The 230,520-nt window shown below is 44.2% G+C and overlaps 30 protein-coding genes, 2 long non-coding RNA genes and 2 pseudogenes across 43 annotated transcripts; 16 read left to right on the top strand and 18 right to left on the bottom strand.

Annotated features, from left to right (window-relative positions):
• Nucleotides 4,536–12,529, top strand: LOC8056111 (sister chromatid cohesion 1 protein 4). 2 transcript variants are annotated; one of them, XM_002458876.2, is made up of 15 exons: nucleotides 4,536–4,745; nucleotides 4,922–5,065; nucleotides 6,714–6,972; nucleotides 7,062–7,156; nucleotides 7,239–7,288; nucleotides 7,569–7,618; nucleotides 8,033–8,844; nucleotides 8,938–9,300; nucleotides 9,376–9,520; nucleotides 10,027–10,163; nucleotides 10,278–11,137; nucleotides 11,313–11,346; nucleotides 11,595–11,703; nucleotides 11,791–11,920; nucleotides 12,004–12,529. In XM_002458876.2, exons 2-15 carry the CDS (start codon nucleotides 4,942–4,944, stop codon nucleotides 12,100–12,102), a joined length of 3,267 nt encoding a protein of 1,088 aa, XP_002458921.1. In that variant the 5' UTR covers nucleotides 4,536–4,745; nucleotides 4,922–4,941; the 3' UTR covers nucleotides 12,103–12,529. The 2 variants fall into 2 exon arrangements, with proteins under 2 accessions (XP_002458921.1, XP_021312230.1); XM_021456555.1 differs by lacking the exon at nucleotides 4,536–4,745 and adding an exon at nucleotides 6,366–6,458 and having other exon boundaries at nucleotides 4,937–5,065.
• Nucleotides 23,000–24,704, bottom strand: LOC110434185. The gene is made up of 3 exons (XR_002451663.1): nucleotides 24,350–24,704; nucleotides 23,492–23,629; nucleotides 23,000–23,398 (listed from the first exon to the last, which is right to left on the bottom strand). It is a non-coding gene; the product is annotated as an uncharacterized LOC110434185 (long non-coding RNA).
• On the bottom strand, nucleotides 31,531–33,767 carry LOC110433774. Its single transcript, XM_021456344.1, has 6 exons — nucleotides 33,702–33,767; nucleotides 33,141–33,341; nucleotides 32,777–33,052; nucleotides 32,480–32,686; nucleotides 32,097–32,400; nucleotides 31,531–32,024 (listed from the first exon to the last, which is right to left on the bottom strand). The coding sequence occupies exons 2-6, from the start codon at nucleotides 33,339–33,341 to the stop codon at nucleotides 31,531–31,533; spliced, it is 1,482 nt and encodes a 493-aa protein (XP_021312019.1). The 5' UTR covers nucleotides 33,702–33,767.
• LOC8078678 (formin-like protein 1) lies at nucleotides 42,030–46,234 on the top strand. The gene is made up of 4 exons (XM_002458874.2): nucleotides 42,030–43,871; nucleotides 43,959–44,158; nucleotides 44,717–44,964; nucleotides 45,113–46,234. The coding sequence occupies exons 1-4, from the start codon at nucleotides 42,325–42,327 to the stop codon at nucleotides 45,938–45,940; spliced, it is 2,823 nt and encodes a 940-aa protein (XP_002458919.1). The 5' UTR covers nucleotides 42,030–42,324; the 3' UTR covers nucleotides 45,941–46,234.
• On the bottom strand, nucleotides 50,036–56,911 carry LOC8078677 (beta-glucosidase 4). The gene is made up of 13 exons (XM_002456740.2): nucleotides 56,292–56,911; nucleotides 55,095–55,161; nucleotides 54,934–54,992; nucleotides 54,645–54,720; nucleotides 54,468–54,542; nucleotides 54,304–54,391; nucleotides 53,908–54,133; nucleotides 53,107–53,222; nucleotides 52,686–52,897; nucleotides 52,065–52,099; nucleotides 51,881–51,983; nucleotides 50,701–50,809; nucleotides 50,036–50,585 (listed from the first exon to the last, which is right to left on the bottom strand). Exons 1-13 carry the CDS (start codon nucleotides 56,751–56,753, stop codon nucleotides 50,387–50,389), a joined length of 1,827 nt encoding a protein of 608 aa, XP_002456785.1. The 5' UTR covers nucleotides 56,754–56,911; the 3' UTR covers nucleotides 50,036–50,386.
• Nucleotides 59,368–61,510, bottom strand: LOC8078676 (pentatricopeptide repeat-containing protein At3g02650, mitochondrial). The gene has a single exon (XM_002456739.2). The coding sequence runs from the start codon at nucleotides 61,412–61,414 to the stop codon at nucleotides 59,606–59,608; it is 1,809 nt and encodes a 602-aa protein (XP_002456784.1). The 5' UTR covers nucleotides 61,415–61,510; the 3' UTR covers nucleotides 59,368–59,605.
• Nucleotides 61,822–66,058, bottom strand: LOC8078675 (50S ribosomal protein L13). The gene is made up of 5 exons (XM_002456738.2): nucleotides 65,758–66,058; nucleotides 64,803–64,874; nucleotides 64,550–64,716; nucleotides 64,349–64,460; nucleotides 61,822–62,267 (listed from the first exon to the last, which is right to left on the bottom strand). Exons 1-5 carry the CDS (start codon nucleotides 65,794–65,796, stop codon nucleotides 62,058–62,060), a joined length of 600 nt encoding a protein of 199 aa, XP_002456783.1. The 5' UTR covers nucleotides 65,797–66,058; the 3' UTR covers nucleotides 61,822–62,057.
• LOC110433486 lies at nucleotides 77,277–80,930 on the bottom strand. Its single transcript, XM_021455711.1, has 4 exons — nucleotides 80,772–80,930; nucleotides 79,885–80,175; nucleotides 79,743–79,808; nucleotides 77,277–78,411 (listed from the first exon to the last, which is right to left on the bottom strand). Exon 4 carries the CDS (start codon nucleotides 78,405–78,407, stop codon nucleotides 77,601–77,603), a length of 807 nt encoding a protein of 268 aa, XP_021311386.1. The 5' UTR covers nucleotides 78,408–78,411; nucleotides 79,743–79,808; nucleotides 79,885–80,175; nucleotides 80,772–80,930; the 3' UTR covers nucleotides 77,277–77,600.
• LOC8056109 (cytochrome P450 704C1) lies at nucleotides 82,824–85,122 on the bottom strand. Its single transcript, XM_021457381.1, has 4 exons — nucleotides 84,477–85,122; nucleotides 83,680–84,387; nucleotides 83,371–83,574; nucleotides 82,824–83,270 (listed from the first exon to the last, which is right to left on the bottom strand). The coding sequence occupies exons 1-4, from the start codon at nucleotides 84,984–84,986 to the stop codon at nucleotides 83,091–83,093; spliced, it is 1,602 nt and encodes a 533-aa protein (XP_021313056.1). The 5' UTR covers nucleotides 84,987–85,122; the 3' UTR covers nucleotides 82,824–83,090.
• On the top strand, nucleotides 86,295–89,214 carry LOC8056108 (ribonuclease 2). Of its 2 annotated transcripts, XM_021455942.1 has the most exons (9): nucleotides 86,462–86,907; nucleotides 86,996–87,024; nucleotides 87,575–87,648; nucleotides 87,738–87,839; nucleotides 87,955–87,958; nucleotides 88,105–88,196; nucleotides 88,290–88,451; nucleotides 88,725–88,815; nucleotides 88,950–89,214. In XM_021455942.1, exons 1-9 carry the CDS (start codon nucleotides 86,654–86,656, stop codon nucleotides 89,057–89,059), a joined length of 918 nt encoding a protein of 305 aa, XP_021311617.1. In that variant the 5' UTR covers nucleotides 86,462–86,653; the 3' UTR covers nucleotides 89,060–89,214. The 2 variants fall into 2 exon arrangements, with proteins under 2 accessions (XP_021311618.1, XP_021311617.1); XM_021455943.1 differs by lacking the exons at nucleotides 88,725–88,815; nucleotides 88,950–89,214 and adding an exon at nucleotides 88,574–88,716 and having other exon boundaries at nucleotides 86,295–86,907.
• Nucleotides 89,725–92,552, top strand: LOC8056107 (ribonuclease 2). Its single transcript, XM_021455780.1, has 9 exons — nucleotides 89,725–90,110; nucleotides 90,311–90,339; nucleotides 90,458–90,531; nucleotides 90,662–90,763; nucleotides 90,925–90,928; nucleotides 91,065–91,156; nucleotides 91,325–91,486; nucleotides 91,942–92,038; nucleotides 92,137–92,552. Exons 1-9 carry the CDS (start codon nucleotides 89,911–89,913, stop codon nucleotides 92,211–92,213), a joined length of 837 nt encoding a protein of 278 aa, XP_021311455.1. The 5' UTR covers nucleotides 89,725–89,910; the 3' UTR covers nucleotides 92,214–92,552.
• On the top strand, nucleotides 92,684–96,601 carry LOC110433504 (pentatricopeptide repeat-containing protein At1g62350). The gene is made up of 2 exons (XM_021455781.1): nucleotides 92,684–93,577; nucleotides 95,867–96,601. The coding sequence occupies exons 1-2, from the start codon at nucleotides 93,239–93,241 to the stop codon at nucleotides 96,269–96,271; spliced, it is 744 nt and encodes a 247-aa protein (XP_021311456.1). The 5' UTR covers nucleotides 92,684–93,238; the 3' UTR covers nucleotides 96,272–96,601.
• Nucleotides 97,152–100,881, bottom strand: LOC110433503. Its single transcript, XM_021455779.1, has 5 exons — nucleotides 100,705–100,881; nucleotides 100,076–100,445; nucleotides 98,078–99,204; nucleotides 97,800–97,985; nucleotides 97,152–97,591 (listed from the first exon to the last, which is right to left on the bottom strand). The coding sequence occupies exons 2-4, from the start codon at nucleotides 100,416–100,418 to the stop codon at nucleotides 97,917–97,919; spliced, it is 1,539 nt and encodes a 512-aa protein (XP_021311454.1). The 5' UTR covers nucleotides 100,419–100,445; nucleotides 100,705–100,881; the 3' UTR covers nucleotides 97,152–97,591; nucleotides 97,800–97,916.
• Nucleotides 101,154–111,045, top strand: LOC8078673 (cell division cycle protein 27 homolog B). Of its 6 annotated transcripts, none has more exons than XM_021457524.1 (16): nucleotides 101,154–101,493; nucleotides 102,433–102,505; nucleotides 102,595–102,704; nucleotides 103,564–103,610; nucleotides 103,700–103,797; nucleotides 104,303–104,601; nucleotides 105,370–105,516; nucleotides 106,878–107,109; nucleotides 107,761–107,975; nucleotides 108,057–108,122; nucleotides 108,621–108,740; nucleotides 108,819–108,895; nucleotides 109,248–109,367; nucleotides 109,517–109,736; nucleotides 109,915–110,196; nucleotides 110,673–111,045. In XM_021457524.1, exons 1-16 carry the CDS (start codon nucleotides 101,389–101,391, stop codon nucleotides 110,724–110,726), a joined length of 2,265 nt encoding a protein of 754 aa, XP_021313199.1. In that variant the 5' UTR covers nucleotides 101,154–101,388; the 3' UTR covers nucleotides 110,727–111,045. The 6 variants fall into 6 exon arrangements, with proteins under 6 accessions (XP_021313199.1, XP_021313204.1, XP_021313203.1 ...); XM_021457529.1 differs by having other exon boundaries at nucleotides 101,389–101,493; nucleotides 106,878–107,001; nucleotides 107,809–107,975; XM_021457528.1 differs by having other exon boundaries at nucleotides 101,389–101,493; nucleotides 106,878–107,001; nucleotides 107,797–107,975.
• Nucleotides 113,316–116,314, bottom strand: LOC8056106 (60S ribosomal protein L5-1). The gene is made up of 9 exons (XM_002456735.2): nucleotides 116,162–116,314; nucleotides 115,114–115,186; nucleotides 114,930–115,021; nucleotides 114,683–114,809; nucleotides 114,505–114,584; nucleotides 114,295–114,411; nucleotides 114,023–114,157; nucleotides 113,726–113,895; nucleotides 113,316–113,630 (listed from the first exon to the last, which is right to left on the bottom strand). The coding sequence occupies exons 1-9, from the start codon at nucleotides 116,162–116,164 to the stop codon at nucleotides 113,519–113,521; spliced, it is 909 nt and encodes a 302-aa protein (XP_002456780.2). The 5' UTR covers nucleotides 116,165–116,314; the 3' UTR covers nucleotides 113,316–113,518.
• Nucleotides 119,720–124,728, top strand: LOC8056105. The gene is made up of 13 exons (XM_002458870.2): nucleotides 119,720–119,993; nucleotides 120,090–120,899; nucleotides 121,079–121,179; nucleotides 121,266–121,380; nucleotides 121,786–121,863; nucleotides 122,128–122,220; nucleotides 122,312–122,395; nucleotides 122,480–122,575; nucleotides 122,821–122,883; nucleotides 123,143–123,173; nucleotides 123,499–123,545; nucleotides 124,005–124,063; nucleotides 124,203–124,728. Exons 1-13 carry the CDS (start codon nucleotides 119,928–119,930, stop codon nucleotides 124,396–124,398), a joined length of 1,839 nt encoding a protein of 612 aa, XP_002458915.1. The 5' UTR covers nucleotides 119,720–119,927; the 3' UTR covers nucleotides 124,399–124,728.
• Nucleotides 125,168–125,983, top strand: LOC8078672. Its single transcript, XM_002458869.2, has one exon. The coding sequence runs from the start codon at nucleotides 125,306–125,308 to the stop codon at nucleotides 125,789–125,791; it is 486 nt and encodes a 161-aa protein (XP_002458914.1). The 5' UTR covers nucleotides 125,168–125,305; the 3' UTR covers nucleotides 125,792–125,983.
• On the bottom strand, nucleotides 126,159–132,370 carry LOC8078671 (chromatin assembly factor 1 subunit FSM). The gene is made up of 13 exons (XM_002456734.2): nucleotides 132,122–132,370; nucleotides 131,219–131,947; nucleotides 131,011–131,110; nucleotides 130,553–130,694; nucleotides 130,318–130,444; nucleotides 129,369–129,877; nucleotides 128,934–129,284; nucleotides 128,764–128,845; nucleotides 128,555–128,686; nucleotides 127,445–127,849; nucleotides 127,219–127,356; nucleotides 126,769–126,814; nucleotides 126,159–126,672 (listed from the first exon to the last, which is right to left on the bottom strand). Exons 2-13 carry the CDS (start codon nucleotides 131,849–131,851, stop codon nucleotides 126,506–126,508), a joined length of 2,832 nt encoding a protein of 943 aa, XP_002456779.2. The 5' UTR covers nucleotides 131,852–131,947; nucleotides 132,122–132,370; the 3' UTR covers nucleotides 126,159–126,505.
• LOC8078670 (protein IQ-DOMAIN 14) lies at nucleotides 133,711–137,531 on the bottom strand. 2 transcript variants are annotated; one of them, XM_002456733.2, is made up of 6 exons: nucleotides 137,162–137,531; nucleotides 136,390–136,522; nucleotides 135,574–136,182; nucleotides 135,231–135,455; nucleotides 135,014–135,133; nucleotides 133,711–134,702 (listed from the first exon to the last, which is right to left on the bottom strand). In XM_002456733.2, the coding sequence occupies exons 2-6, from the start codon at nucleotides 136,462–136,464 to the stop codon at nucleotides 134,040–134,042; spliced, it is 1,692 nt and encodes a 563-aa protein (XP_002456778.1). In that variant the 5' UTR covers nucleotides 136,465–136,522; nucleotides 137,162–137,531; the 3' UTR covers nucleotides 133,711–134,039. The 2 variants fall into 2 exon arrangements, with proteins under 2 accessions (XP_002456778.1, XP_021312966.1); XM_021457291.1 differs by having other exon boundaries at nucleotides 136,390–136,530; nucleotides 137,162–137,522.
• LOC8078669 (ABC transporter G family member 5) lies at nucleotides 145,569–148,936 on the bottom strand. The gene has a single exon (XM_002456732.2). The coding sequence runs from the start codon at nucleotides 147,810–147,812 to the stop codon at nucleotides 145,791–145,793; it is 2,022 nt and encodes a 673-aa protein (XP_002456777.1). The 5' UTR covers nucleotides 147,813–148,936; the 3' UTR covers nucleotides 145,569–145,790.
• On the bottom strand, nucleotides 155,207–161,266 carry LOC8056104 (probable membrane-associated 30 kDa protein, chloroplastic). The gene is made up of 11 exons (XM_002456731.2): nucleotides 161,030–161,266; nucleotides 160,063–160,163; nucleotides 159,862–159,972; nucleotides 159,534–159,598; nucleotides 159,364–159,445; nucleotides 159,138–159,212; nucleotides 158,912–158,982; nucleotides 158,719–158,801; nucleotides 156,412–156,476; nucleotides 156,251–156,325; nucleotides 155,207–155,598 (listed from the first exon to the last, which is right to left on the bottom strand). The coding sequence occupies exons 1-11, from the start codon at nucleotides 161,130–161,132 to the stop codon at nucleotides 155,479–155,481; spliced, it is 951 nt and encodes a 316-aa protein (XP_002456776.1). The 5' UTR covers nucleotides 161,133–161,266; the 3' UTR covers nucleotides 155,207–155,478.
• On the top strand, nucleotides 163,300–165,299 carry LOC8078668 (cytochrome b561 and DOMON domain-containing protein At3g07570). The gene is made up of 3 exons (XM_002458868.2): nucleotides 163,300–163,713; nucleotides 163,797–164,232; nucleotides 164,336–165,299. The coding sequence occupies exons 1-3, from the start codon at nucleotides 163,483–163,485 to the stop codon at nucleotides 164,980–164,982; spliced, it is 1,314 nt and encodes a 437-aa protein (XP_002458913.1). The 5' UTR covers nucleotides 163,300–163,482; the 3' UTR covers nucleotides 164,983–165,299.
• Nucleotides 166,746–167,796, bottom strand: LOC8056103 (annotated as a pseudogene).
• LOC8056102 (cytochrome b561 and DOMON domain-containing protein At3g07570) lies at nucleotides 171,084–172,777 on the top strand. Its single transcript, XM_002458867.2, has 2 exons — nucleotides 171,084–171,426; nucleotides 171,526–172,777. The coding sequence occupies exons 1-2, from the start codon at nucleotides 171,202–171,204 to the stop codon at nucleotides 172,465–172,467; spliced, it is 1,167 nt and encodes a 388-aa protein (XP_002458912.1). The 5' UTR covers nucleotides 171,084–171,201; the 3' UTR covers nucleotides 172,468–172,777.
• Nucleotides 173,355–174,791, top strand: LOC8078667 (RHOMBOID-like protein 13). The gene is made up of 2 exons (XM_021456933.1): nucleotides 173,355–173,553; nucleotides 173,664–174,791. The coding sequence occupies exon 2, from the start codon at nucleotides 173,720–173,722 to the stop codon at nucleotides 174,539–174,541; it is 822 nt and encodes a 273-aa protein (XP_021312608.1). The 5' UTR covers nucleotides 173,355–173,553; nucleotides 173,664–173,719; the 3' UTR covers nucleotides 174,542–174,791.
• LOC8056101 (calreticulin-3) lies at nucleotides 175,171–179,435 on the bottom strand. Of its 2 annotated transcripts, XM_002456729.2 has the most exons (14): nucleotides 179,249–179,435; nucleotides 178,540–178,647; nucleotides 178,245–178,437; nucleotides 177,563–177,821; nucleotides 177,416–177,472; nucleotides 177,285–177,332; nucleotides 177,061–177,147; nucleotides 176,921–176,978; nucleotides 176,688–176,755; nucleotides 176,472–176,567; nucleotides 176,336–176,392; nucleotides 176,164–176,214; nucleotides 175,770–175,799; nucleotides 175,171–175,644 (listed from the first exon to the last, which is right to left on the bottom strand). In XM_002456729.2, exons 1-14 carry the CDS (start codon nucleotides 179,349–179,351, stop codon nucleotides 175,633–175,635), a joined length of 1,227 nt encoding a protein of 408 aa, XP_002456774.1. In that variant the 5' UTR covers nucleotides 179,352–179,435; the 3' UTR covers nucleotides 175,171–175,632. The 2 variants fall into 2 exon arrangements, with proteins under 2 accessions (XP_002456774.1, XP_021312607.1); XM_021456932.1 differs by lacking the exon at nucleotides 177,285–177,332.
• On the bottom strand, nucleotides 182,004–186,121 carry LOC110433363. Of its 3 annotated transcripts, none has more exons than XM_021455296.1 (3): nucleotides 185,524–186,121; nucleotides 185,087–185,174; nucleotides 182,004–182,487 (listed from the first exon to the last, which is right to left on the bottom strand). In XM_021455296.1, the coding sequence occupies exons 1-3, from the start codon at nucleotides 185,560–185,562 to the stop codon at nucleotides 182,270–182,272; spliced, it is 345 nt and encodes a 114-aa protein (XP_021310971.1). In that variant the 5' UTR covers nucleotides 185,563–186,121; the 3' UTR covers nucleotides 182,004–182,269. The 3 variants fall into 3 exon arrangements, 1 of the variants encoding a protein (XP_021310971.1); XR_002450764.1 differs by lacking the exon at nucleotides 182,004–182,487 and adding an exon at nucleotides 182,998–184,916 and having other exon boundaries at nucleotides 185,659–186,121; XR_002450763.1 differs by lacking the exon at nucleotides 182,004–182,487 and having other exon boundaries at nucleotides 182,998–185,174; nucleotides 185,659–186,121.
• Nucleotides 187,394–189,590, top strand: LOC110433773. The gene is made up of 3 exons (XM_021456343.1): nucleotides 187,394–188,212; nucleotides 188,845–189,196; nucleotides 189,314–189,590. Exons 1-3 carry the CDS (start codon nucleotides 187,394–187,396, stop codon nucleotides 189,334–189,336), a joined length of 1,194 nt encoding a protein of 397 aa, XP_021312018.1. The 3' UTR covers nucleotides 189,337–189,590.
• LOC8078666 lies at nucleotides 194,127–196,206 on the top strand (annotated as a pseudogene).
• Nucleotides 197,727–201,669, top strand: LOC110433485. The gene is made up of 8 exons (XM_021455710.1): nucleotides 197,727–198,465; nucleotides 198,576–198,783; nucleotides 199,488–199,559; nucleotides 199,848–199,915; nucleotides 200,160–200,307; nucleotides 200,389–200,472; nucleotides 200,906–200,992; nucleotides 201,359–201,669. The coding sequence occupies exons 2-8, from the start codon at nucleotides 198,610–198,612 to the stop codon at nucleotides 201,362–201,364; spliced, it is 639 nt and encodes a 212-aa protein (XP_021311385.1). The 5' UTR covers nucleotides 197,727–198,465; nucleotides 198,576–198,609; the 3' UTR covers nucleotides 201,365–201,669.
• Nucleotides 203,133–206,776, bottom strand: LOC8056100 (selenoprotein F). The gene is made up of 4 exons (XM_002456728.2): nucleotides 206,455–206,776; nucleotides 205,589–205,647; nucleotides 204,037–204,218; nucleotides 203,133–203,489 (listed from the first exon to the last, which is right to left on the bottom strand). Exons 1-4 carry the CDS (start codon nucleotides 206,624–206,626, stop codon nucleotides 203,414–203,416), a joined length of 489 nt encoding a protein of 162 aa, XP_002456773.1. The 5' UTR covers nucleotides 206,627–206,776; the 3' UTR covers nucleotides 203,133–203,413.
• LOC8056099 (fructokinase-1) lies at nucleotides 214,895–217,630 on the top strand. The gene is made up of 4 exons (XM_002458864.2): nucleotides 214,895–215,435; nucleotides 216,435–216,767; nucleotides 216,965–217,081; nucleotides 217,200–217,630. The coding sequence occupies exons 1-4, from the start codon at nucleotides 215,043–215,045 to the stop codon at nucleotides 217,326–217,328; spliced, it is 972 nt and encodes a 323-aa protein (XP_002458909.1). The 5' UTR covers nucleotides 214,895–215,042; the 3' UTR covers nucleotides 217,329–217,630.
• On the top strand, nucleotides 222,923–226,493 carry LOC8056098 (linoleate 9S-lipoxygenase 2). The gene is made up of 6 exons (XM_002458863.2): nucleotides 222,923–223,202; nucleotides 223,530–223,822; nucleotides 223,918–224,488; nucleotides 224,583–224,668; nucleotides 224,795–225,483; nucleotides 225,566–226,493. The coding sequence occupies exons 1-6, from the start codon at nucleotides 222,992–222,994 to the stop codon at nucleotides 226,335–226,337; spliced, it is 2,622 nt and encodes an 873-aa protein (XP_002458908.1). The 5' UTR covers nucleotides 222,923–222,991; the 3' UTR covers nucleotides 226,338–226,493.
• On the bottom strand, nucleotides 229,231–230,317 carry LOC110433559. Its single transcript, XR_002451040.1, has 2 exons — nucleotides 229,847–230,317; nucleotides 229,231–229,714 (listed from the first exon to the last, which is right to left on the bottom strand). It is a non-coding gene; the product is annotated as an uncharacterized LOC110433559 (long non-coding RNA).

Genomic DNA, 230,520 nt, shown 5'->3' with positions numbered 1-230,520 from the left:
ACTCTCCTACCCCTGTACCAAGCTATCACCACGGTGGAGATCGGAGATGGCAGCACTTGTTCCCTTTGGAATGATGTCTGGGCGGGTGATGAATGCCTCGCAGACAAGTTCCCGGCTCTCTTCTCGCATTGCAACATCAAAACTCAAACAGTGCAAGATGCCAAGACCTCAGGGATACGATCTACACTCGTACCTCGTCTGTCTACGATGGCAGATCAGGAACTGCAACTTGCACAACGGCTGATTGATCAAACCTCACTCTCTTCAGCGCCAGATAAGAGGACCTCGGACTTCCTAAAACCAGACAACAACATTGACACCGGAGCCATATATAAAATGCTCAAGGCTAGGGGCTAAACCTCAGACCCCCAAGGCAGTCTTCATCTGGAAAATTTGGGCATCGAGTTCAACTATTCATGTGGCTGCTGCTACAAGGAAGAATCCAATGTAGAGCGGTGTTGCTAACGAAGCACATTGTGGACTCAGCAACCTGTGAAATCTGCAATGCCGCGGACGAAACACCGGAGCACATCATCCACGGCTGTTCGCTTGGAAGGGAAGTCTGGAGGAGACTCAACCTACAGTCCATGATCTCAATGGACATGGGTCAACTGCACACAGTCGCAAGCTCCACATCCACATCCGACGTAATCCCCGAACTCCCCTCTTTCATTGCGTTGTTCTGCTGGCAGGTTTGGAAGGCCCGAAACGCGAAGGTCTTCAGGAACGAAGACCACTCTGCTGATCGTGTCCTAATGGAGTGCAAAGCGGCCGCTGAACTATGGCAGTACCGGGTCCCAAGAGCGAAGAGACAAACAGCAACACAATGGTGCACCATCCTACAGATGGCTAGGCAGGGCCAAGGCTAGGCTCATTTTTCCGCCTTTTTCTTTTTTCCTTGTTCTTTGTAGCCGTTTCTCAGCATAAGTATGCTGCCTTGTAAGCTACAACCGACGAGCCGTTTTGGGCTACAATAAAAGTTTTTTCAGGTGGGGAACGCCTTCCCCCCATCGACCGTCAAAAAAAAAACAAGTGTGAACGGCACAGTGCAGAGTTCGATTAAGACCTTGTTTAGTTGACGATGTGAAAAAAATTTAGATATCGTAGTGCCTTTATTTTTATTTGATAGTTATTATTTAATCATGGATTAAATTTAATGTTTCATGTATGTATCTTAAGATTTGATATGACGAAAACCTTACAGGTGAACCGTAACATTGGTAAGGAAGAAGGTTGGAAGAAGATCCTTTGCAGGTGAACCGTAACATTGCTAGCTTTCTCGTACCCGGAGGGCGATTGTCCCGAAATCCGAGGGAGGGGGCCTGTTACTGTTAGGCTTTAGGGGGTGTTCTTGTCCGGTTCGGCGTCCGCGAGGAGCACGCAGCCTCCGTGTGGTGGTACGCGACGTCTTGACGGGCGCCTACACTGACGCCGCCCAGGCCCAGAAGGAAGCAATGTCAGGGAGTGTTGGCGTCGGCGAGGGGCACGCGGCCTCCATCTGCTGGTACGCGCGCGAGGTCTTCGTCCGACGCGTCGGCTCGACTGTCATCTACTGACGCCCAGATGGAAGGAACGGAAGCAAGGCCTGACATGAAGATCGAGGCATCGAGCACGTGCGGATCCTTCCTAGCTCCTCGAGAGCCGGTGAACAGATCGACGGATCGCCGCGTAATAGATCGGCGAGGATACAGAGACTGAACAAACGATCGAGCAGGTTGGGTATATAATATATATACATATACACACGCGAGTCTTGAGTCCCGGCCATGACCGGCCGTGCAGTATACGACTCTGACTCCCCATTCCAGTTTTGTTCGTTCGCTACTCAGGGCCTTGTTTAGTTGGCAAAAATTTTGGATTTTGGGTACTGTAACACTTTCGTTTGTTTGTGGCAAATATTGTCCAATCACAGACTAATTAAGATCAAAAGATTCATCTCGCGGTTTACAAACAAACTGTCTAATTAGTTTTTGTTTTCGTCTAAATTTAATACTCTATGCATGTGCCGCAAGATTCGATGTGACGGAGAATTTTAAAATTTTCTGAGAACTAAACAAGGCCTTAGTTCACGCATAAATCCAAAGCAAACTTTTTAAGATTTCTCGCCACATCAAATTTTGTAGCATATGCATAAAGTATTAAATATAAATTAAAAATAACTAATCATATAGTTTGTTTGTAATTAGCGAGACGAATATTTTGAGCCTAGTTAATCTATGGTTGAACAATAATTATCAAATAAAAACCAAAGTGTTAAATTGTTAAAGTTCAAAACCTTTTTGATCTAAACCAGGCCTCAGAAAAAGATTCGGCTGTCTGACACATGCTGGGTCCACTGCCCCACACGGCCACGTGTGAAACAAGTTGCAGCAGTGTAGATCAGTTCGCTTCACGGACACGGATGGGACTATGGGAGGGGTGTGGCTCCTGGAGTCAAAGGTGCGGTTTGGACCTGGAGGAAGGATACAAGAACAGAGAATATGGTTGTTCGGTTGGCCTGTAGAGGCCTGTTGGGCTAGCCCGGGGGTGTGGGTTGTTGGATTAGAACTTACTCCTTAAAAATCATCCTATAACTCGGGCTACAACGCTGGCCCCCTTAGATCCGTAGTGGTGGGGCGCCTACTAGCTGCGCCTGATGTGCTTACAGCGAAGACAATGGCATGCTCAAACTCTTCTCTCAACAACTGACTATAGCATCTTGAGGATCTAACCGAAGTTGACTCAACTGTTTTGAAGCAGGCCCTCTCATCTCCATTGATGGACCTTGCAATGTGTGGTATGGCGTTACGGGATGTGCGTGATTTCCTACGGGAGTATTTATATATGTGAGGAAATTCTTTTGCTGCACAAAATTATAAGGCGGGCCATATTGAGGTTGTTCAGAAGCCAATTTGTCAGCGAATGCATCAACACAATCGATTGTCTTATCCTCAAGTGTAACAAAGTGTGGCATGATCATATTAACAACAATCATAATACTATTATCAGTAATCGTTCTATGATCTTGCAACATCTTAGCATAATCAACATGAGTATAGTAAAGATCATCTACTTCTTCATTAACTTTTACCTCCGATGTAGTAGATGTAGAAGCCTCTAGGTCAACGAAGATGGGATCACGGTATCGTAACCTTGTCTCGTCCATCCTTGATGCAACTTGCAAGGAACACTTGTAGATCGACAGAGAACTTAGCCTCAATCTTATGATGAACATCCTCAGGGAACTCTTTGATTGACACTTGATTCTTGATGTACCCTTGGTCGAAGGTATTAGTGATCACCCTTATCCTTGGGCTTATCATAGCTTAACATGTTGCTCGTAGATTTTTCTTCCCCAATGAAGTCGCAAAAAATTGCATTGACATAGATTTGGGTTATACACCAGTAAGAGCTAGCACGCTCGAGGTCGCACATGACCTTGATCACATCAAGGATATATTAAATCACTAAAATCGACCAACAAGCCGTTTGGATTCGACACTATTTCTTCGCCCAGGTGACTCTAAAAAAACACCTAGGGTAGAGGCACAGTGAGGTTGTCCTAAGGTCAGCAAGGCCATCTAAAACACCACTAAATCTTATCGAGGATGTGACAAATATCAAAATAGAGAGAAGGTTAGAGCAAAATAATAGAGCGCAATCTTCAGGTTTCTCACATCAAAAATAGATCTAAAGCTGATTTAGAACAAATCAGTCTCAAAATAATCAAATAGACCGCCTAGGCTAGTTTTCTCGCGGCTAGACACTTTGGCCACTAGACAACACATGGGGTAGTGAAGAGCCTAAACTTGCTGTTTCTTCGTTTGCGCCTTGATTCTTATCATGTGATCATGCCAAAAATTTTCTTAGACCTCCTTGATGCCATGAATTTATTAGTGAAGCCCAATCCCTCTATTGATATATTTTTAGTCATCAACATCATCATATAATATAATTTATTGTAAACTTATTTAGAGATATAAATATTGATACTAACTTTTAAAATACAGTTGAAGTTAATATCGATTGACAAGTCCGTAAAATATGAGATAATGATTTAGAGGGAGTAGTCGTTTTTTTTGAAAAAAACTATAATTAATCTTAGAGTCTAGGCTTTACAGATGACGTAAGTATGTACTTTCTCCGTCTCTAAATAGCCGCCATTTTTTATTCTTGTACCATAAGTTAACTAGATTTGTAGATTTATAGAAAAATATGGAACATTTATATCTCTAAATAAATTTATTATAAAAATAGATTCAAAGTAGGCCCCACGTACTCACAGCCACGTGACGTTTCCTCGCATGGTCACTTCATCACTGTCACACACAGACTCACAGCTTGTCAGTTTGAGGAGGTATTTGCTAATTTTACATCTCATCCCCAATAACTGTCGTATAGAGTATACTCCTATCGTTAATTAATTCCTTACGCACATATATCCTCAGGAGTGCTGCGCCAGGACTGGAAACGGATTCCGTACAACCATAGGGGTGAGAGCGCGAAATGTGTGCCACTTTTGCCTTCGGTTTGCCGCAGCTCCTCACAGCCAAAGCAGAGGCAGCAAGCAGGCGTCCAAGCAAGGCCCGCTCCAGTCACAGGCAAATTTCTACGGGAGTGTCTTCCCCCCTCTGTTTTTTCTTCTCCCTTTCACCCCCGCGTGCGCGCTCACTCCCCCTCGTTCGTGGCGACGCTTGAGCGACCACCGCAGCCCGCTCGACGCCAGGTCTTCGCCGTGCCGTTCGCCGGCGACGAGCACCCTCCAGGTATGCCCGTGCCTTCTCTTCCCTTCATGTCGCGAGAAACCGAGCGCGCAAACCCTAGCTTACGCTATTTGGCATTTCCACTCGGATCTGATCTAATTACAAGTGTACACATGTCTTATGCCAGCTAGTTTCGATTATTTTTGCAAAAAATGACCTTTTTCTGGCTTTGCCCCCAGCGTAAGGAGGGGAGCCGGAGATGTTCTACTCGCAGTTCATATTGGCCAAGAAGGGCCCCCTCGGGACCATATGGATTGCCGCGCACTTGGAGCGGAAGCTGCGCAAGAACCAGGTTGCGGACACGGACATCGGCGTCTCAGTAGGTGTGTGGCCTTGCTTACGCTTCCAACAGTTTGATTTTTAATCTAGGGTTTGCAAGTCTACTGTTAGGTCCGTGCATGTTGTGACCTGACTCGTAGGATGGTATAGTGTTGTTCTGCTAATGCTCGTCACTGTTGTAGCTGCACTGAACCAAAAAAATGCTAAATTTAGCTCATTTATGGTTTCTCTGTAACTGTCCCTGCGGCTATAGTGGCCGTACTACTACCTCCAGCCAAGAAAACTTTGATGTTCAGACAAGAAGAAAGGAATATGTGCAGCCTGTCTGAAATGAAATGTTTACCTAACTATAATAGAAGAATTTTAGCCCTTCTAGTTATGTCCAGGGTTAAGTAGCTTCTACCTGCTGCTACCAGAGGCGTAAAAGATAACCTTTTTGAGCTGTGAATGAGCTGTCCATCCTTTTTTGTTTAATTTGTGGTGCATCATGGCATGGCTATAAAAAATAATTACCCATTTACTTGGTAGATTTGGCATGATATTTTGCCTGCTAGGGTTAAAAAGCAGTGATGGTTTTTTTGCTCAGTTGCATTGGTTGTTGCTGAGCCGAAGGGGTGTCTGCTTTGGGAATACTAAAGATTTTTTTGCATTAATTCGCCCTATTGGGAGTAATTCTTAGGTATAGCTTATTACAACAATATAATACTAGCACCCTGTCGTGTCTGTGACGTGGAAAGAACTCATCTCCTGGCTTGATTACTGTGTGACTGTTCTTTTAACCTTTGGATATTATAATTCGTCATTCTAGTTGGACTAGTGTGTGATCGTCTGTTTGTCACTTCCATACCAGGACTGGGAGTGCTTTTAGTTCTTGATGCTATTATCCATCAAGTGGCTTGACTCTTGGTTGAGTTGAATAATTCAATCACTCTACTCTGGATTTGGAGAAACACAGTTCGGTAGACTGGTGTAGCATCTGATTTAATGCTATCCTGATGCTTTTTTGTTGTCTTTCTTACATTTTATGCATTTCCCTTGCACATAATGTGTTTATCAGAAGCACCGCCTGATGCATGTGATACATGAAGGTGCTATGATGTAATTTTGTAATTCCTCTTTCGCACAAATGCTGAGCTCTATCTGTTGAGCTGCGATATGATGTTGAAAAAAATAGTTCTTTTTAGTGACTGATGAAATATATCTTCTTTTCTTATTGCTTGCATGAATTTCTGGAAGCCTGTGTATGTCTTGTTATTTGTTATAGTGAGACAGCTGTCATAGGCATAGAGGTGTTTGTTTGGTTTATCATATTTACTCCGTTATTGATTCACACTGCTAATATAGATGACACTACTTCGCGTTTGGTTGGGCCAACAATATAACCGATAGCAGCAGGATCAAATACAGGCTATACAAGGTTGATCATCTATCTAGAAGGTCATATACAAGGAAATATTTCTTTACAGCATGCTTAAAGCTTAGAACACTTGATACTGCACACTTTCTTCAAGGAGCCAATGGAGCATAATTACATTACAAGCTGCCAGTCTGGATGGGGCAAATCTGCCATCCAGTACAGTTGATATGACATTGTGTACAATTTAATGATAATATTCGTGTTTGGCCTAACAATTCTGCATTGTACATTTTCTATAATTCTGAGCTGAAAATCTGTGGTCGCTATTCCTGCAGATTCCATCATATTCCCTGACGTTCCAATCGCACTTCGGTTATCAAGTCATCTTATGTTAGGCGTGGTCAGAATCTATTCTCGGAAGGTCAACTACCTATTCCATGACTGCAGCGAAGCTTTGCTGAAGATAAAACAAGCTTTCAGGTCCACTGCTGTTGATCTACCTCCTGAGGAGTCAACTGCTCCGTATCACTCTATAACTCTGCCTGAGACATTCGATCTTGATGATTTTGAACTGCCAGAAGCTGCGTTTCAAGGGTAAAGCCGCCTCTGTTTAATGACTTCACTATTTAAGAATAAGAATGCTTTATTCAGTTTTTTTCTGAACACTTTCCGCTATGATCCAGCGACACTGATCATCATGTGAGCACAAAAGAACAGATCACTTTGCAAGACAACCCAGAAAAAACAGGGTATTCAACATCCCAGTTTGGCCTAGATGGTTGGTCCTGTCCCTGTCCACATCTTGTCTGACTTCATTTCTTTAATAACATTTTAACCATGGTAAAGTATTAAATGTGCAGAAAGATTTGGTGATGGCAGTTCATCACATATTGGCTTGGACTTGGAGGAGGTATTTACATTACTTTTCTCCATTTTTTGCTCTTGGAATAGTTTTTTTCTCTATGTTATGCTCTGATTGCATGATGGTACTGTGGTCCATCTAATAGTGGACTTAATGATTTATTGAAGTTGAGGTAATTTCTGGTTTTTGTTTGTTGTAAATTAGAATAAACGAAAAAGTCCCATCTGTCTTGATAGTTTATCTTATTTAGATAGAAGAGCGGCCTGACTTTATGATACCAGCATTATAACTTTCTGACTAAGAGCTGATTAGATTTATCTGTTGTCAGGAATTAATTCTGAACAAGGACAACTCAATTCATCTTGAGTCTGATGATGGGTAAAGTTGCCTCCTTTTTCTTTTGAATATTGTCTTCTTCTTCTTATTATTATTATTATTATTATTATTATTATTATTATTATTATTATTATTATTATTATTATTATTATTATTATTATCTCTTGGGCATTTGATTTAACTTGTTTTTGTCTGGTTGTAACAATCTGTTCTTACATCCAAAGTTTTGACTTCCTGGTTCTCCAGGAATGATTATAAGTTTATTTATGCTGCAAAACTAGAATTGGGAAGTTCAATGATATTGTCAGAAGACCAGTTATCTGTGTGTAGTAACTTGTATTTTGAAATCCTTTTTTTGTCATACCATTTCAAATTAGGTGATGTTGCATTGTTGCCCTTTTAATCATGTTTCGCTGAACTTACACTGGTTCTATCTTTCTTTGTTTGTGCCTTCAGAATTATTATTCAAGCTCGGCCATCAGTCCCTTCTACTGATATGGACATTGATGATAACAAAAGTATAGACATAACAGCTGAAGGATACAGCAACATGGACGGTGGGCCTTCTAGTCATGGAAAGCTAGGTCCATTGAATGCAGATGACCTAGGACGAAACAGTATCCCTAACTGGACTGGTTACAATGTACAGACTCCTTACAATGTACAGACTCCTGATTTGAATGATATATTATTGCATAATGATGGTATTGCAGGGCCATCAGCTTCGTACTATCAACCTAGCCCATTTACTTGTGATGAACCTGCATCACCAGAGTTCATTAGCGCTCAGGCCCCAGCTACACCTGGTTTAATGGAAGAGACAGTTCCTTCCAGAGTCCATGAAAGTCCTGTTTTGAGCCCACAGAGAAAAGCATCACCATCTACCAATGATGAAACTGCAAAGGCTGACACTCCTGCTCCAGCCTCAGATTTTCTCCATTCAGCTACAGGAAATGCCAGTGATATTGTGGGTGCTGAGATGACAGAACTTGAATCGGCGAAGCCTGTGCAAGTTGAGTCTTCTGTTGTACATGCATTGGTGCAACAGCACACAGGTGAGGGTTTACCAACCCAGGGTCAAGCATCACACTTGGAAGCCACTGCTGATATGTTGGTTGGTTCTGATGGTATAGCTGCATCTGTTGAAACGGTAACTGTCAATGCAACCATTGAAGATGTACCTTTGGCTGTAAATGATTCAGAGCAATGTGTCGATGGTTCTACTGAACCATCTGCGGTGGAGAACCCCCCATTAATTGATGCACAAGGTAACCAGTTGATATCCTTTGTTTTTATTTTGCCCATGCCATGGTCACTGAAAGGGTTAGAGATCATGTAACTTTTCTACTATTTTTATTTAGGTACAATTGCACCAACTGCAGATTTTCAACATGAAGCCCAAGCAATGCAACAAGTAGTGGCATGTAATGATAGACTGAATGAACTATCAACTTCAGAATTTGCTGAGCCTGAGAAAATGCTGTCAGCTCCGGATGCTGAATTCAATCATGCAATTGACTTGGGGCAGACAACTGCGGAAAAAGGAACAGCTGAATCTGATGGAAGTAACATAATAGGCAGCCTTACGAGCAGAAAAAGACACCTGGAAGATAGCTTACCAGCTTTAGAGAGTGAGACCACTGAAAGGTTGTCTAGCCGACCACATGGTAAAAGAACCAATGATTTTGTTCCTCATGATGATGATATACTGGCATCTATTTTAGGTATGTATGACTTATACACTGCATTTCTGTCACCTGGATTTAGTGTGTTTACCTAATTACTTGACCTTGCATTAGTTGGTAGAAGGACCCCTGGGTTCACACTTGATTCAACACCACTGCCACCGAGGGAATCAACTCTGAAACGCCCAAGGTTGGGGTCGAAGATGGGTACACTCAAGAGAAAAGTGCAAATAGATGATGCCATGGTCCTGCATGCTGAGTATGTATTTGCTTTATAACTTTCAAATGTTTTTTTTTTTAAAAATTATGAACAAGCAACTGCCTGTTTTTCTAAACTTATTCTTTGCTGAATTCTTACTGCCTCTTTTTTATCCTGACCGGATATGGAATCCCTATCTCCATAGTCCCTTCACTTAGTTCTTGTCATGCGGTTGTAATGCCAACCTGAACCATGTTCTTATGCAGAGATGTTGTGATGTCTCTAGTGCTTGTTAAGGTTTTGACATTATTCCATGTTTATTCTATATGTTTTCTTGTGCCATCACAACAATCTTGTTTGTAGAAGCTGTCTTACTCATGCTAGGGAGAGTATGATGCAGTTTTGCTTGAAATTTTGATTGGGATATTTCCTGTTCTGACATTCTACTGTTTGGTTTCATTTTCTATATGTGCCTGCTGAATGCGTCTCTGCACACAATTAATGAATGCTTTCCGAAATAACTTCTTGCATGACTGTACTTGCTGACCATCTCTTTCCTTCTACAGTACTATACGGCAACAGTTGATCAATACCGAGGATATACGGCGCATTCGTAAAAAGGCTCCATGCACTCGTTCGGAAATATGGATGATTGAGAAAGGTTCACTGGAAGATGATATATTCCACGAGCCCATCTTTTCCTGTAAGTTTCTTGTGATGTCTTTGTTTTTCTGTACACCGTGACATATATAAGTTAGAAAAAAATGGAAGTTGGAAGCATCTTGAGCGATGAGGCTGATTTTTGTATCTCTACTAGGCCTATCTGAGGAGCTAAACGAATTACACAATCGGACATATGAGGCTATTGTACGCCCTGCTGTTCAGAGCATGGAACTACAAGGTCAATTCGACATGCCTGAAACCATTCCGGAAAGCAATATTGCTGGGTTTGGTGCTGCTACCATTAATGACCCACTTCACATACCAGATGGGATTCAATCAGATGCCTTGCTGTCAGGTGCAAATGATGCATGTGGCGCTACACCTACTTTTGGTTTGCAAATTCCTCCTGACAACCAGGTTAACGGTGCATCTAATGATTTTGTTATCGGCACTCTGTTTCAAGGGGTGACTGAACCTTTTATCGATAATGAGAAAGAAGTGGCACCTGCTGACAGAGAGCATGCTCAAGTAGATACACTGTATAGTGACCGTCTTCAAGATGTTCCATCTGATTTGCAGAGGAGTACTGATGCAAACGTTTCTAGTCAAGATGTGGCTCTGGATAACTCTGGTCAAGCTTGTGCTCACGCAGGGGATGACATGACAGGGGAGTTCAATCATTTTGTTCATAGCAATGCTAATATTTTTGAGAGTAATGAGGTCCCTGCTTCTGAGATTACTGGGGTGGAATATAATCAAGATGTCTCTGGTTTTCCTCGACCAACAGAGGATGAAAATGCGGTGGGGTATAATCAAGATGCCTCTGGTTATCCTCGACCAACAGAGAATGAAAATGCGGTGGAATTTAATCAAGATTCCTCTGGTTTTCCTCGACCAACGGAGGATGAAAATGCTGTGTCTGCTATGGGAGATAATTCTGGCTTCCAAGAAAACAACATGGGTTCTCTTATGGATCTGGATATGGTGAATGACTATGAACTTAAGGAATGCAATGTGAGTCCATTTACGCATATTCAAAATTTGCAAATGCTATAAGAATCTTTTAATTGCTTACTACAGCATGCTTTTTCTGGCCTTTCATTCCAATATCTTGCTGTAGAATTTGTTGCACTGTTTTGTTCAGTTACATCAAGGCCATTTAATAATTGGTGCCCTGTTTGGTTTACAGGATTTTGGGAGTGCAATTCATGGTGTTGATACAGGTAGTTTATCCATTCTTATGTGCTCTAATGTATGTGTATGCATTACATGTAAGGAGAGTAGGAGATTCCAAGTGGCACCTTAGGACCTTTCTTTCCACTTATACACAATCAATCCTGCACACAGTAATTACATCCTGTGTTTATTACATCAAATATTTCCCAACCATCGTGTACTAGTCTTTGTTGGTCCTGTGTTGTGACAGACTTAGTACAAGCCTTTGTCACTGTCTGACCTTGTGTTGTTCCAGATTTTCTGAACTATGATGATGATGGGGACTTCGACGACGCCAATGATGATGAGCCAAACCCTAGTGAATTTCAGTCTCTTGACAACAGTGGTTGGTCTTCTCGCACCAGGTACAGTGCTAGGCAATATTTCATTTGGAGTTCAGAATGTTCAGGGCCTTGCTCAACATTTTATGGTCTCTACACATGGCTGTTCAGGGGTGTTGCAAGATATCTCAAGACTTTATTCGATGAAGACTCGGGTCTGGGGAGGAAGAGTGTCGCCATTGACCATCTGGTGCGTGGGAAGACCCGGAAGGAAGCATCGAGAATGTTCTTTGAGACCTTGGTATGCCAATTCCTCCGTCAGTTTTGCTGTTCAGTGCCGAGCCTCCCTCATGACCACTAATTTGTACTCTGTTTCATCCACAGGTGCTGACAACAAAGGACTACATCAGCGTGGATCAACCGAACCCCTACGACTTTGTGAGCATAAAGCCAGGTCCAAAGCTGCTGATGTCAGAATTCTAGTCATCAAAGTCAGCTTAGCCTAGCGCGATACGTACCATGCGTCATACCATTGTATCCATCACACCGATCAACGACACTGCAGATTCCCCCACCGTGCCCTCTTACCCCATCCAACAAATCCATTTTTGTTGTTGTTAAGTTATCCTCCCCTCTGTAGCATCTCCCGCGCTGATCCGTTGTTGCTAGGGTTTAAGTAGGATGGTTGTTATGTTGTGCCGTCGGCTATTCACTGTATATATGATTTAGTGACACTTGTAAAGCCTGCCATGTAATCTGATAGCTTCGGCTGCCCTAAGTTATTGTCTTTGCTTCGCTAAGCAAGCCCTTAGGAATTGTATACGTTAACAACCTGAGATGATGTACCTGTTGATTATGTCAGGATTGACAGTTTTAACTCAGTTATTCAAGTGACCTTTCTTGTGAACCATTTCTTCAGGCTGGATCTGGGGTAAGATTAAATGGGCCAGGATTCTAGCGATGTCTGATTGGGAAAACAGGTTGCGATGCTCGTCTGATGAGGGCTCTGATTGGTACAGCTTATCTAGGAAGTATTGGGTACAGCTTCTGTTTTTTTTTTAATACAAATGTGAGGTGGGAATAACCGTTGTAAAAAAAAGGAGCATATTGTTTGGCTGTTGTTTCAGTTTATTTTGGCCATATAAGCGGGTACCAAACAGCCCTGAGTAAGGGCATTGTAAAGCGACTTTGGATCCGTATCTGTCGCAATGAAAGTGGCAGGTGGCAGTCTAATTTATTTTCATTGCAGCCAGATGTCCCAAAAAAGAAACGAGCATAAAGGGACCAAGGAAAAATAAAAGCTCAAAAAAATCGTGGAGGATGACGAGTAGCAAGATCATGTCACCTTGGACGGCGATGGTTCGATCGATAAAAGGAGCGCAGGAAAGCCACCACCACGACGGTGCGCAGAGGAAGTCGGTGCCGGAACTATTCGGCGACCACAGTGCCGTTTTCGGATCATCTTACCACGGATGGCCGTCGTCGACAGCATTTCCGTGGGCGCACGGTCGTATGTCACCCCAAAAAACAGCTCGCGTCTTATCGATCGGACGGTGCGGTGCACTGTGGTTGCTCGTGCAGCTGTTTTCTGCCAGTCCAGGATCTGACGGCTGCCCTCGTGTGTACGTGTAAAATGCTACTGGTGACTTTGCCGTGCTGGTCGATGCAGTGACAAGCCTGCACCTGTGCACCACGACCAGAGATTGGCAAATCTGGCTCTGATGAAGCCTGATCGTGACGCGGCCTCCGCACAATCCAGTGTCGGTGGCGTTGGTTTTCACTGTAGTGGTAACGCTTGGTAGATTCTTTTGTTCGGCAGCTACATGCAGTAATATGGTGTATCTGGAGAGTTGTTTGGCTCTGGAACGAACGCCTGATCTCTGAACGTTCATAAGCAAGCAACCGATTGCGTTTTGCAGTGAAGATTGGAGGGGAAAAGGTGTCAGTCGTGACTTTGTAATCGCAGCGAACGAATCTCGATGCCCCCACCTGATTTATTTTAATCTTGTTATTCGCAAGAATGTACGTACGTGCTACTGTACTTGAAGGACGTAGTATATGATTCGATTCGATGCAGAAAAAAGCGGAATTCGTGAGGCTGGCACGTGTACCCTGCTCCCTGCTATTCTATTTCGGCGCATAATGCTCACATGCCATGTGCTGCCTGTACTGCCTTGTTGCTGCTGCTACTCGTCTACTACCACAGTACTGTAGCACTCACCTCATCAATTCCCAAATCATGCGTGCGTGGTCATGGATTCTAAGGATCATGATTAGAAAGAAGCCCTAGCTGGATCTGAAGCAGGAGATGATGACACTAAGGGTGGGTGAGAGTGAGGGAGTGAATCAAGTTGAGCCCCCCCGCTCTGAAGCAGCCAAGGCTGTCTTCTGACGGTCGCCTTCCAATATCATATCCAAGGATCAACAGCTGCACTATTATATTGGTCTGAGATCGATTAGCAGCTTAAGCTTTTTTTCCCCCATTTAGGCGGCGAAACTAGCTTGTTTGGTGGCAGAGACCAGTCAGAAACCATGCATAGCCAAAAGTGCCTGCCGCTTTGCTAATGGGCAAATCGCTATGCAGCTGGTGCCGTCAAAAGCGAGCTGATCTATGGTCGATTTTCCCCCAACATTCCCAGTCCCCCCCACCCCAGCGCCGTTCAAGCTGACATGCCATTTGCCTTTCTGTCATGCTCGTGGCTCGATCGTGCTGAGCTGAGCTGAGCTGAGCAGCCAGGCAGGCAGTGCAAAGTGATGGGCGATGGGGTATCGTATCTGCGCGCACGGCGTTTTCGTGAGTCGCTGCCCTGAAAACGACTCAGAAACAAACAGCTAGCAGGGGGCAGCGTGGATGCATGGACACTAGCATAATAAACCTATTTATAATCCGCAGCGGTTAACTGACCCGGGGCACCCAATGAAACAAACGGATCTTGACGGGAACGCTTTGCATTGCATTACGACGTTGCTAACTTTTGTGTTCCTGCAACTACTGGTACTTCTTTTTTTCTTTTGCTTACGAAGCAAGGGGGAGTGGAGGTGGAGTTGCAGGCTGGAGGAGACGAGACCGGAGGTGCTGGGTTTCGGTTCGGCAGTCGACGTCACGGCCATGGCCATCCATCCACTACGGCGAAAAGCAGAGTCCTTTGTGGAGGTGGAAGGGGGGCCACCAGAAGACAGCAGAGCCAAAGGCTGAGGTGGTCTGCAATGGAGAAGCTGGCACGGAAAGATTCCGAAACAGATTCTGCTGTCAGCGTGCGCAGCGGCATGTCCTACCGTACCATCGGTATTTGCACCCTCATTGATTACGGTGCTGAATACAGTAATGAATGGGGCCATTGGTGGGGGTGGCTGCTCCTACTCCTACGTGACAGTTCCGTCGCTGCTGCTACTGTACTACTACCGCATTGGCCATTGGAGCCTGCTCATCGACATCGGCTTTCTTCTCGCTGATTGGAGCTTCCTCAGTGACCGAGACGTACGTACAATAGTTGACGACGATGCACGCAACAAGAGGTACGGTAGAGTCAAATACCCGGTCCTCTCCTCCCTCGCTTTGTTCTACAGTAGGGCCTAAGACATGATCGCTAATTACTTACATGTGTCTCACCGCCATGTATGCTTCCGTGACCAAGTAGTAGATGTTGGTGTAGCTAGCGTGGATATCATGCGTTCATGCTTTCGATCGAGATCCTCCGATGTCCAATAGATCGATTCTTGGTTTCATGTGTGTACTTTGTTTGAGGCGAGTTCCCTCTTATTTATAGCACCGTGTGGTTCAGGACAAATTCCAAAAAAGAATTTGAGAATTGTCGCTGATCACGGCAAAAAAAAAATACCTAATATATTAGGCACTATTTTTGGTAATTTCTTTTGCTATTGACCGCTGCGACAGGACGAGAAGTCGGAAGCAGCTTCTGGGGCTACCAAATGCAGCGGGAGCGCCACGCACCGACACACCGCGCGTGGCGTGGGCATGGATGGGAACCGGGGCCGGGGGCCGGGGGCCGGGCAGTGGGCACCGGCGCCGTGGCGAGTGCGACGGGTCGGAGCACTTCGATTGGGTTGGAGGCTTTGATCTTTTCAACGTGACACATACATATGCTTTGCCAGTACGGTGGTCACGACGACGACTCGATTAGATTCATCAACCTGCTACAGCACTGATACCTACTAGTACTAAACTGTGTGTATGGATATGTGCTGATGAAATCAAACTAATTAGTACGGGTGTGCAACGGAGTCTCGTCGAGACCTCGAGGGCGATGGGACGCACACGCATCAGACGTCAAACGCGTCTCCTTGGGAAATTGAATTCAAGATATACTGTACGTACTGTACTGCCATATGAAGGACACTGATTTGCATAGCATATACGCGAGCACTCCATGGCACGTACAAAGCCACGGAGTCATGTATATGGAACTGTGCCGCCCTTGAGTTGAGACTTCATCCGGCACAGAGTCGTCCACACGTACGCATCCGTGTCCACGCTCCATATCGTTTACCTGCAGCCCTAGTTTAGTTTTACTGTCTGACACAGCACAGTCACACGTAGACTAGTTACTGTACTACAGATGTAGTGCAGAGGATTAATTTGTTCTCGGTTAATACTACCAATGGTCCGGAAAAAAAAAAGAAGGAGCGGTTAGTTAATCGTCCCCACCACACCCACTGATGAGTGATGAATCCACCTAGATGACGTCAAGTGAACCAGACAAAAACGAAGCTCACATCCACCACCGGCTTTAGGCATTGTTTAGTTCGTAAAAATTTTCAAGATTTTTCGTCACATCGAATCTTTGGTCGCATACATGGAGCATTAAATATAGACAAAAATAAAAACTAACTACACAGTTTATCTGTAATTTGTGAGATGAATCTTTTGAATCTAGTTACTCCGTGATTGGACAATGTTTGTCAAATAAAAACGAAATGCTGCAATACCCAAAAACAAAAAATTTTGCGAACTAAACAAGGCCCCCATGCACGCAGACGCAGCGGAGGCGGGCGTACGTCATCAGCAAAGGATATCCCGGCCTCTCATACGGGAAACGAGCTGACGAGGCGACAAATGGAGTTTCCCGTCGTCTCCCCTTTCACCACCCCTAGCTGTGACTGAGAGCACACAGCACAGCAACTGACGTGGCAGCAACAGGAGCACCTAGCATGAACCATGAAGATGAAGGTTTCCATTGTGTGGGTGCCCCTGGAAAATGCATACGCGCGCCGGTTGAGTACTACTACTGCCTGATCGATGATCCATCATATGACAGTGATCTGACGGCGTCAAAAAAAAAAAAAAACGCGGGCAGTACGTTTTCTACGTCTACACTAATAAAGTGCATGGGATATATACATGCATTTGTATGTTTCATCATGTGCTTAGTACGCGAGTAAGTGCGGCGTACGGTTGATCGATGAGCGAGATGTGCCAACCAAACACCACCCGATAAAAAGTCGTCAGGTCACTGCTGGAGTGAGTACAGGTTCTCAGTACGCGAAAAGGATCACGCGATTTCCTTTCCGTCCCTCCTTCATGACGTATATGAACACAGTAGATAGCTCCATCGTCGCCCATCGCTCTCCAGTTAGATAGATAGCAGCGATTAATTAATGATTTTTCGTCTGCTAGCTATAGGTTGATGCCTGTTTTGTGGGATATGCAGCTAGCTAGCATACATGATACATCGATCGATGCTTTATTGATGTTCCCTCAAATCTAATATATAAGTTGTTTTGATTTTTTCTGGTACATAAAATAGTTTTTTTTTATATATCTAGACTTATAATACGTATATATCTCGTTACATAACAAAATGAGTGTATGCTGTACAGTACCACGAGAGGATGCTGCCATACACATGTGTAGTTTATTGATTGAGATGAGAGAGACACCGTACCGTTTCTGCCGTGTAGCACCAATGCAAAGAGGACCACGTACAGTATACTGTACAGATGAGACACATGCAGGGGATCCAGTGAACGATCGATCGCTGTGGTAGCACAACCTCGCTGCACTGCGCGCAGAGAGGGAAAGATGAAACTGCGGCTCCACCGACATACGAACAAAGCGCTTCCCACGTGTTAATTAGGCTGGCCGGCCGGGCGGCGCGCCGCTGTTAGAAGGGACCGTGGACCTCCGCCTCCGTTCCGCTCGACTTCGACATGCACGCAGGCCGATCAAACAGTCCCCCAGCTCGCCGCCCGTGCCTCGGCGGCCGGCGCCAACTAACGCGCGCACCGGGACGCCGATGATATATAATACTCTTGTTGATGACGCCCAGTACTGTTGCTCGCGACAACGTACTTCCTCTTGTTTTTATAAAGAATATTGTTTTAGACAGTAAAACGGTTTTCAAAAAATAACTTTAACCATTCCTTGTAGCTATAAATATTTATAAAATATAGTTAATATATATTTTTATGAAACTATATTTTAAGACGAAATTTTTTTGTACTATTTTTTTATTTTCAAACTCAATAAAAAAGGTTTTATAGTTAAAGTTTAACATATTTGACTTAAAGCAATCTTAAAACGATACTTTTTTAGAGAGTAGTGATTTTCTATATATTGCGGAAAAGTTAAGTACACTGACGCAGCCGCAATAACCGGCACTCCACTTCACTAGGGGGTTGTTTAGTTGATTGATTTTTTCTGGTTTTAGCTATTCTAGCAATTTCGTTGGTATATCATAATTATTATTCAATTATAGATTAACTAGATTTACAAGATTCGTCTTGCAAATTGTAAGTAAATTATACAGTTAATTAAATTTTATCTGTATTTAATGATATATATATATATTTATTTATTTTGAATGTTACAGAAAATTTTAAAAACTTTGTAAAGATTTTAGGAAACTAAACAGCCCAAAGCTCCGTCGATGCGTCGGTCACACGTGCTCCGATGACTCTAGGCATGCATCCACCAGACCACCGCTATGGAAAGGATCCGAATCGGAATATACATATATTTTTTTCACTAACGGATCGGAATATTTTGTGGTCAGCATAGAGGGGCCAGAACAAAAGCCTGGGTCTGCAAAAGTTGGCTCAGAAAGTGCTGCGATATAAGAGCATCCCAACTATTTTGCATATGGGCTTTGTATTTTTGTTCTTACAAAAAAAGTCTAAAAAACATCTAATGGTTTGGTATATAGGCTTTGAACATCTCCAAAGGTTTTGCATAATTGAGTTGACATTTGTTATTATTTGCAAACTCCTAAAACAAAATACAAAGTCTAACAATCCCTCGTGGAATTCAAGAATAATGCTAAGTGATGAATCCATATTAATTTTATTAGAGTTGTTATATTTCAGGTGCTTCAGTTTTTTAGGCAATAATCTCAAACAATAAACTAATACACTTACAATGACAACTCAGAAGACAACTATAATTGTTTTCTATAATCAAACAATGACACAATTGTGCCCAAATAACATAAAAAATCAAGTATATGATATATATAGGAGAAGTTTACAATACTAAATAAGTATCATAATTCGCCATTCGTCATAAATCCGCCTATTTTGAGTCATATACTCCCTCGTTCATTATGGGTTTCATGATGGTCAAACTTTTTAAAGTTTGAATAAGTTTGTGGGAAAAAATATTAGCAATATTTATATCCACTACAAGAAGTGTGTGGCTTTTTGACATTCTATTATGTCATAATATATTCAATTTATGTCACAAATTGAGTTTTATGACATCAAGGTGACATAAACTGTAATGTCAAAAAGCCACTGTCACAAAATGATTTTATGACATCTGTTTTGCTAAATGTCATAAGTTTATGACGTGTGATTTCAGTGTCATATAATCTTATGACACTAGTTTACTGTCATAAATCTTAGCCTTGCCATGTAGGCAATGCCACGTAGGATGAATTGCTGACATGGCAGGATGGAGAAAAACGTCACAAATTAAATTTGGCTTGCTAGAGCCCGCAATTGTTTTTAAGCCCACTCACTCAACAATTACACAATCTTGACAAAATTTCAGGTTGCAAAAAATTATATTGTCAAACTCATACATCCAGGTAGCAATATACATCACGCTACATCTAAGTCACATGTCCAAAATGACAAAGAACATAACCATTTCAACATCTTAAATATTCATCAAGCTAACAAAAAGAGCTGTAGCTACCCCTAAACATTACTGAGGCTTTTCACTTTATTGAGACATCCTCCATACCACACTATTAACCAATCTGAAAGAAGCAAATGGTAGGCAAATTAGTCAAAGATATAAAGATTAGAGTTAGCTCTAGGTTCATGCATATCTATTGGCAGAACCAAGCTCTCTGGTCAACATATAACAGTTAATGAAACAAATCTATCCACAAAAATAATACTACTACTAGGATGCACCCTGAAACAAGCTCTCTGGTTATAATTTTAAAATATTGTCCATTTATCTGACATTGAGACTGTACAACATTATAGAACCATAGTATCCTAACTATATAGAAAAGCCAATAAATAATAGAAATAGTTGGTCAATGAAGGGTTACTTGAGGCTTGCAGATGGAGTGAGTAAAAAACGTGCTCTTAACATAAACCTGCAACCATGGCACCAGGATAGCTGATCAAAACAATGAAAACTTGTACTGTAACACCCTAAAAATTGTTTCTTTGAAAATAGAGCTAAAATAATTTATTTTGTATTTTTGTGCTCATGAAAACATAGGAAAAATATTTATTTTATCAAATTAAAATTTATCATAGGGTATAGCAACATTGTTGTGCAAACATGCTGGTACATATGTTTTAGGTTATGTTTGTTTGTTGCTTCTTTGTATGTGGAGAGTGAGCAAAGTCTTTAAAATGCGTTTAGTAGGTCGATCTTCCTTATCCGACATGTCTTTCATATTCTTCTGTAATCAAATTTCTTGTTTCTCAGCTTAGGCTTTCATTTGGAGCTTCTTAGAAATCTTTCTTTGTCACCCAAATCACTCGTTTTAGTTCGTCAACCATCAAGCAATCTCTATAAACCTCTCACGAATTTTTCTAGCTTTTTCTATAACTTGTTCCCTATTTTTGGTGAGCATAATCTAATTTTGTTAGATGCTCCAAATTATCTTCTCATGAGATTCAAATACTTTATTTGAGTTCCTCATATTCTATAATGTCTTCGAGAGTTTTCCCGAATTTTCGGAGCTTTCGGAGTATTTTTCGTGGCTTAAATAATAATTCTGGACTTTTCGAGAATTATTTTATCCATAAAATTAATTAATTTCGAAAATAATAAATCTCTGATTTTCCACAAACTATCAAAGGCCTTTGTCTTTATTTACTAATGGGCTTTAATTTTATTTAGACCTATTAGTAAAGGTGGAAGATGTATCATCAATTAGTACCATATTGCTAGTTGATTTAGATGTGAAGAGTTTTCCTCCCTATATATACGTACCGACCTCTTAGGCAAAGCATATCAAAACTACTCTAAGAGAATCTCTAGTTTGAGAAATCTCATGTGTAGTAAATTGGATTGTTCTCCTCCTTTTTATTCTCTTGTCGCCACCAGCCAGTCCCTACCATCGTTTGTTGATTTCCGGACATCTTGCGATTCTTGTCTTCAGCACTGGTCAAATTAGCCGCACATCGGTCTCTGGTCTACTTCTTTCATCCTGCCGCTAAGCTCTATGGCCAACTTTGGCGACCCTGCTTGTCGAGAAATCAGCTCCTACCCTGCATTTCACCATGCTTGTTGTTCTGTGCGCCGGCCATCCACTCTAGAGACCTGAGACGTCCTTGCTAGCCGCTGCCGCTGTGGCTATTGTTTGAAGCCTTCTCGTTCATCCGTGCAAGTCGCGAGGCATCTACTGGTGTCGGAAAGCAGTTTTTGGTGATCAAGGTCAGAGCCCTGGACAAGTAAGACCACTAAAATCAAAAGGATAAGCAAGAGCAATTGGATTAAGGCAAGTATAGCATTTGGATTTTATTTCTATGACCATGATCCTGTGACTAGATTAATGTTAAGTAATAAATGATAAAAATGACTTTTTAGCAACTTGATGATTTATCTGTACGTGATCACCCGGGACAACAGTGCAACCATGAGGGCTATAATGGCTCTGGCTTTAGCTCAATATGAAGACCTTTTCTAGCTTGTTAGAGGTTACCCGAAAGGGCGGAGGGGCTGAACCGTTTTGGGTATAGTGTGGCCTCTGTCTGTATGTGTATAGGCTGCGAGTCATTGTGCCATCGGAAGGGGGGCTCTATATCTGCGCGCAAAGGAAACCTTGCGGCCCTAACATGTTAGACGAACTTTTGAAAGGCTTCATAGTGATCCCTGCCGACCTTCCTTGGAAGTGGGTTAAGAGGCTGATCACCTCGGGCGAAAGGGTAAATCATGACTCATGGGTAAAGATGTGCAACCTCTGCAGAGGGTTAAAAACTAGTATACTAGCCGAGCTCACGGTCAGGAGCGGCCTTGGGGACATCTACATTAAGGGTGATGATTCTTGTGTGTTAAATATACTCATTGTTTATTATTTAATGCTCTACATTATTTATGTCACATTGATCATGAGATTGTGGGAGCTATACAATCTAGTTGCTATACTTGTGGAGTTCGACATGGACTCACTCTTGCTATTTCCCCCACCCTTCAGGAGAAGTTTAGGCTTGTGATCAACCAGTCAGTTGGATCCTGTTGAGTGAAGTTAATACCCGAAGTTTGGAGTTATCTGTCCGCTGTTTGTTATCAAAGGTTATATCTTTTATACTAAGTACGTTATATATTTATGCATTGTCTTTTGATATTACCCCTTATTTGTAGCTATATGTGAGATTTGACTTCTAAGACTCACATATGGTGCATATCTGGTTTTGTCCTTAAAATCGGGTATTACATGTACCCTCATCAGGTGCCTTATTCAATTCAAAAATTGTAACTAAATTGTAACTACGTTGATCTAACTTCATTCTTCTACAGTTGGCTGTCTAGCTGAACAATATGTCAGGCAACACATTAATAATTTCTCCCTACTGTTCCAGAAGCAAGCAAAAAGCCAGCAGCAAGGAATATTCAGCTATAGCTTAAGAAAAGGTCTTAATTCTTTACTAAGAAAAATTCTCTAAACAGGATCAAAGAAATGCAGAGTCAGGTAACACACTTGCTCACTTAATGTGCAAAGTATTTGAATATCACAATACACAAAGGCTGTTGTAAGGGTATGTACAACCCATAGACAGCTGCTGCCTATATATTCTTGGAATTTACAATAGAGACAGTTAAATAGACAACTCATACAACCCATAGACAGAGGCAATCTATTTGGTTGTCTATAAATTATTTAATGCTCATATATAATCTATGATCAGCTATGAATACCATTTCTGTATATACCATTGTGTTGCTAGTGCAGAAACATAAATGATGAGACATATATGCACACTAGGAACAGATTCACACTACTGAATAACAATCAACATATTCACAAACTAGTTGAATGCCCGTGCGTTGCTACGGGAAAAAATATTTAGAAACAAAATCATGCCCATGCCCACTCATCTTAGTTTCAGCTTGGACATATGCACTTCCCTATTGTCAAATAGCTTGGAAAGTAAACTTTTGCTTACATTCAACTGCCCTGAATTAATTTGCTTAGGAAATCCGAAGTTTAGGTGCCACTATTGCCTTTTCCAATGTTTGTTTACCCAACAACATTTGCACGTAAGCAAAATATAGAAATATAAGTGTTTTGTGGCTTCACACCGGCGGAAATAAACTTCACGGGTGCAGGGGGCTTCAAAAAAATGTTATCTGAACACACATTGAAATTATAGAAATGTATTGCACATATGACACAGATATTGCGAATGGCAAAGGCAAATGCTTCCATATGCTTGTACTCACCATATGCTTGTACCATGGTCTCCCGGTGAGTCCTCGGTTGGTGAATGTTAGTTCGGCTATCATCAACCTGTTGTTGATCTCCCTTCCTTTCACTGTGTACTACCTTGTCTTTAGGCTCCAGTTTTTTGCTTGCAGCAACTACATACGAGAAATGAGGTGTTGAAGTTTTCATTTCAAAGTTACACATCTGCACATTGCACTTATGCAGAACAGCAAGCACTGAGTAACAATAATAAATTAAGACTAAAATCAGAAAGAAAAATGAAGCTTTAATATACATGATTTTGTATCCAATATAATTAGATTTCTATACCAGTAGTAGGGAGAAGAGAGATTCTTCACATGTAAGGATTCATCCTCTACTCTGACACTTCACATTTATCATGGTCATGTATGCTTGACAGCCACAAATACATATAGGATAATACTATGATAGTACTATTCTTCAGCAGATGTTGAGATAAAATCACAAAGAGCATCTAAACAGGCCTTGAAATGTTTTCCTCAGTTGGACAGCACTCTAGTTGCCTTGACATAGTATTGAGTCATCTACTCTTTGTGCTCTACCTGTTTATTATCTTGAATTAATCTTAAAACTATTGCCTCAGGAATCATTTAAAAAACAAAAAAGGGAACTTATCTTCGATGAGAAAATTTCAGCACATTGTCTGAACATTTTGCATCAATGCAGGCCATCACTATTACCAGATTCTATTAAAAAATCAATAATCTATTTAGTCATTGCGGATGAAATTTTTGTAGCATTTTTCAGTGCTATATTAGGGAAAGCTTAACACGGTAAGAACAGCGCCAAGCAAGAAGGGATGGGGCCGGCGCACGGCACCACAAGCAACTTACTTGGACGCGGCGGAGGCCGTGTCCTCCTCGAGCCACAGCCGGAGCTGGCGCGCGTTGCGGCGGAAGAGGGCGCCAGACCTGCGGATGTCGGTGGTGAAGAGGAGCACCCCCGCGCTGCTGCCGGAGGAACCCTAGGACCCACACCGCTGCCGGAGGAACCCTATGCAAGCGCGCCGCCGTTGGAGGGGCCGAACATCGCTGCGCTGCTGCCGGAGAGATCCGGCTCGAAGCGCGGCCGCCTAAGGTGCCGCGCCCCACGTCCATCCGGGTTCTAGGCCCTGCTTCGCCGTTGGATCCGCCGCACCGTCACAGGCGCCATGCCCCTGCGCTCGATTTGCACATGCGAGAGAGAGAGAGAGAGGGAGAGAGAGAGAGAGAGAGAGAGAGAGTTGTGCGGCTGAGGGAGGGTCACGGAGAGGGAAGATAGGGAGAGAGAGGAATGGGTTATATAGTCTAGGGTTTTTAGATGGGCCGATTTGGGCCATGGTCTGCATAGTAATATTGGTCATTTCTCCATCCAATTTTATTTGAACAATTGATAATTATAGAATTTTTTTGACAAAACTTAGAATTATGACAATTTATTTGTGGTAATTTGGAAACAAAAGATGAACTATTCAAAAAAATTCCCACCAACTCTAGGATATGGATAGAGTGACATGTATGAGGATAAATATAATTCGAATATAAGTTTTGATGGTTTTATTCCTGTGCGCTAATAGAAAGTTTCTTGTATACCGGTGGAAAGGAAAGTTTCCTGTGCGCTAGTAGAAAGTTTTATGTAGACCGGTGGAAAACCTCTTGTGCGCTAATAGAAAGTTTCTTGTATACCGGTGGAAAGTAATAAGTGGAAAGTTTCCTGTGCGCCAGTGGAAAGTTTCTTGTATACCTTGGTGTGGCAGTTTTGACATCCCAGGTTCAAAACTCTTTTGTAGTCACATAATTCGCATTACTTACGTGGCAATGTTCTTTGCAAATTATCTAAAAATAATTCAATAAATATTTTGTGACATATAAATATACCTTATAACATATCAAATATCGTCACTAGATGTTGTGAGATATAAATAGACCTTATGACATATCAAATATCGTCACTAGATGAAATTGGATTAGTTATATGACATTTGTTGTGACGCACAATTTTTTTTTATCATTAAGTCAAGGTGTCTAAAATATAATGTCATAAAACAGATAATATAATGACATTATGGACTTTGTCATGCTAAATACGTCAAAAAGCCACCCACCTCTTGTAGTGATCTTTAAGTATAAAATGTTCAAAGATCTATCTGTCGATACAAATTGTATTTCGTAAATATTAATATTTTTCTTATATATACTTGCAAAGTTAAAAATAATTAACTTTTTACAAAGTGAGAATAATATTTTATGGGACTAAGTGATTGTATTAATAATATTTTATGCTGTTGTCGGCACAGGCGCACAGCAGATCAGGTGCAGGGAGTATTTTACGAGTATACTCCGTATTACTTTGCGCCAAGTCGGTGCAACGTATTATACTATGCTCGCTGGTACTGTTGTGCATTGGCCATTGGGATGCTTTGTCTGTCTGTTTTCCAAATCACGACGAGACAAAGCTCAACAAGCACGCAACGCAACGGGGGGTAGTCAGAAGTCAGGAATGAGAGTGCACTTCCGTTGTGAACCCGTCAGAATCAGCCTTGCTAAGAGTATTTTTCTCAAATAACAAATATACATCAGCCGCATAAACGATTAACGGTCCAACACTTGCTGGGTCCCGCGCGCCCATACCCTAGCCTAAAGTCAGGAATGTGCCTGCAATGCACTTCCGTTGTGAACCCGCCGAGGCCCGCGCGCCCGTACCCAAGAGGCTACTGCAGCAGCAGATCAACGCATGCAGCTGACTATACAAGACCTGTTTAGCTTGCATCCTCCAAAGTTTTTAAGATACCAAAGCACATGTATAACTATAGTAATTAGTATCTAATTATGTGAACAAATTAGATTTAAAAAATTTATCTCATAAAGTACATAAAAACTGTATGATTATTTTTTTACCTATATTTAATGTTGTATGGACATGTCTAAACATCATATCAATGCCACAATAGTAGTGGGAGGAGTCCGAGATGGATTAGCACAGAAATCCATGGGATGCCTCGGTCTTGAGGTGAGGCAAAGAGTTCCCCGAAACCCACCCGCGGCCACCGACGCGTGTCCCGCCCGCCCCTGTTTCTCGCACCCGGCGGGTCGGGGGGTCACTGCCTCTTGGATTCACCGCGCGTTGTGCGTTCGTGCGATGCCTGCGGAGGTGAAAGCGAGCGGACGGAGGGAAATTACGCGGAGACGCATGCGTGCAGATTGGTGAAATTTTTGCATTTTGGCCCTTTTTCGAAACATTTTTTACAAAAAGACTCTTGGCGAAACAATTTTTGAAAATAGACCGTTTTTCGGCGTCATGTAACAGCGCGCCCAGAGTCCGCATGTCGGCGTTTCATACTTTCACGCCTAGATAGTGACACGTCATCGACGACCATGGTCGTCGGATACAGGTGATTAGGACCTCGGCGTCAAATGAGGTGACGCCAAGCCGCTAAGCTCGGCGTTCTATTGTGCCACGCCGAGGTCCTGGGGAGCGGGGCTGGACGGCCCATTTTGGCCTGGCGGCCCAAAGCTCGACGCGCTGCCCTTTAACGCCGAGCCCCAGACCTCGGCGTTGAGTCGTGTGACGCCGAGGTCTGGACTATACAGACCGCGCGCGGCCTTCTTCCTCCTCACTCTTTCCCTCTTCCAGCGCCTCTCTCTCTCCTTACCCCGCCGCCCCTTCAAACCCTAGCCACTAGGGAGTGGCTAGGGGCCCAAATCAGCCCCTCCAACTTGCTCACGAGGTAATACTCCTTCCCCTCTTCCATTTTATCCGTTTAGATTTTGCTGCATTGCTTGTTTTCGTTGGAAACCCTAGGATGAAGGTGGTTTTTGTTCATTTGGTCATTCCTCCTTCTTGTATGAGTTTGATTGAAATGTACATGTTTTGGTGTTGTGGAGAACATTAATTAGTATATTGTTATGTTGAAATCTTAATTGGTATGGCTTATAGCGTAGTGTTAGGGTTTCTTACTTTTTGATAATTGTTTTTAATGTATACATTTATGTGGTGATATATATATATATATATATATATATATATATATATATATATATATATATATATATATATATATATATATATATATATATATATATATATATATGACAATATTTCGATGTGTGATGGTTGTAGATGGATAAATTAGTGAGGTTGCATCATGGAGGCCGTGTTGTTAGGACAAGAGATGATAGTGTCAAATTTGAGAAAATGAGTGAGCAATTGTTGATTTTTGGTGAATCGCCCACATTGACCCTATTGTTAGAGGAAGTGAAAATAAAGTTAGGTTGGAATGATGTGGATTTTGTTCAGATTCAAGGCTTGATAGATGTTGGGTCGGCAAATGGTCCACGTATCAAGCGTTTGTTGCCAATATCAAGTGACTTAGAATGGAGTCATTACAAGGCGGTTGTTTTGGCCTCTGAAGTCCGTTCTTTGGATTTAGTTGTTAGCAAGGAGTCATCTGTAAGAGTAGAATGCCGAACGTCCCCCGCTCGCGTAGATGTCGGTCCTTGTTTGGAAGAAGAAATAATTGTCACACAACCATGGTATGGTGATAGCCAAGTGGTAGTATCACAGGAGCATGATGAATATGGTGGTGCTGAAGGGCTAGGTTTTGCCGAGCATGGTGTTGGATGGGCTGACGACGATAGATATGCTGAAGACAATACAATGGAGCATAGAGATGTCCAGGGCAACACTGACAATGAGGACAATGATGACTCGTATGTAATAGGTGACTCAGAAAAGGTTTTAGATGACGCTAGTGGTGATGATTCCATTGATGATGACCTTAGTGATGAGGATGATCTTAGTGGTGAAGAAGAATTTGGCGATGCTCGGGCCACCAATCGATTAGATATCGAAGTAGATGGAGATGATGAGATATTTGAGGATGTGGCGGATGTTGACTCCGATGACCATCGCCCCGTTCGTCGTCTCACTGTAAGGGAAATAGAGATTTTGAGGAGGGTGTTGCCTGATAGAGAGCCTTCAATTGGTGATTTCGAGGACCTTAGCCATGGTCATAGGGCTTTTGCTGATGGTGGGCTAAATGAGAGCAGCATCCCTGATGTTAGTGTTTGTCCCATCATACGCAAGGGTTTATTGTTTGCCACAATGGATGAGTTGAAATCATGGTTGCAAGAGTACTCAATTTTCCACCACCGTCCATTTCGGGTGATCAATTCATATAAGGAGAAGAGGTACACCGTGGCTTGTGAGGAACAATTGTGTCAATGGAGAGTATGTGCTAGGAAAACAAGGGCAGGCAAATGGAAGATTACCTCAGTTAATCAACCACATACTTGTGCTAGTGCTGATGCAGAAGACACTCATTTGCAGCTCAACTCTAGGTTCATTGCAAGGCAATTGTGCCCTATTGTGAAGCATATGCCAACCATAACGGTGTCCGCGTTGGTTGAGACAATCTTCCAACTATACAACTACTACGTGAAGTATGGAAAAGCATGGAGAGCAAAGCAGCGTGCATTGGAAATAATATTTGGTAATTGGGAAGAAGCGTATGAGCGCCTACCGGTAATGTTGAACGCAATGAAAGCGGCAAATCCCGGGACGCACTTTGAGTACGTGCCTAAGGAAGGTGAATCAAGGAACGGCCGGGAGGTGTTTGGTAGGGCTTTCTGGGTTTTCGGTCAGAGCATTGAAGCATTCAAGCATTGTAGGCCCGTTGTATCAATTGATGGCACATTTCTTACAGGGAAGTTCGAGGGCACAATGCTTATATGTATTGGGACAGATGCCGAAGACCAGCTTGTGCCGTTAGCCTTTGCCATTGTTCGGAAGGAGGACACCGATAGTTGGTGCTGGTTCCTTAGACTCGTTAGACAAGTTGTAATCGGCCCTGGACGTGATGTTTGTGTGATATCCGACAGACATGTTGGGATTCTGAATGCTGTAGAGGAGGTGATCCCTGGTTATGGGCAAATACATCATCGTTGGTGCACAAGACACCTTGCTCAGAATCTTATACGACGTGACCACACAAAAGACAACTTCAAGTTATTCGAGGAGGTTTGTAGGCAGCAAGAGGTTAAGCTATTCAATGAGAAGCTAGAAGCTCTTAAGTTAGCTACAAATGATGATGGTAGACAGTTTTTGAGTGACTTGATGCCTTCAAAGGAGAAATGGACCTTAGTATACGACACATGTGGTTGGGGGTTTCATGACAAGTAACATGGCAGAGATGTTTAATAGTCTTCTTAGAGGTTGTCGTGGGCTGCCTGTTACCGCAATTGCCTCATTCACTTTCTACAAGCTAACCTCTTGGTTCGTTGCGCGGAAGAAACATGCTAGATCCCTATGGTTGCAAGGGAAAACTTGGCCACTTCTAGCCACCGAGCAACTAGCTTTCTCTAAGAGAAAATCAAAGCGACAGAAGGGTTCATGTTTTGATCCAATAAGACATGGCTATGAGATTCTTGAGGGAGGAGGAACCAACATTGGTGGAGAGGATCGAGGCGCTCGAAAACATAAGGTCATAATCAATGAAAATAGATGCACCTATGGGAAACCAAGAATATACCACAGGCCTTGCTCTCATATGATCACAGCTTGTCGTCTTAGGCGTGTCGACGCTGAGATTCCTCCCCGTATGGCCGTGGAGTTCTCATTGACAAATCTAAGAAGTACATGGCACCCTCAATTTGAGCCATTTCTTGACGAGAGATTGGCATGTCACAGCTGGGTGATGCTCCACAAGGTACGCAGGGTGCCTCTACCTCTGGACGTCCACAAAGGGCGACCCGACCTGTCGAGAGGTACACTCCCGGTTCCCATGCGCTGCCAAGGGAAAGGCGTGGTGGTCGGCGTCCACGTTAGGGTAAAAACTTAAACCTTTCATCCTACATATTCCTTCGTTGTCCCATATATGTGTGTTCCTAAGGTGCCCACTACATCTTGTTCACAGGTCACAATATGGATGAGCGGCTTCTTTTGTCTTCAACGACTTTGTGGATGGCTCGACAATGTCAAATGAACTATGTGCAAACTCTATGTGTGAACGCCAATTAACAATGTGTAATGAACTAGTGTATGGACTATGTGTGAACTTGTCCGCTCATGTATGGACTATGTGTTATGTATGACCTACTCTAATATCCAATCAAGTATGGACTATGATTGAACTTGTGCGCTCATGTATGGACTATGTGTGGATTATTTATTTACGTATGTGCGTATATAATTTGTATTACTATATGACTATGGATTTGTATTACTTTGTGACTATGGATTTGTATTACTTTGTGAATTGCTAAAATCTTTGGTGTAAATAAAAAAATGCTAAGGGCCAATCTGGAACCTCTCTGAGTTGGCTGTGGTCACCGAGGTAGCCAACCTCGGCGTGCAGCCACATAACGCCGAGCTTGAGACCTCGGCGTTTTTTCAATTGACGCCGAGGTAGGGGCCAATCTGGAACCTCTCTGAGTTGGCTGTGGTCGACACGCCGAGGTAGCCAACCTCGGCGTGCAGCCTCATAACGCCGAGATTGAGACCTCGGCGTTTTTGCATTTGACGCCGAGGTAGGGGCCAAACCTGGACTTCTCTGGGTGCTTGATGCTCGGGACGCCGAGGTAGCCAACCTCGGCGCGCTGTGACTTAACGCCGACCGTGCAGATTTTTTTTAACTTCGCTTTCCTTTCATTTTTTACTTACCTTTTCGAACATATGGAAATCATCACTACTGTTTAATAAATTTTAATTATACTTAAGTATTTACAAGTTACAATATATACAGATAATTACGTTTCATTTTTTTAATTTGTTTGGAGACCAAACTATTAAATTTTTCTTTATAAATTAACTTATTTAATAACTTCAAATTGGACTCGTTTCCCCTCAACAAATAAAGGCTTCGGCTTTAAAAATCCTACCTAATGGGGAAGGAGTTGGCGAAGTCACAAGGACATGTACCACTAATGGGAGAAGCAATCCATGGCGTCGCACAGAAGTCCTCAACATACATAGACATGTACCACTAGTTCGGACTAGCACATAAAGAATCCATTACAACCTGAAATATTATGGACCTCTAACCAGAAACGTAGCCAGGTAGCAAATCGTCGTCGTCGGACTCACAAGCCTCCACCACCACTCCTTTTGCCTTTTCCGCCTTTTGCCTGTAGTAAGCAGCCTCAATTTCATCCACGGCTTGTGTTAACCATTCATCGTCCTCCTCCTGCTCTACCATCAAATTCTTTTGGCTATAGTAAGCAGCCTCCGCCTCATCCACGGCTTGTGTATACCATTCCTCCTCCTTATCCTCCTCCACCTGCAACAAAATGTCCGTAGCGCGGCTGGTTTCGCCTGCATTGTGCACATGTACATTATGCTCTTGTTGAGCCATCTTACAAGCATCATGCTCAAGCACAAGTTCGGCGAGAGCGTCCAATCTTGAGTTGTCCTCCTCATCCATGTTGTCGTCCGCCTCTTTGACTTCATCCTCCTTCATCTTGTCCATAGCTATCTTCTCCAAATAACTTGAACGAGCCACATCAGCGGCCCAATCTCCGGTGCATCCAATCTCTTTAACAATGAAGTAGCAATTGTTAGAAAGACAAAAGACATGAAACATACATTAAAATTATTATTACTTACTAGCACACAATCTTTTCTCTAAACCCTTCATTTCGTCATACTCTTGAAGTACAGCTCTCCAAGAGTTCTCCTCTTCTTTTTGCTTGATACCTTCTAGCCTCCATTTCTCCCACATTACTTTTGCAGGGCTATTGTGACGGCCCTCTCTTGCTTCACGACGTGCGTCTTCTTTGTAGTACTTCACATAGTTGTCCAACAGTTGGTTCCCGCATCGAAGCTTAATGCCTAGTGCTTTCTTTTGCTCGCAGGTTTGGTAGAAGTCTCTTTTCCCATGCCAATACTCCCAGTCACATTTCCTAGTGCTCTATTGTTGAATAAGAGATGATAATTAGTATCAGCTCATATTGTTGTTCTAGCACTATCGAAAAAAAACAGGAGCTCACCACATCGTAGTCTACCATATGACCACAAAAATATCCGACTCCTAGTTCGGAAGGAACTAAGCCGTAGCTAGCCTCAACACCACACTTGCATTTAACCGGAGGCACTGCGGTAATAATCCTGTCATTCTTTTTCTTCTTTTCCTCCGGCCAATGAGACTTCGGACCATATAGCCACTCTCTAAAACGACACTTTTCCATAGAATAATCCTACCACAATTGAAAATCAATGGACTTCGAGCAAACTATATAAATTACTTGTAAGAAACCAAAAGTGGTATACTAGGAAAAGTGACTTACTGGATGCTTGTTGGGACACACAAACTCAAGACCTCGCGTCTGCTCTACCATAGCTTTGTCACCACAAAAGCACTTAGGAGGGTCATCAAGGCGTCTTGCCGTAGCTACTTCCTTCTCCTCAGAAGTCATTGGTGGGGGGTTTGGTGGTGGCGGCACCCAACGTTTGAAGCGATCACGTGGAAACTTCCCGTGGCAAATACCCGCAAAAAGCAAGAACCGTGGGTCAAACTTGTCGGGGCCGTCGATCCACTGGAAGAAGAAGCACTTCTCATGGTCCTAGAAAAACAAACAAATAAATCATGCAAAGCGTTGGTGCAACCAGAACCTACATTTTGAAAATTCAAACACAAATTCATAAACTTACATTGAATTGGCCACATGTGTAGAAACACCGTGCAGCGGTGTCAGGATGCCTAGATTGCATCACTTCTGCCGGCTTTTGACAATCACAATTTGGAACCGGGAGGTCCGGAGGTACCGGGGCATCCACACAAGAGGCGTCCGCATATAGCTCCCTCGGTCGACCGCGTTTTTTCCAATACTCTACTCGATACAGGTTCATCATCTACATAAACAAGTGTTACTATAACTAATGCCACATCTAATAGCACCAAGACATACAACACTAAGAGAGGACATGAACCGTACTTACTAAAAAGTTAACAAAGTGGCCCAATGCACTAAAGAGTAGCAATACCCTAAAGAGTAGCAAACCCTAAACCATAATCCCCAACATACAACACTAAATGAGGACATGAATCGTACATACTATACCATAGTAAACACGCATTTGAGTCAAATACTCATTGGATAAAAGACATTTCACAAATGACATGAACCAAAGCATTAATGACATATTCCATAAAAAACCACCACTAAAAACAAGATCCCAATGGATAAAATGGAAGAGGGGAAGGAGTAGTACCTTAGGAAACCGTTATAAGCCTCGATCCGACACCTCTATGCTTGGTTTTATGATTTAGGGTTCGTGGAAAGAGAGAGGAAGAGAAACATGGGGATGGGCACAAAGGCAGAATGAAGAGAGGAAGAAGAAGGGGCCTTGGCTCGGGCTGGTCAGCCAGAGCTCGGCGTCGAGTCGTGTGACGCCGAGCTATGAGGCTAGGCGATAAAGGGCAAAACGCCGAGGTATGTGGGCCGCCGTGCGAATTGGGCCTTGCTGTGTCCAACCGCTGACCTCGGCGCCAGGTAATTTAACGCCGAGGTATGTGGCTCGGCGCTACGTCATTTCACGCCGTGCGCCGGCCACGTGTTTTCGACGACCATAGTCGTCGATGACGTGGCACCACCTCGGCGTTGCGTCATACGACGCCGAGCCACATACCACGGCGTACTGTATGAGAACGCCGAAAAACGGTCTATTTTTAGAAATTGTTTCACGAGAGGTCTAATTGTAAAAATTGTTTTGAAAAGGGCCAATTTGCAAAAAAAAACGACTGCAGATTGCGGGGTCCTCCTCACCTTGGCAAGCGCCACTCTGCCGGCCCCGGGGAGCACGCTGTCCGCGGAGTAGGGGACGGAGGGAAATTACGCGGAGTAGTACGTTGTCACGTAGGGGGCGTGCAGTGCTCTTGTTCCTCTGCTCTCGATCGGTCTCTCCCCTCCTGCCCCGGGGAGCACGCTGTCCGCGTGCCAACAACCGAGTGACCGACCGGCGAGTACCAGTACGTAGGGTGCTTTTGACCTGGCCCATGGCCGCCTGTCCAGAGAGGAGTGAAGCTTCAACAGGAGATAGAGCATTTACAAGCGATGCCAGTTCCAGGAAGTCCAAAGAGTTGGAGAAGCCGGCACCCGATGAATAAACAAAACAACAAAGCTGGGTACCCACATTGGCACCCTTTGGACCACGGCCGGGCAAATTTGTGTAGTTTTCTAGCTATTCGTCATGGGGACAATTGATATGCAGTTCCAAGCTTCACTCACGCGGTGGACGGTCATGGAACACGGTATCAGAAACACCACGTGGAGCGTGCCTGCTGCTGCCGAGCTGGGGACGGCAACCGTCCACGTTTACCCCGATGCGGTTTACGAGTCCTCGTCGTCTGACACAGCCAGCCCCCACAGATCGAACTTTTACGCTAGTTTACCAATCTCAAGGTGGTGGGCGCGATTAGTTAATCGGCCGACCCACTGATCTGATGGATCTGCTGCTAATGACGTCAAGGCCAAAGCCCGGACAAAAGCAAAAGATACGTACTCGTACTATCCCCGTCAGTGATGATCGCTTGCTTGTGCTTTTGCTGCACTACAGTACTCCGGCCTGGATTAACGCGTTAAATTAGTACTGTGACTGTGATCCGACACGGGCAGGCAGACAGGGGAGATGGAACGTTCGTTGAACGTCCTGGGCCGGCTCTGCGCCTCTGCTCCAGTGTCCAGATACGCATGATCGCCGATCCGATCGTTTATTGCACTGCGCAACGGGCAAATCAAACGGGTGGAATCGTCGCTCGTTCAGAAAGCAGCAGGCTACTAGTTTTACCACACCGCTTTACTTGTGGCCCCACATGTCACCGAGAAAGACGGCTAACGGCAAAGCTCCAACGGTCGTTACAGTCCTCCTCAAAGTGTTTTTTTTTAAAGACAAAAAATTAACAAAGCAGCAGCAACCAAAAATAAAATAACATTGGGAAGCCAACGTCCAACGATAACGAGTAGCAGTGGTCTGTCTACTTACTCTAGGAGACTAGCACGACAGGTACATCATCGTCATCGCTCTCAAATCTCCAATTCCCGTTTCCGTGTTAGTCCTAACCTAATCTGCCTCGTCTGGACAGCTTTAATTAAGGACACGGCACGCCACCAGTGTTCCAGTGCTCCGGTACTGCGGGCTGCGACTGCGTAAATGCATGTCGCTATGCTTACACTGCCCCTTAATTACCCCCCCCTCCGGTAGGTCAGGTGTCGAGACGAATCGCACGCAGAGCTCAGATACGGGGGTCATTTTTCTCTAGAGAAAAAAGTCTACATAACCTCCAAACTATTTAGGGTAGACTACTTAAACCTCCAAACTATTAAACCGGATATTCTACCTCCTGAACTTTCAAAACCGGTCAAAAAACCCTCTCGAGTGGTTTGGAGGATGGTTTTGTCTTTTTCTTTTTTTATTTATTTTTACTAAATCTTTGAAAAATCATCATAAATCATAAAAAAATCATAAAACGAAAATTTTAATTTCGTTGGACTCTTGATGAGTTGATCTACACAATTGAATATATAATATGGTATACTTTATTACAAAGTTTTTGCTGTACCTTTAAATCTATGTTTTTCTGTAATTAATTTGAATAATTCATATATGCAGTTCCTGTGGTCCAATTGTGGTAAAATTTTTATGGTGGGCTCATCATTATATGCTTGAACTATGGTAAAAATTTCATACTCATTGGATCAAGTATAACTTAGTTATAGATAAAGCATAGATTTAACAAGAATAAAGCTAAATAAATTGATAACTAAGTTATACTTGATCCACTAGGTACGAAATTTTTACCATAGCTCAAGCATACAATAATGAGCTCACCATAAAAATTTCACTATAATTGGATCATAGAAACTACATATATCAATTATTCGATTTAATTACATAAAAACATAGATTTAAAGCTACAACAAAAACTTTATACTAAAGTATATCATATTATATATTCACTGTGTAGATCTACTCATCAGAAGTCCAATAAAATTGAAATTTTCATTTTATAATTTTTCTATAATTTATTATGATTTTTCAAAGATTTAGCGGAAATAAATAAAAAAGAAAAAGACAAAACCACCATCCAAAACCACTCTAGGGGGTTATTTGACCGGTTTTAAAAGTTCAAGATGTAGAATATCTGGTTTTATAGTTCGGAGGGTGAAGTTGTCCACCCTTATTAGTTTGGGAGGTTATGTAGATTTTTTGCTTTTCTCAAGGAAATTGAGCTGTAACGCGACTTATGCGCAGCGGATGGATATCGAATGGCATAAACGGAGAGACGTGCGTGTCCTGGCTGGTGGCGCTGCTGCATCGATCCCCTCTCGTCTTTTGGTCACCTGATGGCTCGTTCCCTCGACCGGACGGTAAAGCCACGGACGACGGCGCGTCCCAAATCACGTACTCCTCCTACTACTATTACTACTATAATAATGCACGATTTGCTAGAGCGTGACATGGGCACGACGTGACGGAGTAATACTACTGCAGTCTGCTAGTGTACTTGTACACAGCACTTAGGCCTTGTTTAGTTTCGAAAACTGAAAAGTTTTCGGAACTATAGCACTTTCGTTTGTTTGTGGTAAATATTGTCTAATCATAGACTAACTAGAGTCAAAAGATTCGTCTCGTGATTTACAGTCAAACTGTGTAATTAGTTTTTGTTTTCGTCTATATTTAATGCTTCATGCATGTGTCGTAAGATTCGATGTGATAGAGAATCTTAAAAACTTTTTGGATTTCGGGGTGAACTAAACAAGGCCTTAGTTGTAATCAGGGGTAGTGGTTGAGCTACTTAGGCCTTGTTTAATTCACCCAAAAATCAAAAACATTTTAAAATTTTCCGTCATATCGAATCTTGCAACACATTTATAAAGCATTAAATATAGATGAAACAAAATCTAATTGCGCAGGTTGCTTATAAATCGCGAGATAAATCTTTTAAACCCAGTTACTCCATGATTGTACAATATTTGTCAAATAAAAACAAAAATAATATAATATCAGAATCTAAAAACTTTTTAGATCTAAACAAGGACCTTACTCGCTCGTCTCGCCAAATGAGCGAGCTCATGCAGCATACGTATGTACCCTGCCTGCTACATACTAAATAATTGGAGATTTCATCTTGTTTGATCGAGTTTATCAGTTGAATCTGTTAGCTATTTAATAGTATTTTTCTCTCACAATAAATCAATCAACAATACTTTCTACTCTAACTTGTTAGCTTGACCATTGTCTGTTTACGACAGTGCATTACCAACCGCGCAATTATTAACACGACGCGCTTACTACATGAGTAGTACTAAGCTGATGCAGTTGTGAGAGCTAGCTAACTACTACTAGAAATTCGTTAATTTGTCTTATAAATCGTATTTTTTATTAATTAGTAGTGTTTTTTTTTTCAAAATAAATTAGCTACCGAAAAGTGCTTTCAACTATATATCTTTTTCGAGAAGAACAGACAGTTCTCTCGTCTCCATGATCGGAACTACGGTACAGCGCTGGAGATCCTTGATTCCGGCCGGGCTACACCTACACGTCACGCACGGTGGTAGTCGAACTGCAGGTAAGGGTAGGGGCACGGATACAGACATACGTACATGATATGCACAGATACGGGTACGGTTACAGCGTCCACCACAGACGATCGAGAGGACCACGTAGACGAGATGCGAGGAATTCACACGTCATCACTTTCATCAGTAGTCCGGCCACTGTACCGTATCCATGAGTCGACGGAGGGCTGCTAAGGCCGGTCTCAATGCATGTTTTATGAGAGTGTCATGCACATTAAATAGGGTGCCACATAAGTAAAATTGCTGACTTGGCAGGTTCATTAAATGAAGGAGTTTTATCAGATGAGAGAGGAGTTTCATCCCCATGAAACTCATATGGCACGGTTACCTACTTTATAGTCTTTGTAACAGTGTCATGAAACTATGCATTGAGACTGGCCTAACTGAGGGGGCTGATTATTTTTTATTACCTATCACATCGAATATCTAAACACATATATAAAATACTAAATATAGATTATTTAAAAAACTAAAAATATAGATAAAGAATAATTACAGAGATTAATTTTTTGAGCATAATAAATTTATTATTGAACACTAATTATCAAATAAAATAAAAATACTATAATGTCTGTTAAATTTTATCATCTCTAACCAAACAACCCTTTTAACCTAGTTCCTGTAGCAGGCTAGTTACATACATACACAGCGCGACGCAAGCGCGTACTGTATGTATGTGCAATATATATATATTAAAGTGCGGACGTGCGTGCGTGCCAACGAGGCTAGGCTAGCTGAAAGTAAGGCGGCGACGATCGCCTGGAGCAAGCAAACTGTGCCTGTGCTAGCTACGATCGCTGGGGTTGCACAGTGGTAGTAATTATAGTCCAATAATTCGTCACGAGGGGAATGCAGGGCCTGGCCGGCCCATATAGCACCAGGTAGTCGATCACCATGTGTAACAGTAACTGCGAGTCTTCTGCGTCGGACTCCGACCGGCGTGCAGCAAGTCCCATCCCGCTGTAGAAAGAGTAGAAACACACCTTGCCCTCGTGCAGCTTTGGCCTTGTCTATTTTCAAAAAATTTTACAAAATAGGAATATTAGTACTTTTATTTGTTTTGAAAAATATTGTTCAATTATAGATTAACTAGGCTCAAAAGATTTGTCTCGTCAATTTGGACCAAACTGTACAATTAGTTTTAATTTTTATCTATATTTAATACTCCATACATACGTCTAAAGATTCAATATAACGGAGAATCTAAAAAAACTTTTAGGGAAAAAGGCCGGGACGGCAGCATGCACGAGGACTCGCGACTCGCGAGGCAGGTGGAATTGGTGAGCTCCATTCCATCGCGCGCTTCGCGGGCGCAGGCAGGCCACCCGCCCTCCCTGCTCCCCACCACACGCGGACACGCCACACAGCAGCCGCGCGTCGGCCGTGGCAAAAAAAGCGCCAGCGGCGGCTCCTGCCGAGCGCGGGCCGGGGCGCCCACCGGACGCCCACGCGCCCCGGCCGGCCTTTCCAGCTTTCCCCTCTCGCGTCGCGCCCCACGTTGGCTTGGGCGCTCTGGACGACGCCGTCGGAAACTCGTAACCGTAGTGCCTGGCGCCGCACCCGCACCCGCACCGCATCCTAGAAACCGTGCGCGCGTGCCGCCGACGCCCACGCCTCGCCAGCCAGCAGCCGTTCGCCGAGATAGCAGCAGTGGCGCCCGCGCGCGCGTGCCTACTCACGTGTAGGCTGCTGTAGCCGCCACGGACGCGATGGCACTCGCGCGTAGTACGCGTTGGTCGGTGGCGCACGTACGTGCTCTCGCGCGCTCCCTCCCGCAACGCGTGCGTACCGAGTGAAACTGTAAAACAAACAGATACGAGCCCCAGAATGGGTGCATGCAGACGCAGAGAGACGTGGTACCGACCGAAGCAGCGGGCTTGTTTGCTTGCATGCGTATGGACTCACGGGCTCAAGGCAGTCAAACTCGTCGGCTTCGTCGTGCATGATGATCGAGCCGCGGAAGGCATATATATATGCTGCTGATTTGGTTCATTAACCATGGTCCATGGCTCTCGCTACTGCTTCGGTTTCAGTATCGAAGGTTTGGGGGCAATGACGACAACTAACATGGCCAAAACGCGTCAGAGTTCTGAAAAGGTAACACGAATGTTTGGAGGGAATGTCATCGACGCTCGTCTCGCTCTCCGACACTGTTGGTGTTGTTGCTTCTTCATCTTTTCCAGAAGAACAACTCATGTAATATAATAACACTAATAATAAATCGTTAACTCAAGAACTAAGCAAGATTGTGCTAACAAACTCAGGAAAAACAACACTTGTGATCTTCCATTCTAAACAAGTTATCACCATATCCATTCATTTATTTATTATTCACGTGTTTTAGATTAAAAAAAATACTCCTTCGCTGGGACGCTGGATCTTTGCCACTTTGAAAGAAGCATATCCAACAATCCACCTTGAAAAACCATTTTAGCCTACCTTTGGCTTTTCCTAGCCTTGTCCCATAAATGCATCAATAAGATATGGAAAAAAAGTTATACTTCATGAAACTACGTTTCAAGATAGATTTACTCGCATCACTTCCAAACATCCAAACTTAATACATATGAAAAATATTTTGTTTCAAGATAAATTGACTCGTGTCACTTCCAAACATGTGAAAAATATTTTGTTTCCAAAGTTTCAAGCTATTGACTTAGGCCAATCTCATAATGTCACTTATTTGTGATAGGAGAGAATCTATTACTACTCCCCCGTTCTAAATTATAAGTTATTCTAATTTTTCCTGGAGAACCAAAGCATCTTAATTTTGACAAAAGATATACAAAAAATTACATATATTTATGACATCAAATAAATATACTATAAAAATATAATTAATGAAGAATGTAATAATACTTAGTTGGTATCATGATTACTATTATTTTATTATATAATTTGGTAAAACTTAAGTCATTTTGCTTCTCTAATAAAGTTGGAATGACTTATAATTAATTTGTAATGCAGGGAGTACATATTAAGGCGTCCGCCATTGCTCTATGTCATTTAGGGGATGTTTGGTTGCTAGCCATAGTTTACCACAACTAACTTTAGGCAAGTGTGGCAAGCCACAAAAAGTGTGGCTAGCAAATTGGTTGCCACACTTTGCCATGCCTAAAGGAATCTTGCCACACTTTTTAACTCTATGACATGTGGAGCCCAAAAGAATCATGCCTAAACTTAGTTATCAACCAAACACTTGCCAACTTGGTCAAATATGCCTAAGGTAAAGTGTGGCAAACTGTGGCTAGCAACCAAACAGCCCCTCATTTGACCCTTACTTCTAACCGAGAAAGTGAGATTATAGCTCCTTCATATGCATACAATGAACCAGTGGCGGAGCCATCGTCCGGCCACCCCGGGTAGCCGGCCGGGCTTGTCAGCGACTCCTAAAAAAAATTTTCTTTTATATCAAAGAAGAGTACTGTAATTTACTAGCTAAATACGTTTTACATAATAAGATTGCCCAGGCTCTTGAAAGCTTCTGGCTCCGCCACTGCAATGAACCGAAAGAAGGCTTTTACATGATTTTGAGCATATACTTCGAGTTTACAGAAACAAAAAAAAAAATTCACGTGGGACTTATTTTGTAGCTTGACGTATAATGACTCCATAAAAGACGAGCAAGATCTATATGGTGCGCCCACTTTCGCATAAAGCTCGAATAGCAAATACATAAAACCTAGTGCCCCAATATTTTACTCGTGCTTGTTCTTGCACACCTCCTCTTTGCTCTCTTGCACTCTTCTTCAACAACCTTCCATTAGTTTATTTGAGCAGCCGAGAAAATGGCCAAGGAATGAGAACAAACCAGGCAAGCTTCAACCACCACCGTTCTTACAATACAGTTCACAAAAACTAAACCAGCACAGCACTAGTGGCCACCCCACATGCCTTTTGCACTAAACGCACAAAATTAATCTACTAATAATCAAAAGCGAAATAAAATAAAAGGCGCACACCAAGAAGGGTAGAAGACGAGGAGAGGAGAGGAGAGGAGAGGAGAGGCAGAGCGCAGAGAAGAGCGAGCGAGAGAGAAAAGAGGTCGTGGACGAATCCAAAATACTCCACCTCCATGTAAGCTGTATCCACACTACAACACCTCACCTCCCTTTCCTCGCTCCTCTCTCTCTCTCTCTCCTCAGTCTCCCTCTCTCTCCTCCAAGATCTGTCGATCACACACCCCACACCATACACACGCAGCAGCTGCTGCTTGCTCTTCTACTTGCTTCTTCTTCTTCTTCTTCCATCTCGCAATGCCATCTCCCAGGCAATTCTTGCAGCTGCTGTTACCCATCTTGCTCGCCACTTGCTGCGTCGATGGAGGCAACGGCCCCGACGACGCTCTCGCCACCGCGAGGAGGCAGCTTCACCAGCCCTTCTTCGTCCCGGATCAGCCCGGGCAGCCGTCGGCGCCGCCGCCGTTCTTTCCAGCGATGCCGGTGACGCCGCCGCCTCCGATGCCGACGGGGCAGAACCAGCCGACGTACCCTGCTCTGGTGCTCCCCAACACCGGCTCCAGCGGCGCCACGCCTCCGGCCGGAAGCTCGCACGGCTCCAAGAAGGCATCCAAGCTCGTCCCGGCCATACTGCTGCCGCTGCTCACGGTGGCCGTGCTCGGGCTGTCCGTCGCCTTCTTCTTCTCGCACCGCCGGAGCAATGCGGCGCGTGGCGGAGGAGGCGGGTGTGTCGGTGGCGGGGACGCCAAGTTCTTGCACCCGGAAAGGACGAGCCTCTTCGCCCGCGACGAGTTCGGTGGCAGCGGCGGCGGTGGCGGCGGCGGGGCCGCGCCGGCGCCGGCTACCTCTGCCGAGTTCCTCTACGTGGGGACACTGGCGAGCAGAGCGGACGAGAGGAGCAGCGACACGACGTCGTCCGGCGACGAGGAGTCCCGGAGCTCGGGCGGATCGCCCGAGCTCCGCCCGCTTCCGCCGCTAGCGCGGCAGTGCGCGCCAGCGCCGTCGAGGAGCCCCGGTGGGGGCTCCCCGTCGTCCGGAGAAGAAGAATTCTACTCGCCGCGGGGCTCATCAACGAAGACCACCTCCAGCTCGCGCAGGACTCTGGCGACGGCAGTACAGGCGGCCCTCGAAGCGCGGGACCGCTCCAGGACTCCGTCCCCTGGGTCGGTCCTGAGCACGCCGTCGTACCCATCTTCGCCGGGGGCGACGCTGTCCCCCGCGCCCGCCTCGCCGCCTGCCTTCTCCAGCCCAGGCGAGTCCGGACGCCGCTCCGTCAAGTCAAGATCGGAAAGCGCGCGTGTCGTCGTCCTCCCGCCGGTTCCTCCGACCCCGCCCCCGCCTCCTCCCTTCGCACCGACACTGCCACCACCGCCACCTCCTCGCCGGAAACCACCGTCCCCATCACCACCGTGCTCTCCATTAAACGACAAATCAGCTCTCAGATCCAGCACCGACACCATCGAAATAAACCCATTCGTCCAACCACCATCCCTACCGACGAGCACACACCCGCCACGGCCACCTCCGGCTGCAGGGCCGCCGCCACCTCCTCCTCCGCCACCGCCGCCGCCGGTGGGCTACTGGGAGAGCCGTGTCCGGAAGCCTGACACGTCCAAAGAAACACGTTCGCCGGCACTGTCGCCGCCACCCCAAGCTGCAAACTTCAGGAGCGTCCCTGCACCCACCGACGCGTTCCCAAGCCGGCTGCCCGAGAGCTCCGACCAAGGCGACAAGTCCGAGGACACGACACCACGGCCGAAGCTGAAGCCGCTGCACTGGGACAAGGTCCGGGCCAGCTCCGACCGCGTCATGGTGTGGGATCAGCTCAAGTCCAGTTCATTCCAGTGAGAAATCTGCGCAAATTTCCATCTTTTGAGGAGTTTCAGTTGTTCGTGGTCGGTGTTTTGAGGAGTTTCACTGAATTCTTGCAGGGTGAACGAGGAGATGATCGAGACGCTGTTCATCTGCAATCCAGCCAATGCGCCGGCCAAGGAGGCGACGAGAAGGCCGGTGCTGCCGACGCCCAAGGCCGAGAACAAGGTCCTAGATCCGAAGAAGGCGCAGAACATTGCCATCTTGCTGCGCGCGCTGAATGTGACCAAAGAAGAGGTCTGCGACGCTCTCTGCGAAGGTGAACAAGATCCTCGCTGACACGACTTCCTAGAATTCAGCCATTTTGATTCTCTGCATACATGCTACATTGGTGTTCACTGATGTTTCGATCGCATAGGATTAATTTTGCTCGTGAGTTGTGTGAGTCGTGTTTGACCATATTTAGCTTGTGACTGGACTGCAGCCATGCTTGGCCGTATAGTATGGTTGGGCTTTTAATAAGTTCGTGTGAATGAAGTGAATGCCAGCATAGGGCTGTTGAGAGTCGTTGCTGGAATAGCTGGTCCATTATGATGAAAATCACTGGTAGCTTCAGGCCTGTTGAATAGGTACAGCGAGTTATATCTGCAGGGAGCCTGTGAAGAATGTTGGAGAAATTGCTCTCACAATAGGAACTTCCATTTTTCAGTCGTTTATCGTGTTTTTTTTTATGGAAATCACTGCAAGCCTGTCGTATTATTGCAGAACTTGGAGTTTTTGGGCCAACATTCTTTTACTTATATTGCTGAAGATATACTAATTTCCCATTGTAATGGGCTTCACTAGTGTTAACCAATTTACCATGCCTGTACTTCAGGTAACACGGAGAACTTTGGAGCAGAATTACTGGAGACCTTGCTGAAGATGGCTCCTACCAAGGAAGAGGAGATTAAACTGAGAGAATTCAAAGAGGAGACTTCTCCAATTAAGCTAAATCCAGCTGAGAAGTTCCTCAAGGCAGTGCTTGATGTGCCTTTTGCCTTCAAGAGAGTAGATGCAATGCTTTACATAGCGAACTTTGAATCAGAGGTCAATTACCTAAAGAAGTCGTTTGAGACCCTTGAGGTGAGCATCATATCTTTGCCATGGCTGTTTCATTAACACCATTCCATCTCCTCCATATGCTATTGTGCATATGTAATAGACATATTATATAAATTTAGCCTTTTCAGTATGTTTCCTCAACCCAATTCCTTTTCTTTCTTACTCGCAGTCTGCTTGTGATGAGCTTAGAAGCAGCAGACTATTTCTTAAGCTACTTGAAGCAGTTCTGAAGACTGGCAACAGGATGAATGTTGGCACAAACCGTGGGGATGCACACGCGTTCAAGCTTGACACTCTACTCAAATTGGTTGATGTCAAAGGCACCGATGGACACACAACCCTTCTACACTTCGTCGTACAGGAGATCATCCGAACAGAGGGCTCCCGTCTATCTGCCAGCACCCAAACAACTCCAAGAACCCAAGCAAATCCTCTACGAGAAGAGCTTGAGTGCAAGAAGCTAGGCCTCCAGGTAGTGGCTGGCCTTGCCAACGAGCTCAGCAATGTCAAGAAGGCAGCTGCCATGGATTCCGACGTGCTTAGCAGCTACGTTACCAAACTTGCTGGAGGAATAGACAAGATCACTGAGGTACTGCGATTGAACGAAGAGTTGAAGTCAAGGGATGATGCGTGGCAGTTCCACGACAGAATGCAAAAGTTCTTGAAGAAGGCAGACGACGAGATCATCAGGGTTCAGTGTCAGGAGAGCGTGGCACTGTCGCTCGTTAAGGAAATCACCGAGTACTTCCATGGTGATTCCGCGAAGGAGGAGGCTCACCCTTTCAGGATCTTCATGGTCGTAAGGGATTTCCTAACGGTTCTTGATCAGGTCTGCAAGGAAGTGGGCAGGATCAACGACCGAACCATCGCCAGCTCAGTGCGCCATTTCCCGGTGCCCGTGAACCCAATGATGCCGCAATTGTTCCCACGGCTTCATGCTTTGAGAGCTGGATTCTCCGACGATGAGAGTTCAGCTGCTTCAGTGTCATCGCCATGATCACTGGTAGTCTGCCAATATAATTTTTCGCGGACCGTCAGTAGAACAGCACCAGGAGGCAGAGGGATTCAAATGGTAGCGGGCTGTCCTAATTTTTTTCACCTTTTGTACCTGTAGATTATAGAATGTACAATATTTTTGCAAATATTTATTTCTATATATAAGAAGGGATAAAGTCTAGATCAGAAGAGGAAATAAGCAGTTCATATATGTATGCAGCTTAATTTCAGTCTTCAGTTCAGTCTGTACATGACATTATGACATGAAGCAGTTAACGAGATGTAGATTTATCCAGCTCACAGAATGACAGAAGAGTGAAGTTTAACAGTTCCAAAAAAAATCTGCAGAACTGGAAGATCGAAGGTAGCTGGACTCTCTCTGCTGTACTTGAAAAGAGAACAAAACCCATTGAACTCTGGTAGTACCAAGGAAGAAAACATCAACCTGTGTCATCCATCAACTGTGTTTTTGTCATCATATTCTTTTTGAAATTATTTTTGTCAACATCTTTCCATTTGCACAAATGGTCCATACACACCATATGTACTCCATGCACATAGTACATCTCAAAGCAGGCTCGCCTGACAATTACCCTTTACCTGCAGTAGAAGAATCTTCCAAATTACAGGAGCATCCTGTAAAGTTCAGACACTGTAAAGAAGTGCAGTGCCCCAGGAGGCAGGAGCCAAGAGGTGAAACCTCATACCATGGATGAATGTGGTAAAGCTGCAGCAGGCTTCCAGTTGGGACATCAGAAGAACCACCAAATGCCTGGTCAAAACCAGAGGTTTCAATGGCCTGGCCCTAGAGGCATGGGAGGAAGAAACCAAAGCGGGCGGTGGTTCGGGTGGGTGCCATCGTTGGGTCCCCTCCCCATCTCCATGTGAGGGTGACAACCAAGCGGTGGTTCGGGTCTTGGATGCACGCCCACAAAACGTTGCGGCATGGCTTGGCCTGGTCGCCCTTTCCTACCAAACTCTTCTCCTCTTTCCTTTGCTCCCATCTTGCTAAAGATCCGCAGCCCCACATGGGGTCTCTTGTCTCCGTCCTCTCCTTGCTCTGCACCGTATGATATATGGAATGGTATGGATGGATGCTTGGGTAACTCTACTAATGGCCTCAATCATTGGCCTCCAAGGCCAATCAAAGTTGTTCTTTTTTTGGGGGGCTCCCTTGGCCTGTGGCCTCCAAAACACATGGATCGTTTTGGCTGCTAATGCAGGTGGGTGGATCGAAAATACTATGATTAGGAACTGTGATAATAATTATTTTAGTTTTGATGAGAAGAAGGAAGGAATTCCAATGATAATACTAGGTTTGTGGTGGTGGTTGGAGATGTGGAAGGTAGACAGAAAGATGGGGGGATTCCTCAAAAACAGAAAGATGGGGGTAGCAAGATTCTAATTCTACATCTAGGATGAGAGCACAAGTGAAAGAAAGATGAGCATGAATGAATGAATACGTGCATGATAGGTACTCCTAAACACTAGCAGTAGCGTGATGATTACTGAATGACCACCACGGCAGAATGTAGGGGAGGAGCCAGCTACATTGGCACCTGAACCACTCACTACCCAATCTTGCAATTGCAATCACCCACGCCCAGCCTTTGGCTCCCGGCAGCATCCCTTTCCATCATAGTCTCGTGAGTTGCACATGCAAGCTCCTCCTCCCCTCCTCAATGATCTCTCTCCCCCCATACCCATCATCTTCAAGTTTCAAGTCACCCACCATACAGCACGCCCATCGGAGAAACTGAATAACAGGGAGTAAAATCCACTGCCGGTCCTTGAACTTGGCCGGTGGTGTTATCTAGGTCCCTAAACTTCTAAAGTAATATTTGTGAGTCTGTAAACATGACAGACTGTGTCATATAAATCCCTTAACTTTTAAGGTAATCATCATAGGTCCCTAAACTTGGCCGGTGATGTTATTCTCGTCCCTGAACTTTCAAAATAATCACCACAGGTCTCTAGATTTAGCAAGCCGTATCATCCCTATCTAAACATAGTCTAACCTACTCTATAAGCTAACTTGAATCCAACATGTGTCAATTAATCAATCATTATTTATCTCATATTTATCATGAAAATATAAATTATATAAAATAATTTACATCAACAAAAAATAAATTAAAGTACTAAAATAATTTACAATAACAAATATATTAGGTTTAAACTAAAGTATGAAAATAGTAAAATTAGTTAAATATTTATGTATCATTGATAGTATTACAAAATAATATTAAAATTTCTATAGTATTAAAATTTTTCTCTATTAAAAGTTAATTCTAATTTTAGTATTATTTTAAACCTTTTAATAATGTTATTATAGAAGTAACCATCAATAGTAGTATTATAGTATTAAGACTTTAACAGTAGTATTATGGTATTAAAATATTTAGTAGTAATGTGATAGTATTAATAACATAGAAAAGTTACTTCAATAATAATATTATTAAAATTTTAAAAATAATACTAAAATTAGAAGTAACTTTTAATAGAGAAAACTTTTAATACTATATATATAGGAATTTCAATATTATTTTATAATACTATCAATGATACATAAATATTTAATTAATTTTACTATTTTATACTTTAGTTTAAACCTAATATATTTGTTGGTGTAAATTATTTTAACACACCATCTGCTAAGTTTACAGACTCACAAATATCACTTTAGAAGTTTAGAAACCTAGATGACACCGCGGGCCAACTTGAGGGACCGGCGGTGGATTTTGCTTCTAGCACCAAAGACCAAACCTTGCCATTCCAGGTCTAGCACAGGCGAGGCGAAGGCGAAAGAGGCAGGCGCCCATTCACCCCTGCAAGCGGAATCCAATGCTTGATCTGGCCGCTTTGCCTTTGACAGGCATGGAAAGCAAGGCAGATTCGCTCCGGCTTTGGGGAAACAGAAACACCCCGCACCTGGCGTCTTCTGATCATGGCTACTACTACTAGTAGGAGCCGCTCCGTTCTCCATCAGCAGTCTAGCAGTCTAGGGGCTCTAGGGCAGTAGCCACAGCACGCACGCTGTCACGTGAGGGCGAGATGCCCCAGAATCAGCCGGCTTTACGCGCCGTGCCTTTGCTTTCTTTTCGCAAAGATCCCCATGGCTTTTGCCAACGTTCCATCCCAGCAGTGATAAAGTTGCAGAGTAGCCCTTGTTTATTTACGTTATCATTATCATTAAAGGGTCTGGACAGCTTGATACTAATGCTGCTCCAGATCGGTACATGTAACATGTACATATTCGTTCATCCATACAGTCATACAGAGGATAAATTCTGCGTGCATGTCCGGAAACAACCCATGCAATTCAGAAGCAGATCTAAAGCCTGCGTGCTCAGAGAGCCCGACAAGGGTCCACGAGTCAGAACCCGGGTGAGCAGGTTAAACCTCCTCGTCACCAATGCCATGGTCAATGAACTTGCACGTTTTCCTTCCTGATGCCTGTCAACACATTTCATGCAAACACACAATTGCCAGCACGAAACAAGTAGGCGAAAACCGCGAAAGGGATCCAAACCTGGCCGTAGGGATTGCTTGCAGCTGCTGGCACGGGGCGCCCAAGGAAGAATGCCAAAAGCAAAGGGCCAAGGGTGGAGCACAGTACCAAATCAGTAGGCCTAAGGACAGTAGGACGTCTCACTTCTCCGAAAGCCTGACGAAGAACCGGCTCCCAACGGCCTGATTCCTGTTCTGGCGCTGCATCACATCCACAGCACGGGATGCAACGGCACCCAAAGCGTGTAACCCAGCCAACCACCTGAAAGCGAGAACACCATTTGCCCGGCATCAAGGAATAAAGAGCGGGGCATCACGCATTCACGTACGCGAACCCTACAGCGGCGAGATTAATTAGGCCCCTGGCCCTGAGAAGAAAGGGAAGTGGGCAGTAGCTTCCATGCTTTCACAACCCCTTGTTTCAAGGGGGGGGGCAATGGTCACATGCCACTTTGTCCTGCAACACTGACAAGACACGGAACATCTCCGCCCTACCACCACCACCAAAAAGATAAAGGGACCTGAACCCTAAAACTGTTAAAAAGTGCCCTAACCCTAATGAAAACTCCAGTGCAACACAAACGAATATCTGAATCGGTAATGCCAATACAGCCTTACTTACAGGTGAATAGTACAACAGTGACAGTACAGTGTAATAATGCCGAATGCATGGGTGTTCAGAAGACAAGTGTGAGCTATCTGTAACCAGACTGCTGCCTGGCATGAATTCAAAGCTTATTGGTGCTGAGGCTCTGATTCTCGGAGAATACATTTCAGCTAGTGTTGGATCAATGACAGACTAGGTATAGGCAGGAAGCACATCTGAGACTATTACGTACATACATACATACACCGGTGCTCACTGTAAGATACAACAACAGAAGAGACGTGTAGTGTGTGTATATGTAATGTTCTGTACTTGCTGCGGGCTGTTCGCTCAGTTTGTATCAGGTTTGTTTTCGGCAGCCTCGCCCTTCAGGAAGCGCGAGAACCACAGGGCCGATGCTTTAGGATGCCTGGACAGCCCATTCTTGTAATCGACGTAAACTATACCAAACCTCTTGGTGTAGCCCATAGCCCACTCAAAGTTGTCCAGGAATGACCACGCAAAGTACCCACGGATATCAGCTCCGTCCCTGCACCAAATAATCAGTAGTTGTGTCAGTCACATTGCATCTCACGTTCTAAAAGAAGGGACATATTTTGGATCAACGCTCTTAGCTATGGGATGGGCAGCAAAATAAAGCTTACTTGATGGCTTGTGCAACTGAATTGAGGTATCCTTTGAAGTAACCGACTCTTGTCGTGTCATTTAGGACCTGGTCAAGTGTTGCGGATTGATCATCTTCATCATCCATGCCTGCAGGAAAGAAACTAGGTAAGGACATCATGATCCACGCACTCTGTGTATTTTATTCAGAGGGTCAAAAATATCACATGCCAATAGCAATAAACACTATTACTTGCGCAAGCAAAACTACCATCACTTGTACTGCAATAACAAACAGTGTGTTGCAACGGTACATTTCACTTGTTTGATTTCCGAAATTTTGAATTCATGCCCTAGTTTATTCCTAATATTTCTGTCCATTTAATATACTTTGAACAGGTAGCTGTCAAAACCAGACATTTGGCACCGTCCAAATTTTGCAGGATAACATGAAAGTATTAAAATGTGCAGATATCTGTAAATTCGTATTAAGCAGTTCAGTTAGAATACAAAATAGGACAGAGTTGAAACTCTATTTCCAAATATAACAAATAAGACAGTACAAACAACCTACAACCATGCATCTCGGGCTTGCATATTCAATAATATATTAAGCGGTGCAGCAGTTGTTCACAGTTTAAGCTCTTGTTCTTTTAGTACTTCAGTCTCCACTAAAATACTAAACAAGTCAATTCATATGCTATATTTGTAAGTACTCCCTCCATCCCAAATTGTAAGTCATTCCAAGAATCTTGGAGAGTCAAACTTTTCTAAGTTTGACCAAATTTATATTATAAAATAATAATTATTATGGTACTAACTAAGTATCATTAGATTCTTTCTTAATTGTATTTTTATAGTATACTCACTTTACGTTACAAATCTTAGTATTTTTCTCTATAATTTTGGTCAAACGTGAAAATACTTTGACTCTCCAAGATTGTTGGAATGACTTACAATTTGGGATGGAGGGAGTATATCTTATCTACAGGAAATTGAAATGGGAAAGAATAAATTATAGGGCACAAAATATTTCTATCTTCAACCTTGATTCATGCAAAGGAATGGCACAAACTGTAATGGCATTGACTTCAGCAATTCAAGATTTGAGTCACTACATATTTGTACAATTTCCTGTCATAATTTATTTTGTATCATGACACCAGTACTTAGATATCCCATGTTGTTTCACTTTGATTTTGGGAACTATGGAAGCCTCACCATTCTCAGTAATATAAATTACTGGATTATTGTATTTCTTCACTATATAATTAAGTACTTTACGAAGGCCCCAAGGAACTATGAAAAGCCATTCAGATGCAGCCTGCACAAATTTGAGATAGTATGTTAAGAAAGAACCAGGTAATTTACACATGGAGAAAGAAGTTTAGTGCTGAGTTCTGACCCTTTCACCAATTTTTTCACCACTATTCCATTTTTCTGCCAAAAGAATAAATGTCAGAATAATGATAATAAAAATTTGCAGGCATGATCTCGAATAAATAAAGTTGATCAAAGGACTAAGGAAGACTGCAAACAGAGTAAACTTTCCAGTGTTCCTAGAACATTTGACCCAATTAGCAACAACACTCTTTATCTTTGTACACAGATAGCTAGATTTGATTAGATGTTGTTGCTGAAATCACCTAACTTCCAGAATTGTAATTTCCAACAGGGTCTCTCTCCCCATCCTACTGAAATGCCCAATTTTCAACCCATGTTTCTGGAGTTGGGATGAAGTTCTTCTAGAATATTTTTTTAAAAGTTTAGATCCTTCAAATTTGTGATATTTTGCAAATACTTCCAATACAACTCTACACATATAACTTACACGTTTTCAAACTAAATAATTTAGAAGTTACTGAACTTTGTAAATTTTAAGGTTTGACCAAATGGCCGTCCTCTTCTCTGCCCATCCCCCCCCCCCCCCCCCCCCCCCCTCCTTGTGAAAGGAAACACTCTTGAACACCTCTGGTGTCTAAATAATCCATTTTTTTAATCTATCCTTCATGATGAAGTACCATACCTATTCTCTCCATTTGTTGCACTTGGTAGAAATAAACATCATCTGGATTTTGGTGATGAGCAATGAGTCTCGAAGTATAATGATTCAGTCCAATAAAATCAATTTTGTTCCTGATGAATTCTTTATCTTTCTCTGAGAAGGTTGGAAGATCACTGCCCAGTCGTTGACGCATGCTTTCTGGGTAATCACCAAAATATATCGGATCTAGGTACCTTTAAGTAAAGGAAAATTAGTCAGCAGATATCAGACATCATCCTAGGAACGCAAAGCCAAATAAATGTGGGTACATTATATATTACATAAATTTGTATGATCTGGGACAAACTTATGCCTTTTTCAGGGGGGAAAAAAATTAGTGTGTACACTAAACAATGTTGGAAGATATGCCCATATGACATTAGTAATATGATGAGAAACATACCATCCAAGTTGAAAGTCAATCCTCCGTTGTGCAGCAATTTGGTCTTCCGCTTTTTCAGAAAAAGGCTCTGCCCATTCACAGTCCACAACGAAGCCTACTTCACCACCTTGTGCAGCCTAAATTTGTAACATGTAAAACCATCAGACGGACAAAACATACTGCTAGAAAACTGATGGGAAGATGATGAGGGTAGAAAATACAATACTGGTAGGAAACAAAATAAATTATACTATGTTTCAGAACTTCCAATTCTCATTATATACAAGGAAATTAGTGTGTAAGCATAATACAGGAGATACAGAAATTTGGGAGAGTGCAAAGAAAGAGAGAGCAAAAAAGAACCCATACTAACAAAGAACTAATGGAACCAACCAGCTGCTTTCAGGAGTATTGCCAGAAATCTGTTAACAATTCCTTGGAGATGATGTAAGGGTCTTAGTTTTCTTTTCTGCTCTGGAATGAGCTGAGTTTTGGTGGTGTCCGTATCAGGTTGCAGATACTCTTGTGGCAGGTTAGGTTCAGTAGTTTCCTTTGTCTGTTTGATGGTAGCTTAGCTTACCATGAGTACCTCATGGTGTTTCCTTTCTCTGTTGAGGGGAGAGGTGGTCTTTTTGTGGTTTCTTCTGGTTCTGATGGAGTTTTTCTTATTGTGCTGTAGTGAACTCTTGGTCTTGACTTTAGTTAAAAGGCTGGGGCATGAGCCCTAAAACTCTAAAAAAAGTATTGCCTGAATGGCGGGGCCAGGATTTACACTCCCCAAACAAGAACCTCAAGACAATTCATATAAGAACTAAAACGGACCTTGAATTTTCTTCTATAAACATCAACAGCAGCAGCATGAGCCAAGATTTGGTGATGGGCAGCCAAGTAACATCTTGCAGTTTCACCTTGGCATCCACCAGGTGCAAATATTCCAATACCATAACCATTGATTGCAGTTTGGAGAGGCTCATTGATTGTTATCCAACGCTTTACTCTGTCTCCAAAATTTGCAAAGCAAGCTTCTGCATACAATGCAAAGTACTCCCTGGGATATTTTTTATGGTGAGAAACTCATAAAAAACAGCAAATCAAGCTGCAACCACTTTTGAAACAAAAAGGTTGACTCGAAAAGAATCTCATACGTATCCATTCATTCATGTGTTAAGAAAACTTTGTTGATCATACTACACACTTAAGATGCCTGCAGTGGCTTACACAATCTTGTCAGAAATCCAGCCCCCCAGAGTTTTTTGAAGATTGTTTGGAAGATCCCAATGATACAGAGTTGCGTAAGGCTCAATACCTGTTGTCAGACAGATGAATGGTTAACAACTATAAGCACTGTAACCTTTAAAGATATTCAGTAAAACATCTGGCACCTTTCGAAATCATAAAGTTGATGAGGTCATTGTAGAAGGCGACTCCTTGCTCATTGACCTTTTCCCCCAAGCCATCTGCATTAGTATTGACAAACAATAGAAAATACAGAGATTTATATCGTGGTCCATGTCATGTGCAGTTATAAATGAATCTCCTATATGTTAAGTTTAGCATACCAGGAAATATACGTGCCCAAGATATAGAAAATCTGTACGCGCTAAAACCTAGACTTGCCATGAGCTCAATGTCTTCCTGAAAAGTTTATAGCCAAATTCCAAACAAGAAATTACTTTTTTTCTGGGGAACAGTGAAATGTACAACTAAATTAACATTGTAGGAACTGAGGGAAAAGGCAGTTTTTCACATTCGTTGATAATTACCATACTAACAAGAAGATGGAGCCCCCCCTCCCCCTCTTTTTTTTTTTGATGATTCTTTTTCTTTTACAGGAATGGTAGACAATACCTTGTATCGATGGTAGTGGTCAACTGCAATTTCTGCATTGCTTTTGTCTAAGACACGTTCTGAAAAGCAAGCATTTGAGCACAATAGTTAAATATAAGTATTTCATGATCCTAAACGGGTCTCCTAAAAAGAGGTATCATAAAGTAACCAGATAAGCAAACCTTTGTCATCTGTAAATACATCCCATATGCTGTCTCCTTTGCCTCCCTCCCTTCTCGCTCCCTCAATCTACAGAGGAAAGAATTCAAAAGACATAACTTCAAGTTTTATACAGAAAGGAACAGAAATAAGTGCAATTCTCAAACTTCGAGAAGTGAACCAATCTTAAATTTGACTAACTATATACAAAAACGTATCACTGTTTATGATACCAAATAGATATCATTAGATTAATCGTATTTAGAGAAATAAATTTGAGGATGGTTGACTCCTAGAGGTGCAATATGCACTTATTTTGGACGGAGGGAGTAGTGGCTGTAGTGCGTAGGGCACACAGGTGCAATTTTGTCTCGGAAAGACTGTGCATCTTTGGATCAACTAATAGTCCACCTTGAGATTTATGAACCCGACCTTACACCTAGTCTCTTATTCTTCCATCACTCTACAGTCTACACCCTGCAGTTGGGGACATTAACAGCAACTATACCGCACTCTTTACCTCCTCAGTCCTCACTGGGCACCGCTGTCCACCTGTTGTCCACTATTTGCGTGGTGAACCCTAGAGCAGCAAGCCTTACTTACCTATTTGGACAGCACAAGGCAGTACTGGCATGAATACACTACTTTTCATAATTAGTTATGCAATGAATGGATAGGGAACCCTATGTTGGGTCCACTGTATCTTTGGTCCTCTCCCATCCAGAGACACCAGCAAAAGTTTATCAGAAGTTGCACTTGAAATTAACCAGAAGCAGGGACGCTAATATAAATACACATACACCGATACACGTAATGCTAGTCCGTAATCCGCACCTGTTCCTAAACACGGCCTGCACTGCACGTTTGGGACAAGCTGAATCAACTCTAGCCTCTGCACGTTTGGGACACGCTGAATCAACTCGGATCCAAACTCAAGCTGAGACGCCGATCAACAAGCAGAACAAGCTTAAAACGCAATGACGTCGTCAGAGCTCAGAACTACAGTTAAAACAGAGACCAAACAGTGGAACCCACGCACCAATTCGAATCTCAGAACTGAAGGCCCCTCCCTAAGCAAGCAAAGCCAGCGCGTGCAGCCCTAGCTGTCGTGCAGTATTCAGGCGTACGCAAGGCGCAAGCACGCGGCGGGACGGGACGCCAAGCGAAGGCGGCTGGACGGGATGAGAGATGGGGACGGCGGCGGTCGGGTGGGTGGGTACCTGGTACGCGGAGGTGGCGACGCCGAAGACGAAGCCGTCGGGGAAGTCGGCGCGGGTCACCTCCGGGTCGCGCCCCGTGCTCCCCATTGCTCCGGCGGGCGGGCTGAGTGGTGGAGTTGCTGGAGCGGAACTATGGAAGGCGTGAGAGCGATCTCGACGAGGCGAGGAGGAGGAGTTGGTGAATTCGGAAGCGTGGGCTTTGGGGTTGCGGTGGGGGGTGTCGATTAATAAATGGCGTTGGCGCCTGACGTTGGCGTTTGCTCGGAGCGGAAGGCGGCACACTCGGCGCTTGCCTCGGCCGGCGAGAGCGCAGGGTGAGAACACGTGAGCAGCCACGACGGCGTGTCGTCCCTGTCGGCCAATGGAGGGTGGTGTCACGCGAGCGAGACGGGAGAGCATGGGGCGAGCCGGCGAGGCAGATCCGAGAGCGCTGTGTCCAGTGTGGCAGTTCGTCCGTTCCATTCTTCCAGAGGGGATTACCCCTACTTGTCATGCAGGTTGCAGTTAGCCAGAGATTTGGACTCGCTTTCTGAAACGGGCATTTCTTCAAACATAGGGATTTTTTTTTCTCGAAGTTCAAAATTTGAAAGTTGTTAGCTTATGATGATGCTTATGTTGAAATACTGTGTGCAGCATAAGCCAATGTTTTCTATTTATACAGCTACTTTGCTTATTCTGAAGTCAAGAACAAACGAGTGGTTTGGGTAGTGTACGGCGAATTGTTTCAAGAAAATCAAATAATGAGAGCACTACTTCAAACTTCAAGTTGAAAATGAACACGCGATTTGTCACCGCCACGTTTATATGATGCCAAACGCATAGAAATCAGTGGAAAGACGGCACAACAGCGACAAAAGAAACCGGAACCAATCAACAGGCGTCACTTGGCAAGACGAACAATACAGACAACATTATCCCGGGGATCCTTTGGTTAGTGGCACCAAATAACAAACAGAAGATAGATGTCGCTTGCATGTACAACTACAATGATCGGGTCTTGATCATCAGCATGTGCGCCATCTATGGATGGAACAACCGGTGATATAAGCTTTTGGTGCAATGCGAACTGAGGCATTGTTTAGTTCTTTTTTTTTCAAAATAAGCACCGTAGCATTTTTGTTTGTATTTGACAAATATTGTCCAATCATAGACTAACTAGACTTAAAAAATTCGTCTCGCAAATTAAGTTAAACTATGTAATTAGTTATTTCTTTTATCTATATTTAATGCTCCATGCATGTACCATAAAATTCGATGTGACGGAGAATCTGAAAAATTTTGCAAACAGTTTTTAGAACTAAACAAGGCCTGAATGCATTATCACATCCTTTTTGTGAATTGTGCTTTGCTTCCACCGTACCAGTGGGGGCCGCTTTGTGATATCAGTCGACAGCAAAAACATCAGTAGTAGGGGGTTTTTTTCTTCCTCTTGTGGTCAATAACAGTTGAGTCAGTGCTCAATTATGCATTCAACAGATTGTGATTTTATATGGTAATGACAACTGACAAGGATTGAATCATTGAAAAGAAAAACAGATAAAATTTGTATTAGGCATGAATGTTAGCTGGCCAAATTCCGATTGTGACAAGTTATTTCAAAATCCTCAACGTGGATCACGGAGTTAAACAGTGATATGCTAAAAATTAACATCAACGACAGGGAAAAAAAAACTGGTGCCGCCGTTACAATGATACAAAATTTACCCTGTAAAGCAAAGCACTTTCACAATTATTCCACTTGATGGTGAGAGATCTCATGAAAAAATTTAGTTCAGATTGTAAATACAAAAAAAGGAGATAAATTGAGGTTCTGTCCTGATATTTTTTCCAGTGCTCTATGTGCTAGTGGAAAATTGACCATGCACAAATAAACCGTCACCGCTTGCCCCCATCTTATTGGCTTCCTAGTTGCCATCACAGTGTGCAGCAAACCAAAAAATAACGTGTACTGACAGATGACTAGAATATAAGAGTAGGCCATGCAGTGGTGCAGGTAAGAGTAAGAGACCAATCAATAATCTGGAACGAATTTATTAAGACATGAAAAGCAAAAGTATATAAAACACAAATACAGTGAATTGAAGGGAGGAATCAGACAATGCGAGAACAGCTATGCTTAACTAAAGGTGTAGCATATACATGAAGTAGTCTAAAATGCCGTGACCTTTTTCTTTAACATATAAGGTACTGAATTAGTGAATCAACAGACAGTGCCACTGGTGGATAAATCACCTAACACAATGCACAATTAAAATATTAAAACAGGTGAAATCAAGGACCAAGAACTAGCAACTACTAGTTCTACTTTTCTGTTCCAAATTATAGGTTGTTTCGGCTTATATCTAAGCACCTAGATATAAGCCAAATCGACCCTCTTTGTTCATTTGGCTAATAAGACATGACAGAAAGTACTGTGAGAAAAAAACACTACTGAATGGCTGACAGATTCGGCTAATAAGCTCAAGTGTTGCAAAACTATGAATATTTGCATCCAATAACTATGATTCAGCTTAAACAGCAAAACTTGCCTGGTTTTAATAAACAGACTTATCCTATAGTACAAAGCATTTGATCCTAAGTGGGGTTCCAGAGCCTGATTATAAGAGGATCGGATCAGTTTGAGATTTCAGTTACCATCAGCCACTGGCAGTAGTAACTAGTACGAAACTTGCATGACTCCCCGATAAAAATAAAGTAATAGATAGGACACAGTGCTAACTCGATAGAAATGCACAGGTAGAGCTCTATGTTCAAGATATAGAAATAGAAGTGCAACAAATGCTTAACTGAAATACTGAATTGTCTTAAAGAAGTCATCGATGAACAGAAAGTTCCAGTCATGCAATCGGCTTTTTTTTCTAAAAGCCATCAAATTATATTGAAAATGTTGATTGCAACTCAAGAGCCCTAAGGAATAACAATATAGGTGACAAGTGTACTGAACAATTGATGAAATCATCCTAAATCACCAATTATGTGAAAGAATATTTCCCTAACTTGAATTCCATTGGCAGCCAAAATATTTGTGTTCTTAAGCAAGACATGAAAATAAATTCTCGACATGTATAATGACATATGGAAAATCTCATATTGTAAATAAACAGAAGCCCCAGACCAAAACTAAATATTCTTCTGTCAGTCTAGCATTTAAATATAAATGCAAAATTATTGTAGTAAATAACAACAAACAAACACAGGTACAGCCATACAGAGATGATGTTTCTTGCAAGCTCATCAGAGATGAAAAGCTCAAAAAGAAAGGTGCTACCCAAAAAATAATTAGCAGACGTATGGATTCAAGTGTCCTAGAGAAACTATGCTTCTTGGCTCGCCTTTGACTGCATTTCCTCTCCTTCCAACTCCTTGACTGCAGCTATGAGGCTGTGACTTATACCCCTTAGGCATAAACCACTATCCTCCATTTCCTCCAGGAGTTTCTCAGCTCTTCTCCAGTCCATAGCCTTCAGACACAATGACTGAATCAGTTTGTCATACTCGTCCACATTTGGCAGCAACCCATCTTTCCTCATCTCCTTTAGGCACTCAATGGCCTTCTCAAAGTCCTCCATCTTGCAGTATCCACGGATAACTATATGATAAGCAACCCTGTTTAGCTTTGGATGAACTTTCTTAGCTTCACGAAGTAGATCATGGGCTTCACTGATCATGCCTCCTTTAATGTAGCCACTCATGAGCACACTGTAAGTATAGATATCAGGAGTGATCCCTTGGCCCTCCATCACTCTCATCAAACCTTTTGCATCCTCCATTTCTCTCTGTTTTGACAATGCTGTGATGACAAAATTAAACACTGCATTACCTGGAGCTGGGCCAACATTTACCATCCTCATCAACAATGTTTTTGCATCCTCCAATTTCTTTTTCCTACACAAACCATGTATAACTGTCGCAAATGTCTTGCCTGCATTCTTAAGAGATTCCCCTTGGTACTCTTCAAGCTGCACCATCCTCGTCAACAAACTATTTGCATCTTCCATTTTGTTTACCCTACACAAAGCATGTACAACCGTGGCAAAGGACTTGCCTGCATGCTTAAGCGATTCCCCTTGGTACTCTTCCAGCAGCTCCAGAGCAGTACCGGTCGTCTCATCATTCCTTGCCAAAGCACCAACAAGGAAATCCAAGGCTGACTTTGGGATCTGAATCTTTTTTTCCTTTGCTGCAAGGTATAATGAGTGTGCCATCTTCACCTTCTTCCCCTCACAAAGGTAAGTTAAAATCCTACCAGTCTTCTCACCATTAGGGAAGCAGGCAGAGCCAATCACCTTCTCACAGACTTCAGAAACAGAGCGAAACATGGACTTCTTTCGTGCTGCTTCAATCACAAGATAATAGCTGTCACTGTCCGGAGTACAACCAAACTCATCGAACTTAGAAAACACCTCCAGCGCTGCCTTCGACTTCTCAAGCTTCCAAAATATGGCGATCATTTCATTCAACAACGGTGTACTCACTGATCCTGGCACAGAGCCAATTTCCTTGATCGAATCCCAAAGCAAATAAGCGTCTGTCTTGTCTATCTCATCAGAATCAGCTACCTTGCTCACGAGGATCTCAAGATTCGAGAGGCTCTTGGCAGCGGGGTTATTCTTCGCGGCATAGTTGAACAGGGAAATCAGCTTCTTACAGGAGCATTGCTCGGCAGCAAGGAGGACTGCGGCGAGGAGCGGCTCGTTGAAGTCCACGATCATGTCGGCGAGGGTGGACGCGATCTTGTCCTCGGGAGTGGACTCGACGGCGGCGCACACGCGGGCGACCTCCTCATCGTCGGCTACGGCGTCGGCGCCGCTGGGGGAGACGAAGATATCGTCGGCGTCCCCAGCTTCCTCCCACATCGAACTCAGGTTGTCCTCCCCGGCCTCAGTAGCATCATCTTGGGAGGCCTCGGTCGGGGAGGAGAAGGCTTCAGGGAAGGGATCCGCGGCGGCGGAGGAAGAGGCATCGGGGATGGGATCCGGAGAGGAGGCGAGGAAGCGGGAGAGAGGGCGGGGAGGTGGGAGGTGGGTTAGGGTTCGAGTGGCATATGGTGGTGGAGGTGGCGGCGGTGACCGGGGAATGGTCGAGCGAAGTAGGAGAAGCGCACGAGCTCGCGAACGCCACATTATCGCCGTCGTCCTCGGCGGCGGCGGCGGCGAGGTGTGTTCTAATTGTTGTGTTGCGTGCTTCGTGGACCCGTGGTGTAGGCGGAGCACTCGTGGTAGTGGAGGAGGTTTCTTTCATTCTAGGGTTTAAGGCCTTCTGGGCTGGGCCTAACTGACTCTTTCTGTTTTGTTGGGCCACCATAACTTTTTATTAGGCCGAAAGATTGTTTCTGCCTAGTAATTTTGACGAATTCGGAGTAAAGGACAAGATTTTTCAGTCGGACTTTCAGGTATATAACAACCAATCTGATGACTCATCCGCTTCATTTTTAATAGTATAATGTCAGTGTGAATTAACAATCCTGTTTGGCTGGCTAGAAAAACAGCTAATACTGAAGCTGATTTATTGTGAAACAAAAACACTGTTATTTCGCTGAAACGGTACGGCTGGCGAACAGGGAGTTCAACAATTCAGAGAGCCTTATTCACTTGCAGAAAGCAGCTGTGACAAGCAGGGTTCCAGTACAAATTGTAATAGAAATACAAAGGTGATTCAGAACGAGGTTGGCACGCAGATTCTAGTGCCTACTCCACTTGAAAGGTTATCAAGCAAAAAAAAATATAATCCTAGTAAATTTGCAGAATGCAAATTCACATCAGGAGTCTATGCGGTGACCTCAGCTGTGGCATTCTTAGCATCTTCTTCCTCCTTGGCTCTGTTTGCCTGCTCTTTTTTCTGGGCCCTTAACATTGCACGCCTTGCACGGGGGCGCATCTCGCGTACTTGCCGTGGCGGCATAACAAAAGGTTCAAGAGCGCGATCATGGAATGGATGCTCATTTCCAGAAAATATCCTCAGCTTGCGATCCCTATCCTGGAGGACAAAGAGCAGTACATGTCAAACACCAAAGCATATTTAACGTGGCAAGAAAAAGGCATGATTCCTCAACCAATACGATGTTTTGAAACCTCCGTTAATACAATTGTAATGAAATACAGGACATCAGTACACAAACACAATATCTCCCTCAATACATCTCAATCACATGTAACAGTGCCAAGGAAAATATGATCAGATAATGGAATACTACAAAAGTTGTTCATCAATATATATAATTCTAGCTTAAAATCTCCAAATATTTTGTTAACCAGTGTTCACAACATGGCATTAACAAATTTTGACAGGTTATTAAGCAGATTGGCTAAGCCTAGCAATGCAAAGGAGAAAGGTAAATAATCCATTAGTGACAGAGTACAGGCAAATTAAACCTCTCTAGCAGCAATTGATTCATGAAATTAGCAACAGTAGGTTGGAATTTCATGGCTCAGTGAGCAATAATAAAATTTGCACTGTTAAGTTCAATGTCCGTTTCCTGAAGAAACTAACAACAGGACACATGCCCAAATTGGTACTTTTGTAGTAAAAGAAAACAAAAGCTCCCCACCCTCCACACCCCCAAAATGTTTCCTCCTATCTAAGATTGGGAATCCACATTTTTGCAGCTTAGACTCCCTTGGTACTCCAAGGCTGGATTAGACCAGTTCTAATATATGTCCCAGATTTAAGCTAACCAGAGTTTCAGACAGGGAAAGAAACTGCAGATCACAACTAAACTAATCCATATTTTGGTGACTAGTAGGATTGTGATATGCATAGGTCAAATTTAGTATTGGGATGCATATAAAGCTAATTTCATTTTGCTGATGTGGTCATCTAATGTTCCTGAACCAGCTTTGAGCTGTTCTTTCCTCCTTATAGGCTGCTTGCCTTCAACTGACATGTAAGCTGATTGGCTTCAACTGACATGTGCCCTTCATAGATATCTTTGGATAGCTTATAAGCAGCTTGGCTTCAACTTACATGTGCCCTTTGCAGATTTGATATCTTCCAGCTTCTTCCATCAAAGATTCAGGTCGGTGTGTTCTCAGCTACCACCCCCTGAGGCCCTTGAGATCACCAACAGGTTCATGAACAAGCCTGTTAGGATTCTCGTCAAGAGAGATGAGCTCACCCTTGAGGGTATCAAGCAGTTCTATGTCAAAGCGAAGGAAGATTGGAAGCTCGAAACTCCATGTGACCTGTATGAGATTCTGGCAATTGTTGATAGTTCAGGAACAAGGAGGCTTGATGATGATAGTCCAGACATTAGGAGGCTTGATGATTACTGTGCTGCCTGAACTCCACAATCTCTTCAAAGAAGATGTATGCTATTACCAGACCTTTAAGCAATGGTGATGAACTGGATATTTCATTGTAGTTCGATAAAACTGTTGTCTAAAAAATATTTTGGTCTTTCAATGCCAGGAAGACAACTGATATTTACTGTTTGTTATATTCAGTTCGAAATGATAGAGCTCCTATAATAGATATAACTGAATAGTGCTACTGGATTACGTAGCCCGTTTACTTAATGATAGAGGTGTCTTAGTTAATGAACTGGAAAATGGATATTTTTCTCTTGATGGTATCAAACTCTATGACTTTACGCATAGCAATTGTATTGAATAGCATTTCAAACATTGAGGGTCAAACCAGGAAGGAAGAACTACTATGGTTTGGCAGTAAAGAATAGTCTTTGCAACGGTAGACTAAAATGTTCATCCTTACGATATTGATTTTTATAGAGACTAGCTGGAGCTTCATTGGTTTTTGCGAATAAGCAAGACACACAGGGGCTACAAAACCAGCTGAAATTGTGAACGTAAGCAAACTTCAGCCATACATATGTATTAGACTTATGCTTATTTAAATTATCATGATATTATTTTGTTCCCGTTACAACGCAGGGCATGATCCTAGTAATACATATCACAAACAGGATAGATACAATATTCATTACAATGTTAGAAACAGCAAATAAAGCTAGCATTAAAATCCAGTTATTCAACCTAAAAAAAAAGAGCTCATGTCTAAGCCTCAAATGCAGAATGAGAGAGAAATGAAGTTTCGCTTACATCACGCAGTCTGTTGCGGGGAAGCATGCGCAGCACAGCTTTGCGAATCACTTCAGTTGGGTCTTTCTCCATCTGGTCCTTGAGCCTCCTTTCCTTCAAATGGCCAACATACCTATTTGGGGATAAACACATAACAAGAGAAAGTTAACAAAAATCTCAAAAATAATGTAGTCAACAACTTTTTTGCTGGGAATTACTAACCCTGTATGCCAGTAATAAATCTTATCTGTCATTTTCCTTCCTGTAACACTAATATCCTTTGCATTAAGTACAATGCACATGTCTCCATTTTCCACATGTGGTGCATAGGTCGGTTTATCCTTGCCTTGAAGCACAACAGATATTTGGGAAGCCAATCGTCCAAGCACCTATATCACATAGAAAAATTTACCTCAGCCTCTATCCTTTTTACGATAAGTTCATCCTTGCATCAAACTAGAAAAACAATCCTAACCTGACCCTTAGCATCAAATACACGCCATCGCAGACCATCTAAATTGATTCTTCTCAGACCTGCAAGTGCTTTCTGCACATATCAAGAAAGAAACCATCAGTGCTAGTACTTGACATCAACATGGTGCAGAACTGCAGGTTCAGAAATAACATTTCGGTTACTCAAGATTCTACTTGCAGAATTATTTTCCTTTTCAGATGAAAAATAAAGAAACATGTATGCTTCTTTGTTCATGCAACATGGCCACACATAACACACCATTGTTTTTTATCATTTAATTGACAAAATAAACAGAAAAAGGTACTCAATTTCTGCTTCTACTGTCAGCACATTACTAAATATGTTGAAAATAATTCAGTGGCCGGTTCAGGAAGCTTACAAAATCACATAATGATTAGCAATACTATGTCCCGTTTCATCTCTCAGGAGAGATAAAATGCCAATAGCTTATTCACACAAACATAGAACACCACAAGCAAAGGGAGATAAAATGGTAGATAATCAGGATCGAAGGTTCAAGCTACAATCAATTCAATCAACTAAAAGGATGCCCAATAAAATGACAAACATTCGCAGTCACGTTAACCCAAGATCCATGTACAGTAGTGTTTGAGCTATTGACTGCAGAGAACTGAATCTAATACTAAACGCAAAATGGAGGGCTGAATGCCACAGACGCCGGGCCCCCGAGCCAGAACAGCACGGCGGTAAATCATCCATGCCCCCCGGAGGAGATTGAAGATGGGCGGATGTGGGGCGGAGGAACGAAGAGTTCCTTGAACGGCGGAAGCCCCGGGCTGGAGACGCAACGCGCCCACGCAGGGTCCTGCGTCGGCGCTTGGGGATGGGGTCGGTGGACATGGGTGGTGTTGACGCCGCACGCCGCAGCGCGCCGGAACCGGCAAAGTGTGACCCGAACCGAACGATGGCGGATGGGGATCTTTCAAGAACTCACCTTCAGGTTGCCCGTGAAGGCCGGTGCCGTCGCAGCCATGTCAAGTTGGAGCGATGGCCAGAGCCGGCGCCTGCGCCGGAGAGAGATGCGGGCGAGCCGAGGGTCGAGCAAAGGGCGCCGCCGGTCACGTGCTTCCCCGCCCCCTTCTTTCCTTTGTCTCTAGGGTTTAACCGTTCATGGGCCTCACTTTTGTTGCCTCGGCCGCAAAGCTGCGCAGTTGCGCGCGACAGCGTCAGCTTGCGACCGCGCTCGCGTCCGCCACCACCAAGCGTTGCTCTCTCTCAACTCAACACGCTCCAGTACTAAAAAACTTATTGTTGATAAATCAAATGAATTTTAGAAGTGGCTAAAGAAAAATATGAGTTGCTTTTCTCCAACAGTTTTTAAAATCTCGCTTCTAAACAGATCAAATTTGCATCAGAAAACTTAAATTATTTTTAAATAACTCCAATCATATCTATATATTTTTTTTTCTGTTGTACATTTGCTTTAGCAACCATATTTTACATCCTTTCACCTTGATATGCGCACGTATATATTTCCAGGCTGCTATATTGATTTTTCCAAGTGCAGAAAGATTGAAAGTTGAAATAGGGGAGTTATTTGTGCGTAAATTTTTCCAATCTTGCTAAAAAATTCTAGACCAAAAGTGAATTTTGGAAACTCTTGGAAATGTTGATCCAATAATGTGCCCTAAACCAATTTGTTTATTCTTTTTCTTCTCTCTCTCTAATTCATCATGTTCGCCAACCTTCTCAATATTCAGAGTCAGATGACTGCAGATCTAGATTAGTGTCGTCCTGTTGGGATTACAAAGTTGTTTGGCTGGCCGCCGATGTGATGCCACACATGCGGCTGCCATGGAGAGCTAGCTAATGTTTGGTTTGCGCATAACCTGTGGCAACCACAACCTTCTCTAGTTCATTTTTTCTCGTCATAGCTGTGGCGGCCATTTTTCGCCTTGGCTTCGGCATTGCTATAGCTGGCATGGTAGGCTTTTTTTACAAGAAAACTATATTCATTAATAGCAACTTGTTGTTAGAACCATTACAGAGTTAACAATTACATTTTGGAGTGCCAAAAGTAATGAGCACTCTTGCTCATGAGCTGCATAAGAACATTCATCACTAGAATGGTGATTAGAATCTATATCCCTAATAAGTGCTTGTCTAGCAAGTAGATCAGCCATCTGATTTTGGTTTCTCCTAATGTTGCGTATGTTTATTGCTGTAGCATGCACCATGATCTGGGTGTAGGGCTTTATTCCCCAACCAGGTGGATGAGTAAGATCGTCGGCACTATGCTTGTGTTGATTTGCAGTTATTTAGATTTGTTTCTAAAGAGAAAATACAAGATCTATTTAGATTTGTGTTTTCTCATCTCTTGTTATCATAGTGCTGACGATTAGAGAGAAGGGCTTAGCAGAGGGGATAGGGGACAAATGGTGATAGATCAACTAAAGATTGAGATGATAAACAGACTACTTTATTCTACAAACTAATTAGTATATTGATGGATGATCACACGTACAACTAATTAATCTGCTCCATCCGATCCTTTCCTTATTCCTCACCAAGGGAAGCGTGCAGGGTAGAGCCTGAGCGTTTCAGTCAGGGCAGCGTGCAGGTAGTGTATCTTGCCCAGCGCCTCGTCAGTGAGGCAACGAGCGAACCCCTCCACGGACGACGCTTTCTCGCCGATGGCCTCCCTGGCCTCGCGGAAGACCCTCTCCTGGACCTGCGGGTGCTTGCACGCCATGTAAAAGAACCAGGCGAGCGCCTCAACGCTCGTGTCCTTGCCAGCGATCATCGATGCTCAGCACGATGTCTGTCAGGTACACTTGTGATCCACCGCCGCCGCCGCCACCTCTGCACGATGGTGATTTCACACCACGTTCTCCGGCCACGACTTCAGCTACGACGAATCCTTCGTCGACTCCACCTGTAACACCCCTAGTGTTAAGCATGTATTAGGACTTCATTATCTTGACCTAAACATCTTAGCATGAGCATCAAGCATCATTCTTGCATAACATTCCAAATAACTTGAGTGTGATTTTATATGTTGCTTAGAATTAATTTAAATTGCTAGATTAATTATGCTATGCCCTAAAAAAATTGTTTGTAATGCTTGCTTAGGACTGTTTAGGGTTTAAAATAATTTAGAAACCTTCAAGTGTCACTTTTGGAGCAAGTTATTTTGAAAAAGGTTTCAAATTCAAATTAATAAAAGGTTTTATTTTAAAACCTAGAACTAAGTTTCAAGTTGGAATTCAAAATCCATTTTGAATTTTGAGCACCTTAAAGCAAAGTTGTCGAGAAATTTATTTGGGACAACTTTTGTTTTTGGCCCAAACTCTGAAAATGTTTTTATTTGGCTCAAAATTGTGTTTGAAATCAATTTAGAAAAAAAAACCAAAAAAATAAATAAAAAGGGGACAGCTCCGGCGCGGCCGCGCGCCTCGCATTCGGCCCACTAGCCGAAGTCGGCCTAGCCCGCCCGACTGCTGCTCCCCCTCCCCGCCCACACGGGCACCGCACCGTGGCCGGCATGCGGCAGCCACGACACCGGCCGACTAGGGCAAAAGGCTAGGCGAGCCTTGCCTCTGCCGTCTCCTCCACTTGCCCCCGCTCACACCCTCGCCCCTCGCTCACCCTCTCCTCATCCACAGACCGCAGCAGTAGCAGCAACAGCAGCACCGGCTCGAGCGTGATACACGTGCGCTCCGTGGCCGTGTGTGCTCGTCGGGGTTCCTCCCGTCGATTGCTCGCGCCGGTAGTTCCGCCTCGCCTCGCGCCACCCCCTGCTCACGTTAGCAGCCGCCGCTACCCCGGGTAAGGATCGATTAGGTCGTCTTTCTCATGGCCAGCATGGCCACCCTAGTGGCTGCATCTCTCCCCCTTTTTCCTTCTTTCCATGCGCACGAGCACCGCAACCTCCTCGCGAACACCGTGCGCGTGTCGAGCACTAATGCGCGTTGCCAGGCACGGCCTGACGCTGACAAGCAGCGCCACTGTGTGTGGCCACCATGGTTCCCGCCGAGTCCAACCACCATTTAGTGGTGCACCGGGTTCACCTCGTCGCGTAGATGCTCATGGTGGTCACCATTTCGCCGGAGACTTCACCGGCGGTGAGATCCACCACTGGAGTCGCCGCTCCTCTCCCTGAGTCGCTAGCGAGTGGGCCGGCTGACCTTTGGGTCCTGTGTGGCAGTCAGTGTAGGTGCACTGCCCCGGGTGCACCTAGCAGTTTTGCCCGATTGGGATTTTCGTTTTTAAAATAAAAGTTTTCTAGAAATACTTTAAAATTTATAACTTGAATATTTAGAGCTCCAAAAATAGTGAAACAAATTTTGGTGTGTCCTATATTTCTAGATCTACAGTTCGGTATACTTGCATGTAATTTTTATGACACTTTTCTGTGTAGCTTTATTTAAATTATTTAAATGCTAATTTCTTAAGAAATGCATAGTAAATAGGATATAGCTCATAAAAATGTGTTTCTTGTTTCGTTAATCTTGCATTGATGTATAGTGTCTGAAAAATGTAGAATGTGGTATGTACTATACAAAAATATTTAGTTATGAATTAAATGCTTAAAATGGCTGTTTTGTGAATTTTGTGACAAATAAAATATGCATGATAATGACTTGTAAATCTTTGTAGGTTATTCTTGTGCTAGGAAGTAGTTAAGAAAAATACGAAATTTGTTGTACCGGCACAACAGCGGACATAATATCCTACTGGTCAGCGTCTATGTCGACGACCTTATCATCACCTGCGCCAACAAGTAGAAGGTGGAGGTGTTCAAGGCACAAATGAAGAAGATGTTCGACATGAGCAACATCGGCCTCCTCAGCTTCTACGGGATCACCCTTTGCCGAACCCACTACGCCAAGCGTATCGTCGAGCTTGATGGCATGACAGGCTACAATCTAGCCCACACCCCGATGGAGGAGAAGCTCAAGCTGTGTCGGGAGAGCATGATGAAAGAGGTCGATCCGACCCATTACTGGTGGTTGATCTGGAGCTTGCGCTACCTAGTCCACACCCGTCCTCGCGTTCGCCGTCAGGTACATGAGTCAGTACATGGAGCGGCCAACGATGGAGCATCTATAGGCTGTCAAGCAAATCCTACGCTACGTGGCGGGCACCCTCGACTATAGTCTTCACTGTGGAAGGGCCCCTGACACAGCGCAGTTCGTCGGCTACTGCGACAGTGATCTCGCTGACGATGTGGGCACCAACAAGAGCACATTTGGGATGATGTTTTTCCTTGGTGATTGCTTGGTCATGTGACAGTCCCTCAAGCAGAAGGTGGTGGCCTCTCAAGCTGTGAATCGGAGTACATCACCATCACCACTATAGCAACACATGTGTTAAGGATGTTGTTAGAGCTCCTTGGCGAGAAGGTGGATGTGGTTGAGTTGAAGGTGGACAACAAGTCTGCTCTAGCTCTAGCCAAGAACCCTGTCTTCTATGAGAGGAGCAAGCATATTCGCATCAAGTACCACTTCATCAGAGATTGCTTAGAGGATGGGAGCATCAAGGCCAGCCATATATTGTCACTACTGATCAGCTGGCTGATATTCTCACCAAATCGTTGTTCCAAGCGATGAGGGAGAGGATTGGGCTACATCAGATCACCTCCACTGCTCGACACAAGGCTTAGGAGGAGAAATTTTAGATAAGTCTAGTGCGAAAGCACTTGTATCTTACTTTCTTGCACCTTTACTTTCCTTGGCTTTAAGCCTAGCAATAGGAATATGCTCAACATCCACTTTAATGGCTAGAATATATATGCTGGAGCTAGTAGGAAGGCCCTCTATAAAAGGAGGGGCAAAGTCATTGTAAAAACTAAATTATTGTATTTCCTTTCAATCCAAGCGAATAAGGGTCAAACTGCTCTGTGATAGTTCTAAATCTGGATTCGAGATTCAATTGGGCCATAGCTAAATCAACTCTATACATGGATCCAAAGTCAACCTAAGATGTCTATCAACAGCGGAACAAGCTTAAAACACATGATGACGTCAGAGCTCGGAACTACATTGAAAACAGAGACCAAACAATGAAACCCACACACCAATTCAAATTTCAAAACTAGAGCCCCCAACCCCAAGCAAGCCAATACGACACGTGCACTAGATGTCGCGCAGTGTTGAGGCGTAGGCATGGCGCGAGCAAGCGGCGGGACGGACGCCAAGCGAAAGGTCGGGTGGTACCTAGTATGCGGAGGTGGCGACATTGAAGACGAAGCCATCGGGGAAGTCAGCGCAGGTCACCTCTGGCTCGTGCCCCGTGCTCCCTATTGCTTTGGCGGGTGCGCTGAGTGGTGGAGTTGCTGGAACTAGAAGCGAAGGCGTGAGTGATCTCGACGCGGCGTGGAGGAGTTGGTGAATTCGGAAGTGTAGGCTTAGGGGTGTTGGGGAGTGTTGAATTCAATGGCGCCTGAAGTCTACCCCGACTTCGAGGAGAAGCGGCAGAGATACTCGCTCACTTGTTGCCTCGGCCACGCCGACGTGTCATCCCTATCGGGCGTCGACCAATGGGTGACGGACTCATGGTGTCACGCGAGCGAGAGGAGATGAGAGCATGGGGCGAGCGAGAGCGCTGTGTCCGGTCTCCACTGTGGTAGTTCGTTCCTCCGTTCAGGGGATTGTCTCTACTCCGTCTGTCCCTTTAAAAATAACATTTTTCACTTTTTAGTATTTTACTATTCATTTTATTTATTTTTTTACAAATAATAAAATAAGTAAATCATTATTAAAGTATTTCTAACGATAAAATGAATCATAATAAAATATATAATACTTATATAAAAATTTTGAATAAGACGAACGTTCAAATAAAATGGCATGGAGTTCAAAACATTATTTTCAATGGGACAGAGAGCGTACTTGTCATGCAGGTAGTCAGAGATTTGGATTTGGTTAATGAAACATGCATTTCTTCAAACATAGGGATTTTACCAAAATTCAAATCTAGAAGTTGAAACAGAATGCTGATATAATGAATGGTCTAATTTACCTTTTATTGTTGTTTTTATTTAGAGCTACTTTACTAAGATAGTATTTGGATTCATTTGTTATGGTCTAAGTTTAGCCCTTGTGCTAAAGGTGCTAAAGTTTAGTCTAAGTAGAGTGTTTGGATTTAGGGGCTAAAAAGTACTAAAAGATTAAAATGAAAGGAGAGAAAAAAAACGTCTAATAGAACAAATAGAAAGAGCAAATGTTTTGTCCATTTGTCCATCTTTTGTCCACCTATTTGGATCCTCATAGCAAACAAAAAAACTAAAAGTGTAGGACTAAAGTTTTGTCATGGGATTCCAACAGGGCCTAATATTCTGAAGTTAGGAGCAAAAGGCCCGGTTTAGGAGCCTCTAGTTGTTCAGAACAAAAAGTTAGAGGGTCTTTTCTACAACTCTTTGTTAAAGATTTTAGAAACATCTATTAAGGATATATATCCCGTAGCCACCAAGCCTGTGTCCGACTACTAGTAGTCGGCGCTAGGATCTTTGACGAATATGCTCAAGGTTCCAAGGTGTATTGCCTGACTACTTGTGAGTAAGTAGGTTGGACATGACACTCTAAGGTGAAAAATACTCCTTGTGTCCAAAAAACATGAACTTCTAGCACAATGTCATGATATAGTATCTAAAGTTTGATTAATTATAGATAAAAACATTAATATTTATGATATCAAATAAATATCATTAGATTCAATACATAATGTATTTTTTTAATACTTAATTTAGAGTCATAAATGTGAATAGTATTCACTAGAAATTTGATCAAACATAAACCACTTTGTTAGATAGAGGGAGTAACTGCAACTGCTGTAGATATATGCTAGCAAGAAGTCCTGTGATATGCTAGCACGCTAGCCGCCGCCACCAATGATCCGGCCGATGGGCAGTTACATATTCACAGCAGCAGTTACATAAAAAGTGGAACTTTCTGGTACTTTTTTTTTCCAATCGAGAACCTCTCATTCCATTAAACGAGTTGAACGGAAATACAACATTTATGAAGATAACAGACAACATTCAGAAGAAACTAAAAACTGAAAAGACCAGCCAAACTACTTAACGAAGCTAACAACTTAGCTTTTGCGACAGGGGCCAACCAACCACCTTTACTCGTTGGACTCTCCCAACTTTAGAGAGAAGAGAAAAGGAGCACCGCGCCACACTTCCAAAAATTACAAAACCAGCCAACAGTACAAAAGCTCAAAGAAACAGTTTTTAAGCTTCTTGTGAGAACTTCACAGCTCTTCAAGTGGAAGCATCTCCCTGTCCATCTGAATCCCCATCTGGCAGCAATCTTGACATCTCGGCGTCCTTCTTCTGACGCTTCAGGATCTGGTTCGCAATCTGTAACATGGTGTTCACTCCATCTTCAAGTTGCTCCTTGTCAGCTTCACAGTAAAGACCTGCCCAGTATTTCATTAGAGCACATATATGGTATATGATTTGTATAGGGTCCTTGATGATGATTTTCTCAAAACATGCTTTATTTCGCGCTTTCTGGATAGCCCAGCACACCGCTGCAATCCCACATAAATGAAATTTCCTGCCAAATGGTAACCATTTCTCGCACCAATTCCAACTTTGATCAAGATTCCTTGGAATATTATTTGCTCCAAAGCATAAAGCTATCACAGCCCAAACATATTTGGCTACATAACACTAAAAGAAGAGATGAGATATATTCTCTCGACAATTGCAAAAGTAACATTTAGGATTTCCACTCCACTTCCTCTTGATCAAATTGTCCTTGGTTAAAATTGCATTATTGACCATAAGCCACATAAAAGATTTTGATTTTTAATGGCACTTTGCCTTTCCAAATCAGTTTATGATATGGGCCAGCATCTGAACTTGTCAATGATTTATACATTGATCTGACTGAAATCTCTTGTTCTTCTCTAGAAACCAAATAATTTCATCCGGTTCATTTTCAAGTTTGAATGTGATGACCTCGCACCAAATTTGTTCCTACCTAATTCTCAATTCAGCAGGCAGCCATCTTCTAAAAGTAATTTGCACCTCAGCACTTCTAACCTTTTGTACAGTTACCTCTTTACATTGACAAAGTTCAAACAGTTCTGGAACTACAATGCATAACTACAATGCATAAGGGTTGCTGATAAATCCATCTGTTTTTTCAGAATCTAGTATTATTTCCACTTTTTACTCTAATGTCTCTACCTAATAGATAAAAATCTTTGATTTTAAGCAAATCGGACCACATAGAAGAATCATTTAACTTGTGTTTAACATTATGAATGTTATCTTTCCACAAATATTTGTAATTGATCAATTTTTGCCATAAGCCTTCTTCCTTTTCTAGCTTCCACCTACTCGGTAGACTTATGTTCATTTTCCTCAAGTTTTTGATTCCCAAACCACCTTTCCTTTTATGTTTGCAAATCTTTTCCCATTTTACAAGATGATACTTTTTTTCTGGTTCCACCTCCCTGCCAGAAAAACTTTCTTCTAATTTGATCCAGCTTTTTCACTATCGTTTTAGGTAAGAGGTATACAGACATGTGATAGTAGTGTTAATTTATTAAAGTCAAGGGCTTCCTATTAAAAATATATTAAGATTTTTACATAACTAATTATGCAGCAGACACATATCACAAAGACTCAAAATAAAATGCGGACCACAGCACCTTGACATAACACAGATATTACTATATTTAGGCCATACACAACACATGGAGGCAAGAAACATCATTGAGGCTTTGTTTAGTTCACCCCAAAAAGCAAAAAGTTTTCAAGATTCCCCGTCACATCGAATCTTGCGGCACATGCATGAAGCATTAAATATAGACGAAAGCAAAAACTAATTACACAGTTTAGCTGGAAATCGCGAGACGAATATTTTGATCCTAGTTAGTCCATAATTGGATAATATTTGTCACAAACAAACGAAAATGCTACAGTACCGAAATCCGAAATCTTTTCGGAACTAAACAAGGCCTGAGATAGTTTGCAGCAGACCGGATCTAGCCTTGGTGGTGAATGCGTGCCCATCACCGACTCTGAGGACTCTGTTGCTTCCGGGGGCTCTGAGCCCCCCTCCCCGCTGTCCGGGGGCCGTGGAAAGGGCGTTGCTCGGCCTGGGAGTCGTGGCTCTCGGCGGCCGCTGCCGCCGGTCGCTGGTGGCTTCATGGGCGACGCGCGGAGCACTTATCCCCTACCGCCTCACCAGCTTGCCTCCATCGTGGTGCACCCTGCGCGTCCCAACGGACCGCCCGACGACGACGGCTACTACAGGGTGCAGAGTCGCCGGCGCTGGCGGCGGCGTTCACCGCGTAGGACGCCGAAACCCGTGCCCCAGAACCTGGTAGGGTTATGTTTCAACTGTCTCGCAGGTGACCACGTGAAGGCACGGAGCTGGCCAAGTGCTTCAGCTGCAAACAGCCGGGCCGGCATTTTATTTTGAAGAACGTGCTTCGGCGGGCTCCTTCCACTTCAGGGTGCTTGTTGCAATGAAGAACGTGCCGGCACATGCACGATGCGCTTCTGTCGCTGAGCGCATCCTGGACTCTTCATGCGCAGGCGTTGAGGTCACTCCGCCAGCGGTCGTATCCGAGGAGGATGATCGATTTTTCGTCGTCGCGTGGTGCATCCACCCCCGTCTCATCCCGGATGAAAAGATCGTCGTTGTCCCCGAGCCGTTGGTTCGGGTCGACTATGGCGCCACCGAGCTTCCTGCTCTCCGCTACCTGGTCCGATGTCGGGTCGTCGAGTTCCAGGACTGGTCCGTTCCCCGGCACACGACGGACGAGGACAGCGCTAATGGTAGGGACGACAGCAGTGACGATGGTGATGACAATCACAATCGACGGCACCCAGGCCTGGATGATAGGGGCCGCCGGACCTCCTGGGTCCCAAGTCCGTGCGCCTCGTCGACGCCGGGGATGATGCACCGTCCTTGGGCACAGGCCGGGGGGTGCCCTTTCGCGCACGCCCGTGCGATGATCGTCGTCGGCTCCCTCGCCTGTCCGATTCCCGTGTCGCACCGGCGTCAGGGCGCGGTTCCCAAGTCACGCAGGCGTCAGGCTGCGGTGCTGCATGTTGGGCCCTGTGCCGCAACGGGGACCGAGAAACGGGTGCTTGTGTCAACCGAGACCCAGAAAAGCTGTCAGGAGGCAGCGTGCGGACATGACCTTTCGACCGGTCTGCTTCGCTGGTAGACTGGGATGATTTGGGGAAATCTTTTGACCCCATGCTGCTGTGCGAGATATCCTCCCCACCTTCGCTGTCAGCGACGGACTTACTGCCAGACGCCGTGGACCGGTGGCACGGGCGTCGGGGCTGATGCCGCCACTCTACGTGCCGAACGTTCCTGGGCCAGTTTATCCAGCCTGACAGGCCGGAACAGCCCGGCCCACTCGCTAGTGCCGATGCCTCCAACATCAGTCGGCCTGGAAACTCCGGCTGCTTCATGGCTGAGCCGCCTGAAGAAGACACAGTGCCAACGCTGGAGCCCTCTACGCCATAGCCGCAGTCTGCTGCTGTTCCGGCACCACCAACCGGGGACTTCGGCTTCTCCATCGCTGGGCCGCCTCGAGTGGGTACACCAGCAGCGCCAGAGGCCTCCACGACGCAGCCTTTGTCTGCTGCTGCTGATCCGGCTCCGCCCTCCGCGCCGGGGTCCGTGGAGTCCATTGATTCTTTCATCAGCGCAATGTCTGTGCCTCTCGTGACACCAGTCATCCCTGCTCCGCCGCGTCTGAGGTTCACAAGACGTGGACTTGACGAAAGGCCAGACGCGGAGCTCATACCGAAGAGGAGTGCACGGCTCGCAGCAAAGAGCAAGTTCCGCGCCTCCAAGCCTGACGCCCAGGCACGGAAAATCCTCATGAAGAAGCTCGGCGAGGATGTCCCAACTGAGGAGCCTGACCGGGCGGCGTTCGAGGAATTTCAGGTCGCCTTCAAACTGCCTCTTGACCCCTCTAGTCGCGAGGGTATGTGTGAGCTGTTTCCAGGACGACGAGGGAGGCGGCCGGCATCTGTACCTTCGGCGCACCGCGGACGTTCGCCTACGCCGATAGCGGTCATTTAGACCTGCTTGTTAACCTGTCGCTAGTTGTGTCCATGGATAATTCCAGAATCCTTGTGTGGAATGTACGCGGCATTAACATGCGCGCGTGTCGTTTTGCTGTCCGCGAGTTCATCTCGCAGGAGCGTGTCCTGCTTGTCTCATGGGAAGTTTGGAAAGAACGGAACGCAAGGATCTTCCGAAATGAAGTGTCCACGGTGGCGACTATCGCAAAGCGCATCCACGATGAAGGAAGCCATTGGATCGAGGCCGGCTTCATCCCCTTAGCTACGGTCTGGGCGTTCTTTGACAACGCCGGTGTCGCGCAAACAAGCGTCGTATAGTACGTTGTTAGTTCCGCTAATTTGATCGCTTGCCACTCGCAAACGAGTGAAGGTAGCGGACTAACAGCTTTTGTAATTGCAAAACTCCTTTCGTCTTAATGAAACACGGGGGGCAGCCCTGTTCGCGAAAAAAAAGATAGTTTGCAGCATAAGATTAACATTGTGCTAAACAGCAACAGCATAAGAAGTTGCTGCTAAACAGCAACAGCCATGTCTGAGCGGTGACCTCCACAATCAGAAACGCTCCATATAATCAAAGCCTATTTTACATTCCCCCGAACTTCCTATCTTACATTACCCCTAGATAACCACTCTTTCCTTCAAGCATATAATCAAAGCCTATTTTACATTACCCCTATATAACCAGCAGGAACTTCCCATCTTACATTACCCCTAGATAACCAGCAGGAACTAAGATGGTACCCCTAGTTAACCAGCAGGAACTAAGATATGGAAGTCATTGATGGTGGTGTTGCAGAAGAGCCAGTGCTAGTATCAGCATGGGTACTCGATCCCTCAGCACTCACAACAACATTGCCCCTCTTCAGGCCAGTAACTTTTGCCATCACTATCATCTTCTCCACATCCGTTAACTTATGACATAGTGATTGGACCATACTCTTAGTCTTAGAATGTTGCAGGCTGAACATCAGCAGAAGAAGTTTGGGACCAGAGGTTGCCAGGACAGTGAACTTAGAGAGAAACACGGTTGGATCCAGAGGTTCATAAAAATTAACAGATCTGAAGGCCAAGCACAAGATATCATTGGTCGCACTTTGCATATCCGACAGCGCCTTCCTCGCTTTGGAGGCAGCATCCTTAGCACTCTCTTCTTGTTCTTTCAAGAGATAAAATGGAAACTTGCAAATCACAGAATGCAGATCAAGAAAGCCGTCCAGGAGCAGCTCATTCATGATCAAGTTGCCTGCAGACAATTGAAGTTCAGGTTTCCGTTTCCTTTTCTCAGGTGCTTTCACTGTGGCCTCAGGTACTGACTTGCCAAATGGATTCCTCACCAACCCAGCTCCTTCCTCTGTTTTGATGGTATCAAGATATGAAAGCATCCATTCAGTAACATGAAAGCAATGTTTCACTTTAGCGTCATCAGTGTAGTGCTTGATGAGCTTTCCTGCACTCATGCCTTGTGGCAGTACCCATCGGCAAGCCAAGCAGTGGGTTTCTTCCACTCCACCAACGTCCCTCTTACCCACAAAGTCAAAGACAGAAGCCTTTCTTTCAATATGTGGCATCAGCCTGTCAAAAAAATGGGAGAATATATAGCTTCAGTGCCCAAAAAAAGATCAATATCACTCTTGAAAACACAAACAATCGGCCACATAAAAGAAAAAGGACTAGCTATACAACAAACAAGGAACTGCACAAAAACAGAAACCTACAGGTTAAGAAATGTTCTTCTGAAACAAGAGTGCATGATACTTCAGGAAGACAAATAAAACACAGGTGACGGCAAAAACTTTTGTGCATGTGGCAAATCAACACCTAACAATACATGAGACAATACATCAACCACACAACAAATTGAGGACAGAAGCCAATGTCAGCCTAAACAGGTCCTACTGCTATCTAAGGGCAGACTGTAAATACAGTAGTCAATAGTGTCCCTTTTCTTTCAATGTAGTCAGTGACTTCTGTGCATATCTGAAACTATGAACCATTGTTCTTCCAGAAGTTTAGTGGGCTCGAGTTGGTCCAAGACAATAGAGGCCTCAGTCGAACAGTCACAGTTTAATAGACATTGGCAACACCTTACCTGATTTTGATCAGTGCAAAGATTAGTACTAATATATGATTTACAGTATGTGGGGAGGCCAAGTTTGAAAGCTCAGAGTGCAAAATCATATGGAAAACATGTTATGGGCAGTATCACCATGGAATAGTTCTACCAAATCCTGGGCTAAGCAGAAACAGGGCAGAGACCAATTGTGGTTGTATGACATGACTTGGACAACAAATGCAAATCCTACTTTTCCCAAATCCAAAGGAACAACAAATAAATGGTACCGCCTACTGATAAACCCAAATTGGATTTTCTAACAAACTCAACTAATTAAAAATAGGCCTTCGTGCAGATAGAAGTAAGAGCTAAAATCAAAATCAGTTCATACCAGTGTACAGTTTTAATAATGAAAAATGGTATTCAACTCTAGATCAATTAATGGAGAACATACATGGATGTATAATTGAAACAAAGTTAGCACTAGTGCATATTCTGTACCACATAATTTGAAAACACTAAATAAGCATTAACTGTCAGGACAGAACACTATATCTGAAATTAGCATATAATTTGAATGAAACACTAAATAAGCATTAACTGTCAGGATAGAATATTATGACTGAGAATTATCTGCTTGCCCAGAAGCAAGGCTCACATAAAAATACCACACCTGCTATACAAACAATTCACCACATAACAGAAAAAGACTAAAGCGACACAAGCTATACAACAAGCAAGAAAAGGAGAACTGCACAGAAATTACAGCAGCTACAGCTTACAAAAAAGTACACAGACAAATGGTACTGCATATATTATTCTAAATGTATAAACATCTGTGACTACTTACGTTGATGGGAAATATAGGCCAAAGTAATCCAACAGGAGAGATAGTATATCAACGTCGAGTTCCACTCTGCATAAGTTACAATCATACAGTTTATAACATGCATAAAAAAACAGTACAAAAAAACCATGCAATAGGTCTATACCTTTTCTCAGCGTTCCCAACTTGGACTTTCAGATTCTTTGGTTTGTACAGATGGTCCTCGTTATCAAGTAAAGGCTTTACTTTCTCATTGAAGACTGCTTCAGCATCTCTAATCCTACCCTCTCTGACCAAATAGGAAATTTGGGCCCGGTAAAGAGCACATAAGATTCCTGGATGATGATGCTGTTCTGTTCCTTGAACAGAGGTCAAGAAGCCAACAACATATGTCTCGAGGCCCTCAAAGTTATTCTCTTCAATATAGGCCGCAGCAGTATCCCTTTTGAAGTTAACACTGAAAACATATAAGACATAAATCATTTAGAGAAAGTATGACCACCAAAGCTAAATTATCACAAATCTAGAGCAACACATGGTCATAGACCTTTATTTTATCAACAATGAGAATTGAGGTGATCAACACAAAAAGTTTGCAACGAATATTCAATTGATGTGCTTGTGCATATACCTCTCTCCCAAAACAAGCCTCTAACTGTTTCACAAATAGAGGGATATCATACCAAGACAAGAATTCTAATCAAATAGTAAATAATGTCAGTTCAAAAAAAATACCATTAGAATATGACATTCTATTGGATTAAGTTATGAAACAAGATCTCAAAGTACGCCACAAAACAGTTCAAATGCATGAATTCTCATGGACTACTTTAACACCTTGTGATGTGTATATGCAAACAAAAAAAACATGGATGGGCAATAACATCTTTTGTGATCTGTACCTAAAGAATGAATATAGCATGGCCTAGGGGTACATATGAACCGTTATATAGTATCAAAGATAGATATACAAAACTGAAGTACCAGATGTCCATGTGAATTCAAACCATTACCCCTACCAAGAAGCCTTAACCCCGATCGAGTGAGTTGTACCTTTTCTCAACGGCTTTGATCGTGGCAAGAAGCTTGGCGGTGGCGGCTGGTATCGCTGAGGTGGCGTCGGCCTCGAAGGTGCCGGCAGAGAGGGAGATGGTGGCGTCGTCGTCGGAGGAGGAGGAGGTGCCGGCAGAGAGGGAGATGGCGGGGGAGGTGGCGGCGGGGGGGGGGGGGGGGGGGGGGGGGAGATGGCACGGGTGTTGGCGCCACCAAGCCGCCAGAGTGTACTCCGCCGCCGGACGCCGCCATACCGTAGACCTTTGGAACGCGAAAGACGGACGAGAGAGGCTGACCGCGGCGGGGGCTTTTATAGCCCGCACAGGGCCGAGGCCGTGCCCCCGTTGTGGACCGTCCGCCGGGCTGGGTAGCGGTCCAAGCACGGACTGGTGCTTCGGGCCAGGCTGCCACGGACACGGGAAGTTTCCTTGACCTTCTCGTGAAGTGATAGGATTCGGAAGTCGTTTAGAAAAACAATACGGTTTTTAAAATACAATTTTGATCTTCTAATTTTATAAAAATATTTAGAAAAAATGATATATGTATATTTTTATAAAAATATTTTTAAAATAAATCTATTCATATAATTTTCATATTTAAAAGCTCAATAATTTAAAAATTATTCATAATTTATATTGTTAATGTTTAACTTAAACCTTGTTCAAAACGACTAGGATTTTCATTTGTATTTGATAAATATTGTCTAATTATAGACTAACTAGGCTTAAAAGATTTGTCTAGCAAAAATAAGACAAACTATGTAATTAATTATTTTTTATCTATATTTAATGATACATGCTTGTATTGCAAGATTTGATGTGATAGAAAATTTTGAAAAAATTGTAATTTTTTTGGAAAGTAAACAAGGCCCAAGCGTTGCTCTCTCTCTTGTTGATAAATCAATGAGTTTTATAAGTGGCTAAAGAAAAATATGAGTTGGTTTTCTCGAGTAGTTTTAAAAATCTCGTTTATGAACAGATTAGATTCGCATTAGAAAACTTGAACAAATTCTAAATCATTCCAATCACATTTATATTTTTTTTCTTTTGTACATTTGCATTAGAAACCATATCTTACATCCTTCCACCTTGATATGCTCGTGTATATTTCCATGCAGCTATATCGACTTTTCCAAATGCGGAAAGATTGAGAGTTGAAATAGGGAAGTTGTTGGTACGCAAAAAAATTCAATCTTGCTAAAAAAATTTAGACCGAAAGTGATTTTTGGAAACTCTTGAAGATACTGGTCCAATAATTTGTCCTAAACCAATTTGTTTATTATTTCCCTTCTCTTTCTCTCTCCGATTCGTTATGTTCGCCAACCTTCTCAATATTCCGAGTCAGGTGGCTGCAGACCTAGATTAGTGTTGTCTAGTTGGGATTACAAAGTAGCTGGCACCGATGTGATGCCACACATGCGGCTGCCATGGAGAGCTAGCTAGTGTTTGGTTTGTGCATAACGTGTGGCAACCACAAATTTCTCTAGTTCATTTTTCTCGTCATAGCTGCGGCGGCCATTCTTCACCTTGGCTTCGGCAACGCTATAGGCCTTGTTTAGTTCCAAAATTTTTTGGAAAATCGATACTGTAGTATTTTCGTTTGTATTTGACAAATATTATCCAATCATAAACTAACTAGGCTTAAAAGATTCGTCTCGTCAATTCCGACCAAACTGTGTAATTAATTTTTATTTTTATCTATATTTAATACTTTATGCATACGTCTAAAGATTCGATGTGACGGAGAATCTGAAAATTTTTGCAAAATTTTTTGGGAACTAAACAAGGCCATAGCTGGCATGGTAGGCTTTGGCCCAAGGCCAAACAACCTCTACTTGCACATCCGTTCAGGGCCACAAACTATCGATCGATGCTTGTGTTGAATTGCAATTATTTAGATTTGTTTCTAAAGAGAAAAATACAAGATCAAATTTAGATTTGTGTTTTCTCATTTCTTGTTATCATAGTGCCGACGATTGGAGAAGGGATTAGCAGAGGAGAGGGGGGATAAATGGTGATAGATCAACTAAAGAATGAGATGATAACAGACTACTTTATTCTACAAACCAAACACCCATTCTAAAAACGTGGATACAGGAAATTATCAATCATCTCGGCGTTGCTTTTGTATATATAGAAGGGTCCTATAAAATAAACCACGATTTCGTCACCGCTCACTTCTTCCTAACACACTGTTGTTGCTGAGTGTTTTTAGTAGCATGGTCGCAGTTACAGCCGGTTCCAAACATTAGAACGATGCTATACACTGTGGATGCCTCATGCCTTAATGCTTCCACATAAGAAACTGACAAACTGTCACTCATCTCGGCGTTGCCATCAGATGGAGGCCGTGTTCAATGAGGAGCGTAATGGTGGCCCTGTAGTTGACGCTGGCCTCCTCGTCCCGCAGGCTGAACACGAAGAAGCGGAGTAGCACGGCCGCCAGCACCTTCATCTGCCTGTACGCGAATTCCTTTCCCAGGCATATCCTCGGACCGGCCTGTAATAGTTTGACAAGAGGCAAGAAGGGTGCTGCCGCTCAGGAACACATGCATGTCATGTCACTATAGACTGCAGCACGTACGTGTGGTCACTCCTACCTGAAAAGCTGTGAACTTGAAGGGGCTTTCCTGCTGAAACTCGCCGTTGTCGTGGAGCCAGCGCTCTGGCCGGAAGACCTCGGCGTCGCTGCCCCACAGGTACTCCATTCGCCCCATGGCGTAAGGGACGTAGAAGACGACGTCTCCCTTGCCGACGCTGAAGCCGCCCGGCAGCACATCGTCCGAGAAGCACTCCTTGTTGTTCTGATGAAACATGAAATGAATTTAATTAGTACTCCTATATTGATGGATGATCACACGTACAACTAATTAATAATCTGCTCCATTCATCCGATCCTTATTCCTCACCAAGGGAAGCGCAGGGTAGAGCCTGAGCGTTTCCGTCAGGGCAGCGTGCAGGTAGTGCATCTTGCCCAGCGCCTCGTCGGTGAGGCACCGAGCGAACTCGTCCATGGACGACGCTTTCTCGCCGGTGGCCTCCCTGGCCTCGCGAAAGACCCTCTCCTGGACCCGCGGGTGCTTGCACGCCATGTAAAAGAACCAGGCGAGTGCCTCCACGCTCGTGTCCTTGCCGGCAATCACGATGCTCAGCACGATGTCTCTCAGGTACTTGTGATCAACCGCCGCCGCCGCCGCCGCCGTCCCTGCACCTGCAGTAGCAGCACCGTCACCGCCGGTGGTGGTGGCTGCCTCGATGAACCTGGACAACATGTCTCGCCTCGCCACGGGGAGGCCCCCCTGCCGCGCCGCCGCTGCCGCCGCCCTGAGCTCCTCGGACCTGGCACGGATGCGCTCGTACACGAACGCGTCGACGGCCTTCACCCGCTCCCTGAGCGCGGCCTCGGGGCCGACGTTGAGCAGCCGCATCGCCTTCCAGAACGGGTTGACGTAGCGGAGCAGGGTGAACTCGCTCGCGTCGTCCACCGCCGAGGCGAAGCGGCTCCCCTCGTCGCCGCCGCCGCCGCCGCCGCCTGAACTCGCTGCGCCCAGCGTGTCGAGGTCAGAACCGAAGGTGACGGCGAAGATGGTGTCCATCGCCGCTTTCTGCAGTAGGCCCTGAACAAACAAATAAAAGAGTTACTATTAATTGTTCATCAGTGACGAGATCGAGCGTCGACTTTAATCAGTTACTATTAATTGCTTGCCTGGAATTCCATGGGCTGCTTCGACGCGGCGTTGACAGCGACGACGGCCGCGAGCTTGGCGGCGTTCGTCCTGAAGACGGCGCCGCTGAAGTCACGCATGGCGCTGCTGGCGAACTCGTGGCTGGCGATCTTCCTCTGCTGCCTCCACCTGTCGCCGTCGACGGCGAAGATGCCGTCGCCGAGCAGGTCGCCCGTGTTGTCGCGGTTGAACGCGCCCTTGCCGTAGTTGGCGAAGTTGGCCCGGAGGATGTGCTCCACCACCGCCGGGTCGCACGTGTATATGAGCCGCCGGCCGGGCGCGAGCAGGCGGAAGGTCTTGCGGCCGCGGGACAGGTCCGTGAGGTAGTCGTGCAGGCGCCGGAAGTGGTAGAGCTTGTGGAACACCGTGCCTACCGCGGGCGGGTACCGTCTCCCGCTGCGGCGGCGGCGCACGGCGCCCACGTACGAGATGATCGCCAGCAGAGCGAGCCCGGCGAACGCGGCCCAGGTCGGAGGAGTAGTGTAATCCATGGAGCTTTGCTTTGGTAGATTGGCCAGCGGCGGCCTAGCTTTGGCCTTTTGGTTTTGGTGGTACGTAGGGAGTGCAGGCAATGTCACGTTCAGGACAGTTGCAGGGGTCGTGTCACGTTGACAGTTGCAGTTGGGGGGTCGGTCGGGCAATGTGAAAGGAGACGACCGCGCGTCGAAGAACATACGAAGGGAAACTGTCACCGCCGATGATCTAACCAAAGTCAAAGACTCTGTCTATACCCTCTCTGTACCAACCAATGATCACTGAACCCGGACAAGCCTCGACCAGTAGCCCGTCATCGGCGACTGAGGCACAAGGGGAGCCGATGTTGAGGATGACCATAGCCGGCATGGCCTCATGCCCTCATGGGCTGAAACTTCGACTAATGTGTGTTGAGAAATGAACCCTCTATTCCCTTTTCAAGTGCCGCTACAGTATTCGTGCTAATTAAATTTTTTTAAAATTTGATTAGGTTATAGAAAATAGCAATATTTACATCTCCAAATAAGTTCACTACCAAATAGATTCAACGATCTATGTAATGATACTAATTATGTATCATAAATATTTATATATATTTGGTTAAAATTAAGTCATTTGTGATAACAATAACTAAAAGAGACTAATGGAGTATTCTCTTGCAATAGACATTGATTGGGCTGAAAAATGAACCAGCCTCCGAAAACAAACTCTTATTATCTTTTTTTAATTCAATTTGATTGAATTTTACATATATTAGTACACACTGGTCCTCTAAAAAGAAAAGGTTACACACTGGGCCGCAAAGGCAGACACCAACTTGGGCGGTATTTGTAAAAAAAAAAACTTGGGCGGTACGGTAGTCTTTGTTTTCTCCGGTGGACATGTCTTTTATTTTATTATTTTCTAAAACTACTTTTTAATAATATTTATTAAAAGATAATTCTAAGTTTGGACTAAGACAAACTTTATTAAGCTCAACAATATTTATAGAAAATAGTATCAATGTTCATATCTCTATAAACTGTCTTTCTATAAATATTTTATATGATTAATCTAATGGATCACATATCATAAATATTAGTATATTTTATATATTTGGTTAAACTTAAGACCGATCTATTATCCATCAAAAGCAAAAAATACATTCATTTAGGGTAGAGAGATCATTTTTGTTTCCATATAGATAAAACGGAAACTCAGCTAAAGATCTGTGGCTTCCAGCCACGGTGCCACCGGCATGTCGCTATGGTATAACTTGGCTGTCAAATATGCAATTCCAACATTTGCATCCTCCATGGCCCATGGGAGGAGGCAAGAAGAAAGGGCAACCCAAAAGATGATCCAAATGCAGGTGCAATCAAACATTTGTAGCTGTCGTAGCTGGTTATGCTTCACGAGCACAACAAGGCAACAAGCCATCCATCCATCCGCAAGCAAAACCTGATCTTCATATGGAGGGGGTGATCTTCTTTAAATTGCTATTAATAAATAAAGTAATGGAATCAGTCACCTCACTGCTCATATATGGCATGTTCTCCAAGCTACTCCATCCCCACCATTTCAAATTGCAATCTTGCAATCTTGCAGCAGCTGATGGATTAGCAGCAGGACAAAGACTGATATATCCATCCAGACAAGCGCACGCCAAAGACCGCATTCGCCAAGCAGCGGCGGCGCGGGGTTGATGGAGACGCGGCGGCCCCGGCGCGGCGGGAAGAAGCGCTTCCTCCTCCCGCTCGCGCTCCTCTGCCTCGCCGTGCTGCTCCCCGGCGCGCTGCTCCCGCCGTCCGCCTCGGCGTCATCCTCGTCGCCGGCCGTGGGAGGTGGCAGCAGGAAGCGGCGGTGGGTGGGGTTTGACTACTATGTACTGGCGCTGCAATGGCCGGGCACCATCTGCCGCGAGACCAGCAACTGCTGCGACACCAATGGCTGCTGCCGGTACCATCTTGCTCCTCTATTACTTATTATCTTCGCAGTGTCACCGCTGGAACTCTGAGCGAGCTCATTTGGTTTCATTTATCTGCAGATCGAAGCCTCTCAAGTGGTTCACGATTCGTAAGCCCACGCCAATCACTTGCATTTTCCCCCATTTGGATGCTGCAATGGATGCATTGTTTATGACCTATGAGTTTGATTTTGTTATGCTGAACTGCTGAAGAAAAAATACAGCAACCGATCCATGAATAGCACATAATTTTCCAAATTTTTAAATTCATATTGGTAAGGAGTCAGGACTACAAAAGTATCTCTTATAATGAAATTTCACCTTAAAACAGGACTAAAGAAAATTCACACAAGAATTATTGATCTGTTGTTGACTTAGAAATGGTAGAAGTTATGAATTTCTGAGCAGGAACAGTGAGCAGCCTCCAAATAGTTTACCGCCTGATTTGTTGTTTCAACAAGCTGATTTGGTTGCTATCATGCATAATCTGGCGTTAAACTTCTTGACACTGAAATGAATTGTGTTGGTGTTCCATTGCAACTGTACACCATGCCATGTTTATGCATTGCACAGTTGCACTTTGTCCCCAAAGTAACAGATAGGCTAAGACAGTTGGATCCAAGTACTACTGAGATCATGACCTTTGTTCTGTCTGAACAGATGGTCTCTGGCCACAGTACAATTATGGGGGCTGGCCATCATGCTGCAGACCAACCAAATTCAACATAAATAAGGTGCCAGCATCTCAAACTTTCTTCAGAATGAGATGTCTGAACCACTGCAAGTATGTGATGTCAGTGTGATTGATTTTGCTATGTCTCAGATATTAATGCTGATGCCAATACTTGAGAAGTACTGGCCATCCTTGTACTGCGGTTCTTCTTCAACCTGCTTTGGTGGAAGGGGTCCATTTTGGGTGCATGAGGTGACAGAGGATTTTTAAGATTTGGTTAGAGTGGACAATGCGTATGCTGAGTGCTGACCCCAGGGTTTCTTTTGTTTTGTGTGCATGTATTGATGGTTTACCGGATCTTCTTCAGTGGGGTATGCAGTTTCTGAATTTGTTGGCAGAAAAAATGTTCTGTTTCATTACCTCTTAATTGGGTCAAGGAATTTGTTTAGCAGAGGATATAGTTTCCATGCTGATCTGCTTATAATGTTAATGATACCCCCATTCTCTCTTTTGGCAGAAACTCACGGGACTTGTGCTTACCCTGAAATACAGGATGAATATGACTACTTCTCCACAGCACTGTATCTCTACAGCAAATACAATGTTACGGTCAGTCATCACTACATCATCTCTCATCTCTCAGGTCATGAGAGACTAGCATTTTGTCGGCACATTAATCTAGCTCTTGCTCTTGCCTTACAGAAAGCTCTGAGAAAAGCGCATATTCGGCCTGCAAGCGGCAGAAAATACGCCGTTGGCCATATTGTTGCTGTCATTGAATACGCGTTTGGGGCAATGCCGTCACTTGTCTGTAAGAACGGCTCAGTTCAAGAACTCAGGCTCTGCTTCCACAAGGATTATCAGGTAGGTAGTTTCTATAGGTTATGTCAGTTTCTGAATCTCTGAATAGCCAAATCAGTTGGAGCAGGAAACTAAAAACGCTTGCAGCTCGTCTAAAAACCAAAACTCATGCTGCTTCTATGTAGGATAAGTTTAATAAGAGTGAAGTAGGCTCCAATTTCTGGAAAGGGCCCATCAGAACTAAGAGAAACTTAGACATAACTGTCCAGATAGACACATGATTATTGTGCCTCTGATCCGAGCCCTGTGACATGGTTGGCTTGCATCTCTTGGCAGCCTCGTGATTGCACGCTTGAGACTGGCACTGCACCGAACAGCAGAAGCTACTGCCCTCGCTACGTCACGTTCCCGTCGTATAAACCGTCTGGTGAGTGGGCCCTTCTATCTTCTACTACTGTCGTTGTGTTGAATCAGTGCAGGATGCAGACGGGAAGTAGAATTCCGGTCCAGAATTGGCATGGCTGCACTACTCTGATCGGACACTGTGATTGCGATTTGCAGTGATGGCCAATACTACGGAGGGGATCAGTAACCAAGCGTCGAAGCCAATGGTGAGCTACACGAGTACGTCTGCCTCTGAGCAGCGTCTAGGACTCCAGGTTCTGAAATGATAGTCAAAATTACCGGCCCTGTATGGTCCTGTATGTATAATTCTTTCATTCAGTCTCAAATGATTGGGCACTGGGATTTGGGAATGCAATGTGAATGTGAATGAATACACATATTTATCTGAATTGTCCTCTAAGGCCTTGTTCAGTTGGCAAAATTTTGAGATTTTCGTTTGTATTAGATAAATATGGTCCAATCATTGACTAACTAGACTTAAAAGATTCGTCTCACAAATTACAGGTAAACTACGTAATTAGTTTTTATTTTCATTTATATTTAATACTTTATGTATGTGCCGCAAGATTCGATGTGAGGAAAAATCTAAATTTTTTAGCAAAACTTTTTGAGAACTAAACAAGGCCTCAGTGTCCCGGACGTTTTCTCCACGAGAGGTGGTGAGGCTGCCTGCGTTGTTCCTGTATGATTTGCGTGTCACTTTTGATGATTTGAATTGATCTTATCGTAGACTTGATCGCTACACGCATCTCGTTTGCGGGTGGTTGGCTGGTTGCTTCGTCGCATCGCAACCGGTTATCGCCGGTGTTAATGGCCAAGGATATTCCGTATTAAATCCCATGTGCGTGCGAGGGCGAGGGCGAGGCCAAGGATATTCTGCACTATCTTCAAGATAATCGCGCTACGCAACCAATTGAACGATTTTCTTCTAGTCCTAGCAGCTAATAAAGGGGAAAAAACAGAGGTGGTCCCAGATACGGCGGCGTAGGGCCCCACTTGCAGCGACTTGGCCATTCCCGTGCCCCCACCACTGATAGAGCCCCATCTGGCCTCGTCGCCCCGCACATTGTTGTATTGAGCTGACCTGCCGGAGGAGGCAGAGGAGGATAGGGAGGCGATGACGACGGCGAGGAAGGCAGCGTGCGTGCTGGCGGCGTGGGTGCTCGTCGCCGCGGCTCTGTCCGACCTGGGCTCCGCCCGCGCACCCCTGGGCAGCAAGCCGCAGCGGGAGTTCGACTACTTCGCGCTCTCCCTGCAGTGGCCCGGCACCATCTGCGCCTCCACCCGCCACTGCTGCGCCAGCAACGGCTGCTGCCGGTACGTGCTCCGCCCCGCGCCGCCGCCCCTGGCTGCCACGACCAGTGGCTCCCCTCCCCCATCTTATCCTCTCTCGTCCAAACGCCCAGAGCTCGCTGCTTGCCCCATAGATCAGTTCTCTGCTATCCGATTTGTTTCGTTTGGGTTGTTTGATGCGAGACCTCACGCCATTCTTTTTCTTTCTCCTGCCCCGCGCGCAGCTCGGAGCCGCTCCAGACGTTCACGATCCGTAAGTTCTCGTACGATTTTTTTTTCTTTGTATATATATATATATAGACATAGATGTTCCGTTAGGTGAATTCGTGATCGGTTTGGTCTCAATTTCGCGACTGTTGCCGCTCGAGCAGACGGGCTATGGCCGGACTACGACGACGGGACCTGGCCGTCGTGCTGCCGCCGCACCCAATTCGAGCTGGACAAGGTGAGTGCTTGTGGGCGTCACTTTTGCTTCCGTTTGATCCTCCTGTCGCAGTGTCGCGTTCGATTCTGTGGATGGGTTCTCAACAACCGTGCTGATTCATGGTTTGGTGCCATCATATGGTGTGGTGTAGATATTGCCACTGATGGAGGTGCTTAATAAGTACTGGCCGTCCCTCTACTGCTCCAAATCTGGAACTTGCTTCAGCGGCAAGGGACTCTTCTGGGCTCACGAGGTGCAGTAGCAACATCCGAATTCAGAACTAGATTCGTCCATTATGCTATTGAACTCCGAAAGATGGAAGTATGCCTCGGTTTCAACCTCTTTGCTGTTTCCTTTGCATGTTGTCTTACGGGATGACGTTTTCTGCTCGATTCACCTGTTGTTCATCTTCAGTGGGGTAATGTTCCTTCCTTTATGAATTATGATAGACTTTTGCTTGCAAAGTAGAGTCTGGAATTATGCTCAGCTATGATTGCGCAGACGTTTCTGAGAATTGAATGACTGCATAACCTTAACAAACTTTCATTTTTCAGAGAAGCATGGAACCTGCTCTGCCCCTGTGGTTCAGGATGAACTACAGTATTTCACCATTGCCCTTGACCTCTACTTCAAGTATAACGTTACAGTTAGTACCTGGGTCTTTGACAGATTACCCATATAGCATTGGTTTCTTAGCTAGCCTAAAGCACCTTCATGTTATCAGAATGGTTTTGGAAAGTAGTGCCTACAACCAGAATACCAGCATGGAACCTTCTCCTTTCTCTATCGTAAATTTGGATCGTGTGGGTTGCAGGAAATGCTGTCAAGTGGAGGAATACAAGTTTCAAATGGTAAGGAATATGCACTGAGCGATGTCATCGATACCATCAAACATGCTTTTGGGGGATCACCACAAATTGTTTGCAAGAATGGTTCAGTCCAAGAACTTAGGTTATGCTTCGACAAAGAATTGAAGGTGAGTTTCCCATTTTCTCCCCTTGAACAATTCCCTACAATTTGTTGCTATAAAATGTTACAGCCATGAGTAGAACCAACGACTGTTGTGTAGACAGATTACCAGTTTACCACCAAAGCATATCTGTTAATATTGTTCCTACAGGACTGAAATTTGATTTTCTAAAATTTGAATGTTTCTGAAGAATTTTACGTCCTATGTATATATGCTGAATGATCGCTCTGAGTCCTATGGAAACAAAACTTGATAACAATACCTATGCTGTTTGGTTACTGTTTTTTGGCGTTTGTATGCAAACTGCTCTCCACTAGCTTCTGGTCAATATCTGTTGCATAAATTTCAGTTTTGAATATTTTCTGAGCAGTTCTGTCCCCAAAATTGGATACTTATATTTATTCCCAAATTTCAAATGACACATATTGCAAGGCAATGCTCATCTCAATTTATGTTTCCAGCCTCGTGATTGTCTTACTACTTCTTTGACGAATGGAAGTGTATCAAAAAGCAAGCACTGCCCACGGTACATCACCTTGCCAACATATGATCCCCTTGGTAAGTTGGCTCAATAAAAACATCCAAATCTTGCATCACTTGTGGCTCAAACCATGTTCGTGTGTTCACTGATCCTGCTTCCCTTGTCATGATTTCAGTGCTTGCCAATTCAACTGTAGAAATCATGTCACAGTTCGATGAATTTGTGGTGCCTACTGCTCTTTATACAGCCTAAGGTGCAACTATCACAGTGGAGCATTTCTTGGCTGTGATGAAACAAATGTCTTCAGCACCACCGCCGTGGCTGCATCTCTTGCATAATTATGATAGCAGAAGGTGCTTGCGTGAGCACCTAGATCCAGGGAAATTGGTCCCTGGAATATTCAACCATTTGTACATGCACACTTGAAAGAGAATTGTACTTTTTTAACCTGGAAATTTATAAGCTTTATGTAACCTTGAAGGTTGGATATTGTCAATGTATACACAAAATCTGTAGCTGGAGGGTGCCATTGTTTTAAGGTCTCCGGTGTCAGTTTTTTGATGTACAATATTCTAAATGGCGCTGTCTTCAGGGCTCAATGTCCAAATTGTGTCTTGAGGTAGGATTTTCAAGTAATAACAATAGAGATGTAAGAAAACTTAACGCCCTTCAAATCTACCAGGATACATGGATTAGCCGATTATGAGAGAATGGCCAAATTCCTAGGAACTGCAGGCGATGCAGATTTCCAAACCATAATACAGTTCATGTCGCGAAGCGTGTAGTAATTCATGTAAAGGTTGTCAAATTCACAGCAATCTGGTAAACATCCACAACAGGCGCAGTTGAAATCTATGGGCAAATAGTCACTAGCGCAGTACAATTTACAGCACAATTTCAGACTCTTTTTGATTTCCGTAGTCAACACCTGTGATCTGAGCAACCGACTGCCGTCCAAATGGGTTTCAAGAAATGCCTGGATGCAGCCAAAATTGTTCATTGGTGTCAACCAACAGCAACTTGAAAGCATAGGAAGTTAACACTTACCGTCAGAAACTTAGAATCTATCAACAAAATGTCGCAGATTTGATGCGGAAATATGCCTGCATGAGCTCCACTCTCATACATTTTGTTGCTGGAAAAGTAGCAGAATTTCCATACTACACATGCTATGAGAATCATCTAAAGCAATCCCATTTTATTTGTTAGTATGTCTGCGGATCTGCCCCAGTGCCCTCCAACGGCCCACGTCTCGGTCGGTCTCAAGACTCCCAGAAATGCTTTCCCGTCTCCTCCCGCGCCGCCATCACCGCCGCCTCCTCCAAACCGTGCTCCGGGCCGGCGCCGCCCCCGAAGTTGACCTCCACCAGAGGCTGTGCTCTTCGTCTGCAGCGTCGAGTCCAAGCCTGTCGATATGGCGGCGGAAGAAGGAGATGGGCAAGGAGGGCCTCATGGCGGTGGCGCAGCTCAAGCGGCTCGCGGCGCTGCCCCCGGCGGGGGCCCACCCGCGCCTGGAGCAGTTCATGCGTTCGCACGTGTCGCGGCTCCTCCGCACCGACCTCCTCGCCGTCCTCGCCGAGCTCCTCCGCCAGGACCATGTCATCCTCTCAATGAAGGTTTTACACTCCTATCCCAATAAAACCCGCGTGATCTACTGTTCAGTTCACGACTACATTATTATTACTGATTCCTGTAGTTGTAGTGCAGAAGAATCGACTAAGGCCTTGTTTAGTTCCGAAAAGTGAAAACTTTTCGGTACTGTAGCACTTTCGTTTGTTTGTGACAAATATTATCTAATCATGGACTAACTAGGATCAAAAGATTCGTCTCGTGATTTACAGCTAAACTGTGTAATTAGTTTTTGTTTTTGTCTATATTTAATGTTTCATGCATGTGCCACCAGATTCGATGTGACGGAGAATCTTGAAAACTTTTTAGTTTTCAGGGTGAACTAAACAAGGCCTAACTTGAAAGGAACGGTTCTTGTTGTGTAGAAGAATCGACTAACTTGAACGGAACGGTGTGCAACGTGGCTTGCTGCGTGGTTTTGAACTTCGAATTGCAAAATGGGGATCCCAATTGGTCGAGTCTGAAAAACCAGTAATACAGTATTGTTAAGCTGCTTTAGCATTGGAGTAGGAAATGGTAGTTCCATTGGTGGATCCAGGATTGACATAAAGACCTGAGGCTGATCATGTCATATCGTAGGCGGACAAAAACTTTAGCAAAGAAACCAACTGGATATTGAACAGCTTGATATAGGACCTTTCTAGTTCTAGGTGTTGCCATTCAAACAGACTGATTCTGCTTCATAGGCCTTTCTTCTATTTACCTGTCTAATCAACACACCACACACACATATATATATACAAGGCACTGTGTGGGCTGGACCTGGGCTGCAGCCCACCCAACCCAGGTCCTAGATCGCGCCTGGGTAGTTCTGAACTTCTGATGTGCTGTTTCCAAAATCAGGTTTGACATATCAAGAAGCAGAAAATATGATTAATAAAACAGAGCAAGTTGAATGTAGGAGGGGTTTTCCTGTCGTAATTCTCCATCCACTGCCCTGGTCGCTGGCTATGCATTTTCATCTCTTTTAGAAGTTTTAGTCATTTAGGAGAACTCTTGCGCATGTCTAAGAATGAATTGTGTTACTGGAAAAATAAACCAGAGATTTTAATGCTTTATCTGTGCACCTTTTTACTTTTTTCAGAGGACTAAGTAGTGACTTTAACAGTTAAATTGCAACAACGAAGTTCAGAAGTTGGGACCTAGTTGACGCTGTTTGGCCTTCTTTATTTCCTCTGTTTTTCATGTGTACTTAGTAACTAGCTTTGTTCTACTCAATATTGTGTTGTCCACTATGCTAGCTTAAAGCAGGATTGATCTTGAGCTGTTTTGGTGCCCAAATAAGCAGTTCAAATGTTTTTCCTAATAACTTGCTTAACACAAAAAAAATCCTATAGCATAAATAGTTTGACTGGTTACAAACTCTGAACCTGCTGGGATCTAACTTCTAAGCAATTGCATAGTCCAATAACTCAGAATTTATTCGTGTTCTTTGGCACCTCAAGTACACAGCAACAAGAGCATAGGCTACATAAGAGTAGAACATAGCTAGTTAGTAGCTAGTTGGGGTTCATAGGGGCCTGTGTACCCCAACCCTGCCCCTCGGGGGAAATGTAGCTAGAGATGAAACCCAACAAAAGGAGTAGGCTAGCGATGAGACCGAAAGTGAGCCGTTGGCTATGTAACAACAAGGCCTTTAGTCCCGAGTAAAGGTGGTGTACATAGGCATAGGCTAGAGATGAAACCCAACAAGAGAATAATGAAGCAGTTAAATCAATATAAAAAAACAGTAATGTAGTACTTGTGGTAATAATCATCTAAAGAATAGAAATCTCTTAGTTATCTTCCTGATGGTAAGTGTTATCTTCCTAGGCACATCTATATGGGGCAACTCAGGAAAGTTCACATGAGCTGATGACCTGATCGAATTATTAGTTCTCACATTTATAGATAACTAAGTAGAACATAATCATCTAAAGAAATCTCTTATTTACCTTTCACCTGTTATGTCAGTCCTTGAATGGGGACCAAAAGTGACTGAAAAATATGTAATGGGATTAAAGGGCCAATGGCTACTTGTATAGTGCACCAGGAAAAGAAGTGGAAATCCTCTATTTCAATGAAATGACTACTGCGTGTTAATCCTCAGTTTATTTTTCCCCTTTCTAGTCAGGAATCTGACCAGCTTGGAGATGCTTCTATGCTATCACCATTTTAGAGTTCGGTGTTTCCAAAGTTCAATGTTCCTGGAGTATAGCATTCAGTGTACAACAAACAGTTATTTTTGAAGTTCGTCATGGTAATCTAGATGATTAAGTGTTTATTTGCTGTTACAGATATATGGTGTTGTGCGGAAAGAAATCTGGTACCGCCCTGACATGTACTTCTATCGAGACATGCTATACATGCTAGCGAGGAACAAGAAAATTGATGACACAAGGCAGGTCTGGGCGGATCTCAAGTCTGAAGACGTGCTATTTGATCAGCACACTTATGGTGACATTGTGAGGGCCTTCTGTGACGCTGGTCTGATTGATCTAGCGATGGAAATCTACGAGGACATGAGGAGCTCCCCCGACCCCCCTCTATCGTTGCCATTCCGTGTTATCCTGAAAGGGCTGGTTCCGTACCCTGAACTAAGGGAGAAGATAAAGCAGGATTTTCTGGAGCTTTTCCCAGATATGATTGTATATGATCCCCCAGATACCTTATCTGATGTAGATGAGGAATTCAAGTTTTGATGAATATATACGCCTTCATCAGGATTGAGTACTTCTGAATTACATTTATATGATCCATAAATGCCGACTGATGATGAACTAGTGGTTTTTCCGTGTACTGTAGCCAAACCTCCATCTTTGTTCTTTTGGTGGGCCAGATCAGTTGTAAATGTAGCTGTCTCGATCTGCCCAGTAACTGGAGGTGCCACCAATTTCCCCTGGCCTGAATCACCCTGTTCTTTAGTTTGGTACTGCTGCCGTGTCCTGCCCTGCTCCCGAAATTTGTGTTCCATTGATCCCTGTTATATACAATCATTTGTGCACTTCAAAGAGAACTGTACCTTTTCAGTCCCCTTCGGATCGTAGGAAAATTTTCTGTTTACTGTGTTTTTTCTATGAGAATGAACTAAAAAATTCCTATGTTCCAAAGGGGTGCCTGAAAATTTATAGGTTTTATGTAGCCATTAAGGTTACATGAAACTGGTCAGGGGAAATTAATCCTTGGATATTAAATCATTTCTGCACTTTTAAAGATTATTGTACCTTTTCAGTCTAGAAATTTATAAGGATATATGGTCAACATATACAAAATCTGTAGCTGTCCGGTGCCGCTGTTCTAGATGTTTCTTCAGGCTTTAATGTACAAAATGGTGTTGGCTTCAGCGCTCAACGTCATAAATTGCACTTGTAATTTGCTAAATTAAAAACTGTATCTTGACTTCTTAAGGTAGGATTTTTCAAGTACACAAAAAGGGATGTAATAAGAAATTTTGGACCATATGCCACCTGTCGCTGGCAGCATGTCACGAATCGTTAACACCCGCCATGTTTATCCTGATACATGAATTTGGAGAATTCCCAAACTCCAGCGCATACTGAGGAACAAAATACAGTGCAAAGCTGGAAGTGTCTAAGAATTCCTTTAAGGTTGTGAAATTCACAGTATCAATCTGGTATCCACGTACAACAGGTGTAGTCAGCAAAATGTCTACAATACTTCCCAGCGCATACTGAGGAACCAGAATACAGTGCAAAGCTGGAAGTGTCTAAGAATTCCTTTAAGGTTGTGAAATTCACAGTATCAATCTGGTATCCATGTACAACAGGTGTAGTCAGCAAAATGTCGCTACCACTGGACAACACAATTACAGACTCGTTTTTGCTTAGCTTAGTCAGCATCTGTGATCTCAGCAACTAACTCCAAAATCCAAATGGGTTTCAAGGAAATGCCTGGATCCATATTCAATGTCTATGCAGCCAAAATTCTTCAATAGGTGTCATCAACCTTCAGCAAGCCCAACTAAACAGGGTTGTCCAGCATTCAGCAATCCAAGAATGAATCTGCAAGGACATTGATCAATGTGACAATTAAATCAAACAAATCAATTGTTTAAAGTTGTAGCATGTCAGCATAAAAAAATACCGGAGAGTACAAATGCCAGTGATAAACCTAAAGATTATACGGTGTGCATGACAATAGAACTTAAAAGCTCTCATAGGAAATGAATTCATGGTATGTAACATCAAAGCACCAAAAGTTAACAATTACCATCAGAACCCATCACCAAAATATTGTAGATTTGATGCAGAAATATGCATGCCTGAGCTCCATGCTCATAGAATTTGTCGCTGAAAAGGTACCAGGATTGACATACTGCAAGGAGAATCATCTAAAGCAAGCCCACTTTACCCAAACTGTGAAATAATAAGTAGAAAGGTGATCTGGTATGTCTGCCTGCATGGGAACCATAAGCGAATAAAAGTTAAGAAGAGTAATTCAATTACTTTGGCGATAACTAGTATTCAGCAAGAAAGAAGGTAACATACAATGTCCCAAGAAGCAGAGAAGCCATCAGTTGAAAGGCGCCAGCTTCCACGTTGTGACTCAACACCGTTCTTTCCATCAGACGATCCAAGTTCAAGCAGTTCATCAAGCTTGTCCTCATCAGAATCATACCTATGCCGCTTTCTCCTCCTATTCCCCTTTCTCCTTTTATGGCGGCTTCCAGTGAGATCCTCATCATCAGTATCATGCATATGTGAAATTGAGAACCCATCATTCTGAACCAATGAGTAATCATCAGCCTTCTGAAATTCTATTTTGTTACGAGAGAACAAAGATTCACAAGAATCTCCTGATTTGCATTCTTTCGACAAATCACAGAAAATTACCCAGGACTGAATGCCTATCCACTTAAGCATATCAGGTAATTCTGTCTCCACAAGTTCCTTCATGAGAGCAAAATGGTCAGCATCAGTCAAATGATTTACGCCCTTCAAAAGTTCTTCCATTTGCCCCCATTCTTCGTGTTGTTCTTCATCATTCATGAGCCGCCAAAGTTGTCTACCCTTGGCAATGACACAGTTCAATAAGACAAGATCATCAAAAGATATGTGATCACAGTGTCCTGATAAAAGAACCTCAAGCCAACAACATGGGAATGCCAATTCCTTGCACTGCAAAGTAGGATTGATGAGCTTGCCTAAAGACTTTAAGAAATCAAGAAGCCTATGCTCATCCAGATGGATAAGAAGATGCTGGCAAAGAGAGGAGAACTGCTCGTCCATCAAAAAATCTTCAACCGCATGCCATGCATCTTTGGAATTCTCCTCATACATCAAGTACAAAAATTGATCTACAAAATATTCTGCATCGATTTGCAGTATTTCACCATCTTTAATAGAATTAGCAAGCTCATCAGAAGACCAGAAATCTGGGACATACTCCAAGAAATTCTCTACTGTCTGGAGAACATCAAGATCACGAAAATAGTGAGGCTTGGTGGCAACTACAGCCGGAGATTGCCCATGCTTGCCTTTCCACTCAAGTTCTTCCCAGCACATGTCACGGTTTACAAATGCAAACTGAGAAAGTGCCTTAGCTCCCTTTTTATGTGTGGATTCCCCAGTAACAGCAAAGTGGCCAAACCACTGCATTATCCTCTTTGGGTTTCCTGCAGATAGTAATAGGGGCATGTAAATTGTAAGCAATGAAAGCCAACACGAATAGCATCTCAACCAATTCCTGCTACATGGCAACAGTTCAACAGGGAATATAAAATATCACACCTAATTACTTAACTTGGACTGAGGGACTACTAAAGCAGTCAGCAGGGCAGATCCAGCACCGGTGTGGCTGGGGCTCAAGCAGCCGCTACTACCACTGGAAGCATGGAGCCCCTCCTAAGCACCCACTGCAAATTTATACTCATTGAAGCTTAGAAGAAGGCACTAAAAGTAGAAAATAATGAGAATAGGTCCCTCCTAACATATGTTTCTAGATCAACCACTACCAGTCAGGAGAAAGGGGCACCAAAGCGTGCTCAGGGCAAAAGGGACCTATTGATTTTGCTGGGGACTTAAGTAAGCAGGCATAACATAGGCATATGCAAATAATAGCAAGAAGTTTCATGACAAGCTCCAGCATTACATGCCTACACCACATTCAGAGATGTAGGTCGTATTTAGAGACAATTTAAAATAGGCTGAGAGACGAATATGATGTAGACATGTAGTTGTCACTGAAACACCATTTCAGTTTCCTTCTTGTACACAGCAGTGTGTTCCTAATTTACATAATACCGTGTTAGCAAATTGACATGAGACACTGAAATAGGGTAAACGGTATGCCATTTACAACATAATAGTCCTTACAGTCAGCACAAGTTCAAATTGAGACTATTGAGTTAGAGACCTATTTTTTACAGACGTTTGGCAAACATGTTTCAAATAAGCAATTTATTTGGGCATATAAACAAAGCAAAACAAGATGTATTTGAGTAACAGTTAAAAATACAAATAGTTTCGAGCTCCTAGGAAAATTACCTCGGAAGAACTCCTCCAGCATATGGCCTTTTCTTGCTAGAATAGACCCGACCATTTTGGGTTTCTTATCGAAAATCATCCGCAGCAAGCGAGCAGCGACATCACGCCTGGAATTCTTCATCTCTAAGAGATCAAGAAACAGGTCCCTCTGGCCACGGTAACTGAGCGAATGGACCAATGAGACAGTGGCGCAGAGCCACAACCGAGCTTCATACCTGCCTGCTGATCTTGTAACTGACTTGATTATGGACTCAACATTGCGAAAAAGAGTTTTCCTCTCTTCGACGGCAGCTGTATTAACACTATCACATTCTGCCGGCACTTGCAAAAAGAGCTTAACCATCTTCAAAGTGAAATTTCTCAGCAAAATCTGGAGCAAAAACAAACTAAGTTATTACACATGCTACGCAACCAGGGGAACTCGAAAAACAGGGGCGCGCCCAGTAAAGGGCATGGAACTATTGGAAAACAAATATCCTAAGTTATTAGGCATGTATACACATGTAATTAGATCAGGACCGACTACAGATAGCCAAATAAATTCTAAAACAGATAGCCAGATAGCTTAAGTTAGGGTTCGGGTGCTCGGTTTCGCGAGGCAGGAAGTGAAAGAGAAGGGGTGCGCATACCTGGCGAGTGCTCGTCGCCGGCGAAGACCTAGCGAAGGGGCCGGCGAAGATCTGGCGCAGGGACCGGCGAAGACCTGGGCACCAGGCATAGGGCGGCGGCGGCAGTCGCTCAGCTGGAGAGTGCGCACGCGGGCGTGAACAGGAGGAGAAAATCTGTCCGGGTGGCGGGCTACGTTGCGCGGATACTCCAGGGGGGGGGGGGGGGGGGGGCGTATTGCGTATCCGACGCGTATCTGAATACGTATCTTCTGGATACGTCCTGAACACGTTTGGGCCGATTTGGTTATGGCCCATTAAAGGAAGAAGGCCCAACTTACCTCTCAGGTTCCCACACCCCGACCCCGGCGCGGGCTGATCCAATCCAACGTTCACATACGGCCCACTTGTCGGCGACCTGTTGCACATAACTCCTCTACACTCTTTTCTTCTGTACCCGTAGCGCTGTGCCAACTCACACGCCGCCGGCATACGCACGGGCACGGGCACAGGCTGCACAGCAGTCGTTCGAATCCCTCTGTCAAATCGCATCGCATCCAAAAACCAGGAGCCTGCTGGATTTCAAACGGCTGATTCAAACGACCGGACCCCCCTCTCCTGCTGCGCCTGCCGCCTGCGCTTCGGCCACCGCACTACCTCCCCTCGCTCTCGCCCGCCCGCGCTCGCCGCCGTCGCCGCCGGGCGGCGATGGAAACCCTAATGGTGGACCGCGTCCACAGCAGCCTCCGCCTCTTCATGCACCGCAACGCAGTATTCCTCTGCGAGCGCCTCTGCGCGCAGTTCCCCTCCGAGGTAGCCCCCTTCTCTCCCTGCTCCTCAACGAGGCTAGTGCGCCTCGATTCGTTGTGGTTGCGCGTGGGAATGGTACGTCTGGGGGTTGGATCGGGCGTGGGGCAGTGATTTGAGCGCGGGGGCTCACCTCGACTGTTCAGTTCGATTTATTTATTTTTTTTTTTTGAAGTGGCTAGGGTTGCATTAGTGTAGAGTGATGAGATGTGGTCTATGGTTTATCTAGGCTTGAATTAGAACGACTCCCTAGAGCTGTTGTAGGGTTCATAGTGAATTTGAACTGGAGTAACTTGCGCGTTTCGTCTAGGGGTCATAGTGAATTTGACTGAGGGTGATTTTCTGCCTAAGTTTTTGAGGCAATTTCACAGTTAGAAGCTCTACTGATGTTAGTGCATAATGGGCTACAATGACGTGTTATGCCTGTGGGCTCTTTTCCTTATCATAATCTCAGGGTGACAATATTTGTAGCCCATTCTAAGGTATTCAGTTGCTTGAATCCTATGTTCTCACAGGACATGCTCACCCCTTTTTCTTTTCTTAACCTTATAATTACTTGAAAGTGTGGGTTTTAATTTTAATTCAGGTTCTTGATGTGGTTCATGGGTCTTCATGTGGGATGAAGATCAACGCAACTTGAATGCGTGGTTTTGGGTTTAAATTTTCATTTGGGTTCTCGATGTGGTTCGTGGGTCTTCATTTGGGATGAAGATCATCACCACTTGAATGTGTGTTTAGGGCTTCATGCATTTGCGTTCAATTTCTTAGCGGATGTTACCTCACTGATTAACATGAACCCTGTGTCTGCTTTACTATTATAAGGACTTCTTTTCAATTAGTTATTCTTGCTCACAAAAAATATTATTTTGGTTTTTTTTTTAAGTTAAGTCCATTTCCACCATAGCACTGTGCACTAAATGTTCTTGCTCTACCTCCTCTGCACAGACCAATGTGCAATTGTTAGCGACCTGCTACCTCCACAACAATCAGCCATATGCTGCATACCACATTTTGAAAGGTAATAGCATATGCTCACCATGTAACACAGATATTATATGAAAGCAAGTTTGGATGGTTTATGGATTTTGTTGCTGATGTGATATGAAGGGAAGAAGATGCCGGAGTCCCGGTACTTGTTTGCTACATCATGTTTTCGAATGAACCTCTTGCGTGAAGCAGAAGAAACTCTATGTCCAGTCAATGAACCAAACATGGAGGTATACATCATATTTTAAAATGATTTGTTTATGTAAATATTTTATCCATTGGCCTCTGTGCAACAAATTGGTGTGTGAAAACTTGAGTCATTCTGTTTCTGTGTTGAAGGCAGTGTGGTGGTACTATACAACAACAACAAAGCCTTTTAGTCCCAAGCAAGTTGGGGTAGGCTAGAGTTGAAACCAACATGAGCCCCTAGACCGAAACTGACATGGGGGGAGGCAATAAAAAGAGATTTAAAGGGTTGGAATATACCTAGAGATCTTTGTTTAGCAGCAAAGTATTTTTCGCTCAGTAATAAACAATATTAACAGCACAATATTCAAATGGGACTTGGCAGCACTACATTAGTTTGAAAATAAAATGTTGATAACAATAGTTAGTTTCCTTATGGGTTTCCAGTTTTGAATAAAGGGAGGTGCATGACGTGTTGTTGGTTTGTGAACTAGAAATTCCATAGCTAGTTCAGTGAGAACATTTCCTGGTTCCTTCAAATAATACTAGGCCTGGTTGTTTTATTTTGCTTGCGGTGTTTCATACCAAATTTGTTGCCAAGGCCAAAGCCGTATGCCCGTATGCATGCTCGTTCCCCTTTATTATTAGAAGTTCTGGTTGTTTTATGTTAGATGAGAGAAGCAAGTATTATAAGGTACATGCTTGCAGTGCATGGATTGGCTTGAAACTCTCTCTCTCTCTCTCCATTTGGTTTTCTCCTGGGGCATGACATTCAGCTGAGATTGCTCACTGATTCTACAGGGGTGAAGTAGATAGTGAGAAAACAAATCAATCACATCTTTGTTTGCTTTAATTCCTGTATTTGGTTAGCTTGTTTCTATTATTAGTTTCATCCTTCTGTAGGTTCCAAGTGGAGCAACAGGACACTACCTCCTTGGAGTGATTTACAGGTTTATTGTTCATGGCTAAACTGAATCCATGTTGCTCCATATTATAATTTTTTAGATTTTGTATATTTATTTATCTCAATTGTGTGCAGGTGCACAGGCAGAATTTCAGCTGCAGCTGAACAATTTACACAAGCGTTGACTCTAGATCCTCTTTTATGGGCGGCATATGAGGAATTGTGTATATTAGGTTGGTTCATTTTACACCCATATATGAAGTTCTGTGGTAGGTCTACATTATTTGTGATATGTTAGAACTAGTTGCATGAAGTATTGCCTCATATCTTATAACTTTTGAAGGTGTAGAAATATAAATGAAATGGTGATTTTGCAGAATGTGCGTTCCTGAATGTGCTACATGCCTACATCTAGTGGATTTGAATATGCCGTCATAGACATTTCCTCATATATTGCTGTCTTCTATGTTAACATGTAGAAATATGTCTGTTCGTGTGAAATCAGAGCACTTTAGCATTACTGTGATAAATTCTCAATTCCGGATGGATTTCAATCATCATCAATTAGCTTGGTGTTCGTTGTTACTAGCTCATTCCTGGTGTGCAGTATTTCCTTTTGCCTTACTGTGGAAGTTATACTATGGTTCATTAAGCCTTGGTGTTTTGCTTGCAAGGAGTCATCCTCACTTAATGTTTGAAGCCATAAACATACATTTAAAATGTGTCTTCATCTTATAGGTATTGCTGAAGATACCGATGAGTGTTTTAGTGAATCGACTGCTCTACGTCTCCAGCAGGAACACACATCCACATCCACTCTGGTGAAGTCAAACTTCGCCAATGAAAATCGAGTTCTATCTTCCAGGGTCTCGGCAAGTCTTGGGGATATTAGTCCTAAGCAAATCAAACAGCTTCATGCTAACAACATAGCAGAAGTATCTGGCTATCCTCATGTAAGACCAACTGCATTGCATGTGCAGAATAGTTCAACCTCTAATGTAGCACAGTTTGACACTCCATCACCAACTGCAGCACAGGTCAGTACAACCTATTTGATTCTTCACTTAAGATTTTCTGCCAATGTGCACCTAATAGGAGACTAAATGTAATCAGCAGTTGGTAGAACCATGTTAAAAAGCACTGGTATCTTGGTGTCTCTTATGTTTCCAATTATTTGACACTGGCTCAGATGGCTTGTTTTAAACCTTCAAGAATTGTCCTGACCCCAGAATTTTCTTGTTTTGTTCATCTATCCTGACCCATTTACCTTTTTTCTAAAGAAAAACATTTTTCCTCGCAATAAAGTACTCCCTCCATTCCAAAATGTAAGTCGTTCTGGCTTTTCTAGGTGCATAGCTTTTGCTATGCATCTACATATACACTATGTCTAGTCCAGATGGGTCTGGCGCAGTGGTAGAGTCTCCACTTGTTTCTGGACATTATGGATTCCAATCGGCCTCCTTGCAAAATAAGCAAAGTAATTGCTGCCTAGAATTCCCTTCCCCAGATCCACCTGTGTTTTGGGAGCTTTCAACACTGAGTACGCGCTTAGGAAATATCTATCATCTGTGTATCGTGAACAGCATTCTGATGATATAGAGCTGCGTGGCACTGTTGCTTGCTCGATCATAATTATTGTTCATAAGTAGTTGGTTTTCTATTGCAGTGAGGGAATTATATTGTGACTTAACTGTTGAAATGTTTTACACAATTTTGAATCAGTTGTGCTTGACAACTTAATTTCTTCAGTTATGATATTATTTTACTGTTGGCTGAGTTCCATGTTACTTAATTTAATTATGCAGACTTCTAGTATCATGCCACCACCACTCTTTAGGAATGTCCATGCTTATCAGAATACAGTAAGTGGCGATGCTCCCACGAAGCAGAAAACTAATGGAGTAAACCAGCCACTTAGAAGGAAAAACATTGATGAAGCAAGGCTAAAGAAGGTTGGGGTGTTTCATTTGATTGCTAGCATTGGATGCCGCTACTTGTAACTTCTGTACCTGCCTATTTCCTGATCTTTCGAACCTCCATGGTTTTCTCATGATTTTTAATAGCTTATCACTATGTTCACATTTCTCCCCTGCCTTTTCTCTGAAAAGGATGTCAGAGTGACATATGTGTTAGTTTTTGTTTATTTTATTTTATGGCATGTTGATATTTTCCACTTGCTCATACCCGGCCCTGAAATGTCTTAAATATAAATTCCCTTGAAGTTTCTGTAAACTAACATTGATGATCCCTTGTATCAGGATTCGTAGTGCTGGATTCACTGTTATCTCTTTTTTTTTTTTGCGATTCCGCTGTTATCATCTATTACAATAGTAGTACATAGTGTCAGGATCAGTCATATCTTCCAGTTTGTTTGTTGTTTATAAACTTAATAGTCTTGAGTTTGGCTGCAAGTAGCTTCATTCTTCAGTACTAGTGTGTCATTTGTGTACCAGCAACAAACAATGGTCTCTCAGAATGCCTTATAATACCATTCGTCTTGATGATGTTTACAACTTTACATAATGGTTAGATAATTGGTGTCATTCTTGTGTTTACATACTCTTTTCTATATTTGCAACATTCTCTGTACCTGCAGTGTTGCACACAAAAATAGTGGGGTGTTTTGGGGTTGCCTGAAGCATTTGGTTATGCTCTCTACATATCAACTTTAGATATTTGGAAATGATACGAGTAGATATTTTGAATCAAAATGCAGTTTCATAAAAAAAAAACTTTTGCTATGTTTATAAATATTTTGTAACAAAAAAGTGTTTTTGTGTTTTTTAGAGACTGTGCTGATGTCAAAAGCATAGTTTGTTTTTTACTGGAGGGGGTACTGGCACTGAAAATGATCGATATAATCCTAAGTCTATTTCTGTATTGTTTCTTGTAGTCACAAGTTCATCCTGTGATATAATACACAATGGCAGTAAAACTATTTAATCTGTACTTACATTGAAGGTCTTTCTTTTCTTATTAGTTTTGTTCAATTGGAAAAAAGGATGTGTTTTATAGTTCGGTAGATTTGAGATCTGTCTGTAAACCCTCCTTTATACTCTTTTCTATTGATATTTTCTTATGGTGACAGGGGCGGCGCCAGTGGGTATGTGTTTGGTTAAAGAAACAAACAAAAATATATGTTAGGTGTTAGCATACCTGCCTTGCATTATGGAATAAAGCTACAAAGAAAAAGAAAAAGGCTCCGACATTCACATGAAATCCTCTTTGCTATGCATTTATATAGTCCTATATATTATTGCATCATCCTGGCTCCGCCACTGTTGGTGATATTAGAATTGACGATGTTTTTCAGGTTTCCGGAAGGTTGTTTAATAGTGATTCAATACCTCGAAGAAGTGAAAGACTTAAAGATACAGCAACAAATTCAAATTCAAATACCTCTCAATTTGGAGGGAATGGAGCAGGTCATTCGTCAGGTAAATTGCGAGTAAACTCGTCCACACCATCAAAATTGTGTTCAACAGCCATACGTTCCATGCAAGTTAGGAAAGGAAAACCACGGGCTACAGAAAATTTTGATGAAGGTGATTATCATTTCAATGTGGATGATTCATCAAATTTCAGAATAAATGTAGGCAAATTTGGTTGGTGTGTTTTTATATAGCAGTGATCAGGATGTATTGGCATATTTTACTTGATAATTATCAATTATTAGTTTACATTAGCATTTATGTCATCATATTTGGTAGTAGTATTGTTTTGTTGTTTCTTCTGCCATATATATGGTTTTCTTTTTTTTTCTTTTTTTGAAATTTCAGTTATATACCAAGTTGTAGAACTTTTAGGATACTGCTTCGCTAATAACCAAGCATGAAACTGCCTAACAAATGTATTTTCATCTATGGTTCTTAACATAGGGATTTCTTCTTGTGCTGATTTAGAAAATGAACTTCTTATTCATACTTTAAATACTATGTCATTATTAGGATGAAATACTGAAGCAAGGTTTTTTTTCACCATGAATTCCTATTTTGGTAACCCTGGCATTTAGAGTACTAAATGTATCCATTGCTCTGTGACTAGATTAACTCCAACGCTTTCACCTTAGCGTTGCTACAATATTATTTGGTAAAATGTATTTTTGTAGTTTTGACCTTTTGCATTAGATGTCAGTGTATGGATGAGCATTTTTTTGCCCAACCATCTTTATGAATGGTGATTCTTTTTAAATTTAGGAAGTAGATATGAAGTCATTGATGAAATGTGGACAGACAATATATCAGGAATTTCATCTTCTGTAAGTGCAACTGATGGAAGATCCTTTGAGCAAGATAAAGCTGAACGAATTCTGTTGCAAGACTCCAAATTGGCACTTGGTATTAGGGAGCTATTGGGACTTTTCCGAACACTCGGGGAAGGTTTTAGGCTTTCTTGCTTGTTTAAGTGCCAGGTATGATATAGGGTGTTTATCTAAAGATGGGACCTTGTACCCAGTGATTCCACTAAACTGATTTCATTATTAATTGTTCAGGAAGCATTGGAAGTCTACAGAAAACTCCCTGAGTCACAGTTTAACACTGGATGGGTTCTATGCCAGGTGAAGTTAATACAAGATGATTAGAGAATTCCAAACATACTTTCGATTCTTGTAATGAAAGAACTGTTGATGACATTACTTGCTGGAGTACATCTTTGCCAGCAAATTAACATTTAAACTTTGTGGACAACTTTGTTTTCTTCCTTTGTATCCGAAATTGTAATTAATTTTAGTGAACCCAATGACATAACGAGTTATATGGTGTCTAATTGTTCGGAATTTAAGATTATAGTTTCTATTGCTCTTTATCAGCTTTTTCGTCAATTTGGAATTGGCAGTTTGTTAGCTTATAATTAAACTCAAGCACCAACCTTTTTTAATGCAAGTGACGAGTCCCTTAAACATTGCCAATATCATACATTTTAGTCCTTTAAAAAAATGTAATGTCTCGTTATATATTAGGTATTACATATATGAACATAAAGAAAGTTCTGTAAATTCAATTCTTTTGGCAAGCAAATGCTTGTGGCTTATTTGTTGTTTTTGTCGACTATGCAGGTTGGTAAGGCATATTTCGAATTAGTTGATTATTTGGAAGCTGATCGTTACTTTGAATTGGCACACCGACTATCGCCTTGTACGCTCGATGGAATGGACATCTATTCTACTGTTCTTTATGTAAGTGAAATCAGTGCATTGGGCTTGGCTACATTTTATTGGCACATTTATCTCCAAGCTCACACGCTTCTTATGCAGCATCTGAATGAGGAAATGAGACTAAGCTACCTTGCTCAAGAGCTTATTTCCATTGATCGGCTATCTCCTCAAGCATGGTATGTATTTTTATCTCAGAAAGAGTGAAAATGTTGGGGCCTTTTGCATGCACAGTATTTCAATTTTATTTTTTTTAACTTCATCTTGTAACTCTTTTTTTTTCTTGTTTTTTTGTGGGGCCAGGAGGGAGTGATGGGGGTGGGGTATTGTTCTTGGTTAAGGGGGGGGGGGGGGGGGAAGTGATGGGGGTAGGGTATTGTTCTTGGTTTTGATTATTTAGATTAAAGTCTTGGTGTCATTGCAGTGCAAAACAGCTGGATGTGTCTAGGCCACAATCATAACCGTTTAGTCTGGAAGCTGGGTCCTCATGTTTCATCATTTTCTTATGTATCTGTTTGGAATGTGCAACAGGTGTGCAGTGGGCAATTGCTTTGCCTTGAGGAAAGATCATGAGACTGCTTTGAAGAATTTTCAACGTTCAGTACAGCTTGACTCAAGATTTGCGTATGCTCACACTCTATGTGGTCATGAGTATGTTGTGGCTCTCACAAATATTCTATATGTCTTTATTTTCATGCTCCAGATATATCTGGTGCAAATTTGAAGCTACATCCTGAAAATTCATGTTGGAGATGATCATTTCAAAATTTCTAATTGAACCCCATTCCTTGAAACTGTAGGTATTCTGCATTGGAGGATTATGAGAATAGTATCAAATTCTACCGATGTGCACTGCAGGTAGATGAAAGGCACTACAATGCCTGGTATGGCCTTGGGGTGGTATATCTTCGCCAGGAAAAGTTTGAGTTTGCTGAGCATCATTTCAGAAGGGCATTTCAGATAAATCCTCGCTCTTCTGTTCTCATGTGCTACCTTGGGATGGCATTGCACTCTCTTAAGGTTGATATCATTGATCGACAACAATAGACTACTCCCTCTGATTCCAAATATAGGTTGTTATAGTCTAAAAACTACTTACATATGGAATCGGATGGAGTACTTTTCCATTTCTGTTTCCCCTTCAAAATCTTAAGTGGACTGATTAAATGAAGCTTCTGTCTGGATTCAAACTTGTCAGAGGGATGAGGAGGCATTGGAAATGATGGAGAAAGCTATAGCAGCGGATAAGAAGAATCCACTGCCCAAGTATCAGAAGGCCTTAATCCTTCTAGGTCTAATGAAGTATGAAGAAGCTCTGGATGAGTTGGAGCGGCTAAAGGAGATTGCGCCTCATGAGAGTAGTATGTTTGCACTGATGGGAAAGATTTACAAGCAACTCAATATTCTTGACAAAGCTGTTTTCTGCTTTGGCATTGCCCTGGATTTAAAACCTCCTGCTGCTGATCTTGCTATAATTAAGGTATAACACGATCTCATTTTCCATATCCCTCCTACCGCTATCCACCCTGTTTTCCTTTTCTTAATTTATCTTTGTATCTCAGTGGCAAGGCAGTCATTGCTAGTTGAACTGTTACATTATTAATTGTCATTAAGTGGAATTCATCTGTTATCAGTATTGCACTGTTCATGTTATATGGAGACCATTTGCGATTTATATTCACTCTGTTCCAAAATATATGTTGTTTTGGTTCCTAAGTCAAGTTTCTATAGCTGTGACCAAGTTTTCAAGAAAACAAACTTTGACCAAGTTTATTGGAAATATCTTGACATCTAACATGGTGCATTTAATGAACTAAATTGATATTGTAGACATTGGTGCATTTTTCTATAAACTTGCTGAAACTTAGGTAAGTTTGACTTAGTAAAAACTAAAATGGCCTTCATTTTGGAACGGAGGGATAAATAGCTCTGACTTGCTTGTCTGATGTTTGGCAGTCCGCAATGGAGAAAGTACATCTCCCTGATGAACTGATGGAGGATGACCTGTAAGTTCACTCAAGTACAGTGAGAAAGGAACATTTACTTCGGGTTCATGATGTTCTGCTTGCTTCGTGTTCCTGACCTGCTTGGGCTTCTCCAGTGGAACTCGGATCTCGGAGCTGTACCATTAACCATCCAGTTTTGTAGATTTAGTTGTAGCCTGTAATCAGAGAACACATGCGCAGAAGCTGCAGTAGTTTAGGACTCTGTACAAGTTGAGCGTTGGCAAAATGACGTCTGTATCATTATACAGTTGTGAGGTTAACAAAAGAAATCGTTGTTAAATAACGGAAATAATCAAAGGATGAGGATCCTGCTGATTCAAGCAGATTGTTTGTCGCATCTACCAACCTTTTAAAGGTGTCCCATTGTAACTGCCTAACTGTCGTGGAGGTCGGTGGGGGATAAAGCTAGGCTTTGTGTACAAGTAAAGTGTAACCTTGCGTTCTCTTGCTAGTAGCCAGTATCATTGCTGCATATCCTGGCATCCTTAAGAAGTTATTGAACGGTCTTGTTCGTTTGACTGGTAAGTCATGGCAGAAAGTATTGTAGGCTGATTTGTTGTGAGAAAAAAAAACACTGTTGAATGGCTGATAAATTTGCCTGTAAGGATACATATTATATATAATAAATATTAGTATATTTTTGTATATATTTGGTCAAACTTAAAAAAAATTGACTCCTCGTGAAACGAGACGTGCATTTATTCATGAATGGATGGAGTAGTTATTTAAAAAAAACAGTCAAAAAATAAACATGCTTGCTAATCTAAATGTTAAGGGGTCTGATTTGCCCACAATAAACCTAACTCATTTTCTTTGTTTTTTTAGTTAATTGCTCAACTAACTAAAACCTAGACTGGCAAGTTCATGCGCAGCCGAGTTACAAGCTCTAGGAATTAAAATGACCTCGCTAAACACGAAGTGGTCATGCTTCATTACATCCCTTGACAACATCCCACTGGCAGGCGAGTCCCCGGATTTTATTATTATTATTATTACTCCCTCCGTCCACGAAAGAGTCAATTTCTAGAGTTGTCCTAAGTCAAAATTTTTAAACTTTGACCAAATTTTTAGAAAAAAAATGCTAAGATTTATAGTATCAAATTAGCATTATTAGATTCATCATAGAACATATTTTCATATAATGTGCATTTTATACTATAGATGTTGTTACTCTTTTCTATAAAGTTAGTCAAACTTTAAAAAGTTTGACTGGCACGGATCCTAGGAATTGATTCTTTCGTGGACGGAGGGAGTATTATTTAAGACGTGGAGAGAGGGCAGTCGAGTAGAGAGAGAGTCCCCGTTATTCATTTTTATTGCCAATGAGAAAGTTTTGAGACGCTCGTTTTCTTTCAGTAGCAGCACCTCCTGAGCAAACTCCATTGTTGATGGCTTCAACAAAAAAGCCTTTGTCCAGCCGATTCAAGGCGGAGTTCGAGCCAGCACCATCTCACAAATTTGCATTCGAGGAAACAATGCCCACCACCATCCTCGTTCTAGACAGTTACAAACCGGACATCTCTGAATATTCATCTTCAAATGCAGGCGATTTTGAGTCAGACGCCACACGAAATGCTTCACCTTTGGGAGGACACCACGATAATTTCAACAGTTTGCGCCAGAAGGTACCCGGTTTGATCCATGGAACAACTGTCGGAGCTGCATGCTTTGTACCCGTTGCCGAGTTTGCAGTCGTCGTTCCTTCTCATCATCCAATACATGGTACGTCCATTTCACCGTAAACAAACCTCTCCGATCAAAAATGCCAAGCCAGAGTGTCGTTGCGTCCTTGGTTTGTTGGTGTCGCCAGATGTGCTGCACATCTTCCTCCCAAAACACTTGTCGCACCCAATTGCTCACCCCAAAAGCCCGTATTTGGATCCATGAGTTCCACGGCACGTGTAAGCAATATGTTCCTTCTTGTGGTGTTATTAGCCGTCGGGTAACACCATTGGATATCCATGGATGGATCTTTAAATCCTGACCTGACTGCCATCGCCAACCCGCCAGATGAGTCTCTCAGGACTTGGGCATAGAGCGAGTCCGGAGCTTGCATGATTCTCGTGGTCCTTTCATTTGTTTTGCTTGAAATGGCATGCATGATGCACGTCATGATGTGTACGCACCAATTTTGTGTAGAAGTACGCTCTATGTGTTGAGAAAAAAAACACTAAAACTACTAGTAGCGAATTTTGTGTAGAAGTACGCTCTATGTGTTGGGAAAAAAACACTAAAACTACTAGTAGCGATAGATTTTTTTTTTTTGTTAGAATCTCTAGTAACGATAGGTTTAGCTCCATTCGGCATACAGCCTGAGAATTGGGCCTGTAGGGCTGCCCGTCTTACCATCTTGGTAGTGTTGTGTCTCCAATTCTCAGCAGCAGGCAGCAGCACAGTTTCAGCAACTCTATCCAAATTTTTTTGGGTCACAGGCAAAATATTTTGCGTTTTGGAAGTAAACGGGGCCAAACATTAATCAACCATGTAATAAAAACTACAAACCAATAGGTTATTACGAAGGCACAAATCGTGATACGCCACCGTCACATAAGAAGCAAGGAGGGTAACCATAGACGGTGGTGACAAGCAGGACTCAGAAGAAACATGTCCAAACGGCAGCATTTTAATATTAAGAGTAAATATCCAGAACTCCAGCTCGAAACTAACAGAAACAGCTTTGTTCACATCGCCAAACTTAAACAAAAATGCCTGTTGCAGGACTACAGGTAAGGATAAATGCCATAGCACAAGTTCTGATCGCCTCATAAGATAGCACTACTTCGATGGGACTAAACTTTACTCGTCATCCTCATCATCATCATCGGCACCACCAGAGGAGTTGAGTTGGTTGAGCCTTTGGACGAGGCTAGCCTTCCTCTGCTCATATGTGAGCTTCTTTGGGTTGTACCTGAAACACACAGAAGGTAAGGGCAGAGCAAATGATATAATTATGATGACCATATAGTGTATAGAATTAAAATTTAAGGAGAGTAGCTACTATACCTCTTGTGCTCCTTTGGTGGCTGCTTGGTTGACTTAGCCACAGATGGATCAGCACGGATGGCCGCATGGACCTTCTTGTACAGACCTTCCATGTCCTCAGCCTCAATTCCCTTCTTAATGTAATCACTGAAGTGAGACTGGTACTTCTCTGGCTCCTCCTCAGCAAGGTTCTGGGACATAAAGAGCAAAAGAACAATGAAATCGATGAGTATTTCTGAAATAACCTTACAGATTAGATATCACAGTGATATGATAAGGAAATAAACTGTGATATGATAAGCAGCAAGCACAACTCACCTTCATGTAGTCAGCAACGTGGCCACCATAGATGTACTTGCGGTGAATATCAGCATCCAGCTGCTTGTCATCCTTCTTAAACCCAGCAAACCTCTTCTCACTGTGAGGAATATCCAGGCCACCATCCAAAGCTCCCTGCAGCAACAAAATACAACAGATGTTAAAAATACAGAAAGATGTAAAATCAGTCATGTAAAAAATTATTATTCTTGATGAGCTAACTACAAACAATCACCCCAGTATAATCATGGTAACAAAAGGAAGATATATACCTTGAGGGCACCAAAGACACGGTTCCCTGTTGTAGTCCTGATAAGGCCAACATCCAACAGAGCACGGAAAGGCCTCCTCTCATCAGCTGGCTCAACAGAGAAGTCCTCACCAGTGGCCTGATGAACAGAAAAGAAACATTATAAATGCCCAACCAATGCAACATCAGCAAAAAAAAATAATAAAACAAGGTTGAATTGGTCAATTTTTACCTCAACATTGCCCTCATACTCCTGATCCAAACCACGGATCTTGAGCACACGGCGAGCCAACAGAAGACCAGTGCAGTAGGCTACAAGATGGGTGTAAGCAGTTGAATTAGAGGACATATAAATATATTTTAAGGTATAATATGCAATTTACACATTATTCCCGGAGAGAAAAAATTACCAGCTGCATAGTTGGTCAGACCAACTTCAAGACCATATCGTGGCAACTCATGTGAGTAGGCAGAAGCAAGAACCATATCACCCGCTATACTAGCAGAGATGATTTGTGCAGTGATGTCCTTGTTGGTCTAAGGAGATCTAGTTAAGATATACAATATATGCCTCTAGAGCTCAAAGTACCATAGTAATAGGCAGAAACCAGATGACCGAAGAACAAAAGGAATCAGAACAAAGGAATCAAAGGATACGAATCGCACAACAAATCTGTATTTGGGTGTGTTGTACTTGTTTTTGTCCTGGTTGATGAGCCTTATCCTGGCCCTGTAGTCTGTCTTACCAGCTGCAAACAAGGTCAACAGAAACACACTATCAGTCACAGGAAACAAAATAAAAAATAAAAAAGCAAGCATCAAGAGAGCAGATAAAACATACCGCGCCTTCTCTTGAACTTCACTTGGAAACGCTTGAAGTACGCATTGGTCTTCTGGGTCTTCACAAAACCACCCTGGAGAGATATCCAAAAGGTACATAGATAGTTAATACACAGGTGAACTTGATTAACACTGAAAACTGAGTATACATACAGCAGAATTCGCTGAGTTGCCAATCAAAAAATATTCAGCAAAGTGACTGATATAATCAAATAATGCAGCAGCATCGAGAGTCACGATTGAGTTAACAATATAGTTGCAATATAAATGACGAAAACATTCTAACTAATATAAATGACGAAAACATTCTAACTATAGTCCAATAGTTGTAGACCACGATAAGATAGCTCTCATGGCACATCAGAACATTAATAGACAGAAAATCCCATAAGTTATGCACAAGTATTAAAACAGTATTATCAACTCTAGTGTACAGATCTAAACATAACAAAGTTTTTTTTCCAGAAAAATTGAATCCTGAGAAGGGAAGGAGACTCGTAAACCCTGGAAAGAATAAGAAACAGCAAAATGACATGAATTCAACAATAGATCCTCACGTTAACATACAATCGCAAGTACACTACTATACAACAGATGCAATAACCGCTAAACCAAACAACCAGCCAGGAAAAGCTGGCCATTTAGTCAATTGGGCAGAAGGGTCCGAAGCCCTCCGTTCGCCCAAACATTATTGTGTTTAACATCCAAGCATTTGTTCGAAAAGCCATGGCAGAAAGTACTGTTCGCTGATTTGTTGCAAGAGAAAAACACTGGCAAATTTGGCTGATAAGCTCAAACGAACAGGGCGCAATAAGATATACTACCTGAGCATCGATCTCAGAACGAGCTCGCTAGCTGCCACAAGCGTAACCTGCCGCCAGCCAGCGCGCTCACCCAAAGCCACGCTAACTCAACGCATCGGCGACCTACGCCCTTCTCGCTCCGCCACTAGTGAACAAAACCTACCCAACTAAACGCTAGTTGCACAAGCACGGACGCAGCAATCGATTCAAGAAGCTGGAACGTAGCGGAAGGGCTCAAGATCTTACCATCTCGGTCGCCTGCTGTGGCTGTGGAAGCAGCGGCGGCGGGTTCTCCTGGCGGGCGAGAGGGTGGAGGCTGCGGGAGAAGGGAAGGGTTTATAAGGGCGACTCCTCCGGGTCTTTTAACTCTGCAGAAACCCTAGCCTGTGGACGGATGGATAGCGCCTTGGCGCTGGGATGGACGGCCAAGATCGGTTTGAGCGTGCTGCTGGAATAAATGGGCCTTTCGTCGGCGTTGGTGGGCTACAATATAGAGGTTCGATGGGCAATGAGATAACGGATTGATGGGCCTGTTATTTCTACAGGTACATATTTTCCTTTTTTTTTTCTCCGCCCTTTTTAAATTAAAAAAAAAAAGAGCACGGTTTCTATTTTCTATTTAGTGGAGCAGCATCTCCCATATTGTTTGGCCACGGTGGCACACTCTGACGATAATTTCTGTTCTCCAAGAGCTGGAATTTCAATAGTAATAATAGTATCTATGCATCAGGTTGCTTGGTTTTCCTCCTTGCATTCACCTAGGAGAAAAATTTTTATCTTCAAAATTCTAGGTGCTAAAATTTATTTGTTCATCATTTTGTCGGGATGTTGCCAACCAAATTAAAGATGGAGTGAGTTTCAAAAGAAAAAATAAAGATAGAGTGCCCTAACAGCATAAATGAGGGCTGAAACACAAAGTACTCTCTCTGTCTCTGAAAGCTGCAATTTCTAAAGTTGTCCTAAGTCAAACTTTTAAAACTTTGACCAAATTTATAGAAAAAAATCTAAGATTTATAGTACCAAATTATTAGCATTAAATTTATCATAGAATATATTTTCATAAGATACTCATTTTGTATCATAGATATTGATGCTCTTTTCTATAAAGTTGGTCAAAGTTGAAAAAGTTTGACTGACACGGATTCTAGGAGTTGAAGTTTTCAGGGACGGAGGGAGTACATAGAGGGGATGAAATCTCCAATTACATGAAGGCAGCCACATTGCTACTTGGCATAAATAAACTATTTGAAGCTTCTAAAGACTGCATCCACGGAGAAAAGTTTGACCAGACATATTATTTGAGAAGGCTCTCCGAGATTGCATTTGACAAAAGTGGCGGAGGGTCTTCATGATGTGTCCATGCCCCGTCAAAAACATAGTGAACATTATCATCGGGGGAGGGCAATAATGGCAAAAACCTCCCAAAAGCCTACCTTGAGCACTGTGGCACTAGAGGTAAAGCGTTGAGTCGAGAAATATTTGTTGTAAGATTCACGAGACTCAAGCTAACACGTTTGCAAAAATGATAAAGAATAGTTGGCTTTGAAATCCGAAGATGCTCCAACCAGAAATAGATGATGTATCTAAAGCATTAGCAAACACAATGTCTGCCATTCTAGCTCCACTCGCTTGATCTACACATCAACCAACCACTCGCATCGGTGCCCCCAACAAGAACAGTCATAGCCAGAGCGCACATCGTCCTAGCAAGCCGCACACTAACCATCTGCAACTTGGAGACTATAATAGTTGGATTTGGAGGTAGAACATAGCAAACAGATAACAAAATGGAACTCATTAGCAAGAGTAGGCATAAAAAAATAAGTCTAAATAGGAGAGAAATCTCTTCACAAACTATAATTATTGTGTGTATAAGAGCCGAGATGGGAATGGGTTCTATCATAGCATCAGGTAAACATACATGATGGGAAATTATGCATATTTACAATGCCAAGGAATTAAAATAAAAAAGCACACAAAAGTGGTAAGGATTCATTCCCGTTATTGGGAATCCAGGGTGCTCCACGCATCCTCAAATAATTGTTTTTCCTCCAACCTATTCATGTGTAAATAGTCAACCACTGATGTCTAATGACAACTGCAATGAGGTTAGGGTTTTAGATTTAAGATTTAAGGTCTCCGATGAGAATTATGGTGGATCGAGAAAAGATAACAAGCCTAAGGGTGGAAGGTCGTACAATTGTGGTGGCAGCCGGGTGCTAAGGCAGCAGGAGTGACACTACTGACCAGATATTGGAGGAAGGTGGTTGAGCCAAACATTAGAACAAAGGCAGAGACATCACGGTAATACCTTTGATGGAGCTGGGTTGGAGACGAACAGTTCAGGAGCTGCCAAAGACGAGGCAACCAAAATTTAGGCTTTGTTTAGTTTCAATTTTTTTTGCAAAATCTACATTGTATCACTTTCGTTTGTATTTGACAAATATTATCCAATCATGGACTAACTAGGCTCAAAAGATTCGTTTCGTCAATTTCGACCAAACTGTGCAATTAGTTTTTATTTTCGTCTATATTTAATACTCTATGCATGTGTCTAAAGATTCGATGTGACGAAGAATCTGAAAAATTTTGCAAAATTTTCTAGGAACTAAACAAGGCCTTACAGTATTTACCACGCTTTAAAGTTTGCCAACAACATAAATTCGTTTTTTAATATCCTGAGCATAAAGGGATCCTATTATGTCACTGACGGCCATTTTTTCCATCGTGGAGCTTATATTAAAAAAAAATCTAAGGTTTATCTCAAGGCAAATTTTAGGTCTTGTTTAGTTCCATTTTTTTAAAAAAATGGACACTGTAGCACTTTCGTTTGTATTTGACAAATATTATCTGACATGGACTAACTAAGCTCAAAAGATTCGTCTCGCAAATTACAGGTAAATTGTGTAATTAGTTTGTATTTTTATCTATATTTAATGCTTCGTGCATGTGGCGCAAGACTCAATGTGATGAGAAATCTGAAAAATTTTACAAATTTTTTTGGAACTAAACAAGGCCTTAGTTAAAATCTCCTTCAAAACAAATTACTAACGAAATAATAAAAAATCGAAAGGTTAAGAACTCTAAATCTGTACAATGGTTTTTTTTATGTTCCTCAAATGAAAACACTAATTTTACCACAGCTAAAACATGGGCACCAAATTTCGGCGAAGGGGGCCAAACCTCTTCTTGTTTATATACGCATATGTTTACTAGTCGGAGGCTTGGAGCTAATCCAAAATAGCAATGGCTAGCTAACAACTTGTTAAAAGACTTGTCTAAAAACCAACTTACTTATTAGTCCATATGTTTAGATGTACTAGAGCTAATTTGAGCTACTTTTTAGCTAGCTAGCAACTAGTATTGTATCAAACACGTCCTTTGTCTGAGGTTTTGATAAGCAATTCCACCACACCACCATTGGAATGTGTGATGCAAATGACAACTAGCATTGACAGTGGCCAAATGACACTATTATTACCAGTATTTGGCATAGTTCACGTTGATGTACAGAGATCTTTCATGCTTCACCGTGACGAACGCGTTACGACTGCCCAACCCAACCACCAGCAACCACTGGAAAAGCTCAAGCAGCCTGCCAGTAGACTAGACACTGAGCGATCAATCTTTTTTTTTTCCCTTTTGATAACAGCGATCATCAGTTCGAGCGCTGCCAGGGCATCATCCATCTGAACATGTGGCCGCCGCGTGTAGCGCTGGGACGGGCCCACCGCCGCCAGCTCGACGCCGACGAGCCACTGCCAACACCACAAGCCGAATCTCTGAACACCAATCCGCGCAATCCCGGCAAAATCCGAACCCCCGCCTCGCCGTCGCACCGGCTCCACTCGTCCCGGATCAACCACCTGACCTCCTCCACAGCCTCGACACACGTGCCCGTCCCGAGCGACCTCCAACCAGCAGCAGCCTCGCCCCGGCCGCCGCGACCGTCCCCGCACCCCCCTCGTCTCGCTCGAGGCAACGAAACGGATGGGAGCAGCGGCCTGACGCGATGAGCCCGCCCGCCATGCTGCTGCCCGTCTGCTCCGCCGCGCCCAGCTGCTCCCCCCTCTGCCCGGTGCGGCCTTCGCCGGCGATCAGCCGGTCCGTACCGGTTTTATCTACTTGCCGCCTTCCGGGGCGCTGACTGCATGCCCTTGTTGCTGCTCGGCAGGTGACGGCGTCGCACGTCGTCGCGCGGGTGCCGCGGAGGGTGGACGTCGGCGCCGCGCTAAGGTCCTACGCCGACCCGCTCGTCGCGCAGGTGCCCGACCGCCCGCCGCTCGCCGACTCCTCCATCCTCTCCCCCTACACCGCCGCGCCGGACGACATCGCGCGAGCCTTCGGCGCCCCCGCCTCCGAGCTCCCGCCGCTCCCTAGCGCTGACCCCAGCGCCGGGCTATGTTGCACGGGCACCGACCAGCCGCTCACGGCCGTCGCGGACCTGGCCGCCACCGCCGTGGTCAACTCGGCCCCCACCGATGCCGCGGAGCGGGCCCTGTCGGACGCGCCGTTCCCCAGCACGTTCCCGTCCGACGCGTCCGAGGTCGAGGACTCCGTGGCCAGGTTCATCGATAAGGTCGGCAAGCAGGTGTTCCAGGCGGAGGACGCGCTCACCGAGGCCTACGACAAGCTGAGGCTGTCGGCGTACGACGCGCTCGGTGCGTGGAGGAAGACGGTGCGCGACACGATCGGTGGGCTCAAGGCGTCGGTCGACGCCGGTAAGGAGCAGGCCGCAGGAGGGGTCACGGACGCTTCCGGCGCGTTGCAGGCGAAGGTGGCCGGAGCTGGGGCTGTGGCTGTTGATGTTCTTAGGAAAGCGATTGTTGCAGCAGAGGATTCACTGGGCAGTGCAGCCACATTCGTTGTGTATTCTTATGGGTCTGCCAAGGAGTCTCTACCACCAAATGTTAGAGATTTGTTGAGCTCGTCTGAGGAGAAAGCTGGTCTAGTTTTGAGACCAATTGGAAATGCTCTGCAACAGGTATGCCTTATTGATGTTCAGCCATTAACTAGTGCCACTTGTTCAGTCATTAACTTCACTGCTGTTCTCAGTGGGATGCTAAACACCTAGGCATGTCTAATTGCATGAATGTTCATCATAGAAGTTCATTGTTGAAGTATCCACTGATAAATTTTAGTGCGTGCTGTGTGATTCATCAGGTATATGTAATTGTTGAAGGTGTTGAAAAGAATGTTGGTTTCGATCCAAGCGATCCGATTGTTCAATTGGCAGTTGTGCTTGGAGGTTCAGTGACAATAGGGTAAAGAAAGATTTCTTTGTTTGGCCTACCAAACCTCTAGTTGCACCTTATTTTCAAAGTTCCTTCTAATTTTGGCTACATTGTAGGACAACGTACTGGCTCTTCATATACGGTGGCTATTCTGGAGACTTGTCACCTGAATCAGCGTTGGAGTTATTGAAAAATGATGGCAAAGCCGTACTTGTTGATGTTCGGCCTGAGGCAAGATATTGTAAATCTCACTGGCCTTTTTCTTTCTTTCGTGTCCCTTTTCATCTGAGCTCTTTCTTTAATCCAGTCCGTAATGCTAGAAGGGATTGTTTAGTCACCTTACTGCCAAATTATTTGAGGCAAGATATTGTAAATTTCATTGGCCTTCTCTTTCTTTCATGCCTTGTTTCCTTGGAGCTCTGCTTTGAATCCATTTCATAATACATAGCATTTCAAAGTTCTAGAAACGATTATTTAGTAGCCACTGTCTTCTTGCCTGAGTGCAATAGTTGATTGCATTCCTTTCATGCTCTTTATTTGTTACTGAAATTTTGAAGCTCTTTTGTCATGTTTTCTTAGCGTAGGGTAATAGAAGATTGCATTCTCTCAAGCTCATTATTGGATTATGTTATGTAGAATTTGAGGGAAAAAGATGGTGTTCCTGATCTACGCCTTGGGGCTAGGTCTAAATATGCAAGTGTAGATTCACCTGAGGTATGTCTTATTTCAGCAAAAGATCTCCAGTGGTACTTGATTTTCTTTTAATTTGGATACATTTTTGTAGAGAAAGAATTATACCTGCCTAACCATTCAGTGATTGCTGGAGAGTTCCTATGTATGCTTACCCTGTTTTAAACTTTTTTTAACAATTAGCAAAAAAACAACTCTTATGTAACTCTTCTTGCTTGAGTTCCAAAGGGAGTGAAATAACAGAAAAAATGTTCATTGATAACTACTTCATTTGATTTTATTCCTTAGATCAAAGGCCCAGTTAAGAGTATGCTTAAAGGTGGAAGAGAGGTTGATGACGCCTTACTGGCAGCTGTCATTCGAAACTTGAAATTGGTGAAGGTATGCTGTGAGAACTGAGGCATAAACTTTGTACCTGCCTTCTGATATTTCATCGCAATAAGTTTAGTATTTTTGTCATCTGCCACTGTAGGGTGATTCAAAGGTCATAGTTATGGATTATAATGGAGCTCGATCAAAAGCCATTGCTAGGTTACTGAAGAAGCTCGGTGTGCAGGCAAATTTCAAGTGCTTTGGTCTTCACCAGTACTGCATTGGCATGCATTCTCTCCCCTGTCTAACTTTGAATTTTTGGGTGCAGAGACCTTACCTTGTTAAAGGTGGTTTCCAAGCATGGTCAAAGAACCTTCGTGTCAAAGAACTGAAACCTGAGACTGCATTAACGTCAATAAATGAGGTAAAAAGAATCAAAACCAGAAACTTACCTGTGAACCAAAAGATATTGTGCCAGTTATGGCAATCTTGTTTAGTTCTTATATTCTTTCGAGATCATGTTTGTAGCATTTATCACTCGACCAGTATCATTTGAGTAGTTCATAGATGTTAGCTCTTGCGGGCTTTAACATGTTTCATAACTTAACGATCTACAAATTTGTACCTCTTTATTCTCGATCACCCACATTATTGTCTCGAAATATGCAGGATGTTGAGGAAATCCTCGAACAAATAAAGCCCACCCCAACTCTTGTGTTTGGATCTCTTCTGGTAGGTCACTAGTCTTATTCTCATGTTATTGCCTTTTGCTCATGTTGGCACACTGTATTGCTGTTCCTGAACATTTTGCAACTAATTTTCTATTATATTTGGTAAGAGCTTGTGCCTTCAAAAGTACAAGTGTACATACACCTTCCTCGCACCTTTTTTACCTTTATCTGTCTTTGTAGCCCTTAGATGCATTATTTTTTCAAGGAAAGTGTTGGATGCATTTCTTTTCTTGACAATGTTGTGTCTCTTTTTTTAACAGGGCCTCTCAGCACTTTCCTATGCTTTACTTGGTAAGTGTATAAGTAAATTATGTTGTTGTCTGATTCATACTTTGTACATTGCTTGGTTAAGACTTAGGAATTAGATGCCTGCATGATACCAGAACAGTAGGCTCTCCTGAGACCAACCTAAAGAGCTAGTCCTTGTGTTCCTAATTCCTAAACGTTCAGGGCAAGCCTCGTAAACACTTGTTTTATCTTTTTTGAGTGGATGTCCTTGATGGATACCTGTAGCTGGATTTCTGGAATCTAGCTAGAAGAAACAAGTGTGCTGCAGTTGAATTAGAATATTGATTTTGGTTAACTGACTATATATCACTATTCACTATGTCTGCAGAATGGGAGATGACTTTGCAATACATCGCTGTTCTAAGCGTAGGGCTGGTATGTAATACATATTTGTTTGTTGAATATGTATGCATCTGCGTCTCAGAAAAAAAACGCACGCATCTGCATTTCTGGAAAACACTAATATAACTCGGCACTTCTACATTACTGTTCTAAGCGTTGGGCTGGTAAGTAATACGTATTTGTTTGTTCAATATGTATGCATCTGCGTCTCAGAAAAAAAAAACGCACGCATCTGCATTTCTGGAAAACACTAATATAACTCGGCACTTCTACATTACTGTTCTAAGCGTTGGGCTGGTATGTAATACGTATTTGTTTGTTCAATATGTATGCATCTGCGTCTCAGAAAAAAAAAACGCACGCATCTGCATTTCTGGAAAACACTAATATAACTCGGCACTTCTACATTACTGTTAACCACAAATATATATCAATTTGCAAAATGTGGCAGCAACACAGTTTTGCCTGATATTTTTCTTTTACTCTGGATAGACTATCTACTTGCGATTCTCTACATACGAACGTTCTGAGGACTTGGAGCAAGACCTAAAGTAAGTTACCCTGAATTCCTTTTTTTCTCTGCTGTTCTTATATCAAAATTTCCGTTTCTGTTGTTTTAAGTTTTGGAATTGCCGGTTGATGAACAACGAAAAGATGATTACAAGTTTCCCTCCTGCTCTCCTGCCTTAGGCTGTTGCTGTCTCCAGTAAGAGTAGGCGCAGACGCCGTATCATGGGCAGCTAAGAAGATAGAGCCAAACAAGGTGGGCCTGCCGACGTCCCCCTCCACGACGGCGGTGAAAGACCGGGTTCTCCAGGCCGCAGCGAAGCACGAGTCACAGCCAGCGGACGCCGAAGAGTCGTCGGCCCAAACAGCCGAGGCATGACGCGCTGAAACCTGAAAGGTTGGGAACCAGTGGAGCGGATGAGCGCAAGAGGTTTCTGATGTAATTTGTGAATTCGATGTCGTTTCTGATGTGAGGTGTTGGTTTTGAGTCACTGTAAAGCAGCTGTAAATTAATCGTGTGAGCAGCATCTGTAAGTTGCCACCAACTTGGGTTGAGTGTGTGTGTGTGTGTAGACTATAGAGAAAGAGGTGCCGATGTTAATTCCTGAGCCTGTTTTAGCTGTCTACGATCGATCTTGCCTGTCTGAGTTCAGTAAAAATGGTCCGTGGTCCAAGTCCAGTGCAACTACTTGGCTGTCAGGTTTAGCTACAGTACAACCTTTGCTGGTACTGAAATTAAATCCTGGAGTGCAGCTGTTTTAAACCCCATAGTACCTGCAGAAATGCTGCTCGGTTAAATGGGCACAGAATTTAATCCCGTATCACAACGGCTGGAACTGGATACTTGGTGGAAAATACCCTGACCACATCTATCAGTTGAAAGCTTGGGTTGCCTTTCGCCGCTTCCAGTACCCAACGGCTCGCTGCTCGCATAGGATCCCAGTCCCAGTCAACTACTCCAGTAGGCGGCAACGTCTCTCCTGTCTCCTCTCACGCCAGTGGACCCCCACGCTCCCCTCCCTCCGGACCCCACCCACCAGACTAGCCGTTGCCCCTCGCGGCCTCACTCCTCCACCGCCGCCGCCGCCGCGCTCCCCAACCCCAACGGCCAAATCCTCCCCGCGCGGGCATAAGTAGCCACCACTCCGCCGCTCCCACTCCACCACTCTAAACCTCCCTCTCTCGATCTCGGCCTCGCCCGCAAGCCAGCGCAGCCGTCCCCGCTCCACGCCGGGTAGAGAGGAGAGACCTAACCCAACAGCTTCCGAGCGCGTCCGGCGGCGGCGATGGCGGGCAAGTCGCACACGCGCAAGGCGTTCCTCCTCTGCAACTACATCCTCCTGGGGGCCGCCTCCAGCTGCATCTTCCTCACGCTGTCGCTGCGCCTGCTGCCGTCCCCGTGCGGCCTGCTCCTGCTCTTCCTCCACGCGCTCACCGCCGTCTTCTCCGCGGCGGGTTGCTCGGGCTCCTTCACGGCGCCCGCCACGCCCGCGCAGTGGCACAACGCGCACACCGCGGGCGCCGCGCTCACCGCCATCTTCCAGGGCGCCGTCGCGCTGCTCGCCTTCACACGCACCTCAGACTTCCTCGCCGAGCTCCAGTCCTACGTCCGCGACGAGGACGGCGCCGTCATCCTCAAGATGGTCGGCGGCCTTGGCACCGCCATCTTCGTCCTCGAGTGGGCCGCGCTCGCGCTCGCCTTCTCCCTCCGCCTCGATGACGAAGACGACGACGACCTCCACGCCAAGAACTGGCAATCGTACCATGTCTGATGCCCCGTCAACTGCTGGTCTTAAATTTCTCCTTCAGAACGATACTCCTATATGAACAAGATTCGTTGATTCTTTGCCGTCTGTTCTAGTATGTTCTATTGCTGTAATTCTTTTGTACTACTGTGTACTCCTATGCCTGTTCAACCAAAAATGTTATAAATGCCAAAGCAAATATATATTGCTTTTGTTGCCTTTGCTACTAGTAACATGTACATTCATCAGATTTTGGTGCAAACAGGTTGTAAAAAACCAATTTCTGCACAAAGCTGTTTTGATGCAAACAGGTTGTAGAAAAACAATTTCTGCACAAAGCTGGCATTTGAAAAGCAACAAGTGAAAAATATGTTTGCAGGCAGTCGCACTTCAATTGAGCAGTCACAAGACTCATTGCTTATTTGCCAGAGGCATAATGTTCACAACACACCACAGGTTGCAGATGGGCAATTTCAGAACAATGCCTTGCGTCAACAATAGGACAGATGTTAATCACATCAAGGCCAAATAATTGAACTGAATATCCTTCATGAATAAACCTACTTTCGAGCTAAAGTTACAACATGTCCAACACTGGAAACATAATCCAGATCTCCATGTTGTCAAAAACCAAAGTTGCACTAAGGTCATCTTCCATCGATGATGATGCAAAACTGAGTTGCACTTCCATAGCCTTTGTACATGAACCGCTGAGCTTTCTGCTCATCTGGGTTAAAAATTCTACTGCTTTGAGGGGAACAGATTGATCTGAGGAGCTTCAGTGCCACTTTTGGTTTTAGATTTCAACCGCAACTCAGGAGAAGCAGCCAGAGCATTGACAGCCTCTTCTGGAGGTAAACATCTCTTCGAGAAGTACGTGGATATGCTTTTATTCTTCTTGGATTTCACTGAAAAACAAGTAATATGATTGGTAAGAAGATTTTCCAAGGACAAATATGCAGGGATCCTACTTCTGAAACAAAAGCAAATTAATTAATGAGTACCTGGTGACGAATCCAATCCTAGCTTGTCAAGAATCTCTTTCTTTACCTGCAGAGAAACAAAGGCAACTTCAGTACATAACGTGCTCAATCCATTTTTGTACTAAACAAAATCATGCAACTGACACAGAAACTATGAATAATCAGGCACGGGATTTTTTTCAATGTGAAGCCCTGTTTAGATGCAGCCAAACAGCCAAAACTTTTGAAGAAATGAGCACTTTTTGGAAGAATGAATCTAAACAGAGGCTTGTAAAACTTGTCTTGTAAAGATTTGGAATTTGGGACCTTGGAGCCCCAAAACTGTGTAAACTTGCTTAGAGACCCGTGTATTGTGTGTTGCAGACCAAAAAATTTGAGAAGCATCTAAACACCTATTTGAATGTAAAGTTTACAGCCAAAAGTTTTGGGATGTAAAGATTTGGGATCTAAACAGGCCCTGAGTATCCTCACCTTCCAATGATTGTCAATAAAGTCAGATATCTCCCTCACTTTACGATTCAGTTGAGTCTTTGGAACATTTGGAAACTTGTGCTGCAGTAATTCCACCACCTTGTGGATTCCATCTCGACATGATCGTATCACCTGGACCTGCATTGGGATTAAAGCAAAATGATAACTTCAGCTGCGTGCTATCTTCAAACAATAGATATTGATTCCATATTCACTCAGTTCTTACAATTTCTGGCAGGTCTGTTTCTGGTATAGCAGATGCAGCCCCAGGAGAGCCATTCTTCACATTGGGCTGGTTAATTTCCTCAACAGTTGCAGATGAGGTGTCAGTTAGAGGCACATCAACAACTGCACCTCCTGGGCAGATGCGCATTGAAAGAACTTGCAAGCATAGCTGTTCAATCTTTGCTGTTCCCTTGAGGTCTTCAGCAGTCAGTAGTTCAGCTTTTTCATGATTTAGGTTGGATATAATAAGAGGTTGGCTCTTCCTGAGAGCTTGCTCAGTCAAAGTGTTCAGGACTCTTTGTTGACGCAGTAGAGACCTGAACTCTTCAACTTCTGTACACTGACCAGTTGGTGGACTAGTGGCTTCCTCATCTTTATCATCCAATAGGCTTTCAATTTGTATACCCTGCAGGAAGTAAACTCCAACAGTGAAACAAAGAATATTGCACATTTAATTGAGGAACAATATGCATCACATAAGGTAGGACCAAGATTACTAAAATAACGATCATGAATCAGATTGGAACTTCAATGGTAGGATCACAAATCTTAGGATTATAACTACTAGAATCATAATATCCTATTCCTATATTCTACTTAATAGTCATAGAATCGACACAATCAACTAGATTGTGAAGTTACAAAATTAGATGACAGTATCACAGTTTTAACTGTGGGTAGAACAGATATGAAAGTGCATAACTCAAGAAAAGCACATGGATGGATTCATACATAGAATTCATATCTTCCTAATTTCTACTGCACTTGTGTACACTTGTTTTATCTCCCTATTTTATTTTCTTGCAAGCACAACACTTAACCATGGAATACAGTTCTCACAGTTATCATCCTTTCAGCAGATATAAGAGATTAGTAGATAAACCTTTACAGAACATAGCATGTAGCTCTCTATGGTTTGAGATAAGACAATTGGAGTTTTGTTGGTTTGATACCTAATGCATAACAGGTTAACCAATGTTTGGTTCACACTTTTTGTCAATAAAACTGGCATGCAGCTTTACTATTTGAAACTAGCATGGAAAGTTGCATCGCACCAAGATAAATGAGGTACTCAAATTAGATAAGGAGACATCACTTTTTAAATATATACCTCATTGTCTGAGAGATAGCCATCAGGCACAACAAAGCTATCTTCATCCTCTTCATCTGTAATTTTGGAATCTTCTTCCATAACTTCATCATTATCCTTCTCACAGTCAGAAAGACTCTCACCAGGATCCTCCTGTGCAAAAAACAAAATATGAATTTCTTACCGAGAGAGAGAGAGAGAGAGAAGGTTGCTAGAATATCAGCAAGTACCTCTTCCCATTCATCATCACTATCAACCTCGTAGTCAAGATCAGGATCCATCTTAAGTGGACACCTTGGACCAATAACAGCACTGCAGACAATTGTAGAATAAATTATGATATAGCACTAAATGTAAAGCGATGATAAATTAAAGGGAGCATGAATATTGAAATGCCAACCTTTTCTTCCTCCAGGATCCATAATACGCTGGCCTGTTACTTTTGTCAAATTGCAGAAGCTTCTTTCTAATTAATCTAGTTTGCAGAGGTTTAGGGTTACTGGTGCCATGGCATTGCACCTCACTAGCCTGTAGCATGTCAATGTCACTTTCAAGCTTATCATGTTCATTCTCCTGAGCTGAATTGTGGCCACCATCTTCATTTGGAGTGGAAAGTATTTCATCAACCATATCATCTGAGGATTTCTGAAGCTTCAGCTCTTTAAATGCCTCCATCTTGGGCTTGCATCTTATACCCCATCTGGAGGACCTATTGTAGCTAGATAGCTTCTTCCAACCAGTGACCTGCAACCTGTAACCAGTGTTTCATTAAATCACTTCACTTTTAGTAAGTGTGAAAGTGAAAGAATAATAGAGTTCAGGAAATGTTGCCAACCTCCGAAGATCCTCTAAAACCCAGCTCTCTTGTTGAGACAATGAAGAATCAATTTTTGATGTGGTTGCTGGTACTGTCTCTTTGTTCTCATTGCATGGATCATCAGCTGAGTTATTCTCTCCAGGCTTTTGAAGTTTTCCACTGTCTTTCTTACTTTTGAAAAAACGTTCCATCATAGAAGCTTGCTTTTGAATGGCTAGTTGCTTCTTGAGTTGTGCAGCTTCCTTCTCAAGGCGCTTCTGTTCTTTCTCAGCTTCCTCTTGCTGTTTTTTCTGTTGTTTCTTCATTTCAGCTTCTTCCTTTTCACGACGCTTCTGTTCTTTCAGTGCTTCCTCCTCCTGCTTCTTTTGTTGTTTCTTAGCTTCAGCCTCCTCCTTTTCACGTCTCTTCTGTTCTCTTAGGGCCTCTTCTTGCTGTTTCTTTTGCAGTTTTCTCATCTGAGCTTCTTCTTTCTCCTGGCGCTTTATTTCCTTCTCCACCTGTTTTTGTGCTTTCTGAATCTCTTTTTCCTGGAATTCAGCAATATAACATTACTAGATTGTGGGAAAAGCAATTGTGTGTGATTTCAATGATTCATTATTGCTGTCATATTATGACATGCTCTCAAGAAAAAGGGGGAAAAGAACAAAGCACAGCTGCAAGCACTATATGCACTGAATTAACAATTTCTAAGGTAAACATGCAAAACAGCCATCTCATCTTACCAAACCTATTAAAAATACTACCATTCCTTTATCATTTGTCATATCTGATTACCCAAAAGTTAGGCTACACACTATTTGGATTTAAGGAAGTGTCTAGGTAAAGGATAAACTTAAGTACTATTAATGCAAGAAAGTGATGCTTTATACCAAACATTGACGGTTGGAAGAAGATACACTAAACTGCAATTGTTGAAATGCTATTAGAATGGATCAAGCACAGTGCAATTAATGAATCAAGTACTTACATTAGCAGGCAAGTTTCCATTTTGCAGTTCAGAGACACTAGTATCCTCAAGTCTTCTAACATTTTGGTCATTTTTCTCTGGTTCTTGCGTCAATTCCTTAACAGCTGAGCCAGCATCTTTCACACCCCTTTATTCAAAAGGCTTACACATTAGGACTTTCAGAACCTCAGGGAGAAAAGAAAATATGCATGTGAATTGATACAAATGCATCAGCAATATGCAAGAGGGTACACACCGTTCAGTGTTCTTTTGTGTCACTTTTTCCACCATTGATCTGATCCCTTCCAGGTTCAGGGATTTGTTTAATTTTAATGATGCTTTCTTTAGATCATTTACTTGGACGTAAGCTCCTGAGTTTTCAAGAACCGACAAAGTTGCTGCCAGTGATACGTTTGATTAGTGAGTGAACCAGCAAATAAGGAATATTACAGGTTCTATGAATATGTGCATAGATATAAGTTGATTTAGCATTGAGCTAGTTTGAAAGTAACTAACAGCAAAGCATACCATTTAGTTCAAAAAAAACCAGCAAAGCATACAAATTTCTTCCTGTTGGGGAGAGAAACATGCCATGTATTGAAAGAATTGGACAAACTCTCATTATATTTTCCACATGAAAATGGAATATGCAAATAATCACTAGACAGCAAAAAATGTGGATAAAAATTTGAGCAGGAACAAGGTTGTCCTTACAATAGATAGCAGTGATTCTCTCATGGATTTTCTTTCTGACAGACCTCCGTGTACTCAGAATGCTGCGTGCTTTGACAGGCAACAATCTCAGGTCTCTTATCTGCATATGCATTTAAAAGGTTCAGTTTTTTAAATAATTAATAATAAATAATAAAAATACAAAACAATAATATCAAAAGAACACAATTTGAAGTAACACCCAACTTACCTCCCAGCACCAAAGAGCCGACTCTGATTCATCTTCTAACACATCAGCGTCAGGGGAAGATTTCCCGTACATCATCCTCTGCCCAGCGAGCAGCACAGAGCTACGGACTGAAGCCACAGAGACACCCTCCAATCCCCTCAACTTTTCATATATCTCGTCCACCAACTTGGTCAGCCCAAGACTGCTCTCCTCAAGCAAGCAGCCAACCATCCCGTTGACGGACAGGTTCCCGCCGTCAAGCTGCATCTTGCGGTCACAAACCTCCTTGTAAAACTGGAAGAGGCCCTCGAGCTCCTGCCGGCATCTAGCAACGAGAGCGTCCTTATCCGCGGAAGCAATCACTGGGCTATTAGAAGCCCTCTTCCGCTTCAGCTGCTTCTGCACCTCCATAATGGTGTCCGCCAGCGTAGGAGACTGCTGTGTTGCCGCCACCGGCTGGCCTGATTGTGCTTGAACCGGGGCGTCATCGACGGCCATCGAATCACCCGACCCGAGCTCAGCGGATTGGTTGAGAACAACGGGACCATCGACCTGCATCTGTGATTGGCCCAAATCGTCCCGTGGCCCGGCGCCGTTGCGGTCAGGGGCCTCTTCAGGGAGAGCAACGCCGGGAACCATGGCGCCGCTTTCCATCACGGGAGGGTTCGGATCTTGTAGCTGCTACTCTAGGAACAAACAGCGCATTCCTCTATCCAATCCGTGCTCAGACACCGGTCTACTCTACTGATCCTGGATCAAGAAAACGAAAAAAAAAACGGAGGCATTCAGGAATGGCGTTACAAATACACTTGTGTACTAGGATTTTGCGCAACATAGAAACTGCAACCGATGGGCTCCGATAGAGATGGGGAAAAAGAAATAAAGTGCAAGATAGCCCATTTCTGCGCAAGTTCAGAACCGTACCTACAGATTCGCGGAGTCCAAGCACCTGAGGATGGCGCGACGAGTGCAGCCGGAGGAGGCGGCGTCCGCGTTGGCGGCGGGGTGGTGGGCGGTGGGTGGATCTGGATTTGGGGCGCGGGGTGGGAACTGGAGAAGACTGGAGATTTGGAGGAGAGTAGGAGCCGAACCGGGAAGGGAGTATTTGTAAAAGGAGGTGGGCGCGCGCGCGAGGAGGAAGGGGAAGGGGGGGCGCGGCGCGGCGCGCAAAATGTTTCCCGCGGCCGGCGGTTTCAAGAATTTTTCGTTTCGTGATTTTGGCTTCCCGCGGGACGGCCAGCGCCGCCGCCGTCGATTGAGGGAACGGTGGCTGGTGGAGCCCTGCCACGTGTCTGCTACAAGCCCAGCTCCACCCCTGCCGGACGTTTCGGCCTGGCCCATGTTTAGACGGTCCGGTACTCCGGTTCCTTCGAGTATGTTTGGAAAAGGTGTTTTTTTTTTCCTATGAAAAATTCAATTTGATGTTGACCTATGCAGAACGTGAGTTTGCTATACCTATTTGTTTTTTGGACTTGATGAATTAATGTAACAAACGTGCACCAAAGGCGAGCAATCAAGACAAACACCTCTTAATTTGTGGAGAGATAGTTATATAGTCTTTGGGTTCTGGCCCTGTGACCTTTGGCCTTGTTTAGTTCTGAAATTTTTTTAGATTTCGCTATTGTAGCATTTTTATTTTTATTTTTATTTGATAAACATTGTCCAATCATAGAGTAACTAGGCTTAAAAGTTTCGTCTTGCGATTTACAGATAAACTGTACAATTGGTTTTTGTTTTCATCTATATTTAATGCTCTATGCATGTGGCGTAAGATTCGATGTGACGAAGAATTTTAAAAAGCTTTTAGTTTTAAGTGGAAACTAAATAAGGCCTTTGTACATTTGTAAATTTTGTAACTTTTGTACCCTCTTTAATACAAGAAAGGTAGGGGGCTGCCCTATTGGCTTGGTAAAAAATGCCTACATCCTCGCTTTTGAGGTGACTGTAAAAGTCAAAAATATCTTTCAGCTCTAATCCTCTCTCAAGTGACCATGCAATTCAACTTGAACTTTCCAATAGATCAAATGATGTAATACAAACCTCTTTGGTCACCATCTAAGTTGAGCTCCTGGGGGACGCCTAGCCATCTAGAGGCAAAGAACCAAGAGTAAAAGAAAATATGAACTTCATTGGCTTGACAAAAAGCTCTAGTGTTCAAAAGGTGAATCACAACTTCCTAGCGATTACCCTTCCCTCTCACAATCCATTGCAATATCTCATCTAGGAATCAAGAGGGGAGAAGAGAGGGGGCTTTGAATGCTCATAAATGTTTTTGGTTGGAGTAGTCAGAGTAAATGAAGTCAACCAAAGGTTGGGAATATAATTTGGACAGAAGAGACTAGGATCCACATAGTTTCGCTAAAATTTGGCTGATGTTGATGGTGATACTGAAATGTTGTGAGAGAAAAATATTATTCGTTCGCTGAAAGTGCTATCGAAGTAGTGCCGAAAACGAAAACAGGAACAACATGAATGTTTTCCCCCCCTTACTTTCCTTGAGTGGTGCGATCAACTAAAATGGATATGCATCGGCATCCATGCTAATTGACAAATCAAGAACTTACTTAACGCATGTAGGTTTGTTCGATGGAGTCGCCGAGTTTACACGCTACAGCTCACTGGCCCCTCAAAAACCAAAATAAGGCTGGGGACAAAGGAGGCCAGCAAACAGGGAGCTAGCAAAGAGCAGCGAATCAGCAAACGCAATGGTAACCCACAACAAGCCACACCACCCAATCACGTACGTACAAATTCCAAGCACAAATGCGTCGAAAGGAGATGGAAGAACAAGAAGAATGATGCAATGCAAGCAACCGTGAGTCCGACACGTGTATATATATATCTACTTGAACGGCCTCCTGCCGATCCCGGCCGGCATGGACACGGTGGAGTCCACGCTGAGCCCGCTGATCGACCGCGTCGACCGGTGCCGCCCGCCGGCCACCGACGCCGCCGGCGTGGCCACCCTCGACGACGGCAGCCCGCCGCCGCCGCCGGCCTTCCAGAACGGGCTCTTGGCCCAACTCCCGATGCTCTGCCCCAGCCCGAACGAGAACCTGGGCTTCTCCTGGGCCGCCTTCTGCTGCTGCTGCAGGTGCGCCCGCGCCCGCGCCTTGGCGGACGCCGACAGCGTGGGCGTCATGTAGTTGGGCACGCCGCCGAACGCCGGGCAGCTCGTCAGGCTCTCGTCGTCGCGGATGCTCCCCACGTAGCTCAACGACGGCGCCGGGGGGGCTCCCACCTTGGTCACGGGCCTCGTGGTCCTTGTTTTGGAGTAGGCCGAGACCACCGACCGGGCCGGCGTCGTCGCCGCCGTCATCGCCATTGGCGTCGTCTCGCGGTGGGCGATCGCGAGCGCCGGCCGGGGCTTGCTGATGGCGGGCTCCACTGGGCGGTAGCTCCCCGGCTCGTGGTGGCGCTCGATGGGCGTCCACCACCAGGGGCTCCGCCCCGACTGCAGGTCCGCTAGGATCGCGTGGGCCGCCATCGGTGTCGCCTTCAGCAGCTGCCGTCGCCGCCGCCGATACCATTGCCAAAAGGACAGTACAACAAACAAACAGTACCCATCAGTCGCGTTGCGTGTGATCACATCCGATCGGATGACAAGGTGTAGCGACTAGCGAGAGAGCAGCGAGAATAATCCCAACTCCAGCTCCTGCCAAACAGCGACGGCGCACCACCGCCTGCTTTACTTTTAGGTGGCCGATCACCAGTTCACCGGCCCCAAACCTGTGCCTTTTTGTATTCCGTTCCATGTCCATGGGCCATGGCGGCGGTGGAGGACGGGTTGCGTGTGTTGCGGCAGGGTCACCATACCTGATGGGAGTAGGCGTAGGCGAGGGCTCTCTCCCTCTTGATCACGGCTTCCACCTTCCGCTTCGTCCGCGCGTCCGCCTCCTCCCGCGTCAGCCGGCTGTCGTCCCAAATGCCGCCGTCCTGGATCGCACGGAGAGTTTCGTGTCACTTAAAATTCTTGCGTTGGCCGTGCGCTGAGCTGAGGCGATCAAAGCCATGGAGTACGTCTATCTAGTACCTGTGAGCCGGCGCGCCACCTGCCGCCGTCCCTGAGCATGGCGCCGTGGTGCTGCCGGTTGCGCCGCTCCATGGCCTCGACGCGGCTGGCGCGCACCTGCGCCTGCACGCGGACCAGCGTCTGCATGCACCGCATCGCCTGCGCCGTCTGCCGCCGCACGCTGGCGCCCCGCATCACGCCCTGCAGCCGGATCAGCCCGCGCAGCGACCGGTAGTTCCGCCGCGCCTGCAGCCACACCGCCATTTTTTTTTTAAAAAAAAAAACGCGCGACGTCACAACCAACCGCATCGATGATGCGTCGTGCGAACGCGAGGAGCAGAGGTAGGGGACGAGATGGACTTGCCATGTAGCCCCGGAACGCGGACTGGATCGCCACGGCCGCGGCGCGCGCGCGGTCCGGCGGTGCGGCGCGCTGCCTCGCCGCGCGGTGCCGCCTCGGCTGCGGCTGCGGCTGCGGCTGCCGCCGCCACTCCGTCTCGGCCCTGCTCTGCGGCTGCAGCTGCAGCTGCTGGAGCTTCTGCTGCTGCTCCCTGTCATGGTCGAACCTCCTGATCAGCGGTGGAGGGGACGGCGGCGGCAGCGGGAGCACCACGGCGGCCGGCTTGTCCTCTCTGCTGCGCTCGCGCTCACGCTCACGCTCACGTGCTGTTCCCACCACCGGCTGTGGCAGCGGCGCGGCAGCACTAGCGGCGACGGCGGTGGTGGGCCTCGCCGGCGTGATCTGGTACTGCGCCCTGGTGGCGGCGTAGTACTGGCGCTGCTGGTCCATCTCCGCGTCGCCGAGGATCTTCTCGATGCTGCTCGGCTCGCGGTACAGCGGGATGTTGATCAGCGCGCCCGCCGCCGGCGACGCCGGCTCCGCGTGCGACCGCGTCCGCCCGAAGCCTCCCCATCGCTTCTTGTCCCTGCCGTGCCCGTGCGAAGACGGGTACTGCGCTACCAGCTGATGCACCTGCACGCCAATTTGCCATTGATCGAGCACGTTACTCCACAGCAATCAACATCCAATCCAGATTCTCTTGACTTCCATTAACCATGGTTGGTTGCAAAATGGTACAAATACTTGATTTGGTGAGAAAATCTACTTTGAAATGTAGCTAAAGCATGCATATATATAATCAGTCAATGAATTAGGATCGATTTTCGAGTACCAGCTTACATTTGGTGGCTTCTCCTTGGGGCTTGAGGTGAAGGCCTTCTTGAGTGCAGTGAACCAATTTCCCTTCTTACCCATCTCCTTAACATTTCTCCTTGCTACCGTCTTTTAACATTTCTCCCTGCCAGGGAGGTCTCTGTATTTCTAATTCCATTAACAACGGACGAGTGGGAAAGAAAGTTTGCATCATTGTTCTGATGAAATACTATTTTTAATAAGTAAACACTGGTCGTGCAAAATCATAAAGTATTCGAGGCAAGAGTAAGAAAGTCTGGCGCTTTGTTCAGAAGCAATGACCTGTCTAATAACTAGAACATGAACACATTATTATCAGTCTGTAAAGTTGAACTTCGAATGTGTGGTAATCCTTACACTTACAGTACCCGATATCACTATCATTTCTACTGTATTTATTTTTTGCAGTGTAGAAGTGTCTTTAAAGCGGAAGTGTAACACCAAAGAGTTGATGGGCATGAACATAATTCAACAGCATACATGTGCTACTCTATTCAAGACTTCCAGGAAAACTTCAACTGCTGATATACAAGGTAACTGAGTTTAATCGAATCCTGTAGGTTAAAGTTTGTATGAACGAATGAAGCGACCAAGTTCTAAAAATAATGTTCAGAAAAATTACATTACTGAGCAGTTCAGTAGTTGCTGAAAAATTTAGCATGATTTGCATATTTACAGTGCAACATAGCAGGGGATATCTTATTTTCAGGGTGGAAAAATGAAACAAAATGAGAGGATAATGTGAACCAAAGGTGCATACCTTGTTTACAGTTCCACAGCCTCTCTTTCCAAGATCTTGCTCACACTTCACCAGAGTTGTAATGCAGTCCTCACGATCATGACATCTAGCTCCATGCAGGCACGGGAGGACCGCACCTGGCCATGGCCTTTTTCCCTTCGAACTAACTCTCTGCACGTCGTGAGAGGGCCGTCTTATAGATTTCTTTTGCGGATTGGTGGTGATGAATGGGAGTGCCCACTTTCCCACTCGATGACACCCGACCAACCTTGCTTGATTGCCAAGCCTCAAAAGGCAGCATAGCATTTTGCTGCAGCGCTGCAGGGAGGAGGACTTGAGGGTCACTGTTCTGTTGTGCCTTGCCTATGCAGTAGCAGTACTTCCAACATGTCTTTTTGGGACCCCTGCTGCCATGTGTGATGCATACTTGTAGTTGTACAGCATGGCCTGTGCAGTTGTACGCAGACCATCCAGCTAGTAAGGCTGCAACGTGATTGGTTGAAAGAATATCCTATATATTGGGCATTCTACAAGAAGTTATGGTAGGTTATAGTAGCAGGTATGTTTCACTATCATTGGTCTACACTGAACTAGTATGAGCAAAGGGGATACTAAATACTTACCTGGATTTTCTTTTTGGGTGGTAATGTTTTGCTTGGTTCATAAATTAAAGATCAGTGTGGACTCTGAAATCCAGTTCAGACTAAATTCACGGCTACTGATCAGACAGACAGAAGTGCTTGCCGTCACCTAACAGTCACTGTTCAGATGTTATTGTGCGCCACAACATGTTTGACGAATACTAATTACGCATGATTCGATTTTGCAAGGTTCTGTGTGGGTTTTTAACGTGGGCAATGATGCTGTCATGATCGTGCTGGTTGTTGGTTAACTCTGAAACTTTTCTGTAACTAACCTGTGCTAGAGTCTAGATCACTATCCTATATGAGATAGCAGCCAGGCAGCCAGCCTCATCTTGATCATCCGGTAACTTGATGGCTATGTCATTGCTCACACACAGTTGCTTGAGGATGAATCCTCCGGACCAGCACGATGATTCACTTCCAACTGTCATCCTGATTAGCAGCATTTTGTCAATGAAGTTACCATCAACAACCAGCCAGCATCTTTGTGGGGCCACCCAATATTCTTGCAGTTGCAGGCGGCTTCTAACTGAGCTAGCACTGAATAATTTTCTACTCCATTCTGCCAAAATTTTGAAAAAAAAAATTATTTTACATTCTGCCATCGGGTTATAAAAATTTAGAAGTTTGTTTGTTGGCAATCAAAATTTCAAAGTCCGGCAGAGCCAAGTAGAGTACGCATCAGCTATTTTATAACGGGATGCAGTATTATTTATATACCAAAAAATGGGAGAGAGATCATATATAGGACGAACTGAATCAATCACAGAGCGACAACATTGACCCCGGCCCTGCTATGATCTCCCTTATGTGTACATGACTACATACATGAGTGGAACGTGTTGTAAAAGAAGGGGAAATGAATGTGGGGGATTGAGTGGCTTAAGCGCCGAGGAGACTGACGACGACGATGGAGTGTTGCTTGCAAGGTACTCCAGAGATGAAATGAAATGCAACTTAACATGTCATAAGATAAAGGCGTAGCTAGGTAGTTGGGTCCCTGGTCGAAATCAGAGCGCGGCTTAGTGCTGGGAGTTGCTCCTAACAACACATATACATGTAGGCCACATCCATGGCCCTCATTGTCAATTCTGTCCTCATCTCCGCAACTATCTGCGTCCTGCTGGAGCCGTCACCTCACCTCAGCTCCGACGTTGCTTCTAGCTAGGACATACACGTACATACATTGCGTTGATGCATTGCCCCCCTGTTTTGTTTTAATTTGGAATAGAGTAAAGTAAAGTAGGCGCCTTTCTGCTTGCTTCTGTTCTGAAAATTAATTATTTGATGAAAGAGCAACCAGTTGGGCAGTTGGACTCGAGTGTAATCTTATTTAATATACACAAGTGCATTTCCTACTTTTTTTTAAAAAAAAAAAATCATAACCGACGTCCCACATGCAAATATCTGTTTTTTTTATAGTTGTATCTGAAAGCACTGGAAATAAAGCTGAAGAAGTAGATATTTCTGAAGTTTAGTTCCTTGTAGGTACAGTTCATGCGGTTCAAGTTAGCTCTTCTTATACGTTTTCACACACCTAACGTCGAGGATTATAAGGCTCGATTGCGTACTGTTTCCACCCGGTGGTGCCGTGGTGGTCGATCGACACACGCACACACAAACCTGTAAGAGCTGCCGGTGAGTAGGGATCAGAATTCAGAAAGGAAGAAGAATACTATACTGTGCCTTGCAAACAGTGGTCTGGTGTTGCAGGAACTGGTGTTGTGCGCTCCAGGCTGGGCCAGTGGAGGGCGATCAGGCGAGCATAGCACACAAAGGCCTTGTTCAGTTGAGGGAAATTTTTGGTTTTGGCTACTGTAGCACTTTCGTTTGTTTGTGACAAATATTATCCAATCATGGACTAACTAGACTCAAAAGATTCGGCTCGCGAATTACAGGTAAACTGTGTAATCAGTATTTGTTTTTGTTTATATTTAATACTTCATGCATGTGCCACAAGATTCGATGTGACGGAGAATCTTGAAATTTTTTAGGAACTAAACAAGGCCAAAGCTTGGCTGGCAGGGGTGCGAGTTCAGGACTCCCCATGTGGCATGTGCAGTGAGTGCACGCTGCACGCACGTGAAGTCACCGGAGGATGACCACAGCCACCGCCGGCGCCGGCCTTTCGCTGCTTCAGTTGCAAGATATCCTCAGAAGAAGATGAAGGTCCATGTCCATGGCTACATGCAGGTGGCTAGCTGTAGCTGTGCAACGCAAACATCTCCTGCCTGAAACCGGTGGTAGGTAGTGCATACTGAACTTGCCTCTTGATACAGCGCACAAGCCAGACGGCCGGAGCCTCCTTTGCGTGTTCTTATTTGGGCCTCACTTTATGGGCCTTTGGACGCACAAGTCTTTCCCAATGTGGGCAACTTTATTTTTCTGGGCCATGGCCCATTTTCTGCGGCTCGTGTCCAAATACCAATTTCAATTAATTCTCAAACACACACACACACACACACAATTTCAATTGTAGGAAGATATGTTTGGATTGAAATCGTGTATTGTTGATGATGAACTTTATTAAAAAAATAGCATACATAACTTATTTACATAACACTCTTTACGTAACCTGCAGCATGAACAAGTTGAGCAGCCGTTTTGATTGATCCTCAGCCGCCTCAAGTTTCCTTCCATTGGCTGTCAGTTTTGCCTTGAACTAAAGAGTGGATTGCATCTCATTGATTTCCTGCAAATTTGTGTTTCGTCCTGCACTTGCACGAAACGAAGAGTGGATTGCAGCTCATTGATTTCCTGTAAGTTTGTGTTTCGCCTTGTACTTGCTTGAATTGAAGAATGGATAGCAACTCATTGGTTTCCTGCAAATTTGTACATCAGCTGCTTATGCTTATAAAGTACGTGTTTCCTTTTTTTAAACTTGTGCAGATAAGGCATTCCCCGTGTTATTATGCATGTATTGTTTCTGATGGAATGACCAGATGGTTAGTTAGACAAGAATATGGTGGCCATGATTTTAGTTAGACAAGAATCGAAGGTCAGAGAATGCAGCTTAATTAATTCAATCCTGGAACGAAACATACTACCTTTTAGATACAGATATAACAGTCGTTGAGCTAGTGGAGAAGCTCTTGTTCCTCCCACCACCACGAGAGGAAGAAGCAGCAGCTCTTGATGGCGAGGGCATGAAGAACTTAATGATGAAGCTGCCTGGTCCCTCCATAGAGATAGAGGGAGTACTCTTGTGCCGGCAGGGCAAACTCCTTGTGGTTGATCTGGCCCTAGTTGGAGGAGGAGGAGGAGGAGGAGGAGGAGGCAGTGCCAGCTCGGTGATGTCTCGCAGCGACAGTTCATAGGCTTCCTCGGGCAGATTGTCCGCCACTCGAAGCATCATCTCCTGGTGGTGCCTGTTGATCGCATCTGCCTCTGCATCATCCATCCACAGCCGCTTATTATTATTAGAAGAAGAGTAGCAGTTGGCGATCTTGGATTGCTGGATCCAGGATTCGTAGTCGAAGTCGAGTGCGTCCTCATGAGCTTCTGATGATGAGAATGAGATTGGGCTTGCGAAGGTGAAGGGAGGTTGAGGAGAGGCAGATGTAGAAGCCATAGTGAAATGTATGTGTTTGGGTGACTGCTTACAAACTTTACTTAGCCTCATGTCTTTACTTATACTCTTGTTGTACGTATGTACTACCTGTTACTCAACGCAGATTGATTGGTTGGTTGTTTGAGGAGAACGTGATCGAGTCGTCTGGTAACAATGGAAATATAATCCAGCACAGCAGGCCATGGCAATTGCCAAGTAAGACCGCCTACTTTCTTTGAATCGGATATATATACGGAATGAATTAACTTTGTTTTGATCAAAGCTAAAGTCCTGCTGCTTGCTAGTGGCGGCTCAAATTGCCAGGCATGTACGGCACGACATCTGAGTTGAAGGACTGAGCTGCTGCCATACATCAGTTGCAGCTGAACCGGAAATATTCATCCATGATGGTGATCCAGGACAAATACAAGCAACACAGGGTAAGCATCGGCCTTGACGGCCGCACATATGGTTTTCCTGTCAAATTGTTTACATACTTCTTCTAGTGTCCTAACTGTCAAATTGTTTCTCTGAACAGTTAAAGGGTGTGTCACCTTTGCTACCTCCTGTTCAGATCCCTGCATCATACATACATAATAATCTAATAAAGCCAAACACACAACTTTTGTCAAGCAAGATGCACGAGGGCTAAGGTTGTTAGGGTACTGAGGGGTTTTTGGATGCTGCATCTAGGCTCGAGTAGGAGCATCCAGCATTCAGAGTTGATACAATACAACCAGGTTCTTGCTCCAAATTTGTTGGGGGCCGCAATTCCAAATTTATTGGTTCTTGCTCAATTTTATCCTTTTTTTCTTATAAAAAAAATCTAGTACTCTCTCTATCTCAAAGTATAAGACATTCTAAGATTTCTTTAGATTCAAAGGATCTCAAGTTTGACTAAATTTATATAATATGATAATAATATTTATAATACTAGCTAAATCTTATTAAATTATTCATTAATTATATTTTCATAATAATATCAATTTGATGTTATAAATCTTTATAATTGTTACTATAATTTTAATCAAACTTAATATGATTTGATTCTCTAATATTCTTAAAATATTTTATAATTTGAAACGAAGGAAGCAGTACTCTGCCCGTCCATCGTGCCGTCATCCCGAGCTAAGAGCTGCCGAGAGGCGAGGCGCTCAGCCGCTCAGCACGATCACGTCTCACTAGCACAGATTAGGGGTGCAAAGGGGTAACCTTTAGGTGCACCTCCAAACCTCTTTAATTCAAATATTTGTACTACTTCTTAATTTTTTTGGAGAAGTAGTATAAATATTTGAACTTAAGAGTTTTAGAGGTGCACCTAATCATCACACATTTGCACCCTTAGCACAGATCACGTAAGGCCAAACGCCCATACTGCCTTGCCGAAGGCCTGATCATCATTTGTTCTTTGTTTTTAAAATAAATTCATCGGTCAATTACTTTATTTGCTTGTTTAATTTATGAAGCACGGTAAAAATTGTTAAGTAAAAGATGGATCTGGTAGGGCAAATGCAATACCAAAACCAGAGGTCCATATTGCAATTTTGTACATAAAAAACTAGCATAGAATTATTTATCATTTATATATGTTCATATGTATCTTGATGAATTGCTAGTGGTGGGACGCACATTTGACAATATAAAATTACTCCAATTTTGACTCTTTGCTTATTCTTTTCTACCTTGCCATACCTTAATTCTGTTTTATCCTTAGCTACTGGTTGTCGGACCTAGAGTTCCTTTGGTACTCCCTTCGTTTAAAATTATAAGTCATTTTGATTTTTTAAATACATAACTTTTATTATACATCTAGATATATACTAGGTAAAACGACTCACAATTCAGAACGGTGGGAGTATAAAGTACACAAATATTTAAACTGGCCATGCTAGGCTAATGTTGTTTCCCACACTTGCCATGCACAGTCTGTTTGCTTGGCCGATAAGTCATGACTAAAAATATTATTCACTGATTTATTATGAAAGAAAACACTGCTGAATTGCTGGCAGATTTGACAGATAATCCCTTTTAACCGTCATTCTCACCTCACCAGAAATCAAATGCACTCAACACCACTAAATACATATAAGAAAAAATGTTTTTATGGTGCATTATTAGTATGGTTAAATAGATCGTTGAATCTAGCTTTATAATTAACTTATTTAGAGATATAAATATTGGTAATATTTTCTATAAATCTAGTCAAACATAAAAAAAATTAAGCAACACATGTCCCATGTGGCAAAGAATTGCTTAGCGTTGATTAATTATGTCCTCCAAACAAACATGAAAATACAAGTACCACACATTATTGTTATAGTCGAAGAATTTATACTTCTCACGATGCCTTTGGACATCTCACCATCTGTGACCTGAATTTGTGACTCGTGTTTGTATGAGTTAGAGCAGACTGGAACAGATAATGTTATTTTTAGATAAATCTCTGAGCCTCAAATCATTTGGATGATCGCGCAACAAGTTGTATATTTTGTTGTAAAGTATGGTCACATTTGCTAATTAAATAGATACGAGAGCTCGAGGGAGATAACAATGAATTTGCTCTGAATCCTATGAGCATTAAATTCATCATCCAAGATTCTCTAAATATGAGCATTTAGGGCGTAGAGCTTGGCCCGTCATGTTAGGGCCCGCCATCCGCCTTCGTGCCTGGCTGACGATACAAGCACGATCTGCCAGGCCGATTTTCAGGGCGGGTTGGCTTTATAATTAAGCATGACCTGCTAAGGAGCCAAGGACTTCGGGCCAGCCCGAGACCCACGAAGGGTGTTGCGTAGAGGCGCGAGACTAGGAGGGGGTAGAGGCGCTGACGAGGGTGGCACGTGGCGGCACAGGGCGAGGAAGGGGGTGGTGGGCGTCCCCATGACTAGCGTGAGGTCCATAGAGAGGGGAAGGGGAGGAAACGCGGGCTCCAAGAGGCGGTGGTCGTCGGTGAGCTCGCCATTGTGGCCAGTAGATCTGGTGTCGGGGCGAAGGTCGAGGCCAACATGCTTAGTTTCCGCAGCGGCTTCACACGAGGAGGCATCGGCATCGGCGCTCGTGTCATGAGGTCGTGCTTGTCCGTTAGCGCTATGAGGAGAGGGAGGAGGTGCTCGACGACCGTCGCGAGGAATGGGGAGGGGTGTCCGCAACGTGAGAAAGGGGTGGGGCGGCCCTCGTGCGACGCGATGGAAGGGGAGCGCTTGTCCGCGGGTGGAAGGCTTGCGCAATGAGTGCGGACTGTGGCGACTAGATATATGAAAATAGGAACTAGGGTTAGAAGTTCAAAACAACTTTATATATATTTGTGGGCCTAGACGATTTTACCGGGCTGTGCTGTGCCGACCTATGTGCCTAGGGTGTGTCCTAAGCATGACCCTCTGCTGCTCTGCATCGGGCCATGTCGTGTTTGAGCTGGGCTAAAAAACTATGCTTTAGGCCGGGCCGCGATGCCCGAGTTGCATGCTCATCTTTACTTCTTTGCTTCTCTTATCCCACTTTTTTTAACGGAATCCTATCATGTCACAGGCTGCACATTTGTGCGAGATTTGTGTATTCTTTTGACTAGGATACAATTCACTACTTCAACAATACTTTTAGATACGCTAAATCTGTATCTCACTCGAGCAATTCTTTGGCTCCTATCACTTGATCTTTTCCGGTCGTCTGATTCCTCCGTCCTCTTATCTCCGTCAACCCCTGCCTCTGTGGGAGTACGTGTACGAGAATCTCTTTTAGAGGAGCACTGCAAAAGGAGTTGTCTCCGTGAATCTCTCCCGCATGCAAATCATTAAATATCTCTTTCTATCCAAAATTTCCGCACGCAAATCAATCCTCATCTACGTTTTTCCTTTGCATGCAAAATTTTCTTCCCCACACCTGAATATGTAGTTATTATGAATTTACACTATATTTATATTAAAGTTACAACGATCATTTTGGTGTAACTTCTGGATAGAATTGGTGTAAGTACATAACTATTTGAAAATTCTTTGTTTTTTCATTTGTTTTTTTTAAGATTTGTATGTATGTCTAATTTTGAATCCATATGTAGAACTTTTAATCTGTAATTCATAGAAAATATCTGCTTCATTTGATAATCTTATTTTTCTTAATTCGATTTTGAGGGGGGAAAATCGTGTGATAGTAGGCTCCAAAATACTTCAGGTGAGGTGTAGATCGACCGCGATACGCTAAATAAATAATTTTTTTTTCATAACAAATTAATAAATCAATGTAAGCCAAATTTCAGGACGTACTCCGTATATTGTTACTACTACTCAAAAAGTATATAATACATACAATAGATATATGTACTCCTCCGTAGGAATCACCAAGCAAAAGGATGGATGCTCGTGGGAAAACCGGGCAGCTAAAACAAGTAAGCACACTAGTGGATTTGCTTGGCAAATTATTATGCCATTTAATAACTGGGAGCGAGGTGGTGGGCGAGTCACAGTCATGGCGGCGGGGTGGAAGAAGACGACGAAGACGGCGAGGGCCACGCAGCGGCGCCTATGATGGCTAGCTGGCTTCTCAGGCGGCGGCTGAGGCCGAGGCCGGGTGGTCCGGCGGCCACGGCCCCCTTGTTGAGCGCGAGGCTGCACCTCACCCTCAGCACGACGTAGCCCAACACCCTGTAGGCCGCCATGAAGGCCACCATGACGCCGACGTTGCGCCACCTGCACTCTTCCCCGAGCCCCTCGCGCCGCAGCACCTCGTCCCCAGTCGCCACGCACTCGCCCAGCGCCCGCACCACGCACCTCCCGCCGCCGGCGAACTCGTTCACCAGCAGCGCCTCGAACGGCCACTTGAACAGCGACAGGTAGTGCATGAACACCCAGCACGCCGGCATCGCCGACCGCGCGATGAAGTAGCCCGAGAAGAGGAAGAAGGAGCCCATCACCCCCTGGATCGCCGCGTTCCCCACCACGAAGTCCGGCGCCGCCGCCGCGAAGCACACCACGACCGAGTTCGCCGTGTACAGGATCAGCCATATCACCAGCAGGAAGTAGCTGAACGCCGCCGCCGTGCGACGGAGACCCGCCAGCCAGTACACCGGCGCCGCGAACACGACGGCCAGAGCGAGCTGGAAGGGCAGGAACACCACCGCGTTGGCCAACGCGTACGACGACACCCGGTACGCACCCGACGACGTCTCCTTGGCCAGGATGTCGCGCTCCTGCAGGAAGATGGGCAGCGCCTCCGTGGTGGATGACAGGAGGAAGGTGAGCAGGAAGGCGAAGAGGCCCACGCGCTCCGCCACCTTGTCCTCGCCGAGGTCGTAGAAGATGGAGCCCAGCGCAAGCCCCGCCACCAGCATGCACACGGTGCGGCATGCGAAGAGCTGCCGCGTCCGCGCCACGTTCTTGAAGAAGCGCTGCGACAGCACCGCCACCTCGCGCGCCCGCGAGTTGGCGTACCGGCTGCTGCCCGTGGCCGCGCTGGCCACCATGGGGACGACGGCGGCGGTGTCCTCGTCGGCCACCTGCTTGCTGTGCAGCTGGAACAGATGCTGCAGCGTGCAGCGGCCCGACGGCTGGGGCTGGGGCTGGGGAGGCGGCGCCTGCAGACCGGCGTGGCGGTGGTGGAGGCGGAGCGCGTCCACGGAGTCGATGGCGAACTCGACGGCGTCCACGTGCGGGGGCAGGTGGAGGCCCGCGTCCCCGAGCAGGGCGCGGAGCTGGTCGACGGTGCCCTGGTGGAGGACGGAGCCGGCGGCTAGCAGGAGGACGGAGTCGAACATCTTGACGATGCGCGCTCCCGGCTGGTGGATGCTGAGCAGCACGGTGCGTCCGCGCGTCTCGGCCATGGCGCGGAGCGCGCCGACGATCTGGAGCGCGGAGGCGCTGTCGAGGCCGGAGGTGGGCTCGTCGAGGATGAGCACGGGCGGGTCATGCACGGCCTCGACGCCGATGGAGACGCGCCTCCGCTCTCCGCCGGAGAGGTCCTTGATCCTGGTGGCAGCGACGCGGCGCAGGGTGAGGTCGTCGAGGAGCGCGTCGGCGCGGGCATCCATGTCCTTGGCGGGCAGGCGCGCGGCGCCTAGGCGGAGGCGCGCGCTGAAGAGCAGCGTCTCGCGCACGGTGAGCAGCGGGAAGAGCACGTCCTGCTGGGTGACGTAGCCGGAGACGCGGCGGAGGTCGGCGCTGTGGGCGGCGGCGCCGTCGAGGAGGAGGAGGAGGTCGGGCTGCGGGGACGGGGAGAGGCGGCCAGCGAGGATCTCGAGCAGGGTGGACTTGCCGGCGCCGCTGGGGCCGACGATGGCGAACAGCTCCCCGGGGCGCGCGCGGCAGGAGACGTCCCTGAGCACATGACGGACGCTGTGGTGGTGGTGGTCCTGGTGGTCTTGGACATGGACGTCGTCGTCTGACCGGCTCCAGACCTTGAGAGGAGGGTGTGGTCGGGTGGAGACGGCGATGCGGTAGTTGATGCCGCTGGCTTGGATCTCGCAGCCGCCGGCGCAGGAATTCTTGGGCATTGCTGCTGCGGATGATGACGGTACGGTGGGTTGTCTTCCTCAGCTCCTTAATTGGCCGGCGCTGATGATGAGCTAGCAATGGCGGTGGCTGCCTTACTTAAATTGGGCGTGACATGGCTCGATCGCGCTCGGTGTATGCGTGCGTCTCAGCTTGAGAAGCTAGCAATGGCGGGTGAGCTTGGAGAGTGAGCGTGTGGCTCTGGGTCTGGATCCCCGTGGAAGGAGCTGAGCTGAGGTGAGGACAATGGTATGGTACGTACGAGCCCGTGCTACTCCTCGCTGTAATGTGTCATCATCTGTCTTGGCTGGGGGTGACCCGTGAGCTCGCTCGCTCTCGCACGACAGGGCAGACAGCACGGGTGCTGCTTCCTTGTTTGGCGCCTTCCTTTCCCTCTTGGCTGCCCGTGAATCCTCCCTCTCACTCCAACCTGCTCTGCTGCCTCTACCCACCTCTTACTAGATGGAAGGAGTACTCAGCTCCTCAACTAGCTAAGCTTAGCTGGGGTTGGACGTTAGTTAGGCCGGCGATCTTCCACCGTCCCACCTGTACATTTGCCGGCAGGCTACAGCTCTCCTCTCCACGTGATCGAGCGCATATCAATCTGTTTTGTATCGTCGACAGGCATAGGAGGGAAAAATCTATCGAGCCCAAGAGGAAGACGAGAGGACTGGGCGCCTCCTTCCCTTCCCTTCCCTTCCTAGTTATAGAGGAGCTGATGAGCTGGTCGTCAACCTCCTAACATCACAGTTGCAAGAATGAAAAGAATATATGGTAATTAGTGTCACCCAAAGGGATCCATTGCTCAAAGACCTCGTGCAGAGTTGAAACCTTATCCCAAACCAAGTGCTTCTTTAAAACAAAACCAGATCATACGAGCTAAATGACACTGAAGGAAAATATGGTCAGTTGTTTCTCGAACCACACAAAGACAACAATTTGTGTTCTCCTTACAGTTTCTTTTGCCTAAATTGACCCCAGTTTAAAGCTTATCTTGTGTAGCCAACCACAAAAAAAAACTTTAATTTTATTTGGTAGCTTACTTTTCCAGAGTTTTTTCATTCTTTTATTATTAACACCCCTAAATGTCAATCTCATGTACATGTACATTGATCTTATGGAATAGTTCCCTGACTTTTCTAGTCCCCAAGTAAAATGATCCTTCCCCTCATTTAGCCTGTAACCATCTAGGATACCTATTAGTCTTTCCCACTCTTTAAAATCATTTCCCCCAAAGCTCTTCTGAACTCAATGTTCCATCCATCCCCTGCCCAATTATCGCTCACCATGCTGTCCTGGTCTCTACAAAGCTCATGTAGTGTTGGAAATTCCAACTTGAGGGGTATATCTCCTACCCAGACTTCTTCCCAAAATCTAGTACTCTCCCTATTATTTACTTGAACCTGACAGCCCCACTTCAGAATATCTTTAGCTTTTAAGACCCCTTTCCAAAATTGAGAACAACCCACTCCCGAGACTTGAAAAAAGGCATGCCTATTTAGATATTTCCTATGTAGCAGTTTAATGCATTGATATGTCATATCAGCTTGTAAGATTCTCCACCCCCATTTCCCTATTAGAGCCTCGTTCATCACCCTAGTATCAATGATATCCATACCCCCAAAATCTTTTGGAATACACAAACTCCTCCATTTAATCATATGGTATTTGAAACTGTCCCCTGCTCCTTGCCAAAAAAAAAGCTCACTCGAATAGGTCTATCATGTATGCTTTCTTGTACTTCCTCCATTCTAAATTATAAGTCATTCCAAGAATTTTGGAGAATCAAAGCATTTCAAGTTTGACCAAAACTATAGAAAAAATTACAAAAATTTATGGCATTAAATAAATGTAATATAAAAAATAATTAATGAAGAACCTAATGATACTTAGTTGTTATGATAAATGTTATTATCTTATGATATTTTGATCAAATTTGAGATGGTTTGAGTCTCCAAAATTCTTAGAATGACTTATAATTTTGGATGCAGGGAGTAGTAAATAAAACCCCATCGTGTAAATTGGCAGACTACTTAGTGATGAATTAGAGGTCATATTCTTCCCCTTCCAAGGCTGTAAACGCTTTTGTCTTTTTTCAGGTACCCCTTTCAAAGCATTAATCCTCAAATGTTTATCAAGACTGTTATACCCAAATAAACCATTGGCAGATAACCCACTTTATAGTCCAACATATTAGCATCTTCATTTTGCTCACTCTTAGACAAACCCATTGGATACACCTCAGACTTATGATAATTTATCTTCAAGCCACTGATCCATCCAAAACAGTAATTTATCCTCTCCTTCTGTTTTCCAGATAACTCCATGTAGTAGCTATAAATAGCCCCCTGAATCTCTTCTCTATCTTCTAAAACCTTCCCTTCTTCCAAATGGAGAATCACCCTTTTCCTCCTGCCATTAGCCACAAAATGAAAGAAAGCTATATTGAAATCTCCTTGTAAGATCCACTTCTCAATGCCCCTTTGTTGCCAGCAGATTTCCTCTTCTGCCAAGTTCTTCTTTGTCCTAAATACATACTGTACAATTCTAGCTCTATTTTTATTCATTTTTTTAAAAAATAAACCAATCTATATTTCTTTCAAAAAAAACTATTAATATTTATTATTTATAACACAAAATACGCATATACGACAAAAAAGTATCTAATAGGCTATTATTTGTTATCATAAATAATAATGTTTTATATAGAAACTTTAAATTCAAAATGGTTTGAGTAGCTACTATGCTAGAATTGTAGTCTTCTACGTACTTTTTTGGACGGAAGGACTAACCTCTCAAGAAAAAAATATATAACTACGCTACACTGTATTCCAATTTCCACGTCACAGTTGTACAAGACCACGTTAATTACCTACGTTAGGATCTGCTTGGTTGAGTGCGGTAAAATTTATGATCCGTCATATCGAATGTTTAAACACATGTATGAAATGCTAAATATAGACTATTTACGAAACTAAAAACACAGTTAGAGAATAATTTGCGAGACAAATTTTTTAAGCCTAATTAGTCCATAATTAGACACTAATTGCTAAATAAAACAAAAATGTTACAGTACATGTTAATCTTTAACAACTCAACCAAACATCCTATTATATGGACAAGTTCTTGAGGCTAAGTACTTCCCAAATACAATGTTTTTTAAGGTGCACGGCTCGACCAGTCTTTTCTGCACACTTTGTCTTCACTCGCGCACACCCAGAAAGTACTTCCCGGTCGGTCACCCATCCCTAAATAAACACCCCATTATATGGACAAGTTCTTGAGACTAAGTACTTTCCAAATACAATGTTTTTTACTACCCCATTATATGGACAAGTTCTTGAGGCTAAGTACTTCCCAAATACAATGTTTTTTACTCGTGCGCACCTGGAAAGTACTTCCTGGTCGGTCACCCATCCCTAAATAAACATCCTATTATATGGACAAGTTCTTGAGGCTAAGTACTTCACAAATATAATGTTTTTTACTCGCGAGGCCCATTGTATGGACAATGTTTTTTACTCGCGAGGCCCATTATATGGACAAGTTCTTGAGGCTAAGTACTTCGAGGCCCATTATATGGTCAAGTTCTTGAGGCTAAGTACTTCCCAAATACAATGTTTTTTACTCGCGCGCACCGAAACTCTAGGCCAAGCACGCTTAACTTTAGAGTTCTTTAGAGATGGACTTCCGAAAAAGAAGTTGCAATTTGTTGGTATGAGTCTCCTATTAATTCTATTAAGCCTTGGGCCGAGATGTTACATGGAATCAGAGGTGAAACACAAAGTACTGATTTTTCTTTGGCAATGGTGGATGACAAGGAACAAAACTAATGAAGGTACTGAGATCTGCAGCTCCGTTGCTTTTCACCAAAATGGAGCTAGAAAAGATTCAAAATTAGATCACATCAACAAAATCAAGACAAGCACCCCAAATGGAAGTCACCACCGCCTGACTATTACAAGATTAATATTTGATGCTTCTTTCTACCAGAATTCTGGTTCAGGGGATGGGGTTTTGTTGTGAGAAATGAGGAGGGACATGTTCTTGAGCTGGGGACTGGTAAGCTGCAGAGCCCTTTGCATGCAGAGGCCCTGGCAGCACTCAAGAGCTTGGAGAGAGCTGCTTACCTAGGGATGAATAAAGTTTTATGGAGACAAACTCTATAATCCTCGGCGAAGCGCTCATTCAACATCATGGGGCATGAGTCCATATGGGGCTCTTTTTAGGTAGATTAGAGACATAATGATATATGAGTTTTCAGATTTTTTCTGTATCGGTCTGTAACAAGTGTTGTAACCAGGTTGCAGATAGATTAGCTACATATGGTGCAGATCTAAGTGCTGCTGATGAAGATGTGTTTATGGACCATGCACCAAACTTTGTAATTGTTTTGGTTTCTGGTGACGAGCCTTGAACCAATGTATAATGGAAGCTTTTGCTTCAAGTAAAAAGAAAACATGTTCCTCTGAGTCGTAGTGGTCCTGAACTCGTGCTCTAGGAATTCGGAGCATGCGCATATAGCATCTTCTTCTTCTTCAAAACTGGTACCACTATTTCGCGGTAGCTCGAGCGTGCAGTCAATGACCAAGCTATAGCATCTCCAGCAGCCAGCACGAGACGCCGACGGCACCTCACCTAAATTCAGTCCCTGCACGTTTTCACTTGAGTTGTCGAATCTGTCAGCCATGACTCGTTGGAACCAACAGAAATGGCCATTGACTTGTGGCGTTAGACTTTTTGCTTTCCTTACTCGTGCTCGTGCGTGCCCATCGTTGTTTTGGTTGGCAACGCCACGTATGGCACGGCCACAAGTCAAAAAGAAAGACTAGCTAGTGGCGACCCATCTACCATCTACCACTACAGATCAGATCCTGACCACGCCAAGTTGGGCGAAACAGAGCCCTCCCTGCTCTGATTTCGTCCATGAGAAATGGGTTGGTTAAGATTTGCTTCCGTGATCTTGTTACTGCAGAGGACTGTACGTACGGATTCCGAGTGACGGGTTGGTCTGGTCACTTGGTCAGTAAACACCACCCAAGAGGCCAACACATGCATGCCTGCAATGCAAACTCGTCGCCAAAGTCCAGGTGTACCTAACCACTACCGCGAACAAAGATCTCTCATAGTCTCACGCCCATCATGCATGCATGGCATGGCAAAAGAATGACATCTTATGATCTAGCAGGTAGTCGTAGGTGTAGAACAAAACTGCTGATTCATTAACAACAAGTAACTTTTCCTGTATATATATGAATATATGATGTATGTACATCTCTATCTCATGAGAGATTGAGAGCTGAGAACCAGAGGAAGCTCAAAGGAAGCAAAAACTGGTGTATGGAGAAGTAAAAAAAAAAATTGAACCAAAGAACCCTAGCTACAACTACAAGGTTTCACCCTTGCGTGAAACCGCAGGCTACGACTACGAGCGACCGCAGCGTACGTACGTGGACGTGTTCAGTGGCCGGCGCCTCCCCCGCTTGGCCCCTGCGGGAGCATCTCCATCAGCCTGGACACCAAGGCCTCGTACGCCGACCCCGCGGCCGGGCTCGGCGGCACCGGCCTCGCGGCGTCCGCGCACCGCGCCGCCAGGCTCAGCGCCACGACGGCGGCGAGGAAGACGACGGCGACGAGCGTTGTTGCACGGTGGCCCATGGCTGACGGATGATTTTTCCTGCCGGCTCTGCTGTTGGTACGTACGTGCTGCTGCCTCAGCTCGCTGTACGTGTCTCAGCAGGTTCCTTCCTTCACGAGACCGACGAACGAAGTGTGTGCGATGTGTGTGCTGTGCTCTGCTCTGGACACACACCGGAAGAGGCTGCCGCACGTTTATATAGAGCCGAGCATGCCCACTCTGGTCTCTGGGCGTGGTACGTTGCGTGGTATATGTGCCGGGTCGCCGGCCGGGGCCGTGATTTTCTTTCCTCCCGCGCCAGGTCTCTGCTTTGCAGCCAACTAGGTTGAAAATTTCGTGCAGGAATGCTGACCATTTTTAAGTGCTGCTAGCGCTAGCTGCTGCCTTCCGGGAATCAAGAAGCGGTCAAGAATTCAACTCCGCGACCACGATGGGAACCGATTTTTTTTTTCTTCTTCGCAGCCAGCCCTGGGGGACCTGGCCATGCATGGCCAGCCAGAGGCTAGTAGAGCCCTGGGGCCCTGCTGCGTTGGACGGCCAGAGCAGAGAAACGGTCAAGGGTTTGCCACGCTCGGTGACACGAAGGCCACCGCCCGAATTTTCGGTGATCCTCTCACGGGCGGCATGGGGTTTTCAGGTGCAGCAGTTTGGCCGGCCAGCACCCAGCACCAGCAGCAGGTTGTTGGTGCACCGCCGCGGCCGCGCCGCCTGATAGCGCAGCGGAAACAGTTGGAGGGGGTTCGGGGATCCCAAAGTCCAACACGCACGCGCGTCCTCGTCCTCGGCAGGACGAACCAGCGCCCGGTTTCCGACGCGTCCAAGGCAGCACGGGGCGGGCAGCGCTGGAAAGTCAAGGCAGTTGAATTCACAGGCAGCCCGGCATCGGATGAGTTGACACGCCAGCGTTGAGCTTACCGACCGTGCTCATCTTTTTGTTAATGATAAATTTCTTCCCAGTCGTACAAAAGTGCTTGCCATGCACGAACAGATTACGCAACAGGGGCACTGATGAAACGTCATCGTGTGTGAAGCCTTAAGCCTTGTTTAGTTCGCAAAAAATTTTAAGATTCCCCGTTACATCGAATTTTTGGTCACATGCATGGAGCATTAAATATAGATGAAAATAAAAACTAATTACACAGTTTACCTGTAATTTGTGAGATGAATCTTTTGAGCCTAGTTACTCCTTGTTTAGACAATGTTTGTCAAATAAAAACGAAAGTGCTACAGTAGCCAAAAATGGAAATTTTTGCCAACTAAACAAGGCCTTAGTTTGACGATGGAGTTGCAGGCATTTTTTAAAGGTGGCAAGTATGGCACTGATGAAATGAAACGGCAAGGTCGTGTAGTACAAGCAAGGACGCAAGAATAAAACATGCGCCACGGACGCGCCGCCGTTCAAAGTCCGTATGATGCAGGTTTCAAAGTCCACATGCTGCGCGTTTCTCTTGGCAAGGTAGGAATTCTGATTTCAGACGTTGATCAAAGACAAAAACGACCGCACACTCAACATAGGAGTAGCAAGCTCGATACTTCCTGAACAACACCAACTGCCAGTCATGAGATTGAATCATCAGCAATGTCACTGAAACCATCGGTTACAATAACTAAACGATGAACCAGTCGCACCCGAGCACCACTGACTTGGACGGTTGGACCCGTCGACAGGCACTGCAAGGAAAAGGAATATCTGATCGACTTGACTTCCAAGTCTCAAGTCACAAAACACATGTTATGGCACGAAAAAAGGGAGTAAAATTAAAACCACGAGGTGGAAACTTCAAACTTTGACTATATATATAGTATGCAAAAAGGCTCTAGGGCGAGTGGTGATTTACAACAATTTATGGCTAGCTGTACAAATGTCACTCCAAGGGAAAATGCCGAGAAATTTACCGATTCCATACTCATTAACAAACAGTCAACGCGCGCTTGTGTTTCAAAAGCGCAATGTGAGCAATCTGCGGCTGTACTATCTTCGGGGAAACGAGATTCCGTCAGGCCTGCTGAATCGACAAGAAGGATGGAATCTAATATTCTTTGGCCTTCCTCCGCAGCTCGTTTAGCTCGCTCTCGATCTCTAGGTCGGGGAAAGGGCGCCCAGCACCTGAGTTGCTGACTGCTGCTCTTCCTGGTGGAAGCTCTCCTTTCTGTAGGTGACATGCAGTTATATTCATTTTGTATTGAATAAATGATCAATCAATTCATTTGTAAGGAGAAAAAAAAAAGAAGGGAAAGCAGTAAGACAAAAGGCAGTGCATATGCTTATCATTCTTCAACTGGCTTTGCTCTAATAAAGAAATAAATATAATGGGTGTATTGTCAACAGGCTCACATAGACTTTGAGGCCTTACCATACTTAAGCATTAGGTTATGATCAGGTATAGTACGAAGAAGTCAAAAGAATGAATAAATTCTAAAGGTGAAGTCCACCTCATAGGGATTGACCAAAACTATCTCTGAATCAGTGGAGACTATAGAAGATGAATAGAGCAAAATATTTTGGAAGGAACAGAAATTTGATGGTTGTCTACTGATTGCAATCCATATTCTACACATTAATCAACATGCCAAGTAAAAAAAATATGTCCAGCAAATGTACACCAAAATAACATCATGTCATTCTATCTTGTGAACAAGCAGATATCTCATTAGCTTAAATTGTTAGCTGTTGCAGAAATAAATCAACAGATGAAAGATCATCAGCTAGAATGAACATTTACTGAAATAAATCAACAGCAGATATCTCATTAGCTTCAATTTTTAGAACTCTAATTTGAGAATCCAGATAACAATACATACCAAAGAGCTTCCAGACAATTCCTTTTTCAGTTGTGAAAGATCATCATCAACAGATGAAGTCTCGAGCAGTGCAAACTGTTAACCAATAAATAAAGATAGACATGCTCCATTAGCACAGCAAGGCAAGTATTTATGATTGGTTTGCAAATGTTCACTTTTACCTTTCCTTCTAGATCATCAGTTGCTAACTGGCCAAGTGCCTCTGCTTGGGATTCCATCGCCATAACTGCATCAAATGTGTAATTATTGCATTATTTGTCTGAGAACAACATTCTGACATTCTACCATGGAACAAAACATGTTGCTGATAAACACATGAAGCAAGCAACGATACCATCAGACATCATTCTTGACTAAAGAAGAAATATGATATTCGCAAGTCACAACTCACAACAAACACATTGCAGTTAAAATGAAGCTTTTGAGGATGTTGTTATGCTTTGCCAATATCATAATCAAATTAACTCAAATGCACAGTGAGCGATCCAATAGATGACTTGAAGGATGTAGATTGTAATCATGCCTTGTCAAGATCGTACTCATAGCAGCACTAAGGCATAGTGAAATATCCCCGGATCAACCAATATCATGATATTAAAATGGAGAATCCTGTTGAAATGGCTTGGGCAAGAGGCCAAAAGAAGAACGTTAGAAATTACACGTCTATGCAATGAGCCATCTTAGTGCATCTTGGTAACGTCACTGCCAAATTTCGAAGCTTCTCAAAGAAAATTGCCACTACTACCTTTGTTTTAGTTTTTTACTCTGGTGAAGTTATTGCAGCTATGGCTGCTGACATACCTCCTTGGGCTGTTAAAGCAATTGACAAAATTGGAAGAGGTTTCTTGTGGGGAGATAAAAAGGATGTAAAAGGTGGCCATTGCTTGGCGGCTTGGCCCAAAGTTCGTCTCCCTAAAGATCTTGGAGGTCTTTGCATTTCCAATATCCAAAATCTCTGTTGGGCGCTTAGGATTAGATGTCTGTGGCTACAAAAGAGTGACCCTGGTCAACCACGGGGAGTGTTTCAGCTTCAGATTCATAAATATGTTCAGGCTTTCTTCTCAATGGCAGTGGTATCTGAAGTTGGAAATGGTGCTCTCACCCTCTTCTGGTCTGATAAGTGGATCCATGGTGGCTGATATTGCACCTCAAGTGTACACCATAGTACCCAAAAGGGCGGTTTTTGAGGCCCCTCACGAATCATTCTTGGGTATCAGATTTGCAAGGTGCTCTAACTGTTGGAGACATTAATGAATTTCTGGGTTTGTGGGATGTCATTTCAACAGTGGTGTTGGAGCCGGATGTCGAAGATTCTTTCATCTGGCGACTCTCTAGTGATGGCTAATCAGCAAAATCTGCTCATGCAGCATTTTTTCAGGGGACAATTGCCTTCCATCCTTGGGGGAGGATTTGGAAATCTTGGGCACATGAAAAGTGCCATTTCTTCATGTCATTGGTTGCTAGAAACAGATGTTGGACAGCTGATCGATTTGCAAGACGTGGCCTTCAGCATCCTACTACTTGCCCCCATTGTAATCAGGACGAGGAAAACATTAACCACCTGTTGTTGTGATGGGTGTTTGCTCAAGAATTCTGGTTCTCCCTCCTGCAAAGGGTTGGTCTGCAGCACCTCTGTCCTCAAATGGAAGATGTTTGTTTTGATGACTGGCGGGATAGAATTTCCAGTGGGGTGGTTGATCTTATTCAAAAGGGCCTTATTCCCTTGTTATTCTAGGTGATTGGACTCTCTGGAAGCATTACAATAAGTGTGTTTTTGATGGGGTTTCCCCTAGTGTGGCTCGAGCTGTGTTGCTAGCTATGTAGGATTTACATCTTTGAGGTTTGGCTGGAGCACAAGGTGTTAACTTTCTCTTGGCCCTTATGCCGGAGGATGGTTGACCTGCCTGTGTTTATTTTGTGGTCGTGGTCGGTCTATCGTTGTAAAGGGCGCGTTTGATGTTTTTTGATATCTAGGTTTTGGTGTGGGTTTGTGTGTGTGTTTTTCTTTTTTTCTTTTTTTGGTAAGGGAACTTTCCCCATGTTTTTGTTCTCTTCTTAATCGATATACAGTTCTCCTGAGTGTTCGAGAAAAAAAAGTTATTGCAGCTAACAACTTGATGACAATTGAGGAATAACTTATTTGAGGGGCTAGAGGTTAACTATTGGTGTTATGGCAGCAGCCTTCTGTATTGAATTTCTGGCTGCTGAAGTATGGAAGCTTGTGACTTTATATTGCCGTATGCTCTAGCAGACCTCAGTATTATAAGCTTATAATTATAATAGTAGTAACTCCTTGACGGTAGAGTTTCAAGCTATGTTCGACATAGAGTATTAGAGCATGTCTCTGCCCTAAACCAAAACCAATGGCAGAAGACTAGCCATGCAAAAAAAAAAGTAATATCACCATACATATAGAACATAAGGGACAATAATAGTCAGAAAAAAAGAAGATCAAATCAAGGGAGTACCTTTTTCCTCCATTTTCTCAAACGCAGAAAGGGCACTACTTGTATTCACGTTGCCCAACATTTCACTCACTTTTGTGGCAGTCCTGAAACGAAGCAAAGTCCACATCTGTTAGTGTATCCACAACACACACATACACACACACACACACAAAAACATATGGGAAAAAATAATCAAGAAATAATAAATGCATACTTCGCTGATTGAGCACGAGCTTTTAGGGTATCCTTTTTCTGCTTGGCCTCTGCTATCTTGCTCTCAAGAACCTACAGAATGGCATACTCCAGTGGTTAATAGTTCAACAATACTGAATGAGTACTTTTCACCTAGTGCACATGAACACATAGAACTGTACCAACAAATATAATAAGGATTTCAAAAAGGGTCAAGACCGTTCTAGCAGTTCAAAATAGCAACTCACCTTGGTATTCGAAATCAGATTTTCAACTACACCCTTCTGTTGATCAAGCTGGGACCTTAAGGAGCTCGCATTATCCTAAGTAAACAATCACAAACAGTAAGTCTATATTAGCAATTTGGTATGCTGATTCAACATGTCACATAGATATGTAACATTCTATTCCAATCAGCGCGGTAAGGAAACCTAAAATAAGCACATTGTACTACACATCATCAATGACACATACAGCATATGATTTACGCCGCTTGAGGGCTTCGCGAGCAAGATCCTCGTCACCCTTTTGAAGAGCAAGCTGAGCCCTCCGATACCTACACTTTGACCAAAAAACAACTATTCATTTACTGCAAAAGCAACAAATGTCGAAGTTCAGTTTGCTGCCGTAAACCATAACCATACCAATCAGCAGAAGCTTGTTCTGCAGCTTTGTATTTATTCTCAAGCCGCTTTTGAGACGCCAAGACCTACCACAACAAGAATCCATAAAATAGAATCAAGTTTCTGTTTCACAAGCATAACAAGAGATGAAACAAAAGAGTAGAAGCATCTGATGTAAGAGGCAGCAAACAAACTAGCACATAGCACCAGCCACCAGCGTTAATTATTTATGCAATAACACTTTAAAGACGATAGAAGACATGTGTTGAAACTTAGAAAAGACACCATTATGGCATTATTGGAAAGAAAGAAAATGCTGTCAATTATACTGAAGGCAGTCACAACAAACCTGTGCAGTGGCCTGCCTCATCTTTGTCAAGTCATCATTCATCTCCAGAACTGCCTGCTCTAGAATCTTCTCAGGATCTTCAAACGAACTTAGAACTGAATTTGCGTAGGACTAGACAAACCGACGGGCACAAAACTTTAGATTACATATGAAAAACTGGTTACTGCAAATAACATAATGAAGGAAGAAGTTACCACTCACCCTGACAACCCTTGTTAGTCTTTCAAAGAGGTTACTTCGTATGCTATTGCACTTAAATCTGTTGACATTTGATTGTCGTACTTGCACAACTTTAAGTGACACTGTAAGTGTAAGGAAGGGTAAATTAGCAGTCATCAACACAGATTTATAAACCATACCCATATCATTAGTTCATTACATTCTGCACTTTGTAAAGTTCTCAACCGAAACATAATAGTTTTGTTCAATAGTTTGAGCTTGTGCACTACAAACATGAGCAAAATCAAACATAAACATTCTGTAGAAGCATAGTCATCATGTACGGAACTCAACTTAGTGTGACAACATAAAATCAAAGCACGGGCAGTGGTTTCATCAGACAGGTATCGCACACGATGAAAATGTTCCAGGGGAAAAAAATAGGATCCTGTGCTGATGTTGACAATCATGAAGTGCAGTGAGAATCGACATTCTCCAATACCCTCAGCTAAAGAAAAGACGCTTCCACTTTACAGGGTACATCTCAAAACACAGGTTCACTTATCACAAGTCGAAACTCGAAAGGGACTAATTTAGTTTTGCCTATAAATCCAGGAAGCTATCGATTTATATATGAAAACAGAGACCTGTCGGATAACAAATTCAACCAAGTTTAGGCTCATCTTTGCTCATGATGGTAAACAGGTGGGCACTACAGAACTAATATTGCACATAATAGTTCATCATAACAACATATTATTGAAATCATGTACGACAACGAAGGCACCGAGCCACCGACCCCCACAGCCCAACTGTCGCCACTGTTCACACTGGTTCAACAATTGCAGCAGCAGCAGCAGCAGCACTGAGCATCCCAGACAACAAATGTTCCGCTAGATTAGCATGCGGTTAGTCGTCCTAACAGATTCTCCACACAAAAGCCTCAAGTACCAATCGCCCCACAAGACAGAAAGGATGAAGAAGTGGGATACAAAATCGAAGCACGCACCGTTTCCCTTAAGGAAGGAGGTCCTCAGAGGGGTCCGGCGGAAGCTGGCGGAGGCGGGCGGCGGCGCGAGCCTCAGGCTCGTTGGCTGAGCCCTAATCTCCATCGATTCGGGCGGGGGTCTGCCGGAGAGCGAAACGAGAATGATTTTTTTTTCCTGTCCCTCTTTTTTTTTTTCTGCTTGGTGTTTAGCTCTATCTCACGAGGGTGAGTTCGTGTGGAGAAGAGAAGCGATGGGAATGGAAAGCGATCTCGGCCTCTCGGGTCGGGACGGATGATTCCAGCGTTGCGCGTCTCGTGGCGACGGAACAGCAGAAACTTTTAGGCCCAAGAAACATTGGTTTTAGAAGCCTAATATTTTTTTTTGTTACGGAAACTGAAAAGGAAACGATTCGGATCCAATGCGGCCCAACTGGTTCCGTCATGAGTTTTCATTTTCTTTTTTCCTGCTGTGTTTTTTAATTTAAATTTTAAAGCTTGAGCACACGGATTTATCCTTTTCCAAGGACTGGTTGGCTATCATATTTCAATTTCCCTCCTCCTAGTCCTAGTTAGAAGAACACCCGACTGGTCGGGGGTTAGAGCAGGACGGGCACACCGGAACCATAGACATAGTGGTTGGTTTAGGCCCTGTTTAGTTCTGAAATTTTTTTGATTTTGAGTACAAATATTGTTCAATTATGAACTAAATAGGTTTAAAAGATTTTATCTCGCGATTTACAGCTAAACTGTACAATCTAGTTTTTGTTTTTATCTATATTTAATATTCTATGCATGTGCCATAAGATTCGATATGACGGGAAATTTTGTAAAGTTTTTGGTTTTTTGGTGAACTAAACAAGGCCTAGTGAATGGAAGGTGGAATGTGTCAATGTCACATTGTCAATGTTTTGGGAGTATGAAAAATACTCCTGTATGTACATAGTGGTTGGTTTAGGCCCTGTTTAGATTGGAAATGAAAATTTTTTGGGTGTCACATCGTATATGTCGGAAGGATGTTGGGAGGGGTTTTTAGAAACTAATAAAAAAACAAATTACATAGCTCATCAGGAAACTACAAGACAAATCTATTAAGCATAATTAATCTATCATTAGCACATGTGAGTTACTGTAGCACTTAAGGCTAATCATGGGGTAACTAGGCTTAAAAGATTCGTCTCACGTTTTTCAATCAAACTGTGTAATTAGTTTATTTTTTTTATGTACATTTAATGTCCATGCATGTGTCCAAAGATTCGATGGGATGGACGAAAAAATTTTGGGTGGGAAACTAAACAGGGCCTTAGTGAATGGTAACACAAATGAAAATGGAATCAATTAGCACTGTAAGTGGAGCTAGGATGTTTGATTGCGGCTAAGCAAACGAGTGCAATGGTAATGCATAACCTTTGTAGTACGGTTGCGTTAAACAGTATCTAGACGGGTTGCGGCAGTCAGATACCACCTTATGAGTTGTGACGGTGAGAGCAAGGCTAACACTAGAACCGCTCGTTGGTCGTATGACCTAATCATATAATAGTTAGCCATATAACAGTTAGCCAGCTTACAGTCCATTTATCTGTTTCACCAAATTTCTTGATTTCTGTGCATAAGCTGACTATAAGCTTATAACTCGTTTCTCTTATTTCTCCTTCTCTCTTTCTCCACATTAGTATACAGTTTACTTAGAACCACTTATTATACTTGCTCTGAATAGATGAGTGGAGGGTTATTTGAGTGATCCACACAAAGCGAGGAGGAATAAAAGGTTGGCGCCTTTGGCGTAGCTCCTAGCATCCGCTTCATTCTCAATTTCCGCTAAGCCGTACCAAACACTTAGAATGCAACTGGATTTTGGCATTGAGCTAACGATAATCACTTTTTCATTTACATTACGGGTTGGGAGCTTAAAAAAACCCCGCTCTCCACTGTTTCATGTTGTTCCGCATTCATTTGACACATGAATCACTTCAGAATTGATTCTCACCTCCTCCTTCTCCCCACTAGAATCACTCCTCGAAAGAACTAAGAAGTGAAAAGTAAACTTCAAAAATCAAGAAGTGAAGCTACCAAAGTGGCTAATGCTCGTGCCTAGAGCCTGAAGACTGAAGAATCAATTTCATGTTGTTCGCGATGACGACGTCGGAGGTGGGGTAGGCATGGCAGGTGAGCACTCAGCCGATCGAGCACCAGAAATTTCTATTATTCTGAAGACAACTAGAAGCCACCATATTTTAGTACCATGCACGCACCAACCCTCCAATCGATTCCTAAATCCTAATCTCCACATAAACAATGTTCTAGCCAAGGCAGAACACACGCCATCTTTCTGCTTATTTAAACGCGCTACTATCTCGTCACAGTCGGCACTCGGCACCCCCTCCAGACACTCGCTGTGCACGGTACCACGTCCGGCGCCCGCAGTTTCATTCCGACCTGATCTATCGGTAGGCCTCGCCGTGCTCCGTGCATGCACCATGGCTAGAACCATGAGAGCACGAGCACCCAAACACTTGGTCCGGCAATGCACGCCACGCCCTCTCTTCTCGGTCTTCCTCATCGCGCTCTGCTTCGCCGCTTCGAACCTGCCCTCCGCGAGCTCAGCGGACTCGTGCAGCAACGGCCTCAGCCTCGGCAGCCTCGTCCCCTTCAACACCACCGGCCTCACCTGCTTCCAAGCATGGCCGTCGCAGGACTTCGTCCTAAGGGTACGCTCAGGCTCAGCGTCGTCGGCGCATACAGGTCGTCGCTCGTGCGGTGGATAACTCCTCTGCGTAATGTTCGTGTGCAGTTCGGCAAGGCGGCGGCGCCGGGGAGCAACGCGTGGAGCTTCGTGCTGTCGGCGCCGGACAACGGCGGGTACGTCTCCATCGGCTTCTCGCCCACGGGGCGGATGGTGGGGAGCAGCGCCGTGGCCGGGTGGGTGACGGCCGCCGGCGCGGGCTCCGCGAGGCAGTACTACCTCGGCGGGACGACCTCCAGGTCGTGCCCGCCGGACCAGGGCAAGCTGACGCTCGCGAGCGCGACCGTCGTGTCCAAGGGGTCCCGGCTCTACCTCGCGTTCCAGCTCGACGGGCAGCCGCTCACCAACGTCGTCTACGCCGTCGGCCCTAGCGCCACCTTGCCCGGGTCGAACGGGCTGCTGCCGCAGCACCAGGACATGGCGGCCGGCACCATCAGCCTGTCCGGCGGCACCAGTGGCGGCGGCAGCCCTGCTACCGGCGGCGGTACGTTCGCCAAAAAGGATTAAATCCGCGCGCGCATCGATCTGTTTCTTGACTGACAACATTCTGATCGATTTGCGTGGGTGGATGTGGATCGCGTGTGCAGGTGACGACGACGACGACGATGGCAGAGAGGGCGGCGAAGGAAAGGGCAAGGGAAACGGTGACGGTGGCGACGAAGATGGTGACCAGGGGAAGGGCGAGAGGCGCACGTCCCCAGCCTCAGCATCCAGCAGCTCGGGCGCCAGCGGCGGCGGCGGCGCCTTCCTGAGCGCAGCGCGGCGGCACGGCTTGCTCGCGCTCATCAGCTGGGGCGTGCTGGTCCCGGCGGGCGTGGCGCTGGCGCGCTTCTTCAAGCGGTTCGACCCGTTCTGGTTCTACGCGCACGTCGTCGCGCAAGGCCTCGGGTTCCTGCTCGGCGCGCTGGCCGTCGTCGCCGGTTTCAGGCTCGACGACGACGAGCGCGCCCCCGTCGCCACCCACAAGGGCATCGGCGTCGCCGTCGTCGTCTGCGCCTGCCTGCAGGTGATGGCGGTGCTGGCGAGGCCGGCCAAGGAGACCAAGGCGAGGAGGTACTGGAACTGGTACCACCACAGCGTGGGCAGGGCGGCCGTCGTGCTCGGCGTCGCCAACGTCTTCTACGGCCTCTCGTTGGCCAACGAACGGCAGGAGTGGAGCTACGTGTATGGCGTTTTCATCGGGGTCTTCGCGGTGGTTTGTCTTGTGCTCGAGGAATGGAGACGTAGGCATTGATCCGTCCCGCGCGGTACATGGAGAGAGGATGGACTTCACGCTGCAGCTACACCTTTTCCTTTCCGTTGCACTTGCACCGTTGCACGCATGGACGCATATGGTTGCCATACGGTCTGTGATTAGCATTCACTTGTATTATTTCTTCTCGTGGCATTATTTGTTCTGTACGTACGTGTAGTGAGCTGCCTCTGTATGTGACAGTTGTATGATTGATGTATATGGCATTCGTTTCATTGGCATATATACAGCCTTTTTTTGTGAAACGCTTGTGTATATATAAACCGTGGTATATAGTAAAACATTCGTTGATTTTGAGACATTTTGAATTTGGTAAAATTCTATTAAATTTTGGGTCAAAATTACACGAATTATCATGAACTGCAAGATGAAGTTCATGTCCAAACATCTCTAAAATACCACAGGAGAGGTCATTTGAATATTATTAAATGTATTAAGGGGTACAATATCATATTTTACAGCTGAGGGGTTAACCTTTTGATATGTTAGGGAGTTATATAAACTTCACTTTTTAATATTTTACGTTAGCGAAACCACTTTTAAGACCGGTTTATGAGGTTATTAAAATTATTTTCAATAATTTAAGAGGAAGAATAACTAGTTTTATACGTAAGGAGCTTGGGCAAAGTAGACAACTACCAATAATTTAGAGGGTTAAGACTTGTTCCCTAAATTGTTAGAGGGAATCTAGGTGTGTGACATACTGATATTTGTTGGCTTGGTTGCTTGGTTGATAAGCATGATTAAAAGTATGGTTTATTAACTTATTGTGAGATAAAAATATTATTAAATGATTGGTAGATTTGGCAGATAAATTCATTCGAACAGACTGTAAATCACTAAATTAACACAATACACACAGATGATATGATGGCCCCTGTAGCGTGCACCAAGCGTGGCGCTTGACACGTGGCAGTGTTATATACTACTCCCTCCATTCAAAATTGTAAGAGTCATTCCAAAAATCTTAAAGAGTCAAAGCATTTTCACGTTTGACCAAAATTGTAGAGTGAAATACTAAGATTTATAACGTAAATAAAGTGAGTATACTATGAAAATATAATTAAGGAAGAATCTAATAATATTTAGTTGGTATCATAATAATAATTATTTTATCATATAAATTTGGTTAAATTTTGAAAAGTTTGACTCTCCAAGATTTTTGGAATGACTTACAATTTGGAATGGAGAGAGTACTACCTATTATCAAGTACAGTAGGTGAAAACCGTGGGCCGTTAATCGAAAATCAGCGGCAACATACCTGATCAAGCCTGGATATTCTCAAGAAGTGTCAAAGATGCACCGCGTCTAGCCGCGTCTACTGCTTAATGTCGGCTACTCGTCACCCAGAGTTTGAGTACCATGTTACTTCTCTCTCTCTCTCTTGCAAACATAGAGTTAATAAAGAGAATGTATTATATCTGAACTTGTCGTGTAGTCATTGTGAGTGCATATCGCGATCAGTTGCTGCATTTAGATCAGCAGCTTTAGCTTGTCTCTCCTAGTCTCCCTTTTCTTCCCATGTCTCTCTAACTTTTAGAATCATAGCACAACACACATCTATACTCACACTCACTCTACATGAATACAAGCATACAGTGCCCTATCGAAAAACTGAGCCAACATTTTCATTAAAAAAGGAAAAAGTCTAAAAAACGCCCTCAGCTATGATGAGTCGTCTAACCAGGGCTATGACTTATAAAACCGTCCAATCTTCGCATTAAGATATGTGAAACAGGGCAAATTATACCCTATGACTGTTTTGGTGGGTGGTATTGGGGACGTGGCGTCCAGCGTGGCGGCGGTTTTCCACGCTGGCGTCATGGCCCTTCCAGGTGAGCACGAGCATGTCCTCCTCCCGCTTCACGCCCCACCCGGTGGCGTGCTCGCTCAGAAGGCGCCTCACCTCGGCTGCCGCGTCTTCGTCTAACCCCACGCTCGCGAACCCGTTCCTCCGCATCTGCTCGGCGAGCCTCGCGCCGGACTCGACGCGCTCCGCTCCGTCGGCGTCGTCGTCCCCGACGACGCTCTCGATCTTCCGGCCCACAGCCGCCTCGTGCTCCACCCGCCACGGGCTGTCCCTGGGCGCCGCTGTGTCCAGGGCGTCGAACAAGATCCAGTGGAAGTCGAAGCAGCCCGCGATGCGGGTGGCCAGGCTCGGCGAGTCCAGGTCCGCGTCCTCGCCGGTCACGGTGACCAAGCACGGGTTCAGCGTGCGGACGATGTCGAGGAACGTGTCCCTGAAACCGGGCGCGACGTGGCGGATCCAGCTCTAGCAGTTGACGACGAGCGCCTCGCCGTCCCGTAGCTCCAGCGACTGCCGGTTGGACAGCACGGACGCGTGTGACCCTGAGGTCGATGATGTGCACCGCGCTGCCCGCCACCGCCCGGAGGATGGTGCTGTTGGAGGCCGTGAAGCAGAACCGGTGCCACTGCGTGAGATCGATGTACTCGGCGAGCTCCGTGACCGACATGGCGCGCTCCCGCGGCGCGGGCGCCCCGGCGGCGGCCTGGATAGTGCCGGTCGGGCCGCACAGGCGGCACGCGCGCGCGACCAGCGCGCGGAGCAGCCACGACGTGAGGCGCTGGCTGGGGTCCCCCTGTGAGGAGGCGATGTTGTTGAGCACCCACATGGCCTGCTGCGCCAGCGTGACGTCGTTGGACTCGAGCGCCGCGGCGCAGTGGAGGAGCAGCTACTGGATGCGCGGGCCGTCGATGAGCGTGCCAGAGAAGCAGACAGAGTTGTGTGCCGCCCTGAGGTTGCCGCCGCCGTCGGTCCTCAGCTCCTGCTCCATGCTCGGGCAGCACCACCTCGTCGTATGGACGTGCCAACCTGGTACAGGATTTTGGGATGACAAGCCGCCACGTCCCCAATGCCACCCACCAAAACAGTCATAGGGTGCCCTGTTTCGCATATCTTAATATGAAGATTAGACGGTTTTAAAAGTCAGGGCCCTGGTTAGACGACTCATTATAGTTGAGGGCATTTTTTAGACTTTTTTCATTCAAAAAAAAAAAACTGAACCAACAGTAACTTAGTGTAAATAAGATATATACTTGTGCCAGAAGAAAAAAGCTCTTCTCCCAATCCAAGTGCATGAGGAAAAAAACAGTACTGAGGACAGAATTAATATTTTTTTTATAGTTGACGGAAGGGGAGAGAGTCCCCACCTGATCATTTCATTCATTGGCCTACCAAGGCCCGATAAATCAAAGTACATTTGGTGAGAACACTATCTAATGTCTTATTTACTTCCATTCAAAATCCAAAAACTTTTCAAGATTCTCTATCACATCGAATCTTTAGATACATGTACGAAGTATTAAATATAAACAAAAATAAAAACTAATCACACAGTTTGGTCGAAATTTACGAGATGAATTTTTTGAGCCTAGTTAGTCTATGATTGGACAATAATTACCACAAACAAACGAAACTACTATAATGTCGCGAAAATTTTTTGGGAAGGAACTAAACAAGGCCTAAGAACAAGTATAATAATAAGACGACGAAAGGTGATGGCACGCTTAAGCTTTATTTGGTAGAATTTTTTCTGGCTTTAGCTTCTTGTGCTTAGGCACTGTACATACACTATTGTATTTGCGCTACAATGTATGAACAGTGCAAAACCGAGAGCCATGTGAGCCTCACAAAACGGATTGTTAATTTATTATGATAGAAAAAAACTGCTAAATGGCTAACAGATTCGGCTGATAAGCTCAAACGAACAAATTCACGGCACTTTTATTCCTGGTAGAATGTTTTACCAACCGCGCCATTTCAGTAAAATTGACTAGGCCTTGTTTAATTTTGATTTTTTTATTTTATTTTTGAGACTGTAGCACTTTCGTTTTTATTTGACAAACATTGTCCAATCATGAAGTAATTAGGCTTAAAAGATTCATCTCACGATTTTACAGTTAAACTGTGCAATAAGTTTTTATTTTCATCTATATTTTAGTGCTTCATGTATGTGCCGCAAAATTCGAGGTGACAGAGAATCTTGAAAAGTTTTTTGTTTTTCTGTATGAACTAAACAAGCCCTAAAAACAAAAATAAGGCCTTGTTTCGTTCCGAAAACATTTTGATTTTCGGGACTGTAGCACTTTCGTTTTTATTTGACAAACATTGTCCAATTACAGAGTAACTAGGCTTAAAAGATTTATCTCACGATTTATAGGTAAACTGTGCAATTAGTTTTGATTTTCGTTTATATTTAGTGCTTCATGCATGTGCCGCAAAATTCGATGTGATAAAAATCTTAATTTTTTTTGGTTTTTAGAATGAACTAAACAAGGTTGCCATCACGATCAGTGAGGCCTTGTTCGGTTGGAGAACTTTTTTTTTTGGTTTCGGGCACTGTAGCACTTTCGTTTGAATTTGACAATTTTTGTCTAATTATAGACTAACTAGACTTAAAAGATTCGTCTCACAAATTATAGGTAAATTATGTAATTAGTTATTTTTTTACTATATATTTAGTGCTTTATGTATGTGCTGCAAGATTCAATGTGACGAAAAATCTCGAAAATTTTTTGGAACTAATAAACAAGACCGGACTGTCCAGCACGGTTTGACTGACACGGCAAGGCGCGTGGTCGCCACACGCCCGATGCACTATTGTCAAAGGCTCAAAGCGAAGCCCCATGTGATGAGACGTGGAGGGTGCGTGCAAGTGCAAGCCCAGGCGACACCATTTGCGGGGACAAGTGCTTTCGGTTTGCTGGTTCTTTTGGTCGAGAGTCGAGACTCCAGACGACGACGACGACCGACGACACCACGACCCAACCACTACCATTGTAAGTCGTCGTCGTCGCGGACCTTACTGAATTCACGGGCAGGTTCAGTGCCCTGGCCGGGGCCGGGAAGATCCAAAGCAGGATAGCCAGATAGCACCCTTTGCACTTGCAACCCCCCCAAAAAAAAACACTACATATCCCGGCCGTGCCCGTGGTATGTAGTAGCCCCCACCCGGCCCAGTAGCTTAGCACTAATCAAATGGTAAACGAAGGTTTTAATATTGCACGGCCTGGAACCTTCTAGGGCTCAAGCTTATTAAATTACCAGAAATGCTATCTTCGTTCTGAGCTTGTCTGTCGTTGGCACAGTAATGCGTGTGGCCTCCACGCGACCGTCGTAGTACTTGAGGTTGTTTGTCTGCTAGAGACAGATCGGAGTCCGGAGATGCGTATCCAACGAACGCGTCCGTTGGAATTTGGAAGTTGGGCAACCGCGCGTGGTCTGGGTCTCCTCTTTCGATCTGAGCATGCAGGGCAAGCAACATGCAACGATAGATGCCTTTATCTCAGCATCTCTTATATATGTTGAATGATTTTGCAACTTGAGTGAGTTTGGTTCAATATCTAAGCTATACGCAAGCCAAATTTTAGCTCAATTCTGGCTATCATTTGGTTGGATGCATGACAAATTTAATCGTTTGGCGTCCTCTTTATTTCGCCACCTTAGTTCATTTTGGTAGCCAAAGTTGTTCATTTTGGTAGCCAAAGTTGATCAAAAGTTCATGGTCACCAATTCGGCGCGACTACGCCAAATTTTAGCTTGGTTATTACTCCTAATAGATAGCACAAGCCACTAAGCCAGTTGCACCAGCAGCGGCAGGAGACACAGATAGAGGATAAAAGGTGTACGCAGTGCGTGTATGTATATATGTATAGCCTGCATGCAACCAACGTGTGCCAGGTCAATGTGCAGGTTGTATCATTGATTAGAATGTCTACACATATATATCAGAATGTCTAGAAGGTTAGTACAATCCGTAGACGACACCAGATCAGTTGCCCGTTGTTTGCAGTTTCATATCTGTCTAAACGTTCTTCTAATTAAGTACTTACTCCTATGTAGTATGTCCATATGTATGTAATTAAAAGGTGAAGTGTGTGGCTAAACCACCAACTAAAAGATTTACGCAAAAATAAACCAGTTTCCAGGTCTAACGTGACGCTAGATTTGTGTACGACAATTGCCACCGCTCAACTGCCACGCGTTGTCTAACGTGACACTTGGTATATAGAGTATATATCTGCACCTCCGTTTTGGCCAGGAAACCACAGCCCCGGGCACTCTCATCCCATCAATCTGCAGGCTCCCACCGGCCACCGCAGCCCACAGCCCCAGATCGGACACGCCTGACGCCTGCAGACCACGCAACCGGCAGAGAGGTGACAGATCGTATACTGACATGAAGCCGAGGTCTTCTTGTTCTCCCAGTCCCGGCACTAGCAGAGCACTGGTCGTGCTGCTGCTATGCTGCTTGTGCAGCTCCGTCGCGATGTCTCAGACTGCCGACTCGTGCACCAGCACCAGCACCACCACCGGCCTCGCCGCCGTCAGCCGCCTCATCCCCTTCGACACCTCCAACCTCACCTGCTTCGACGCATGGACCTCCCAAGGCTTCATCCTGCGCGTACGTCATTTACAAATACACTTGTATTACTACTTGTACATGTTTTCATTGCCTCCGTCTGCAACAACGGCCACGGCGCGCTTGCATATATACATGCAGTACGGGAAGAGCGGGCAGAACAACACGTGGAGCTTCGTGCTGTCGGCGCCGGACGGTGGCGGCTACATCTCGGTGGGGTTCTCGTCGGACGGGTCCATGGTGGGGAGCAGCGCGGTGGCCGGCTGGACGACCGGCGGCAGCGGGGTCGGGGTGGCCAAGCAGTACCGGCTGGGCGGCACGAGCCCGGGGAGCTGCCCGCCGGACCAGGGCAGCCTGGCGCTGGTCCCGGGCACCACGCTCCTGGTGGCGCAATCGTCGCGCCTCTACCTCGCCTTCCAGTTCACCGCCGCCGACGCGCAGCAGCAGCCGCCGCCCTACCTCATCTACGCCGTCGGGCCCTCGGGCGCGCAGCTCTCGAACAACTACCTCGTGCGGCACCGCAGCTACGCCTCCGCCGCCGTCGACTACGCCACGGGCGTCGCCGCGTCCACCAGCGCCGGCGCGTTCAACACGAGGAAATGGCACGGCGCGATGGCCGGGCTCGGGTGGGGCGTGCTCATGCCGGTCGGCGTCGCGCTGGCGCGCTACTTCAGGCGCCACGACCCGTTCTGGTTCTACGCGCACGTCTCCGTGCAGGGGGTCGGGTTCGTGCTCGGCGCCGTCGGTGTCGCCGCAGGGTTCAAGCTCCGCGACGACGTGCCCGGCGCCGACAGCCACCAGGCGCTCGGCGTCGCCGTCCTCGTCTTCGGCTGCCTCCAGGTGCTGGCGTTCCTGGCGCGGCCGGACAAGGGGTCCAAGGTGAGGCGGTACTGGAACTGGTACCACCACTACGTCGGCCGCGCCGCGGTGGCCTGCGCCGTTGCCAACGTCTTCATCGGGCTGTCCATCGCGCACGAGGCCACCGCGCTCAGCGCGTTCTACGGCGTCTTCCTCGCGGTCGGCGTCCTCGCCTCGGTTGTTCTTGAGGTCAGGCTCTGGAGGACCGCCAGATCCAGCCATTGATTGATGATTGTTGAATTCGGCGGCGCGCGCGTCTGTCTGGGTGCGTGAGGCGCCGATTCACGTACATCGTATAGTACCATTCTCTGTGCTACATATATACCGTAAACCGTACTGAGCTACATAGTGTCTTTAGGTGTTTGTATGAGCGTAGATGATTTGTCTTCGTTGAGAGATATTTGATTCAGTGTCTGTTTCTCCGTTTATTTGAATTTTCAGCTGATTCATTTGATTTTGTACCGTAACCTACAGCGTATGCAGGGTCTGGCTACAACTATAAATTCAAAAATTTATATTCTGCTTGGCCTCACTAGCCAAGTTTACCTTTAATTTAGACCGTAGTGTGGAAACAATTTGGCAACTGTATTGTACGTATATACTAGAGAAAATCTGGCCCAAGTCCAGCCTGACACGTGACTTCAATACAGCCAAGTTTGTGTAGAGATAATGAAGCTTGAAAAAAAAGCCCCAAACTGTCATTTCAAATGTGTTTCATAAAAATAGTGGATGTCCAACTACTCCAACTCTAGTTAGGAAACAAGCTTACACTCAAGTCTAGGCTTAATTTGTATGCCTGAAGTAATTAGTCTTTTTATCCAATATGGCATGTAAAATGTTTAGGTTCACAGCCGATTATCTTAAAATGCTTCAACAATATGTCGATCACATAAGAAAGAAAATGATAACTTCACATTTTCCGATCCCAAACCCACCTCACAAATACCCTATTCTTCTATCATTGACAAAGAGCCAAGACCAATCCAAACGGGGTTAAGGAAATCTAGGGTTCATCATCGTGCAAACGCAAATAGAAGACAGACACTACGGCAAGGAAACCGTAAAGTACGACTGTTTTGCAGTTTAGTCCTTCACTAATTAGGAAACGCACACACCGTCCCCTTCCTCCCTCCAGAAGCAAAGCAACAGAACCCAAAATTCCCGGCTCGAAGAGTCTAGGCATCGGACGCGCCCGCCCGAGAGGCTACTCGAATCCCCCCCAAAATTCCGCGGTGAGAGCCACTGATCCATCGCAAAACCCATCAAATTTCGCAATTCAAATCACCCAACCCCACCTCCCGCCACCAATTCGTGCGCATCAAATCGAGCACCTATCCCTTCGCAATCAGTGAGCCCCCACCGAATCCACACGCAGCCTGCGAATCCCTGGATCATTTGCCCCCGATCCACCATTCCCCGAGCAAGGAGATCTCAGTCAACCGAAGGGTCAAGTCTCGCGAAGCTTTGAGTTGGAAATATGGGGAAACCGCTGATCTACGAGATTCTGGAGAAGCCGGCGAGCAGCAGCGTCATCGGCATCTGCTCCCTGATCTGGTGGCTCATCCAGAAGCGGGGCATCGGGTACGCGGACGTCGGGCTGAGCTACGAGGCCGCCGTGGACGGCGGGCAGTACTGGCGGATCATCACCTCCGCCTTCTCGCACATCAGCGTGGTCCACCTGGTGTTCAACATGAGCGCGCTGTGGAGCCTCGGCGTCGTCGAGCAGCTGGGGCAGATCGGGCTCGGCGTCGAGTACTACCTGCACTACACGCTCGTTCTCGTCGTGCTGTCCGGATTGCTGGTCCTCGGGTTCTACCACATGATGATTCAGAGGTTCAAGGTGGAGTACTTCAGGAGGGTCACTGCGGTTGGCTACTCATGCGTTGTGTTTGGCTGGATGACAATCCTGGCTGCCAAGCAACCGTCGTCAAAGCTGAATATTTTTGGGGTTCTTTCACTGCCCATCAGCTTTGCGCCATTCGAGTCGCTGATATTCACATCAATCATGGTGCCACAGGCTAGTTTCATCGGCCACTTGTCGGGGATAATTGTTGGGTACTCAATTGCCTGGGGTCTGATTCATGGGATGAACAACTACTGGGCAATCACAATGCTTGGCTGGATTGCACTTGTATTTGTCTTGAGCTTGAAGCGTACAGGATCTATGGAGTTGAGTTTCATTGAGATCGAGCCAGTGACAGATCCCTCGCTGCCTTCTGTTGGTGTGGTTGCTCCCAGAAATGGTAGAACTCTACAAATGGATGTCTTGCCTGGAAGAAGAGTTGCAGACATTGTATAACACGCAGAGAGGAAATGCTCGGCGAATCCTGTTTTTGTTCTGCAAACTGTATCATGTCGACACAATGCTATGTATTCAGTTTTGAAATTCTGGTGTCGGCGTGTCGCTGATGTCTTTAACCATTGCTGTGTAAAGGAATTCTTCATCTGGCCTTCCAGATGCATGTTCATTTTGAATAGAAATGAATTCTTTGCGCTAGTTGCATAGTTACCATGTAAAGAGAGTTTTTCTAACTGAATTCCTTCAGTGCTGCTCTTTTCACGCATGTTTTATGTGTTAATGCCAAGATTCAAACTAGAAAGGCAATTACAAGGTGTAGCTTGCAGTTGAGGAATTCCAGCCACAGCTGCAACAGCAAGCTGTTCCAAACAGTACAAATGCTTTTGTTACATGATGTAGGTTGCATGAACTGATATGTTCGTGCATTGTTGTCTCAATGTATTTAGGAAATCTATACTGTTCTCGAGGCACCAATCAACTACTTCTAATACAATATTTTACTTAAACCAGGAAGTCGGCCCTAGTGCACAATGGAAAAAAGGCTGTCAGGAATTGTAGGCTCAGGCCTTTCATCCACGACCTGGCCAAGGAATGCTGAAACCTATGTGTTCATTTATGCAACGGTGATGATAAACCAAGTACATCGTATCTTTTGAAGATAGAAGTATATATACTATGAACATTAGTGTTCCTCAGCTACAACACTTCGTAACTTGGTGTGCAGTAAATTTTGGAATCATCGTATGACCAACTTACATTATTGAGGCAAAGACAATGTTTTGAGATTACAAAGCTAGCACATGGCCAGCACCGTGTTACAGACATAACGAACAGAACCTCGTCCACCCTATTTCAGTGCCAGAGCCAAGTTTTCGCTGGAATCTCCTGCTGTTGCACAGGAAGCAGAAAAGATCTTCAGTTTTGTGTTTTGTCCGTTACATCTCAATCCTGTAGTTGATTATTTTTTTGGCACATAGCAAGAAACACTTCAGGTTGTTCGGGCCTCGCGAATCAATTATTATTGAAAAGTATCCACAATGTCCAAAGCAACTTCCAGCTTATGCTTTGAGGAATGCAATACTTTGGGGACTTCATAGCTCATCCTGAACATGAAATCAACATAGTAAATAAGCCACTTGTATAATCCAGCTAGGGAAATTCATAAAGATAGAAGCTGCATTTCTTTCATTGAAAAGAAAAACAAACTGGATTCTGATTTCTAACTTACATGGTAGTCATCCCAGTGATCTCTGTAGTGCTGTAAGCATATAAAAGGAAGAAGAGTTAGTGTACCATGCATGCATGTATTTACAACCTGTTAATGCATTACACTTTAGGCAATGATATGTGCCTCTAGCACAAGAGCACATCACAAATCAACACATAAATACAAGCCTCTAGCACTACAAATGTAAAACACATCACAAATCAGTCCAGAAGAATATACTTGTACATTTGGCTAGTATGTCTTTATTTTTTTCTGTAATATGTACCATGAAGCATTCAAGGTACGGTGATACCTTGAAAAAACTAATGAACCATGACAAAGATTTTATACATAGGATCTTTGTGGAAAAAACAAAAAGGTGCATGAGCTATTTGGCAGGATAAAGAAAATATACTTTTTTACGAGGCCTTCGGCGCCCACCATCATCCTTTGCCTTTTGACCTTCCTGTACGCAAACAGTTCTTGGTTATTCTTTTGACTCAGGAACCTTAGATTATGATCAACATAGAAGTAACTAGATCCAACTGAATATAGATAATTCATAAATCATAATGCTTCATTCTTACCCTATCCTCCCTAGCTTTCCTCTCCTTTTCAGCTTCTTCAAAAGCCTCCTTTTCAGCCTGCAAAAATAGAGAAAAAAATGAGAGAGTGTTCCCAGGAGAAGCCCGGTTCAATCTGGTAATTTTCATCTGCAATTACCTCCCTATTAGCACCCCAAGTTTCCTCAACAACATTTCTTGCATACTCAGGGTCATCACAAATCAAAATGTTGTCGAAAACTGAACCAGCTTTTACCTGCATACGTTTGAGATATAATTCTACACGGTGCTTACATCAATCAAGAAGGCAGCAAGAAGCTAAAATTATGTCAAAGAAATATAAATCATTTTTGAAAGAAAAAACTATATATAGTACCTGCCAAACTTCAATTCCAATATACTTCAAAGGCTTCAGCACATAAAGATCTGGATCATCCTCAAACTCTGCAAAATAATACAGTTGACAGCGCGTGATCTTTAAAGCTTAAAGTGGGGTTTAATTCAAAATCAGCAGTTGAATGCAATATTGGTTACTGTACTGAATGTGTATCGTATTATTGACTACTTAAACTGAGTACACATATAAAACCAACATCTTTATTTCCTTACCTGGATTATCGATCCATGGGGTCTTCCATTTACCCTTGTAGTTAGGATTTTTAATTCTCTGCAAGCAGGAGCATGTGAAAAACTGAGCTATATAATTAATATTAAGTCCCAAGGAGTGATCGCCAAGCAAGAATTCAGACCTTGCGTTTCCATGGTCCCTTGTATGCTGGATTCGATACCATCCTGGGCTTCCATATTCCATCCTCGTCCTCATCCCACGTGTCAGGCTGGTTTAGAAGGAAAAATGTCAAATATTTGTCATATTGCGTTGTATCTATCTAGAACAAATTCTTTGCATGTGTTCCTTGCATATGTGACTACATGGTTGATATTTTAAGTCTGACTGATGTTAGAACTTGCATACCTTTTTGGCCTTCGGATCAGGAATCTGTTTTGGGATAGAATCATAGCCCTGACCAACATCAATGATATTTTATAAACTTATACAATAGTCAGCCAATGCATCATTCAGAAAAGAATTGTGGAATCACAAACCTCTGGCTTTACTTCATCAGGATCTTCAATATATTCTCTGTCATCCCAGTCCTTAGGCTGCAGCAAATATGTGTGTCGGATAATATCAGTTTATCATGCTGTAAATTCTGGGAACTATAAAGCTCTAACATAAAAATAATAACCAACCCTTTTGGCGTGAAGATCCTTAATTTTACGAGGAGGGAGGATATCCCAATCGGTGTACATGCTCCCAGTTTCTCTTTCGCGGTTGTCAACAAGTAGGCTATAAGACGCATCAGGCCTAAGAATGAAAGTGTAGAAATGTGTTAACTTGTCCGTCTCACATTCTAGATCTTTCTTGATGGGATAGTTCTGCCCCTGGTAAGAGACTATAAGATGGAGCTTCTTTGTTTGAGTACCACATATATCTGGCCCAAACATCAAGCTGCACAATAGAAAGTTGTCAAAGTTAGCAGGCATAACTCAGCAGCACACATGAATAACTGCATAAAAGTAGAGGATGCAAATCATATTCAGACACCACATTCAGAAGCCGCGATAGGATTATTCACTCACAAGCCATTATGTCTATCTGAACTTATAACTGTAGAGAGACAACAAAAACACCGCACAGTCTTAGGGCTAGGTTACCTTTCAAATATAGCCAGAAACGGTTTGTGGTACAAGTCAAGGGTGTCCAAAACATATACATCTAATAGTAATACTAAATCATAACCAAACTGCGGGAGGTAGTGACACTCATAGTTATTCAAACAATGTGAACAAGTTAAGCACACAGACAACTTTGAACCAATGCAGCTTCGAAGAAATGGAAAATTGATGAGGCAAATGCCGGTAAGAAATTTACCTGTATGGAGTGTCCCCACTAAATTTTTTTTGGTTGACATAACCAGACATAAGCTTAATATAGCCACCACCACATTCAATATCCTGCTCAAACTTAATGGAGTACTGGACCACAAGTGTCCGGTTCTTGTTACTGAATTGTGGGAACTTGGCTGAGATAGCAAAATGTCTAGCATCCATTGTTGTTTGTATTCCTGGTGTTCACAAAATTACAGCACATGGATGAGTCAAGTTCCTGGGCCTAAGCCGCAGCGCATCATCAGTCGAAGCAGAAGTGACATGGATGAGAAGTAAACCTTTGTCATCAGGATCTGCAGAGTATCTCCCCGCTGTGTGTTTGAACCTTCCAGCTTTCCCTTCACTCCTTTTCCAATCGGATTCTACCCACCGACTCTCCCAACCATCTGAATATTGGAACACAGAATCAACAATTCAGTTACATAGTAAAACACCTTATATTAGAACAGGGATGATCTATTAGTGTGGACTCTACTAATTTAGAATTCAAGACTCATGAGTCATGATTTGCAAAGACAACAAACTCATGTTCCACCATGGGCGCTTGAGACACCAAAAAAAGAAAAAAGTTCAGCAGGAAACCTTCACAGCCTCACTACATCAGTTCGAGGTCACCTCACAACGGTTGAGAACTAACAATTTCTTATCGACGTGTGCTAAAGTGCCAATACAGAAGCATGATCTGCCAAGGACAAAGGATGATTGGGGCACAATGGACAATACTCGGAAATCCAGGGGGCCGACGGAGAAAATCAGCGCACGCGCACGCCCCTACCATTCGTCTCGTTTGTCAGACTGTCCAGTCTTCCCCCAAATGGAAGAGCGGAATCCAAGCTACTGAATCAGCAAACAGGAATCGAAAGCCACAGACAGGGTAGAAGCATCTAGCCGCAGCATGGGGCATGCAGCAAGCATCAAAGTTATACTCTGGCTAATCGGGAAGCTCAGCTGGGCACTGATAGTGAGGCATGTAAGCTGTAAGCGTACCTTCGAAGCGCTCCTCGAAGACGATCTCACCGGAAGCGAGGAGCAGCAGCGACGAGAGGGCGAGGAGGCGGTGGAGCACGCCGCTGCCGCGGCGAGTTCCCATCGCCGGAGCGGACAAGGAGCGGGCGGAGCGCCGGGAGGGAGGGGGGAGCTTCGCTAATCGGTACCGCAGCGTGCTGCGTGCCGAGCTCTTGGACCAAAGGGAATATTTGTAGCGCGCGTGGGGGCTAATGTGCCCGTGGAAGTTGGATTTATTCACAACAATGACACTCGCGCTCGATCAAGGCGCCAACGCCAACCAGGTCAGGCACGCGCACCGGGTTTAGCGGGAATATTTTTTTATTTTTAGCCCATTTTTAAAACAAATTTCAAATTTAGGCCGTTTAGGAAAAAAATTTCAAAACTAGACCGTTTGGCCCCGCCACCATGCATGGCGGGGCAAATACACATGACCCCGCCATGCATGGCGGCGGGGTGCACTGGTGACGTGGCGCATGGCTGGCAGAGTACGCTGACGTGTACCCCGCCGTGACTGATGGCGGGTTTGCGCACCCCGCCGTGGATCATGGCGGGGCACGCCCAGGACCACCAAAAGCTCTTTCTCTCCCTCTGTCCTACCCTACCCGCGCTCGCATCTTGTTTAGTTTAAAAAAATTTGGAAAATCGGTACTGTAGCACTTTCGTTTGTATTTGACAAATATTGTCCAATTATGGACTAACTAGGGTCAAAAGATTTGTCTCGTCAATTTCGATCAAACTGTACAATTAGTTTTTATTTTTGTTTATATTTAATACTTTATACATATGTCTAAAGATTCGATGTGACGGAAAATCTAAAAAATTTTGCAAAATTTTTTGGAACTAAACAAGGCTGACAAGACTTGGTGGTGGTCACGTGAACATGCACGACCGACTCGGGAAAAGTGGCCGAACTGACCACTCAGGCCTTGTTTAGTTATGAAAAAATTTCGGATTTTATTACTGTAGCACTTTCGTTTTTATTTGACAAATATTATCTAATTATGAACTAACTAGTATCAAAAGATTCATCTCGCGATTTACAGATAAATTGTATAATTAGTTTTTATTTTTGTCTATATTTAATGTATTATGCATATGCCACTATACTCAATGTGACGGGAAATCTAAAAAGTTTTGGGAACTAAACAATGCCTGAACTATGGGCGCAGCTTTATGGACATGATGATGACTACGGCTGCTGCTAGAGCTAGGCTTTGTCCAAAGCGACATGATGACCTTAAAACTCAAAAACTTTTCAAGATTTTTTATAACATTAAATCTTGCAGCACATATATGGAATATTAAATATAGATAAAAACAAAAACTAATTACACAGTTTGCCAGTAAATTGCGAGATGAATCTTTTGAGTCTAGTTACTCTATGATTGGACAATGTTTGTCAAATAAAAACGAAAATGTTACAGTACCAAAACCAAAAAAATTTCGCAACTTAAACAAGACCCTAGACTAGACTCCATGATGTGCTCAATTCGTACGAGAGGACAAACATGTCCTGTCAGCCTTGTTTAATTTCCAAAATTTTTCAGATTCCCCGTTACATCGAATCTTAGACGTATGTATGAAGTATTAAATATAGATAAAAATAAAAACTAATTATACAGTTTAGTCGAAATTAACGAGACGAATCTTTTGACCCTAGTTAGTCCATAATTGGATAATATTTTTCAAATACAAACGAAAGTACTACAGTATCGACTTTTCCAAAATTTTTTGGAACTAAACAAGTCCAGCTCTCTGCCTCGTGTGCATTGCATTGCTTGGTACGTACCCGCCATGATCCATGGCAGGGTAGCCCTAACCCGCCAGCGATCATGACGGGGTCCAGGTCAGCCACCTCGGCCATGCAGCGCCACGTGGCAGGGTCTACCCCGCCACCATGCATGGCGGGGTGCAGTGTTTTTGCCCCGCCATGCATGGTGGCGGGGCCAAACGGCCTAGATTTGAAAATTTTTTAAGAAGCGGTCTAAATTTAAAATTTGTTTTAAAAATGGACTAAAAATAAAAAAAAATTCGTTTAGCGGATGGCGTTTTGGTGAATTGTTTGCAGACTCGAGGGTGTTTGATACTGACCGTGGGAGGAGCCTGTGGAAGTGTGGAGCACAGCAGCAGACCATTAGCAGCCGCCAGCCTACCCGGTCGTCAGTCGGTCATCACTCCGAGCACTCCGTGCAATGCAACGTCCGTGGTGTCCGGCCGCGACTTGTCAAAGTCAACGGTCGCGGCTCCAAAAACGTTGTGGGTGGGGCCCATGGATGCCATGCCCGCAACCGCAAGGCGTGAGCACGGGACATAATTTAGGCCTCGTTTAGTTTAAAATTTTTTTGCAAAACAGACACCGTAACACTTTCGTTTGTATTTGACAAATATTATTCAATTATGGACTAACTAGACTCAAAAAATTCATTTCGTCAATTCCGATCAAATTATGCAATTAGTTTTTATTTTCATCTATATTTAATACTCCATCATGCATCTAAAGATTCGATGTGACGGGGAATCAGAAAAAATTTGCAAAATTTTTTGATAACTAAACAAGGCCTAAGATGAAAAAGTTTTTGGATTTTAACACTGTAGTATTTTTGTTTTTATTTGACAAACATTGTCCAATTATGAAGTAACTAAGCGATTTACAGGTAAACTATGCAATTAGATTTTGTTTTTATTTATATTTAATGCTTCATGCATATGCCGCAAGATTCGATGTGACAGAGAATTTTGAAAATTTTTTGATTTTTGAGTGTACTAAACAAGGCCTCAGTCAGTCAGTTAGTCAGTCACCACCGAAGTCAGTCAATGTGATCGTCCACATCCGCTGGAATGGGAAAGCCCTGCTGTCCACCGCACTTAATTCTGCGTCAACCAATCGCGGCGTAGTAAATCACCCTTACGTCCAGTAGGAGATCGCCATGTCACCCAGACCGGCTTCTTGCCGACCGGAAGTCGAGTCGATGGTCTACCGCGACTCGTGTGTGTTCATGGTTAATGGCTACCCAACCATGGACCTGAACCGTGAGGGCGAGCCTGTGCAGAACGGTTGCCTCCAGCGATCGGATCTCGTACGTGTGACTCACGGTCACCTCCCGACCCTGCTCGGCGAGCCGGCCGGCCGGCCGGCTTGGAGACAAGAAAAGCCGAGGCAGCCTGCCTCGAGCCCTCGATGAAGCCGGATCCGTGACAGATCCATACTCCCTCTATACCTTAATGAAAATTGTGTTAGTCAGGATTTAAGTTAAACATTAGAAATATAAATAATTGATAACTTTTAAGTTGCTAAATTTAAAAATATGAAAACTATATGAATAGATTTGTCTTGAAAGTAAAAATATACATATGCTATTTTTCGATAAATATTTGTATAGAAACAAGAAGTCAAAGCTACGCTTTAGACACCATGTCATTGTCCTAAACAACTTTCTTTATTGGTATAAAGAGAGTATACGGTAAAGTATTTGGACTTGAATTGCATCATGTTCACTTGAGTTTATTTGTCAAATTTACTAATCATTTAATAATATTTTTCTCTAACCACAATTCAGCGAATTGTAAGTGTAACTTGTTTTCCGTCTCCGGCATGGTTTATAATAGACATCGAGTCCGTATGTTACGGTCCTCCGGGTAAGGACTATTATATCTACTGTTTTTTAACTCTCCTTTTCCTCCGAGTTAATTTTGCCACATAAAAGTAGAACCACGTTTGACCCGGCATGTTTTTTTTTTTGAAGGCTCTGCAGGGGTTTACACCCCTACAGCATTTTAAAAAGGCCAAAGGCCGGTTCAGATCCAAAAAAAAAAACAAGGGGGGAGGGGGATTCAGGATACAAAAAAGGAATTAAAAAAAAGCAGTTGAAGGACTGCTCTTAACCAAGCTACTAGAGTTCTGCTATCCATAGATCAATGGCAGGGGAGTAACTTCTCTTTGCTCTAAGCAGCAGAAGCTTCATCTCGGACTTGAAGAACTGAGTACAAGACTGCAGAGAGGGATTGATCTGTCTGAAGATTAAATCATTCCTTGCTTTCCAGATGGCCCAAGCCATCAGGATGATGATCTCCATGAAGAAAGGCACTCTCAATTGATCCCTGAAACTTTGGAGGTTTTGATAGTGGTCCAAGGTTAAGTCTATCTGCACCTGAACTGAGCCCCAACATTGTATAGCGAAAGGACATTCCAAGAAAAGGTGAACCAGGGTTTCCTGTACTGCAGAATTGCATAGAACACAGTTAGCGCTTTGGAGATGCATGTTTTTCCTTTGCAATAAATCTCTTGTGCTCAGTCTATCTTTGAGCAACAACCAAAAGAAAACCTTGTGCTTGGCCTGACAAGAGGATGCCCATAGCCATTTGTAAACAGGGTGAATGCTCTGATGCCCATTGAGGTGTTTGTATGTTTTTTTGACTAAAAATTTCCCAGAGTTCCAAATATAGGTCCACTTGTCCTTTTCCTGGCTGAAGTGCTCCTGACTCAGTATTTCTTCTAAATGCAACATCTGAGAATGGGCCTGCTGGGAGAGTGGCAGATAGAACAGGCTGTGAAGAGGGTTTTGAGTCCTTCCAATTACCAGTGTCAACTGCTTGTTCTTTGCAAAGGAGAAGAGTTCTGGAAATCTCTGACTGAGAACCTGATCACCCCATAAATCCATCCAGAGGAAGCAAGATGAACCATCATGTTATGAGCTACTGTTACTTTGACCATAAATCCTTAACAACACTTTGCTAAAAATTAGGCTAAATTACTTGGGGTTGGCTAACTAGTTATCTACCGACTGTTGTAGACTTAGGCTAACAAATTAGCCCATTTATTAGCTCCTTGTTTAATGTAGCACTGATGTGGCCTTGTCAATGTCCATAGCTCGGCAACCAGCAGCAATTGTGAGCAGTCCACACCAATTGATGTCCATAGCTGTTGATCCGTGATGTATTGGAAGATGAGCTAATCTTCTGTTTCAGATAAACCTCTGAATGCAAATGTTCTTGTCAAGGGTGGCTTTGCGCTGTAATTACCTACTCAGCTGGAGAAGTAACCATCCAAAGAATTGCAGATGAGGGGGCACACACTTTCACCACTCAAAGGCCGTGAGTGCTCTGGGGTGCGTGGCCGATCACAGCCTTGTAGATGAGTCCAGTCAGAGCTCAACTGGACAAGTACTTCAGTAAAAGAGCATTCCCAGACGTCTTCCTCTCCGCTGAGATATTGACGGTGGTGGCAAGGCTTCGACAGACGACAGTGCTAACTGGGAGAATCTGGTGCCAGAGCAGGAGTATATGTCTACATTGTGTCATGAACCGAGACCAGCAGCGAGATGGCATGCGAGTGAAGTGCTAGATAGAAGTCAGCCAGGGCGGCATGGAGATTTGCTTTTCTTATCCTACAATTTGAGACTTTGCACATGTTTTGCTTGTGATGGACAGCCTTGCCCTATTATACTGAACCAAGCTGACATACATTATGTGTACTTAGCTTGTCATATGCTTTCAATGATATTGCCTTGAGGCCAAACTTGTAAGCCGGACGCGCCAAAACTTGGAGCTTGAACTTTTGTGTTGCTTTTGAAATATAAAGCAGGGGAAACCTCCTTTTCTAAAAAAAAATTATGTGTACTTTGCACAAAACATGTCCAGACAATTCAGCCTGTAGCACAGATGAGCATAAGCATCATGTTATGCAAAACTTCTATACTAACAAGGCACGCCACATATGTGCTTCTATGTTAAAAAATTTTCAGTTTGATTAAGAGCAGGGGCACTATCTGGAAAACAAAACGTTCCAGTTCAAAATGAATAAAAAAGGAGATAAATTACCTTTGTAATCCATACCCCACATGAGTTTAACAACTACAGGCTTCCCTGACAGGTTGTTCTTGAAAGGTTTTGGGTTAACTGGCACAGTCTGCACAAAATAAGAGTTGATTAGTGAGTACGTGTACCATAAGGTCTTCCTTTATCATAGCTAGAAAACATAAATAACAAGACTAATTTCATTCTTTGGATTTTCGTAGTTCATTATCACCGAAGTCCATTGGTCAACTACATGATAGCTTTCTGTTATCATTTGGAAAGGAAGTCATTTACAACAATCTAGTGCATAAAGAATATCACAAAATATATGGTATGCATGACATGATGCACCCAGTGGCTCAATATTTAATTCAAAATAGACCAATAATACAGCACATATTAAGCATCATGGCAAAGATGTATAAACAGGTCAACATTTTAAATCTCATGATCCAAGTCACCTTGGAAGGAGATCGTGCTGCCATATAATTGTCATCCATTCATCTAGTCAAGCATATTACTGTTAATTTTCTCCTGCACCTTTAGCAATTCAACATATTAACAAGACTGGGATCAGGAAAATACAGTATGTTTACCTAGGAACGGACTGTAAAATCAAAAAAGTCTATGCAGTTTCAACAAACTGACTCCAACTTTAACCAAAGGAGAATCCTTTTCACTGTCCACAAAAGGAGATAGGCAAACTGTTCAATCGACAGATGAAGCAAAGGTTTCTCAGTTCTAATTTTTATTGGCAATGCAGAAACTGACAAACAACGTCATATCACCGGGCACCGTATTTTATCCATTTCAACAATAATTTAATTTGGACTACCTGAACCTGCTAAAGAGGTACACAGGAATATAACCAACACCTTCAACAAAAAGGACCCATTGTTGACTGTAAAGCCAATATTGAGATTTGTTTAAGTTATAACCTCTCTTCAAGTAAGGTGTGCAAAAATGAAAAACACATGACATATCAATTCCATATGGTGCCATAGTTGAAGTGGACATGAAAAAATAACTATGTGGAGGTAAACACAAAGTTGTTCTCAGTTCTCACACCTGTGTTGTGGTAAGCAAGGCCACATATAGAGAAATTTTTGCTCCAAGAAGATACATCAGTCTTTAAATTTTTGGTCTGCTGACTGAACCGTTTTTTAGGGAAATCTGTTGAGCGAACATCAAAATATCACAAAAATTATTAGCTGGTGCAGAATGAACATGGCAGCAATAGTCTAGTTTGGCCATTTGGGCAAGAGCAGCATGACACAACTATATTATTTGCATATATCACTCAGAGATAAGCTGCTGCAACCATTCACACACTGAAAAAGCTGAACATGTGATACATATAAGCCGGAGAATAACCATTAAATAGATACAGACTGTATATAGTGATGATTAAACTACCATCAGCCAGGTTTTTAATGAACAAAATTAGTGATGAGAATGACACACCTTTCATTTTTCAGGCTCTTCAGCAAGCTGCTGGAAAATTCCCTACTGTCAACCCCTTTCTGAAAGAAGAGATTCACGCTTTCTTTAGGTACAAACACCAAAAGGAAGAGATGGAGCAATCACATAATTTTAAAACAGTAACAGAAATGTTGCGAGTTCCTTAGAAAGAATTATCCTCTCCATGTATTATTCAGAAACATAGACAACACTTAGATATCGTTTGCAATAAATGGTGCGCTGATAAGTTCTGAGACAAAAGTACATTTGGAGGAAACAATGCCCACTAGCAGAAGAAATTCAGCCCCAAATTACATCAAAGAAGTCCAAAATCATATATACGCCAAGCCCTGAATCGCACCAGTATAGGTAGAAAAATTGAGATGGACATACCTTACTGCAGCCTTCAGTACCTCACATTCGTGGCGCAGTAACTCGTTGTGGAAGCGATCCCGCTTGGTAAGGAATGGCGACTCCCGTCGCTTTGCGGCCGGTGACGAACCGCTGACCGCTGAGCCCCCTCACCCCGAGCCGTGCGTGCTCCTGCTCTTTGCTACCGCCGCCGCTCCTCGCCGTCTCCGCGCTGCCAACACCGCAACCCGCCGCCTCCTATCCATGTATAACTCGCTGCGGCAGCCAAGCCTCAAGTTCAGAAGCGGTCTCTTGTTTTTTTTTTTTTCCTTCCCGAAAAAAAATTCACTTCCTGACTTTCCTCTCTCCCCTCGATAATAAATACTACAAATCCTCCCCTCCGGCTCTCCTCTCCCTCCAATTCTATCGAATCATCTCCACCTGCGTATCCCGCCTCTAACCGCCTCCTTCTCCCCTCCCCTCCCGGCCTCCCCTCCTCCTCATCTCGCTCGCCCAAGAATGAGCGCTGTGGACGAAATGAAACAAGCCTTGCTTAGCCCACTTCTTCAGCCCGGCGAGAGCAAGCCGCCTGACGAGGACGATTTCCTGGACGAGCAGAAGGCCGAGCAGCCCGATGAGCCCGAGGACTCGGAGAAGCAGAAGCAGCTGCTCGACGCCGCGGCCGAGAATGGGCGCAACGCCGTGAACGGAAACAAGAACGGCGGGAGCTCTCTTTCCGACGAGGACGACTACTCGGAGGAGGAGGAGCCCGACGATTCGGAGGAGCCCGAGCACGCCGACGATTCGGAGGAGCACGAGCACGCCGACGATTCGGAGGACCAGAAGCCCGAACACGCCGCGGCCGACGACAAGAGCGGCGGGAAGCGGGCTGCTCCTTGCTCGAGGCCAATCATCTCCGGTGCTTCCCACGTCGACGAGAGGACCAAGAACCGCGACCTGCAGATCGACAACCTTAGAGAGGACTCGCGCAGGTTCGCGGACTATGCGGCGGGCACATCGATGGCCTCCGAGGCCGTCTCCTTCCTGAGAGCCGTCGAGGAGTTCAGCACCGGAAAGCAGAGAACAAAGAAGAAGATTATGGAGACGGAGCTGAGCAAGAATGGACGATTCCTATGCGCTGCAGCGGGCCGGGCTCCTCCTTCCGAGGCCGGTGTCGCAGCTGTCGCAGTCAAGATCACGGGAGATTCCCTCGACATCCTGTTGTCTTCAGAGGACCGGGCCTCCACACCCTGCGCCTTCTTGCGGCCGTGGCTAGACCGACTCCGGGCAGCTACGTCGGGACCGGAGCCGACTCTTCCCCTCCATCGCGAGCGACAGGTATGCTTTGCGTTTTGTTTCTTTGTACAGTCGTGAGTCTGTTGTCCCAATGCATCAAGAAACTTGGTACTCGAGTTGCTTTGCAGTACGCATTTCATCAGTTCTTTGAGTATTGCAGTGCGGTGCGGTCCGGCAGTCCCGCTGCACGAGTAGTATTGCATTACTGTTGAGTTGAGACGGTCCTACTGCTTCCCAACCAGTATATACTGTTTGTGTATGTACTGCTGCTGCAATGTTGCCAAACCACAAATAGGACTTGTTTAGTTCACCCCAAGATATAAAAACTTTTCAAGATTCTCTCTCGCACCGAATCTTGCGGCATATGTATAAAACATTAAATATAGATGAAAACAAAAACTAATTGTATAGTTTGTTTGTAAATCATGAGACAAATCTTTTAAGTCTAGTTACTCCATAATTAGATAATGTTTGTCAAATAAAAACGAAAGTGCTACGGTGTTAAAATTCAAAACCTTTTTGAAACAGGGCCAGTTTCATACAACTGACAAACGTTGCAGTACAATTTCATGCATAGTATACTTTGACTCTTCGAAAATGAGAATGGGCATGTTATTGTGTTGGTACTACTGTTTCCATTCACTTACACTTTTGTGTGCACAACAAAAATGTAGGAGAAGGAAACTGAAAAGCGGCAGGCGCTGTTTGGGGTAGCTCTGGCCGTTCTGCTTGCACTGCTAACAACTGCAGCCGGTGTACATGTGTTTCCTTCGGCATTAGGACCATGGATAGCAATAATCGGCGCTCTGTTCTGGATAGCGATCAGCTGCGGACTTGTCCTGGACCTGTACGGCAACACAAAGTTGGAGTTTCAGATCGCAGCTTGCCTCAGCCGCCTGGGCATTGGTGGGTGTCACAATACTATTCTGCCTCTTCATCTTCGGAGCATTCTTCCCCTCCGCGACGATCACCATGTGGGTTCTGGTAGGCTTGGCGCTGGCCTTGCACGCTCTCTTATGCGTCCTGGTATGTTTCCCTTCACGTCTCCGTCTTTATTTTTTTTATATATTTCACGAAAGTGAAGAATTCTGGATTGATCGCTAATTTCGTACGGTAAATATTTTGGACTGTGTGTGATTACAGAGCCGGACGCAAGCGCGAGGTGACGACCAGGCCTCCACCAGCTAGGCGCCGGCGAAGCTAAACAAGCAAGCAGAAGGCGAGCAACACCTGCAGCTGCACTGCAGGCGCAGTTTACAACTCTAGGCCACCTAGAGCTGTACGTACACATCATTCACCGTGAATATGTGCTAGTATAAGTACTCGTACGTGCATCTGTGGGTACGCTGCTTGATTACTCTCCGGTCAGTTTTGCAAATACCTGTACTTATATTAGTTGGAGCCCCTTTGGATTTTCTTCCTCCCCCCTATAATTGGCGTCTCCACTGCTCCTTTCTCCGAGCGCATTGGGCTTGCCTTGGCTCGCCCAAATCAGCGGCATCCGAATGGACCGTGGCCTTGCATCGTAGGCTCCAGTCCACTTTTTGTTTCGCATGGAAGGAAGAGAGCCCAAGACACGACAGTAGTGGTTCCCATGGCAGGAGGAAGGGCCCAATAGCCCAAGACGACACTCTGCCGCCAGTGCTGTTTGACAACTGCTGCGACGAAGACAGCACTGACGGCAGAGTGTCGTCTTGTTTAGTTCTAATGCAGAGTCCTATCCTATACAATCAATTGAGTTTGAATTTACTTCTAACTTGACCCCTACCATCAGTACGACTCTCATATTACGGCCTTGTTTAGTTCCAAAAAATTTTAGAAAATCGATACGGTAGCACTTTCGTTTGTATTTGACAAATATTGTCTAATCATGGACTAACTAGGCTCAAAAGATTTGTCTCGTCAATTCCGACCAAACTGTGCAATTAGTTTTAATTTTCGTCTATATTTAATACTCTATGCATGTATCTAAAGATTCGATATGACGAGAAAATCTGAAAAACAATGTTCAGGGGAACAAGGCCTATGCAAGTATATGACCCAAATCATAGAATGGGTGTGGTGTTTGGGTCTTCATTGTTGGAGACAGTCTTAGCCACCAACAATGCGTTTCGCCCGAAAAAGCCAAAAAGGAGCAGTGAAGCCGCCGTATTTTTTAATATTAAAAAAGACCTAGGAGCAGTGGATCAAAACGAACGGCCCCCTCCAGCGGCCAGTATTTTGCTGCTGGGTGTGGGCGTTTCCGAATTTTCTTCCGTGGTCGGGCCGAATTGGATGGACTCATCGTCCCGATTCCGATTTATTTTTTAATATAACCGTCCTACATGTATACTACGAGTACACTTATATAAATAATAAAAAGGCCGCTGGAGGGGGCCGTTCGTCGAGTCCATTGTCGTCTTGGACTCAAAACTAACCACCATGGGGATCAGCCTTCCAGGAGGTCCGCCATGGGGGATGCGCTCGTCATCAACCTCATGATGAACGGCAACGTTGGGTACTCACGCTCACGGTCACGGGGAGGCGGCGACGGCGACGACGAGGAGCCAACACCTAGGAGCGGATCCATTAGCCCGGCCCGGAAGCTCTTCGCGAGGGTACGTAATTCATTCACTCAGTTTCCCGTTTTCTTTTTTTAGATCTTATTAGGATGTTATAGTATTACTTCTTCCGTCCTAAAAAAAATATGTACATCACAGTTCCTGACGAGTCAAAAATTCTTAACTTTAACTAAATATAAATAAAATTATATTGATGTTTATGATGTGTAATGGGTATAATAATTATATTAGTTATCAAATTTATATACAATACTTTGACGTTTTCATTAGTCTTTACTTACACATTTGGGCTTCTTTTTTTTTTAATTATTCTTTTGCAGGCCTTCGGAGTTGTGTTTGGCATTGCGATGGCTATTTTTACCATTGTGGCGAAAGAAGAAGATTCAAACTTCGTCATGAAGGGAATATGTTTGACTGCAAGTCTAGTCGTGGCATTGTTCCCATTTGTTCTAACACAAGATGATGCCTAATAAGTCTTTTATGTTTCACGTATAGATATTCTGAAGGAAGAAAAGGCTCATGAAACCGGCTGTGTGGATGATTGGATTGTGAAAAAGCTAGTGTCCAAAAATTACTGGCTATTTGGTTTTGCTTGTTTCAAATTATAGCTCATTTTGACTTTGTCCTAGGTCAATTTTCTCTAGCAAATGTATCAGTGGCGGACCCAGAAACGGACCAAGAGGGGAGGCTAAATAACATAGGCTAATTTTTTTTCTTGCTCAATGCAGTACACTAATAGATATAGCTAAGATTGATAATTCAATATTGATTCAAAGTGTTCAAAGGCAAAGATTCGTAGAATAAGCATAGAAAAATACCAAATATATAAAATCTTTTACAAAAAAGAAAACTTAAGGCCTTGTTTGGATGTAGTCGTATTCACATCAATCCACATGTGTTGAGGTGGATTGGAGTGGAACTTAAACTAAATTCCACTCCAATCCACACCAACACACATGGATTGAAGTAAATACGACAACATCCAAACAAGGCCTAAAAGATTTTTAAGTCCAAGAGGGGGGCTGCAGCCCCCCCCCCCTTGGGTCCGCCAATGAATGTATCTATGTGTCGTAACGGAATCCGAGACATATAGAAATTGAACTCCACATCATTACTATGAGCGCGAGCCGTGAGTCAGAGGCATACGAGACACAGAGGGCATGATGTAATACGTAATGGAATCAGGCCCTGTATGGCTGTATCCATCATTCGCTAGACCCAGGCTGTTATAACTCGTATGAGTATATAAGTAAGTCTGGATCAAGTAAAAGAGTACGTATAAGTTTTACGGTCACAATATTTAGGTCTTGTTTAGTTCCTTCCTGAAATTTTTTCACAACACTGTAGCACTTTTGTTTGTTTGTGGTAATTATTGTCCAATCATGAACTAACTAGGCTTAAAAGATTCGTCTCGTAAATTTCAACCAAACTGTGCAATTAGTTTTTATTTTTGTTTATATTTAATACTCCATGCATGTATCTAAAGATTCGATGTGACGGTGAATCTTGAAAAGTTTTTGGATTTTAGGTGGAAGTAAACAAGGCCTTAGGGGGAGGTGGACGAAAAAAATATGACAGAGTTTTGGCTCTTTAATTAATTACTAGCATTGCCCATACATTGCAACGGGTTAATAGAAAAAATATATTAATTTTTATTTTGACTTAAGATTTAGGTGTAAAAGAAATAATTGTTTATGTCAAAAGAACAAAATTTGTTTAGTGTTTGAACACCCATGGTTAGTTGTGGTTCGTTTCCACCTTGTCGACCTCCTCAAACACCGCTACTATCTCCTCTAGATTGTCCATGCCCTGCATGACGTACTTCCTTCGTACCTTCTAAAATGTGCACTCCCAGCATTGCCACAACATTGTTGCTTTCAGTAATGCATGATGCATGACAAGGTGCAGTGTGGATGTTGGCCCCAAGAGGATATTTCACATATAGCAGAAACACTAAGCTTGTAGAGATTGGAGCCCCAGTTGCTAAGCTTGGCTCTACATCACCGCTCCCTGGCATCACACTCAGTGAACACCACACGGTAGTCACCTTGCCGCCGTGGCCTTCGAGCCATGAAATCTTGCCTTTCCTACCAATGCATGTCTCTGATGCAGATGCAATGAGGCGACTCGATTTGTGTGTTGGTGGCAAGACCAAGCATAGGGCCGAGCTATGTAGATACTCAAGTTTTGTAAGTAACTAATGTGGCATTGGTGTTCCTCCTGTACAAGTATTAAGCCCGGTTACATCACTATTTGCAGGGACATAGACTTATCACCTGTGGTGCTGTGGCCTCAAGTGATTTGTGCTCCTTGTATTTCATTTGGATCGTTTTCTTTTAAACTTTTACTCATAGATTCTACACATCAATAGAAGGTCACCATAAAAATTTCACTGCAAAAAGAACTAAGTAAACATCCACTATCAGTTTATGAAAGAAAACATAGACATTAATTACGTCAAAATTTTTATTCTAAAGTGTAGACCTAGTCTATGAAAGAAAACATAGACATTAACTACGTCAAAATTTTTATTCTAAAGTGTAGACCTAGTCAAGAGTTCAAAAAAATAGTTTTCTTTTTTCTATTTCTATAATATTCCACATCATTTACAATTTTGCTATTTTTTGCCATAAAAAAATAAGAAAAGGTGCCAGGCTATGGTTCGGCACAGTCCACTGGCGCAAAAGTCTCACTGTGTAGATATGCTCATGTGGAGTCTTTGAAAAAACATAGTAAATCACAGAAAAATTATAAATTAGAAAATCTAATTCTGGACTCCACATCAACATACTATAGTATATGTTCACTATGTAGATATGCTCATATGGAGTCTAACAAAATTAAATTTTCTATTTTACGGTTTTTTTTGCAATTTACTATGATTTTTCAAAGATTTAGCCAAAATAAAATAAAAAAGACAAAACCTTCATAGCAAAAACTTTGTGCCAAAGCATACCATATTACATGTTCATTGTGTAGATCTATTCACTTGGAGTCCAATAAAATTAGATTTTTTTATTTAATGTTTTTTCTATGATTTATGATTTTTCAAAAAAATTAGTCAAAATAAATAAAAAAAGAAAAAGATAAAAACCAATGTCACTGTAGCAAAACCACCGTTCGCTATAGCAAAACCACCTTCAAAACTGCTCCAAGAAGGTAAAATGCATGGTTTGAAAAGTTAAGAAAGATGGCTTGTCCAGTTTTGGAGTTGAGGATGAAAATGCGGATTATCCTAAAAGTTAGGGGAGCAAACTTAGACTTTTTCCTTTTTTATGAGGGGAACATAGCCCAGTAACCTGTGTGTTGAACCGTTGACAGCCCATTTCAATCAGAGAACATGGCCCAAGCAAGAGTCCACGAACGAAGAGTTCCTTCCCTCTCTTTGATGCAGTTGCAGATAATTTTGGATGCCATTCTATGGCTCCAATTTCTCTGACTTCTCCCTGAGCTCTGCGGCCTCCCCAACTGCGGCCGGCCGGAACTGGACAGGCACCGGGCACCGGGCAACAGCGGGACTGCGGGAGTCACCTCCATGGCCTCGGCTGCAACCCTCCCCAGGCTTCAGTTGAGGCCAAGATGCAACAGCTACTTCCAGGTCCGTCCCATTCCTGCACTCCCTCTCCTCTCCTGAAAGCTCAGCTCATCAGTTGCCCTGTTGATTCGTTCCAATACCCTCAACCCTCAGGTGACTGATCAAGTTCATGCGCACATCAAAACTGCGGTGCCTGCAAGTGCCCAACGCATATCCACGGGTAAACAAACTGGACGCTGCCCCTTTGTTGCCTGTCATCTTCAGATTTTCAGTCTTCAGTTTCCATGTTTGGCTTCACAGGTTGCTTGTTTCAGATGGAGGAAGAAGAAGATGGAGGCACACATTCCTGCCGGTGTCTGCGGTTGGTACAGGTGAATTGCGAGCTCTTCAACTATGTCCAACAGTTCTGCTCGCTTCCATGATGTTCAGAGACTGCTATGCTGCCCTTCTGTTCAGAGTTTCAGATATTGCTAACGTGTTCAGGAAATGCGTGCAGGTCGGGGCTCATCGGTCACTGAGGCAGATAGGAAGAGTGACTTGTCTCTGGAGAACGTCAAGACGTCCATCGTCTCCCGAGACGACGAAAAGATCAATGTGAGCTCGCCAACTCAGCTGAGGCATGTTAAAGCCGTCTAGATGTGCAGACTGAATCTTTTCTGCATACAGGTACGAGTGCAGTTGCCTGGAAAGGCGACACAAAAGGTGTTTGATGAGGCTCTGACGATCTTGGCTCGCGATGCACCGCCAGTTCCTGGTTTTAGGAAGTCCAAAGGAGGTACTGATCATCATAAGTACTGTACATCGTAATCTCTCTCTCTCTCTCTCTTCTTAATGTCACATTCTTTCTTGCTTCACATTGGCACTCACCGTTTCTTACAAGACATATTTTAGTATTTGTTTGCCTCAAGTAATTCACACTTCTAACTGTGTTGCGTCCTCTGCATGGACATTTGTTGGATGTTCGAAGGGAAAACATCAAATGTAAGTGCACATGAACCTTTTCTTTTCGATCAATAAGTGCCCATGAACCTTGTAATTGCACGGCTCCTTTTCATTCACTTCAAGCTTCACCAATGCAAACTATTCAAGGCCGTTTTGTAACCTTCCAAGGCATGTTCTATTAGTATGTGCTGTCCTTTTCCTAAAGGAAAAAAAAAACACTCGGTTTGATCAATCATCACGCAGCTGTTAGCAACTAACTACTAGATTTCAACCAAAAGTGTCGGCCAATAATTAGTGCAATGTTAAGGTTGCACTGCACAATCCTGCTGTCTGTACTTTGTACTCCTTCAGAACCAACTGAGCACAGATTATGATGTTGCTGTCCTTCAGATACCCAGCAGCATCCTGCTGCAGATGCTTGGCAAAAGCCGGGTCACCAAGTTCGTTCTTCAGGAAATACTGACCATCACCATTGAAGAATTTATCAAGAAGGTGAATGCCAAATCAGATAACACTTGGCAACAATTTTCATTGTGTACGGTTGGTAGCCTGGTAGGTATGACACTGACTTGCTACTGAATCAGGAAAACCTGAAGGTGAAACCTGAGATCAAGACAACCCAGTCCGAAGGCGAAATGGAGTCGGCATTCGCGCCAGGTTCAGCATTTGGGTTCAATGTTATCCTTGAGCTTGAGAAATCTGACTCTGACGAGGATTCAGATTCAGAGGAGAAACCTCACTCTGAGGAGGATTCAGAGGAGAAACCTGACTCTGATGACGATTTAAAGGAGAAAAAATCTGGCTCCTCAGAGTAGAAAGAAATGCCCATCCCTGCATACATTTATCAGTCTTCTTCATGTGCCATCCCTTATGAATGAATGTACTAAATGGAAAGTCGTTGCAACTGTTTTGAATTGCTAGTTGCAACTGAAACATTTCTGAAGATATGAGTAGCCGACTAGTCGCTCTGAACATGAACACACACAGCGAACATAAAACGCTTCAGAACCTGTTCCATGCCATGCCTACAATGATAGCATTAGAGCTTCAGCTTCCAGCACACTGCAACAAAATCTTATCCACTTTGTCTGGAGCATCATCCGTTGACACCTTGGCTTCCAACTACCAGATCAATCATTCCGGGTGCTCCCCACCTCCCAAGGTTCACACTCCCCCACATCGCCAGTGACCTACCAACTGCACATATTATTCCTTCATTTTTTTTCAGAGAAACCCTGCCTAGACATTTGCACTTCTGATTCCATGGCCCGTGAGAATTCCCTATCATGACAGTATTTTGCAACTTCCTAACATTATTATTCCAGTGCTGAAATGTTCCCGTCATGGATAGTAGCCACGTCATTATACCAGAAAGAAGTCATTATTTCATCAGGAAAGATGATTGGACTCAGGACCTGGGATGATTTGGTCTAGCACCTTATTCTCCATATTCCTATCACGCTTCCAATATTTTTCTAATGATGAATGGATACACATTGACACCTTGAATGCTTAACTCCCAACCAACAGGATTGCTAGATCACAAGTAGTTGCTACTTGCTGCTATAATTTTTCAAAATATAATCCATGTCATGTAGCATCTTTCCTTTTTGGTCTGAGCTTGGCTTAGAGCCATACCAGCCCAGCTGTCAGGAATCTTATATAGGAGTAGTACAATTTGTGAAGCATTGTGAATGCAGACTGCCAGACACTTTGCTTATTGGAGAATGGTTTTTAGCATACATTGGGTTCTCAACCCCCTAATATGTACGTCCTTCTTCTTGTTTATATCATTTATTTTGGCAAAGAATTAAGTTGCTGATTTGGCAGCCAAATTAGCCAGAGCAGATTAGGTACCACCTTATTATCTGTCATCATTGGTTTAGACGAATGAATATACAAGTGGCTGCATTATTCCTAAAAACGAAACAAAAGAGCGGGTTCTGGACCAGAAATATCTGCACACAAATGTGACATACAAGCTGGCTTAGAATTAATGATAACGGTGTTTAGTTGCAGAGGGTGACCGGTCACAGTCCAAAAAGGTACAGCAACCTCTCGTTGAAATCGAACGCAATGGTGGTTTAACCACCCAAGTACACACATCAAATCTTGCCTCCACAAAAGTTAAGGCTTCCGTAGAAGAGGCAGGCACCATATGACTATGATGATTAATGCATTAGATACTACTAGATAATGCGTAGACTTTTTACATTTTCCAGGTGTTGATTCTTTTTCCAAAATATTATAGTTTGGTGTTTCCCTTCTAAATTAGTTCAATATCTGTAGCTTCAAATGTAATTACTTTTAAAATTCTTTTAAAGAAGAAAAGAGAGCTCCAAACGTGGTTAAAATTCAAAAGCGATTCATTTTGTACGATATAACCGCATGTTTCCACGTCAAAAGGTAGCCCAGACTGTACGCTCTTATTCGTTGCTGTACCTGTTGCGCAACAGTATAAGTCTTAAGCACCATAATAGTGATGGACATTTTGGTTAGCAAAGCGAGTACACCTGTATTGCTTCATGGATCTAGCTACCGTAATTCATAATCATTTGTACCGTATACTTACAATCTAAAATTCTCCATCTTTCAATAAAAAGCCCAATTTCAATATAAAAAAGAATGCTTGCTCTTTTCAAGTTTACTTGTGCACTTGGGCTCTCATGTCTGATTTTGCTCGGATTTTGTTGAATAGAACTCTCCAGGGCATGCAATTTTCCCAAGACTCTAACCAAGCATGTCCTCTTACATGCAACACAAAAGGGCAGGAAACCATCACACACACACACACAAGTGCAGAACTAACTGTACCATCATGACATGGGAAGAACAAAACAAAAGGGGTTTTAATCCCAGCCCTGCCTAGTGCCTGCCCATAGTTAACAAAGTCACCTAGGGCCTTCAGACAAAAGGGAACGGGAAGTTTGCAATAAAATTTCTCACAAGATTCAGAGAGAGAGAGAGAGAGAGAGATGTTTCAATGTTTCACACTTTCACTTCAGGAAAAAATAAGAAAAAAAATCAGAAGTAAAGGAAAAGACTTTTCAGTATCAGCGTGTCAGTATCAACTCATCCTCCACTAGCACTCTAGCAGGAGTGGAAGCTATCCATTGCCCACTAACCCACAAACCCAATCACTCACCCATCATTGGACCCCATAAATAAACAAACAAACTGCAAGGCTTGGAGCCTTGGAGCGAGAAAGAAATGCAGAAATTGATAAAATAGCACGGAGTATTAAGATAATAGAAAAGGTAAAGGCTACCTCATTTTTGTATTTGTTCTCCGCTCTTCCCTCTTCTTGTTCTTGGAGTTGGTGGCGTCCGCGGAGCTAAAAAGCCCCCGCCTTTTGGCTCGTTCTCAGACTTTACCACCTGCTCCAAGAAAGCTTCTTGGAGATGGCGCGCACCGAGAAACTCGCCGGCGATGGCTGCTCCGGCGGCGAAGGCCAAGTGGAGGTGGAGGTCGGCATGGGGGTGGATGGGAAGGGGGTCATAGAGTGCCGTATATGCCAGGAGGAGGGGGAGGAGGCCGCTATGGACTCGCCCTGCGCCTGCACTGGCACACTCAAGGTGAGCGCTCTCCTCGGTTTCTCTCTCTCCCTCCTTCCCTATCGTCTCCCTCTGAACTTTGCCTGGATGTTTGAGGAGCCGAGGTGAGTCAAAGTGTAGTGGTTGGTAAATTTGGAGTAGAATAGTGATTATTTGGGAGCTGCACAGATTTCAAGATGCAATTTCTGTGCTTCTGAAGTTCTGTTTACCCTTTCTTCTGGTCACTGCGTTTGGAAATTTGCTTTTGGCTATGTCGATGTTTATGTTCAACCTGCTTCATTCTTTTCCGTGATTATCTTGCTGTTCTTTATTGTGGAAATCTCTAATAGCTCTAGCCTTGGCACTGTAGGAGCATTAAAGTTCTATTAAGTGATTGTTTTTATCTTCGTCTACCAAGTGAAACAGTGTCAGACTCTGTGTTTCATCGTCTGTTCACTTGGCCTCCGTATTTGCAGGTGCTGTGCCAGGTTTGGGTTTGTCTTAAGGTAAACAGTATCCTTAGGAGTTAGGATTGAATGAGTTCTAGAAAAACCGATTTTGTTGTGGACAGGTCCAATCTCCGAATTTTCAGTCGATAGATAATCCTTATCCTAATATATATACCCCCATTTTCAGTTATCGAATAAACCTTTTTTCCCCTTGACGTTGTTGTACACGTGACTTAGGAGTATCTGTTGGAGAAAATGCTAATTGTGTGTTGACCTATTGGCGTTGGTTGTATGCAGTTTGCCCACAGGAAATGCATACAGAGATGGTGCAACAAGAAAGGCAACATTACATGTGAAATCTGCAACCAGGTGGGTGTTTCTGTTATTCTGCTACAAGACCAAAAGTAGCAAATTTTTTTCTATGTTATAGACTGTGTACCATATCATTTAGATGGTGGTATGCGACTTTGACCTTGCTGAGTTTTCACTCTACTATCGGCTATTTGATTTGCATAGATCTAGTAGCTTTACGAGCATACGTTTCAATGCAACTGCAGTGCAGAAGAAATAAGGAGAAATGGAAAACTCTATATATCTTGTATGTTGCTGTTCTTGTTGAAGTTTTCATATCTGTCTTGTTGCCCCTATGTTCTACAGGTTTACTCCCCGAATTATGTCATCCCTCCACCTAAATGCTGTTCAGATGAAATGGACATGGATCTTAGGTACTTTCTGATACAATTATTTAATCAATCCTTTCTAAATGAAAAACATATTGTGAAAATGGCCTATGTTCTGTGGGGGCAACTTGAACAATGTGATCCTTACCTTTTAATCGCAATTAAGGAAGCACAGTTGTTTTCCCTTAATTTTTCATTAGTAAAGCAGATTTTGGTGCTCCAGTTCCTGCATATCCTTTGAGTGACCCAATGTAGATATTCTGAATGGGTGATTGTTTTTGGTAAACAGGCCAAACTGGGTTGGACGAATCGATCCTCACGATTCCCATTTTCTAGCAATTGCCATTGCAGAGCAGCAGTTGCTGCAAGCTGAATTTGATGATTGTGTATCTGCAAATTCTAGTGGTGTCACATGCTGCCGGACCATTGCTTTAATTGTACGTCAAAGAAGCTCTTTCTTCACAGACTGAATTCTTATTTATGTTTGGTAGTGGAATCTAATATTGGCTTTATTGCAGTTGATGTTCCTTTTGCTTGTACGCCATGTAATTGTCATTGTGAGGGATGTTAGCATGCTACAAGATGCAACGGTGCTGTTCAGTGTGAGTTCAACAAACCTAGATAACATGTCATGCTAATATGATGTGATCTGCTTCTGTTTGAGTTACATATGCTGCATAATGATATGAATGCTGTTGAGTGTTGAAGTGTCATAATGCTTCATTCTGCTACTAAGATGTCATGCTAAGATCATATGATATGTTTATGCTGAAATGGCGTGATGCTGAAAGCTAATTAATGTCTATTACAAAATCGTATACCCCAGTGGTTGCAAAAGAACAACAAATACTTCAAGATAAATTGATGACTGTTTCATTGGCAAGGATGTTCCCTTCTGTTTTTTGAAGTCAGCTTGATTTCGCTTGATTGATTACACTGCATTTGTCATTTGTTGTTCAGTCCATAGTGGGATTGAATTTTTATTTTTCCATGTGTATTATCGATATATGACACTAAACCTTTCCTTTATTTCAGGCAACTCTTCAGTTTGCGGGATTCTTTCTACCTTGTTATGTAATAGCTCGTTCTTGCTATGCTTTGCAGCATCGGAGACGAAGACAGGTATACTTCCTTTCCAACCAGTCCTGACGATACATGAAAAACTTATGACCAGCCTGTTCTGAATCTAGTAAAACCTGCTATTATATTTATCATGTTCAGCATTCTATCAATTTGATCTTTGACGTGAACATCATTTTTTTCTCTGAATTGGTAACTGTAAGCTGTATGCCTCACCCAAAAGTGTTCCAAGATATATAGTGTTTATTAACTACTGCTTGAATCCTGTGCTACTGGGTTGAACCCCAATGGTTTTCATTCAGAATGTCTTCGCTGCTTCTTGCAAGTGAAGTCAGTAGACATATGTACATGTGCAATCTATCCCACGGAGGAGACAGTCCTGACTTGTTATGTTGGCTCTGTCCACAGGTGTAGGGAGACTCACCTGAACCTTAAAGAACACAAAGGCGTACCAATTGAAGCGCCGCCTCGGCGAGAGGATGCATGGAAGCTTGCGAAGTGAGCTTCCCGTTGTTGCTTGGAGTCACCGCAAAGCATTTGGTTTCTCTCCTGAAAACGTAGGCGGTTTAATTAGGTGATTGATGAGTAGCGAGAACAGGCGTTGTGAAGCTCAAGTGTACATACGTTGAGAGAACAAGGCCTTTTGTTTTTACAGCTGGAAGGAAGCAAAATGTAACCTCACACGTTTCTACTGCAAATAAAAGAACGATCTACCATCAGCCTCTGAAGTTTTATGCTTGGGTTGGGATGGCTGGCTTGCAGAGTAGTACAGGGCGGCTGCTGCTGCTGCTGCTGGACAAGTGCGTACAGAGGGAGGTTTCTGAATAGGACAGACGTGGAGTCACGGGTTCAGTGCCGCTCTAATGCTCCCGTTGATTGCTGCGTGCGCTCAGCCGGTCATCCGCGAATACTGCCAACGCCGCCGTGCCCTCCTCGGTGATCGGCGTCGGCTCCTGCCTTCCACTGTTCCACACGCTGACCTCCCGGACTGCTGCCGGCTCCTATTTCATGAATCGCGCGTCCCGTAGTCGGCGTCGTTCGCCAGCTGCCACACTTGCCGACCTCGGCTGATTGAAGATTAGTTCCATCTTTCTCAAGGGACAGGGGTTACCTGCTGCTTTTTGGGACGGGCTGAGACAGGTTCAGTATGCGCCGTCTCGTTCGTTTGGATGATAAGTCATAAAAAGTACTGTTGACTGAGAAAATATAAGTTCAAGCGAACAAAGATGAGAGAGCTCCTCCTAGAAGAACGTGTGAGATCAGCGACGTAGTAACGCTAGCTCGTTCTTCCCTCTGGGCAGCCAATAGAATTTGTCCATTGCAGCCAATAGCACGCCTGGAACCTGAGCAGAGGTGCGGAACCTATTCGTCAAAAATCATGACGCTGACTCCTTAGGTATATTTTTGAAATTAATTTGCCCAGAGGTGCAAATGTAACTTTTTTTCGTTTTCCCAAGAAAAGGTCTAATTTGCACAAAAAAACATGCAATACTAGGCTGGTCGATTCAAAAAAAGAAAACGAAAAAAAACGGCCTGGGCTGGTCGATTCTGAGACGCACTGTTGGGCTTGTGCAGGCCTTGAGCGGTGGTCGCTGATGACTGACTCGGTTCTGTACTTCTCCGTATTTTTGGTTGTGGGATGGGTGGGTTGGAACGTCTCTAATCCATGTTTTGGAGACGGCTCGAACCCTTATTTTGTTTAATTGCAAGAATGGGTTTGCTTTCTTTGTCTGTTTGGTTGAAAGATTCAGATGGGTTGGAGGTAACCGCATCACTCGTGATTTTTTCAACCCAAGCGGAGCGGCTCTATCCTCTACTTTTCGACGGTCCAAACCAACCCGCATATTGGAGGAATATTCTCTTAGGGGTCAACCCACCCAAATCTCCATCCAAACAGCCAGAAAGTGGGTTAAACCCATCCAGATTGGCTCCAATACTCCAACCAAACACACGGACAACTCGTCGTCACCAACCGCCACTTCACTGGCATAACCTTACCCAGATACTACTACTAGACACCGTAGTACCGTACACAACTACTGAACTACACAGATTCATCAGGCTAGATTTCAGTAATGCTGTCAAACACTGAAGTCTTGCCTACAGAACATCTTACAATGTACACGACTAGACCTGGAATCGTATATGCTGAAAGCAAATTTGCATTCTTTTACCCTATTTATTTTGCTTATAAAAATGAATGGGCTCATTCTTGTGTTTATTTCTATTTCTATTGTAATAAAGGAGCTTTTGCCATCTTTATTGACGTGCACTGGCTTACCAGGAAACAACTTGTAGGGCCACACAAGCTTCTTGTACAATCATTTTGAGGTGTACACATGTGAGATAACACAGAATTAAACACAAATCTCATATCATCTACGATTTTGCTAGCAAAGTACAAGTTACGTAGGTTCTATGGCAACGTCAACTTGGAAATGTTGAGGCACTTAATGCAAGAACTCAGCTGTCTAATTTCACTGGCTTCACTTTCTCCTTGAGAAACTGCCGAATGTGCTCTCGCTTCCAGTTATCGATCCTGCCAATCTCAGCCCATTTTAGATTTTCAGTAAATGAACCAATGAACAATTGAGAACACTGTTTCTACCATACATTAGGTACTTTAAGCAATTGGCGCACATATAGAAAGATGACAATTTATTCACAATAGTTAAACCTGTCACTTATAGATGAATGTTGTGCCAAGAGAAAATTCAGGCGACTTTAGCAAATCACCTAGTATTGACTACACTACTGCAGCTTTATGAAGCATTCCAGTAGAAGTACACTTTCTATCAATAAAGCTATGTTTTGAAGCATTGTTGCACAAACAAAACCTATCATTTCTTTACCTACTGTGTCAGTCATCAGAGTACTACATGAACTAAATGACATTACTGCAAGAGCAAGGATGATTGGAAGCAAACAACATATATAACTATATAAGTGTAATGAACTAAGACATGGTGATGATATGATGATATGAAATGATCAGGCAGACAGTTTTTATATTGTTTGTAATAACAGAAGTCTAAGAATGTAAATCAGATAACTGGAGGTTTATTCTAGAGTTAAGTAGGGCATGCCTTATGGTCTCCTTCTGTTCACCCTTGTTGTCAAGCATTATGAGCTTTGGCGGAGAACCATAGGAATAACGGGCTTCCACATAAGGGAAGTCATCTTTATCTTCTTCGAGGAAGCCAACAACTTCTGGATAAAATACCAGTTTTCTCATGCACACCTCAATAATTGCACCAGAAAATGTGAGCTGCAACAGGCAACAGCAAATAGTCAGAATATCAGATGCTACATCCAGTAGAAAAAAAGAACTATATGGCACTTCTAAGACCCATGCTCATCCAAAAAAGAATGCTGTGCTATTCAAGTGCAGGAGCCGATCAAAGCTCTGTTTGCTGCAGCCATGAACACAATTGTGGGAGATGGAAATACCACTCTCTTCTGGACCAACAATTGGCTCCACAGCTTGTCCCTTGCTGGCCTAGCTCCTCACATTTTCGCCCTGGTCCCGAAACGGCAACGGAATCAACATAAAGTTAGTGAAGCGTTGCATGAGCTATGACATCCAGGGTGCTCTCAGTGTCGCTGCTCTTGCCGAGTTCGTAGGAATCGTGGACCTACTGGAGGAAGTGCAGATACTGTCAGGCATCCTAGACAAGCATCAATGGAGACTCTCAGCTTCTGGACAATATTTGCCAAAATCGGCTTATGAGACCTTCTTCATTGGAGCAGTACATTTTGAACCATGGGAACTCATCTGGAAGAGTTGGGCGCCTAAGAAATGCCAATGCTTTATCTGGTTTGCGGTTCACAAACATTGCTGGACGGCAGACAGACTAGCGAGAAGAGGACTACCCCACCCAACCTGCTGTGTGCTCTGCGATCAAGTTGAGGAGGACATCCAACACATCCTGATTGGCTGCTTTTTCGTTAAACAAGTGTGGTTTCAAATGCTCAGTAAAGTGGGACTCTCAGTTCTAGCCCCTCAAGCTGCAGACACTTCATTTGAGGATTGGTGGATCAAGATAGACAAGCTGGCGCCTACAGTCTTCAGAAAGGGAATCAACTCCCTGATTATTTTGGGAGCATGGATGATTTGAAGCAGAGAAACGATTGTGTATTCAACAGGGCGTTGCCAAACGTGCAGAGAATCCTAACACACATCGAAGATGAAGTGCATCTGTGGTGTTTAGCTGGAGCAAGGGAGCTTGCATGGCTTCCTGTAGCAAACGGTTAGGCCCATCACTGTTGTTAGCAGTTGGTCATGTTTTATTTTGACAGGCGTGAATGTAACTGAAAGTTAAGGGGTGTGTGGGTGCTCTGCGTGTTGTATTTTACAACTCTTCTTCTTAATGCAATGATACGCAGCTCTCCGACGTATTCGAGAAAAAAATATATATGTCATTATTCTAGTCTAATGAAGATCTATACTCATTTTGGAAATGATACATGTTTTGGAAATCCCTATAAGTTCTAAGCCCTATTCAGTATTGACATAAACCAACTGACAGTCACAAACCAGCATAAAAACTTGAACTGTAAACCCTAAAACAAAGAAAGGCACAACAGATAAAAGATATGTCTTCCATATGACAATTCATGGAGATTCATAGTTCATACCTTGCTGATAGAATCATCTGAATCCTCGGTGCAACATTTACGGCAATCCTCCACCAGCTCTGCACACAACCAATAAGTTCTTTAGATTTGAATCAATCACATGATTTTAACACATAAATAGCACATGTGGAAATGAGTACACCCCTAGTTTCTTTGCCAATAGACAGTGCCACAGTGACTAATGGAGTCATGGAGCAACCGGGACAAAAGATGTTGCAAGAAGCAACAAACAGAGTTGACAAAATTATATTCCTCCAAATGAAGTGTTCAGTTGGTGACATGACTGATGTTTCCGATCCGTTCTGATGTAGCTAGCTTCAGCTCTTTGACTCTATCTTTAAGACCAATATTACTCGGCTTTTATAAAAAGCATATTAAGGACTTGCAGCATCTGGATAACACGAGTTCTATAGAGTGAGAAATCCATGCCATTGCCCGTTTCAAGTTTTATTAAAAGAAGGGTTAAAAAAAAACTCTCATCAGGACTGCAAAAATGGAAGAATCGTGGGAAAAATCTGAAATCCATCAATGCTCAGTGAGCTAATCCAATAGTTCTCATGCTTTAAGGTTCATTAATTGGGTCTTCATTGGTTTGTGGTCTAAAATCCCATCCCCATCTGAAGTTTCGGCATTAAAGCGATCCGATTTCTAAGCTGCAAGCTGGCAAACGTCTTCACCGAAATCGCTCCTCGCAGATTCCACACTCGAAATGAAAGAAAACTGACATATTCGGATCCGACCGACCCCTCCTTACTAAGTTACTCCTATGGCTACGCGTCCCCGGTTCAGATCGCAAATCTTATCAGGAGCGCACAAAGTGCGTGCTGCTGCAGCCCGCAGGTCAGAGGGGAACGATCCGCGCGTACCTTGGTCCTTGACGAACTCGGAGAGCGCGTTGCAATCGGAGCATAGAGCGAGGCCGGTGAACCCCAGGTCCTCGCACTCCCTGGCCCCGAGCCGCTCGGCGCGGCAGAGAGCGGAGCAGCACACGAGGACCACGGCGACGACCGCTACCGCCACGGGGAGAGACCGACCCATCCTCTCCCCTCCTCTCGCACCCCGACTAGCGTACGGCCTGGACTCTCCGGAGCTGCCGCAGGCAGGCACCACCGCGACGAGTCGTCGACGACGACGAAGACTAGCGGCAGGCCGGCAGTGCGGTTTCCGGCTTTCCCCCCCAGTGGCCCAGTCTTTCGAGGCTCGGTTGGTGAACAAGCGGTCCGCGGCGTACCTGGGCCTTGTCTGCAAGATGTAAATACGGGCCGGGCCCCAATTTGGCCGGCCCAATTTTTCATTGCTTGCCTTGCCGTCCAGGTCCAGCGCTGCCTCTCTGAAGTTCAGACTTGAGAACTACAAGTAGTCTGAATTCTGAATCCGACTGAGTTTTCAAAAAAAAAAAAAAGAAAGAAAGAAGAAGAACTCTGAATCTGACTGAAGCCTAATGCTCTGAACCAGACGATACGATCTTTATTGCTGTCTAAACATTTGCATGAATATTGCACGAATCTGAGAAATCGGGTGTGTTTATTCATCTCGTCGCCGAATCGTGAAGTGAACTCATGGATCGCGAGGATTCGTGATTACAGGCGTCTAGTCGACGTGATTACAGGCGGCGAAGAGGCTAAGCTATGCTGCGACTGTGCGATGCATTCTGGCGGTGGCGGTGGCCGGCCTAGATCTGTCCGAGAACCGCTGGCTGTAATCCATGCAGATGCGGACAGTCGTTGGGTGTGGTGTGAGCGCGCGGGTGGGTTGAGACTTGAGAGCTGGACGGAGGCCCGCTGGTTTTTGAACACACACCGTCCTCTTGGTAGGTAGGTGGCTTGTTGCTTTACGCACGCATGCAGATGCAGCTTTTGTTTAATCACGTCGGCTAACCATAGATTATTGCCGGTGATTCCATCTCGTCTCATGATCGATGATGGATGATATGATTGATGAGTTGAGGAACAGCGGGGAATGATCAGAACGAGAGCTCGCGGGTTTCATGTGTCGGTGCACGCGGGCCAAGTCAGATTTGCCATCTCTGAAAGAAAAAAATTCTGAAGTTCTCAGCGGCAGCTCCTGCTAGTTGTTTTATAAGTTTCCTTGGCGTCGTCAGGCAAATCAGCCCTGAAAACAACGTAACTCGCGCGCCGCCCAGCTGATTCGTCAATAAAGTGACGAAACGAAGCCGTCAGGCAGCAGGCTGATGAAGCAAGTCAATACACGCACGTAGCAGGCAGCAGCTGGCTTGACTCCTAGGAAGAAGAGGAAGGATCGACAGTTTGGCTAATTGGCTCACAGTCTCAGGCCTGATGGTGGATGAAAGATCGATCACACGGTATATATCTCCTAGTTTCTGAAAGTCGAGACATCACTGTTGGTAAAAGCTGTAGCCGATAAAATTGATCAAGCTGGTGGTGGCTGCTAGAGCAGACGTTGGAGGCCACAAACAAAGAATCCTATCCGTGGACTCGTTGTATGACCATCTCGGCTTGGGTTGGAACTTGGAACGCAAAGTCCTAATCGTAACCCGTGCTCTCTCTCTCGTCCAGTCAGCGTCGCCCACAGGTCCCTCCCTCCTAAAGGCATCAGTGCTTGGCCCATCACGGCATGCATGTTCCATTCCAAGCACGGGCGCAGGAGCACGAAACCTGAACCCTGAATTGGATAGAAAACGACGTAATTTTAGTGGACGGGAAAACATACGGAGTACTATGTAATATATGCACCTTATTTTTGTGTGAAGAAGAGAGAGTAGCAGCTCAGCCTCATCGTGTGTGCCCAGCTAACGAGGTGTTTGGTTATAGGTGTTAAAGTTTAACATATACTATAATTTTTTCGTCTTATTTGGTAATTAGTGTTTAATCATTGACTAATTAAGTTTAAAAGATTCGTCTCGCAAATTAATTTCTAGCTGTGTTTTTAGTTTCATAAATAATATATATTTAGTATCGGTAATTCTGAGGAACGGGCGTCCAACCGTCCGGATGCCACATCCCGAAGCCCATGAAGCAGTCCGGCCCAACAGGCAACTGGCCTACTCCCGTATATGATTTCCCCCATCTCTCTACTCACTTACTACAGCATGCCGTCGCGGCTTGCGTCTGCCTACCCCGACTCCGTTGCGCTGTCGCCGCCGCCGCCATCCCTCATAGCGCCTCCATCTAGCATCGCGCCCCACTCCAATGCGCCACTACCTCAATCCCCTCCGACTCCCCCTCCCCCCGGCACCTCCGCCCCGCACCGCGCCATGCATGCCATGCCTTGTCCTCCGCCACGCCCAGGCCAAGCGGCCATGAGAGCTGAGAGGGGCCGTCGCTAGCTGGACCCAAGCGAAGGCATAGGCGCAGCTAGGTGCTACCAGGGTGCACCACAATCCTCTGCCACCGGCTGGGCGGACCCAATTGTTCTCTACCTTGCTCTGCATCGCACGGAAGAAGGACAAAAAACATACATTGCAATCGTATGTTTTGAGTGTTTCAAATGTTTTCAGAGGTATGTTGTAAAAGTAGATCAGTATGTTTGCAAGTGTTTTGGAGGCGTGTTGCAAGTGTTTTAGAGAGATGTTGCAAAAGTTTGTTTAAAATGTTTCAACTGTTTAGAGTATGTTGCAAGCGTTTTAATCTGGATGTTGCATATGTTTCACACATATATTGCACGAGTATGTTCGAAATGTTTCAACTGTTTCAGTCTTATGTTACGAGAAGTGCTTTCGTGTTGCAAGTTGTAATTGTTTTATGTGGATGTTGCAAATGTTTTCCCACTATGTTGCAACAATGTGTTTTAAATGTTTCATCCGTGAGATGAATTTTGAATCCAACTGTTTCATGGGGTATGCTGAGTGATGTGAACGCACGGCCCAATGTCGAGGGATGGGGCACGACGAGCTCAGGGTTGATGGATGGGGACACAGTAAGCTAGGGAGCGACTGTCGAGTCTCGTCCACTCAGAGAGAGAGAGAGAGGTGGATCAGGGGAAGGAGCGGGGCGCAGTGACAAGCTAGGTGCTTTTGTGAGGTGGGGGCGGGCTGCGGCGTTCGGACACGAGGAGCTGCAGGTGCAGCATCGAGGGCGGGTGCGTGCGTGTGTGTGAGTCGGAGCGAAGTGGACCGAGACAGCGGGGTACTGTCCGATGCTAGCGTTTCGGATCAGACGTCCGGGCGCTAGCAAGTCCCATTTAGTATTCCATACATATGTCCAAACATTAAATATGACGGGAGTTACTTTACCGACGCCAATCAAAAAGGCCTTAAACTGTGTGGGCTTTGCACATGGTCTCACGTGCTTAGTCCTATGTTCTTCGGTTAAACAACGGTAATGACCTGTTGTTTCGTTGCTAATGCCTTACATTGGCTGGATCATGAGGTAACGAGATGACAGATGAGAGTGAACAAAGTAGTCTTTCGAAATTATAAGTTATTTTTAGTATTTTGATTATTTGAAAAGTCATGGCTGAAATATTGTTCGCTGATTTATTGTGAGAGAAAAACACTGTTGGCTGGCAGAAAAAGTACGGCTTATAAGACAAATGAATAATAGTTTTTATTATATACATCTACACATTTACCATGTCTAGATACATATAAAAATTATTTATCTAAAAAAAGACTAGAATGACTACTTATGATTTAGACCCGACAAGGAGCGTTAGGGTGAAATCATAAAAAAAAACACTACAAGGGTGGCCTTCTTGTAGCAAATGACTTATTATTAAGGGTCTAAAAATTCAAAAAAAAAGTATCTAAATGAGTGACGACTGTAAGTGCATTCGTTCCCGGTGTGAGTTTTGATAATTAATGACAATCAAATTAGGAACTAACCTGTCTATCAAGTGTAATCTACAGGTGCTAGTTCATTGATGGAATCAAACAAACACATTTGGTGAATCACAACACCCCCAAAAATTCTTCATTTGAGCGATGTTTCAACTCAAGAAGTTACCTAGTTTTATTTCTTGTTTGAGTTATAGGAAACGCCGCACTATCAAGAGAGATGCAAATTGAGTTGGTAAGATGAGGACAAAGGTGCTCAGGTTAACTTAGGTTTTGCGCTTGAGAGACACACTTGCACGCACGAACTTCTGGAAAGTTTCTTCTCTGCCAGGGTGAGCCGGTAGTACCGGCCCTCAGGGCCGGTGGTACCGGCAATGCCAGTTCTTCTCCTGAGTTTTGCGAGAAAATGAACTACCGGTAGTACCGGGCTTTGACCGGTGGTACCGGCAGGCCAAATTCTCGCAGAACTGCTTTATGCGGGAATTTTAACTGCCGGTGGTACCGGCCTTCCACCGGTGGTACCGGCACTGGCCGGTGGTACCGGCTCAAGGCCAGTAGTACCGGTAAGCCCTTTTCTCGCATCTTCTCCAGTCTTTTCCCATTTAGATTTGAGGCCACCGGTGGTACCGGTGGTTGCATCGGTAGTACCGGCAGGTATTCTGTACTCTAGTATAAATAGCTCTCCCATTCCTTCAACTCTAGATCTGAGAAAATAGTCTCCAAGCTTTGACTCACCCACTCTCTCTCCCTCTTTGCTCCTAGACTTCACTCCTTGAGAGATTCGAGCTAGAGAAGTGAGATTAGAGAGTTGGGAGCTTCGATTTGTGACTTGAGCACTTGGTTTCTTCGTCTTGCCGGTTTGGTTTGCATTTGTTACTCTTGGGTTCTTGGAACCCTAGCCGGCTAGGCGTTCTTCGTGGTTGCCCGTGTTGATTCATTTGTGAGGGCACCCCGAAGTGTTTGTATAACCCTTTGATTCTTAGTGGAAATCTTGAGCTAACCTGTGTGGTTGCTTGAGGGAGGAGACCTAAGTGGTCGGACCTTCGTGGTCACCTCAACAACGGGGACATAGGAACTCCTTCGTGGGGATTGTTGAACCTTGGGAAAAATATCTTGTCTTGCTGTGGAGGTAGCATCGACTACCCTTGTTCTTGTGTTCTTCGTGTTCTTCCTCTCTACTCTCTTTCATAGGTGAACAAGGGCCGATCTACGTTTTGGAGAAGAACCGAGCCAAGGGAACTTCAACATCATCCTCTACTACATCTAGGAGAGTGGGGTAACTCTCAGATCTGAAATCAAAACTCAATCTACTCTGATTTCGTAGCTCTCATAGGGCGTTAGTAGTACCAACAGTTGTGTCGGTAGTACTGGCTGTCTTACACCGGTAGTACCGGCCCAAACTGTCGGTAGTACCAGCAGGCATTTAACTTCCGCAACTTGAGCTTTTGAGTTTCAGGTTTTTAAGATACGCCTATTCACCCCCTCTAGGCCAATTAGATCCTTTCAACGACCAACCTCTAGATGTGGATCTTCTAGCTAGGCAAATATAGCTAGAGTTGAACAATATTGTAATTTATTTTCTATATTTTTTTTTACATTTCAAGATATTAGAGCATCTCCAACAAGAACTTTAAGCAAAGCCCCTACTCTATCTTTTAGGGCTAGAGAAACAACCATGCCCTTACTTTATGGAGCCACACAAATCTCTCCCCTCAAGCCCATCTCCCGATGGTGTCTAGGGAGCTTCCTACTATATTTTTTCACAGGAAAATTTTTGACTCAATTTGCTTCATTGCATTGTTTTATTTTTGTCCGGCTCTCTCCCACTCCATCACTCTACTCCCTCCAATCGCGCCACCACCTACATCTTCGTGTACATCTAAATAGGGAAGAAGTAGTGTCACCGGATGAAGGTCCAAGGCTGTTAGAGCCGTCCTTTCCCGTCCTGCCGCCTCCTCTGGTGCAATGAAGGCTCCTCTCCCATCTATCGTCTCCCCTATCATGGAGGCATGACTCCTCTGCCCCGACACCAATGTGCATAGCGTAGTCGATGAGAGCAAGGAAGGAGAAGAATAGAGAATAATGACTACATACCATATATCAATGTCTATTGAATGGATTTTAGGGGAATAATGAGTAGATACCATATATCAATGTCTACTGAATGGATTTGAGGGCTCCAGCTAGAGAAGATGCAAAAATAAAAAAATAGGTAGGGTGCTCTTCTGCCCACTTGTTAGAAAAAAAACCTAGAAAGTAGAAGAAGAAGCCCTTAAATGAAAATTAGAGATCATAATTTGACTAATTTTGACTGACAAACTTTAAAAGAAAAACCCTTCTAATTTTTTTTGTTGGAGTTGTTCTTACCTACCTACCTAGAGAGTTACGATAGTTTTATTTTCGTTCCACATAATATCATGTTTAATATCTCCCAACAATGGTTGATAATGGTCTATCCAATGTGCAAGTGCAGCGGCTAATTATTTGATGCTCTAAGCAACATTGTTATTGCAGATGGGAGATGGCAGATGTCAGTATGTACCAACGCCAAGCCAAATATTAATTAGTGAACAAATGAAGGGCTCCGATCGACATCAACCCCACCTCCTTTCTCTGTCTTGTAGCATAGTGTATTCAAACATCTAAAAATATACTTAAATATAAGGTATTCAAGACAAAAAAGGGTATTGTGTTAAATTACTTGCATAAATTTGGCAAGTAGTATATTGTTACTTGTCATTTATTAATCAGTCACCATTAATCATATATTGATAATAAACATCCGATTAGAAAACAAAGTGATGATACATACATATTTTTTGTTCTCTATTAACATGTCCTAAAATATTTAAAATATACTATATTATAGAATAAAGGGAGTATATGCAAGCATCTAACAATCAACCCAAGATCACAGTAAACAGACATACCGAAAAAACTATGAATTCACTTGCATGTTTATGGTAGAGTCCAGGAACAGAGATCCATACAGTGGGAACCACGAGGGCTTGTTTCGATCTCCTAACAAAATTGAGAATTAGGATGAGATCCAAACACTAGAATTCTAGAATGAGATCCAAACCTAATATTTGGAGATTTTTACTATGCAAAAAGCAGTAATCACTTCAAAATGAGATCCAAATACCCCTTACCTTTTTTCTCTACAAAATTCGGAATATTAATCTAGAATCTCAATATGTATGAAAATGATATCAAACAAGCCCTAAATAGACAAAAACAAGTGTATCGACCACGCAGATAAACTTTACTACCATAATAACTATCGTGCCCGTATAAAAAAAAACTATCGTGACCAAATTGAGACCCCTTTATTAGCTCGTTGTATCTGGGTCCAATTGTGGGACAGCTAGGAGGATCCACGTGGACGATGGAACTCATCGAGGCCTTGGTGGCATCACCCTTTGTTTTGTCCTACATTGCTCCAGGTGGACATGGCCGCAACAGATTTTCTCCTCCTACGTGCGATGGAGTGCTTTGCCAACAACACGTTAGCTTCAGCTGACTCCACGGATGAGCTGGAGCAATTGATGTTATGTGGAGTCATCAAGGGAGGAACCACGCAGCCAAGACTATGGTAGCCATATTTTTCACGTACACTCACAAACTTCCCACATACTTTATGGTTCTCTACTTCTCCTATTAACAAGTTTGGTCCTAAGAGCAAGGCCAATTGTTGAGATAAGTTTTCTTGTTCTATAAGACAAGCACCATACAACTAATTCATACAATAACGGTAGGTTTCTTGTCTTTTGATTAAATTTCCAAACAATTGATTATTCTTTAATCTACTAATCTCTTCCACCTGTCAGTATTTTAGTGGAGCAGAGAGCAAGATAACATACAAATGATATTGAATGCTTAGTTGTTACGTATATTAGAGGGCGTGTACCACTGATCGACGATTGCTGCGACAAGCTAGCTTGTCTCGTGTGCCCTCTCTCCTCCATGTCATTACTTTCGCTGATGTGCTGAGCAATTCGACAAGTTATTGTACCTACTCTAATAGGCAGCTACGCTACTTGAGCTGCAGCTGCAACTAGCTCATGTATTATAGTAATGAGTGTAGCTAAAGTAGTGCAACCGAGCAAAAAATAGATTTAATTCACTTTTTATATAAAATAATAAAAATGTTCTAAGTCTATCCATAAGGCTTTATAGTAAGGGCAACAATAACAAGTTTAGGTAAAATAGAAAGTCCAATAGACACGCCTAATTTGTTGCAATATAATGCCGTCTTTTATCCATAATTTCCACGTTTACTACGCATACGAATGTTATTTTTATTGCAACATCCAAAATCATCCTTGTTAGGCTTCACTCGCACCATTCTACGGCAAGGCATGGTTCCCTCTTGGTACGTTCTAAACAAAATGCTAACCGATCGAAGTAGGGCAGCCGTCAACAGCGCACCTGCCTCCGGTCATCCCCTTGTGACGCCACCCCGCGCGGCCGCACCCCACCATCTCCTCCCTCTCATCCGCCTTCGCCATCACCCCCCTACCCAAGCCAAGGCATCCCTTCCCTCCTCTATAAAACACGCCGCCTCGCCACCTCACCAGAAAATTCCCCACACGCGCCCACCTCCCTTCCTCTAGTCCTCTCTCCCCACCCACACCCGACCTCTGCGTCCGTGCGTTGTGTTTGTTAGGGAGGGGCGGCAACCGCGAGGCGCAAGCAATGGCGGCCGGGCGAGAGCTGGTGGTGAGTTTCGGCGAGATGCTGATAGACTTCGTGCCGACCGTGGCGGGGGTCTCGCTGGCGGAGGCGCCGGCGTTCCTCAAGGCGCCCGGGGGCGCGCCCGCCAACGTCGCCATCGCCGTCTCGCGCCTCGGCGGCGGGGCCGCCTTCGTCGGCAAGCTCGGCGACGACGAGTTCGGCCGCATGCTCGCCGCCATCCTCCGCGACAACGGCGTCGACGACGGCGGCGTCGTCTTCGACGCCGGCGCGCGCACCGCGCTCGCCTTCGTCACCCTCCGCGCGGACGGCGAGCGCGAGTTCATGTTCTACCGCAACCCCAGCGCCGACATGCTCCTCACCGCCGACGAGCTCAACGTCGAGCTCATCAAGAGGGTAAGTTAAGCCGCGCCACGCCACGCCACCCTGATATCCTTTCCTTGGTGATCGATCCCCGTGCCTCCCTTCACACCCCCGTGATCTGCGCACGGCCTTATTATTGTGATTGATCCCGTCGAGTACAGTATCAATCTTTCCGCCCATTTCTTGATTCGATCCCGGGTGGGATCTGGATGCGACCGCTAGGTTTCTTGCGCTGATTTCGCGTGCGGTTTAGGTTGCGGCGTCTCTAATTTTCTTGGGCCGGCCTGTTCTTGTTTATTACGTTCAAAATAAAAGGTATCCTTTTTTTCCCGTCGTCTAATTCGGGTCTTTGATGTTGAATCTTCCCGTGGAATCCAAAGATTCCGGGGCCAAAGTGGGCGCCTTTCTTTGCTGGTTTTGGTCGGATCTTGTTGTGCGTTCTAGTTGGCGAATTGTTCTTTTCTGGATCTGGTCATGTGGCTTCTGTGATTCATCCTAAAAATTGCGGGGAGACAGACAAGTAGTAGCAGTAGTAGTAATCCAATCCAAAGGAGAGCCGTTATGAAACTAGTCAAACCCCGTGCTTCTTGGATCTTCATCGGCGTGAGCTGGCCTTGTAGAAATCATTAGCCATGGCGTGTATTAATGGAGTCCACGCCGGAATTTTGTTTCTTTGTGGTGGGTCAATAATTGCAACTGACGTGACATAGTACTACTTCAGTTTCTCCTGCTCCATTGAAGATGTAAATGCATAACTAAATCTAGAATTTGGATTAGCACTATTCCATTTTCTTTACACCAAGAACTTGAACTAAATCTAGAATTACCACGTATCAGGTGTGCTAGATGTTTCAGTTTTTTTTATGCTTTCTGTAAACATGTTAAAAAAAGGCTGTCATTTGTAGAGTTTACTGGAACTAATGCAATGACTCAGATTGGTTCACTAAGCATCACATTGTCCATCCCACACCCCTCACCACCCCCTCTGTTTGGGTAAATAAAATCTTCATGAGTTGTATTTTCTACATACAGGCTGCGGTCTTTCACTACGGATCAATAAGCTTGATTGCTGAGCCTTGCCGGACGGCACATCTCCGTGCCATGGAGATTGCCAAAGAGGCCGGTGCACTGCTCTCTTATGACCCAAACCTGAGGGAGGCGCTATGGCCATCCCGTGAGGAGGCCCGCACCCAGATCTTGAGCATTTGGGACCAGGCAGACATTGTCAAGGTCAGTGAAGTCGAGCTTGAGTTCTTGACAGGCATCGACTCGGTGGAGGACGATGTTGTCATGAAGCTGTGGCGACCTACCATGAAGCTGCTCCTAGTGACTCTTGGAGATCAAGGATGCAAGTACTATGCCAGGGTATGCTTTTATAACTTTGTGATTGCTGCTTTCATATGAAAATGTGTTATTGATGCTAAATAGTCACGGGCTGCTTATATTGAACTTCACTAGTTCCTGTCTTTGCCAAATTCAAAGTGTACACTTTTAGCATATGTAACGGTGAAAGACTTAATGTGCAGCTGAGACTCACACAAGTTTACTTTGTTTGATTGCAGGATTTCCATGGAGCTGTCCCTTCCTTCAAAGTACAACAAGTTGATACAACTGGCGCAGGTGATGCGTTTGTTGGTGCTCTGCTCCAAAGGATCGTTAAAGATCCATCCTCACTACAAGTATGTAGCCTGAAATTTGTTCTTTGATCTGAAAAATTGTTGGTTCTACATGTGAATCTGGTCCTTCAGTTTTCAGTTTTACCATGTGGTTGAAATTTGGTATCTGGTGACTGTACAGGATGAGAAGAAACTTGTGGAGTCTATTAAATTCGCTAACGCGTGTGGAGCAATCACCACCACGAAGAAGGGGGCGATCCCGTCGCTGCCCACTGAAGCTGAGGTCTTGCAGCTAATAGAGAAGGCATAGATAATCGTATTTGCTATGGTTTCACTAGCTTCGACTTTCTGCAAATTGTATTGTATGCTGATCTGGTTCAGAAGAAGCGGGTGCTCCATCTTACCTGCCCTTTTTGTTTGCCCTAGTTCCCCTTGTGAAAGGGTGTTTTGTTTTAGAACTTGCAATAAGCAGAGCTTTTTTTTTATGTTAAGAATGCATTTGATACGATCAAATAATTAATCCATAATTGTAGCATATTTTTTAAAAACAAAAAATCATTTGAACTTTTGTTCAGTTGGTGAATGAATTGCATTTGGGGTTTACATTTAAAATTGTGGTATCTGGTCCTGATAAGAGATGATATTCACAGACAGAGCACACTGGCGGCATCTGCCGAATGGTTATGTAACTGGGCCACTGGGGCTTCATTGATCAGCTTTGTTTGTTTTGTATTCGCCTGTGTGTATTGATTGAGGTTCAGAGAAATTAATCCCAACATGTGATCAGCTTGAAGCATGCGCTCTCTGGTTGGTGCTAAACGGTAGCTGAGCTGTTGCATGATCTGCCACCTGTGGAATATACGCTGCATCTGCAAGTCTGTCCTTACGATTGCTGTTCCATCGCCTGCACTTTGCTCATTTCTGTATTATATGCGGAAGTTTGTGCTGTGAAGATCCTTGCATCGTTATAAACGTGACGTGAAGCTAGTGAAGTATTGTGATACGTATATGCAACAATCTTGTTTGTTTAGACGCTAGTAGTATATTGTTGTGCATCCAGGCCTCTTCAAGTTGGTTTCAGCGAAGACGACAGTTTTTTTTTTATAAAAAAAATTCGAAGCGTGAACAAGCATGTTTCGCTTTGCTCCACTTATATAAAGGAAGTACTCCACTAACGTCAATAGGTATGTGAGAAAACCACATGGTAGCTGACAAATACCAAGACCACGGTCCACAGAGATGTTATCAAACTCAAAAACATTCTGCAGGTTGATCATTAGACGGCCAGAAAACAACGGCATGATTCCTACAGGGCGGTACGGTAGCGCATCACTGTATTCATCACAGCACACGTACAGCACCAGGCAAAGCCGGAATCGTCTCTCACATGGTGACTGATGAACGGCGAACAGCGAATAAAGCCAACAGCCAGAAGCGAAACCAAATCTTTTGCTGCCTTTGGGCCTCTTCTCGGCGTTTCCCATTTCTAAAATCATCCGGTGCTTTTCTGTTGGTGCTGGGAATTGGCAATCGCAGCACATGCTACAGTACGTCCTGACGGTCGTCTCGACAGTCTCCCGGAAATGACATGTCATCGCCACGCCGCCACGTGTTCCTGGTAGTAGCTTTCATCGACCATTGGCGCAAAATCAGAGTCGACGTCAACAGTGACGCATCTGGTTCTCTATGTAAGGTAAGGTTCGTGGTTGAGATTTGCAGTGTGTTTTTGGCGAGGCATCTGTCGTCGATTGCATCGGCCACGGCCACCCACAACCACAACGGGCCAACGGCCGGCGGCGCTTCGCATTGTCGCCGTCGGCGAGGTTGGCCCATACAGTAACTTGGCATATGCCGCCGGCAGACGCGAGACTATGACGTGCACGGTGCCGGTGCATCGTCGGTCTGGTTGTTGTTCCACCGGACCGGAGGCTACCCAGATTCTCGGCAAAGGCAATCATCAGCGTGCCGCAAGATTGCATGCCGATGATGGTGCGTGCGGGCGTTGCGTTGCCTCGTCTTTATCAGCGAAACGAACAAGTCGAATGAGCAATGGTTGGCAGAAAATAAGCTACACGCATGGTGTAGTTTTCGCCGCCTGCGAAGTGTCAGCACACGGCACATGCGGGAGTCTGATGCTACAAGTTGGCTCCTTGCGTTGCGTGGGCGTGGGGGTGCGCGGTGCGCGGTGGCAACTGGGAATGTTGGTTGCGCCGCGGCGCCACTACTTCCGGTGGTGGGTTCAGTCAGTTCAGCGCATACGCCACGGTCTGACAGGCGCGTGCCTGAATGAAGAGCCCACTAAGAGATGGCCCATATATAGAAATGAAGTGGCAGCAATTTGATTTGTTTTTTTCACAAGTCATAGGAATTGTTGGAGTATATTAGGTTTTTTCTCTCGATAAATTTTAGCAATCTTTCAAAAGTCAGTTTTCTGGGACTATTTTTTTAAGGATTTGTTGGAGATCCTCACAATATATAGCAAAGGTGTTGTGATTGTGTTTCTATAATCAATCCAATCCCCAGGCCTATTCCAGAACACCTAAAAATGTTGTTTAAATTTACAAAAGTTTGTTCAGTTTAGAAAAATAATAGAGAAACCGTATGGGCGGAGCACGTGTAGCTTGTATTTTCTACTCCTTATGTTTTAAACTGTAAGATATTTTGATTTTTTAAGATATACAGACTTTGCTGTATATTTAAATATATAATATATCTAGATGTATAATTATTAAAACAATATATGTACAGGAACGGATGGACAAGTACCTACCGACGCGGCGATTTATTACGAGTCACAACGTGATCCACGCACGAGCAGCTTGCACTTGATTGTCCTAAAGCACTCACAATGCAAGACTCTATCATAGAGTCTAAGACAATTAATTACATATTATTTATGAGATTTTGCTGATACGACAGCATATTTATTGAAGAAAGAGGTAGAAAAAACAAGACTCCAAGTCTTATTTAGACTCTAAGACTCCAAATCTTATTTAGACTCTACGATAGAGTCTACATTGTGAGTGTACAGTATGTACTGTACCCATTTGACAGACCAGCAGCATCTAGCAACTTTGATGACATGGATGTGAAAGCTCCCCCAGATGCCTATTGCCACGCCCGCACGGCAATATTGAAAAATATTAATCCATCCATCATTGATGACTACGATGACGAAAGGCTGCAACAATTCATGCATCATGGGGGCCACCGGGCACAGGCAGCGGATAGACGAGGGTGACAGCATGTGCTCGGCCCACAGTCCTTAACTCCTTACCCCAGTCCTCAGTTTCTCACACACAAAACTAGAGCTTTACTTGTATTTTACTATCTAAGGTCTTGTTTAGTTGATAATTTTTTTTTAATTTTGGATACTATAGCACTTTTGTTTGTATTTACTAATTATTGTCTAACCATGAACTAATTAGATTCAAAAGATTCGTCTCACGAATTACGGACAAACTGTGTAATTAGTTATGTTTTTATCTATATTTAGTGCTTTATGCATGTGCTGTAAAATTCGATATAATAGATAATCTTGAAAAAATCTTAGATTTTGGATGAACTAAACAAGACCTAAACTGCCTCTAAAGATAAAAGAGAGAGAAAGAAGAAAGAGATAGGGACCAAAATGATATTTCCCAACCTTTCTCTCTCCTCAACGGATAGAAATAAATAAAATACGTGGCGTGGTGTCCGGTAATATAATTGTCAGTAACGAAAGTGTCTTGTGTTCGTCAGAAAACAACCTCCACTTTTAGTGTCCGCTAGCAAATTTTGTCTTTCGACTAATTCACTCAAGATAATTATAATTCTCTTTATTTAACGATCTACCTGAATCACGAAAATAATGTTTCCTGATGGCACGCCATGAAGTTTTGGAACCGTCAATTGAACCCTAAGACCTCAGGTGTTAAGTTATACAGTAGGAACTTGGAGGTACTAGTATGAACTACAAGTAGAGTACGTGCTCTGAGACGTCAACCCTTGAGGAGTAGGTTGTATAGATTTGTAACATGTATGCATCTCGGACAAATTGAAAACTCAACTTAGAGTTCAGAAAGATTTAGGTTACTTGCTATATAATCCACACCGCGCCTTATGCTATCCGTGTGTTTCACAGGATCATTATCGTATATCACTTTTGCTTACAAACATATCCTTGACCACACTGGCGGAGGGCAGTGGAGGCGAAGCTGGACACTTTCCCCCCTTTCTCCATGCGGTGGCCATTTCAGGTCCTAACTCTGACATGCACCCTCCCTTGCTTGACCATATGTCCCAATGAATAATTGAAATGACGCAACCCTAAGCGATTGGATCGACCATTATTTGTCCTACTCCAATGGAAAGTTGGCACCGAGTTAAAATACGCAGTGCTTGACGTGGGGTCTCGGACACCATACGTGCAGAAAAAAATATGAATATTTTTTTTTATTGTGGGTGGTTGCTACGAGCGCGACTGTAAAATGTCAGAATAAACAAAATGAAAGCCCTATCTGACAAAAGAAAAAAATATGAAAATGGTAAAGAAAAGAAAAACAATGCAGCACCTCATCACAACCGTCCAAAGCAGATGCAATTATGAGGTGAGGTGCTGCACCGGACTCATCTACACCACACATGCACAGATTTTTTATTTTTTATTTTTTGCCTAATCATCTTTATATCGGTGACTATTAGACTCCCGTTTTGTGCTCTCACGAGGGGAGGAAGTCTTGCTAGAGTGCTCAACCTTTAAATCTAAAATTAGTCGCTTCCAAAGAAGCTTCGTCTTGCTGGAGACGGAGAATTATATGTTAAAATTGTTCAGAAGTGAAGAAAGAGAAAAGTCGCCATGTTCGCTTAAACCTATCAGCTTTGTTTATCAGTCATGATAAAGTGTTATTTTCTCATAACAAAACAACATTAGTCGGCTTATCAGCTGTAAAAACCACCAGCAGAGGACCTTTATATCTTTTAATAAAATGTGGTCTATATCAATTGATATGTATTGATAAGAAAGTACTGATCGCCTTTAAAAACTTTTCGAAATCTTAATATGCTTTGTAAAAACAAATAGGTGGAGAAAAATAGATTCAAAAAGATCTTGCTTGCCGTTCAATAGATGAGTTTAGGTGCCCAATTCCATTCTGGCTGTTGCTCGTTGGATTAGTGATCAGCTGCTATATTTGGAAAAAGTAATATATGTAAATTTCTATTTTTAGAAAGTAACTAAGTTGTTGTACATATATTGTGGACATAACTTATTTCTACAATTTATGCTTAATATAACATTTTACAGAACAAAACTTATCACCATAAATTTTTTAATAACTTCTTTCACAATGTATATGCAATTTAATAGACAAACAAGTTATACTTCATAATTATTTTCTTACATGTAGTTTTAATATTTTTACTAATATGTTATGATATTGATTTGTACATACAAGTTTTTGAATATAACTTATACATCCAACTTTACATCTAAGTCACTTATCAAGTTATATATAGAAGTTTTGTGTAAAATTTTTGTAACTTTCTAACAAATTATGTCGATAAGTTCGTTTTGCAAAATATCATACATAAAAGTTATACATATAACTTTGTCGCATAGTAAGTTATATGTATAAGTTATTTGTATAACTTCATCACGTTGAAGATATACATCAACTTCATGCGTATAAATTATATGTATAAATTATATACACGCGCTATTCTACACACGCTGTGTCCAGTCACAGCAGAGTCTTGAACACATCACATGCGCCGATGCGCATAGGCTCTCGAAATCGTAGTAGTTTTACTGAAGTTGACACATTGCTTTATCTGGAATCATCATGCTCAACGTCTTATCTTCATGAGCCGGCCCCCCAGGCCCCAGCTCGATCGTCTCCCGCTCTATAAATAGCTGGCCTTCTCGCTCATCGATCACTCACACACACAGTGTACCCACAGTCCTCCACAGCTAGTAGCTAGTAAGAATCGAAGATGTTCGGGAACATTGGAAAGATCCCGGTGATCAGCGACATCACGGGCAGCAACAAGAATGCGCACCTTAAGGGCAACGTGGTGCTCATGCGCAAAACCGTCCTCGGCTTCGACGTCACCAGCATGGCCGGCGCCGTCATCGACGGCGTCGGCGAGTTCCTCGGCCGCGGCGTCACCTGCCAGCTCATCAGCTCCACTGTCGTCGACCCCTGTGAGCACTGAGCAGAGCACCATCCCCTCCCTCTCTCCCTCACACTGTTCTCGCACATGCGTCAATAATAACAATGCCGTGTTTCCAGAAAAAAAAAAAAGAAAGCGACAAAACTAGTAAAACTACGGATGCTCTTGACACAATCATGGACGAAAACGACACCGATTGATCGAGCCACTTTAAATCTAGTACAAACCGGCCGGATCTAGAGCTTATTAGACAAAGAACGCATAATTACTTTTTATAGTATACTACTATTACTAATAATATCTACGGTAGGGGTACATTTACACGTTGACGTACGCTGACGCTGACCGGCGCGTGCAGACAACGGGAACCGCGGGAAGGTTGGCGCGGAGGCGAGCCTGGAGCAGTGGCTGCTGCAACCGCCGCCGCTGCTGTCCGGCGAGAACAAGTTCGGCGTCACCTTCGACTGGGAGGTGGAGAAGCACGGCGTGCCAGGCGCCATCATCGTCAAGAACAACCACGCCTCCGAGTTCTTCCTCAAGACCATCACCCTCGACGACGTCCCCGGCCACGGCACCGTCGTCTTCGTCGCCAACTCATGGATCTACCCGCAGTCCAAGTACCGCTACAACCGCGTCTTCTTCTCCAACGACGTGAGTACCGCGCCGCCCATTATTGCAATGTTCGTCAGCAAACCAAGGAGCTTCAGCTACCTGTCTCTTGACATGAATCCTCTACACACGAACAGACGTACCTGCCCAGCCAGATGCCGGCGGCGCTGAAGCCCTACCGCGACGACGAGCTCCGGAACCTGAGGGGCGACGACCAGCAGGGGCCATACCAGGAGCACGACCGCGTCTACCGCTACGACGTCTACAACGACCTCGGCAACCCCGACGGCGGGAACCCGCGCCCGGTCCTCGGCGGCTCCAAGGACCACCCCTACCCTCGCCGCGGCCGCACGGGCCGGAAGCCGACGCTGACAGACCCCAGCAGCGAGAGCAGGCTGACGCTGGTCGACGGCGACGTCTACGTGCCGCGCGACGAGCGGTTCGGCCACATCAAGAACTCCGACTTCTACGGCTACACCATCAAGGCGTTCGCCGACGGCCTGGTGCCCATCCTCCAAGGCTACTTCCTCGGCCTCGAGTTCAACTCCTTCAAGGACATCCTGCAGCTGTACGAGGGCGGGATCAAGCTGCCCGACATCCCCGCGCTCGAGGAGTTCCGCAAGCAGTTCCCCCTTCAGATGGTCAAGGACCTCATGCCCGCCGGCGGCGACTACGTCCTCAAACTCCCCATGCCCCAAATCATCAAAGGTTTTAATTAATAAATTGCATTCGATCGCTGATGAATCATCGTTAATTTCTGGCTTGGGCAAAATGTCCCTTACATACCTGTAAATTAATGCAGAGGACAAGAAAGCTTGGATGAGTGACGAGGAGTTCGCAAGGGAGACACTCGCCGGCGTGAACCCCCTGATCATCAGGCGTCTGACGGTGAGTGGATGGACTGTGGAGGCGCGCCTAGCTAATTAAACACCATGGGCGGTCTTGCTTGATTTCAGTGTCATGGCAACCAAGTAGTAACATTATTATCCTGCGTCTTGGATGATCATCAAACAGGAGTTTCCTCCGAAAAGCACCCTTGATCCGAGCAAGTACGGCGACCAGACGAGCACCATCACCGAGGCGCACATCGCGGGGAGCCTGGAGGGCCTCACCGTGCAGGAGGCGCTGGACAGCAACCGGCTCTACATCCTGGACCACCACGACCACTACATGCCGTTCCTGATCGAGGTCAACAGCCTGGACGACAACTTCATCTACGCCACCCGGACACTCCTGTTCCTGCGCGGCAACGGCACGCTCGCGCCGGTGGCCATCGAGATGAGCCTCCCCGAGCTCGTCCGGGACGTCACCGCCGCGAAGAGCACGGTGTACACGCCGGCGCCGCCGACGGCCGCCGGCGCGGAGGCGTGGGTGTGGCGCCTGGCCAAGGCCTACGTCAACGTGAACGACTACTGCTGGCACCAGGGCGTCAGCCACTGGCTCAACACGCACGCCGTCATGGAGCCCTTCGTGATCGCCACCAACCGGCAGCTCAGCGTGACGCACCCCGTCCACAGGCTGCTGCTGCCGCACTACCGCGACACCATGAACATCAACGCACTCGCTCGACAGAAGCTCATCAACGCCGGCGGCATCTTCGAGATGACCGTCTTCCCGCGCAAGTACGCCATCGAGATCACCTCCAAAGTCTACGCCACCTGGAACTTCGCCGACCAAGCCCTCCCCGACGACCTCATCAAACGGTAATCGACGAAGCAATTAACAATAATTACGGAGTAACAGTTAAATCAACAATCGTCCTGTCCTGCTGCAATGTCAATGCAGAGGCATGGCCGTTCCAGATCCGTCGAGCCCGTACAAGGTGCGGCTGCTGATCGAGGACTACCCGTACGCGTCTGACGGGCTGGCCGTCTGGCACGCGATCGAGCAGTGGGTGACGGAGTACCTGGGCATCTACTACCCCAACGACGGCGTGCTGCAGGCGGACGTGGAGCTGCAGGCATGGTGGAAGGAGGCGCGCGAGGTCGGGCACGCCGACCTCAAGGACGAGCCATGGTGGCCCAAGATGGAGACGGTGGCGGAGCTCGTCAAGGCCTGCACCACCATCATCTGGATCGCGTCGGCGCTCCACGCCGCCGTCAACTTCGGGCAGTACCCGTACTGCGGGTACCACCCGAACCGGCCGTCGGTGAGCCGGCGGCCGATGCCGGTGCCAGGCACCGACGAGTACGCGGAGCTGGAGGAGAACCCGGAGAAGTTCTTCTTGCGCTCCATCACCACGCAGTTCCAGGCCGTCGTCGGCATCTCGCTGCTCGAGATCCTGTCCAGCCACTCCTCCGACGAGGTGTACCTCGGCCAGCGCGACACCAAGGAGTGGACGTCGGACGCCAAGGCGCAGGAGGCGTTCAGGCGGTTCGGGGCGCGGCTGGTCGAGATCGAGAAACGCGTGGAGGCCATGAACAAGGACCCACGCTACAAGAACCGCTACAGCGAGGCCCAGTTCCCCTACACGCTGCTCTTCCCCAACACCTCCGACAAGAAGGGCGACAACGCCGGCGTCACCGCCAAGGGCATACCCAACAGCATCTCCATCTGATCTCTGATTCCTGAGGACAGAGCATGATGACCTGAATGCAGGCAGGGAATAGCTAGCGGTGATTCCCGTACGTTATCCGTTTCATTTTATCCATGAATGAGAAGCGTTGCAATAAATAAAAGATTCATAATTACGTGCGCGACGAACATTGTGCCATACTCCTTGGTGTGCTGGCGATTACCACTTATGCCTTGTTTAGTTCTCCATCAAAAAAATTGAGTAAAGTCCATCAGCGGTCCCTAAACTTGTTCGGATGTGTCATCCCGGTCCTTAAACTTGCAAAATGACCGTTTAGGTACCTAAACTTGTTCGGTTGTGTCATCCTGGTCCCTAAACTTAAAAATCTCTCATATAGGTCATCAAACTTGTTCAGTTGTGTCATCCCGGTCCCTAAACTTGTTTTTAAGTCTTATCTGGGTCAAAACAGGACGAATCTAAAAACTCTATATTGAAAAATAATTCATAACTTTTTTATATGAACTCAAATGAATATAAACTTTATATCAAAATTGTAGGCAGCAACATGATCTACAACTTTGCAGTTGAAAAGTTTTTAAATTAAAATCGTTTAAGTTCCCAAAATATTTTTTATAAGTTTATAGATTTTAAAATTTAAAATTTAAAATTAAATTTTATAACACTAAACGACTTCAAACAAAAAACTTTTCAACTACAAAGTTGTAGATTGTGCTGAGGACTATAACTTTGGTATAAAATTTGTCTTCATTTGAGTTCATATGAAAAAGTTATGAATTATTTTTTGATATAGAGTTGTTAGATCGCTTTGTTTTGACCCAGATGAGATTCAAAACCAAGCTTAGGGACCGAGATGACACAACTGAACAACTTTGAGGATCTAAACGGATGATTTCTAAGTTTAGGGACCGGGATGACACAATTGAACAAGTTTAGGGACCGAGATGACACAGATGAACAAGTTTGAGGACCTAAACAATCGATTTGTGAGTTTAGGGACCGGGATGACACGACAGCACAAGTTTAAGGACCGGTGGTGGACTTTACTCAAAAAAATTTATGCATCCCATCAAATATTTGGACACATATTAAATATAGATAGAAATAAACTAATTATACAGTTTGGTTGGAAATCGCGAGACGAATCTTTTAAACCTAGTTAGACCAAGATTAGCCTAATGATGAATTAATTAGACTTAATAAATTCATCTTGCAGTTTCCAGATAAGTTATATAATTAATTTTTTTATTAGTATCCGAATATCCCTTCCGATACCCCACGAAACATCCGATGTGACATCCAAAAACTTTTCTCTCCCCAACTAAATAAGCCCTTATCATGGATGCTTGTAATATTTCCTTTTGGTTTCCCAATAATGAAGCGAGTATCCTGGTCACATGGTGTATCCATTGCAAGGTTTGGTGTGGGTGGAAAAAAACTTTGGCTAATTATTCCATAGTAAACTACAAGCTATTTTGGCTTCTTTAGTAATACATATAGTTCACAATGCATTAGACACAGCATAAGTCTAAATATAAAACAAAACCAATAAAAGTCAAAACAACTTATATTTTTTGAATGGAGCAGAACCTAAAATCAACTCAGGACCCTCTAGTCTACCAACTCGTGCACAAGTACAGACTTAAATCTTATGAGTCATAACATAAGCATTAGATATATATTCATGTTTAATATATATAACTAAAAATACTTACGTTAATATATACTCTCTTCATACCCATAAAACAAGTCGTTTTGAACAATGACACGGTCTCCAAAGTCTAACTTTAACTTCTTGTTTTTATAAAAATATTTATCAAAAAGTGGTATAGATATATTTTTTGAAAGTATTTTTGAAGACAAATCTATTCATATGGTTTTCATATTTTCAAACTCAATAACTTAAAAGTTATTTATGATTTACGTTCCCAATGTTTGACCCAAACCTTATCCAAAATGACTTGTTTTATGGGTACGGAGGGAGTACACTTTTATCTTTGTTTATATTTTTCATCTAAATTCGTAGTTTTTTTTCTCTCTGCTGGCACTTGCTTGTATCTTCGGTGTGCATTTTGTTCAAATCTTATATTAAATTATGGTGGCTCATGTTACAATCCATATCTCATAGCATCATGGATATCCATTTTTATTTTTCTTATTACTATTTACTACAAATTTTTATCCGAATGTGAATGGGCCTATGGTCTAGTGTAAGGGCAGTCCAGTGAGACACACCCATCAGGGTTTAAACCCTGGTGTTCATATCTATTTTCTAGATTTTTTTTCCATAAAGAGTAGGGTACATGCACATTCGACACTGGAGGCTAGAGTGCTTCCTGATTTTTTTTTCCATAAAAAGCAGAGTACCCATGTGTTGTGAGTGTGTGGGTTGTGTGCATCTAAGTTGTACGGGATCAAAAAAATTTTATGATGAATTAAGTTAAAACATTTGTGATAAGTATATTTTTTTTATTAACTCTCTTTTTTGTATTCTATAAAATTAAAAGATTTTAGGCTCTAGACCATGTGCTCTTAAATAGTACCATGGCATCAAGGTCATCGAAACATGTACCATGTTGGTCAAGATCGTGATAAAGCTTACAGTGAATCTAGGATGGAGTAATTTGAGCCTTATAATCATTACTTACTCCAAATGAATATCAAGCACTAGGAATATCATCGTCTTCTTAGTTAGTTTTTAACATATTAATACTAGGTGAACTCTCCTGCGTGTTGCTGCGGAAATGCAAAAGTTATTTGAATTGAGTTAGGAGAAATAAAGTGTAAGGAATTGCGATGGTATATAAATAATTATATTATGCGATATAAGTAGAGAACAAATTTATAAAAAATTTGTCAGCGGTGACTAAAGACAAAAAACTATATGAACTTAAATTAAATGTCGGACCAAGGGGGATATATTTGTACCATGACTACTAATATTTGATTTAAATATGCATCAGTAGTCCATCGTAAATGAACTAAATAAAAGGCATCACTCTAGCTCGCAAAACAGCAGAGAGGCACCACTCTGATCTTCAATCTTTAACTTCATCAAAAGAGAACAGGGTCACTAACGTGTGGATGAGAGTATATATTGCGAGTTAATACACAGCACAGAGATGAGTGGGCTGCACCTGTGGGCGGTGCATGGAGGACACAGGCAAGAACGGCAGCAGTGGCGGCCTGCAGGAGCATTGCGCGCATCAGCGCCGGTCAGCGCGAGAGGTTACAGGCAGTCACTGAGTGCAATAGCATGCACACCTCTGAGTTGGAGCACCTCGACGTGCCTCCATCGTGGCCATCTCGGGCATCACACTGCACGGAGGTGGATGGGCGGGACTGCTCCTCCATGGCCGCATGATGCAATGGTGAATTCCCCGGCTACCTCTGCATCAGCACTGACCGCGGCATCCAGAGGACGTCCGCGCGGGATGATTGCCGATGCCACAGGAGAGAACCAATTGAAGCTATCAAGATCTGAATCGAACTGGGAGGAAGTGGTGGTAAGTTTGGCGAGGACTCGTCCTTACTTGGGGTTAATTGTATATACGATCACTTAACAGATGAGCAGTGATGGCAGGGAAGATGTAGGGGTGCATGCTACATTCAGTGGACATGACTCGATTGTTGTAATGCCTGTCCACTTCGTGTTCTGAAGGAATAGAGGAGGCAAATGATTGTTGGCCTCGTGCAGGCTTGCTAAAGCCTTTGCGTGAGTACTGGGATAAGAATAAGAGGGTGGTGGCCATCGGGTGATATGGCTTAAGAAAATTGGTAGGGCCCCCATGATGACGTGGCTTTATAAAATCATAGAGAAATATGGTAGTGGAGTTTTCCTTTATAAGAGTATAGGATAGGATAGGATAGGATAGGTGTGTGGTTCAAAAACATCTATTTATACATAATTTATGGTTATTTAAATATGTTTTGTAATTTATGGTTTAGAAACAACCATGGCTGTCGCAAGGGGCAAGGGCAGTCGCGGCTAACCTCTTCTTTGACTTTGCTATGTTTGGTTCAGCCGTGAGTTGTGGAAAAACTATTGTGAGCTATGAGTTATGAAAAAGTTGTCAGCTTTGTGGCGATCAGATGTTTGGTTAAAACAACTATTAAACTTACCCTCTCTTTCTATCCCTTGAAACAACCATGAAATATCTTTCTATTTCCACCATTTTGAAAAGCAAAAGGCCAAAAGCCAAAAACA

This window comes from Sorghum bicolor, chromosome 3 (assembly GCF_000003195.3).
Source record: "Sorghum bicolor cultivar BTx623 chromosome 3, Sorghum_bicolor_NCBIv3, whole genome shotgun sequence".
Taxonomy (NCBI): Eukaryota; Viridiplantae; Streptophyta; class Magnoliopsida; order Poales; family Poaceae; genus Sorghum; species Sorghum bicolor.
This window is presented reverse-complemented; position numbering and strand designations above follow the sequence as displayed.

Bases quoted from the DNA above. Each gene is read 5' to 3' on its own strand.
- LOC8056111 (XM_002458876.2), top strand. From the start codon at position 4,942: ATGTTCTACTCGCAGTTCATATTGGCCAAGAAGGGCCCCCTCGGGACC. The intron at 11,347-11,594 runs GTAGTTTATCCA...GTGTTGTTCCAG, and splicing joins AATTCATGGTGTTGATACAG to ATTTTCTGAACTATGATGAT. The intron at 11,921-12,003 runs GTATGCCAATTC...TTTCATCCACAG, and splicing joins GAATGTTCTTTGAGACCTTG to GTGCTGACAACAAAGGACTA.
- LOC110433774 (XM_021456344.1), bottom strand. From the start codon at position 33,341: ATGATGAACCTGTATCGAGTAGAGTATTGGAAAAAACGCGGTCGACCG. The intron at 33,053-33,140 runs GTAAGTTTATGA...TTGTTTTTCTAG, and splicing joins ACACATGTGGCCAATTCAAT to GACCATGAGAAGTGCTTCTT. The intron at 32,687-32,776 runs GTAAGTCACTTT...CAATTGTGGTAG, and splicing joins TGTGTCCCAACAAGCATCCA to GATTATTCTATGGAAAAGTG.
- LOC8078678 (XM_002458874.2), top strand. From the start codon at position 42,325: ATGCCATCTCCCAGGCAATTCTTGCAGCTGCTGTTACCCATCTTGCTC. The intron at 44,159-44,716 runs GTGAACAAGATC...CCTGTACTTCAG, and splicing joins CTGCGACGCTCTCTGCGAAG to GTAACACGGAGAACTTTGGA. The intron at 44,965-45,112 runs GTGAGCATCATA...TCTTACTCGCAG, and splicing joins AGTCGTTTGAGACCCTTGAG to TCTGCTTGTGATGAGCTTAG.
- LOC8078677 (XM_002456740.2), bottom strand. From the start codon at position 56,753: ATGGAACGGACGAACTGCCACACTGGACACAGCGCTCTCGGATCTGCC. The intron at 54,392-54,467 runs GTGCCAGATGTT...GTCTGACAACAG, and splicing joins CAACTTTATGATTTCGAAAG to GTATTGAGCCTTACGCAACT. The intron at 52,898-53,106 runs GTATGTTTCTCA...CTTTACTTAAAG, and splicing joins ATTGACTTTCAACTTGGATG to GTACCTAGATCCGATATATT.
- LOC8078676 (XM_002456739.2), bottom strand. From the start codon at position 61,414: ATGTGGCGTTCGCGAGCTCGTGCGCTTCTCCTACTTCGCTCGACCATT.
- LOC8078675 (XM_002456738.2), bottom strand. From the start codon at position 65,796: ATGGCTGCGACGGCACCGGCCTTCACGGGCAACCTGAAG. The intron at 64,875-65,757 runs GTGAGTTCTTGA...TGATATGTGCAG, and splicing joins CCTTCACGGGCAACCTGAAG to AAAGCACTTGCAGGTCTGAG. The intron at 62,268-64,348 runs GTAAGCGAAACT...TTTGTCCTCCAG, and splicing joins CCCGCAACAGACTGCGTGAT to GATAGGGATCGCAAGCTGAG.
- LOC110433486 (XM_021455711.1), bottom strand. From the start codon at position 78,407: ATGCCACATATTGAAAGAAAGGCTTCTGTCTTTGACTTTGTGGGTAAG.
- LOC8056109 (XM_021457381.1), bottom strand. From the start codon at position 84,986: ATGGATTACACTACTCCTCCGACCTGGGCCGCGTTCGCCGGGCTCGCT. The intron at 84,388-84,476 runs GCAAGCAATTAA...TTGTTTGTTCAG, and splicing joins AGCAGCCCATGGAATTCCAG to GGCCTACTGCAGAAAGCGGC. The intron at 83,575-83,679 runs GTGAGGAATAAG...ATGTTTCATCAG, and splicing joins TCTACCCTGCGCTTCCCTTG to AACAACAAGGAGTGCTTCTC.
- LOC8056108 (XM_021455942.1), top strand. From the start codon at position 86,654: ATGGAGACGCGGCGGCCCCGGCGCGGCGGGAAGAAGCGCTTCCTCCTC. The intron at 87,025-87,574 runs GTAAGCCCACGC...CTGTCTGAACAG, and splicing joins TCTCAAGTGGTTCACGATTC to ATGGTCTCTGGCCACAGTAC. The intron at 88,816-88,949 runs GTGAGTGGGCCC...TGCGATTTGCAG, and splicing joins CCCGTCGTATAAACCGTCTG to TGATGGCCAATACTACGGAG.
- LOC8056107 (XM_021455780.1), top strand. From the start codon at position 89,911: ATGACGACGGCGAGGAAGGCAGCGTGCGTGCTGGCGGCGTGGGTGCTC. The intron at 90,532-90,661 runs GTGAGTGCTTGT...GGTGTGGTGTAG, and splicing joins CCCAATTCGAGCTGGACAAG to ATATTGCCACTGATGGAGGT. The intron at 91,157-91,324 runs GTTAGTACCTGG...TGTGGGTTGCAG, and splicing joins ACTTCAAGTATAACGTTACA to GAAATGCTGTCAAGTGGAGG.
- LOC110433504 (XM_021455781.1), top strand. From the start codon at position 93,239: ATGCTTTCCCGTCTCCTCCCGCGCCGCCATCACCGCCGCCTCCTCCAA. The intron at 93,578-95,866 runs GTTTTACACTCC...TTGCTGTTACAG, and splicing joins ATGTCATCCTCTCAATGAAG to ATATATGGTGTTGTGCGGAA.
- LOC110433503 (XM_021455779.1), bottom strand. From the start codon at position 100,418: ATGGTTAAGCTCTTTTTGCAAGTGCCGGCAGAATGTGATAGTGTTAAT. The intron at 99,205-100,075 runs GTAATTTTCCTA...TACTATCTGCAG, and splicing joins GCTGGAGGAGTTCTTCCGAG to GAAACCCAAAGAGGATAATG. The intron at 97,986-98,077 runs GTATGTTACCTT...GTTCCCATGCAG, and splicing joins TCTCTGCTTCTTGGGACATT to GCAGACATACCAGATCACCT.
- LOC8078673 (XM_021457524.1), top strand. From the start codon at position 101,389: ATGGAAACCCTAATGGTGGACCGCGTCCACAGCAGCCTCCGCCTCTTC. The intron at 108,741-108,818 runs GTAAGTGAAATC...CTTCTTATGCAG, and splicing joins TCTATTCTACTGTTCTTTAT to CATCTGAATGAGGAAATGAG. The intron at 109,737-109,914 runs GTTGATATCATT...CAAACTTGTCAG, and splicing joins TGGCATTGCACTCTCTTAAG to AGGGATGAGGAGGCATTGGA.
- LOC8056106 (XM_002456735.2), bottom strand. The intron at 114,810-114,929 runs GTATCCTTTGAT...AGATCTCCTTAG, and splicing joins ACAGATTTGTTGTGCGATTC to ACCAACAAGGACATCACTGC. The intron at 114,585-114,682 runs GTAATTTTTTCT...CCCATCTTGTAG, and splicing joins TCTGACCAACTATGCAGCTG to CCTACTGCACTGGTCTTCTG.
- LOC8056105 (XM_002458870.2), top strand. From the start codon at position 119,928: ATGAGCCCGCCCGCCATGCTGCTGCCCGTCTGCTCCGCCGCGCCCAGC. The intron at 121,180-121,265 runs GTAAAGAAAGAT...GCTACATTGTAG, and splicing joins GGAGGTTCAGTGACAATAGG to GACAACGTACTGGCTCTTCA. The intron at 122,576-122,820 runs GTAAAAAGAATC...CGAAATATGCAG, and splicing joins CATTAACGTCAATAAATGAG to GATGTTGAGGAAATCCTCGA.
- LOC8078672 (XM_002458869.2), top strand. From the start codon at position 125,306: ATGGCGGGCAAGTCGCACACGCGCAAGGCGTTCCTCCTCTGCAACTAC.
- LOC8078671 (XM_002456734.2), bottom strand. From the start codon at position 131,851: ATGGAAAGCGGCGCCATGGTTCCCGGCGTTGCTCTCCCTGAAGAGGCC. The intron at 129,285-129,368 runs GTTGGCAACATT...CACTGGTTACAG, and splicing joins GTTTTAGAGGATCTTCGGAG to GTTGCAGGTCACTGGTTGGA. The intron at 128,687-128,763 runs GTACTTGCTGAT...TTTTTTGCACAG, and splicing joins GTGATGATGAATGGGAAGAG to GAGGATCCTGGTGAGAGTCT.
- LOC8078670 (XM_002456733.2), bottom strand. From the start codon at position 136,464: ATGGGTAAGAAGGGAAATTGGTTCACTGCACTCAAGAAGGCCTTCACC. The intron at 135,456-135,573 runs GCAAGTCCATCT...GTGTGGCTGCAG, and splicing joins CCGCGTTCCGGGGCTACATG to GCGCGGCGGAACTACCGGTC. The intron at 134,703-135,013 runs GTATGGTGACCC...CGGCGACGGCAG, and splicing joins CCTACGCCTACTCCCATCAG to CTGCTGAAGGCGACACCGAT.
- LOC8078669 (XM_002456732.2), bottom strand. From the start codon at position 147,812: ATGCCCAAGAATTCCTGCGCCGGCGGCTGCGAGATCCAAGCCAGCGGC.
- LOC8056104 (XM_002456731.2), bottom strand. From the start codon at position 161,132: ATGGAGATTAGGGCTCAGCCAACGAGCCTGAGGCTCGCGCCGCCGCCC. The intron at 160,164-161,029 runs GTGCGTGCTTCG...TTACACTTACAG, and splicing joins CTCCTTCCTTAAGGGAAACG to TGTCACTTAAAGTTGTGCAA. The intron at 159,973-160,062 runs GTGAGTGGTAAC...CGGTTTGTCTAG, and splicing joins GACTAACAAGGGTTGTCAGG to TCCTACGCAAATTCAGTTCT.
- LOC8078668 (XM_002458868.2), top strand. From the start codon at position 163,483: ATGGCTAGAACCATGAGAGCACGAGCACCCAAACACTTGGTCCGGCAA. The intron at 163,714-163,796 runs GTACGCTCAGGC...GTTCGTGTGCAG, and splicing joins CGCAGGACTTCGTCCTAAGG to TTCGGCAAGGCGGCGGCGCC. The intron at 164,233-164,335 runs GTACGTTCGCCA...TCGCGTGTGCAG, and splicing joins CAGCCCTGCTACCGGCGGCG to GTGACGACGACGACGACGAT.
- LOC8056102 (XM_002458867.2), top strand. From the start codon at position 171,202: ATGAAGCCGAGGTCTTCTTGTTCTCCCAGTCCCGGCACTAGCAGAGCA. The intron at 171,427-171,525 runs GTACGTCATTTA...ATATACATGCAG, and splicing joins CCCAAGGCTTCATCCTGCGC to TACGGGAAGAGCGGGCAGAA.
- LOC8078667 (XM_021456933.1), top strand. From the start codon at position 173,720: ATGGGGAAACCGCTGATCTACGAGATTCTGGAGAAGCCGGCGAGCAGC.
- LOC8056101 (XM_002456729.2), bottom strand. From the start codon at position 179,351: ATGGGAACTCGCCGCGGCAGCGGCGTGCTCCACCGCCTCCTCGCCCTC. The intron at 177,333-177,415 runs GTTTGTGATTCC...GATGTTGGTCAG, and splicing joins CTGATGAAGTAAAGCCAGAG to GGCTATGATTCTATCCCAAA. The intron at 176,979-177,060 runs GTCTGAATTCTT...TCCTGCTTGCAG, and splicing joins AGGGACCATGGAAACGCAAG to AGAATTAAAAATCCTAACTA.
- LOC110433363 (XM_021455296.1), bottom strand. From the start codon at position 185,562: ATGGATGACAATTATATGGCAGCACGATCTCCTTCCAAG. The intron at 185,175-185,523 runs GTGACTTGGATC...TATTTTGTGCAG, and splicing joins CAGCACGATCTCCTTCCAAG to ACTGTGCCAGTTAACCCAAA. The intron at 182,488-185,086 runs GTAATTTATCTC...ATTTTCATTAAG, and splicing joins GTGGGGTATGGATTACAAAG to GTATAGAGGGAGTATGGATC.
- LOC110433773 (XM_021456343.1), top strand. From the start codon at position 187,394: ATGAGCGCTGTGGACGAAATGAAACAAGCCTTGCTTAGCCCACTTCTT. The intron at 188,213-188,844 runs GTATGCTTTGCG...ACAAAAATGTAG, and splicing joins CCCTCCATCGCGAGCGACAG to GAGAAGGAAACTGAAAAGCG. The intron at 189,197-189,313 runs GTATGTTTCCCT...GTGTGATTACAG, and splicing joins ACGCTCTCTTATGCGTCCTG to AGCCGGACGCAAGCGCGAGG.
- LOC110433485 (XM_021455710.1), top strand. From the start codon at position 198,610: ATGGCGCGCACCGAGAAACTCGCCGGCGATGGCTGCTCCGGCGGCGAA. The intron at 199,560-199,847 runs GTGGGTGTTTCT...TATGTTCTACAG, and splicing joins CATGTGAAATCTGCAACCAG to GTTTACTCCCCGAATTATGT. The intron at 200,473-200,905 runs GTGAGTTCAACA...CCTTTATTTCAG, and splicing joins ATGCAACGGTGCTGTTCAGT to GCAACTCTTCAGTTTGCGGG.
- LOC8056100 (XM_002456728.2), bottom strand. From the start codon at position 206,626: ATGGGTCGGTCTCTCCCCGTGGCGGTAGCGGTCGTCGCCGTGGTCCTC. The intron at 205,648-206,454 runs GTACGCGCGGAT...GGTTGTGTGCAG, and splicing joins CGAGTTCGTCAAGGACCAAG to AGCTGGTGGAGGATTGCCGT. The intron at 204,219-205,588 runs GTATGAACTATG...TGCCTGTTGCAG, and splicing joins CAGATGATTCTATCAGCAAG to CTCACATTTTCTGGTGCAAT.
- LOC8056099 (XM_002458864.2), top strand. From the start codon at position 215,043: ATGGCGGCCGGGCGAGAGCTGGTGGTGAGTTTCGGCGAGATGCTGATA. The intron at 216,768-216,964 runs GTATGCTTTTAT...GTTTGATTGCAG, and splicing joins GATGCAAGTACTATGCCAGG to GATTTCCATGGAGCTGTCCC. The intron at 217,082-217,199 runs GTATGTAGCCTG...GTGACTGTACAG, and splicing joins AAGATCCATCCTCACTACAA to GATGAGAAGAAACTTGTGGA.
- LOC8056098 (XM_002458863.2), top strand. From the start codon at position 222,992: ATGTTCGGGAACATTGGAAAGATCCCGGTGATCAGCGACATCACGGGC. The intron at 223,823-223,917 runs GTGAGTACCGCG...ACACACGAACAG, and splicing joins GCGTCTTCTTCTCCAACGAC to ACGTACCTGCCCAGCCAGAT. The intron at 224,669-224,794 runs GTGAGTGGATGG...ATCATCAAACAG, and splicing joins TGATCATCAGGCGTCTGACG to GAGTTTCCTCCGAAAAGCAC.